We start from the raw sequence: 232,771 nt of genomic DNA, 5'->3' as shown, positions 1-232,771 counted from the left end.
ATTAATTCGCGATCTCTGCTGATTTTGTAGACAAACTATGAAAAGCGCATTGCTACAAGCTGCACTAAAATCAACCACGAGAGCGCGTTTAAATTAAATTAATAAGTTGATAAAAAAACAAAAAAAAATATGGAAACTTTAAATAACTTCATATTGTCCTTGAAGTTAAGTAGGTAACTGGCTATTATTTGAATAGTGAAAATAAAATAAATACCAAATAATAGCTATGTAACGATCTTATTTCTTTACCTATCTCATTGTGCATTTTCTATGCGGACTTATAACTGTAAACGGTATAGGATATTATACCGGACAATCCAAATATTTGTCTGAATAATGTTAAAATTCAAAATTTATTTAACCGGCAATACCTATCTAAAAGATATAAGTTGATACTTTATTTTAAGTTAACGTTTTCGGTAAAAGTTTAACATACCTACCTATCCATATAGTAGTCGTCTTTTTTTCTTGTTTGATCGACAGCAAAAAATATAAATAAATAAAATCATAAATACCTAACTACGAATAGGTAGGTACTTTAAATAATAGGTAAATTATATATAATAATATGATATTGTACTCTGAGTTAGGTACTAACCTTAAACTGCCTTTTTTAAAAATGGCGGCTACCGGCTTTTAAATCTCCTCATTACCGATAAGAGCAGTTAGCAATTCACAGACTTCTATATCCTAATCTGTGTACCGATCTAATATAATATTTATACCTGACATCTGTAGAGCGAAGGCACGCCTAATAGGGGGTTTGGTAAGTTCCCACACGAAACATATAGCAGGTAAGCGAGTACGTATGTAAGTTCCCACACGAAAAAAATACACTTGTACGTAAGTTCCCACACGAAAAAAGTTAAGTTATTAAGACTTGGGAATGACAACTTAAAATTTGTTTTGTTTTTGTATTGGATAAAAAAAATCCAATTCAATTTTTTTAGGTATAAAATAATAATAATAGGTAATAGAAAAAAATCAAATTTGATTTGGTTTATTGCGAAAGCTCAAACACTTCACATAGTCATAGTGTCATACTGTGTATAATTATTTTTAAGTTATAAAAGTTATATAAGTTATTATTGTCATTTCTAAGTCTGAGTAAAGTGGGGAGGAAGTTTGTGTTTGGCAAGGCTGAGCATTAACGAATTAAAAGTTAAAATTATTAGCAATTTATATAAACATTATTATGTGTCTGAAATTTTTATTTTGAAAATAAGAAAATTTTAACTTTAAATTAAGTTAAGTTACTTTTCTTTGCCAACCCTTGGTGTTTGGTATAATTTTTTTTCATGTATGAACTTACGTACAAGTGTATTTTTTTTCGTGTGGGAACTTACGCACGGATATCCAGGGGTAATTTTTACCTGCTATATCTCGTGTGGGATCTTACATTCACCCCCTAATAGATATCTATTAACCGTGGTGTGAAGGTACCTTTTAAGAGGCAATTTTCAGATAATATTTTATCACATAATGTTGTGCATGCAGCGATGGTATACTATCCACCACGCTAAGCTAGCTATATATCTTAGTCCGTACTATCCACCGTATACATAAAATAATAACAACTATCTATATGGTGATGAGATTTAATTCATTCCTATTCGTATTTAACAATGTCAGGAATAAAATAAAATTCAAGAATAATAATTGTATATTTCTTCTCATGACCATTCGAGATTTTCAGTGGCCGAAAATTAGTCACCTATTATTGACGAACATCGAAAGATTACTATTTTTTTTTGCTTTCAGTGATGGTTTTAAATGTATTACCTTACTTGCTGTTTTTTAATCGGTATTCATAATTTATAATGACAGTTACTTAGTTACTATTCGAAAATTCGAAATATATTTTTTGATGGAACATAAGTCAATGTAGGTAAATCTGTCTCCTTATAAAAATATAAATGCATTTACAAAAATATTCAATTACTATAACAAAAATAATATAAAAATATAAGTGGCCTTTTTAGAGTACGATATATATAATACAAATAATCGTATTACCTAATGAAGTAAACGCATATATATTGAATACCTTGATTGCCACTAGGTATAATTGGTTATAAACCGCAAGTGACTCCAACAAATTAACTTATATCTTACCAACTATACTTACAGTAGTAACTACTGCCGAGAGCTGAGTACTGATTTGAAGAAGACTTCTACCCATATTTTGAGAACACGACAATAATGAAGATAATTAACTGATACCTAACAATCATTATTAGACAGATTTAAGGTAATTAACAGTTTAATATCTAGCATAGGTAGTTCATTATTATTCCCCGAGTATGCAAAATAACTACGATAATTTTATTGACGGTGAATAAACGATACAAGACCGGGTGGCAGTATTGAGCTAAACATTTCCCACCCGTTCTTGGTTTTTTGAACGGAAAAAAAAAAGGTAGTTCATTATTAGTATATTTAAAGCATTCTATTTGTATATATGTATATATTACCGGGTAGGCTATTAAATATAACCTGGTAGTTGGTAGTTAAAAAGTATTAATTTTTTATTTAGTTAATCCGTGGTAACAGGCCATTGGGTATAGGGAAAAGTATTATTAAAAAGTTTAAAAAAACAAATTCAAATATCTATGTAGAAAATAAATTCATTATACCTACTATATTATCCAAAATTATTATCTTATTATTTATTTTAATATTATTATTATAAAATATAATATAATATACATTTTGATTTATATTTAAACATTAAACAATTAAATTAAATTAAATTATAATGATTAATCATTCAACAACTTCTATAAATCAATATCACATGAATCGACTTATTTCAACCAAAATAGTACTTATTTTACGATATTACTATAAAGTATTAGGTACCTCTGATACCTACATTGATTCTGATTGGTGATGGCATTTTTGAAAAAAAAATATCAAATAATTAAGTGTAAAATAATGCAATCAACATATTATTTCAATGCAGAAATTGATTATTTGGTTGTCAAATATATTTTTCAGACAATTTGATAGCTTTATATTATGTGTATTATAAAATATCCATAATTCCAGATAGATCAGTCAAACTTCACTTTCTTAGTATAGGGCGTGAAACTCTTTATTTGATGTGATATAATGCTGTCAAAATGTGTACCGAAATAATACATAATATTGCATAGGTGTAGGTACGTAATAAAATATAATAATGCCCTTGTAGTCTTATGTGTTGTGTCTTGCAAAAATGATTATCTTTAATGGTATATTTGTGGAATAAAATAACACATCAAAATAGCACACAACAATACAATTATTATATAGATAACAATAATAACCCATTCAACGTTTCAGGATCTAAACAAATATATACTCGCGCTGACAGTTTGTACATATTCTGATTTCTTCTGCCCGAGAGCTTATACTATAGCACCCAGTTATATATTGCGTATTACAATATTTAATGCTTTTACGTAATTCAGAAAACAAGCTTAAAGCTTTTTATCAGCCATTAGTGCTTATCTAATACATCTCACCAATGAACATGTATTGTGGGATTACAAAAATAAAGTGTAATTCAAACGGTAAACTTGTTCGGTTAGAGCTATGGTATACTAATGATATTTCACTTAACAACTTTAAAATGTTGTAAATACCGATAATGAATCGAGGAGTAGGCAGAATTATAATACACTTTTAATTGTCAAATTAAACTTTCCGACTGTAGTTTATTGTTTGTCACATTGTACGAATTCATCATATTATGAATATCGGACTATAAGATGGATTTAATTTATATTTTAGTAAAATTATTTATCAGTTATGGTAAGTTTTGAAGACTTGCCATGTATTTCGCCTGAACCCCTAATTGTTTTTCTACCATCAGTCCAATAATTTCAATCTAATCCGTTGTCCACTTTCCCGTTTCGGAAACTACACAATAATTGTTCAGCTATATGATCATTCCATTCTAGCATAGGTGACTCTGGTAGTTCACTGCTTAGCAACTCTTTGAAATACTCACGTCATTTGATATTTGATTACCTTTTTGCGTGGCTATACCGGCAACATTTTTTAATCGCTCTTGTCTCTAATGGCTTTCCAACTTGGATGAGATGTCTTATATTTTTTTTTATCTTTGTGAACAATTTAGTTAGTGTTACGTAGTAGATCGTCAATGAATGATTATATTTATTATTTTTTCGCTTTGTGTGATACTTTGCACTTCTTTCGTTCACGTTCGAAGTCCTATTTTGTAACTTGTATTAGTAATTTGAGATTATCTTAATCGTGCCACATTTCATTGGAGAACTGCGTTTTTATACACACAGTGTTAATGTACGATGCTGTCGTTTGATTTTTTTCTTCCTCAAGCCTGTTTTAAGCTTGTTTTAAAACATAGCATCAGTGATTATATTCCAAATAGGTACCTATTTCTAGGCGACTAGGCCTATTCGTATAGATTATAGTTCTTTTTTACTTCTTGAATGTATTTTTCCTGGCCTTCTTTGCTTTTGATATTTTATAGATTTTATTTTGTCCTTTATAATATATAAGTTTATTATTTTATTTTTTTTTATATTATTTTTACTATCTGTATAATACATTCTTTTTTAGTTCAAGCCTAATCCTGGATATGGCTAAGATTTACCAAATTTTAAATATGCAACAATAATTGGTGTTAATGTTAAAAACATGGTTTTTAGAATTGATAATGTACTCAAATAGATCACTAAAAAACTATTTACTTGGTTTTTTCAACACATAATTAAAAATAAAATGTATACTTAGTTTATTGTACTTTTAGTTTACACATTTCAACAAGCTATGTATAAATGTATAATTTAAAATGCTCATACCTGGCAACAAAAATTAAATATCTAGGTACTTATTAATTTTTTTTTTTTTTGCTGCATATTACACTTATTCTATACAATTCCAAATTAATTAAATTACAATTAATATAATTAAATATGTAAATATATAATAATAATTGAGATTTTATTCTGCATAATATGGATAAAATATTATTTTGTAATTGCATACTTCAACTTTTTTTAGTGCTTATTTGCTTGGATATATAACTTTTAACAATTATAAGATTGTGTAAATCTAGTCTTTAGTAGTTAATGAATGTGTTAAATTTAAATTAGAGATAAAAAATTTTAGTGAAAAATATTTTTTTAATTATTCATTGTTAAATACCTATTAATTTTATGTTTATATTAAAATGTTAGTAAGTATAAAATAGAAAAATATCAAATATCTATAAATAGATAGGTGAAGAAGAACCAAAATATGTTTGAAATAAATTTTCATTATTAGAATTGTTCATTAAAATAATTTTAAGTAGTAGAGAAATGTTTCAAGTTCTTAAAATTAATATTTTTTGAATTACGACAAAATAATTAAACTCGTTTGAGGAGAAATTGTTATTTTCCGTCTGCATTTCCAATTTTATCATGATTCAAACTTCAAACGCTCATAAAAAATTAATGTCTCTTTGCGTTAAACTTTGTTTTCTAATTCCAGTAAAAAAAACTTAGGAGGAATCGAATATTACATTTTCAAGCTTTGGGTATTAAAATTTAAAAAAAGAATACATTTTTAATCACAAAGTTTAAAATAATTAATATCTAACTAGAACCAACTTGTTATACCGGCTTTTTAGTTTTTACCTGTATATTTAATCATAAATATTTAATATTTGGGGTTGTATTTTTTAGTATTTTATATTCTTTAGTATACAAATTATTCCAATATAAATATATAATACTTACATAGTATACAAAAATAATTTGGTTATTTACCGAAGGATAAGACTTGTTAACTATTATGAATTATTAAAAATGTATAGCTTAGGTATAAAATTATTCCTATTGGTAGGTAGATAATAATATTATTTCAGTAGTTATTGTTTTCATCAAGAACTTAAATTTTACTATAAATCATACCCAATGATCTTAGTTAGTAGGTTTAAATGTTAATGAATCATTTAACACAATTCTAGTTTGCATATAATTTAAATATGATATTAACGGTAGGTAGTATCGAAAATGTCACTAATCAAAGGGATAACATGTTAAAGTTAAATTATTATTAGGTATTTATAAACTTTTTTCAATGTAGTTTGGTTTTCGGGTATAATTAAAAGTAAATTAATAAATTAGATATTGTAAAAAAGCGGAAACTAAAAGATTATTATCAGATTTCAGAATGTGATATGGTATGTTATATGGTTCACTATTGTAAAACATTTTAGTAACACCTGCGATACAAGTCTGACTAGTCTGAGCACGTCTATGGCATACAAACTGCATATTGTTGACCCAACTAATTACTTTTACACAATTGGTCTGTTTATTTTAAATTGCTGTTCTTTGTTAATTGAATATTGTATTACACTATTAACTTAAATTATCGTTCAAATGACAGCTTTTTATCAATACTAATGGCCATTAGACTAATTAATACTAAATAATAACTGATGTTTAAAATTCATTCTCGTTTATTAAAGGTAGGTACTCGTATATTATTATGATAGGTAGTTAATCATTTTTTCGTCTAATTCAGTACTTAAAAAATTGATTAAGTGTATTTATTATTGAATTCAATTTTTTTTAAATATGTGTATAAACATTTATAATATAATAATAATTATTATAATATAATATCAATATACAGTAGAAATCGGTTATAACGAGTTTCAAGGGCCAGATAGTTTTTCTCGTTATAACCGGTAGCTCGTTATATGCGGTTAGAACGAGCATTCGTTGTAACCGATTAATAACGGGAAATACAATACATACATTATTTATACATACATTAATTATTAATTATTATAATTGGAGATTTATTACTTTATTTATCTATAAATATTACTTAAACATAATTATAAAACACTTGAATTTAATTTCTTAAAATAATCTTTGATCGAACTTTGCTTCATGTATTTACTGTTGATCGATGTTTCTAATAAAAACAACGCTTTTCTTTCAGCATATGTACCTTCATATTTTGTGGGATAAAATCTTTCTAGTGTTAGACCTAAATAATAAATGTTACCTAAAGAATAGCCAAAAGTTTTTATCTTGTAGGTAACTGTTCATAATAACCGAAAGGTCTTTAGTCAAGTTCGTTTTATTTTACTCGTTATAGCCGAAAACTCGTAATAGCCATACTCGTTGTAGACGTATATTTTAACATACAATCATATGAGCTTGTGCCGGGACCTAACGTTTTGCTCGTTCTAAGCAGTACCTATCTCGTTCTAAGCGATGCTCGTTATAGTGATTTCTACTGTATATTAATTACATAATTGTATTGACGTATTATAATATGAGATAATGAAAAATTATAAATAGGGACCTAATATCTACATAACTATAATATGTGTATTATACTAACATCACATTCACATAATATTATACACTTATACTTAGTTTATCAGTGGTTTTAACCGATCATTCTCGGTGTGTTTCGCAGTCTATGGTCGTTGAATCTGTTCATTTTCTGAAAATAACTAAAAACTTAAAATATATATTCGTATATGTTTATAACATTGAACGAGTACCGCGAAGTGATTCCAATAAAACATTCAAAAATAATAAACAGATACGCAATTTCACAGTTGTTAATATACTTATATACCTACCTACTTGCTTAAATGCGTAATATTTACTCATTTATTAAAGCTTATCTGCAGTCAGCTAAAATTATTATGACAAAGACTAAATCTTGATAAATTGTAATATTATTACTTATTTTATACCCGTCGCAGCTAAACTAAATGTTTTAAGTCGATGAGATTTGCCGTGACGTGACAATTTTGTGAAAGATAAAATTTGTGTCGCTTTCAAAAAGATTGATAATCACTGTACTACATAACTTGATTATCATTATCTATTGAACGTTATGGACACTCTGGATACATTTGATTAAATATAGTTGAAAACACTTGAAAAATATTGCAAAAATGGTCGGTCTCAAAATAAATATAAAATGTTGAACCCTTTGTATTGTTCCTAAATTATGTAACAAATAGAGTACACATAGGAATTTATTCTTAAAAATATAAACATATATCAAATAGACATAATAAAATAAATATTAAAAATGGGCATTAGTATAGTCTTTGCAGGACATAGGTATACTGCATTGCTTAAACATTTATCCAAGAATTGAAAATTTATTTAAAAATATAATAGGTAGGTACGACCTTTTATATTCATAAGACATGCTTTTATAGTTTTCTCTAGATATTGTGTATTCTGTTTTACTACTATAGAATACAAGAACCTGTTTCCTCTATAAAATAAATAATGCATTATTTTTATAACAATACCTTCTCAAATTCATATGATAAACGGATATAACAATTTAAATGTGACATTTTTATAGTATATAATATTTATTTATTGGAAGACCTTTATAGTTTTTCCAAGAAGTATTAGTTAATAAAATTTAAATATCTTACAAAAACGTTAAAAAAAAAAGGAAGTGGGAAAGTATCTCTGCAGTTGTAAGGCGTAGATTTCGAGTATATAACTCATCATTAAATAGGCCATTACATATGGTGTAAAATTTGAATTCAATGATAAATAGCGGAAAATGATACTGAGCAATTATAAAGCTATTTTCTTTGTATATATGAATCTATAATTTATAATGCTGTGATTGGTATGTAGATATGAGTATTATTTTAGATTCTGAGCGGAGCGATGAATGTATTGATTTTACCATGATGTGTGTTTTTTTTTTGTGTCTGTCATCACGTTTTGGGCAGTAAAAGTGCTTCAATTTTTGACTTCAGTAACTCGTTAGATCAGAAAGTGAATCTAGTTGGTACTTTGAGGGGTCAAAGGTGAAAAATTCTTAATTATTTTCGAAATAATTGAGAAAAACAAACTAAAAATTAAGGGAAAACGGGAAATTTTACACACACTCAATTTTCGGAAAAATCGATTTTGGTTTTTGATGTAATTTTAAAACAAATGTCCACAGATACTTGAAATTTTGACTGAATGTTTATATAGGCATTTTATATATTTGATAAAATTTGCAAAATATTTAGATTTTTTTGAGCTGTTTACTGACATTTTAATTTTTCAACTTTTTTTTTTTTTTTTTATAAATATCGATAATAATTTATTTGTTCGGTAGAAAAACTTGAAAATTTAATACAAGGCTTCTAACACATAGTAACAATAGAGTTAAAAAATATTAAAACACGTAGGCACGATTTTTTTTTTATAAGCATTTAAAGTTCAAATTTTGACTAACTTTGTAAAAATTACGGCAATGTTCAAATTATCTTAGATAGAAATTCATAAAAGTTTTTCTTTTTAATTCTAAGATTTTCAAATTTAATACAAGGCTCCTAACATATTTTTACAATAGAAGTTGAAAAATAAAATAAATAGATAGTCACAATTTTTTTTATAAGCATTCAAAGTTTGAATTTTGACATCATATGTAAAAATCACGAAAATTCGCATATTATTTCAAACTAGAAATTCATAAAAAATGTTCTTTTTAAATCTAAGATTTGAAAAATTTTAATAATCTATAATATAATATCCTAGACAGATAAAAAGTCATCGCTCAGAATCGTTTTTCGTATACAATGATATAATATCATTGGATTCAAATTTAATTCCATCCATTACAGTAACCTACTTGTAACCTACTGTACAGCAGAGCGACATCCACGACTTACCCGCCTTTTTTTAAATAGTAATATCGTAGGTATTAGGATTGTATTATAATAACTATTATAATATTATTATTAGTTTTCTTTTTAATCAATATTCATATAAATGTCTTAATCTTTTTGTAACTAACTTTGGTGTCAGTGTTATTTTTTCGAGATCAATAAAAAAAAAATATATTTTTTTTTATTAACAACTATTACTATTAATAACTTATTATTCTACACCGACGTACCGTACTCCGGTGTGAATAGGTTCGTGGTATAAATATATTTTAAAATTAATTTAAATATTTTAGAAATTTCATTGTGTAAACTAAATAACAATATTCATTATACAAAATATAGTAAAAAGTTTCAAGTCTCTGAGAAATATGTTAGTGGAATTACAACAAAATAACTGAAAATATTATTAATTATCATTTAAATATCCAATTTCAGCAGTATTTTAACTTGAAATGGCTTTTCTTTTTTTCTTTTTTAATAAGCTTTTGTAATTTTAAGATTTTTAAGTTACTGAATAAAACCTTTAAGGAATATTGAATTGAATTTTCAAGTTTAAGGTGTAAAAAAAGCTGGACATTTTTGTGTTTTGACAATTTTTAATTGAAAAAAACTTATATAAAAAATAATAAAGCTTGACATTAGTTTAAATATCTTGAAAATGTAATTGTATATAGAAAATTATAATTTAAATATTAGTGAAATGTTATAATTAGTGTAATATATATATTTATAATATTATAAATCCCGAGCATAGCGATGAATGTATTATTATAGTTACAATTTAGAATAAGATAATAAAAATTGGTTGAGGAAAAATCGTCATTTTACATCTGAATATCTATTATATAATAATATTATGTCAAGAAACTTCAATCATACAAAACGGATTTTTTAAACTCTAAATATTTAAGTTTTAGGTATTATTATTATGTTATGAATTGCAAAAATGTAACTGCAAAAATTAACTTGAAACGTTCAAATGAAAAATAATTGTGGCAATATATTTTCGATATTTTTTAATTACTGTAAGTACAACTCATGAGAAATGTTGTATCAATTTTTCAATCTTTTCTACTCTCAAAAAAATATTTGTCATTCATATATCCAATTTTATTCTTTTCCTTTAATAGTACTAATTAGATTCGATTCGTTAACTTACACCGCTCTCAATGTTGAAGATTGGAGTATTCTGCTCTAAAAAGTGATGAAAGTTACATTAAAATAAAAGTGCATATAATTTTTAAACCAAAAACTTATAGATAAATTGTTTAAAATTTGACAAGTCGTTGGTTTAAATTTTGTGTGTATACAGTTAAATACACTATATATTATATATACGGTATACCTAATAATTATGAATAACATTTATATTAGTAATAATTAATTTTAACAGTTACTGTTATTATGATGATTATTATCAAATGTTAGATGTTGTTATAAAAGAAACAATTATAAGATTGATAGCAGAACGCTAACATTTATATGTTGTAGAATATAAATTATAATATAATAATACGAGTCGCAAAGGAAAAGCGTTTTATAAATTGATTAATCATTTTTAAATTAAAGATTTCATTACTATTTTATTTCTTTTCGAATGATCGAACTGTAGACATTTATTGTCGTAATTCAACCATCTAACTGTAATAAACATCAGATATTGGATGCTGAAACGACTTTGATTCACAAACCCTTAAAAAAAAACTAATTCAACAATTATTGTTTTCTAAGCTTTTTTTCCTCGTATAGTTTCTCATCAAAACGAATAAAGTTCATTTTATAGCTCATTATAGCAAACAATTGTATTGGTCCCAGCCACATATACATAGGGGGGGGGGTGTGACAGAGAAACCCTGGGAGGGGAGTAGGTTAAGCTGACAATAGTACGATTTACATGTATATAATTTAAAGAAAAAACAGCGAATTGTGGTGTCATGGACGTCGGTGACGCAGGACGAGGCATTGGCAGTAACGGATGGGTGAGAGGTAGAGAGAACATATCGCGCGCGGCCGTGTCAGCGGCGGCGGCGCGCATACATACACAAAAGGGGCGCCGGCGTCTGATATCGAACACAGGCTACGGCGGCGGCGGCGGTGGCGTCGGCGGCGGCTCCACTACGCTACACCATTATAATAGAGGGATGTCAACAAGTAGCTCGGCGATCCGCCCGAGACGTGCCGAACTTTACCGACCGGCCGCCGCCGCCGACTCCGCCTGCGGTATTGATTGTGGAACGGCGCCCGCAGAGCACCCGCACCGGCGTCCGCGGCGTTACGCACTGCACACAAGACGCACGCACACACGTATATACACATACGGACGAACACACACATTCGCACACACGGTCGCGCGCGCACGCAAACGCGAACGCGAACGCAAACGCGGCACACGCTTGCACCGCACGCCGACGTACTGTGCTGCACGCAGTAGACACACGGTTCGAACGCCGAACGCGGGCCCCCTCGGTATAATTTTTTTTTAACCAAACTACAACCTAACCACACACACTCACACACTCGCACACACATTTACACACGGCACACGAACACCGCACGACACGATGGCCGCGCCGCTCGTATGTACGCGATTTAGTGACAATTACGAACTTAAAGAGGAACTCGGAAAGTAAGTACCTATATATATATATATATATATGTGTGTGTGTGTGTGTACATACCTGTATATTATATTTATCGTGACGTCTCTTATGCAGTACTCACTTATACCGCCGAGCGATATAATATAATATTATAACGTAATTTGTATAATTATTATTTTTATTACATTAATTATTGTGGTCTGTTTCGATATATTATATACAGCAACGACAACGATCATAATATTATGTAGCATACTATATTAGTATTTAGCGTATACCATATAATAGGTAGGTAGTTAGTATAAGTGCTGTATTTCTGGGAAACGAATTTGTTTTCTTACCGGACGTAAATACCGTACAGGTACGTCTGTAGCTGTTTTTTCTACCGCGGTTGATTCAGCTGGGGGAACCCCGTGTGCGGGGTGCTCTCGCGGTTGCCCGTTTGCAATCGATTGTTCTTCGACATCCGCCGATCACGCGTTTGTTATATCATTATTATGATGCGATTACGTTATCGTATAATATTCGCTATTATAGTGTCCGCTATATTGTTATGTGTGTTCCGTCCCTCCGCAAAACAAAAGGAGTTCAAAACCACTCGACGACGACGAATTCCCAGTGGTGGTTGGTTTCCCGTCTTTGCGTCGGCAGGGACGTAATCCTCGTTTAGGGATTTCGCACATATTCAACGCAAATCGATAAAGCGTCGTCGTCGGTGGTAGCGGTGGCGGCGGAAGCGGCGGCGTCTAAGTCCGGCGAATGTTTCACCGCCGCGCATGTGTGTGTGAGTATGTTTATTATACACACACACGCGGGTATAATATGATATAATAACCTATATATATGTATGAACCTATAATAAGGTGAAAGTAAGAGTAATAACATACACTGTGCCCTAGGCTAAAACAAGTTTGCGCCGTGTGGCTGTGTGCTGTACAGGTATTAATATATATTATTTTACATAGGTACCTAATAAGTATATGTTCATTGGTAATTGGTATATTCATTGTGTACATACTATAATCGCGCGCTGTCATTGCCCCATACGCGTTTTACATGTTTTACGCGGCGACAAGGACTGTAGGGATTTGACTGACGAACCGCAGCAGTGCGACGTCTACAAAATTAGATCAGGTCATCGGGACCTCTTCCTCTCACCACCTCTCACCAACCCAACCACTACACGTACTCATGCGTGCACACACATAACATTACAATCACACATTCTCGTGTAGACCCTCCGTTCACCCATCACTTCCACCGGTGGCTCAGTAGCCGTATATAATATATACATACAGATTATTATATATATATACTATATATACCATACGTCATAGACGTTAAATTGTCGTAATGCACGTGCTCATAAATCACGTGCCATCGCTTTTTAGGACGGCGGCGCCGCGCCGAGATGTGTATTAAAATCATGTGTAGCTACCTAACTAAATAATAATACGGAAATAATATTATAGGTATAATATACGAAAACTGCATGCATAATACAACTATGAGTATTATACTCTGTATACAGATATGATATTATTATTGTCATAGTAAGTTCAGTCGATCGACGACTTTGATTTCGGTGCGTGCGCACCGGTTAACCGCTGACATACTTACCATTTGAATATAACACTATACTTCTATACTTTCTATATTATCTATACGATAAATCATTATTTATTATTTGTATTAATTATCGCGTTTGAGTAGATAATACGAATGTAAATTACGAAAAACTGTTCCTCAGCGAAAAATTTGTTAGAAATTCTATAGATAAAGTATTTTATTATCATTGGTTGTTTATAATTAATATCTGCAGATCTTATTGTAATATTGTTAATAGTTCCATCTTCCATGTAATAAAATGAATACAATAAATATATAAGTATACTTATATATATATCGACTGCATGAATAAAACGATAAAACTTTTGGAAAGGAAAACAAAATAATATGATAAACGTGATGGGGATGAGATGTAAAATAAAATATCATAATGACATAATATATGTAGATGTGGAGTACCAAAACGGGAGATGACGACTATCGGTAGTGAAAGAGTAAGGGTAGATGCCAATTCGTGTTGCTTGTCATTGTTGGACAACCGGGTGCTGGGTTTATAGAACTTCTCTCTCACTCTATCTCTCTCTCTATCTCACCAACCACCCTTTTTTCTCTGTCTCTTTATACATCTCTCTCGTACTCTCATCATCTCGGTTTCCTCCCCTACCACAATTATACGCGTCCCAACCAACACCACTTCGGACCCTTCTTGCGTCTTTATGCACACACTCCTATACATACCAACGGTAATATGACTGAATTTTAGCAAGCATGCGCCTTTTAATGGCACTCGTGACACTATTTCTCTCTGGAGTGGTGCTCTATACGAGTTCTTAACCTTCTCCTTTGCCTTCCGTCACGGTTATATTATTATTGTCTCAGGTGTGAATTTTCATTTTTTCTCTCTGCTGTGGTAGTTTATTCGTTTGCGGGCACTCCAACCCGCGGTACTGCAGCAGCAGCAGCAGCAGCCAGAGTGAATCGATACACGTCACGCGCGTGGTATAATGCGAATCCGATAAGCTGGTGGGTTTTTGTTCTCAGCATGAAACAGATGCGTGTTGGAAGCTTCGATATCACAAGTATACCCTCCTCCCTTTTCCATTTCAGCACACATCCCCGCCACTGTAAGCCATGCAGTTGCAGTGGTTTAAACCTGACCGCAATTTAAACTAAGTATAAAAACTATAAACAAACATAAATAAAATAATAATAGTAGTACTATGATTATCTTTCGATGTCGTTTCATAAAACTTATGAGAATCTCTGCCAGCGCACAGTACATGACAGATATGTCATCGTTAATGTTGATGTAATACGCACACATTTAGTGCAGTTTGTTAATTTTGTTACAACAGCAGTCGAGACAAACCTAATTCTAATTTCTTACAAACAATGTAGAACCCATTTTTTTTTTTTAACTAAAGAAAGAAACAGTCCGCGGCAGCTGTGACCATTGGACGCAATATTACATTTATATTATTATATAATATACATTAAATTAAAAGTTGACTAATCGTAAACAAACAAACAATCAAAAAAAAAAAAGAAAAGAAAAATAAAGTTGAGTATTTTGACTAAATTCGCTTGGCAATTCAATCTGGTTTGCTGGAGGAATGATATTATGTTGGGGACTGGCAGGTTTGATCCAAGGCTCTCAAATATATCTTCAGATTTTTGAGAACCCAAATTATAGTTGACTGAAAACGGATATGATAGAATAAAATAATTAGTTGTATACCATCAATTGTTCTTATTGTTTATTTTTTTTTTTTTTTTGTAACAGATTGAAAAAAAACACTTATGAACCAAAAAAAAGGATGTATTAAATATTATTACTTATACAAATTTTATATTTGTACTTCGATTTAATTTTTGTCAGACATAGGACGTTTGTATTTGTATATCGCTTTTTTGATTAAAAAAAATTAAAAACGGTTATATTAATAATAGGCAGATTCGTTAATTGGTCATTATTTTCATTCATTAAAATATTACAAAATAATTTATAGTATAATTTATTTTTATTTTACCTTAGTATTCTTCTTGAATCTGCTGTACTCGTATTCTTGTATCAGTGTATTGGATATCGATGCATTATTTAGTCATTTCGTCTTATTACCTGTTAATATGTTAAACCATATATTACACAAACAATCAACTACATTTTTTACCTGTGAAATGAATGATGCATAAACGAAATAAACTCCGCTATTTCATAATTCCTTCCCATTATAATTACCAGAATTTGGAAATTATAAATCTCTGTTATACGCTCTCAACACCTATCAGACGTCAAATCATCCTGGCTAGAAAAATCATTAGTGTATAATCTGTGTTGAGGGCTTGAGGCATGTATATAATATATTTTTAATTTTAATATTATAATATAAATTTGAATCAATACTGAAGACGTTATTTCGTACGGTGGGTTAGACAACTGTTGCAGTGTGATAGTAATACAGTAGATTCTTACCTAGAAGTGTTTACGTATAAGATTATTATAATATAAGTAAATAAATATGAGGCTTTTTCGTTATCTATGCTCATCGAGATACATAAAAAATACTTCGATTCCTAATATTTTCATATATCTCAGTGTCTATCAATGACGTACCCAGGAATTTTCATTGGGAGGGGAGGAAATGTTATAAGAAATAAATAATAAAACCATTTTAACTAATTGTGGTGGTAATACCAAAGACACAAAAAAGAGGCTTTATGGGTCAATTTAGAAATAACCCCTAAACTCCCCCCATGGGAACGTTACTGATGACTATATATGAATATAAATTACTAATATATTAAGAATAATTAATATACCTAATAATATTAATAATACCTATAAATAATATAATAGTCAGTTGTGCACTTGTATGACATACGCGTTTTGCGTTGAGTAAAATCAATTCGAATTGACTGTCGCTATGACGACAGTTTCATTGTACTCAACTCAGGTGTGCTCAACATTTCGGTTTGTGGTGCCCAGAGGTGGAGTGTGGTTAGGTTATAGTGTCACCGTAAACCAACATAAAACATTATACCCTCCCACCTGATACTCACCTAATTTGTACATACATATATAAAATTAACGGTCAATTGAGTAGAATGATGCCGTGACAGATGGATTTCACGACGCATCGTAACAAAATACAAAACACACCGCAGCACCACAAATTAATTTTTATTTAATTTGTGGCATCACAGTGATTATAGAATCATTCATTATTGAAATGTTTCGGAAGCTGGATATTTATACTATATAAGAACATGCACATAATATGCTTGCCTATATATTCTAATATTCTATACTTAAGCTGGCAACAGCCACTGTTCGAGATTCGGGTGAATTTTTAAAGTGTGGTCGGAAAAAGCAAAAAAAAAAAACAGTCTTCTAAAATATTCATCGGCCGTATGTTTGATTATTTATTATGTATGTTCAAGACTCCTTGAAAAAAAAATAAACGCATATAGTATTGATCAAATAATTAATATTGCTTTTGCAAAAACTAACCTCGATATTTATTATATTATTAGCACCGGAGAAACTATTTTTGAAAGCACTGACGATGGTAGTAAGTTATTAATTTATCATAACGTTACTTCGTTTTCAGCATTTTTAGATTCTAACCGGCGTGATGAATGTATTGATTTTACAATGATGTGTTCTTTTTTGCGAATATTGATGAAATATGACTAGGTAAACAATTTATATAAAAAATATTTTAATTTTAACTTCAACATTTTCTAAAAGGAGAAAGAACCTAATTGGTACTTTAAGAAGTTTTAAGTAGAAAATTCCCAGTACTTTTTAAAACCATAACATAAAAATTTAAAGAAAACTCGGAATTATTACACAAAATTAGTTTTTTATAAATTCAATTTTCTTATATTATATTGCACTTTATTCGAAAAGAAATTACCGTAAATAGGCAGGAACTTGAAACTATCATCAAAAGTTTAAATTAGCATTTGGTGTTAGTATTATTATTTATTATAATTTATATGGGTACACGCAATAGTATTTTCAAAAAAATTGTATTAGTTTTACCTATTAAATGCATATTTAAAGTTTTATTGTGCATATATGATTTTTATATAGCACATAAATTTGTTTTTTGTCGTTCACAGCCACATATCGATACAATTACGACCAGTCCAAAGATGTTAATATACTTAACATATTCAACGTATATATAATATATATTATATTAGTATAAATAAATTCGTTGGTTATTTAGAAGTTATATCGAGATCAAATATTTGACGGTCAGAGTTCGATTTCGGTCCGTGTAGCGCGTTTATGCGTTTAAAATTGTGTCTAGTGATTTTTGATATAATTTTAACTTGTCACTTTAAAACGCCTAAAGTAAAAACACCAATTATGAGTTATTTACAAAATTATATAAACGATCGTAAAGATATTTTTAAATCTGATGGTTCAATTTTGTATTGCAATAATTGTGAAATTCCAGTTAACGCGACAACAAAGTTTTTGGTAGATTAACATTTATCACGTAATAAACACAAAAGCAATTTAAAGCTCAAAGTATCAAATTTAAATTACATTCATTGCTCCGCTCAGAATCGAAAATACAAAACGAACCTATATTTCTAAGGCAAATGTAAACTCCCCTAAAAATGAAATAGTAAACTCCTCTAAAACGTTTTGCTACCGTATTACAATTTTTGTAAATCCCCGAAAAATAATTCTTCTATTGTGTTCCTAAATACATTTTACAAAAAAATCAGAACCACCTAGCGTAACTCGGAAGACACCATGTGTAGGTAGTGCTAGTTATCCTCCAAAAATATTTTGTTAACTGATAAATATTAACTTCTAATTTACCGATATTCTTAACTTAACTAAATTATTTTCATAAGCTGGCTCACCTCTGGTAATCAAAATAAGTGTAATACTGTAGCGAAATGGTTTTAAGGGGGTTTAAAAAATGTTAGAGTAGTTTACATGCGGCCACGTGACTATACAGTGTCTTCACGCGGAAACTATAGACAGGACAAGGCTCAATAACCACTGCTCATTGAGTCACGCCGCGCTGTCCGGTGAGTTGTGAAGACTAGTAAAATAACTTACATACTTACACACCCCTATACATATACATAGTACATACATACATTACTTACAAATTATATTTATGCATATAACATCACACGCATCAAACATTTTGCACAACCAATCTACATGACTACGTCATATCAATATATTGACACTTTGAAATGTAGTCCATAAGTATAAAATGTGTTTTGGGTGTTACTGGTTATTTTAAAGATAAATGTTTTTACCTTTTTAACAAAATTAACTTTAAATGCATTTTTAAGAAAAATTTTGACAACTTTAGTTTATTTTTTACGATTTGTAATGAACGGAAATTGTTGCGATTAACAAGAAACTTTTGACAAACTGCTGACAATACGAATAATAAATTATATGACACAAGTTATCGTCGATAACAATTTCATTAAAACTAGGTCTTTCCGCTCAAATTATCGCCGTTATAAACCTGTTATGTATTATCAATTTTATTACACTATACAAACGATACATACATAAAAATAACAAAAGAAAATAGTAAATAGCCTATCGAAGTATCATTTTTAAATTGTTTTCCTATGATTAAGCTATAATGATTTAAATGCATTTTTGAGTTTTTAAGTTTTAAAGTTATTTTTGCATTTTTAAGGGCATTAAAATTCTGGCCCTAGTTGTTAAATAATAATCCTAATATATCCTTTATAAATTAGTCAAGTCGTTATAATATAACGAAAACGAGGAGTATAAATAAAATAAAATATAAATAATTAATATGCTTGACTAATTTTCTAAAAGATGGATAATATAGGATATTACCCGTTATTGAAAATATTCGTTGCAGAAACTCAGTTGAAATATTAACATAACGTAATGGTGTTATTATATACACTGCTACTTTGAACATATCAGTTGGATCGATTCCAATGTGTATAAACTTACATTTCACGAAGTTGAACGTATAGTTGGTAGAATCGACGAGCTCTGAAGGTGGTGTTGGCGGGATATATTATGTAAAGGTTTTCTTGTATATAGCTGCATTATCCATGATTGAGCCAGTCATGTTTAGAAACACTTGTAAATTTAATTTTTGATTTTCATATAATATGATATGATCTAATGAATAAATAAACGTATTATCTAAAATCTAAATAATATTATGCTCTTGACTTATATATATTGAGCTATGTAAACATTGTACCTATAATTAATGTAACAATGTATTAATTAGGATGTAGCCCATTTTCACCGAAAAAAAAACATAACACCCTAGCCGTTGTATGCTCATTTGACATGCAACATAGCCACCACTAATCGTTTAAGAAAAAAATAGAAAAAAGTTAATCATTTCTGAAGTAATAAAATACTTATATTCTAATCTTTCTATACTTCATTAGTTACTAATTGTATTAATCCACAATAATAATTAATACAATCATCAGATAAATATAAATATAAAATCAAAATAAATATTACACATATCTATTCACATTATATTATTCACTATTGTTGTAATGTATAATGTACACTATGCTCACATATACGTACATTACAGTTTTTTGAACACTACGCTCACTTATATTACTTCCAAAAACTAAATTTCTACTCAAGTGATATTAAAAATAACGAATAACTAAATAAGATTTGTTTCACTTATATTATATATTATTAATTCTAATATCACAAAAATTAGGATGTATATATAGGTAATGTTATATGTAATATGTAAATATATAATTAACAATAAATATAAAATAAATCAAGACGATTTTGCAAATTATGATGTATGTATTATATTTATATGGCTATAATATGCCTATTGCCAATAGATTTATAAAGATAAATACATATTTATTTATAGGATCACTTAGGTCGTATGTTATACACACTCGGTAAAAAACACTTTATTATATCATTGTATACGAAAAACGATTCTGAGCGAAGACGGTTTATCTGTCTAGGAAATATTATAGATTATTAAAAATTTTCAAATCTTAGATTTAAAAAGAAATTTTTTTTATGAATTTCTAGTTTAAAATAATTTGCGAATTTTCGTGATTTTTACATATGTTGTCTGTCAAAATTCAAACTTTAAATGTTTATAAAAAAAAATCGTGACTATATATTTCTTTTATTTTTCAACTGCTGTTGTAAAAATATATTATGAGCTTTTATAAAACTTTTATGAATTTCTATCTAAGATAATATGAATATTGCCGTAATTTTTACGTATTTAGTAAAAATTTGAACTTTAAATGCTTATAAAAAAAAATCGTGCCTATGTATTTTTTAACTGCTATTGTTACAATGTGTTAGAAGCCTTTTATTAAATTTTCAAGCTTTTCTACCTATTAAATAAATTTTTATCGATATTTATAGAAAAAAAAACCAAAAAAGTTGGAAAATGTCAGTAAACAGCTCAAAACAAATTTAAATATTTTGAAAATTTAATCAAATATAGAAAATGCCTATATAAACATTCAGTCAAAATTTCAAGTATCTGTGGTCATATGTTTTAGAGTTACACCAAAATAAGGAAATCGCTAAAAGTGAAAATCCAATGGTGTAAAAATTTAAATTTAAATGCTCATAAAAATTTATTTTGAATTTCCGGTGGACTTTTTGTGATAAAGATTGAAAAACTTTTAAGGAGTCTTGTAATAAATTTTCAAATCTTAGATTTAAAAAGAAAAACTTTTATGAATTCTAGCTTAAAATAATTTGTGAATTTTTGTGATTTTTACTTATTTTGTCAAAATTCAAACTTTGAATGCTTATAAAAAAAATTGTGACTATGAATTTATTTTATTTTTCAACTTCTATTGTAACAATATGTTAAGAGCCTTGTATTAAATTTTCAAGCTTTTCTGTCCAACAAATGAATTTTTATCGATATTAATTTTAAAAAAAACTAATAATGATCGAAAATTTCAAATGCCTATGAATAGTTCAACTTAAGTCGAAAACTTTTGAAAATTGCATAGTGGATAGAATATACTTATATAAACATTCGGTGAAAATTTCATGGTCATTTGTTTTAAAGTTACATCAAAAACCAAAATCGATTTTGTCGAAAAATGAGTGTGCGTAAAATTTCCCGTTTTTCCCTTAATTTTTAGTTTGTTTTTCTCGATTATTTTGAAAAGTATTAAGAATTTTTCACCTTTGACCCCTCAAAGTACCAACTAGATTCACTTTCTGATCGAACGAGTTACTGAAGTCAAAAATCGAAGCACTTTTACTGCCCCAAAACGTGATGACAGACACAAAAAAAAAAAAAACACACATCATGGTAAAATCAATACATTCATCGCTCCGCTCAGAATCTAAAATTAAATTAATTATATAATATACATAAATATTACAATAACATGTAAACTTATACTTGTTTTTTTACTTATTCCGTAAGTAGGTGTGTACTTTTATCAATTTATGTTGTACTAGTAAAAGTTATGCAGATTTTTATTTTAAATAAACTTATTAATAAGTATCGATTTGTACAATAATATATGGTAAATATTACACTTCGAGAAAAATATGATTTAATATCTAATTTTTTTATCATCCTCATAATTACTCTTTACAAAAAAGAGTTGTATAAATTAATTAAAAATGTTAAATGGATCACTGTTGGTTACAGCATATTATGTATTATTCAGTGAAGGGACAGTGGCACAGTGCACAGCCTGTACATCGTTTCATTTGTCAATAAATTCGCAGACACACACGGGCGTGCAAACACTCACACACATTGACACATTCTCATTTGTTATATTGCGTACATATTCCTGCCACGTTTCAAGGACTATTGGTAGGTCTTCACCATAGGGAGAAGTAAAAAGAAATGAGATATGCAATTGATAATTAGGACAATTGTAAGGATTCGATGGAATAAAGGGTATAAACAATATACGTAACACTATATATAGGTATATAAGTAATGATACAAGGGGGCTCGTTGATTACACACTGTAGACATTATATTATAGCTTTAACACACACTCATACACACGACACACAGTGTGCAGCCAATAACAAACCAGTAAAGGTGTTTAATTGATTTCCTACTAAAGTTGTTATTATAATAACATCGTATCGTTAACGCCACCTGCTCATCATACCAGCCCTACCTATTCTATACGTAGGTTCCATCCAATTTAAAACTCGTCCCCGTCAAATTCAACCACCTTATGTTGACACTTAGACTTGGTACATTTTAAAAATGATAACGATAGCGTATTTTATACCCCTCCCCCACCCATAAACATAGCGCAGCGGATTTATTATCGTTTTGTGAGCAGATTCCATACTCTATTTCATCTCCGTTATCTCGTCAATTGTTTAAGCCCAACAATAATTTTAAATAAATAACAATTTCGACAAATTCAACCGACTTGCCGGGGTATTTCTTTATTCTTAAGGACTAGCAACGATATCTAATTTATCTATCGAGACGTCGAGCTAATAATTATGTATTTTCAAGTTTAACCAACTGATGGATATACCTATTGAAGTATGTAGGTTAGGGAATCACCCTGTATGCCTATAGCAATGTGATATAAATAATGATATATGAAAATAATATTATCATTGTATGACTATTATTTTACATATATTACGGTGATCATTGTATTACAACAACATTATGAAATAATATCACATTATTCAATTATGCGTGTCTATAATAATATATTATACATAAGTCACGTCACACGACGCGTATTTTTGCTGGCAACGCTCTTGTGTCTCCCCGATTCGATGAGCACGCATGAGTGAAGAGTGTTTTTTAGGCGCAGTGCTGTCGCGTGTGGGCTATATTATGTATAGGCACAATACTAAATGTAATGTTATGCACAGTATATTATAGGTACCATCAACGACTTACCTACATCAGCACAGAAACACAATATATGTATGTATGCGATGTGTATAATACTATATTATATTATTATAATATACGACGTGCCAGCTGGTTTCTTTTTCGCCGTTTGGCACCGTCTGCCGTCTCATCATCGGAAGAAGTCTCTAGCGTAGTTATATTTTTAAACGCCGTCCACCATAATATAATGTAGTACACTGCTATCATATTATTTATACGTAGCCCGTTAACACATTATTATAATAATAAGTTAATATCGGGTGGGTCAAAACGAATTTACCACATCAATGGTAAATGTGGGTCAGTGGCGGATTTAACAGTGTATATATTCGCTCATTGAACGCTATATATTTCCTGATAATTAGATGTCTAATTGCGATTATTGGATATTACCTATCTAGGTTTCTTAAATTATATTAATAAGCTACGGGTTTGAAATTAAAAAACTATATACACTTATGAACCAAGGCCTTTTTTTATAAGAGTTCACATACTAACATATATTTTAAATCTTAAATCCGTTACTGATACTGGTGTATAAAAATAACGATATCATATTCTAATATCATTTATTGACTTGGAAACTATTCGAGGCCAAGGAAATGTTAAGAATCCTAAGAATCCTAAGGATTGTTCTCTGTTATTGAAAGGTATAATAATGATGTATATAAGAATCATATATGTATATTATGTATATGATACTCTGATGGAAAAGAATGAGGTGGCAGAGGTAATATTAAGATCAAAATATATTATTTTTTGTATTTTATAATATTATAAATTTTAATATACGTTGTGAATAACCACAATAACGTTTGAATTACCTATGAAAATGTTAAATGTTGGAATTGAAAAGTTTAAGCTGTAATCTGTATCCATTGTGGACTTCAGCTGTTTGGTGGGATAAATAGAAAGAATAAAATATTATATTATGATTATTATTTTCCATCTGATCATACTCATTGAGATACTTTTTGACCTCGGTGATAAGAATAATAGGTAAATGACGTATGATAGATCAGGGATGGGCAACTCAAAGTAACTAGCGGGCCACTTTTAAGTATTTTAAAATCTAGCGGGCCGCAGTGCATAGAAGAAAGCAAAAAAAAAAAGGTCCTTCAAATTTACTAACATTTATTTTTTATCTTTATTTATTTATATTTACAATTATTATTTAATGTGATTCTTGAGGATAAGGTTTTATATGAAATAATTTGAAAATTTAGCGCGGGCCAGATAAAAAGGTACGTGGGCCGCATCCCTGATATAGATGAGAGATGACTAACTGCAGTTGTTGCCGAAAACACTCGCCCCGATCGCGGGACAATTTTAAGGAGTATTCTGAACTCTGGAGGTTTTCCGAAATTATTCTTATTTTAACCTCTAGAGCAGCGGTTCCCAAACTTTTTCCCATCGCGGCACATTATTATTAGTTATTATAAGTCACGGCACACTTTGGATAAATATTATCTATATACTTATCGAATAATACGTATAGATATTAAAAATATTAATATAAATATTAAAAATAAGAAACGTGAACGACTTTTATCAGATGAACAAGAAATGCGGGTGTGTTTATCGTCGATTTCACCTAGAATTGAACTATTATGCAAACAACATCAAGCACACGTTTCACACTAAAATTTACAATTATATCTTTTTTTTTGTAATTTTAAAGTTAATTTTTTATTAATTATTATTATTTGTATTATATATTTTAATATTTTGAAAAAAATCATTTTATGTCTTTTTATAAAAAAAAGTTCAAGTTGTCGTGGCACACGTTTCAAATTTCACGGCACACCCTTTGGGAAACACTGCTCTAGAGTGATAGATAGAGGTAAACTGGCTTTCATTTTAAAAATGTTGTCTAATATTATTATAGCTTATAAATATTTTAACAAATTTTAAGTTTGAGTGAACGTATTCAATTTTATCGTATTTTATTTATATACATACATACATACATACATACATACATACATACATACATACATACATAATAGATTTTAAGAAATGTCTTGGTGCTAATATTTATGATGCCACTACTTTGAACATCAGTGTACTACTCACACTTATTGATTGTAAATGAATCGTGCCCAGTTATTATCGAAATAGAAATAAAATTTATTTGCCCCTCCATTTTCATAATAATTTTTTTTAAATTAACTATATAATTTTGTTACTATTGTAATACATAAATATTATTATGATGTCGTTAATTCTATCCTTTTAAAGTTTAAACTGAGTTAGAAGTTTTGGCTGCAGATCGACCACGCACTTGGGTTATTCAATATATTTTATTGATATTACTATGGATGAGCTCGGGCTATGAAAAAGGTAAAAATAAAAAACGAAATGCATTTTGGACATCCTCCAATCATAAAATGATCACCCGAGTTTGGTGTATCAACTTTCGATGGCCAATTGTATTGGTTGACGATGATCCACGAAATTATACGATATTTAATTTACATGAACCACACATTTTCCACAATTCCAGATTGCATACTGAAATGACATTGAGTCTCCAAGATATATATTGTAAATCATTATATTATCTTGATGGTATTTTATAGGTATATTAATATATTCACGAGTGCGTGTGTGTGTCTTTCTACCAATCTCTTAGATTTATATGTTGACAAAGCAATCTACATTAATAATTCAATATCATTTTAAGAGGAACATTAAACTGTATACGTAATCTGTTGTCATACACTCAAAAATACAGTTACTAATCAGTAAATAAACTACACGGTACTTACATATACACATAATATAACTTAAAAATGTTGGTTCGTATAATATCTTACTTGAGCATGCTCATAAAATACATAATACCTTAATTTCTCAGTAGAATTATTCCTTTGTATTATATGAATACGATTTTATACTAGTATACGCATACCCGCTATGGGCTAAATAAGACCGAAGGAGTTCTTCTTTTCAAAATGTGTGAAAAAAAACATCCAAACCAGGCTTAAACTACACCGACCAAAGTCATCATTCTAGAATATTTCATTATTTTATTATACAATATATAGTATAATCTATTACACTATAACGACTATGATTCATAAGCAAATAATAATTATGTAAAATTTTCAAAACTAATATTTTAAAAACATAACCTATATTGACACAATTTTACTAATCAAATAAAGAAAAAAGAAAAAAATACCCGTCAGATAGGTTAGTTCTGCTGATCTATAGTTGTCTCGTGTATCTCATCATTGGGGTTTAGGTACTATAATAGATGTGTTGAATTCAATAATAAATCATTTCGTATAAGATGAAAAACAATTCTAGGTAACATTTCGGTAATCCAGCAGTTTACCAAACAAAATATGTTTTATTTTTTTCTCGATTATTATTTTAAAAATATTCTGTCCTCCCAAAGGTACCAAGTAGATCCAATTTGTTACCAGAAACCTCCTTTAAAATTGATGATAAAATAAGATCGTTTTTTCTAATAGAAAAGTGTTTTTAGACACACACAAAATGCATCATTGTAAAGTCGATACATTCTTTGCATTGCTCAGATTTTAAAATGGATTTAACGAGAAATAAAGTTTCAATTAAAAGCATTATTATTTTTACGACGTTTCCTCTGAAGATTGAAATGATGATAATTTACAAGTTTACAACTTATTCTCTCATGCGTTCTCACTTATGGTCATTTATTTAATAGCAAAAAAAATTAACTTAAACATAACATGCATTAGTAACATTTTGCTTACTTTATTATGGCTTGTTTCTTAAAAAAATAATTGTTCACTTGAAAAAACAAATAAAACAAAAAAGCGGGTAAGTCGTGTATGTCGCTCTGCTGTACAGTAGGTTACAAGTGGGTTACTGTAATGGATGGAATTAAATTTGAATCCAATGATATTATATCATTGTATACGAAAAACGATTCTGAGCGAAGACGGTTTATCTGTCTAGGATATATTATAGATTATTAAAAATTTTCAAATCTTAGTTTTAAAAAGAAAAATTTTTATGAATTTCTAGTTTGAAATAATTTGCGAATTTTCGTGATTTTTACGTATTTAGTCAAAATTTGAACTTTAAATGCTTATAAAAAAAAATTGTGAATATATATTTCTTTTATTTTTCAATTGCTATTGTAAAAATTTATAATGAGCCTTGTATTAAATTTTCAAATCTTAGATATAAAATGAAAATTTTTTATGAATTTCTAGCATAAAATAATTTACGAATTTTCGTGATTTTTACATAATATGTTGTAAAAATTCAAACTTTGAATGCTTATAAAAAAAATTGTGACTATGTATTTCTTTTATTTTTCAACTTCTATTGTAATAATATGTTAGGAGCCTTGTATTAAATTTTCAAATCTTAGAATTAAAAAGAAAAACTTTTATGAATTTCTATCTAAGATAATTTGAACATTGCCGTAATTTTTACGTATTTAGTCAAAATTTGAACTTTAAATGCTTACAAAAAAAAATTGTGCCTACGAATTTTTAATATTTTTTAACTTCTATTGTTACAATGTGTTAGAAGCCTTGTAATAAATTTTCAAGCTTTTCTACCGAACAAATAAATTTTTATCGATATTTATAGAAAAAAAAAAACTAATAAAGTTGAAAAATTAAAATGTCAGTAAACAGCTCAAAACAAATATAAATATTTTGAAAATTTTATCAAATATATAACACCCCTATATAAACATTCAGTCAAAATTTCAAGTATCTGTGGTAATTTGTTTTAGAGTTACACCAAAATAAGGAAATCGCTAAAAGTGAAAATCCAATGTTGTAAAAATTTAAATTTCAAATGCTCATAAAAATTTAATTTGAATTTCAGGTGGAATTTTTATTTGTGATAAAGATTGAAAAACTTGTAAGGAATTTGTATTAAATTTTTAAATCTTAGATTTAAAAAGAAAATTTTTTATGAATTTCTAGCTTAAAATAATTTGTGAATTTTCGTGATTTTTACGTATTTTGTCAAAATTCAAACTTTGAATGCTTATAAAAAAAAATTGTGACTATAAATTTCTTTTATTTTTCAACTGCTATTGTAACAATATGTTAAGAGCCTTGTATTAAATTTTCAAGCTTTTCTACCCAACAAATAAATTTTTATCGATATTAATTTAAAAAAAACTAATAATGATCGAAAATTTGAAATGCCTATGAATAGTTCAACTTAAGTCGAAATTTTTTGAAAATTGCATGGTGGATAGAATATACTTATATAAACATTAGGTGACAATTTCATGTATCTATGGTCATTTGTTTTAAAGTTACATCAAAAACCAAAATCGATTTTGTCGAAAAATGAGTGTGCGTAAAATTTCCCGTTTTTCCCTTAATTTTTAGTTTGTTTTTCTCAATTAGTTAGAAAAGTATTAAGAATTTTTCACCTTTGACCCCCCAAATTACCAACTAGATTCACTTTCTGATCGAACGAGGTACTGAAGTCAAAAATCGAAGTATTTTTACTGCCCCAAAACGTGATGACAGACACAAAAAAAAAAAAAAAAAAAACACACATCATGGTAAAATCAATACATTCATCGCTCCGCTCAGAATCTAAAATGGCAATATGTGAAACTGAATTAGGTATCTTGTTGTTTCCGCTATAAAAACTGAAGATTAACTATTAGGTATTATACGAATTTGTGTAACGCATATATATATGATTGTATATATTAAATAAGACTTTCAAAATTTTATATTAAAAACGGTGGTTATACATTAGATTATTGTGTAAACTCTGTCATTCAAATAACATAAAACTTGAAAGTTTTTATGCATATTGTATAGACATGGTATGAAAGTAATATTATTGTTTATGCTTCCTGTGACCTGTAAACGATTTTGGTAAAATATTTAATTTCAAAAAAGTTTAAGAACTTGATAAAAATAGGTCATGTTTTGATTTTTGTACCTAACTTTTTTGAATATTTATATAGCCATGTGTAAGTGATGTGTGGGTAATGTACTTACTACGCAATAATAATATTGTTCTATATAGTGTTGTATTGTTTTCTTGTTCAATTGTTCATATGATATAATTTAACTATATAGACATTAACTTCAAACATATGTTTTTTTTTAGAGGGGCATTTTCTGTGGTGAGAAAATGCATTCAAAAGCACACAGGATTGGAATTCGCCGCAAAAATTATAAACACGAAAAAATTATCAGCCCGAGGTAAATTTATTTTTTTATTTTTATCTTAAGAACCTAAAAATTTTAATTCGAGTAAATAAAATTGAAAAGATCAAATTTGGTTTAAACGATTTTAAAATAAGATCTGAGATTAATTTCTTATAAAGGTTTTATATCAAAAGGTCACGTAGTAGACATTATTTTTTATTATTTGTGCCATGCACAGTGAAACCCTAAAGCTTTTAGAGCAAGAGTCAAGAATCAAAACTATTAGTAGTGAAGAAGGAAGGGTTAAAAATACGAGTTGTAAGTCAAGAGATATTTTCTTGACCTTCTTTCACCAACCTATCAGGGATTTTAAATAAAAAAAAAAACAAAAATGAGTTACTTATTGGATGTATATTTTGGTAGTCGATAAAGCAATACAAATATAACCTTTTGGCTTCTACACTTGTAAACTTTGAAGGAAATCTACAAAGCTAATGCATTTTTTTTTATTTAATATATTTATAGATACTAAATAATTAAATAAAAATAAATTATTTTAATTCTAATACAGTACCTATAATGCAGAAATGCAAATATTGTAAACAAAATTAATAGATGCGAATCAAAAAGTAAACAATACTATCTAAAAGTTATAATATTAATGTTTATATAATATTATCTATTGTGGATATTACGATATCTAAATTGAACATTCTATTCACGTGTAATGTAACATACTGTAAAAAAATAATTTAAATTATTTTCACATCGAATTATTGTTACTATTCGTTTTATTTATTTTTGATTTATGACTCAGATCAATTTTACGTAACATTTTGAGATTGTATTTGTTACGTTTTCAAAATATACTTAATCATTATGATATAATAAACTGCTGCAGAGTGCAGTTAAAAATATTTTTGGGTGGTACGGTGTAATAGTATTTTCATCGTTCAAAAACTTCAATAACGTTCAAATACCATGGGAAATTGCATTATGTACAACACAAATGTGTTTCCTATTGATTTTTATTTTGTGCACGTTTAATATAAACATGTATCTCAAAAATACATACAAACCTCTTTTAAAAAATAATTATTAATTATTACTTATTATTCAATACTCATTTTATTAAAACATTAAACGGTTATACTACAGAGTTAAACATATTACGAATTTCACATTTTATAAACCTTCCATTAATTTAAGTGATACAATTTAAATTTTGTATCAAAAAACGTAATTAGTCTTATTTAATATGATGAAATATTCATTTTTCAAATACGTGACACGAAGAATTAAAAATAGTAATTATTTAATCATATGATTTGCACAATTTATTCAGTCGTTAATTTTTTTTTTTAGTTTTAATTAAAATGATCATTTTAAATTTAAAGTACCTATACCACTTTAATTTTGCATAAAAAATTGATTTTTTCTATAATTATGTTAATAATTAGTTCAAACTATTGATAATAAAATTACGACTACATTCGTATGATTATAGTTTGCAAAATATCTTTAGTAATTTAATTTTAGATAATATACTACCCGATTATTTAAAAATAGTAGTTTAATATAATTAGTATGTATAATATACGATATTGATACAACTAGAAACTTAGAATATTTCCTATTTAAATACGTAAATATCTCATAACTATAGTAACTACGGTTATCTATAGTCTTCTAGAATTTGCATTATTTTAGTTCTATAAATAGCAGGGTTAAAAAAATCCTATTTGAAATATTAAGAATCTAAATAAAACATTTCATTTTTTTTAATTAGCTTTTTGTAGTATAACAATTATAGCTTTACAATTATAAAAAAAAAACATTTTATTTTACATGCTTAATCTTTCTACACGTTGTAAGATTTTTGATTATTATAAAATTTATATTCATGCACTATTTAGTTTTTAGCACTTTTCATTAACTACTTTGCAAAATTTACTACGATTGCGTGCATACTCTACTTTATAACATCGTAAACAATTATAATAAAAACTTCTATAATTAAAAATAATATTGCCATTTCATATTACATTACGGTATACCGTGTAATAAAACGGCGACACAATAGCAGTATTTTACACGACCCAATGTCAATGTGTATGATATATACAAAATTTAATATCCAATTATTATTTGCACTATTTAGTTCTATACATTGGATTTATATTACATAATATATACCTGCAGCTATAAATAAACGTACCTTGACAGGCGTTAGACGCTAAAAAATACAGACAAATCGGTTTTAGAGTTCACATATTTTTTTACGAAATTTCGTACCAATTGCATGTAGTAAAGAATTATTAGACTACGTATACATTTCTTTTATCTATGAAAAAACCCCATTAAAGCGCATATAAAACTTGTAGCTATAATACGTACCATATTTCTACGTGGTAAATTCGTAGTGAATAAATAGATACATTTTTAGTTATACTATATTATAAAAATAGGGACTGACAATGCGGCATTGAACAACATTGAAATTTTATTTTACTAACAGTATTTTAATATACATTTTATTATAATAGGGATCCCCACTCACACCAAAATTATTCTAAATTAAATAATATATTTATTAAACTTTATTAAACTTTATCAAAATAAATGTATGAATACATAACATTATTTAAAATTATATGACATACAAAACGCATACTTTCGATAAATTACGATTCTCTTCATTTCTCTCTCTTGTTATATATATATATATTATTTATACACAATATACATTAAAACCTTTAAAAGTCGTAACCATTTTCCTCCAACAATAATATGAGATACCATTTTCCTCTCTCTAAAAAATAAAAAAGTCTTGATTTTATTCCTACACTTACCATTTTCTTCCAATGAGGAATTAAGAATTTAATAAATATATTTTTAAGTCATTTATTATACAACGAAAAATAAATAAATGAATAAAAAAAAACGTTTAGATTATTAAGAAATTTACTATTTTTTTTTTTGTGAAAATATATTTAATACAAATAAACTAAATAAGTATTTAAAATATAAGTTAAATAGTTTAACATTTGTCGGAAAATGATAACTTATCTTTATAGTGGAAGAAAATGGACTCCTCTAAATTAAACATAATATTTGCGTTATTTGTCTCACGATAAAACGTTTACTTATATTCAATTTTTGTTTTGTATACATTAACGTTATAACTTATTACCTTGTAAATTTAAACGTGATATGACAATTTTTACACTTATTTTTATACAAAGTTAAAAAAAAGTTAAAACATAAGTAAAATATTTATAGCTTATATGATCAATATGATATATTTTAAAATATATTTTTTATTTGTGATAAATGATTGTAATTAGGGTGTGCACTGTTTGTACTGTTTGTAGGCAGTTATTGAAATAAAATCAGTTGAACACACATGGTTACAATATTGTAGCGCATTTAATATGTTTTAAATGAATTTCGAAGAAATCAATTGGAAGCTTCTCAACTGCAGCATGTTTGTTTAATCAGTATTCCATATTGTTCTACTTGAAAATCATGTGATTTAATTTCTATATTACTATATTTACAGTTAACATAATATTATATTCTTTATGATGTATAGAACCTTTATAATATATACGTGTGAATTAATAAGCAATTTGTGTTGAATGCGCAGTTTTCCATAATTAAAATATGTGCGCCGGTTTGTTAATTAATAATCTCGAGCACTACGACAACGGACGGAACGGTGGTATAGCAATAAGGGAGGGTGCTCCGCAGTATTTGAATTCTCTTTTCCGTCACTCGTATTAATAACTCATAGCCAATCAGACTCCTCCCCATGCATGATAAAACCTTTATAGACACATGTGCGTTATTGTGTCACATTGTCGATAAACCTATAGGTACTACCCTTTCTTATAGGATGATTATTTTTGCAATTTATCGTGACCACGGATGGGAGTGAACGTTCAATGTAAAAGAGCGCATAAAGTGTTCGATTTCTTGTTTAGCAGTGTAATAATTAATCATAATAAAACTCAATTGCCAAAGACACAATGTAGATAAATATAATATAAATATGTATATGTATATAATTATTATCTACTGTCTGAGATCAGTATTATAATGTGTTATCAAACACTTTATTGTTCTATGTATACCCATATAGTATATTATATACTCTTGTTTTTACGTATATGTGAGAGTGATAAAACCCTTATCATAAAGTCAAACATTCTTTCAAAAAAAAAAAATCTTTAAATTATAAATAATATGTTAAAGTAGCTAGTACCAGTTAGTAGGCAATATATTTACCTATACAATGTATAGACGTATAAAATATAATATACTAGGTAACGAACTAAACACTTATAACTACTTAAAGAAATATGTTACAATAATCTTCTATTGTAATCGACAGTTTATCGACCCCAAATTTTGTTTGCTATGATATAGTAGTAAAAAACTTAGCAAAAAAACGGCCAATGGTTGGTGCGTCGTCGAAATGGCACATGGCCATGAGGATTGAGGACTAGATTGAAAAAGAAAAGTCAATGGATGCTGTAAGACATGTCTGTAGCACGCGAAGAGGCAGAACTTAACATCGCGGCGACTGGTATTGATTAAACTACGCGTGCTTTTATGGCTCGCTCTGCGACGACCGGCGACGGTGCGTCGCTTAAATTTACTTTTCGACGGCGATCGGGTCTGGCCACTGAAATCGGCGCGACACGAATCTGACCGCAAATCATAAATATATATCGATTTATATGATATATATTTTATATAAAGCGAAAGAGAAAGAGACAAATGTATATACAAAACGATTCTTATTTAACAGTAATTACTCGCCGTCATCTCGAAAAGCATTCATATTTTTTTAAATATTAATGAGTGCTCTTCGATGAAAAAAAATCATGCTATATACTGTATATATCGAGTGCCCGAGGGGACATAATATCATAGAGGGTTTTGTAGTCAACGATAAATACAAATGACCTCCTCGATCCGAGATACTACTCTTCGATTTGGACGACCGGACAACGTGTGTATTGTACACTGCTGATGTCACGTTTTGTCGGTGGTATACGTATGTGGTATGCCTAAAACAAAACACGTATTGTGTTTTATTCGCATTATAATACATCGTACTGCGCGTACGTGGGAGGGGGGGGGGTGAACGAAGTGGTCCAGTTATTTATATAGGGTAATGGACTATAATGGATCACTGCGGTGGAGTTCTCCTACAGCGTCAATCGGGGTAACGATCAGGACTTGCGCTCTGTATATGTGTGCAAAATATTAATCATAATGTATAAATCCGTCAGCATAAATACAACATACATTGCAGTGTTGTGCGATTTCGCACGATCGTTGAACGTGACATAACTAATCCCCACGTTCGCACGTGAGGTTTGATACGACCCCTCGCCCTAGTGAATGTATTTTATTTATGTAGGTATATATTATATTAATCATATTTTTTCTTTTTCAATGGTATGTATTATAACACAAGATTAAGTGGTCTTAATAAATGTCCAGTGAACGTATAAAACGGTTTTTGCTTTTTAATAACTAAATTCAAATGGTATCGACCCGTTTTCGCCCCACTATATAAATAATTAACTGATGAGACTGACGGGATTGGAGGTTTGGGCAGCTTTGGGCTTGCGCATTATTTTTACCCAGTATCAATAACTGACAACATGAAACTGTTTTATGAAAATAAGTATGAATACGATGATGTATTATTATATAGAGTTTAGATTTGATTTACATATATAAAAAATAAAACATTCGAACAAATCATCCATAATCGAATAGGTACCTACTCGCGTTGAACACCAGTTTTAGATAAGAAATTAATTCAAATTTGATTAATATATTTCATCAATTTTAAAGTTTCAAAAGAGATAACAAAGCTATATTTCTATAATTTCGAGTTTTTATTTTATTCGTGAGTTTAGACTAAAAATACTTTTTTCATGTATACAGTAAACATGGGTAGTTTAAAAACCGATTCAGAACCGCGAATTCCGATCTGTCAGAATATTTTTCATAGAAAATTTTATTACATCTGACAGAGGACGCCACACCCGAGATGTGTTGTTTCTGTCTTACAAGTACGTAACATGTCTAATTTTACGCTCAGTTGTTCCGATTTAGCTCCGTTAGTTTAAAATTTAGAGTGAATTGACTTCTTATAAAAATTAAAGATAACATTATTATCACGGAGGCTTTTCATTATATTTTAATTTAAAGCGAGTTATGAGTATTTTTAAAATCGTAAATTATTGTTTTTATATATTTTAAAATACTCATAAGTTACTAATGATTTGTTTCATCATGATAATATAATAAATAAAGTTGACAAACATAGGTATATCTTATATATGTTTTTACAAGATACTTTAAATCTTAATTTGTGAAAAAAGTAATAAAAAAAAGAATAGTAATATAAATTAATTGGGCCATGTAGCCATGTAGGTACCTATGTAAAATATGTGTTTTGTATTTGATACAATAAATATATTATCTGAATTTTTTTGGTGCATGGAGGTGTTCATTCCAACTTTGATGAGTGATTGTAGAGTATTAAAAATAATTATCATTAGCTTGTAATTAATGCTGCACCTTTATTATTGTAATCTGATAAAAAAAATCAATTTAACAAATGGTCATTATCACAGTTACATTACCTACGTATCTATTGGAATGTCAATTAAATAAAAAGCTTTTTAAATGGAAGACTTAAACTAAATCAAATACCCTAGAGGGAATGACTTAACTGAGTATTTAATTATCAACAATAAAGATCAAACGATTAAATTATATTAATATGCTATTGAAATGCTGACAATTAGCTGTCATTAAGTATATAAAAATTGATTAAAATAAAAAGCATTTTTATAATTATACTTAGAGAACAGATATAAAAATGTATCAGTATTCTTCGTGGGTGTAATATTAATAAAGCTATAGGTGCTATAGTCCTCACATAAGCTTTTGCAGTCTCCTCGCCATGTTTACTTTTATTTAAAACATTTTACCCAAAATTATAGTATTAAATGTTTTTATAGTTTTCCCTGAAATTCATCAAGGCTTAAAATATTAGTAGTATAATATTTATTTACAGTTAATAGTTATTGCACTTATATACCTATTTATTTTTATCATAAAAATGTTTATTTAGAGATATATTAGAGAATCGTTTTATATTTTACGTAGTATGAAATATTACATAAAAATAGGTTAAGAAGGAGTTAAGTATAAATTGTTTTTTCTTGAAAATGTTCTCTTTCCTTATAATTCAAGCTGAACACAAATTTTTGAAATACATTTTTCTAGTTCTATATAGCCTCCACAGATTATAATTATACTAATAACTACGCCTACGGTACTCATACAAAATACAAACACTTATGATGTTTTTGAATTTAACACATAATACATAATATAAATAAAATATGTATATCTTTAACAATCATTGTGCGGTATATTGACATTATACCATAGGCAGTAGCGTATCTAGAATTTTTTACGGAGGGGAGGGGGTCAGAAAAAATATAAAATATAAAATTAATTGTTTTGAATTTTGTGTGTTTTTATTATAATCAATAATCATACATTACAAATTGAAAACATTTTCGGAGGGGGTTACTACTCCCCTGGATATGCCACTGACCATAGGTGCAAATAGAGGTGGCTTTAGGGGCTAGGCCCCTCAAATATCTAACACTATTTGTGCCTATATATTATACATTTATCTATACTGTATGATATATGTTTATTGTTTATCGAATAACTATATTATTTTATTATTCGGAATGTTTCAGATTTTCAAAAATTAGAGAGGGAAGCAAGAATATGCAGGAAATTACAGCATCCAAATATAGGCGAGTTTTTTTTATGACGTAATAATATTTTTTTTACAAATCATTAAGTTAAATTATTAATATAACGAGTTGATATTTTAATTTCTATTATAGTGAGATTACACGACAGCATTCAAGAAGAACTATTTCACTACCTTGTGTTCGACCTGTAAGTAGATGATTTCATTGTACCTACCTATGTATTTTATAATTTTATTGCAGTGTTTATATACAAAAATTTTAGTTATAATACGTGAAGGTAGATCTACGGAATTTTTATTTTATTTTACAATATGAAAGAACTATGTACATATAACGCGAAACCTTGACTATATATAAATAGTAAGCCGTGGACTAGACCCAGAAATAGATTACGCTCGCAGACACGATACCAATATTGTTAGGATTGGCAAAGGCGAACATCAAACGTAAAAATAATTATTATCATACAATAATAATTTATATTATATTATGGTCACGCAATAATTGGGTGGCTAATAATTTGCATTACATGTAGCTATGAATTAAATATTGAGTTTCATTTAAATTTCGACCAAACGCTCAAGCATATTTTATATTCAGTATTTCCTCCGTCGTTATTTGTAATTAAATAATATTTCGTTAAATAATCTCAGAAGTGTTATTTTCAATTTCCTAAAAAGGATGCCAAAGTTTAATCAAGCAATTTTTTTTAATTATCAACTGGACCCTAATAGATCGATATTCAATACAGGCAAACTGTACATAATGTTTGTTATTTTAAGATGTTTTAATCAATCGTTTGGGTTTGCAATCACCTAATTTGCTTGAGATAACATACTGAGCTTATCAGTAAATGCTGCCCGTCTATATAGGATTTGCTATAATTTAACAAATTTATATAAAGGGCATAAACTTTACAGTCAGCACTTAAGAGGCTATAATTTAAAAAAAAATTTTACTTACCCACTATAATAATATCATTTTTATAATCAGAACGTTTATGCAATAGGGTTTTTTCATAAATATATAATGATAATAGAAATAAAAAATTGAGTTAAGAGAAACTATGTTGCAGACTTCACTGGTTTTCTATAAATGTCTATTAACTTAATAAGTATTTTAGGTAATGTAGTTTGAATAAATAAAAGTTGTGTCCTATTTAAGAATTTAATTTGTCTATTTGATATAATAAGTAATAACCTACTAATAAATATATGATTTAATTTACAATCAAAAATATTCGATATTTAAAACATTGATAACTTGATAAAAATATTCAGTTCTAGAATGGCAGATTAAAAATATTTTGTCTTTTAAAAGATCTAAAACAAAACCAACATAAGTAATGTACAAATGGAAATGTAAAAAATTTTATGATTCAAATATCATTTAAACATTAGAATTAAGAATAAGATGTGTCTTTAAAATAATGACCTTGTATAAGATTTATATCTATGTCAATAATTAATTTTTATCATGACACATAATTACCAGGAATAATTCCCAAGATTAGGTCAATATTGGTCGACTTTTTAACTTCATTGATTTTCCCTTATTTTTAAGGAAACTTATATAAAAAAAGATTACCTAAGTATTTAGGGTGTCGGTTGAATATACTTTTCAATTCAATAAAATAGGATCACTTTATTATTTTGGAAAATTCCTATTATAATTAAAATAATATCATAGTACTTACATATAGTGCTTTAGCAATATTATAAATAATAATAGGTAGGTACATTTAAAACAATAATGAACATGTGTGTGTGTGTGTGTGTGTGTGTGTGTGTGTGTGTGTGTGTGTGTGTGTGTGTGTGTGTGTGTGTGTGTGTGTGTGTGTGTGTGTGTGTGTGTGTGTGTGTGTGTGTGTGTGTGTGTGTGTGTGTGTGTGTGTGTGTGTGTGTGTGTGTGTGTGTGTGTGTGTGTGTGTGTGTGTGTGTGTGTGTGTGTGTGTGTGTGTGTGTGTGTGTGTGTGTGTGTGTGTGTGTGTGTGTGTGTGTGTGTGTGTGTGTGTGTGTGTGTGTGTGTGTGTGTGTGTGTGTGTGTGTGTGTGTGTGTGTGTGTGTGTGTGTGTGTGTGTGTGTGTGTGTGTGTGTGTGTGTGTGTGTGTTAATTTGATACATATATAGATATTAGAGAAACGTTAATCATATTACGTATTAATCAATAGTAGTACAATATTATAATAAAGTTTTTCTAAAATTTCAAAATAATTAAACACTAAATTAAAATTAAAATGTTGAAATTTTAGTGTTGTTATGGATGATAATTATAAAAATGGGTAATTTTAAACAATAAACTTCTGTAAGCATCATTAATAATATATTAATAATAAGGAATCGAAATAAACGAGGGTACTGTTCAAATAAGGGTGTGTCTCGCGTTTTCATCATCTTTTGAAAACAACCATTGTCTTTTTCTATTTACGATTTTTCAAAGTGATTACAAGAATAGTGACCACGTTTTAAATAAAAACGAAGGTTATTTTTTTAACGACTTTACTGCTCACAATCATTAGGACTAGGGAAATAAAGAAAATGCTACGAGTATTATAATAATCATCATTCCATCGTTTATTATATTATTATTCCTACTGAAATACTCATAAATAAAAATGAGTTCTTCTTTATTATTATTATTGAGTTTAATTGTCATAACGATCGTATTTCTTATAAAATTAAGCTAATATTTTATTATTTTATACAGTGTGACAGGTGGCGAGTTATTTGAAGACATCGTAGCAAGAGAGTTCTACAGTGAAGCTGACGCGTCGCATTGCATTCAGCAGATACTGGAAAGTGTAAACCACTGCCACACGAACGGAGTAGTACACAGGGATCTAAAAGTGAGACTCTTTTTCCTACTTCATTATTTTATAACTTCGTGTTCTCTACATTGTAAGTACATTGTTATATTCTCACCATGGTATAGCGTGGTGTATGGAAACGAAAGACCACACGGGAACAAGTTTTTCGTCTTGTTATATTGTAATATTTTACAGTAAATCAAAAACCACAAAAGAAAATTATGCGTTTGTTGGCGATTTGCAATCTCTTTATTTTTCAAAGTTTCTTTAAGTTAACGATAAACTTGACGCTCTTATTTTTTTTTCTGTGAGAAAAATCCCATGTGCATTAACTTGTCATCTGGACAATGATGTATAACCAAGGTTGAAACTTTCTAATAAACATACCACATTTTAAAATAGTCACTGGAAATATTGTTCTTTATACGTGCTTAAACATAAAGTTAAATTATATGAGCAAATTAAAAGAGTCTTAATTAGATTACAAAAAGACAAATTAAATAGATATGTCTATGTACAATGGTCATAATACGTGAGCCCGGTGAACGTGTAGGTATATAAAAATTGTCGTACAGTTTCAGTGATGTATGCATGTATGATGTTAATTTAAGGGAGATCCCGGATTATGCTAATGTAGTGTTCTATTAGGTACTCAATTACGGTATTTAAATTAACAAAAAAGGTGTGCAAAATGTTATCTAAAGGAATAAAGTACTAAAAGCAAATTATGGGTAATGTAAATATTTTTGTTTCAAGAGTGAAGTTCTAGAATGATGCCACGTTTTGTTGGCGTTGTGACCGAGTAAAGCTTTGCAACTCAGCCTTTGGCTATTCTCTGAAGATGGATGTGTGGTTGTTGGCTCATTTTGTTTATGGGACACTTCTGGACGACCTATTGATTGTTTGTAAAGACTAGAACTAGAAGGGCTCGATAAACTTTCATCCGAAATTGTTAAAGGTCAAATCCATAAAAGAAAATGGCTATAGAATAATAAAGTTTAGATATACAAGTTATATTTCTATACGGAGAAAAAAATTAACTATAGAGATCATTAACGTCATTTTTTACCCTCACGACTCGTCACGAGCTATGACCTTTTTTGCAGCGTTGCATTTTGCAATTTTTTCATTGTCCTGAGTATGTTTATCAAGTGACATACTCTCAATGATTGTCCTTAAAACATGTTTAAAAACAAAATTAAATTCAAAAACTAGAATATAACCAAACAAATCGATATTATTATATTCCTATAAATGTATGTTTTTTGTATTTATATATTATATTTATTACGTTTACGTATTATATATCTACCTAAAGTATTACCTTACTCGGAGTTTACTCATTTAACTAAACTAATTTGAATGAACTTAAATACTAAGTAATTATTTCAAAGTGAATTATTTGATTATGACTGTTTTATTTTTCATTTGAATGTACTGACTGGGACCAAATATATAAGCTGCATTACTAGAAAAATTATTATTCATTGTATATGCATATATATAAAAAAAAAATTATTAAGTAATTTATTTTATTTTATTGTTTATAAATTCTTTTCAAACTTCAATTTATAGTTTATTCTAAGCATCTTATCCATTTTTTCAAATTTTCAAATTACAATAAATGGAAGGAAGAAAATTAATAAACTCAAAACAATTAATAAAACGATCTATTGGCATTATGGGTAATTCATTATTAAAATTCAAAAACATCAATATTCAAATAAAAATGAAATATTTTAACAAGAAATTCTATTAATATAGTAACGGCGATTGTATGATGCATTTTATCATTATCTGTTTATACAAAATGTGGAAAGTATCCAAAATTCAAAACAAAAATTAAAATATATATATATAAATGTACTTGATAGTATTAGATAAAAATAAAAGTAATTTAAATTGATAAAATATATTATATTATTCAGTTAAAATAATATTCCTTGACTTCTTCAACTACAAGTTATTTTATTATATTAAAAAAAAATCATTTGGTACATTATAAAAGTTAATTTTACTGTTTTAATATTTATCATCGCCTAATCACCATCAGAATATTGTTCTGGTTATTTAAGAAACCACATCTAACAATCTCCATTAATTCAATCCTACATATTTTTTAGAAAATTTCTTCCATGTTATGATTAATTCTATATTTTTACATCTGTATCTTGGCATTCCATAAAAGTCTGTTCTACTCGAATGATTTAAAATTACTTTTTATACATCAGTCATCCCCGTTGACCCAACTGATTTTATTCTCTTATTCCTCAAATATGATTTTGTATTATATTTCCTGTCAATCAACCATAAGGCTATATTTTTTTCATTTCATTTATAAAATATATATTTTTCGAAGAAAATAACTGTGCAGATTTTAAATTATGTTATTTTATCATTGCAACATTAAACATATTACATATTTAAACCTATTATTTTTAATAACAAATATTACAGTAAATAATAAATATAATGGATTTTCTTAATACATTTAAACACGCACCTCTATTTTACAACACTAAGTGTTTAATAGCGTGTACAAGTACAACTTTCAATTGTATTCGTAAAGTATTCAAAACGAGTATTCAGCTTGATATTTTTATCATTTTACTGCATCGATCTTAATCAATATGTATATATACAAATACATAATATTGCTTAAATTCATAAAATAATTTTTATTGATATTTCCAATGATTTTATTTTTTATAGGTATCTAAAATCTATATTCTATAGATACCTTAATATAATATATTTTAAGGTATAAGATAAAATAAGGAGAAGTGGAAACTTAATGAAATATATGTTAGTATACAATGTATACCTACTATAAATTAAGAGTATAGGTAATGTACTTACATAGCACATAGAAACTAAGAATTTAAGTTTTGAAATTGCCGTAGATTTAGACTTATTTTACTATTATACATTTTTAATCCAAATTCCATTAAATGTGGTATAATAATACAATTTTTAGAATCTTAAAGAAGATTATCTGAAGTTATACACAGACTGAAATAGACTGAGGTATCTATTTATATCTATGATTATTTAGAAAGATCATATAAACACTATTTTTTTAATTACAACAAAATAACTATAATTCTTTTTATTTGCTTAAATATACGTGTTTGTAAGAATTTTAACTTTAAATGTCTTTAAAAAAATTGTGCTCATGTATTTTTGATATTTTATTATTTCTATAACTAATAATTATCATAAATCGTATTGTAAAGCTTTTACACAATAGCTAAAACATTGTATCAATATTTTTAAGAACTAATTAAGGAAATCTCAAATAGCTTTAAAATAGTTCTTAATATTTTTAACATTTTATTGTGTATGGAAAATAATAAATTAAGCGGAACGTTTCAAGTTTCTTTAGTTAATATTTTTTGATATACAACAAAAACCATTAGAGTAGAAATAATTATTTTATGTATCCAATTTCGTAATAATTGGAACTTCAAGCGCATAATATGATTTCTTGTATTCAATTTTCGTGGTTTTTAAAAGTCATATTAAAAGCTGTTATGACGATAAATAAAAAAAAAATACGAAAATTTCAAGTCTAAATAACAACAAAAAAACAGTCAAATTATTTTAAAACTATATTATATCATGTATTTGTAGTAAATTATAATACACATATTTTATAAAAATTGGTGATGCGTAATCATTCCTTTTTTACCAGAATTTATTTAATTTGGAAAAAAATTCATATATGTATAAAAATAAAATGTGATTATTATGTTAAGTGTCTTCAGTCATACTAAACATCAAATTCAAATGTTAAACCAATACATTAATCAGAATCTAAAAGTAACATTTAATAAGTAAACCAAACGTATTATGGCCATTTACATAACAACAACTTCCTTTTCGGTTAAGTTATAGCAATAAATAATAACATTTAAAATATACACCTAATAATGCTGTACGTACGGTGGTGGCACCTAAATTTTAACTTTTGTTTATTACACATTTTATCACTCACCCATCATTGGTGCTGGCACACCTCCTGAGCCCTGGTTGATAATAAACAAAAACCGCCAACATGTCGTTAAACACTATAAATATTTAACCTACATAAGATACCAGTATACCACAACAAGATAGATATGAATGTAATCGTATCCCCATTCCACTTTTTTGACAATAGTCGTTAATGCCACGAAAACTATATTTGTATATTTTCTAGCCGGAAAATTTATTATTGGCTAGTAAAGTCAAAGGCGCTGCGGTGAAGTTGGCCGATTTTGGATTGGCCATCGAGGTTCAGGGCGAACAACAAGCGTGGTTTGGCAAGTGGAATAATTTGCTGAATTTTTTTACAGCGTTTTATTGTTAGTATGTCGTTTTTAGGTTTTGCCGGAACTCCGGGCTACCTGTCACCAGAAGTACTGAAGAAAGAACCATATGGAAAACCTGTCGATATATGGGCTTGTGGTTAGTTAATGTGAATATATTTTAGTCGTATGAAAATATTTTTTTAAATTTTACGTTTTACTTAGGCGTGATACTTTATATATTGCTGGTTGGATACCCGCCGTTCTGGGATGAAGACCAGCATAGATTGTACGCTCAGATCAAAGCTGGCGCTTATGATGTAAGTACAATATTATTGTAACACCAGCAATAATTTGAAACATTTATTATCCAATACATTTTTTATTTGAATCGATCTAAATTGAACTAGGTATTTGACATATATTAATAAATAACAAAAATAATTTAGTATACCTACTTACGGCCTACCTATAACATACCGGGTGATTCATTTATCATTGAACACTCATTATTACAAAAATAACTAATTTTTTTTACATAGTTTCAAGTTGTTCAAAAACCAACGTTTTTATTAAAAAAATGTATTTTAAAATATTGTTTATCCTAATCATTTTTTAAGTTTTTTTACTTTTTTGAATGACAACATAGAGTTTTAATTTCATATTCCAAAGCAGAATATTTTTCTAAGTACTTTGATTCATAAAAATCGAATTTAGGGCGAGTAATAGTTTATGAGTTATAAGTATTTAAAGTTTAGTTTGGCAGAGTGAAGTGGTCGGGGTTACCCCGCATAATACTCCACTACTCCGCTTGTCTAAACTTTAAATACTTATAACTCATAAACTACTCGCCCTAAATTTGTTTTTTATGAATCAAAATACTTGAAAATTTATTCTTCTTTGGAATATGAAATTAAAACTCTATGTTGTCATTCAAAAAAGTAAAAAACTTAAAAAAATTATAAGGATAAAAAATATTTTAAAAAATATTTTTTTAATAAAACCGTTGGTTTTTGAACCACTTGAAACTATGTAAAATAATATTTTTGAAATAATGAGTGTTCAATGATGAAAGAATCATCCGGTATATTATATTATAGAAAAAAAAAATTAATGATAAATACCAAAAAAATTTGTTTATTCAAGATGAATAATTTTAATAGTGGTTCTATTTAACTGTCACTTTGCTTATAATTAATGCATTTAAATGAAACTCTTAAGTATCTAGTCGAAAATATAAAAGTTAATTAATCCGTGCATGGACAAAAAAGAATACCTTTAATCTATATTCTATATACATAACAATATAGCTTTCTGAGGTAATAAACTACATCGTAATTTGTAAATAATTGGTTTCTCAAAACCCCAGTGTTGAAAAAAAATATTAAACCATAATTTATCATTTTAATGAAAGGTTGATTAAAACTTGATTGTTTTACATTAATTTTTAGGTTCATAAAAATGTAATACAACATTATTTTTGTTAAGCATATGTCATGTATCTATATGGTTATTGGCTATACTTCATTATTTTGAAATTTTAAAAACATACAAATAAATATTGATCATTTGAAAATAATTACATAAGTTTTCTCATTTGAAAATGTAATTTGTTTTTGTATGATTTCTTAGTATCCGTCGCCTGAGTGGGATACAGTTACGCCAGACGCAAAAAATTTAATTAATCAAATGCTAACTGTAAACCCCGCTAAACGGGTCACAGCATCTGATGCACTCAAACACCCATGGATTTGCGTAAGTTTATTCACTTTTAAGGTTTTTATTTTCATGGATTTTTATAAATAAATGATCATGTACCCAAAGGAGGTAATCAAACCAAGAATAAACCTATTGAGGTACAGAAGGAAACCGAATCGTGAGTAATTTTATCCCATCCTGAAACCTCATTAATTTGGTTGACTATCGATTATTTTACATTTATATTTCCAATGGTGTAAAATATTTTTAAATAAACCTGTACTTACATATTTTTATGTTAACAAATATAGACCGAAATTTTAAGCGCTCTAAATTCCACATTTCCAAGTTGCGTTTGATACTTAGAAAAGAAAAAAAAATCTATATATATATTTTTAAACTAACGATTATGATTTAATATACGTACATGCACTATACTCGTATAACATGCATCTGAAACCATGTTTCCTTTGAGAAACCATAGTTATGAATTCAACTAAACTATGGTCATTTGCTTGTTTATTCATTTATCTAATATACCTGTTATTTCTAAACTTATTCGTGTTATTTTTATATGCCATATAAATAATCGTATCGAACTTCCAATAATCAACTTTTAAGAAAGGCACATTTTCTAATGGTACCACGCGGTCGTCGTTTATAATACTCGCATATTGCGTGGACAATAAATTTATTGAAAACACCCCACCGTTATCCTTGTGTCTCACGTGTACAATAAACTTATATTTATTCTTGTACAATATAAATACGTTTCATTTTTGATTTTTATGGACTTTTTGCATGCAAACGTAACATCTTGAGTATTCATAATGTAATTCTGATGGCCCGTTGTGTTTCAGTATCGTGAGAAAGTTGCTTCGGCTGTACACAGACAGGAAACGGTCGACTGCTTGAAGAAGTTCAACGCCAGACGAAAATTAAAAGTAAATTCAGTTTTTTTAAATTTTATCCCGTTCACGTTGAGTGAGAGTCCAATCAAACTATATTTTTACGTGTTTTCAGGGTGCAATTTTGACGACAATGTTGGCTACAAGGAACTTCTCCAGTAAGTATGATGTACACGGTAAGTGCCTCAGGAACCTCAGACCAATTACGTGTGAATGAATATAGGTGACGACGTGGTTTTTTTTGTAATTTTTAGAATTGTTTTTTAATTAGATACACTGAATATATATGTGTACATAAAAAGTTGGTTTGAAACACAATTTAGGTGTTTATACGAATGGGTACAGCACTGTATATAAGCTAATTTATTGGTTATAAACCTTATACCTTATACCCCTATACGAATGGCAGAGAAATGGAGTTTTTTTTTATAGGGTTTTGTTTGATGTTTATGCGAAAGTAGCCAAACAGGATTTTTACGGTTAACAATCCTATCTACCTATCTACCTATCTACACTATTTGTTTATTTATCTTTTCTATCCTACAGATTTAACAGGTTCGTATACCTATATAATGTCTTTACTATAATACTATCGGTACACGAATGCATCAATATGATAATTATATTATATTATTCATAATACTTTTATTTCATTCATTACCCCTAGTGTATATGCTATGTATTCATATAGGTAGTGCTACATTGAACATATTTTGTGGATATCATAAAAACAAACCATCATGTATTTGTTTGAATTTGTCTGAAACATTAAAGCTACACATTGTATCCCTTACCTTACATCCTATTGTAGCTGCATGACGTAGGTTTTATGATTAAGATTATGCATACAACACTCCTGATATAAAAATTATAATATTAAGTTCCATACTAATTCAACGCTAATGAGTAGGTACAAATTAAATATTTGAGTATCAATAAAATTAATGAAATATTTATATTAACATAATTTATAGTTCATATTATGATCATACCTTCCATAGATTTCATTATTATTTTTACTACCATCAAATAAGATATACATTACATTGATTTAATAGTTTTCATTGTGTCATCACTCATCAGACCTTAACGCAAGATCACTCAGTTTTTACTATTTCGCTACTTATAAATTCATACCTACTATTATGCTATTTTATACTATTAAAATTTTAACATATCAAAATGATTTTTATAAATTAAAATATCAGCTATTACTTGTATGTCTAATATGTATTATCTACATATTATAACATGCATATTTTATACTAATGCTGTTAAAAACCATGAGGGTTTTAAAATAAATTCAATATAGGTACTTACCTAATTGTATTATGTATACTTATTTTCACTAATTTGTAATTGATTTCCTATAATTGACATTTCTTTGAGTTATAAATTGTATATTACACAAGACCTAACCTATAAAACTATTGTATGTATATTGTATACTAGGTATATGCTTTTTAAAGTTTTCACACATTTTAATTTCATTATTATTATATTGACGAAAACTTATTCAAATATAATTATTGAGTACGAAGTGGGAGTGAAGCATTTACTAATTATATTATATACTTGTTCTAATAAAAAATGTTTGATGATTTTACACATAGCAAACCAAGAGGTTGAAAACTCAATCGGACCTTTTCAAATATAATAAATAATTTATAATATAACACGAGTATGGATAAGGTGTATTGTTATTTGGTTAGTACCTAATACTGATGTCTTTTATTATAGTATAAAGTATAAACAAACGTACTTTGTTATCTGCGCAAGATGTCCATACTTATTTAATTTGTTTAAAAAACAAAGAAAAAGTTTCTCATAATTAATTTCATCAAATAAATCTGTTTTAAATGTCTAATATTAGTTTGTATAATAATAATATACTGTACACGGTTTAATCTAGACCTAAAGTACTGTAATACTCACATGTGTGAGTTGTTTATGTTGGTAGGTTTACCCATAGTATTTTAGTGATATTCTATATGATACATAATATGCTTAATATATTATTGAAGATTTGAGCTCATACATTTTTTTATTGTACATATTTTGATTTCGTTATAAAATATCAATAATTGTTACTTAAACTACATATTTCTTATTGTACACAATTACTTATTGATAGAATTCTGTTTTATGTTACTACTTACAATAATTTTTTAGCACATTCAAATAAGACACCGATAAATTATATTAAATATAGAATATTTGTTTACTAGGTATTGTTAGTTTTTTTTGTAATTTGATAATACAATAATACGAGACATTAATGCAGTGCAAACGTATAACTCGCTATTTCTAATAGAACTTATTGCCTATATTTTCAAATAGAAACGATGTTTGTCATGCGATGGTTTCCTAACACAATTTTACAATATTTATGATAGTTTTATAAACTCATATCATAAACAATATATAGGCAACATTTCCAACACAGAAACACTTGCAAGTGACAAGTGAACAATAATAAGTATGGAAAAGCCAAAAGAAAAATAATACACCATATCATCCATTTCATCCATTTCAAACCGATTTGTTATTTTGATCGGTATTTTAAAATGTAAATAAAAATAAAAATTTTAATTAATTTTCAAACAACTAACAGTACCCAATTACAATCATTATATTAACGTAATATGATGTATGTTTTCTAAATCAATAGAAAATCGGTTTTTGGAACGGTTTTAGGAAGACGAGAGTGTAGGGAGGCACCATTATTTATTAGTTGCCCAACTATTAAAATATGATATGTGTATCTGATAAAATTGTTGATTTGATTATTTCAAGAACATTAAAACTAAAAGGCTGAGGTTCTATATGAGGCGCTTACTATTGATATCGATACAAATAATAAGCATACCTACAATGTTATTACCAACGATTTGATGAATATAAAAAAAATGAGCCTGTTTAGCATTAAATAATTGATGTTGAGCACATTTTTATGTTCATCAGACTGATCACAATACATGTAAATTATTTTTACCTTTCATCATTTGTTTTGTTTTTGTGATTTTATTTGTTTTCGTTCACTCTTCCCTGTACTCTTCGCGAATATTCTCTAAACGCACTACACTTCTATACCTTCTTCAAAATCTACCATAAAATTTTCCGGAACAGGAAGTGGTAAGACTGTTGTATCTATAACAAATATTTATATTTTAAATTTTTGTTCCAATTTACATTAACATTTTTGTGGACGTCATTTTTTTGGCATTAAAAGTCATTTTTTGGGCATTCGCTTTAATTTTATTTATTACTCTAGATAATCTATAGAGTTGTATATTTTTTTATATTTCTTTAATTTAATTCTAACACACTTTGCAGGGTTATTGTTGAAAATGGGAAACGGTTTTAGCTATTCCACTAACTATTTTTGTTACGCTTTTCCATAACGCATGTTTATACAATGATATAAAATATATGAAGCTTAATTTTTTATAAAAGCACGAACTGCGTTAATCTAATTTTAGTATTAGGGTGGTATATTAATATGGAATGTTTATTCGTGAATAAAATATGCATGTTTAATTATTGTTTTTATTGAATATTATTATTTTGTTGGAATATTAATACCTTTTATAATTTTGATTAGAATTATGATGATTATAACTTGACTATAGATAAAATTAATTAAATTTACTTAAGTATAAAACAATTCAAATTAATTACTTTAATACTCTTATTAGGTTTGATGGAACCAACTTTAGTAGTTAACATAATTTTACAAATAAATTATTATTTCTCAATTTATACAAAAATTGATTTTGTATGTTCCATTGTATAATTTGAATATTTTAAAATTAATAACTTAATATTCATTTATACTATTTATAGTAAATTATTAAACGAAATAATGTTTGCACTTCACGTTTATAATGATTTTAGAAAGTTTTGTAAGATTTATAATTATGTGCTCGTAAACAATTGTTTGCAATTTTGAATTTACTTATTTAAATGTTTATATTTCATTTTAATAATAATTTTTCTAACATCTATTAGAATAAATTGTGTTTTGAATATTTTGAATTCTTTAAATTGAATTAATTAGTGTACCTTTACTCTAAATATGGAGTTGAAAACCAGAATGATAAATATCAAATTAATTTAAACTATAGTATGATACGATAAAATATAACAAATAATATACAGGGCGATTCTCCGATCATGCTCATCCCTATTTTTCTCCAATAATATAGTGATTTAAAATCTTATTTTTAAAAGTTTTAACTAAAAGACCCTATTTTAAATTTCTTGAGATTATGGATCTCGTCACAGATGAAAGCATGGAAACTTTTAAATTAAAATTCCCCTTTTCCTGTAAATTATTTAATGGATAATTTTCTGAAAAGGTAAAGTAGTTTTAGAGTTATTTAACTATGTGTACCATAGTACTGAGTGTAATAATTCTATAGGAATGGGTTGTTAAGATATAGGGACTATGAATGCCATATTGATTTAAAATTTTTATAGTTAATATTTCACTCTCAAAATATATATTATATAAAGTAGTCCAAGTATAATAAAATATGCAACATATATATATTAAATCAAATTTTCAAAAAATGAGAATTTGAAATTCATTATTAAAGTAAAAGTGGGATGAATCTGTTTAGTGAATCACCCTGCTGTTTATCATAATAACATATTGTTACACTACTTAGATTATAAACGATTTATTTAAGTATAAAATCTATTATTTTAAATTGAATTCATAATTTTTACTCAGTAGTTAGCAGTTGCCAACCTATAGATAGCTACAGCAGCCGTAATAAATAATAAACTTTATTTTTAATTTTTAGAAATTAACGCAATATCAATAATTACCTACGTTTAATAAGCTATTTAATTTTTTAAATATAAATATAATATCAATAATTTATACCAATGTTTCGATTGAATATACATAGTGATTCAATTTAATTGCTTAATTTTAATTATCTAGTGCCATTCAGCTGACCGTTTTCATTTGATTATTTATTTTGAATATTATATTTAATATTAATATTTTTGGAATTCTTTTTAATCTTTAAGGTGATCTGAAAAATTTAACGATTACTTTTATATTTAAAAATATTTAAAAATATTGTCAATTTTTTCTTTTTTTTTTTTTTGATTATATATATAAAAAATAAAATAAAATACAAGATGGTTTTCAACTCGATATTGTACTATGATATAAATATATTATTATATAATATTGTTTTAGAGATTCGTTTTTATTCTGTTAGATGTTTTAATAACTATCTAATTGGTGTTTGAATTAATTTTTATAATTAAATAATATAATATATACCATGGTATTAATCATTTATATTGGTTGTCAGGTCGCAGTATTGTAACCAACAAAAAAGGAGATGGTTCTCAAGTGAAAGAATCAACTGAGAGCAATACAACATTGGAAGATGATGATGTTAGAGGTAAGTGAAAATAAATAAAATATAAACTATGATAAAATCGTTATGAGATTTTACACATTCTGGAGTTTTTAAATAACTCTACTTTTACCATAATATAGGTGTTATATTACCCACCTATTTTTTTTTTAATAATTCGTCTTTCAAAATTAAAATATTAAAATTTTAAATAATTTGCATGTGTTCACATTTAATGAACAAACATTTAATACTTACACATTTAATACTTATGGAAATCTAAATAAACCAATTTAAATGATTATACAATAATGTATACTTACATCGTAGTAAATAATAATTAATATTCTAACGTTCACTACTTAAACGGTATACCTAAAAATAGTATTTAATCGTTATTTTTTTTTCTTCTAAACTTTGCACCCCGACTTTTAAAAATATAACATATTATTGATATTTGTACAAAAAAATATGTTTGAATACCTATACAATACACATTTATAATAATATTATGTAAGTATGTATATATATATTATTATTATTCGTGCATAAAACATCTGAAAAAAAAAATATCTTCTTACGAACCTCAAACGTACTGATAAATGTGAATATCTATCTAATACTTTGTAATTAAAAAATATATAATTATCAGTCGAACTACAATAATATATAAATATACAATATATCCCTGTGAATAAACGCATATAATATATATATATATATATATATATATAATCATAAACTTGAGCTGCTTGCTTGTGTAAATAAGAGCAGTGTGACGCTTTCACTCTTAGGAACACCCGTTAAAATAATAGCAAAGACATCACGTGGACACACATATTATATTATTATTATTATTATTATTATTGTTATTATTATTATTATTATTATTATTATTATTATTATTATCGTTACACGACCACGAATAATATCAAACAGATTTTATAACAACGGACAGCCGTCGTTCAATATACTGATATCGGATATGACCATAATAATTTTATTTTTTAATACACACACCATAAATTTCATCAGATAAAATAATATACATATAATAATATAATATGACATTTAGATACCCTGTGTAGGCGGTTTTTCGTTGATTTTTATTTAATACATATATATTTGTTATTTTTTTTGTTATTCTCGTTTTGAGTATATTATGCATGCGTAGGGAATAGGTACTACCCCCGTGACGTGTTTGAAACCCCATTCTGTAAACACATTTCACTATCCTAACATATTATTTTAAAAAAAACACAAACAAACAAACGTACAAAAAATAACGAACAAAAAGATCGTATACGACCGTGTTACAAATTTGTCACGACTCCAATGTGAAAAGTGTGTTTTTCTCTTAGAGGACAAAAAAGGGACTGTGGACCGGAGCTCTACAGTAATTGCCAAAGATGCGGAAGGTAAATATCAACAATGATAAAACCAACCTTTATATAATATTTTATTCACAAAAACAATATGAACGCGGAAACGTGAAATTTTTGTTCTTATTTTTCGAGTTAAAGAATATAGTCGAGTTTTATTCGTGCTGAAAATAATATGATATACTACATATAGTATAGTGATCAGCTAGATATACTTATATTATGTACCGAAGTAATGTTATTTAATTCGGAGTTAACGTACTAACATATAGTTATAGTTTATATTTTCCGCTTTCACGTCGATTTATATGGATATATATGTATAGTGCATCACATAAGTCCCAAAACGCCTTTGGATCTCGCAACTAATCAACTTCTTTCAATACAGTTTCTTCGAGAGTAATTTTATCATATAGAAAATTCAAATTTAATGACAATTTTGTTTTTTTCTTGAAATAAACTTTTAGAAACTTAAAAACTAGCTATTTTATCAACTATTATAGTATTTTAAAATGTTAATAAAATGTATATATGTATATTTAATATTTATATTGAATGAAAGTTATTGAATACAGTTTGTTTAGATTTATTCGGAATTATCAAACTATAACTTTATTGCAAAAAAATAAATATTTCAAAATAACCTATTTTATTACAATTTAAAAAGTACAGTTTTTCAAAATTCAAATTAATTTTAAATTGTGATCAGATCTCTTTGCATTTTAATCAACTTTTGGTTTATATAAATGAGTTTTTGTATTTTACTAACCTGTAGGTAAGTTCAAGAAAACCAAAAACTTAACCATTTTTAACTTTATTCCTTTTTACTCAACTTCAATTATTTTTATTTTTTAAAAATTAAAAAAGTGGTTATTTTGTAAGTTTCAAAGTGTTGACTCTTAGAAATATGATTTTCTTTTAAAAAATTTAAAAAATTGTCATTGAATTGGATTTTTTCTATAAATCTTTCTTGAAAAAACTACATTAAAAAAAAATGATTTGCCTCGAATATTCTTTGGAGTTCAGGGAATTTTGGGATAAACTGTACATAATATAAATATATATATATGCCATTATATAATATATATTGTTTTATATAAATCTAGCTTTAATACAAACATAACATAATATGTATTATACTATTGTTTGCTAGTACTGTTATATATAATAAGATCATTAAATAATTGTTAAATGTTTATTTTATTGTGTATGCATTGTTTTATCGTTCATCAATATAATATGTATTTATAAAAAAAATTGATCTGTATACGTCTTGCTCATCATAACATTGTGAATTTACATGCTTATAATTTTTATCTTTAGTTTTATACTTCATAGTCGTGCGCAGGGGGGATGCTGGTTATGTCAAGAAATTTCCTGAATAGTTATCATAATCATAGTTTTTAGATTTCTAACTCATGATAATCTAGTTGAATTCAAAATTAACCATTTTCGTGATAATTTTCTATTTTATCACACATAATACTGGCATCTGTACTATTGCTTATTTTCATACTACTATATCAAAAATAAAAGAATTTCGATTAATATTAGGTTATTGTTTTTTGTCATTATTATTATATTATTAAACTAGGTACTTTGATCATATTTTTGTAGTTTTTATACTGTTATTTTATTGGAATGGAATCATAATACAGACTTTTTAAAATAAAATATCTAAAGCCTAAATATAAATGGATGCATGTTTAGTTTTTTTCGAATCCATATTCGCATTTGCGTTATGCTTCGAGTTTTGTTAATTATGAGTTTTCTGATAGTTATTTTTTGTATTTAGCTAGGTATATTTAAAAATACCAACTGCGAACCGCATTGAATCCGTCCAAAACATCGGCATACGCACTATAACGGGTTTGCCTTCCTTCGTAAAAAACTCGGTCCTTCTAAAATCCACTAATTTCAAATCTATTCAAAATTCTATTCGTTCCCAAACCAATTCAATGTTCTACAAAAACTCTTTCTCAAATCACGACCACATCCGACTTCTAGGCAAAACTCACACTCCTTCAACTACCAAACGCATACTCAAACCCTACCCACTCACCTGGGTAAATCAATAAAACTAACATAAACCTTCCAAATAAACTTCGACCCACTAGTAGAGGCATAAGCCTGGAATAGTTAACGGCATAGCCACCTCCCCCTCAAAGCAAAGTAAAATACCAGCTGCGAAAAAATTTGCGCACGCCTATGATATAGTTCATCGTCATACTCGTTTATTTAACATTTGCAATTAGGTTCATAAGAAAAAAAAAAGACCATCTAATCATGAGACAGAACTCAATATGTTTTTCATCTCTACTTTAGCTACAGATCGTTGACGGGAGTTATGTGGCGGTGAAGGTTCTCTGTAATGAGTTGGTAAAATTTTATCCTGACATCACTTGTTACATTCGTTCGAATCGGTTATTTTGTATAACATTTGCCTATCATTCCAATATCCCAATGTTGCAAGATGAAAACAATTGGTGAAAATCTGGAACACTTGGACGTTATGAATTTTTGGAACTTTCGATGGTTTTTGTTTTTCGCGACCACAGATATTTGAATCATATATGAGTTTATTAGGATTAAAATTAAAAAAGGGAAATTTATTAAATCTATACATTTTACCTTGTACATGCTGGGGCGTTCAATATTCCAGAACCATAAACCACTTCCACTACCGCGTTGAAGTCACGTTACTCCCGTCTAACCCACATATTATAATATTATACAGCGTGCAATTGTTTAGGGAACATCGCCACGCCGCCACCGTCACCGGCATTGTCTTCCTCTTCCATTGGTAGCGTGCTGGGCTGCTTCAAGAGTTCCTTGTCCACGTCTTTCGGATCCAAGACAAATAATAAACTGTCGATAGTCGTCACCGCCAACCCCCAAAATGTCTTGGCTCAAGGTTAGAAAAATTCTGATGTCTCGTTTAAATATATACACGCCTGGTTCTTTTCTGGTTTCTGGTTTCGTTTTTTAACACTACGCACTAACAAGTAACAAACCGTGTGCCGTTTACATGCGTTTAATATAATGTACAAATAGAACATAATTGTTACGCTATCTAACCTCGTTAATATTGTAATAATATTATGTCGGTGACGTTGACAGAATTTTTTTTTGGTGGGGTGAGGGAGGGGATCATTTACACAGAGTTGGTTTAAGTATTGGATCTCCCATAAGTTTGGCGTACCGAGTTTTATTTTAGGATTCGGTTCGTGTATGGCTACATCATTTTGTATTTACGGTACCTATAACATTCATAGACCATGGAAATATGTTTTTAATTTTCTTAAAATTTCTGAGGAGGGGAGGGGGCTCAGCCATCCTAGCATCTCCACATGGCTACACCACTACATTATGTAAAAATCATTGGCATGGCGGTTAGCTCGTCAAGGTCTGTTGTACATTTTCATGGATTAGCGGGTCCAGACGCCAGTCATATTTCGTATTATTAACGTTGATCAAATTGCATGATTTCATATATATTAGCACAACGCGTATGAGCTTAGAAACCATTTTCATTTCCATCAAAGGTCTTTTCGAATTATGTACTTACCAGGAAAATTAAGATCCTCCTTAGTAGCACCTCATAACATAGACGTCCAACCGGTTTTTGCCTAACTGCACTATAAAGACTTGAGGTTATAGGTTCTATACAGGGTGATTATTTTAAGTGGGTACACTAATTATCTCAAAAAGTATTTACTCTTTTCAAAATATTTTTTTACATGGTTTCAAGTTGTTAAAAAACCAACGTTTTTATTAAAAAATTATATTTTTAAATATTTTTTATCCTTATCATTTTTTTAAGTTTTTTACTTTTTTGAATGACAACATAGAGTTTTAATTTCATATTCCAAAGCAGAATATTTTTCTAAGTATTTTGATTCATAAAAATCGAATTTAGGACGAGAAGTTTATGAGTTATATGTATTTAAAGTATAGACAAGCGGAGTAGTGGACAAACACTTTGCGGGGTAACCCCGTACCACTCCACTCTGCCAATCTAAACTTTAAATACTTATAACTCAAAAACTACTAGCCCTAAATTCGATTTTTATGAATCAAAATACTTAGAAAAATATTCTGCTTTGGAATATGAAATTAAAACTCTATGTTGTCATTCAAAAAAGTAAAAAATGATAAGGATAAAAATTTTTAAAAATATAATTTTTTAATAAAAACGTTGGTTTTTAACAACTTGAAACCATGTAAAAAAATATTTTGAAAAGAGTAAATACTTTTTGAGATAATTAGTGTACCCACTTAAAATAATCCCCTTGTATCCCATGCACAGAATGTGTTGATGTTTTTATATTGGACTAAAATGTATGCTGAAAACTCTATAAAGGTATCTCTCTATTCTGTCTTTATAATCGTATTCTGAATATTCTTTTGTAGTGCTATAATACAATACAATAGGTATAGGTATATTTAGGAATTAGGTTCCATTGTACAATACCTGTTACAAAATGTACGTTGTAGGCAATTAAATATCTCCTATAATCTTCTGATATTTTAAATAATTGATGCCTCCTACTATCCAATAGTTAAGCACCACATCATCAAATTTGTTGATTTCATAATATTATTCTAAAATAATTATAGGACTGAATTAAATGTATAATTACTATTTCATCTATATCAGTTATTAATATCAAATATCGCACGTGATGTACATGAATTTGTGACTAGTCTATAAAATTCCCACAAAAATATACTAATCGTGTACTTACTTATAGGATTTTTGAACTTTGACCCGTACGTAAAGGTCGTCACTGCAGTCATTTTTATGTCGTTAGGATTGTTGTTGTTTTCTGTGCTTGGTTTATAATCTATGTAATATATCTATATGATGTATACCTATTGTAACTATATTTCTATATAGTTTTCTATGGTCATACTTAAAAAAAAAAAACTACATGCAGACGATAATATATTATGACGACAAACATAATGCATATTTACAAAGGTATAATAATATAATGGATATAGACAAGCGTGAACACAAACGACCCAATCAAATGGAATATCAGCGTGTATGTATAGTGGGCGGGGAGTAAAAGGGGTTGACATTTATTAGTTATTACTAATATACAGCAACTCTGCACATTGATAACACATGGACGTACACGAACGCGTTTCTCATCAAAAGTTTCGAAAATGGCATTTGTATGCATTAGTTTATAAATTATATCGAATAAGCATAATATATCATGTATAGGAGTGAAAGAGAGACGTGTTATTTTTTTTTATAAGTTGGACAGCAATAGTGACATTTTGGCGCGACGTGTAAAATAACGTAACTAAATACGTTTGCACAGTTGTTTTAATTTTAAACACACACACACGTCACACTCGCTATTTAGGTATAATATTATACTTAATATTTTGCAGTTACTTACGCACATGATGTACAAAATAAAATCTATTCCATGTAGCCAATCGTGTATATTATATTATCAAAATATATATTTTTAATCTCGTTCTTCTTTTTTCATTGCTCCGCTGTTTGTGGTGTGCGTTCCGCCGTGTCGTCATCGCATTATTATTATAATATAATATGTTTGGAATTGGCTAAACGCCTAAACGACTAAAAATCGATATATTATATTATTATTATATCATCAACGTCGTCGTCGTCGTATAAATGTTTTCCAAGACGTATATAGTTTTTCGCGAACAATCATAATATTATCATCGTGTAGGTCACTATACCGCCGCCGTTGGAGTAATGTGCTCTATTCCGTTCTCGCGTAAATCACTCGTAGTACACATCACGTCATATGATTTTCTACTTAAATTATACGCTCCGGTCACCGTCTTCTTGCTGCTGCTTCTGATGCGGTTATTCATACGTCGTTTGTGACCGCGTTCCCGGTGAGTTGCGTGCTTAAAATACACACGAAATATATTTGTATACCGCATAATATCACGATTTTAAATCATTTTATATGAGACTTTCGGCTAAATAAGTATTCTGTAGAAAGCCTCCAGTGTATATATCGTACAATAGAACAATAATAATATGTAACTCCTTCGTGTAGCAGCTTATATCGTAATGCCATAGTAATAGGTATTATATATACTGAAATAGTCGTGTCGCCGCGTCGCAGAGTCCCTCCCCCACTCCTCCTTCCACGTCCCATCCATCATCACCCATCACCATACCACCCCTCCCCATCATAGTATGGTGTTGTGCTTTTGCAGTAATTGTTCCGACGATCCCGCCGTAGAACGTCTGGTACCCGGTAACTCGATGGAATCGTACGTTTCGCAGGACGCTTGTAAGTATATAATATGATTATATGAAGAAAAAAACCATATGTACATTATATATATATAGGTAACCATGATGTAGAATCGAATAAAATATTTCCTACATAATTAGCGTATATTATATTTGCCTATATAATGCGCGAGATGATAAATATTGTTTTGCTACGCATTTTCTCTATCTATTTTCATAGTTTTTATACGGTTGTAAGTACCTAGGTTAAAGGCTCATAATATTATATAGGTATTTGCGCCTATCGATGAATCGTTGATACTCGTTATAACTTATGGGGATTATATGGACCTATGTCATTTCGTCCATGTTAATGTGATTTCTTGTTCTAATTATTATTGTCTTAACATTTTTAATTACCGAGTGCAATAATATGTTACTGGTGAGAGATTTTTTTCTTAACACTAACAAGTAACTATACCCTTTACCGTGCAATTAACTTTTTACTTTTGTTGCTTTATCTATAAAAAACGAACTTCAAGTGGTTATGAATGATATAGATATTTAAATTTAAAAGTAAAAAAAAAAAATTACTGAGAAAATGATTGCAAATGATGCCTATACGCATATGCATGCAATATAATTTTACCAGGCTATACCCTTTTCGTCCTAGTGCCATAAAACTATTTGAACGCAACAACCATTGACAAAATAATGTGTATATATACCATAATATAATATTGTGTCCTGTAAACAAATAGTTTTTATTGGTTATTTTTATACATTAGTACTTCATTGATTCATCATCATCGCCATTTGATTCGAAGTGGTAGTTAGGCAGATAGAATATATATTATTATAATTAGGGATGGGAATTTTGATGCCCTGAAAAAATAAGGACAATTCAAACTTTTCTCAACAGCTTAAAATTATGTACTAATAAAATGTACTAAAATACTAGTTACGACAAAAATATTAGGCGTACAAAAACATTTAAATTTAACATGCATTTCACAAAAAAAAAAAAAAAATATTTTATTTTTATTATTTTTATAATTGAGAGATAATTTTGGGAGATGTTTTTATATTTCTAAATTTCGTTGATTTGTCTTCAAAAAATTGTTAGATACCAAGTAAATTTAGATTATGCTGCTAATAATAATTATGTTTTTTTTTTAATTTTTGGTTTGTATCAATATCAATTATATCAGATAATTATATGAAATCTCAAATATTAATTAAATTAGATCAATATTTTAATGGTTGATAGTAGATAATACAATTTCGATAAAATCTCAAAATAAATTTTTTTTTAAATTTAATTTTACGTATTAAACGTCCTAAAAACCATAAAAAAAAATCCAAAAGAAATATGCAAAATCAACTTTGGTATCGTCATTCGACATTCATGAAATAGATTAGTATCGAAATAGCTCCGTTTCGTACATATCTCTATAGAAAAAATTGCAAAGTGCGTTTGCATTTCAGCTCTAATTATAATATTCAATTATCTTTTTCAGTACTTACATCAAACATGATGTAATACGTAATAATGTATCATCCTAATATTATACTATTCAACCCTTGCTGCAATAGGCAACTCGATAAAACAATGCATATACATGGACAATCGACCGAAATCTTCGATATAGAAATATAGACCGAATTATGATTAATGTATCTATTTATATGTCGTAACAATAATAATATTATACAAATTGTATATATATAAGTATATAATATATACGTATATATATATATATATATATATTTATATTATACGTATATATAGGATGAAACACGCATTGATATAACAATAATATTGTGCGTGTTTTCCTATTTTTTGTTTGTTTCTTTTGTTCTCTGTTTCTCATCTATATCGGTTTTCGTTTTTTGCATTTCTTTTTTCTTTTTATGTTTTATTTTCACATATTTTCGCTAAGACGTGAGGATTGTCTGTCCCAACAAGACATTCTCGCAGCACTCGACTAACTCTTGCGGTTCAGGTGAGTTCAAACAACTACAAATACAAATCTAGATAGTATTTTATATTCAATTTTCAATATCACATTTTCCCTCACAGTAATATTAAAATGTACATATTATTATATACTTATTATAAGTTTTGTTGAAAACCCGTTTTGATTATTAGATTACCTATATATTATATATATACCTGTATAGTGTATATATTATGATTATTTTACATACTTTTTTTATTATTTCACTCGTATTGCGTTTAAAGCTTTTGTATAATATACCTATAATCTATAAACATTAAAATGATATTAAATATAATTTGAAAAAATGTAAAAAAAAAAAATTAAAAAGAAATTAATACCACTGTCGGATTTGCCGAGAATGGCCGTTAACCTATACAATGTATGTTATACGTAATCATATAACAGCTTATAATCTCCAACGGTCTTATTTCAGCACGCAAACAAGAAATCGTTAAAATCACCGAACAACTTATTGAATCGATCAACAATGCTGATTTCGAGGGATATACGTACGTATAATATAACTATATAATAATATATACTTATATTAAAACAATAAATATTTCACGTTCTTTGTGCATCCGTAAATGTATGCAATCTTTTATGTATGATTGTTACTCTGTTCGTCAATTACCTCAACATGCAATTGTGAAACGTTTAGATTCTAAGCAAAATGAAAAATGTATTGGTTTTATAGTAATATTTTATTTTTTTTTTTGGAATTCCCAAAAATAGTCTTGTTTATTTGTTCTTTTATTGTTAATGGTAATTCTAAAAACTTCAAAATATTAATAATACTAAACTGAATCGTTATTTTCCATTAAAAATCGGGTCGTCAATTAATAAGATAAGACTTTCCGGGCATTGATATGAATATTAACACACTACATTCATAATAATAATAATAATAATTGACTAGAAATCTAAGAGTACCTACATTGAAGTAACAATTGAAATAAACGAATAATGAGTAAAACGGCCCAATTTATCATTGAAGATGACATATTATAGGCGAAATTGAAGTACTAATAATAGGTAATTGATATTTAGCATAATTTAAACAACAAAAAGACTAAACGCCAGAAGAAAATAACAATACTTAATATAAATATTAAGTTAAACTTTAGTTACTTATAGTTTATTTTATATGTACACTATACAGTGTGCATTATAACGTAAATGGCTATCAAAATTAATTTTGAAATAATATTACTGTAGTAGTAGTAAAATCCAATAAAAACGTGATAATATTATTGATATGTTTGTTTATATTTTATAGCAAAATTTGCGATCCACACATGACAGCATTTGAACCGGAAGCGCTCGGAAACCTATTGGAAGGCATGGAATTTCATAAATTTTACTTCGACCATGGTACAGTTGTTACTTTTTGTATTTAGTTTTGTATTGAAATTAACATTTTTTACAAGCTCACAGTTCACAAGGTTGTGTATAGAATCCGTTTTGACAGTTTTAGGTAAAAATCGAGGCATTAATACTACCGTGTTGAACCCTACTGTGCATTTACTTGGTGACGATGCAGCTTGCATTGCATACATTATACTCGTACAATACATCGACAAGTAAGTTATCTATTTAATATCCATAATTGACATACTTCTTAATTCCAACACTGTACATTTTTTAATGACCTTTTAAAGTAGATAAAATATAAGATTACAATATTATTTACGAGTTAATTTTCTTATACTGCGTGTTACAATAAAACGCAACCACTATTTCTATTTTAATAATATACATAGTGATTTTTAAGTATCATATCCCCCCTCGTTTTTCGTTTAATAGCACAAGTATTCGACCTTTGAGTTTTAGAATTTTTAAGTTAAACTAAAGATTATATTTTCAAATTACTGAAATCTTTTTGTACTACCTACTTAAGGAATGCTCTGTGGTGATACAAACTTCTATTTTTCAAATGAAAACCACCCCTCCGTCCATTTTTTTAATTCAAATTATTCAACGGTTATATAGTCGTGTTTTATGTAAAATAGACCTCATGTAAGTTTTTCAGTCGGCTTTTTTTTTAAGAAGAAAACATTTTCCTACTAAGGCTATTGTTATTGGTAATGTAAAAGCAATTTACAAATGTTTTTATGTTAGGAGAAAAAGTGAAAACTTTTTGCAGTTTTAAGAAAAACTCCATTGTTAAAGAGAGCTGGCAGGAAACAAAGGAAATAAGATTGACGATGCGTTTCGCAACATTTTACACCGTGTTTGTTTCTTTAGAGGGCAAGGAGATTTCATTTTTCTTGTTATCTTATGTAATAAATGTTATGGCATTCCCATTTTTAACAACATTAATATCAGGTATTTTAGTATTATTTATTAGGTAATCCTGAGGGCTTTAAACAAACTCCTTATATGATGTAATCTTCAAAAAAGATTATACTAATAGTAGTTTAACACAAATACACTACTACCCCGGTCCCTGAACCATTCATAGTGAACTCAATGTATTCGGAGTTTTGTTACACGGCGTAATGTATAGGCAATATAGGTACATGTATGTGTTTAAGAACGACATTGATCTGGTCTTGGCACTCTTATTCCCTAAACACGGTTACTACCTTGAGTGGCAGAAAAAATTAAGTTTTGGGATGGTTGAGTATAATACAATCGTGAAAAAAGTTTGCTTTAACTGTGAGATTTTTAAAATTGCCATTATTTAATAAATACTACAAAAAAATTGATGCGTGATAACACACAAAAAATTATTAATACATTTTACTTTTTTCTATAATACTGCATACATTTCTTAAAATATAAATTGTTTGTTCATTAATTCTTTGTTGCTAACCATTGAAAACAGTGGCAATGTGTGTGATGGAGGGGTGAAACAAACAAAAACTATCGTGTGGATGTCAAAATTCTGAATACGTCTCCGTATAAAACACACATATTACCATAGACGTAATGCGTAACTGTTTTCTCGTTGTTTACCATTATAGACAAGGAGTTCCTAGATCACACCAGTACGAAGAGACCAGAGTGTGGCACAGGCGTGACAATAAATGGCAAAACGTTCATTCACATCGGTCAGCATCGGTAGCATCCACCAGCAGCGCATTTTCACCGTCCGCCATCACTAAATAGCCGATTGCCAGCGATAATACGTCGACGGTCATACTGAACAAACGAAGAGGCCCACTATTATAATAACAATGTTTTTGTTCCTTTTTTTCTTTCTTTCTTTCTATCTTGTTTTTTTTTTTTCATTTTGACTGATTTTAAAGTTGATAATAACGTTATTATATTATATATATTATCTACAGTTATATATGTGCGTATATATATTATATATATATATATATATATATATATATATATATGTGTGTGTGTGTGTGTGTGTATATGTATAAATATTACAAAACACGAATAATACACTGCAGTATGGTTGAAATATATGTTAGTAAATAAGTGAGCAACAGAGCTATATTTAAAGACATAAAGGAAAATAGTTCGAAATTGATAGTAAAAAATATAATACAATATTTCAATGTAATAAAATTACTTGTGAAAAAAATACTAAATTAAAACGCACTTATAATTATTATGAAAACTCAAAAGATTTGCACATTATATGTAAAATGTCAAGATTCATGACAATTTTTTTCAGAATTTTCGGCTTGGGCATGCCACATTTTTAACTTATATCCATTTTTAGTAGTTATACCCATTTATAATATATATTATATATACAATAATAAATATTACTCGTAGTCAATTAAAAAATACCAATTATTTATTATATTTAATTGACTTTTTTCAATCATTCGTAAGAATAATGTTGTAATATTATCAAAACTTCGTACAAAACGTCAACCAACAATATTATTACGCCTCTCTTAGGCCTATGGAAATAATAAAATAAACATAACTCAGTAATTTATAATATCATTTCACAATATTAATTGTTTCTATGTATAGTGTATACATTTTTTTTTTTTTTTAATTTGAATATACTAATTGATATTTAAAAAGACTTGCGCATAATTTGGAAGTATTTAGTTTCAGAATACTTTTTTTTTTAATTCATAATCAACAAAAATATATAATATTACAGTTGTGTATATTATATATATGAATATATATATATATATATACGTTCCTAATAAAAGATTATAATTATTTTATTTAAATTATATTGTATAATTCGTATTATTCGTAAAATGTTTTTTTCGTATTAAATTTTCATACACAAAATATAATATTCAAACTACAACACATATCTATCGTATTATCAAATTCATTGTTTGAATACAACCAATCGGTTTATCTATAATATATAGAATCTGCTTATACATGTTTTTTCTTTATACTCGTTTATATATATTCAAAATAAAATCGCGATAATATCATGTTATTTTTTTCAATATGATATAAAATGCTTTTCATTGTTAAATTTAAAAAAAAATCAATTTAGAAAAAAAAAATTTAATACCTACTTATTATTCGTACAATATTTTATAGGTGTGTACCCTATGTAAATTAAATTGTAAAATAATTTATTTAATTTTTAATTTTTAAGTATCTTATATTATATATTGTTCTTTCACCTCACACTTGTATAATACTTAACCTATATAATTATTAAATTATTATTATTATTATTATTCTAGTCAAACGAAATTTTGTTTTATTTTTATCATTAGGGGTTTATATATGTATATTATATATATATATATAATATATAAATTAAATAAATTGAGTTCAAACGATAATTGTTCTCGTTTTTGAACAGCGACCCTGATCGGTCAGTTGTATAACAAAAAAAAAAATAATAATAATGGCATACGTATATACACTAATATACATAATGAGTATGCATTTGACAAAAAGTTAATAATTTTTCAATTTAAATAAATCATTTCTTGGTATTTTAATAGCATTTTTGAATAAAATAAATTACAAGTCTACATAATATGATATTATTTTATAATATATTATTATAAAAAGACTGGTGCTTATTGTGTTTACTACTATATAATATTAAATATTATACAATGCTTTTTTTTTTATAATACAATTTTCCTAGTAAAATACTATCAATTTTTTAGCAGGTAAATTATATTATATATTCGACAAAATATATTTACAAAAATGTTTATAACGTTTTTTAAAACACAACGATCACGTTCGCCGTTTATTACTTGTATCATTATTATTAAACATTTATTATATTAATTTTAGCTCTGAAATTTTGTTATTATTATTGATTTTGAATTTTTATTGTAATTGTCATTATAATTATAATTATTATTATTATTATTATTATTATTATAGCATAATAAAATAAATTATTTCATCAATAAATATTGATATAAATGTACAAATGTACAAGACTACAGCGTTGTACGTTTGTATACCTGCAGTATAAAAAATATGTTAAATGAAATAGGAAATGATCGTCTTAACATAAACCTATACTAATAATGTGTACTTTGTCTAGTTTGAATTCAACATTTTTTGTATTCGTTTTTAGCACAATTCGATTACACCGAAGTTGTTGATAGTTCGGTTGTAATTCCAACAGACGACAGCATATTATAGTGTTTATAATGTTTCTAAAAAAAAAACATTCGATTTTCGCACTGATACTCTAATAATTATATAGCCTTATAAATTAACTATTTTATTTATTGTTTTCCTAATTGTCCTTAGGAAACATAAAATAGTAGCTCTATGACAATACGAATCCAATAAATGAATAGATGGAGCAATTCGCATAGGTAAGTATCAGGCTCGATATATTTGTAACAACTCGCCGTGTGGGAACGATTATACTTTTAAAAACAATAATCAATGCTTTTATCAATTTATAGTATTTACAGTGACGACGTGACAATAAGGTCCTGTGAGTGGCTGTTTGGGATGGATGAGTTAGTGGTTGGTGATCGGTAGGTGCCGAACGAGAAGCATTTTGTACGACAATTTTTGGGGGGTGAGTGATTCCTGAAATTTGTTAGTGTCTCATGAATGAGAAATGTTCACGCCGCCACTACAGTTATCAACCACTTAAGAAAATTAGTATAAAACTTAAATAATTAATTGTACATAACATATTATATTAAAATATGCTTAAACGCGCTGTCGATCAAACAACCAACCGTTGACAGTACATTTTGTACACAGCAAAATGAAAACTTGCCGAGACGTGTAACCAGCTGTATTATGTAAAAGCGCACTTTGATATTTCGTCTATACGGTTGTTGACTGATGTGAAATGACAATACCAACCGACTTCCGGTCTAATAGACCACTGTAATAGATATCGGTGTTCCTATACAGACGCGTTTGTCTTTTATTATTGTGACGCAAATACCCATCATTTCGCTTTTAGAATAATACTTTAATATTTTAAAACTAATAAAAACGATTTTTTTATTTTCAAAATCGTAAAACTAACGACAGCAAATATTTGGTAGTTTTTTTCAAAGTAATTGTTTTGGCTTTTTCAGATCATATTTTATGGATGATTTCGTTTTTAAATCACGAATATGATCAGAGGTCCATTGAGTGTTTACTATTCAATGCAAATTCATAAAAACGTATGTAAGAAAAAAGCGGAATAACGTTCTGCAACGTCATTAGGAGTCTAGAGAGTCACTGTAATTAATGTGTTAAATTTGAATTCAATGATATAAATTCATTTTATATGAAAAACGATTCTGAGCAAAGACGGTATGTCAGCCTATAAATTATAAGCTATAATAATAGTTGATGACATGATTTCGATTATTATAATTCATCATACTATAATACATTAGTATACTACAGTAGGTTATAATCGTTTTGCTGAAAAATTTGCATTTGAAAATGTCATTGTGTGTTTAAAATAGATTAAGTTTCTCTAAAAGTTTTAAGTAAGTAGGTACCCACGAATAACAATTGTTCTTTTTTTTTTGTTCCTACAACACTACCTACGGGGCAACCGATTGGCACCGCCTCAAATTGAGTAATAATTTAACGTCATACTTTTAGGCTTAGACAATTATTATTTCGAAAACACTAACATTTTTGAAAATATTTCTTTTACATTATATTAGTTGTTATACATATGAAACGACATTTTTACTATTTTATTTTGTCTTCATTTTCATTTTTTATGTTTTTTACTTTTTTGAATTACAACATATATTTTGAATTCCATATTCCAGAGGAGAATATTATTCGGAGTATTTAAAGATATAAATCAAATTTTGGAAATGTTTATTAGTTATGTAAAAGCTTATAGTTTTAGATGAGGGTATACTCATCCATAATTGTATTTATAATAAAAATTGTAAATATTTCTTAAAAAAAAAGAAAAGAAATTACGAGTGGAGTATAGTATGTGAATATAGATAATAATTTAAACTTAAAATACTTGAATTATTAGTTTAAAATTCGATTTTTACGATTTTTAATACTACAAAAAACATTGAGATTTGGAATAGGGAATTAAAATATAATATGTTGTTATTCAAAAATCAAAAATGTCAAACAAAAAAATATTCTCAAAAACGCTGATAGTTATTAGATAGTGAATGTCTTACATTAAACAGATATCTAGTATAACACTGTTTTGTTCATGACATGCATAATACAAATATATCACACCTAATTGAGTACTGTATAGTACAGAATATTAGTAGAGTTGTAAGTTTGTAACGCTATCCTTAATTTGTCTATCATTCACATTCGCTTTCCGTATAGATTGCAAAAACCTCTATTTGCTTAGTTTACCAGGATAGATGCCATGAGTTCTGAGCTAGGGGCAACCTAACTCCATTCTCGTTAAAAATGAATATCAGCAGTGACATCTTTTGTAAATCGTGAAGATAGGCTACACCCATCAGTCAAACATCCATAAGCCTGCAGTGTATTCAAGCCACATCCCTGCACAAAATTCAAGACGTCAAGGTCCTTTTTAAATTGAAAACCATTCAACTGCATTTAATTATTAATACTAATTAGTATACCTTAAATTTTCAAAAAAGTTTCAGTGTATATCTATTGCTTAGTTGACACAGCATTGGTAAAAACTACTTATTGATGGCTCATAGAATTAAACACATACATAAATCATTTTACCATTGTGCACAATTTATTGTAATTTTTAATACATATTTTATTGGTTAGTTCCTATACTATACTATTCTTTATTGAACATTTAAATGTAACTAACAGCAGCAGTTTTTCCAAATATTAAGAGGACACTATCAATGCATTTGTTGTATCCGTTTTATACACTTACAAGGTACAACATAGACAATTTTTAACTTATTTTAATAGTCCTGTTTGTTTTGATCTTAGATTAAATTGACTTATAATGAAACTTTCAAGTAAGAACATTAGCTGTGCTTAGATGTTGGCTTTTATTTGATATTTTCATTTTCAAGCGAGATAATATGAGCATTTTTAATTTGTGCTGTTTTACATACCTGTATCTTGCTTGAAAATTTGCTGACACTTAAGCACAGATATTGTTCTTATCTGAAAGTTTGATAATAGATCAATTCACTCTAGTATCAAAACTAATACTAGACTATTGAACAAAAAACTTGTTATAACTGACATTGGTAAAATGGGAACGAGGAATGCCCGAACGCATGGACAGCATCTTATTAAGAGATTCAATGACTCATAACAAATAAGGTTTACATAAAATATGCATTATCAATCACTTAAGAAAATTAGTTACAGCCTGATTTATTATATAATTTTCATTTGAAATACTGAAAATGTATTTCATACATTTCAATACATCAACTATATACATTATTTGTATACCTAGAACTCAACACAACAAATGTAGATATTAGAAAAATGTAAAAATAACTATTAAACAAATCATTTATATATATATATATATATATATTTTTTATTTTTTCTAAAGTTTAAGAATTTCGAACACACAAAGAAATTTGATTTTATTGTGTAGTAAAACTAAATTAATTTAAATGTTTTTAGATTAATAAAGGAATGTACAAATTCCTTTTATTTATTTCATTAAAATAATTCCGGATACACTACTAATAACGATTTTGATACAGATAAAAACCTAAGGGATTGTTGATTATAGTGGGAAACAATATAAAAAAATTAATATACAGTCAATTTGTAAATTCATTACAAAAGAAAAGATTAATACCGTTTTTTGTATGGAAAATTCCTTTTACCACCTCGAGAATTCTTCTGTTTTCCAACATCGCCATTAGTACGTTTCTTAATAGCTGTTAATACAGTTTTGTCAATTGTACCAAAACGAAGCTCACGTGCTTTAAGTTTGTCTTCTTTTTCGCTCTATTTAAAAAAGGAGTAATAATTAATTATAATAATAATATAAAAATTGTACATAACAATAAAATAAGTCAATATGGTTTATTACAAATTTCTTATATAAAAAGGAAACTAGTTTAATAATAACACATTAAGTCAAATAGACTTATAACTATTGTAACTCAAATTTAATTGATTGATAGAATTATGCTAAACACACAATATTTTAAACTTTATATAAAACCTAAAATTGTTTTTTCAAACTAAAAATATTTATATATCATGCTCAGTTTAAATGAACAGAAGATGAAAAATAACAATATACTCACATCATGCAAAGTCTTGGAAACAGTTTCACCAAATCTCTCAGCTCTCATTTTTAATTTGTCATTATCAGCATTGGCTACTGGTTTCTAATTTAAAAAGGTAATTATTAATTAAGCTCAACTATTATGTAGCAATAATTTTCATGAATTTAGGGCATTCATTCAATTAAGAACAGAAAGCACCGCCCTATATTTTCTTTTGTGTATACTAATGCAATAGATCTTTGGTAAATTAATTATGTTTTTTTGGTTAATTAAGGACATCTGAGTATTGATATTAATAGAATCAAAAATATGTAAGGGGATAGATCATAGAGAGTTAAAAGCAAAATCAGTAACACACATTAAATCTTATGATCATCCATTTTCTATTCCAAATAAGTTCAGAAAAACTACAGCTTCAAAACAGTAAGACCGTTGTGATTTTTTATAAACATTTCAAGTTAAAATTTTCACAAATAAAGCCAAGATCACAAAACTACGAATTATTTTATAATAATATAGAACAAATAAATCTAAAAAATAAATTAATAATTTTTTAGATTCTGAATGGAGCGATGAATGTATTGATTTTACTATGTGTTTTTTTTTTTTTTTTTTGTCATCACGTTTTGGAGCAGTAAAAATGCTTCGATTTTTGACTTCAGTACCTCGTTCGATCAGAAAGTGAATCTAGTTGGTAATTTGGGGGGGGGGTCAAAAGTAAAAAATTCTTAATACTTTTCTAAATAATTGAGAAAAACAAACTAAAAATTAAGGGAAAAACGGGAAATTTTACGCACACTCATTTTTCGACAAAATCGATTTTAGTTTTTGATGTAACTTTAAAACGAATGCCCATAGAGATATGAAATTTTCACCGAATGTTTATATAAGTATATTCTATCCACCGTGCAATTTTCAAAAAATTTCGACTTAAGTTGAACTATTCATAGGCATTTGAAGTTTTCGATCATTATTTGTTTTTTTTAAATTAATATCGATAAAAATGTATGTGTTTGGCAGAAAAGCTTGAAAATTTAATACAAGGCTCTTAACTTATTGTTACAATAGCAGTTGAAAAATAAAATAAAATCATAGTCACAATTTTTTTTTATAAGCATTCAAAATTTCAATTATGACAAAATACGAAAAAAATCACAAAAATTCACAAATTACTTTAAGCTAGAAATTATAAAAAATTTTCTTTTTAAATCTAAGATTTCATAATTTAATACAAGATTCCTTACAAGTTTTTCAAACTTTATCACAAATAAAAATTCCACTGGAAATTCAAATTAAATTTTTATGAGCATTTGAAATTTAAATTTTTACAACATTGGATTTTCACTTTTAGCGATTTTCTTATTTTGGTGTAACTCTAAAACAAATGACCGCAGATACTTGAAATTTTCACTGAATGTTTATATAGGCATTTTCTATATTTGATAAAATTTTCAAAATATTTAGATTTGTTTTGAGCTGTTTACTGACATTTTAATTTTTCAACTTTTTTAGTTTTTTTTTCTATAAATATCGATAAAAATTTATTTGTTCGGTAGAAAAGCTTGAAAATTTAATACAAGGCTTCCAACACATAGTAACAATAGCAGTTAAAAAATATTAAAAATACATAGGCACGATTTTTTGTTATAAGCATTTAAAGTTCAAATTTTGACTTAATACATAAAAATTACGGCAATTTTCAAATTATCTTAGATCGAAATTCATAAAAGTTTTTCTTTTTAATTCTAAGATTTGAAAATTTAATACAAAGCTCCTTACATATTTTTACAAGTGCAGTTGAAAAATAAAAGAAATATATAGTCACAATTTTTTTTTATAAGCATTCAAAGTTTGAATTTTGACAACATATTATGTAAAAATCACGAAAATTCGTAAATGATTTTATGCTAGAAATTCATAAAAAATTTTCCTTTTATATCTAAGATTTGAAAATTTAATACAAGGCTCATAATACATTTTTACAATAGCGATTGAAAAATAAAAGGAATACATAGTCACAATTTTTATTTATAAGCATTCAAAGTTTTAGTTTTGACAACATATTATGTAAAATTCACAAATTATTTTAAGCTATAGAAATTCATAAAAAATTTTCTTTTTAAATCTAAGATTTGAAAATTTAATACAAGATTCCTTACAAGTTTGTCAATCTTTATCACAAATAAAAAGTCCACCGGAAATTCAAATTAAATTTTTATGAGCATTTGAAATTTAAATTTTTAGAACATTGGATTTTCACTGGATTTTACATTTAGTGATTTTCTTATTTTGGTGTAACTCTAAAAGTCTAAAACTAATGACCGCAGATACTTTAAATTTTTACTGAATGTTTATATAGGCATTTTCTATATTTGATAAAATTTTCAAAATATTTAAATTTGTTTTTAGCTGTTTACCGACTGTTTAATTTTTCAACTTTTTTAGTTTTTTTTTCTATAAATATCGATAAAAATGTATGTGTTCGATAGAAAAGCTTGAAAATTTAATGCAAGGCTTCTAACACATTGTTACAATAGCAGTTAAAAAATATTAAAAATACATAGGCACGATTTTTTGTTATAAGCATTTAAAGTTCAAATTTTGATTAAATACGTAAAAATTACGATATTGTTCAAATTATCTTAGATAGAAATTCATAAAAGTTTTTCTGTTTAATTCAAAAGGCTCCTAACATATTTTTACAATATCAGTTGAAAAATAAAATAAATTCATAGTCACAATTTTGTTTTACGAGCATTCAAAGTTTGAATTTTGACAACATACGTAAAAATCATGAAAATTCGTAAATTATTTTATGCTAGAAATTCATAAAAAATTTTCCTTTTATATCTAAGATTTGAAAGTTTTTAATAATTTATAATATATCCTAGACAGATAAACCGTTTTCGCGCAGAATCGTTTTTCGTATACAATATAATATCATTGGATTCAAATTTAATTTCATCCATTACAGTAACCCACTTGTAACCTACTGTACACTAGAGCGACATCCACGACTTACCCACCTTTTTTTTTTTTTTTAATTTGGACAAAATTAGATAAAATGAAGAAAAACAATTTAAGTTATTATGTACAAAATTATATTTTTTAAATATTAGAATTGGCTTTATACGCTATTACCCATTTATATCACAAACCTTTTGACCATTATTCAGTAAGTCTACTGTATTGACTTAAAAGTTAATAATAATAAAATGTATAAATATAAGTACTGTTATAATAATTAAATATTAATAATATAAAAAATGCAATGTTTTCAGACAAAATTATTACAGTATTACTAATAGTGAAATAAATAACTATGATAACAATATAATTATATAATAAAATATAGGCTAATCGAAATTACAAAAATGTTGATGACAGTCCATCTCAATTCAGAATTATTTTTTGTATACAATGAATTATCATAGAATTCAAATTTAACATGTCATACATTCATGACAATCAATTACCTACTTAATAAATGAACCACACAAACCTAAAATACAGCAAAGCAATCCTGAGTAAGCTCTGTAAGTTACCTATATTTAATTAACACATACATGAAGGAAAATCTTTTACACATTACAGTTTGAAAATATATTCAATTTTTATTTTTTTTATTATTTTTATTTGAGCTTAATAAATGTAGACGTATTAATTATATTTTACATACTTGATCAGTTACAGCACCAAATTTAATTAGTCGGGCCAATTTTTTGTCCTCCGACACTTCGCCTCCAAATTTCTTTGCTCTCATTTGTATTCTCTAAAAAAAACATTTAAATACTAAAATTAATTAATTAAAAATAAAATCATTTCAATATTTACCTCAATTTGACTCATAGTTTCAACTTCATCTAATTTGATGATACGGTCCTTACCATCTGATTCTTCAATGTTTTCACTTTTTTTCTCTTCGTCTTGTGATTTGATACCATCCCCATTCAATACAGTTACAGAAGTACGCTTTAATGTCACCTTTTTAGGTTGTGTTACCTAAACATGATATAAATCAAAAGTCGATCAATTTTTATTATTTTGAAATGTTACATTTTTATTCCATTGTAAGTGATGTCTATTCTTTATTAGTACTTCTGGTCGCGTAGTAAATTTTTTTTAATAATATTAATATGTTATAAGTTATGAGCATTTATTTACAGTAGAATGGTAACTATCCAGACGATAAAAAAAGATCACTTAATAACTCGTGATCGTAGACATAAGCGTGCGCACGGGGTAGTCAGGGTAGGCACTTGACTACTCTGCGAACAACTGAACAACTAGCCTCCCCCACCCTAATATGTTTGACCATTTCAAAATGTGCGTAAACGAACGTAAAACTAAGAATATTGGAAAAATATATGGTCTTTAGTAACTGCCATGATAAAATTAGTTATATTATGTTAATTTAGAATTGTGATTTTAATCTCAAAAAGTTTTTCATTGAGACATTAACCATGAAAAAACAAAAAACCATATCTGATTCAAAAATTATACGCCAAGTACAAGTAAGTTATTTTTTAAGTAATTTTTACTTATCAACTAATTTAGGAATATTACATTATATTATTACTTATATAATAATTTTTCACTATGATAAATGCAGTTAAATAAAGTTACCTATCAAAATTTTTTTGTTCATGTTAAATGCCATGTATCATGTATGACTACCCTGCCAGTAATGTCTGTGCACGCTTATGATCGTAGATTATAAATCTATTTTTATAGTATGACGTTTGTCTGATTTATATAATATATAACATTTATTGCATACAATTATTATTAATACTGATTATCATTTATCACTGCAGTGTCAGTAATTTGGTATGTACAAATGTATGATCAATCCTTCAGAAATATATACATAAAAACTACCCTCAACATAAATTAGTCTACATAATTGGCGTTCTACTGTATTTTAATATCTTATTTTTACTATATACTTAAACAATAAAATATATAAAAATCAACAATAAACACAGTTTAAGTTATATCCTTTATGTACAATTTTAGTTAATATACTATAATATTTAAGCTAATAACACAAAATGTATACCTTTGTAAGTAGGAAAAGTAACCTAACCCAACATATGTGGGTAAACCATCCTATTAAAATAATATATACCGATAATCAAAATAATATCAAGGGGAGAAAATATTAACCCTTAAAAAATAAAGTACTAGATATTATTAAAATTAAAAATGCAGTCATGTCCTTTAGGATTTTTAATCTTAATCATAATAAATAAAATACCTGTGTAACCTCTTTTTCTTCATGAATATTGCCATTTTCCACATTATTTTCTTCTTTCTCTGCAATGTCACCTAGAACTTTTGATTCATCAATATCGGAGTAACCCAAATCATCCTTAAACAAAAGATAAACTATAATGAGTAAACATGTTTGACAATGATATTAACAATAGTTACTTCTAAGGCGTCGTCTTCATCAAGAATGTCGTGCTCATCCAGCACAGTGTCCTCGATATCTAAAACTGAATTTTCGTTGGTTTTCTAAACCTGCTATCTTGTATAAATTTTTATGCCAAACAAACCTGAAGATTCTGAATGATTAATCATGCGATCGATGAGTTCTTGTTTGTTTCCAACTGTACTCAAACCTCTTGCTTTCAATTCTTTCTTCAAATCATTGACCTATGAAAACAATATTCAATGAATTTACTATTTAGTATAATGATTTATTATACATTTATACAATTCTTAATTGTTTGTACAGAATTAAGATTGGAAACTAATTATTAAATTAGTCAAAAACCTTCAAAATGAAAATGTGACTACATATTTTTTTTTATATATTTATTAAAATTTATACAATTAGGATAAAATATTTTTACAATTAGTTCAATGAGAGATTCATAAGAGGACTTGATTGAAGATAATCAATATTGATATTCAATAATAGTACTTGGTAATATACGTATATAAAATAGATTAGTCGACTAGTAAGTCAAGTCACCAGCTGCGCTTGGCTACATATTTCAGCATTGAAAATATTTATATTTCAGTGTAGGTATAGTATTATATTAAGTAGTTTAAACAGTGAAATCTGAATAAAATGGAAGGAATGAATTTATTTTGGAAAGATAAATCAAGTTGTAATATCAAGTAAATTATATTAAATAGGTATTATTAATACACTGTAACAATGATTAAAAATTATTTTTTTTGTTCTACCTACTGACAGTAAATGGATGAACACCTATCTATGTATAATAAATTTTCTCTAGATCACAATTCCTAAATAAGGAGTAATGAATAACGGAATTATACAATTTTACAACAAATAAAACATTAGAATCATTATTTCAAACAACCATAACCGAACAATACAGATGAAAAAAATACAAAACAATTTAACATTGTTGTTCAAAATTCGCGTCACTGATAGAATAATAATTATACTTAACAATCGTGTCAATCATTGGCAACTGGAAACACGTTTCCTACCACCACGGTCGTACTTACCTTCATTTTGCCGAGTTCTTCGAGCCTGTTGACGTTATTCGCATCCGACATTACTAATAAAAAAAAATCTACGGCAGCACTATTAAATCAAAAATTGAAAACTAACGGTAAGAAAATGGAAATTTTGACCGTTTATGATATTTTATACTTCACGTCTATACACCCAGCCGCCGGTGTTTAATACGAAATTCGAGAAAACCGGACAAAACGTTCGAAATACTTCCCGGAGTACTAACGATGGGAAATCTTATATAATATTATAATATCAATAATAATAAATAATTAACTAATAAAGTAATAACTTGAAAATGTATAATAAATGGATAACGTATTAAGTAGTATTGTACCAATTACTACAATGTCCGCGGCTCGCGCGTCGGCCGTAGGTTGTTTATACTTTTTCTCTCTTTTTTCGTTTCGATACCTTATCATTTTGTGTTCATAGTACTCGACAGAGTGACCAACATTGATCATAAGTGATAAATTGATTTTGATGATTTTATCTTGTTATCAAAATCTTCCCGATCTGCAGATTATTTATGGCAGAAACTGTTCTCATCCCCACTTATTGGCCATTACTAGTCTACCAGCATCCAGATAAAGAATAAACTATCTATTCTGTTATCTATTCTATTTGGTCATTGGGTGTTAGTATTTCTAATTTCTATCATCTGTTTTAAAAAATAAAATTCAATATATTATATTTATTGAAATTCAGGAATTTAATACTGATACACATATTAGTTAATGTCGTTATGTCATTTACCTATTATGCCATTATGGTTTTGTTTGAAATTTCAGATAATTATTAAAATTAATAATTGAACATATTGCTAGACTTATATATAGATTGAGTATTTTGAAAATTATTAATATTAATGGCTGGCTTAGAATCGTTTAATATGGACTTCCATAGACACCGACCCTCAAGGAGTATATCAGAACACCCATCGCAGCTACAACAAAATGTTCAGGACACCGAAATCATCAGACGACAACACCGTGAAACACTCATGAAAATGTCTAAAAACAAAGGTTATTTAAAATTGATCTCATAATATATTATACTAAAGCCTGTTTTTACAATGTCTGATTAAGTGTCTGTTAATTTTAACTAGACATTATAAAAACCGGCATAAGTAATCAAATGTAATTTATAAGTACCTACATGGATACATTAATTCATGAATTAATTTTTGGTTTTTATTTAGATATCCTAGTCAATGATACTGTGAACAAATGTCTAAAACCAACATGTCTTATATTGCAGCATGTTGTGAGCTATCCGTTTATTGTGTTACGTAGACAATGTCAAGTATGCTCATTTTGTTTTGATTATAATTATAATTTTAAAATATTATTCTCCACGATTTTATAGTGAGTGATTTTATTCTAAAATTACGAATAATGATTTTGAGTTAGTGCGTTTTGGCTAAGTTGCCATTGGGCCAAAGAGAGATGTATTTTTAATAATTGGTTGTGTGATTATTGCAGATACAATGTGAATTCAGAATTATATAAAATATTTTTAGGTTAAAATACCTTTTTTATACATTTTAAATTCCTACCTATGATTTTAATGGATTTTTTAATCTGGCTTTTTACCTTAATAAACTTTTAAACTTAAAATTGTACATCTTTTGGAAGGTACTTAAATTGTATTTATTGACTGAATGCCATACACAAGATTTTAGTATAACCAGTGGCGTATTTTGGGGGGGGGGGGTGTCCACGGTGTCTGGACACCCCCCAAACCAAAAAAATAAAATTAATCTTTAATTTTGATAAATTTTAAAGGGAATTTTACAAACAAAAATATGTGGTTCGTTTTGAACTATTTTAATATTATATAAAGTCCTAAACTAATTAGGAAAGAAAATAAATTTAGTTTTAAATAATGTACCTATTATCCTATTATATTTTTAATTATTTATAAAACTGTTATTCTTATAGCACCACTGGTATGGAATGTAACAAACAAAATATATAGTAATAATTATTAAATTATTGTGACCGATGATGATAACTATATAGGTACTAATGTTTAAATAATATTATGTTATTATTATCCTATTACAGTATACATGCAATTGATATTTTTATCTTGCGGCTCCGTGCCTTCATATGTCTGTGTTATTTATTATAGAAGAGATTAAATGGTTTGGCTATGTTATCGATTCACAGAAATGAACAAATTACTACTGATGATGTTTTGAAGGAATTGAGCTTAAAAAAAAGGCGTCTTGAATTTATTATTTAAATTACTTTGTATAATAATTTTAAGTGTATTTATTATTTTCTATTTTCTATTTTAAAAATTATTATTATTTGCTTTTATATTTATTTTTAAATTTTAAAACTATGTTTACAGTAGGTATTTTATACATGTATGATTTAAATTACATAAAAATTACTACTTTTAATTAAATAAATAAAAAATGTTTCATTACAATATTTGATGAGTATATTATGAACTTGGTGGTAGTAAATGTAAAACAGAGAAATATTGCAACCAATTAACAAATAAGTAGGTATATACCGATATTATCTGGACACCCCCCCCCCCCCCAAAAAAAAAAAAAAACATACAAAATACGCCACTGAGTATAACAATAGACTATTAAAACAACACAAAAATATTTTAAATAATCTCAAATGCCTAAATATTCTTGCATATACTATTAAACCCATTATATAATATTCTAGTCTAATTTCATATTAGTGATATTATTATGTTTTGAATATTTGTACTTTAAGTACCTGTGTATGTTTAATAATGAATAGTTAATCATGAAACTTTTAATTGTTTCAGTTACATTATGCATCAACTCGTTATCATATTGTGCCATTTACATTAATTCCAGTAACATATAGACTTGTCAAAAGTCAAGGAATTGGTGTTTTGTGGAAAGGTTTTGGAACAGTTTTACTAATCAAAGGAATAACAATTGCAATTGAAGCATTATTGTCAGAACTCTTTAATTTACCAAAGTAAATTATTTTATTATTGATATTTATTAATTTGTGGTCTTTAATATTTATGTTTGATTATACAAAATTTTCAGAGATACTGATTCTATAAATAATTCAAAAAATTTTGGAAAACATATTATATTAAAATGGTAAGTAAGACTTTATAGTTAATTTATTCCAAAAAATCAGATTCTTCTACAAATTGATAGTTATATTTTTCCTTAAGCTATTAAAATATTTATAAACTACAGGTTCGTAATTTTTGAGATACAGAAATAATTTTTTTTGATAAAAACTATTTTCTATTTAATTGAATATTACAATTTTAAATAGACATTAAGTTAGATGAATGTTATTTGCTCTTTACCACATAGTAAGGCATGGATGTTTATAAAACTGTTTTTTTTTTTTATTGATTCAATTAATTTTAACATAGATAACAATTTGTTTTATCTTCTAAATCAATTTATATGCTTATTTCACATTCTAAACGAAGTGAGATATGTATTGATTTTACAATGATGCATGTTTTGTTCTTTTTGTGTGTCTGTTGTCACATTTTAAAGTGAAAAAAAGAATTCCAGTAATTTTCAAAAGCGAATAACAATAACTCAAAAACGAAGTATTGTAAATACTTTCACCAAATGTCTATATTAGTGTTATCTAATTACAATTACATTTTCAAAATATTTTGACTTTTTTTAAGCTATTTATAGACAGTTGAAATTTTTGATTTTTTTAAGTTTTAGATTCTGAACGAAGTGATGAATGTATTGATTTTACAATTATGTGTTTTTTTTTTTTTGTGTGTGTGTACAGCATAACTAGTCAAAATAATGCTTCGATTTCAAACTTTGGGGGTGGTTTCCGATGTAAAATTGAAGATCCTTGGTGCATTATAGAGGTCAAAAGTAAACATTTTCCAACAGTTTTCAAAAAAATCGAGAAAAACAAAAAAAAATGACAGAAAAACGGGAATTTTTACGCTTTTTCGACCAAATCAATATTTTTATATGGTTGTTATTCAAAAACTAATCACTGTTACTGTTAAACAATTACTTAAAATTTTCACCAAATGTTAATTTTAGTGAAAAAATATACAGTTTAATTTTCAAACATTTTCGACTTTTTTTGAGTTATTTATAGACCACTGAAATTTTTGAGCTGTTTCAAGCTGTTCAAGTATTTACAAGAAAGGGGTCCGCGGACCAATTTAAGTTATAGCTAGGGGTCCGTGGCTTCACACTAATTGGGAACCGCTGTCCTAGACTGACAAATCATCTCCGTTCAAATTGTTTTTCGTATACAATGATACCTGTCATTACATTACATTTTAACACATTCATTATAGTGACCTACTCTCCACCTCTACTGTACAGGATCAACACACTTGTTTACTTTTTTAATTTTGTTGTTATTAAATATCAATATATTAACAATTCATTTGAGCAGCTTTAAAATGAATTGTATTTTGTTTAATTGTAAAATAAAAAATTTAATTATTTTAGGTATAGCTATTAGCTAATCAATAAACATAATTTACTTATTTTTAGTGTATGAATATTCTAATTCATTTTAGGTACATAAACATCCAAGCACTAATAATTACTAATGTTAAAAATTTAATAAATTATGAAATATGTTTTTACAGTGCAAGTTTGAGTATTATCACCCCATTTTATTCAGCATGTCTAATGGAAACTGTCCAAAGTACTATTGCTAGTGATAAAACTGCATTATATGATGTCTTTAAAGAAGGTTTCATCAGACTTCTTCAATGGAATTGTCCACAAAAAGGTTTGTTAAATAAATAATTCCTTTAACTTTAAATACCAGTATCATGTCGATATCTTTTACCAAATTTTAACAATTTTATAACATACCTAATGAAGAAGAATATTAAATAACTGTTGTTTAATAAGGTTATTAACATACAGCATTAATATATATTTAAATATTTTGTTATGAATTTTTCACCTTTATAAAATAACCGATTTATAGAAGTACTAAATGAGAAGTTTAGACTTTTTTTGTTACCTGAAAAAGCTTTTAAAACTGATACATATTTTCCCTAAATTAGACTCTAATATTACAATTTCTGATTGATTTAAATCTATTGTTGATTATTAATCAAGTTAATTACAATTGTTGAAATGAACCATTTATATATATTTTTTAAATCTCTTCTATCTATTCTCAAAAGTCAACTCTAGATATAATATGTCTTTAAAATCTTAGTTAAATAATTCAATATCACTGAGGTAATTTACTATTTATTATATTATAATATATTTATAATTTTTTTTTTTGAGTTATTCTGCCGATATGACCATCCTGTCTTACAACCAGTTCTCCATCGACTACAGTCATCTATTCATCGCCAAATCCTTCTAATTTACTTACTTTTCTCATCTCAATTTTGGTCTTCCCGAGGAGCTTTTTTCTTACCAGATTCTGTTTCAGCACCATTTTTGGTAGAGAGTTATACAGGGTGGGGCGTGGTTACTTCCTTATCTGAAACTCTCGCAACTGAGCGGCTATTAATAGTATAGCGTTGGTTTATGGCTTGTTCGAAAGCGCGTTATCTAAGGTTTTTGTTATGACTAGTTCAGCTCACACGGCAAGAAAGTCAATGGATATCTTTCGTGAAAACTTCCCTGAACGGCTCATCTCTCTTAGAGGTGATCTTCAGTGGCCAGCACGATCTGCAGATTTAGCCCCATGTGATTTTTTCCTGTGATGCTACCTAAAATCGTTGGTGTACACGTATCGTCCAAAGACCCTTGGTCATCTCAAAAACAATATTCGTGCTGCTATTGCCGACATAAGCACAGATATGCTGGAAAAAGTGGACAACAATTTTAAATTCCGACTATCTCAGTGCATTGACGAGAAGTGAGAACGGTGGCCACCTTCGAGATGTCGTTTTTAAAATATAAAATAAAACATTAAATGTACCCATATACACAGAACAAATAATTAAATCAATATTGCCTATACTTTTGTGTTATGATTTTTTAAAATAAGAAAGTGCCCCACCCTGAAGCTCGGTTTTGCACATCCTCCCCAAAACAGCCTTCTTTTCTTGATTGTCTCTACTATGTTATTTTCATTAAACATTTCTTGTAGCTCTCTATTTTTTCCTTCTTTCTTCTTTATAATTTAAATTAAGATAATGTATAAATATATTTATTGATTTTTAACTGTTTATTGGTAAATTATAATTAGAACAGTAATTTATTATTTTTTTGTATTTATTTAGGTCGAATGTTACCAGTTTGGATTATAGTTGTACCTACAGTTACTTATGGAGTTTTAAAATACTTGACTAATATATTAGTTAGTAAGAGTGTTAAAAAAGTATTAATCATGTATGAGCTACAAATCTGCAAGACTGAAGTTATCTCAGAAGATTCTGAATCTCCGTCTTCTATTCATGGACGACTGGAAGCAGTTTCTGATTTAACAGCTTCTGCATTCAGTGATGCTGTTCTCTTTCCTTTGGAGTTAGTTATGCACCGTCTTTATTTGCAAGGCACAAGAACTATTATTGATAATTTAGATACTGGAACTTCTGTAATGCCAATTTTAACTGGTTATGAAGGACCGTTAGACTGTTTTGCAACAACTGTTTCACAAGAAGGGCGTTTAGGTTTATTTAAGGGATTTGGAGCTTTGTTACTTCAAACATCATTAATAGTAATTTTGTATAAAGTAGTGAAAATAAGTCTTGTAAAAGTGGTTGATGCTTATGCTACTACTTCATCTAACCAATCATCACAGGCTGTAATTAATAAGCCAAATAATTCAATTAATACATTAGAGCAGTCCAACATACCAGATTTCAAACCTTTAATGCGATCAACCTCATTTATGATGTAAATTTTGTTTTTAATTATTTTTAATTTATATCTTACTTTATTAAATTTGTTACACTCACATTGAAACACTGATTTTAGTCATATAACTTTAAAAAAAACATGTGTCCTATTGTCCTATATAATTGTAATAAATTATAACATTCAAATATGTAAGCACAATTTGATTTCAAACTTCTACCTGCGCTGACAAATATCGCTCTTTACTTTCCGGTATCAACAGTGACCTTTTCCTAGCTTATATATATGATCTAACTCACGACAATGTTGACTTCTTCAGGAGGCTGCAATAACTTAGGTACCTCTAGATCGTAAATCCACCAGCTTCAAGGTACCTACAACGAGAAGACAACCTATTATTGATGAATGTTCTACATATCCCAAGGATGAATAAGGATATTAAGAAAACTAAGAATAATTTAAATCCAATTTTTTGTAATCTGAAGTCGATCATCTACAATCTGCCGCAATCAAATATATCTAACATTAGTCACGATAGAAATTACAACTCAACTGAGTTTAATTTCGACACAAGCATTAGTCCAATTGTCACTACTCACGGATGATATTTCAGACACAGAATAGATTAAATTAAATTAAATTTATTCTGTGGTTCAGATATGGTCATCCAATTATTGATGGTTGATGCTAACTGCTAACCTACTCCCATTCTCGGATTCATATCCGTGCCCACGATACATTATAATTGACGCTATCGACTAACAATTGCATCACATGAAGATAGGCAAATTTATACATTGAAATTAACGTCAATTATTATGTCTCTTAGAAATCTAGACCTAGAGTTTAGGCCACTACATCTATTCCTTCAACACAAGTTTTTTGACTACCTATATCAGTCAATGTTGGAATTGGACTTTCACGGTCTAGATTCAAACTATTATCACGTTGAATCCTTCGTCGCATTATTTCGCGTCAAGTTAATGATAACTTGTGATCCTTCATTCTAGTTGAACTCAAATTCTCATCACCTTATCTACCTGGTTTTATGTATTTAAATTTACAAAGTACATATCATAATTTCCCCCTGTAATATCACTATTTCCAGTGGCGGCTCGAAGGGAGTATATTATTTGAATCACGTGATTCACAAAAATATTAATGGGTGGTTGGGTGGGTAGGTCTTATAGTTGGAAAAGGTAGATTGGACCATTTTTGCAGGTTGGTATTTAAATATTAAATTATAAATAATAAATATAATTTGTGTACTCAGCAGATAATGTACAATAATAAGTAATAACTAATAACTATATTTTAGGGTGGGTGGTGTAAAAATATTAAACGTGATTCGAGGGAAAAAAAGTTCAAGCCGCCACTGACTAGTTCAATGCTCCAACTTTCTAAGGTTAGGTGGTCACACGGGAAGATTCTGCCGTAGCGCCCGTAGCAAACCTCGTTGTTCTTGTTCACATCCCTCTGAAATCAATCACATCTTCTATCGTTCCCCACCAATTCGACCTGTTTCTATTGCTAGGACAGTCACATTTTATCAAATAGAAACGGCCCAGGCCCCAGAGTGGATTAAACTGAAAAAAATTAAGAAGATTAAAAGCACAAACTAAGAAACTATAAACTACCTAACTAGGTACTTCTTTCTTTACAATGCACGAGTTTTAGTCAACATTTTTTTTTTTTTTTGAAAAATGGTTTTACGTACAATTCCCAGTTTTCCCTTAATTTTTGTTTGTTTTTTTCTGGCGCTTTGAAAAGTAATAGGAATTTTCAATTTTGACCTCCCCTCAAGGTACCAAATATATTCTCTTTACTACAACAAAAGATGCTAGGTAGAACATTTTAGCATTTTTACTGCCCCAAAAAGTGATGACTGAATAAGTTGAGTCTAAATCACGAAAATTTGCTAATAATAATTTTGAGTAAGAAAATAGAAATCGATAAAAATGTTATTTTTATACATCGAATTTTAGAAAAACTATTCCCTAGATTCATTATACGATTATCTGCCTTAAGAGGACGCTACTAACATTATTTGTTGTCTCCGTCTTACAAGTGCGTAACTATGGCAAATTTACGGTTATAGAAGATAACGTTTAATTCTGTTTGGTTAATAATTAGAAAAGTTGACCTATTATTATTTATTAACTTGATGGTAATAACTTTATCTGTATTTGTATATAATTTTTTTCAATAATTTAGTTTTTAGGTGAGTTATGATCATCTACACTTTTTTATATACCTACGCATAACTTGCTATAAAATTGAACTATCGTAAAAAAATCACATACAAACACAGATAATGTTCTTAACATCAATTTTCATAATAGATCGATTTACTCTAATTTTTAAACTAACGGAGCTGTACTACGTGATCTGCTAAGCATACATTTGCTATGTTATGTACTTGTAAGACGTAGATAACAAATGGTAGTGTGGCGTCCTCATCTTAAATAAAAAAATTTACCTACTGGAAAATCAATGAGCATTTGAAGTTTAAATTTTAACGACATTTGATATCCACAGACTCACAGTATTCACTGATTCACTCGTAGATAAACAATTTATTTATTTTTCTGTACCTATAGTTGCATAGGTGCAATTTTGGGGGGGGGGGATTAGCCCCTCTAGTGTTATTTAAGCCCCCCTACGTTTTTAAATATATTCATTGTTAAATCCACCTATTAAAAAAATTGTCAATATTTAAACTTAAAATGCCTATAAAAAAAATGTTGCATATGCATTTTCAATATTTTTCATCTGGTATAGTAACAATATACCAGGACCTTCGGATTCAATTTTCACGGTTTTTTATCCAACAAACAAAATTGTATTGACAATTAAAGAAAAAAAAAACTAAAAATGTCTGTAAATAGCTCAAAACGTGTCAAAATATTTTCAAAATTGTATGGTGTATAGAAAATGAGAATATAAACATTCAATTAAATGTTCATTTTTGAATTACAACAAAATAAGAAAATCGCTTCATGAGAAATCCAGTGAATAACCAATGTTGTAAAAATATGAACTTCAAACGCTTATAAAAATTTAATTTGACTTGGTATTAGATATTTTTTTTTTTTATGATAGAGGTCTTTTGAGAAATCTTAAGTTACATTTTCAAATCTTAGTTTTAAAAAGAAAATTTTTTATGAATTTTTAACTAAAAATAATTTGCATATTTTCGTGTTTTTTTACGTATTTTGTCAATATTCGAACTTTAAATGCTTAAGTATATAAAAAAATTGTGATTACGGATATATTTTTCAAATATCATTGTAACAATATATTAAGGAGCCTTGTATAATTTTTAAAGCTTTTTTACCCAACAAATAAAATGTTATAGACATCTATAGGAAAAAAAAACTAAAAAAATAGGAAACTTTTAATATGGGTTTTTTAATGCTTCTGTAATATATATAGAAAATGACATTTCTGGTAGTCTTATAATGAAGATATATTAAATAAATTTGCTATTTCAAATCACCGTTTGCAATTATAATTACAAATAAATAATTAATTAGCATTTGTATATTATTGTATTTAATTTAAAAAGTGTTTTGTTTTTACTGTTGAGTACCAAACTAATTTTTGTGTAATATATTATTGCCGTAAAAATTATAAAAATTAGTGAGGGGTGCGGGGGCGAAGTCCCTGTGGGTCTGTTTTGATTTTATAAATTTAGCCCCTCCAAATAATTTGTCCAAATTGCGCCTATGCCTAGTTGACTAGTTCAAATTCGAAAACGATGAAACCGGTAAGCTATTATAGCTAATAAATTATTTTAATAATTTACTAATAATTATTAATAAGCCATTAATATTAATGATTGGTCGTAATATTAATATTGATAATATATCATTTAGGTATCAACATTCAACGTTTCCTTCGTTACACAGCAGCTGATAAGAGTCCGTATTTTACTGTGTATGGCGTACTTTGTGATAATTTTAATTTATATAGGTAGGTACTTTATCGATATAATATTGTAGTGCATTCAGTATTCACTATTCAGCATTACCGTGACAACTAGTAAATGTTCAAAATCTAATTTTCTCTTTTTGGTGAATACCTTTATTATATAATAAGAAAACATTTCTTTGTTCCAAATCAAGTTTAAAACGATGGTTGAAGCTAATGAAGGGGTAAAAGTCATTTATTATATAATTATTAACAAATTTTCAAAATGTAATTTATGATAAATTTATATAAACACATTGCACGTATTTACCAATCATAAGGCAACAAAATGTATTTTAATAAAATTTAATGAAAATTATTGATTTTAATTTATTATAGTCATACCTAGTAAGAAAAATGTTTTGTTTAACTAGTAGGTTTTATATTCAAAGTGCTACCTGCAATAGTTATCAAATTTAGTATATTATTCATAAATATTTTTATTTTAGACCCTTTTTGTGGTGGATGAAGTAAGCGATATTATTAAGGATTCAATCGAACATTCAATCGGCAGTCAATTGTACCAACAAAATATGGTAAACAAATGGACAGATTCTGTAGTTGAAAATTGTCTAACAAGACTTTGTAAATTGGCCAAACCTTTTAAATATATAGGTAAAGAAGAAATTTTATAGATTTTTTTGTTTTAAATTATTTAATTCACAGCCTGCTATAGGTATTTTGTCACATGGTACGATATTAAAATATGTCCATATCTCTGGTAAAAGTATAGCTGGCGTTGGGTTGATTTATAACTATTGTAATACAACTTTTAAATTTAATCATACTTGTTTTTTTTTTTTTGGCAGTGACGTGTGCCATCATGCAAAAAAATGGTGCTGGTTTTCATGCAGCAAGTTCGTGTTATTGGGATAACTTGACAGATGGTAGTTGTACCGTTAGATGGGAAAACAAAACTATGTATGTCATTGTATCAGTTTTTGGCCTAGCCATATGAATAATCAAATTAAACTTTTGTACAAAAATACTTACATGCTTACACTATTGAATAAATAATTATATGTTTTGATTTTTAATACAACAGGTATGAAACAATAAAAATATTTTCATACTTTTAGTTTTGTCATATCATAATCAGTAAAATTATAATTGATTTTTTACAATACATCTTAATTAGAATATTAATATAGATTTTATTTATGTGATAAAAGTATGTATTGGTCGATAAAACATTAATAACCTGAAACTAGTTAAATAACTAAGTATCAATAAAAATTGTTATTTTTAATTATAGCTATTGAATAATAAATTTTGTATTTTAATTTTGATATTTATTTTATGTAAAGGTATAAGGATCAATCGTGTACAATGATCATTATTTATTATTAGCTGTATTTTAACAAAAAGTATAAATGTAAAATGTATTATACTATTGTTGTTCTGATAAACTGATTGTGTTTTATTTTAATAAAATCATATTTAAATAACAAATAAATCTTTTTAATTTACTTATATGCAAAGTTGTATCTGTGTATCAACTTTTTCAAACCCAAAAATATGTATATTTAACCGTAAATTTTATTAGTTTACAATTCACATTTATTTGTAGTTATCTTAAATGTGTAATACTTATTATTTGTGAAGTTACTTTTAAAACCATCTCATCTAATTTTAACTATTTGAAAAATATACATTGAAATTATAATCGGTAAAAGATATCCAGTGTTATATAATTTATTTTTATCATGTTATTTATTACTTTTTCAAATTATTTAATTTGAATTTATTAACTATAATTATTACTATAGTTAATTAACTTATTTAGGCCAATACTATGAGGCATTTAATAAGTTGATAAAATTATATTTATATTTTTGTTTATAAAATTTGTTTTTGTATCAGTAAAATTAAATAGCATTCTTAAAAAATAAAAATGATAAATAACTTTATAAGATATAACATTATTTTTATTATACACAAACACTATAAAATATACATTTAAATCAATATCAATAACATATTTATAAATCAAATCAATTGAATATTATTATTGCTTTTGTTGTCTATCTTCATCTTTAATTAAACCTGGAACTCTGTACAAAAAGTCACCATTATCATCATAAAAACAATCGTTAACTCTATACGTGTATCCTTTTTTCCAAACTTTTTTCGGTATTCGAATAGCAAGTGGATAATCAATTATTGTATCAATAAATGCAGAAACTTCTTGACGTGAAACTACGCTTGTATTCTCTTGTAAACTGGCTTCTACTTTTTCTACATCGACACTTTTATTATTTGTTGGCAATGTTTTTGGTGTGGTATACAATGAAGATTCGTTTTGGGAACTACTTTGGAATTCTTCTAATGTGTAATGCCTCTTACTGGTTTTAGTTGTTGTGTCGTTTTCATAAATCATCTCAATATTTGGTTTATCTTTAGTTTCAATTTGAATAGGTTCATCAATTGGATTGGTGATTTCACCAAGGTAACTAGTTATTATTTGTCCAAATTCCTGAGGTTTTAAGTAATCTGCAGCTAGTTTAGGGATATGAGCTTCAGCTTCTGCAAAATAAATTTATTCAAAATTATCAAAATATAGCATAATTTAATTTTCTAAATTAAATAAAAATATTCATTTATTTTCTAGGCGAAAAAATGTATGATATTTTAATTTAATTAAAACATATAAAAGCTATAACTAGCATTTTTTGTATTTAAGTTCTTTAGACCAAATATTTTACTAAGGTAACATATTTGATGGAAGTATATATAATTTTAAAAACCAACATCAAAGTAAAATATCTAAATCATTCCATATGAAATTGCCATATACCAAGTCATTAAGTTGAACATAATAAGATATTTGAATGTCTACAGTATCATTAATACTTTTCTTAAATTTATTTCCATTGAATAACATTTATTGTGTCATATGTTATTATTAAACTATAGTATTGCTTGTACGATTTAAAATAATACTTCCATAGTTCTATTGGGTATCATAGCACATATTAGTCTACTACGCTTTCATATCATGTAATAGATAATTAGAGCTATGATCTATTAAGAATTGAAATAAATATACAATAAACCTAACCCACTTCATTAGTATATAAGTTAATTTAGTTTATAATTATTATTTAAAACTGTATCTAATAATTTGTCGTATTGAGAATATTGTTATATTATCATGTTATATGTACACTTTTTACTTGGGCGCAAGCCCGTTTATATTTAAAATAAAATTAAAAATAAAAATAAAATAATTATTTTTAGACTATTTAATGGTTTTATACATCTTGAAATTCTGAATAACAAAATTCGGTACTGGTCTATTATCACCCCGCCATGGGAATGAAAAATTTTATGGCCCCGCCAATTACGAATGCGACGATTACAAACCATATCAAACATATTATTTCATTTATACCATCATGATACAGTAATTATTGTAATTTTTATTTTATTTTATCTATATATTATTAAATTGTATTACATTTTAGATTCATTTTATATACTTATACATATTTTTTTAATGATATAATTTTGGAAATAATTAATGAATTAACAAATTAAATCAATGATTTTTTTTTGAAATAAACGATGTTTTCTGATATTTCTATATACTATATAATATATATATATATATATATTTAAATTTCTATATATATTTTAAATAGTGTGGCCGTGTAATCGCGTTTGTAAGTAAAATTACCTAAACTAATAAAATAAAGCGATAATTGTCGTAATATTTAAAACGTATATAGAAATTTAAATATATATATAGTATATAGAAATATCAGAAAAAATTGTTTATTTCAAAAAAATCATTGATTTAATTCGTTAATTCATTAATTATTTCCAAAATTATATCATTAAAAAAAATATGTATAAGTATATAAAATGAATCTAAAATGTAATACAATTTAAAAATGTATAGATAAAATAAAATAAAAATTACAATAATTACTGTATCATGAATCATGATACATGATGGTATAAATGAAATAATATGTTTGATATGGTTCGTAATCACCGCGTTCGTAATTGGCGGGGCGATAAAATTTTTCATTCCCATGGCGGGGTGATAACAGACCAGTACCCAAAATTCTTATAAAATCAATAATCCATTGTTTCAGTGTAACACTATTAATATAGAACATTAATTATAAATCATTCTAAATAGAATTTATTAGATTTTAAAGTAAAACATATAGTAAGACTTAAGGTTTAGTAGCATCTTTGATAACATCTTGATATAAGTAAATAAAAAAAATAGTGAAATTAATTAAACCTACTGGTAATTGGTACTTGATTACTTACGCTTTAGAGTAATTAATGTAGGTCGTCTTTCAGAAAATTTTTTTAAATGATCTTTTAATTCATCTGATAAAATATCTTTAAATAGTCCATTACGAAAACTTTCCCAATTTTTTTGCACTAATTTATCATGCCTTAGTATTTTTTGACCCTCATCTGATATCCATTTAGATTTCAATATTTTCTATAAATTAAAATACAGCTTGTATAATCATAAATAAAAATATGCTAAAAAAATTGTTTTAATTGCTTACAACAATAACTTCTGGTGATGCAGGAAAGCATGTTGATAATGTTTGAGGGGTCCATTCCTTAGGTGATTTTTCATGTAAACTTTTTATTTGTTCTTTTTCAAAGTATGTCAAAAAATTAGGCTGTACTATATTACTTTTGAAATACTTTCGTTTAATGTTCTGAAATGATTTTAATTGTTTTTGTTTTTTGATCTCACTAAAAAGCAAAAAAACTAATTACAAAAAGTATATTTTTCTATAAAAACTGCATAAATTCAATTATACCTTTAAAACAATATCCTTAATACTTTATTTACATAATTGTAATTAATACATAACAGCAATTAATAAACTGAATTAAGTAACTTATTCATCAATAAGTTTGAAGTTAAAATATATGATTAATTTTTATAAATAACACAGAATTAATTTTACAAATAATTATACCCTTAAAAAACTTAAAAATGTAGTTTGATGACTAGTTAATTATTCAGTAGCAAGTTTTTTGTTTCATTTAATGTTAGAGGAAAATAAATTTGAAAAATAGTTCAACAAAAGCATGTATTGAACCTAAATCAAACAGTACAAAAATTAGCAAACTAAATATAATTTACTTCATGTGCTGATCATAAAACAGATGAGAATTGAGCATATCATTTTCACCATCTTCAAGATCATCAAATGTTACGTCAGACACATCTGGAGATTCTCCATCTAGGACCATGGCTAACATACGATTGCCTCCAGGGTTGCCTTTGACATTGTCGTTCTTGAAAGATCTGTCAGGTTTTGACTTCACATTTCTGTACGTTCTGAACACCAATGACGGCTGGATAGCGGTTTTAAAAAACAGTATTTTCCTAAAAAACATAATGATCTTGGGATTCTTGTCGTTAATTGCGAAGCTGTACCGTCGATGATGAAAAAACAACCTAAACTCGCACAAACATTTGAGGATCAAAATAAGACGTGCTGAAAGAACGTAATTACTATTCGATGAATTATTCAATATTCAACAGGTATTGGGCTTAAATCACAGAAGTCTCGAGTCTTAGAACTGAGTCATGTGAATAAAGGAGTATTAATAAGTGTGAAATAATCAAATAACTAATTGAGGATTAATGATTTTTGTCTTTACTTCTTTAGCCTGTTCCATCTTCCATATTCAAACTTGTCTATGTGCCATGTGCGGGACAAGCGAAATCGCAATGCGATAATAATAATGATAATGGTTATCATTATCATAACAATGTGTTATTAATTTATTATTACATCACAGAATAGATCTATTCTGTAATTACATAGAGCTTAATACTTAGATCATATATGATCTGGGATTCTGGGATACTACTAGTTCTCCCGGAGTGTGAGGTTAGGTTAGGCTTAATATAAGGTCTTTGTATTATTATTATTGTCATTTGTCAGTTTGTCACGTAATTTAACCATAATTATTAATTATAGTAGTTTAAAGATATTTTACAGATAAGTACATCAATAGTTCTTATTAATTACACTAGTTATAATAACTAGTTGTTTTGTTATAATTACAAATAACTTTTGGTGGAGACTTCAAACTTTTAATTCTATTATTTTAGATACAGAATTACATTTGCCAAACATTGAGATTAATTTTAAGCAAAAAAGTTTAAAGTTATTAATAATATGATAAATTCAATGTTTTATTATAGACTAGTTGCCAGTGGCATATCCAGGGTAAAATTGTTAAATAATAAACAAAAATTGTTAAACACTATACATATGTTTTCATTCCCCCTTCCCCCCAATGTTAGGTTAGCTAATCCCCCACCCCCGAAAAAAATCTGGATATCCCCATAGACCTTATAGTATAAGGTCTATGGATATCCCACTGTTAACTGCTATGCCAATGCTATATTGATATAGGTACTACTTTATAAATATATACCTACATAATTTATAGTATTACAATAATTAAAATAGGTTTTTAACTACTGTAAATCATACACCAAATAGGTACACCATTTTGTACAACAAATCTATAAGACTCACCAGGGCTTTGAATTTTAATATGTGTACAGTCAATCGCCCCAATAACCAACGAAATTTGGCTATACCATCAAATTGTTTATGCATCTCTTTTATTTCGTCATTTGTTTCTGGCATTTTAATTATTTGAGGATGAAGTTTTGCCAAGGCTACACTTACATCATGTAGGTACTATAACACATGCAGCAGATTTACTTTCACCCATAAGTCATAACATCTCCAGCACTAATTAAAAAATATCCTGTAGCATAAAATCTCAGGGCTAATAATAGTTTTTGTGTAGGTGTTATGGCATGATAGGTAGGTACATAAAAAAAGTCACCGATTATTTTATTTGGATTAAAATTTTGAATAATGTAAATACTACCTACTAGGTACCTATCTGTATTTGATGATATTGTAGGGCCAATCATATTTAATATCATATACTTGAAATTCAACGTCATCATCATAAAAAAGTATTTCGCATTTTCGAAATGCATAGTTAGTAAGTAAGTATATTAGTAAGTATCTGAATTCAAATTATTGAAGAAAAATAGATGTGAAATGTATTAAAATGTACTCGCTAAAATTATTATCACAATAAAATAACCAATGATAATTATTAAATTAACTAACAGTTAAAAAGTTAACCAGAAGAAATAATAGTATATTGGTCAGGTTAGTTTAACTATTGGTTAAACCTGATTGTTAGCTTAACTGGAGTTCCAAAAACAGTTTAACTGGGACAAAGTATTAACCGGCAATTAAATTCTACTAACTGCCAGTTAAAGTCAATTGAAAAACCGGGCCTATGAGTGGCTATGACTATAAAGCGAGGATAATTAAAAGTTGATTCGTTGGGGAAAAAAGTCCTGAATAAAATAACTCAAGGAAAAAAAGTTCAAGGCGTGACAAATCCGGTATATTTAATGTACAACAATATAATGTATTAAATAATATAAAAATATGCAATAATTATAATGTTAATGATATTAAAAATAATGTTACTAACATTATAACTTATCAGTTTAATTAATTATTATTTATTATATGTATAAAAAATTTATTTATTAGTATAGTAATAAATATTAATTAAACAGTGCATTATTATTAATTGCGAGATCTCATTATTGGATAATAATTAATTTTTTTTAATATTTAAGGCACATTGAAGCTTGGCTTATATGGTTATAAGTTATATAATATGCAATATTGACATTTTTGACGTTTCCAACAAAAATGTAAAATATTCGCGATTCCTGTCTTCACCAATCTCCATCATAATTCACAATATAATAATTTTATATTTAAAAATATGGTATATTCAATACCTGAATATTTCTACTTAATGTTGTTCTGCGGACTGCGGACTGCGGACTGCGGACTGCGGAGTGTCGACAGTCACCTACTGAAACGTCTGAAACCGAAGACTTCACCCCAGGTTTTAGTCTTTTAAATTAGATATTTACAATCTAAAAACCTTGGACTTCAACGAGCGTTCAACACGAGTCGCGAAAAAACGATTCGATGGTCACACTGTCGCTTTTCCCGCTCTTTCTTAGAGTTTTACAAATGATATTGTTGTGTAAATATTTTATAATCGTTATTTGTTATCACGGAGAACGTGAACCGCTTATTCTTGTACTTCTTGTACAGTCTACAGTCAATACCACGGTTCACGATTAAGGGTGGTCAATATTCAATAGTAATGTAAATTTTGTATAGTCGTATTTGTTTTATTATTTTATTGTTGTTCTTATACTGAGTTATACCATTTATTTAATTTTATATTTACGATGTTTTTCACTAGCCCACCGCTACTCTACCTTTTGATTTTATGAAAACGATCTGTAATCACGGCTTTCTTCTTGTAGGTATAAACTTGTATAAAAAAAATCATCACCTGTAAATCGCCATACACCTAGCAAAAAATGGAACCTTTAATGCCATCTGAAGTCGCTCGTTTAGTGTACGGTGAGTATTAGATTTTTATATCTCTAGTATTTCTATATAGGTTTTTATTAAATGCATATGACCATCAATATTGATGGATTTGCAAACTGTTAGTTGTATAATATGTTCATGTAACAATATACAAAAAACTACTGTTTTGAATCTGTCATAAATTAAACTCTGTGCATCCAAATATCTAGTTGAATATTTTAAGCTAATCACTAAATCTTCTAGTCATATTGGGCTGTGTTTAAAATTTTAATTACTTTATATTTTTTAAGTAATGTGTATATGTACCTAACAACTTTATAAATCTTGATGCTAGTGTGTGTAGGTCTAAAGATTTTTATATTAATGAATCATTTATCAATTCAGGTTATCTTAAGAAAGAAAAAAACGAAGAAGCTGCAGAATGCTTTTTAAAAACATCACCTCATTTGACTGAATGTTTTCAGATGTTTAAAGCTAATAGAAACTTTAATATTAAAGTGAATGGGTTTAATTTACATGACATATTCGATAATTTTGGAACCATGTGTACCATGAGTAAGTCATACAAATTATTTGTATTTCATCATTTAAAGATGTATAATTTATATAAATTATAAATTCAAAAAATATCTTGAATATTCTTAATGTATTGATTTTAGTTGCAGAGCGAATACCTGAAACATGTGAATCTAAAACATTACTTGAGAAACTACAGTATTTGTTAGATACAAACCATGCATCAATGAAAGAAGATCCATTTGTTGAGAAAAAACTAAATATGGTTGATAAATGTGTTGGTAATACAGTTATTACTAAAGATCAGAGTACACATACAACAATAAAAATAGAAGCAAATAAAAGTTTATCGGAAGAAGCATTAGAAATCTCATCGTTCACTGAGATAATTTCTAATAATGTTTCTAAAACAAAAGAAACTGACATATTTTGTGATGAAACCACAATTATTGACGAAAAAAATACCGTTTCTTCGCCCTGTTTATCTTCAATGACACAACAATTAGAAAATAATATAGGTACAATGACATTTTCCAAATTTGAAGAAAAAGAATCAAACATATTTCAAATAAACAATCAAATTTCTAGTACTCCAGCAAAGAAAAATGAATTAACTAAAATAAATATTGATTCAATACCAAAATTTAGCCCAAAAAATATTCACAATCTAAATTCTGGGTATGTATCAATATTATAAATAACTACGGCCCAGATTTATATCCTCTAAAAACCTCATAAATATACCCAATAAATTAAAAATATGCAAAAACAAATTGATCAAAAATGTCTTTTATTTTCATTATTTTTTATATGTTTAGTGTTTATATAAAATTATATAATATTTATTTGATTGAGGGGGGGGGGGGATATGGTAGATAGATCCCCCCCAAGGCTCTTTATTTTCTTACATATTAGTGATATATATTTTGTCTATTTTTGGTAACCCTTACGGCTTATCATGTAACAATTTCTTTCATCCCCCTCCATTGAAAAATCCTGAGAACACCTCTGTCTCAGATAATATTTGAAAACGACTATGTCAGATTACATGGACTATAAATATAACTATAATTACGTTATTTTATTTAATAAAAGCAAAATATTACATATTATACATTTAAAAACCGTATATATACAATAAAAAATTGTAAAATACAGAAGCATGCAGTACAGGTTAAAAAATAGCAAAATGGCAAAATATGAAAAATAAAATGTTGTGTTTTGGATCTATTGATCTATAGCCTACCTAGCTATTTTCTAGACTACATATTTAGAAAAAACATGCAAATGCATATAAATCCAGGTCCTGTAAATAACTTATTCTAGTTCATCGTATTAATTAATTTTTGCTTTATATTTTATATCAATCAATTTCGAACAAATAGTTTGCTACAGCGATACATTAGTCTTGTGTTTAACAAATTAATAAAATTAAAGATATATAGAATAATTGAACATATCCTAACATAATTTTTCTAAATTTAAATAGTTTTAACTTATAAACTAGTTATTGTATTCATAATATAAACGTCTTAAACTATATTTTTATAGTGATCAGGCTGACTACCAACATATACCAGAAGCAACATCACTCGACTCTATGCCAGGGTTTTCTAAAGAAGATAGGATAAAGGATGGTTCGGTTGTTGTTGATACTGGTGAATTAGTTGATACATTTTTGAATGACCAAAGTTTATTGGAAAAAATTGCTGATACCATAAATAAATCTTTTGAAGCTCAAAAAGAAACTGACAATATTCTAGAGAGTAAAGTCTTAGATCCTCCTACTCTTGAAAAAGCATTAGACTCTACTCAGTCTGATCCACAAATTAAAAACATACTAGATGAGTTTTTAGGTAAGTTTTCCTAATTGAATTTGTAAATAATAATGATTAATGTATTCTTTAAATTATATGAAAATTATAATTTTATTGAATATTTTTTTTTCTTACTATTCAATATTTAAAAATTAACAGAAGCACCTAAGAGCTATTTAAAAAAACCTATTGTATTAATTATGTGGTTCAGGTTTGCAAAATATTTGTTGGAGTTTGAGTGAAGTTAGAAAACTTTTTGGTGATGTTATGAATAATAAATAATGGAACAGTAATAAAAGTTTAAGTTAATTTAACCCAGATTATTTATGTTATATAATTTTGTACCAAGTTATAACACTATTGTAATATTAATATGTTTTTATATAACTACTTCTACTTAGAATATATCATTAATACTTAATAAGAACAAATATATTTTTGTAAATCTTTCAGTTTTTAATGTTGACAATGCTGATATTGGTAAAAAACCGAGTATTAATGATCAGCAAGACTCAATCAAATCTCGTTTACGTAGTGCCAAGAAAAAAGGTATAATAATTGGTCCTCAATGATTATATAAAGTAACTAACTTCTGTAGTTTTATGTGTTTATATAGATGATGTGCCAAGCAAATTAAAAAAGAATAATCTTAATATCACAAAACAAATGGTTTATGGTAATGAAGAGTGTTTAAAAGTTGACAATAATATTGTTTTGATACATGAAGGTAATATTAGAACAACAGCTTTTGAAAATTATGATTTGTTATCAAATCAATTAGTTATACAATCAAGTGATCCGTATAACTTTGACTCAACTAAAACAGAATCAGGTGTGCTGTATAAAATGGAATTTAAATGATTAATTTTTAAATTATAATTTAAAAATATATTTATTTTCCAATTTTGTTTTATATTTTATTTTTTTGGTTTACATCACCTTTTTGAGCTAAAAATTGCTTTAATTTTCAAGTTTGTTAGTAGTTTCTGGTAGCATTTTGAAACTAGTTGGTATTTTGGGTTGAAAGTAGAAAATTTCTAATCTTTATCAAAATTATAAAAAACAGGATTATTTATGTAATATAATATAATATATAATTTATAAGTTTAATATTATATAAGATAAGTTCAGGACAAATTTCACCAAAATGCCATCTTTATGTTATGTTAAATTTATATATATTTTTGTTAATGCAATGTTTATTTTTTTTGTTTAGGAGAAGATTATTTTGCCAAATCTGACTATGTGAAAATAGCTCCAAAAATAACACCTATGTTAATGAATCATCAAGGTATGAACAGTTTGTTAATTGTTAATTAACTTATTTCTAAATATTTAATAAACCATTTGATATGTCTAAATGTTAATATTTTATTATTCAAATTATATTTATTTTTAATTATATATACTGGATGAATTTTTTAAGCATGCTTCCCCTATTTGTATGCTTAAATTATACATATTATATTCAAATTCAAATTCAAGTTTTTAAATACACGACCATATTTTCATTTCTTTGCACCACTTAATAATGATTTTATGTCAATACAAACATCTGCTTTTCAAATAAGAACCTCCCTTTTTCACTTTAATAAAATTGAGCAGATATTTTTTAAGAATTTTGAAGTATCAAAATTAAAATTTAAACTAGTAGTTTTAATGTTGTTTAACTGTGTACTAAGGATAATACAGTAAAGTGGTGATATGATAACTTGAAAACTTTTTAATCCCAAATAATTCTTACTTGATACTCTGGTATTCTTGTCCTATGCGGTCTACCGCACACTTGTCATCTACCGCACATGTTCCTATAATGTCATATGTGGTCTACCACACGTCTACACACTTTTTATCTACTAATGATCATTTTCAACGATTCGACGGCAAAGACAATTAAGTTTTATCTTAACGATGTGATTTCTATATCAATAATAATAAAAATAATTTATTAATTAAAAATTAAATATAATATAATAAAATTCTACCATAATTTAATTAGATACGTATAAAAAGTATGTTATAGACCGCATATGACGCAGTGGCGTAACTAAGAGTTTGCAGACCTTGCGCTGCAGGGGAGAACATAGTAATTTGGGGCCTTTGGTTATAGGGTTATATTTGGTATAACAATATTTTTGGGGTCCATTTTTTATTTTTGCGGAGGAGCCCAAATTTTTTTGCTACGCCACTGATATGACGTATAAAAACATGTGTGGTAGATGGCAAGTGTGCGGTAGACCGCATATGACATGTAGAAACATGAGGTAGACTGTATACGACAAGAATACCGATACCCTCATGAGTTGTCTCTTTTTGGGATTCATACAAACTTCACTAATATGTATTATATAACAATAATATATTGTATATTATTAATTATACCTTTAAGTTATTAATATTCTTTGTTTTCAGCTCCTGAAAAACATATATTTCCAAAACGAAGAAGACAGTTGTTAGAAGCTCCTGGTATAAGGAGTAAATTTAGGAGAACAAATATAACTAGACAACTACCTGTTCAAACTCCTAAATCAATTATAATTGAAGTTCCTAATCAAAATTCATTTGAAATTCAAGAAAAAAATCATATCGAGATTAATGATAATATAAGATTACCTGAAGTTCCATCTAAAGTTAATGATGTGATTCATGATACACCTGACGATAGACTAAAACCTCCAAAAAATAAAAGTATGAGTACACCTCGTCGAAGAAGCACTCATATAAGATGTTTAGATTTTAGCACTCCTCAACCTAAAAATATTACTCGAAATCAAACTCGTTCAAAACTTTTCTGTGATACCCCAAAAAAACTTGAACAATGTTTGGAAGAACCTTCATCTAGTCCTTTACCTAAACTTCAAGCTGATTGGGGTTCAGTTAATGGATTTGAGTCAATGATAAAAAAAGAGATTATTAAACACTGGGATACAGATATTAGAGAAATGGTAGGGGCTGGAATTCTAACATCAGATGCTGATGGTAGAAAAACAAAAAAAAAGAAAACGCCAAGAAAAAAAATCAAACCAGTCAATGTTCAAAATGAATCTGTTACACATGAAGAACAAAAGAAATCTAGTAATATTTCAATCACTACAAATGAATTACATAATAATCAACCTAATCTAGTAGAAATCCCATATAAATGTGATGATGCTGCTGTTGATGTACCTGAAACTCCTATTTCAAAAATAAAACATGAATATAATCCTAGTAAAGTGGTCAAGCCTTTGTCATGTATACCAGAACATGATGATTCATTGACAGAAACACCTTTGGCAAAAGTTCCTAATGAAACTATTTTACCTAAAGAACAAAAGAATTCAAGTAATATTTCAATCACTACAAATGAATTACATAATAATCAACCTAATCTAGTAGAAATCCCATATAAATGTGATGATGCTGCTGTTGATGTACCTGAAACTCCTATATCAAATATAATATGTCAACATGATTCAAGTAAGATGGTCACCCCTTTGCCATGTACACCAGAACATGATGATTTATTTGTAAAAACACCTTTGACCAAAGTTTCAAATGAATCTATTTTGCTTAAAGAACAAAAGAAATCAAGTAATATTCCAATCACACCTCATGAATTACATAATAAACAACCTAATCTAGTTGAAACTCCATACAAGTGTGATGATGCTGCTGTTGATGTACCTGAAACTCCTATATCAAAATTAATACGTGAATATGATCCAAGTAAGATGGTCACACCGTTGCCATGTACACCAGAACATAGTAATTCATTGACACAAACATCTTTGACCGAAGTTAAAAATGAATTTGTTTTGCTTAAAGAACAAAAAAAATCAAGTAATATTTCAATCACACCTCATGAATTACAAAATAAACAACCCAATCTAGTTGAAACTCCATACAAGTGTGATGATGCTGCTGTTGATGTACCTGAAACTCCTATATCAAAATTAATACGTGAATATGATCCAAGTAAGATGGTCACACCATTGCCTTGTTCACCAGAACATAGTAATTCATTGACACAAACATCTTTGACCAAAGTTAAAAATGAATTTGTTTTGCTTAAAGAACAAAAAAAATCAAGTAATAATTCAATCACGCCTAATGAATTACATAATAAACAACCCAATCTAGTTGAAACTCCATATAAGTATGATGATGCTGCTGTTGATGTACCTGAAACTCCTATATCAAAATTAATACGTGAATATGATCCAAGTAAGATGATCACACCATTGCCATGTACACCAGAACATGATGATTCATTGACAGAAACACCTTTGACTAAAGTATTCAGAGAAACATCATATTTAAATAGACCCCAAATTTCACCATTTCCTCCTACACCAGGAAATTCAATGTCCGTTGATACTTTGATTGTACCACCAGAACAGGATTATAACAAAACCTCAAACAATACAAATTGTAATATGAACAGTTTGAAAGAATTCTTAAAACAACCTATTCAGTCTGCTACTACTAATAATGATTTATCAACTGAGACAAAGAATAAAAAAGTTAAATGTACACCCTTAAGATCTAAATTAAAACTTTCTTCTAAATCTAAAGTAAAAAATGAATCAAAATTTAAAAAAATCGAAGCAAAAAAAAAACAAGTATATGAGTCTGTTAAAGTTGAACTATTTGGAAGTGACATTTCAATGAGTCCATATAAAGATGAATTATTAAAAACTAATGAACAACATAAAACAATAGTTATTAGTAAAAAACCACAAGAAGAGGAAAAAACATCTGGTTTTAAACCCATACCAAAAAGAAAATCAATTGAATCTATGTCTATTGTAAATGATAATGGTGTTGAAAATCGTTTATCAGATGAGTGTAATGTGCATCCAAACAATACTTCATTTATTAAACCAATAATAGTGCAATGTGAGAACAAATCTTCAGAAAACGTAAATCAAGCAATCTCAAAAAAAAATAAAAAGTCCATGGTACATTTTGATGACCCAATTGAAAAATCATTTAAATTGTCTAAAAGTCCAACATTAAATAAATCCAACAATAAAAAAAATAGTAAAATACAAAACAAAAACACTGTAAATAATAACCCTGAACAATTGATAGGGCTTAGTAGATATTCGAATGATGCTTCAACCACAGTTTATAAATTCAAAAAAGAAAAAGAAATCAAAACTTTAGAACCAGCGATTAAGATTTCTAAACTTAATAAAAGTGATTCTGATATTATTTATCCAGAAATGTATAATCTAGACAAATCTAGAAAGAATATATCAACAAGTAATTTTTGTAATGGAAAAAAATCTATTGAAATGAACAATGAAAAAATTAAATTATCTGAGAATTGTACAACAGACTTAAATAAAGTGTCCAACAAAAAGGAAAATAATACAGTTCATGATAAATCTATTCTACCATTGGAGTCTTCACAAACTATGTCTATGGATAGTAATATTTATAATTCAAATTGTATTTCTGAAAATAAAATTAACACCAGTCTTGATAGATCTGAATCGCCTAATATCAATAGCATTATTAATAATACTTCCTGTGTTACTGTTATACATGATGGTAAATTAGATGTTCGGTTAAACGAAGATTGTAATTCACTTAATAATATGGAATATTTAAAAAAGGAAAAAGTATATGAAGTCATTAATGAAGATGGTGGACATCAACCCAACAAGGTTTATATATAATTTTATTTTCCTTCAATTTATCTTGATTTCTTCTAGCTATAAGTTACTATAGATGTAAGAACACCATTTAACAATTCTATTATTAACACATTGACCGCCACCCGCTGGAAGTCATTTCAAGTTTTTAAATTTTATACTTTTGCGGCCACTGTCAGTCACAGTTGTTCATTACATCCACACCACATGAGTACTGGTAGCCATAAATGAATATGGTATTTATTAATAACTTTTCTATTTTTTTTTTTACGTAATAAATACATAAATATATTTTTAAACTTTTTTCAAATACATAGAATAATGTACAAATTTGCAATGACTAAAAAATATACTTGGTGTACAATGATAGCTTATCATGTGACGGCATGGTGGTCGTTGTGTTTACATGTATTTCTTTTGCCGTAATGAAAACAGGGCAAACTTATGGCTTATTGGTGACTTAATTTTCTCAGCCCTTAAAAATATTTTTATTCAATTGTTTAATCTTCCATAATTCAATTTAATGAAAAAAAGAATTGTGAAAAAATTCTTTGTATATTCAATTTCTTATGTTTTAATTATTTATTGGATTATGCTAAATAATTGTCGTAACTTTTATTTTATATTTTCAGATGGTGTATTTAAATGTATCAGAATCATTCACTTTTCTTGATATACCCTCAGAATTAAAAAATATACAGACATCCAATGCGATTGTATCACCATCAAAAACAACAAACAAAATGTTAGACGTTACTCCCAAAATAGAAAGCAGTGAACTAGAGAATGCCGAAATACTTATACCAGTGACTAGCACTCCTAAAGACCATGTTGAATTGAAAAATGTAAAAGATGATAGATCCAGAAGAAGCCCCTCTTTTTGGGATGACTCTGTTCAGAATTATCCAATAAAACATAGAGAAGACAGACATTGGGAAACAAATCGTCGGCAAAATAAAATCCATCATAAATATGACCAAAAATACTGGTAAATATTAAAGACTCAATACAATTTACATATATTATACATATAGAACCACTAAATAAATAACCCCTCATGAACCCTGATGCTCTCTGTTTGATAATCACTAATTTATACCATTTGCTTTAAAACATGTATATAATTTAATATAAGTTTTTTTAATAGGCCAAGTAAATTTAGATGCCATGATGAACGAACACAATTTGATAGTCGGTACTATTCTCAAAGAAGTCATCATCATAATGTAAAAAGAGAGTTTAGGGATGATTCAATAAAAGATAAATATAGATCTAAGTACAAAGAAGAAAAAAGATGGTCCTATCATGATCATAGTAAAGGAAGAAATTGGCTAGAAGAAAATGAACGATTTTCAATTTCACAAAGAACGTAATAAATCATATTTTATAATCTAAATTATTATTTATTTTTGATTTTACAAAATATTTCATTATTCAAATATTTCCATTTAAAATACTTATAATGTTTTTTTTCCAATACATCACAATGTAATTTTAAATTTGATATCTGTAAACCATTTACCAACCTACATACTATTTTCTATTACTAAAGAGCTTTTGGGTAATTAATTGAAACTAAAACTTAGTATTATTTATTTTGTTACTTATAATGTTTCAGGTCACAAAATGAATTCCAAAAGTTAAATAGATCAGAAGATATTGTTAAGAAAGCTACTAAAAGGCCTGCAGATCGAACATCATATAATAAGGTAATATTATGTATTAGTTTCTAACGACTTTCTTTCCTCAAATTATTGTATTGACAGAAATATTTTGCAAAGATTGAAAAGGCGGGAAAGTGCATGTCTCTCTGCTGTACAGCAGGTTACATGTGGGTTACTGTATTGGATGGTATTAAATTTGAATTCAATGATATAATATCATTGTATTCAAAAAATGATTCTGAGTGGAGACGGTTTGTCAGTCTAGGATATTTTATACTTTATGAATTATTTTGTTATTATATTTAAAAAAAATTTAATGTACCTACAAAATAAATTCCAAACAAATCAAATCTAATTCATTATGTACCCAACTCACTCAGTCATTCATTAATTCGTATTTTAATGTATATAAATTATACTATAATGTATTAGTATTAACGACATTAACTATTACAATATTACTAATTAAAATATAAAGTATACTCTAGAAATTTCAAGTACCCACAAATAATACTTTTAAATTACAACAAAATAACTAAAATTGTTGTTCTTGGTCATTTAATATGCAATTTCGTCCAATTTGAACTTAAAATAACCTTTTTTTTTATTTTTTCGTGGTAACGAAGTCCAGAGCGGGCGGGAACTGCTTCGCATTACTTCCACTCCGGAATTAAAACTTAAAATAACCTGCGTTTGTATAATGTAAAGATTTTTTTTTATTGCAGAATTATCTACTTATGTGAAAATCTTGTTTTCATTATCAATCCTTAACTATAAAAGTTGAATGTTTTATACATTTTTAACTACTAAATAATTTGTTAATTTTTAATTAATATATTTTGTAAAAATTTGAATTTTAAACGGTAAAAAAAACATGCCTATATATTTTTAATATCTTCCAACTGCTATTATATTAACTTATATAGAACCTTGTACTAAATTTTCAAGCTTTTTTGCTCATCAAATAAAATTTTATTGACATTTATAGAATAAAAATCCAAAAAAATTTCAAATTTCAAATGTCTATGAATAACTTAAATAACGTTGAAGCATTTAAAAAAAATTATCAAGTATAGAAATTTATAAAATAAATCTGTGTTTTAGATTTCAATTTATTCATTTTTGAATAACATCTAAATAAGAATATCGGTACAAGATAAATCGATTGAATATCCAATGTTGTAAAAATTTGAAATTCAAACACTCATAAAAATTTAATTTGACTTTCCGGTAGACATTTTTTATAGCTAGATAACAACTTAATAGCTCGTTTTATTCATTAAACAATTATAAATTTAAATAGATGTTTTAAAATGTATATTGTTATATTAAATGTATATATTAATTTTTTTAGACTCCAGCTAAGGTCTCCAAAGTTGAACATCAACGATTGTTGAAGAATGTAGACGTTGATGATTTTTTGTCTGTTGTACACGGTCAAAAATAAAAATTTATAAATTTATAATTTAATTATTGTATACTTATTAGATGAATGTTATATTTTTATATCTATCCTGTATAACAAAAAATGCTGTTAACATATTATTTTTTTTAATAAGTTTTATATGTATATGATTCTTCATAAGTTATTTTATTTAGTAAACAGTAGTAACTTTGTATATATTGGTTATTCTTATTTATTTAAATACAGAGATGACCAGGATTTTAAACCTTATCCTTATTTGTCATCATGAAATCATATTATTATATATTTAAGTCTTTTTCTTCAAAGAAAAATTGGGAACTACCTATTTCAATTATGATTATTGATTTGCACAGTGAAATCGTTCACCTGCTGTACGAGCTGCGGGCGGTGGGTCACATGTTTGATTACACTATGGTGTTGAATAGTTTATAATTTTTTCCTCGAAACTAAAAACAAGGAAATTGATGAAAATAAAATGTTGAAATGTCAATATTTTCGGAAAAATAAACTATAAAATGGGCAATTTTTATTTTTAATGGAAATGATTAAATAAAATAATATATCTTTTAACTTTTTTACTAATACATTTAAAAGAAATAATGATAGTTCTTATCTTATTTTATTACAAAACCAAAATTTTTGTATCTTCAATATTTTAGGAGATATTGCAATTGGTAAATCTTCGCGGGACACCCTATATATTTCATAGTACTTTTTTTGTTAAAGGCAATTAGTCATACACTAACCTATACCTTGTTATTGGTCAGTGACCATGTCTTACTCACATTTATAAATACTTGTCCCTGATAATTAGAGTATAAATGTGTCCTAAAATTGCGTAACAGTAATTTTAATCTAGAAGTTTTATAAATGCTGTAGTAACATCAGTAACTACATACTATTCTTTCTTCAATCTTCTTACTCAGTTATTGTATATATCGTCTAAATAATGCAAACACTTTTCTAAATCTATGATCTTTAAACGGTCTATCTTTGCCTTTAAGGGTTGGTTCTCATTGTCATAATTTTATATTATAACAGTATGTTACTGAATTTTTAAAATGTGACTGTACTTAATGTTTAATTATTTGAATTACAAATTGATATTGTTGGGGTGGTCAATCATTATTATCATAATAGCCTGAAATCTTTCATTTGTTTTAATATATTATAATCCAGTTAAGGATTAAGGGTAGGTTACATAACTTGCCAGTTGTTATAAATTATTTGAATTCGGTTCTGGATGGTATAGTGTTTATTGTTGAATGTTGATTCTAAGTAATGACTGACAAAAAAAGTAACATTCACTGCATCAAATTAAAAGTAATGCAACATCAAAAAATAATAATTCGAATAATGTGATACCAACTTTAATAACTAATTTCAAATATAAATATATTATAAGGCAATTATTTAGGCTTTAGGCCACTGACCACTGACCCCTAATAAAAAGCTGATGTTGACAAAACTATAAAATAATGCTTTACATTGTAAAGTTTACAAGGTCAAACAAATTTTAGATTATAAAAGAAAACAATCTTTTACTTCCAAGACAAGACCCATAACATTAAAAATTTAAGATTTTATTTTAATTAATGAAAATGCCAAAATTAGGTTATATATACCAGTGAACATTTATTCTTTAACAATTATTTATATTAAACTTATTAAAATGTATAAAGCTCATTATTACAGAAATAAGAAAATATTAGATTACAATAACATATATTTAACTAAATGTAATTAAATGTTAAGCAAATGAAACATCTTAATAATATAATTAAAGTTGTTCATTATGAGAAGATAATTTATAATATATTATAATGTACACTGAGTTAAAAAAAAAAAAACAACCATTTAGCTATTAAAGTAAGGAAAAAACAAATAAGAGTGTAGTTTGATACCTAATTCGAACATGTATGTAAATATAACACCTATTTTGTAATTATATTTAACAATTAAAAAAAAATTAATTTAAGAAGAATGTTACAAATTTCATCATTTCATAAGATCAACAGTAGAAAAAAACAATAAACTTAATTTAAACATAATACAAAGAATATCACTATTTCAATATTTTTTACTTGTGTTTTATAAAAACAAGCCCGACTTAAGGAGTAGGCGACATAGGCCACGGGTGAATTAAAAAATATTTGATGTAGTATTTACAAGTAAAGGGCAGTAAAACTTAAGTTTGCTTAGGTGTATTTAACTGTTAGAGCCGGGCCTGTAAAAAAAATTGAAACATACAAGGTACAATACAAAAATGTGCATAACCCAGCAATGTATAAGGATTATTCAATGAGTGCTGATTGAATACAATAAGAAAGATAAAAATGTTTGTTTCAATAAAAAAAATAATATATTAACACAGTCCCAACAGGAATTAATCAATATGCTATCCAACCCTAATTACGTTGCTGGTATAATTAATTAACATATTGTTCTATTAAAATACAAACAATTAAAATATGTATTTATAAGAATATTTAGGGTGTTGTTCAATAGGCACATATATCTAATGTATAAGAAATTATTTTTACAGTGAAAAATACTATTTTAATTGCAACAGAAAACAATATTACAAAAAAAATTGTTTATAATATTATCAAAAATGATACGTATGACAGTTGAGTTATAAGTCGGCTGGTGAAGCAATCAGGGGGTCCTTTAGTCTATTATAATTGTATTTGTCTAAAATGTAAAAATTTAGTGTTCTTGGGAAAACAATGTTGCATCAAGCGATTTCATAAAACAATTTATATGTTAAATTAACATATTAGTAGATAATAATTATTTTAAACAAAAAAAACATATGAACATTTTTATATTTTTAAAATAAACCAATGTCTAATAATTATATATGAAAAGAAAGTATACCACATCACGAATATGTATTATTTTATCAAATTAGAACTATATTATATGGATGTCACACTAGGTAGTAAAAGTGCTAAATTTCCTTTAAAAAAACTTAGAAATAAAAGGTACATGATAATTATTTAAGTTAATGTATTTTAAAATTAGATTTAATATAATAACTTAGTGCGTCAATTAAACTGAGTAGATAATTATTTATTTATTAAGCTTCATTAATGGGATATTTTATGATAATATAACTAAAAAAATTATATTTTATTCCCCCCTCCCCCCAAAAAAAAATTGAGTATCCTTACAAAAAACAAACTTATAGATAAGTGCATGTAAAAAATGTTTATTTTTAAACTAGGTACTATACTCTATTCGGAATAAGAATTCCCACTTTTGCGCACGCAAATAAGCCGCTGACAGCCATCAGAACCCCCCTGGTAAGTATCGGTTGCACTGTGATTGGTCGCCAGTTGTCGACAGTTTCCATCACCCATTGCTATCGATAGCCGCCAATGTGCATACAAATGATCATAATAATGATTATTAATATTGTAATAATTATTACCTATTATGTTATAACATACTTTTGGAACGCCAACTGGTGGCAACAGACATGCGCGAACAAGACGAGTGGGAATTCTTATTCTGAATAGAATATATAACAGCGTATACAATTTTTAAATGCTTAATTAGTTGTTATGAAAAAGCATTGTCAGAAATGAGATACGTAGAAAATTCGTAAAAAATATTCTAAAAATACCATTTGAAAGATTCATGTATAATACGGTATATATACTAAGGCACTGAAAAAGTTTTCTAAGTATTGAGGTATAAAAGTGACTATTTTTTTTTTAATTTACAAAGTTTTACAATTATAAATAAAATGTAAGACAACTAGGTTCCATACAGAATAAATAATGGTTTATGTTATATCCAAAAATCTATCTTCCAATTATAGGACCCACACATATAATAAATTGAATAACATTTATAAAAATTTAAAAATAAAAGTTTTAAGTAACAATAGGTTAGTTAATAGAAGTTAGAAAATAACATTAGCTGCATTGTGCAAAATAAAATAAATATATATTTATGATTCATACATCATCAAGCTTTTACTAAAACCTTAGTTATTTTCAAAAATCACAGTTACAGATGTTTTTTTTTTTGTTATCAATTTAATATTCTATAATTCTAATTTCAACCAGCAAACTCTCAACACTGTAAATGCAAAAAAAATATGGTTATATATATCATAAATTATATTATTTTTAAATCTACCTTTCTGTCGTCAATTTTTGGTTGATCTCGTACTTATTTCACTTTACATATGAATAGTAGCAGCTGTATAACGAGCTTCTCCTTTTCTCCAACCCCACTGATTTGGTCGATACTAAGTAAAAAACAATATTTAAATATCATATAAACAATGAATAAAGTCCCCAATTACATTTAAAAAGTTTTAAAATTAAAAAAAATATATAGTATATATTCATTTCTAAATTTAAATCAAATTTCAAATTAAGTGAAAATGTAGTACATATTCAATAATTTGTTTTTAATAATGTGTTGAAATTTGTATAATAATACTTAAAACACTTTAACTATTTTATTTATATTGTTCAGTTATAACTAGTATTTTTAAGTTTTTCTACTAATACCAAACTGCTGAAAATAATTGTCATAGGATGTGATAAGTACAAATTTTAAATTTTAAACTACTACTTCCAACTACTACTTTATCAAACAAAGTACTCATCAACATTATCCTATAGGTTAACCTAATCCTATCATTTAAATTAAAAAAAAATATCAGAATCAATGACCTATCTTAACCTAATGAAAATCATTAATAAATACTACCACTAAGAAGTAAATAACAAAAATATATTAAATTCTTAAACAAATTAAGTAATATAGAATTTAAAATGATATACTTACTCTTATTAGCATTTGTCCAGATCGTGTATGAGGATTTAAATAAGCATAGAACACCCAGACTAATGACATTAAAGTTAATGAAACACACAATGCAATGAAGAATAAACTTGTACTAGAAGATGAAGAATTTGTATCTAAAGATTAAACGATAATGTTAAAGTAAATGCTAAATAAAACAGTTTGTTTATAATGGCGTATTTAAGAGAAGACACTGATAGAGGTCTCCAACAAGATATACTTGAAAAACATATTTAATGTTTATTGAACTGAGCGCTTTTAAGTTTAATTAATAAATAAAGAACTTTTTTAAAAATTAATACATAATATAACAAATATACACATAAATTTAATGTGTTTGCATTGTTGCCTAAGGCTATAGTAGATTTAAACTATTAAAATAAATATAGATCTTGTTTTGCAAATAAAAATATACTGAGATCTATAAAAAATCTACATTTTTTTTTAAGGAGGAGTTGCTTCTTTTAGGTAAAATCTTAAATATGCCACTGTTTCCTCAAATAGAATGTAAATAATAATATAGTCAATTACGAGATTCAGTTTTAACAGATGTTTCAACACTAGAATTGTCAACAATAGGAGTAACAGTTGTTGCTCCAGATGTGCACATATCTTCATTAACAAGCTTCAATTTCTCACAATCTTTCTGATGCCAGTCTTGACGGTTGCGATCAACTCCGGATGAACATCGGTTGTCGCACCAAAAACACTAGTATAAAACAAATATTTTAATTATTTTATGCAATTATTAAATATAATTAATTATAATATTATACTTGAAAGTTTGTGTCTTTTTTAATACAACTAGAACAATTTTTCTTTTCGAGACATGTTGGCAATGCAGTTAAAATTATAACAGTTCCATTTGTTACTTCATCCTCGTGGAATGTTACTCTATGATACTCATAAATAGTTTTTCTTCTCACAACTATATGCACAACATAAAAACATTAATGTTAAAAAAATTGGTGCCATACTTTAAAATAAATGTGATTTGAGAAATTTTATTTTTGATTGTCAAAAATGCCAATAAGGCTGCAGAGTTAAAAATGATTTAAAATTATACTAACAAAATATTGTTTTATCTAATACATATGCATCAGATAATCCAATTTTTACTGGGTGATTAGTTGAATCAATTTCTTTTATTTTAGATGGTACATCCTTGTATGCAAATACAATATTTCCATTTGAATGTAAAGTTGTTTGAAAAGTGAATCCTCCAACATCAGGTTTATCTTGTAAAGTAACATTATGCCAAGTAACTGTTAATGCAGTACCATTTTCCATGTAATAAATGTTTGAATAGTTTGATGAACTTAAATCAAAATTGGCCATTAGAGGTGCAATGTATTGAGTGGCTGCTAACCATGAATGAATGTATTCTCCTAAATATAAAAAACCTCCAGTTGCAATTGTAGTTGAGTTTAATAAATGTCCATAAAAAGGAAATTGAAACTTCAAGTTGATGGTCTAAAAACATAAGTTTCATTTTTAAAAAAATATGGCATATTTATTTAGAATTGTATTTAAATTATATTTAAATATTGTTAACTTACTGCAGCTCTGCGATGAGAATCTGATAACATATCATGTATATTTGCATTAGGATGGTTCTCCAAATCAACCCAATAATCATTAAATACCTTGACATTGTTAATTGTTGTACTATTGTAGTATATATGAGAATCCTAAAAACCATATAATAAATTTTGTTTGCGAGTTAATAGAGTGTAAACTAAATAAATTGAGCATTTCTCCACCACCCTCTCCCCTTATATTGGAATTTCATAACAAAATCACTCAATTCGTTTATGTTTTTAATTTTGTTGTTTGAGTCTAACACTTTCCAGAGATATACAGTGTTGAAAGTTGAGGCAAAATTATTCTCCCAACTACTCCTTCTTGTAAAAACATTACTTTGTATTGCAAATCTGATGTAACTGTGAACTGTCCACATAATAATTTTTACTTTGACGGTGTATAGTCGAAAACCCGTATAAATTGAATCTGTCTAATATACGTGAATAGTGGCGTCAATTGAATTATTTTTTTTAATATGAGTTTTTTATACAAGCTACTAACTTTGTCTAGAGATTATTCACTTATGAAATGGATCAAATGTTGGTGGGGGGGGGGGGGTGGTCTTGGTTGAGCATGTGCTGACCGAAATGTTTATTTTTAATGTTCAATAAATGAATAAAGTAATAAAGTACCTAATCAATGACATTTTATAAATGATAATCATGGCTGAAACTGTTGAAAGCGTAAAGTTAAGAATATAAGGGCCTTATAAACTATTAACTTATAAAAAAATATTTATTTGTAATTTCTATGATGAAGGGGGGGGGGGTGTATATGTACTGTCTTGCACCACTAAGTATAATACATTCAAACCGCCTCTGTTTAAAGCTGCACTCAGACCTATATGAAGGTATACCAAACGTGATCTAGTTGACGTCCCTAAGTTATATAACCTAGCATATCTATGTATCGGATTCTTATTCATATTGATATCAATAATAGTATATAATAATAAAAAAAATGTATTAATTAAACAATTAGTTGAAGAGAGTATATACTTTGATTGAGTGAGAGTAGTTTTTATATTTTCATTTTAAAATTAGCTATAAATACTTTGATCATTAATTTTTTCAAATTCTCATCTTGTTTAAAAACTAAAATATGGTCAAAAAACTGTTCTCTTAAACACAGTTCATGTTCTCTATAAATTTTAAACTAAAAAATGTTGTTCTAATATCAGCAATAATTCAAATGTAGTAAGACTCCGAAACATAGATTGGCTATGTAATGGCTGGTATGTAAGACAGAAACTTCATATGAGAATATTTGATTATCTTAAATAGTAATTTTTACTCAAGTTTCTGGTTTTAGTGCTAAAAGTTAATTAAATAATAACAAAATAACATATAAAAATAATATGTTTTTAAGTAATAAAATAATGATATTGTTGAATATTGAAAATTGAGGTTAATAAGCTCATTGACATAATTTAAAAATCGACAATTATATTAACATTAAACATCATTTGTGCAGATGTGGTCAAAGTGCATGTTCTTTAGATAAAATAATATACATTTTATTTTAAATGAATTTAATTAAATAAACAATATTGGTTATTACGCCACAATTCCTACAAGTGAGTACTTTTCCTTATCTTCCCTCAGAACAGGGGTAATATCATAAATAAATTTAAATCAATGAAAAATTATCAAGTAAAAAAAAAATATTCAAGCTTAATTTGCTGTATTATTTATAATATTCAAACTTGTAAGAAAGAAAGTTTTATGAAAATGAAAAAGTAAAATAATAAATGATTTAGATATTTAATGGAACTTTTGAAACACTTTTATTTTGTACACTAGTATTTTTCTTATATAAATACATAGATACCATTGCAAAACTAATAAACAATATACACTATATACATAAATCAGAATGGGCGCTTGTAAATTGCGCCCTCATTAAGTGGGTAGTAAAAATACTATAGTAAATTGCGCACGGGATTTTTTTGGTTCTAAAACGGGTTAGTAAATTACGTCCATAGTATCTACTATCTTGAATTCTAATTACCTATTATGTGTATTTAAAAAATACTGTTGTTCATTTATTGGTGGATAAGCCAACGTTTATCTCTATAATGGAAGGACAGTGATAGTCGCCTCCTCGTGGTGTCCTCTGGGTAATGCACTAATGCTAAATGACTATCATAAAAATAATACTTCTATTGGGCACAATTTACTATACAGAAATTTGTACCTGAAAAATACCGGGCGCAATTTACTACACAAAAATGTATACCTGAAAAATACCGGGCGCAATTTACAACCATTTCCTTTTGTTGGGTGCAATTTACGTTTGCCCATCAGAATATTACCTTAAAGTACTTATTCTTTGATGTTTTGTCAATTAAAAAAATGAATAATCTGTGTTATTGTTATTTATTAATAATATAAGTTGTCTTAAGAGGACGTGATACCCGCATGTGTTGTCTCTGTCTTACAAGTGCATTATATACTAAATTTTACGTTCAGCAGAACACGTGTAGCTCCGTTTGCTTAAAAATTAGAGTGAATTGACCTCTTATAAATTTTAAAGGTATGATTGTTATCTAGTCAACCTCATATGCTTTTTAATATATTTAAATTTTAAAGGAAGTTATGAGTATTTTAAGATGCACAAAAAATTCACAATTTTAAAATACTCATAACTCGCTTTAAATTTGATATAAAATAAAAAGCATATGAGGTTGTCCAGATAATAATCTTACCTTTAAATTTTATAAGAGATCAGTTCACTCTAATTTTTAAGTTAACGGAGCTACACGTGTTCTGCTGAGCGAAAAATGTACCATGTTAAGCATTTGTAAGACGGAGACAACACATGCGGTATCACGTCCTCTTAATATTCTATGACTAGTAAAATATTATTTTAATAATTTAACACTCATTATAATTTTAATAAATAATTAAAAAAATATTTTTTGATTTGATACAATAATTATGATCATTTACAATATTTATTCATACATTTAATTTACAGAAAGTATCTACTTCTCAAACAATGTAGAAGTTACCAATAGACTTAAATATCAGCAACTAATTGTATTTAATATTTCTAAAACTAATAATTTTTACATACATAATGATTGATAAATGGTTCTAAAAATTGAACATTCAATAAATATTGAATGGATGGCTTTTTTAATAATTTCATATCTTTAATACAAAAGCGAGTATACTTTGAATATTTTATTATTTTTTCTAAGCACAAATATTAAAATTAAAAAAAATTATCAATATTATAAAAACTGAAACTATGTATTTTTAAATAAATGTACTAATAAATTTGATTTAAAATATGCATATTCTTTAAAAAATATTCAAGTTATCAAACATAATTATGATTAAAAAAAAATAACAATTATTCATTTATCTTCAGATAAGCATATTATCATTATATCATAATTAATGAACCTATGCAAAATTAAATAACTTAAGAACTGTTATATATTAATAGATTTAGAAATGACCTCATAATGAATATTTAAGATTATGTTTAGAAAAGTTAAGTATCAATCTGTGTTATAGAATGTTTTTTTTTTTGTGAGAAGGAGATTGTGTGGAGGAAATAATTTATTTACTGGATATCTTCTTAAGAAATTTAACATAATATACTAAAATTTAATAAGATACTAAATTAAAATTACTAGTTAAAATTTAATTCCTATAATTTTGGAGAAAATTCCAAAAATGTATCGAATGAAAAGCAACCACTAATAAGGTGAATTTATATTAAAACATATAGCTTTTAAATTGGTAAACTGAGCTCTGTTTAAGATAATTATTCGAATGGAATAGTTTATCATTGTATTAATTTAATGACATTCTTCACATTCTAATTGTATATTTAATACCAAAATTAACTACTGAAAATACAACTTACATTTTTTGATTTGGTTATATTATGATTTTTAAGTGTTTCATTGGTAATTGCAGACGGAAATTCTAAATCAACTGGCAGAGCTATAGGCGTGGATGTTCCTAAAAAAAAAGGAAATATATTAATTTTATCAAGTAAAATTAATTTTTAAATTAAACACAATTTTACCTATATAACTTATATTTCCAGAACTCGCCTGAACTGGAGGTTCATGAGTCACTGTAGTCAAATTTTTTCCAAGAACCTTATCAGTGTCTTTCATAATAGGTGAAGTGTTTGGTGTATTTGTTTCTACATAAATTAAGACCTTAAATTAGTAGATAATTAAAGATAAACAAAAAGACTAAAGGGGGTATAGTGGTCGGGCGGATTAAGCGTTGGTTGCAATACTCCTGGTCATGGGCGGCATCGCTTTCCAAGCAGTTCACACTGTCTGGAAAGAGAGCCCCCCCCCTCCTTTCCGGGAGCATGACAGAAACCTATGGGTGCCCATTCGATATTCTGCCAAACATCCACGACTCGACAAGTTCCAAACCAACAGTTCTCACCCCCACAGTTCCACAGGCTAAATGGCCCTTGTTGTCGAAGCCTCAACCCCAAATAAAGAAAAAAAAATTTAAAAATTAGTTTATCTTTAAAAACAAATATTTATCAGTTTATATATTAACAGTAAAACTTTAATATTTAAAAAAAATATTCAAATTCAAAACGTGTTGATTAAACAATACACAAAGACATAATATTAATACACATCATTAAAATAATGATTGAATTTATTTAATAATACACCAAAAAATTAAAAGAAACAAATTCTTTAGTTACATTTAATGGGAACGGAAAATTTAAATTTAATAAAATTAAAATATTTTTATTCCAATTTAAAATAGTGAAGTAATATCAGTGTCATGGACAGAAATTTAATACGAGTTGGTATATAATAAAAATTATATGTAATAATATAATAAATACATTTATATACTTTCCAAGTGCTAAATGGGAAGATTTTGAACTTGCTAAGCCCCTTCTGTGACTACTGCCCTGAGTAATATACACAATATTGTGACTATATCAATATGTACATTATATAACCCCAAGAATGGGATACTTTATGTTGGACTTCTCTAGATCAATAGAAACTGTCATTCCCCTTAATAACTAACTTGATTTCTATACAAGGTGTCAATTAAAGTGAACTCTCAAAAATATGACAAAAATAGATAGCCAATATGTGATGAAAAACAATATTTGATTTGATTTGATTATAATTGATGAATACTTGCTTGATCCTATGAATTTGGATTTGTAGGTACTTACCTTGTTTTGTTTGTTTTGTTCCATTGTTTTTGTCTATGACTGCTTGAATAGAAATATGTTTTTGTTGAGAAGTAGTACTAGTATTAGTTACAAGAGATTCAGCAAATCTTTTTAGTCGTACATTTGGAAGTGTAATTACATCAGTATTTAGAAAAGTCTTATCTTGTATGGAGATTTTATAAAAATTTTCTGCAAAAAAATAACAATAGTAAAATTAAAAATTATGTTATATATTTAAAATACATTTGAAAGCATTAAAATATTAAAAGCAAATATTGACTTCAATATTTAAATGAAAAGCACTACTTAACTTCATAAAAGTAACTATATATATATAATATTTGATGTAAATATCACATTTACTAGTCAGTTTTTTTTCACAAATTGTATACATTAATTATTTACTGGTATAATTAAAAATCAGAAAATTGTGTGTTCAAAATAGCGGGTAGGGGATCACCATTATAGATATATTTGTAGGAAGTATTATATATACTGATATATTTAAAAAAAAAAACAATATTTGTTAAGACAAGTGACTTTCTCTGTAAATATTATTGATATTATGATCAAATAATAGAGAAATTTAAATAAAAATCAGCATTATTACTAGGATACAGGGTGATTTTTTTATCATGAACCACTCATTATTTCAAAAAGTATCAATGTTTTTGAAATTATGTTTTTACAAAGTTTCATGTTGTTAAAAAAACAATGTTATTATTAAAAAATTATGTTTTTAAATATTTTTTATCCTTATAATTTTTTAAGTTTTTTACTTTTTTGAATGACAACCAAGAGTTTTAATTTCATATTCGAAAGCAGAATATTTTTCTAAGTATTTTGATACATAAAAATCAAATTTTGGACGAGTAGTTTATGAGTTATAAGTATTTTAAGTTTAGACAAGCGGAGTAGAGGACAAACATTTTGCGGGGTAACCCCGTACCACTCCACTCCGCCAATCTAAACTTTAAATACTTATAACTCATAAACTACTCGTCCAAAATTCGATTTTTACCAATCAAAATACTTAGAAAAATATTCTGCTTTGGAATATGAAATTAAAACTCTAGGTTGTCATTCAAAAAAGTATAAAACTTAAAACATTATAAGGATAAAAAATATTTAAAAACATAATTTTTTAATAAAAACATTGTTGTTTTAACAACATGAAACTTTGTAAGAAAATATTTTCAAAAACATTGATACTTTTTGAAATAATGAGTGGTCCATGATAAAAAATTCACCGTGTATAGTAACTTAACAATAAAATCTAATTTAACACACTAATATAATATATTCCTATACAAATTGTTTGCATACATGTCAAATGCTATCTATACTCAATTACAATACACACTTTGTGTCTTTTAAAACTTTCGCAACCTTTTGTAATTTTTACTATTAATTTATAATGTTACTTTAATTACCATCGGAAAAAGTAAAAGAAATTGCTCTGTGTTATTTATTTATATTATTACATTTCAAGACTATTATCCTTTAAAATTCAATAATTTATGGTGTTAAGAATAATAAATAATTATTACATATTATTTATGATAAATATTTGATAATTAATTATTTGTGGAATTGACATTTTTTTTCATCAATTTTAAGTTTATAATAGTTTTTGGTTCTTTGTATCTACAGCTTATTTCCAATTCTTTCCAATTGTGCTGTGGATGATAGTTGATTTAAAAGTTAGTCTGCCTATTTTTACCCAGAAAACAAAATCATTTAAGAGTTAACTGATGTTTCTCCAAAAAAATTTCAAAAAGCCTTTTCATAAACACCATGAATAGTTTTTCAATTCATGAAGACAATAGAAATTTTTTCACAATATCAATATGAGCTTTACTATTGTTGTCATTAATAATTTTAATCTTTGATTAGTAGAATGCAAAATATTGGATTACAATGAGTATTGAGATAATTCAGAATATTTGATAAAATATTGTTTTTGTGTTTTATCTCAAAATATTACTATATACATAATAAGTAATAATAATAAGTATAATATGAATAAAATTTAAAATTCCAAAAGTATAACACATCAATTTTATATTTGATTATAATACGTCTTAACTTGGTGAAAAATATACTTTCACATAATTAATAGATTCTTATTTTTTGTTTGAATTAAAACATATTCATTAATCAAGCATAGTATATGAACTAGTGTTGAGCATTATTTTGACCAATCTGGATTATAGCTTACAATTATTTAATCCAACTTCATTGTTTTTGAAAGATAATCAGCTATTTTTTCATTATTATCAACCTAAATAATACGAACATACAATCTAAAATCTATTGACAATCGACTCAATGTTATGAGACCTCTAATAGCAAATATACCAGGGTTAATATTATTAATAATTATTTTCAAAATGCTTTATAATTCGGATTAATATCATAACCTGAATTTGAATCATAATCTGGTTTTGATATTTTAATCCGGATTAAATGGATTGTAAATTTTGTGTTAATTCGTATCAAACCAGATCGGCAATCCAGATATGGATTGATACGGATTTAGTGTTCAGCACTAATATGAAAAATAATTTACCTATACACCATAATTTTTATTTCTGTAAAAAAAATGTACTTATAGGAAAGTTATTAATAATAATTAAAACATAATTATGATATCTTATTCATTATATAAATTAAACTAATTGCCTAAATAATTTTTGAGTATAAGCAACTATAGGCTTGCCATTCGTGCCGGTTTGACCGAGACAGTCCTAGTTTTAACAACTCGTCCCAGTGTCCTGTCAAATTAATTAAAACCAAGAAATAATAATAATAATATTGAGCTGATATAGCTGATTACTTAAAATCGGACTTAAAATCAAGTCAACATAAAAATAGTTTGTTGGTATCTGATTGTTCTTCAAAATTAACTAAATATTTCAAAAGTTCTGAACCACATATAAAATAATTGGATTCGGTGTCCCAAGAGGCAACTTTTGGTTTAACTCAGGTGCCGGCAATCCGCGGCCCTCAAAACTTTTTGCTGTGGCCCTCCAAATATATTTCATGGTGTTTAAATTGTATAGCTTAAATTGTTATAAATAATATTTAATCATGACTATTATAATATAATAAATAATAAATAGTTATATTATAACAATGCGAGAACAAAGCTATGAGCGAAATTATAATCTAATTGTATATAATGTATATATCGTCGATTACGACAAATACGTAACTGGTTATGGCCTTAGTGCAGTTTTTTTCGAAACATTCTAACATGAAGCTTAAATTTCAACTGATTTATAATAAACTATCAATTCAATGTCAAAAAAACGTAAAATTAGAGATGAAAATCATACATTCAACGAATCGTGGACGGATTTGTATTTTTTTTATCAAAAATAAAGATAAACTTTTATGTTTAATTTGCCAAAAAAACCATTTTATCTGTAAAAGAGTATAATATTAAACATCACTATGAAACAGAGCATAAATTAAAATTTGACAATCTTACTGGTGATCTTAGACAGATTACAATAAATAATTTTAAAAGTTCACAATAGTAACTTAATATTTATATATTAAAATGCATTCAAGAATTAATTGATAATTATTTTTTAAATTTTAAATTTCCTTTACTAATGTTTTTAATTAAAAATTAGTTAATAAGGACAACCGTAATGTTAAACACATAATATGATTGTTGCTATCTGTAAATATATTAGTATTATATGTTACACTTACAATTATATTTTTTAATATTTTAATTTTGTAGTAGCCCCTATAAAAATCTGAAAAAAACTTATGGCCCGTGTAGGCGAAAAATTGCCAACCCCTGGTTTAACTTGTAATGAATATTATGAAAAACTTAAGAATAATACCTGTATAGAAAAAAATTCATTCAACCAAAAAGTATAAAGGTTAATATATATTATTATTTTTCTCCCCTGTCGGCTAGCTACTCCTTTTACAACCCTGTGTTCCACATTTCTTTCTCTAATAACCTCCCACATACGGCTTCTTTATTCACTGCAGAATGTTTTGCTATAATTGAAGCACTCAATATAATCTCAATCTTACCAACGAATAAATTTCTCATCACCACTGACTCACTTTCTTGTCTTCAAGCTCTCTCTTCTACTGCTTTCAATTTCCAAATGTATCCCCTCTTAATCACTATCAGATACATTCTATATTGTTTAACTGAATCTGGCACGGTTTTTCAGTTCCTATGGATATCAGGCCACACTGGTAACGCCGATAACGAATTTGCCGACAAATTAGCCAAGTTCTCGGCATCTTTCAAATGTTCCCCAAGCGCTCAAATTCCATGGTCAGATTTTACCCCCATACTTAGATCTTGTACATCCAACCTAGGGCTTAAACACTGGGGATCACTCCCATCCCACTTTGCCACATGGTATAGAAATATATCCCCAGGTTTCACAACTTTAATATCTCCAGGAAAAGTATATCTTCATTCTCCCGTCTTTGTTTTGGCCACAAACTACTCCCTTTTCATTCTTTTAAACTATGTTTGAATGATTCTCCTCTCTGCACATTCCACAATAACCCTACGCTTTGTGATATTAGCCACCTAATCTACTCATGCCCCAGCCTATCAACCCAACAGGATCATCTTTTTTCCCAAGGTTTTTCCCTTTTAAAATTTGCCAACATTCCTATTGATACTAAAATATCTTTTCAAGCCAACAAAAAATAAATATCATTTTGTACGTTCTAACCCTTTTTCAACCATATAGGCTTTTTAATCTAATCAGACATCTTTTTTTTCTTATTTGTAAATAGTTTATCTATGTCTTGTATTCAATGTCACTTAGGGCCATTCTTACAATGCTCGGTTAGTGCCTGATAACACTAACCGGAAGAATTTATCATGAGTTAACCGATAGAATTCTACCGGTTAGTCTTAACCGACACTTAACCGGACATTGTAAGAACGGCCCTTAATTGTTGAAACTAATTGTGATACAAAGTTTAAATAAAAAATAAATATATATTTTTAAATAAAATAACAGATATTATTATTTTCATATAAAATATTTTAAAAAAAGATTAATCAATGTGATGTCTCGGTGTGGCGATTTTAAAATCTAGTAACCCTAGGCAAATGCAACTTTTAACTTATATTAAATATTTATAAATATAAGATTATATAGTAATTTCTATAATTGTTTTTAATAATCTCATAATTTATGTAAACAATACTTTTTTTTTGTCATTAGATATTAATTTTTATTCAATACATCCATAATTTAGATACAGGTATATATTATAGATATACATTAGATACAGTGTTTGGAAAGAATGTCGTTAATGAACACATGTTCACGTTCATAGTTAGTTAACGATAAGCAAACGTCACTCGTTTTTTTAATTAGAAATTGAACATGAACGATTTTTAAGATGCTCGATTTATTTACTATTTAATAAATATATGTATATAACTTAGATACTTTAAGAAATGTATATGCTCTAAAGTCTAAATTGTTTTTATTTTTGGGTTGAGTCCTATGTTGGTGGGTTTTTATAAAAACTGTTGGTATAGCATTTATAAACAAAAAATTAGATGAACGACTTTATGAACGCATTAATTTTTTCAAAGAATGTGAACGAGTTCCTTTTTTAAGGACTGAACATGAATATGAACGAATCCATTTTTTTTAGTTAATGTTCCGAACACTGATTAAATATATGAGTACCAACAAAATACAATATATCACTTAAAATGTCTATGATTTAATAATTTTAACACAAGGAAAATGTATTTCATTCATTTGACTAGTTTACGTATGTTAAAATAAAATAATATCAAGAAATAAGATGTTTAAGAATATCATATTAATGGGTAATATGAAAGCAGGTACCTAATAATTACCATGACCTCTAAATAAAATAGTGTCTAATAAGTAGTAGCCTAGTAGGTATACATATAAATATTGTTTTATCATAAAGTACCAATAAGGCAATAAAATAAAGAATTCAAACAGCAGTAGCATAACATAGATACGCCAAAATTGTAAATGTAGCATGTAGGTGTGTATACTGAATAGATCATTAATTAAATTTAAGTCAAGTACGACATTGATAATAGGTATTTATATAAATGTAAATTACCTTCGTGAGGAGACACTGTGGAGATTGTAAGAAAAACAAAAGATAAAGCACAGTAAAAAATTTTAGTCGTCATAATTATTGTTGTAGTTATTTGACACTTCTGAGAATGCGAAATGGAAAATACAATACAAATATTTAATAACGCATAATTAATAACTATCACTAAGCAAAATCAAACGTGGGGAATACAATTAAGACTTCAAACGACTAACGAGATAATTAATAGCGAACAACGACGACCGACGACTAGTCGAGGTAACTGTAACAACTGCTGGAAACAAATAATAATTATTACAAGTAATAATAAAGGTACCATGTAGCCGATAGACCTAAATAATACGTCAATTTATACGTCAATGATGATAGTAGATAAGAAATAATCACTATCGCTATTCATTGCTAGAGAGCGTTAAAGTCTACAATATAAATTGTGATTTGTGGCCTTGTAGTTGTAGGGTCGGAGTCTGATGTCTGAAGCTGAACTCTGAAGGTACTCTGATGAACGAAACTACGGAAGCCTTTGTTGGTTTGTTGCGTGAACGCCGTGAACCTGTTGCATACATTCACTTTTTAAATTAATTACAAATCTTATATATATATATATATATATATATATAAATAACTGTAACCATGTCTCCCACTAAAATTTAAAATAATAGAAATAAAATATAAAAAGTTTAAATCACTGAATTAAATTGTTTTTAGTTAGTGGTTTAAATTGGTTTAGTAAAATTTTGAAGTACCTGATGGACAATGACTATTGGCTAATTGTTTGTTTAGGTGTTTAATGTTTATTTAATGGCGTCACCGTCACGTGAAATATCTATCTTATGAGTTATGAGTTATGAGTGTAGATAACTGGAGTCCAAGGAGTTCAAGAAGATTCTACACCTGCATCCGCATCTGTCTTACACACATATAAACATGGCAACCTGATTCTAACTAAAGTTTATTTATAGTTAATAAATAATATTAGTGCAAATTTAGATTTTTTTTTATAAAGACAATTTACAATATGTATAAAATTATTACAATAAATAAATTTGATATTTACAATTAAGATTCAAATAACATGAGTAACGTATATAGAGTAAAAAAGCCATTGGTAATTGTAAAATTATTTTAATTCACAATAAATCAGATGAGATGCTTTTAAAAGTAAGACCACAAATATTATAAATTACAAATTTAATTTATAGCTACAAGTAAATGTAAATTGTAAACAAAAATCAATGTATTGCTGAATCTGTATATTTTTTGGATTTGAAATTATTGATATGATATGATAGAACTTTGTATATAAGTAAATTTAAAAAAAAATATATTAATTAGATACAATTTTTTTAAATAAATCGCAATTAGTTTATTGGAACAACAATATTATAATACAGTAATTTACATTTATACTTTTTGTTAAAATACAGCTAATAATGAACAATGATTCTTATACCTTTACATAAAATAAATATCAAAATTAAAATACAAATCAATAGCTATAATAATAAAAAACATTTATTGACACATAGTTATTCCTTTAATTAGTTATTGTTTTATCAACCAATATCTTTATTTATATCACATCAATTATATCTAAATAATTATTCTAATTAAGGAATATTTTAAAAAATCAATTATAATTTGACTGACTTGAAGAAACTATATAAATGTAAATATTTTCTTGTTTCATACATATTTACTATATTGTGTAAAATATTGAAATGTTAAATTTTTTATTTAATGGTGCAAGCATATAGTATATTTGTACAAAAATGTTATATGATTATTCATATAGCTAGTCCAAAAACAGTAACAATAACATATATAGATTTGTTTTCCCATTTAACAGTACAACTACCATCTGTTAAGTTGTCCCAAAAACATGAACTAGCGGAATGAATACCAGCACCTACTTTTTGCATGATAGCACACGTAACTGCCAAGAAAAAAAAAATTTATTATTATTTAATAGTTTTCGAATATATTACGGCAAACAAAAATAAAACATCTTTAACATAAATAATAATAGTATTTCTACTTTACCTATATATTTAAAAGGTTTGCCCAATTTAGAAAGTTTTGTTAGACAGTTTTCTATTACAGAATCTTTCCATTTATTTACCATATTTTGTTGGTATGATTGACTGCCAATTGAATGTTCAATTGAGTACTTAATAATGTCGTTCACTTCGTCCACCACAAAAAGTGTCTAAGACAAATAATATTTATAAATAAAAAATAAAATAACTAGATCAACAGATTAATTTTTGGGGCTAAAACGTAATTCACATTATTTTTACCAATATATTGTACTACAATTTATCATATTTATTTTTTTTAGTATTAATTACATTTCAAAAATTAACTAAAAGATAAAACAATTAAAATAATATAAGATTTTTACCCCTTCATTAACATCAGTCATTGCTTTTGAGTTTTTTGATTATTCAATAGTCAACTGTTTTTTTTTAAATGTTTACTTTATAATACAAATAGATTATGTTGTATACAATTATTTTATAAGTATCTTTATTATATGTTGACAATCATGATATTAAATCTCTGTTAGATTCACGAACCACGACATGTACTATAATAATAAATGGCTAATACTTTAGATGAAAAAGAGAGAAATCAAAATATGCTTTAACGGGAAAGGTATTTTCGCTACTCAATTTTGATGTTTGATATTTTGATACAAGAAGTCAAGAACAAAATATTAAATAGGTACAGCTGAACACTAAATTAAATATAATATAATATTTGAAATTATCACAGTATAACTGGTATAGTGGTATATCCGGACACTGTCAGAAAAATTACTTCATTCTTATCACAATCTATTGAATAAAGTTGCAGGCTTACAGCTTGCAGAATTAAAAATTATAATGTAAAAATACACACTGAGGGCTGCACTATGTTATCTCAAGAAAATTAAATGAAATTTAGTCATATCACAGATTATATAATCTGTATAATCTGTGATCATATCATGATGGCAGATGGAATGATTATTAAGAACCTAAGAGGACATATCGTAACTAAATTTTAAAATCGTATACACAAAAAATAACAAGATTTATATCATGAAAATGAGATAGAAAAATTTTGAAACCTAATCTAATTTGCTTGTTGTTATTGTCAATAATACTATATGCGATATGTCAGATCTTGAAATGTATTTATATATTTCGGATATCAATCATTTAATTAAATTAATTTTTGAGCATATACAATTTTAATCTTATTTTTTTCACAGATTTGGACACTGAAAATTGAGACGTCGAATGAATTGTTAAATTAATTATTACTCATTAATAAGTTATGTTAAACTATTTTACTTACTCATCAACAATTTGCTGTATATTGTGGATTTTAAATTATTTGTATATTACAGCAACTTAGTTACCAAAAACCTGTGTTACCCTTTATTTTAGTTTTAAGTCTACACACCACACATACGTACACACCTACACACACCACCACACACTAGCACTCTTTAGTTTTGATCGGCGATCCCGTCCACTTCTATTGAGTCGCTATACAGACATATACACACATACACAGGTCGGTCGGTGTGTGAGAGTAGCACGCGAAGTATTTGGTGACCGGGCGTCACGGCCTATTATTGTGTCGTTCCCGGCCCGTACAGTTATTATAAAACATTGTGTATTTGTGTTGGATATTAGAATGTCAATGCATTGTATGTTACAGGTGAATTCAAGTTTTTTGTTGATGTTGAAATCAGAAGGGGTCGGTACCTTTTGTATGTTACTGTTGAAAAATTGTTTAGGTATTGTATTTGAAAAATTTGGTTGTAGCTGCAGATTATGAATATGTAGTTTTGATTGAAATTGAATTAAAAAAATGTAGTATTGTTTGAGTGATTGACTGATATACTATATAGTATATCTATTGTTGTTTTTTCATATGAAGATAATTTTTTTTCCTATTTTTTACTAAATTTATCGGAAATGTAATTTGTAGCAATTTTATTGATTACAGCTAAATTCCCCTCTAAAATGACATCCTCAAGCTGTTTAAGTTGTATATATTCAAAAAATGTTTGGACATTGTTATTTTGTGATTAGTGTTGATTGTGTAATTGTAAATATTTTATAATGTAAAAATTGTTACTTACATTAGTTTCATTATTTATCATAAACTGTATAACGTTACATTTTTCAATTATGATATCGTTAAAAACTTGTAAGTTTTGGGTGCGTGCTCCATAGTTCCGAATGAAATTCAATAAACATGAACTACTAATTGAATACGTTTCGTTTAATGTCAATAATGCCAAAGCAATCATCGTTACCAAATCCTTTAAAAGTCAAAGTGATTTTATATAAATAAATAGATAAATAATATTTAAAATAACCATAAATTAATGTTATCGTTATTCCTACTTAGACAGTATTTTGTAATGATAATATTATAATACAAGGCCCGGATTAAAATGTACTTAAAACCATAAAAATATGCTCTAAAAATAAGACGGAAATGTCCTTTTAAAAAAAAAAAGGCGGGTAAGTCGTGTATGTCGCTCTGCTGTACAGATGGTTACAAGGGGTTACTGTAATGGATGGAATTAAATTTGAATCCAATGATATTATATCATTGTATACAAAAAACGATTCTGAGCGAAGACGGTTTATCTGTCTAGGATATATTATAGATTATTAAAAATTTTCAAATCTTAGATTTAAAAAGAAAAATTTTTATGAATTTCTAGTTTGAAATAATTTGCGAATTTTCGTGATTTTTACATATGTTGTCAAAATTCAAACTTTGAATGCTTGTAAAAAAAAATTGTGACTACGCATTTCTTTTATTTTTCAATTTTTATTGTAAAAATATATTATGAGCCTTGTATTAAATTTTCAAATCTTAGATATAAAAAGAAAATTTTTTATGAATTTTTAGCTTAAAATAATTTCTGTATTTTCGTGATTTTTTACGTAATATGTTGTCAAAACTCAAACTTTGAATGCTTAAAAAAAAAATTGTGACTATGTATTCCTTTTATTTTGCAACTGCTATTGTAAAAATATGTTAGGAGCCTTGTATTAAATTTTCAAATCTTAGAATTAAAAAGGAAAACTTTTATGAATTTCTATTTAAGATAATTTGAATATTGCCGTAATTTTTACGTATTTAGTCAAAATTTGAACTTTAAATGCTTATAAAAAAAAATTGTGACTATATATTTCTTTTATTTTTCAATCGCTATTGTAAAAATTTATAATGAGCCTTGTATTAAATTTTCAAATCTTAGATATAAAAGGAAAATTTTTTATGAATTTCTAGCATAAAATAATTTACGAATTTTCGTGATTTTTACATAATATGTTGTAAAAATTCAAACTTTGAATGCTTATAAAAAAAAATTGTGACTATGTATTTCCTTTATTTTTCAACTTCTATTGTAAAAATATGTTAGGAGCCTTGTATTAAATTTTCAAATCTTAGAATTAAAAAGGAAAACTTTTATGAATTTCTATCTAAGATAATTTGAACATTGCCGTAATTTTTACGTATTTAGTCAAAATTTGAACTTTAAATGCTTATAAAAAAAAATTGTGACTATATATTTCTTTTATTTTTCAATCGCTATTGTAAAAATTTATAATGAGCCTTGTATTAAATTTTCAAATCTTAGATATAAAAGAAAATTTTTTATGAATTTCTAGCATAAAATAATTTACGAATTTTCGTGATTTTTACATAATATGTTGTAAAAATTCAAACTTTGAATGCTTATAAAAAAAAATTGTGACTATGTATTTCCTTTATTTTTCAACTTCAATTGTAAAAATATGTTAGGAGCCTTGTATTAAATTTTCAAATCTTAGAATTAAAAAGGAAAACTTTTATGAATTTCTATCTAAGATAATTTGAACATTGCCGTAATTTTTACGTATTTAGTCAAAATTTGAACTTTAAATGCTTATAAAAAAAAATTGTGACTATATATTTCTTTTATTTTTCAATCGCTATTGTAAAAATGTATAATGAGCCTTGTATTAAATTTTCAAATCTTAGATATAAAAGGAAAATTTTTTATGAATTTCTAGCATAAAATAATTTACGAATTTTCGTGATTTTTACATAATATGTTGTAAAAATTCAAACTTTGAATGCTTATAAAAAAAAATTGTGACTATGTATTTCCTTTATTTTTCAACTTCTATTGTAAAAATATGTTAGGAGCCTTGTATTAAATTTTCAAATCTTAGAATTAAAAAGGAAAACTTTTATGAATTTCTATCTAAGATAATTTGAACATTGCCGTAATTTTTACGTATTTAGTCAAAATTTGAACTTTAAATGCTTACAAAAAAAAATTGTGCCTACAAATTTTTAATATTTTTTAACTTCTATTGTTACAATGTGTTAGAAGCCTTGTATTAAATTTTCAAGCTTTTCTACCGAACAAATAACTTTTATCGATATTTATAGAAAAAAAAACTAAAAAAGTTGAAAAATTAAAATGTCAGTAAACAGCTCAAAACAAATCTAAATATTTTGAAAATTTTATCAAATATATAACACGCCTATATAAACATTCAGTTAAAATTTCAAGTATCTGTGGTAATTTGTTTTAGAGTTACACTAAAATAAGGAAATCGCTAAAAGTGAAAATCCAATGTTGTAAAAATTTAAATTTCAAATGCTCATAAAAATTTAATTTGAATTTCAGGTGGAATTTTTATTTGCGATAAAGATTGAAAAACTTGTAAGGAATCTTGTATTAAATTTTTAAATCTTAGATTTAAAAATAAAATCTTTTATGAATTTCTAGCTTAAAATAATTTGTGAATTTTCGTGATTTTTACGTATTTTGTCAAAATTCAAACTTTGAATGCTTATAAAAAAAAATTGTGACTATGAATTTATTTTATTTTTCAACTGCTATTGTAACAATATGTTAAGAGCCTTGTATTAAATTTTCAAGCTTTTCTGCCTAACAAATAAATTTTTATCGATATTAATTTAAAAAAAACTAATAATGATCGAAAATTTGAAATGCCTATGAATAGTTCAACTTAAGTCGAAATTTTTTGAAAATTGCATGGTGGATAGAATATACTTATATAAACATTAGGTGAAAATTCCATGTATCTATGGTCATTTGTTTTAAAGTTACATCAAAAACCAAAATCGATTTTGTCGAAAAATGAGTGTGCGTAAAATTTCCCGTTTTTACCTTAATTTTTAGTTTGTTTTTCTCAATTATTTAGAAAAGTATTAAGAATTTTTACTTTTGACCCCCCAAAGTACCAACTAGATTCACTTTCTGATCGAACGAGGTACTGAAGTTAAAAATCGAAGCATTTTTACTGCCCCAAAACGTGATGACAGACACAAAAAAAAAAAAAAAAAAAAACACACATCATGGTACTCGTAAAATCAATACATTCATCGCTCCGCTCAGAATCTAAAATAGGTCATAAATGTCTTAACAAATAAAAAAATTCATTCAAAATGTAAATTCCGCTAAAAATGCAAAAATAAAGGAAAAACGTCCCAAAGTTTGTTTGTAGTTAGAACAGGGAGTACTTGAAACACATTTGTAGATTGTTAAGCATCGCATACGACATCCCCCAAAAAAGATGCACTTTTCATTGAAATCCAGGACTTAATCATAATATTTGTAAATAAAAATGGTATAATATATGGATATTGGATGTGTTATGTGTTTAAACTATAAAGTTGATTCATATATGCATTTAACATTTTTTTTTTTTTTTGGTACATTTGGGCCGGTATTTTCCAAATTAAAAGTTGGCAACCCTAGCGGCTAGCAGTATCCCATAGATTTATTCTTAAAGATAAATTTGCGCTGAAAACGATGGTGAAATTCTAATTAAAATACCATTTTAGATTCTGAGCGGAGCGATGAATGTATTAATTTTACCATGATGTGTGTTTTTTTTTTTTTTTTTTTTTTGTGTCTGTCATCACGTTTTGGGGCAGTAAAAATGCTTCGATTTTTGACTTCAGTACCTCGTTCCATCAGAAAGTGAATCTAGTTGGTACTTTGGGGGGTCAAAAGTAAAAAATTCTTAATACTTTTTTAAATAATTGAGAAAAACAAACTAAAAATTAAGGGAAAACGGGAAATTTTATGCACACTCATTTTTCGACAAAATCGATTTTGGTTTTTGATGTAACTTTAAAACAAATGACCATAGATACATGAAATTTTCACCTAATGTTTATATAAGTATATTCTATCCACCATGCAATTTTCAAAAAATTTCGACTTAAGTTGAACTATTCATAGGCATTTCAAATTTTCGATCATTATTAGTTTTTTTTAAATTAATATCGATAAAAATTTATTTGTTGGGCAGAAAAGTTTGAAAATTTAATACAAGGCTCTTAACATATTTTTACAATAGCAGTTGAAAAATAAAATAAATTCATAGTCACAATTTTTTTTTATAAGCATTCAAAGTTTGAATTTTGACAAAATACGTAAAAATCACGAAAATTCACAAATTATTTTAAGCTAGAAATTCATAAAAAATGTTCTTTTTAAATCTAAGATTTAAAAATTTAATACAAGATTCCTTACAAGTTTTTCAATCTTTATCACAAATAAAAAGTCCACCGGAAATTCAAATTAAATTTTTATGAGCATTTGAAATTTAAAGTTTTACAACATTGGATTTTCACTTTTAGCGATTTCCTTATTTTGGTGTAACTCTAAAACAAATTACCGCAGATACTTGAAATTTTGACTGAATGTTTATATAGGCGTTTTATATATTTGATAAAATTTTCAAAATATTTAGATTTGTTTTGAGCTGTTTACTGACATTTTAATTTTTCAACTTTAGTTTTTTTTTCTATAAATATCGATAAAAGTTATTTGTTCGGTAGAAAAGCTTGAAAATTTAATACAAGGCTTCTAACACATTGTAACAATAGAGGTTAAAAAATATTAAAAATTCGTAGGCACGATTTTTTTTTATAAGCATTTAAAGTTCAAATTTTGACTAAATACGTAAAAATTACGGCAATGTTCAAATTATCTTAGATAGAAATTCATAAAAGTTTTCCTTTTTAATTCTAAGATTTGGAAATTTAATACAAGGCTCCTAACATATTTTTACAATAGCAGTTGCAAAATAAAAGGAATACATAGTCACAATTTTTTTTTTAAGCATTCAAAGTTTGAGTTTTGACAACATATTACGTAAAAAATCACGAAAATACAGAAATTATTTTAAGCTAGAAATTCATAAAAAAATTTCTTTTTATATCTAAGATTTGAAAATTTAATACAAGGCTCATAATATATTTTTACAATAAAAATTGAAAAATAAAAGAAATGCGTAGTCACAACTTTTTTTTTACAAGCATTCAAAGTTTGAATTTTGACAACATATGTAAAAATCACGAAAATTCGAAAATTATTTCAAACTAGAAATTCATAAAAGTTTTCCTTTTTAAATCTAAGATTTGAAAATGTTTAATAATCTATAATATATCCTAGACAGATAAACCGTCTTCGCTCAGAATCGTTTTTTGTATACAATGATATAATATCATTGGATTCAAAGTTAATTCCATCCATTACAGTAACCCACTTGTAACCTACTGTACAGCAGAGCGACATACACGACTTACCCGCTTTTTTAGTTTTTAGTATTTAAATTGTAATTTTTTAAAGGTAATAAAGTCAAGTATATCCCTATCTAATACAGGTTAATTATACTCCAAGCCAGCCTCGGATTCGACCGCCACGCAGACTGGTGGAGAAATTAGTCTGCGATGTTTTATAGAACCAATTTTTGTGCAGACAGCCAGCAGAGTTTGCCCTCCTTATCTCTAGTCTTCATGCCACAGATATATATATATACCTTGCATGTTTATATATCTGTGTTCTGTGATAATAACTAATAACTAATAAGCATTATATTATACATAAACATAATATCTGTGCTTGCTCCACAGTAGGCTGCAGCTTGCACAGTGTCTATTATCACAAACTAAGGCTTAAATAACTGATAAAGGGCATAAATAATTATTTTATATTTATTATTATATTTTGCAATTTACAGCATGTCTAACAAGAATTAAGAATTCGTATTTCGTGAATTAATTTCATAAATACTATAATAAGATCATAACTTACTTTAGATTTGCAGTATTTTATAACATTGTTGTACAGTAGTTATAATTTATATTACCATGGCTTTTCGAATTCTATCAAAATGTCGTATATTCCAATATATTAAAAACACCACATTACATACAAACTTAAGGTACATCAATTATCATGAAATATGTATTTAAGTAATCTATTAACTTGTAATTCATTATACCTAATATTATGAACACGTATAGTTAATTTAATATACCTGTCTATGATATAAATTATAACTGCGTTATCTTTAATTTTAATAATGTAATGGGCATATTAGATCAAATGGTATTCATACTTCAACTGTACATCGAGATTTAATGGAATTTTTCGACGATAAAAAAAATTGGGCTGTTGAACAAATAAAAGTTGGGAGATCATGGAAAAAGGATGAATTGCGCATTAAGAGCAATCAAGATTTACATAAACTTTGGTAATAAAACAATTTTTTTTTTAAATAAATATACCTATAATTTTTATATGATATAATAAATACTTATGCGGTACTAGATTGCCTAAATATTTAATTCTTTTAATGGTTCTATATAATTTGATTTACTAATTATGAGCCATTCATTTAATCATGTTTAAGGGACCATTAGATCACTAATTGCAAGATAATTGATTATTATTATGTTTGACTATGAAGTATAATAATATCTTTTAATTGATTAACTTTATACTAAACCATACATTTCCAACCATTTCAGATTGTAATGATTGTATTAATTTTCATATAATAACTAGGCACTCAAAATTTATAAAAATGTAATTTTAATTTTTAATGGAAGTGAGGAATGTATTGATGAATGTGCTAATTATTCTTTTTCCATATGCTAATGAAAACACTTTAGATAGTTTCAACTTTCAAATAATCCTAATCCTATAATCAATAAAATTTAAACTTGACTTTAGTTCTGTAGGAAGAAAGATAATTTTAGATGTTATCTAAAAAAAAAAACTATTTTAAACTATTATACATATTGAAAAGCTCTCAGCTCTTTTCGTTGAAATGATTTTTAAAATTTTAAATAAATGGAAATACTATATGTTATTAATTTTTTACCTTTATCTAGTCTTATTATTTTCTTTATATATTGTGTAGGTATGTATTACTTAAAGAACGCAATATGTTATTAACCATGGAACACGAATGCAAAGCTCAATTTGAATTATTCCCAAATCCAGAACGTATTGACAAGGTTTTTTTTAAATAATTATATAATATTAATAAAGTTTTTTATTTGTTATCTTTAATATAATTAATATTTATTTATATTATTAAAAGGTTGAAGAAAGTATGAATAATTTAGAAACTGTTGTGCGTGAACGTAATGAAGCTTATTACAAATTAGAAGTTGGAGAATCTGCAGAAAGGCCTGGACAACTAGTTACTAATTTATTGGGTAAATATAATAATAAATTATTTTTAGAAATAACTCAACAATGATTTAATAATAATTCTTAAGAAGTTATAAATCATATAAAAATATTTCTAAGTTAATTAATTTGCTATAACTATAATTTAGTCTATATTTGTCAATGTCCGTATTATATAATACAATTTTTGTGGGTATATTATGTTTGTAAAATTGATCTTGTATTTTATTTTAATTTCAGGCTTGAATTTTTTTTATCGTAAATTTGAACATTTAATACCAAAATTTTTGAATAGACAGTGGAGAATTAAACATACATTTAATGTTGTTAATGGAAACATTGAGAAATTTCAAAGGTTGTATAGAGAAAAATTACATAATGCTAATAGAAAAAGGAGAAAGTAAGTACTTAATCTGGATATTAAATAATTATAATAAATATTTACTTAATCCATAATATCATTATAAAAGTGAATAGAGTATAGTAAAAAAAAGCACATAATAGCACTAAAGATTTACTAAAAAGATTAGAAGCACTAAGTTTCTTTAATCAATTTTATTTCTAGTTATTCATACTTTGTATTTAATTTTTAAAAAAAGTGTAATAATATTTACTGATCACATTATCCTTAGAAATTTTCAATTATAAATAAATTGTAATGTACATAATATTTATATTTATCTCACTATATTTGGTATCACTATACTTGTTAGAATCATGAATCTGAATACAGACTAAAGTGTAGTATTCTACGTAACGTTTATAATAACATCAATTTTTCTAAGAAAATTGATGTTATTATAAATCAAAAAGTATTTTTTCCCCATCAATTTTTAATCATTGTTTAATTTTCTGCACAATTTGATGATCTGTATGTACCTCTCTGTCACTATAAGTGAAAATAATCTAAGCTTTTCTGTAATTTCATTTATTTTGAATAATGAATATGATATGTGATTACTGATTATATAATAATTCTAAATTATTAGCAAACTTAATTGTATGTATTAATATGTATGTATGTACTTTTTTTAGTCGGGATCGTAATCATGTGATGCATCTGATGAAGCGTTATCCAAATATGGATATGGATGCTGTCAAACAACAATATCCTACAGTAGACATTGAAAAAATAAAAAACTATCATAAAGTCCGAGGACATTATGTACCTTAAAATGTATAACAAATAATGTACTATACATTTTAATATGTTGTATAAGTAATAAAGTAATCCAATTTTGTCTGTTCATTTAAAACATAATGTTTATTATTATTTATTATTAATGTCTATATTCAAAGAATAAAAATAGATGGATAAAGAAATGTGTTTAGTGAATTACCGTTACTTTCTGGTATACTTCTTATTTGTCTAATGTAGACAATTTTGAAAAAAAAAGTTTTTGCTTCAGCTAGCCTTAATTGACAGTGGCAGTATAGTGGCATAGTGCACTGATTAATGCCTGTGTTGTTCTGTGTTAACACCACTTCTAGCAGTAGTATATACAATGAGTGGAGAGTGGACTAACAGGCTGAACCATCCCTCCTATTGCTTTTATTATCATCACTTTATTAAAAATATTTATCAAATTTTGATTGTTACCAACTTGTAATCGAGGATGTAAATTCATACATCTTACGGTAAGACTAAAACAGATGGTAAATTAAACAAACTCCCTGAATTCCAATAGTAATTTCGGAAAATTGTTGAATTATTAAGTTTCTAGATCATGCTCTTTAGGAGTCACTTTTTTGATTTAAAATCAGATGTGCAGTTTAAAATAAATACAAATGTAAATATGTAATACTATTTTTATATGAAATTCTTGACAAAAATATCTTAATTTTTAGGTCCTTTAAAATGTTAAATAAACTTTTTAAAAAGTCTAAATTTTTTTTTTTTTTTAATTTATACTTTTCTCTGGACATGTACTCTTTTTAAGTTTAAATAAAAATGTCCGGGGGGGGGGGGGGTTTCAATATTGGAAAATGTCAGGGTTTTTCATGAAATGTGCATTTTTTTAATAATAACCTCGATATCAGTCTTGACGATTGCGATCAACTCCTGAAGAACATCGATGACTGTTAATCAGAAACACTAGTATAAAACAAATTATTTAATTATTTTATAATGTAATTATTAAATATAATTAATCATAATATAATACTTGAAAGTTTGTGTCTTTTTTAATACAACTAGTACAATTTTTCTTTTCGAAACATGTTGCCATGTTGGCAATGCAGTTAAGATTACAACAGTTCCATTTGTTATTTCATCCTTGTGGAATGTTATATTATGAAAATAATAAATAGTTTTTCTTCTGATATCTCATATATATATATATATAGGCACAAAATAAATTATAAATATTAAAAATCTATATTTTCAACTTTTGAATTTCGTAACAAAATCACTCAATTCGTTTATGTTTTTAATTTCATCATTGTCATTTGTGCCCAAACCTTTCCAGAGACGGTAATCGGAAAGAAAATCCCCCGACGAACGACCCCGGAAAAAAAATCCCCTATTTTTACTTCTATGGTCTATAGTCAAAAACCCGTAGGTATAAATTGAATCTGTCTAACATACATATAATAGTGGTGTCATTTAAATTATTATTTGTAATATATGCATTTTTTATACAAGGTACAAACTTTGTCTAGAGATTATTCACTTATGAAATGGATCAAACCACAATAATACCATATTTAAAGTTGCGCTCAGACCTACATGAAAGTATACCAAACGTGATCTAGTTGACGACGTTGACGTCCCATGAGTTATGTAACTTAGCATGTCAATGTATCGGATTCTTCTTCATATTGATATCAATAATAAAAAAGTGGGTATCGCTCTGCTGTACATTAGGGGTGTGGGGTGGACCTCTGACTAGGGTAGGTTAAATTTGAATGCAATGATAGGTATCATTCTGAACGGAGACGGTTTATCTGTCTAGGATATATTATAGATTATTCAAAATTTTCAGATTAAAATAACCCTAACCTAACCTTAGATTTAAAAAGAAAATATTTTATGAATTTCTAGCTTAAAATAATTTGCGAATTTTCGTGATTTTTACGTATGTTGTCAAAATTTAAATTTAAATGCTTGTAAAAAAAAAAATGTGACAATATATTTCTTTTATTTTTCACCTGCTATTGTAAAAATATGTTAGGAGCCTTATATAACATTTTAAATTCTTAGATATAACAGGAAAATTTTTTATGAATTTCTAGCTTAAAATAATTTACGAATTTTCATGATTTTTACGTATGTTGTCAAAATTCAAAATTTGAATCCTACTAAATAAAAATTGTGACTATGAATTTATTTTATTTTTCAACTGCTATTGTTAAAATTTGTTAGAAGCCTTGCATTAAATTTTCAAGCTTTTCTACCCAAACAATTTTTATCGATATTTATAGAAAAAAAAACCAAAAAAGTTGAAAAATTAAAATGTCAGTAAACTGCTTCAAACAAATTTAAATATTTTGAAAATTTTATAATATAGAAAATGCCTATATAAACATTCAGTCAAAATTTCAAGTATCTGCGGTAATTTGTTTTAGAGTTAAACCAAAATAAGGAAATCGCTAAAAGTGAAAGTCCAATGTTGTAAAAATTTAAATTTCAAATGCTCATAAAAATTTAATTTGAATTTCCGGTGGACTTTTTATTTGTGATAAAGATTGAAAAACTTGTAAGGAATCTTGTATTAAATTTTTAAATCTTAGATTTAAAAAGAAAATTTTTTATGAATTTCTAGCTTAAAATAATTTTTGAATTTTCGTGATTTTTACGTATTTTGTCAAAATTCAAACTTTGAATGTTTATAAAAAAAAATTGTGTCTATGAATTTATTTTATTTTTCAACTGCTATTGTAACAATATGTTAAGAGCCTTGTATTAAATTTTCAAATCTTAGAATTAAAAAGGAAAACTTTTATGAATTTCTATCTAAGATAATTTGAACATTGCCGTAATTTTTACGTATTTAGTCAAAATTTGAACTTTAAATGCTTATAAAAAAAAATTGTGACTATATATTTCTTTTATTTTTCAATCGCTATTGTAAAAATTTATAATGAGCCTTGTATTAAATTTTCAAGCTTTTCTGCCTAACAAATACATTTTTATCGATATTAATTTAAAAAAAACTAATAATGATCGAAAATTTCAAATGCCTATGAATAGTTCAACTTAAGTCGAAATTTTTTGAAAATTGCATGGTGGATAGAATATACTTATATAAATATTCGGTGAAAATTTCATGTATCTATGGTCATTCGTTTTAAAGTTACATCAAAAACCAAAATCGATTTTGTCGAAAAATGAGTGTGCGTAAAATCTCCCGTTTTTCCCTTAATTTTTAGTTTGTTTTTCTCGATTATTTAGAAAAGTATTAAGAATTTCTTACTTAAAGTACCAACTAGATTCACTTACTGATCGAACGAGGTACTGAAGTCAAAAATCGAAGCACTTTTACTCCCCCAAAACGTGATGACAGACACAAAAAAAAAACACATCATGGTAAAATCAATGCATCGCTCCGCTCAGAATCTAAAATAATCGAAACGTAAGTGTTTTTTTTTCTGAACAGGAGGCCTACCAACTATCTCAAGATGTTCAATTCTAAGAATAACGGTACCTACAGGTTTTGCGTTTCTACTTACATTATTCAATAAGTTAAGAGTTATCGAAAAAAGACGTGTGAAGTAGTCATTGGATTGCCTATCTTATTATATAGGTGCGTGCAGTGACGCCCAGATAGACGTGCTCTAGAGAGGAGTGGCGTCATAATATAAGGAAGTTTATACAACAATAGTATAAACTTTAGTCAATAATAATTTATTTCCTTGTAATACAGTGGTTAATAAATTAGATAATTAAATAAATTGAGTATCTAAGACCTAAGTGCGCTGTGCGCAATTGAGTAGAGAGTGCGACAAAAACATATTTTTAAATAAAAAAATTGGGTGGGTGGGTGGTTAAATTTTTTCAAAAATCTCTGTTTGCTACTGGGTACTCCTCGCTTCACGCAATGGTTTTCCAACTTGAACATTTTATTTTTGAAATTTAATTTACGTATAAATGTATTGTTATATGTGTTTAAGACGATACAATATAGGTAATAGTATCAAGATGTCATTATAAAGTTTAGTTTTTTTAACATTAAAAGTCTTAAATGAGATATGATTCTGCTATTTTTATCGTCGTTTTTAAATGGTATATGAACTTAGAAACCTTGTATTAAACTTTCAACCTTTTTTTGGTCGAGTACAAAACGTTGAAATACGTAATTTCCTATCAATAAGGCTTAGATTCCAAGATAAGAGGGACAGTCAAGAGATATAAAACAGGAGGAAATCGTAAGTTCCTACACGAGAGTAATAGATATAATATTACATATGTGATATGTTAGTTTCTAAACGAAAAACAAGATATACGTGTGCAGTTAGTTCCTATACACGGTGGAAGACAAATACATATATATTTTAAAAATATACTATATTTTACATAGTATTATAAGTTTTATCTTCATACATTTTAATAGTAAGAAAAAAAACCACATTTTTATAATATTATAACTATAATAAGTTATCAAATTAATGATATTAAAATTATGTTTAGAAAAATATACTAGTGTGGGGTAAGTGATGAAATGATAGGTATAATTCACTTGTTTCAATCGCTATACATGGTAAAACTATAAAACTATAGAATTTATGAATATACATATATTATAATGATAGCTTATCGATAAAGCTGAAAAGATAATTTATCCATTGAAAACTTATAATTATAAATTATATTATTTTTTAGAATGCAGTACCTACATATATATTTTTTACAATTACCTATGAATTATTTGTATTATATTATATATTATATTAAATATGCCAATATCATATGATATAACTGATATTAAATTGATAACTTATAAATTATATAATAATATACGCAGTGTGTAGTTTCTATACATACGTACCTTTTTTTTGTCGTGTAGGAACTTACATATGTACCTATTTTTTACTGTGTAAGTGTGTAGGAACTAATAACATATGTATTTTTTTTTACCTGCTAGGTCTCGTGTAGGAACTTACATTCGCTCAAAGCAGGTATCTATTGCACGTGAGGTTAGGTATATTAGTACGGGAGACTATTATAATATTTGATAGATGAAAGATGATCTAAATTCTTTATACTATTATTTATTATGCTTATTACACCAGTTTGTAGTTTGTATTGGTGACTTGGTGTTGTGAACAAAATTAAAATGTCAAGGGATCTATTATTGTGTGTGAAAGCCAATCATTTTGTGTTGGCCTATGTCTTATCACAAAATATAACAAAAACATATATCCAGGGCTGGTTCTAGCTTTTTCACCACCCAGTGTAAGTATTATTTCAGCACCCTTCGCCCTATTTTTAAACATATAAACAGGCAACCACCCTCCCCCCTCCGATTTTTGCACTCCTGTGCCATTGCACACGTCGATTGCTCGATTGTATCTAAAATGTTTACGATAAGACGATTTTAACAAAATGAAAATATCCCACTTTCATTTAACTTGATTACTGATAAAATATAAATACAAACGGTATAATACCGAAACATTAAAGTTTTAAATTTATGTGTGTGTAAATTAATCAAATCTAAGTCAATTACACTGACATAAAAGAATAAAAGTATGTACCTAATTTGTTATTAGTAATAGGTATTTATATAAATATAAATTACCTTGGCGAGGAGGCGAAATGGAAATCATAAGAAAGACCAAAGATAAACTCCCGTAAAAACTTTTAGTCGTCATAATAATTATTGTTATACCAGTAAATACTTCTGAGAATCTGATTCAATGCACACAATTAATAGTTATCAGTTATCACTAAACATAATCAACCATGTGGCTCAAAATTAAGATTTAATACGTGTTAATTAATAATACGAATAAAACGACACACTGCTAGATGATGAACTGTAACAATCGTTTGAAACAGTGGAAACAAATAAATATAGCCAATGAACCTTATATTATATACCGATTAAGATGGCAGATATGAAAAATAATCACTGTTACTGTTAAAGTTCATTGCAGTCAACAAAAATTGTAAGCCGAGAGTCCATAGGGCATGGACGCACTATACCTATAGCTGTGCAGTACCTATAGGTGTAAGCTGCTAAAAAAAAAAAAAATGGTTAAAGGGTGAACAAGTGGTTCATTTTCCTCCAAAAATTAGTGACTATTTTCTACTGTTTTTAAAACGACTACAATTATATAATTATATATATTTCCTTCCAAATATTAAAATATTTTAGTGATATTTTAGCCTGCACCTGTGTTGTGTTGTGGACTACCGCGCGTATTTGAAATTTATAAAACAAGAGTACCTCACAGTCGATAACATCTAAACATCGTAACATCCTAATATTATAAGTTTGATTAAGCCTAATACATACGTTTATTGTGTATCAATAAAGTTATTATCAATCGCCAAATTTTCATAATTTAATACTAATGTTCATATGCAGGGCTAGGATTTGTATGCAATAAAAAATTGTAAAAAATGCATTTTATTTACCAAAATATGCAAAAATATGCATTTTAATTTCTATCTTAGATTTTATATTGACCGACATACTTTTATTAAATGTGTTTATCTTTCTCCGTCAAACTATTCAATCTTTAATAGCATACCTATTGGCTATTGTACCATAGGATTGTATTTATAAAAATAAAATTTGTGTTTGACAAAAAAACAAAGTTTTATACTTTAATCAGTAGAGCTAGAATTAAATATGAAATATTAATAAATATATATATATTTTTTTTAATTTGCATTTTATTAAAAAATAATTATTGCAAAGCGATTACAAAAAATATTAATATTAAATTATAAATATTAATTACGAAATATACTATAAAACATGCATTTTTCGCATTCTTATAGTCGAAATATGCAACAATATTAATTTTATTCAATATATGCATTAATATGCATTTTATCCAAAATATGCCAAAACATGCAAAATAAAAACACCACCATTTATCTCATCATGTGGTGATTCGTGGACTTTACTGACAAAATCAATAATCAGAAGTCGCAAAAAAAACATGCTGTTGCATACAAATCCTAGCCTTGTTCATATGCATGGTGAAAACGTATATTAAGTTTAAAATGTCAATTTAAGTATTTTATTTTTTACAATTTTTTTTTTTATCTATTTATTGTTGAGTAAATTTATTTTAAATGTAATAACTTTTTTCAAAATATTTTTTTTTGGAAATTTTTTAACATATTAAGTTAATCTTAAATTATTTATTTTCATATTTTTTAGATTCTGAGCGGAGCAAGGAATGTATTGATTTTACCATGATGTGTGTGTGTTTTTTTTTGTGTCTGTCATTACGATTTGGGGCAGTAGAAGTGTTTCAATTTTCGGCTTCAGTACCTCGTTCGATCAGAAAGTAAATCTAGTTATTAGTACTTTGGGGGATCAAAAGTAAAAAATTCTTCTGAATAATTGAAATAAATAAACTTTTAAGTGACAAAAGTTAAGTGAAAAACGGGAATTTTCACGCGCAATCAATTTTCGACAAAATCAATTTTGGTTTTTTGATGTAACTTTAAAACAAATGACCATCGACACTTGAAATTTTCACCGAATATTTATATAAGTATACTCTATTCACCATGCAATTTAAAATTTTTTTAACTTAAGTTGAACTATTTTTTGGTATACCTATGCAATTTTCGATCATTATTATTGGTTTTTTTTAAATTAATATCGATAAAAATGTATTTGTTAGGTAGAAAAGCTTGAAAATTTAATATAAAGCTCCCAACATATAAACCAGTTGAAAAATAAAATAAATAGTCACAATTTTTTTACAAGCGTTCAAAGTAAGAATTTTGACAACATATACGTAAAAATCACAAATATTCGTAGATTATTATAAGCTAGAAATTCATAAACATTTTTCTTTTGAAATCTAAGATTTGAAAATTGAATACAAGGCTCCTAAAATATTTTTACAATAGCAGTTTAAAAATAAAAGAAATTCATAGTCACAATTTTTTTTACTAGCATTCAAATTTTAATTTTGACAACATACGTAAAAATCACGAAAATTCACATATTATTTTAAGCTAGAAAATGTATAAAAAATTTTTTTTTTAAATCTAAGATTTGAAAATATTTAATAATCTATAGTATATCCTAGACAGATAAACCGTTTCCGCCCGCAGAATCGTTTTTCGTATACAATGATATAATATCATTGAATTCAAATTTAATTCCATCCATTATACAGTATAACCCACTTGTAACCACCTGCTCAGCAGAGCGACATCTACGACTTACCCGCTTTTCTTATCTTTAATAGGCGTTATTCATTTTATTTTATTATATTGTGTTCACCAATTTAGGGAACACTTAATTTCTTGGCCGGATTATGTTGGAATAAATCGAATTTTTTTCACAAGCTAGTAGTATATAAATACACATTTTCAGATAAATTTCAAATTTTTAACCCTCGGTACGCGCATGCGCAATGCAACTTTTTTTTTAATAACAACCGGTATTTTTGATACCAAATTCGGATAGACTGATTTTTTTAAAGTCATTTTGACCAGTTAACCATGGTTCTAAACCAAAATTGACTGAATGAGAGCCATTAAAATTTTAATAAATAATACATTTTTACAATAGTCATTATAAAATGATAAAACCATTTATAATTATTTATTATTGGTTACTTTTTGAATATTTTTACTTATTTTTTTAGACGTGTTATAAATAAGATTAACATAATAACATATTATATTATTATTATAACATAATATACAATTATTTAGTTAAAATGTATCACAACTACTGTTGAACTGTATACGATATTACGATTCAACTTCAAAGTACCTTCTCTCAGTATCAATAGTTTAGTTGCATACGTCGCCGCCATTCTTGAAAACAGTGTTGCTAATCGCTTTCAGTCAGCCCTATTAGAAGTTCTACCGTTTTCACTTTTACATTATCAACTGTTTGAAAATGGGTTCATTTTAATAAACTTTTAATTTTTGTTTTGGGAATAAAAAGAAGTCACAAGAAGCAAGGTCTGGCTAATACGGCCGGGGATGTTGAAAGTATTGAAATATTTTTTTCAGTAAAAAAAAAACTTTGAATTTAAAATGTACTTTGAGCTGGAGCATTGTCTTGGCGAAAAACCCAGCCATTCTTCCACAGATCTGGTTGCTTCTTTCTAACACATTTTCTTAATATTTAATTAATACCTAGCTCCTTATAATAAAATTGGTTTACTGTTTGCCCACTAGGAACCCATTTAACAAAAATTATTCCCTTAATGTCAAAGAAAACATGAACATTGCCTTGCATTTTGACATGCTCATTCGTGCTTCCATCATTCTTGAGGAACTTGGTGTCTTCCAATGCATGGATTGCCTTTTAGTTTCAGGATCATATTATGTAAAAATCCATGTTTCATCATATCATGAAATAATATTGTTTATAAAAGATGGATCGTATTTGATGATTTTTAAGGAGTCTGAACAAATTTTTTTACGATTGCAATTTTGATCAACCGTCAAATTTTTAGGGACGATTTTAGCACACACTTTTTTCATATTTAAATTTTCAACTAAAATTTTACAAACACTTTCTCTATCAATATTTACCATCTCTGCTATAGCTCTAACACTTAATCGACGATCTTGCCGAATGATTTTGTCGATTTTGTCAACGTTTTTGTTTGTTGAAGACTTGGTAGGACGTCCAGAACGATTATCGTCTTCAACGTCCTCTCTTCCGCCACAAAACCGTTTGTGCCATTCGAAAATGTGAGTTCTTGATAAACATTCTTCACCGTAAGCTTCGCATAACATACGAAACGATTCTGTGGCAGTTTTTTTTTTAATTTAACAAGAAATTTAATGTTAACTCGTTGTTCGATTTTTATATCTAACATTTTTCGGCAATATGGTCGAAGTCACTCTAATAAGAAGGCTACTAACGTATAAGAAAATGAACCGATTGCATCAGGGTTTAAAGTAATTTTTGATAAGTATTTTCTAATCATATTTCAATAAACCTTTTATAGACAAAGTTAATAGCTTAGGTTACATTTAAAAAGTTTCGTTATTTTATTGTCACACCTAGCTCGTACCTAGGTTAGTGATATGATTGTTTTCACACGACAAACGAAAACTAATTTTTCAAAAATTAATAATGCATAAAAATTTCTGATTTCCATAATTTTTCGCGTTTTCTTAGACGCTCTTTAAAACTACTTAATATCAAATAAATTCACTTTATCTTCAGAAGAGGTACTAAAATCTACGGCTATTTATTATGTGTCTGTATACAGATGTTTATATTTATATTTATACAGACACGTACAAAAAAATCACACATTTATCATTCCGCTCGGAATCTAAAATGATATATAGATAATAATATAATATAGTTATTTAATTAAATAGTAAATTCTAAGACATTCGTGTATAAATTCTTGAAATAAAAATTAACACATCATTATGATAGGTTTAGGTAGATAGTTATTACTAGGTATACATTTATATATAAGCCACTGTATAAAATAATCACCTTCAATAATTATCTTCTAAATTTCTTATTACTTAATCATTTTTCAATGAAATTAAATTTAATAACAGTATATTATATTATAGGTGTATAATTTTTTTGGCCATGACAGAAGTTTAATAAATGTACCTACATATATTATGAATCAATCGACTACCCACTACCCAATCAAAAGTCCATTGCATCATTGTATAGTCCTTAAAAGTCCATAATGTAGGTAACGTATTTATTTTTTAAACTAATATGATACCTACCTATAGTTAAACAATTTTATAAATGGAATGCAAAGCGAAGCTCAGTAAATTATTGAAGGGCCTTTTGTTTAGAGACTCTTGAATTCATTTCCCGTTAACATAAACTATTATCCCTATCCACCAATAAATAATATCAAAATTAGCAACTAAATATTTTACATGATTTTTTATTCAAATATTTTACCAATTTACCATACACATTATATTACTTTATTATGAATTATAATTTGATTACATGTAATTATTTATAATTATTATATATTCATTAACAGCAATCGTGAATAATAGCACCTATAATAATTAATTAACTGTAATACACTGCTACGCTGTCGTATAAAATCATGCCATTGTTTAAACACATTTAAAAGTTAGAAATGTGTACGTTTTACAATATTATATATATATATATGACTAGTAACATTAATATTAGTTGCAGACACACACTCTGTATTGTTATGTTGGTTAAGAGTCTTGCCAATATTGTTTTACAGCTATTCGAAATTTTCTTAAAACTAAACAGAGACTGATCTGTGATCATAGAAAGCTGTATAGTTGGTAGGTGTAGTAGGTAGGTTATAGTGTTATAGGTACTGAATAATCTAGAGGTAGGCAGCATGCTGCAGGTTGGCATTGCATATGGTCAGTATACGTCGTCAACATTTTCAGTGCAGTTGTGTAAATTCTTCTAACAACTTTTTAGTATTATTTTTTATATTAAAAATAAATATTTATCATATTAATGTGATCACCTTGAAAAACATGAACCAGGATATAAATAGGTATACATATATAATTTTATATTTACAATTTTTTTTTTTTTAATTTGCTTTTTAAATATTTACAAATTAAAAGTAAGAATTTATACTATACAGTTTATAATTTTTTAATCGTACATATTTGTTCCATGTGTATATTTAATGTAGGATTATATCACTAAATAATAAATTTACATATAATAATTTACATTTTCTCTTTATAGTGTCAACATATATCTCTATGCGATCAACAAAAATTATGAATATACGTATATCTCAACTTTACGTGTAACTTAATCTAAATTATATGATCTATCTACCAACGTATTATTACATCAAAACGTATTTTTTATTAAATTTTATATATAATGGGATTAATATATTTTAAAAGCAATAACATTCATTAAAAGTAAATCAAACTCACTTTTACTATTATTAATATGAAATATGTTTTTATTATACATTGAAACACAATGTTTTTTTTTTTTTTTGAGAGAGAGTATACATCTATTATAAAAATTAACTTCAAATATTTGTAGTTAATTAATGGTTATAAGGTACTAAGGTAGGTATATCTAATGAGTATATTTTAAAGTTTTGATCAACAAAGTGAGTCAGTCAACGTGGGTCTATTACTTCATGGATCTAAAACATAAAAACCTTAATACTTAAATTTTGAATAAATAGTAGCTTAAAAGTAATAATATAATAAAATATAATTTTAAAATTGTTAATTAATTAATATTAAGTGATAGGTATATAGTATAAATTATAATAAATATGCAACATAAAAATATAAACAGTAATTTTATATGTACCCATCGGGTCAGACATGTATTAAGATTACTCATGACCTATTATATGTAGGTATCTACGTTATGTTATTAAATTTAATATTTTAACAGTAAAGATTAATTGTAACATTTTCGTCAAAAAAAAAAAAAAAAATAGATCTAAAAATATAGCATAATGGTAATTTAATTATTCAATGAATACGTTTCGGCATTTATTAGGTAGGTACCATAATAGCTAGATAGTATTTTATTAGTGATTTTAGTACATTTGATATACACTATACATGAAACATGATGCACTTTTTGTAACAATATGTATTATACATAATTATTCATTTATTTAACTTGAAATAAACTTTCTTATAATTTTATTGTAAGAAAAATATACAAAATCATGGATCTGCAAATTTAAAATCAACATCGAATATTAATTGCATGATATTATAAAAGAAAGAATATTATATTATTATGTTCAACCATAACGTTGTTCTGCTCAAAACTCTTTATTTTTGAATTTTTTATTAATTTTAAATTGCTATCGTGAACTTTTCAAATAAATATCCATGAAAATCAATGAAATCTAATTTAAATTATTTTTTTATAGTATCCAAAATTTAATTATCTCTAGCTCATTAAATTTCATTTGAAGTATTTGGGCGTTTAATTATACTTTTTAATTCTGATACGTGATAGATCATCATTGATCATTTCCAGTCAGTTATTCGGATAGGTATCTTTAAATTTATAAACAATAATAATAACGATCGCACAAATAACTTATATTTAGTAATCACAATAGTCATATCCGATATTTATTTTTCTATTAACACAATCATTACTATCTATATTTTAATATTTTATTGTAAATATGTTTTTGTTATTTAGTATATATCTCGCGATGACATACCTAAACCTATCCTACAACAGCAGATTTAGACATTTGGTGTCTATAAATGTAGGTTAATAAATGTATTTCATTGTTATTGACGATTTGTTCTTGAATACGAAATTTTATTTACATTAATTGATTATTACTCCCTAATTGTCCTAATTAGGCAATAATCACAATCAAATTGTTGGTCTTTACTCTTTGAGGACCATGATTCTTCGCACAAAATAGATGATATAACTATAATATAAACACGGACTTCGGCACCATACGCTGTATCGATCATAAAATTATTCTGAATATTAAAATAAATAACAACTCATAAAAATGTTGTTTGTATAATATGTAATTTTTAATAATGCGTGGATAAAATAGGGATTGTGAGCTTGGAAACTAAGGTGCTAATAGGTCCTCAAAATTTTAACAATCTTCCATTTTTAATAATACTCGTATATATAATAGATAAATTGTACCCAAATGTATACATAATTAATACTCTAATAGTCAAAATTATCCTATGCAGGGTTGCATTATGCTTTTAAATCTTTAAAAATTTCAGTGATTGAATCGGCTGTAACACGATTGTGTCCGTCTTACCTTTTTACATGCAAAAAACGTAACACGATTGCGCCCAGCAAATTAGCACGACTATGCTCGTTTTACCTGCAAAAAACGCAACATGATTGCGCTCCGTGCAATATATGTCTTGCCCTTATAAATATAGGTCTTTGCACAAATACACTTTTTAAAAATTCAGCCGAAGTAGTAAACTCAAAGTTGAAGTTAAAAGTTGAAGTTATCTAAGTTCTACAAGTACCAATAACAATTTTTCTTCCAAATTTTATAGGCTTAGGACTGCCAACAAAATTAAATTTTTTTTATAGGTTATAATATTATATGATATTATATGTCCACATTAGTATACACTAATAATATATATATTTTTTTAATTATAATATGTCCAAATATGTATAAAAAAAACCCAATCGAATTACAAATTACAATGTTATGGCACAAAATTGTGGTCAAATTGCTTTCAAATATTGCATGTAACAAAATTTTCCTGTGTATTAATTTTATACTCGCATAGACATTGAGAAAATACGTTTATGAAAAATAAGAATGTCATAACAATGTTTATAATGTTATGTATTAATACAGTCGAACTTTTAACTTCAACTTTGATTTTACTACTTCTACTGTATTTTTAAAAATTGTATTGAGCAGAGACCAATATTTATAAGGGCGAGACATATATTTCATGAAGCGCAAAGGTAAAACGGGTGCAATCGTGCTAATATGCTGGGCACAATCGTGTTACGTTTTTTGCATGTAAAAAGGTTAGACGGGCGCAATAGTGTTTCATCGGATAAATCCCTTATCCAGCAACGTTTGTATCCGTATATTTAAGCAACTGTCACCACCTGTGATTTCATTATTATATCAACAACAATCGTTACATAATTCTCGCTAATGCTTTAATAGCCTCACATTGCCATTCGAGTAATGATATGATATATTAACATAAAACCAAAATTGAAAAAATGTTAGTATTCCCTAAAATAAATTCCAAAACAAGTTTTCATCAAATGAAGCTCTAAGTAAAGCATCCGCCGCCCATTTCTTGATAAAGCCAACTAATGACTCCTGATATCAACTTTTTTTTAAATCTTGGTTTTATATAAATAACACAAGGGTAGTGCTACCACTGGGTGACTTCTCTCATCAAATTAATAATGTAAAATAATATAATTTACAACACATATTCTTACTGTACATAAAGGAACAGATTGTATATTATAATATCGTATAAAAAAATCTTGGTTTTAGTATTATACGACGTGATTTAAAAGTAACTTATAGTCATGTAATAAAATATTTTATAGATATATTTAATAAACAATTTATAAATATTAAGATGTAAACATGCAATTATAAGATACGATATAACATAATTTCTATTGTCAAACGACAAACGTTAGTTTTCGGTAAAAAAAATTTATAAGTATTCATGAATTATTGCTGGCGATTCAATGATTTATTTTTTTGGAATTTTTTGTATGATTTTACTATTGTAAAGTAAAATTTGAATTTTACAATAATATAATTAAATGTCAACACTAAAACATTAACATAATTTATACATAACCTTACTATTACCGTTTGTAACTTTCATTTTCTTTATTTCCATAAAGTCAATATGACTATTATGACTATAATAATATAATGCCTATTATATTCTACATAATTAAATAGAAAATAGTTGTTTTCATGTCAACTTTAACTGTGTTGACTAAACAGTTTCTCTGACAGTCGTAATATAATAAATAATAATATAAATGGTTACCTACCTATTATGTACATTTCGATTGTTTGAGATTCGTTCCAAGTTTACATTCTAAGCATAAAATTATGAAACAAGGCTTTAAAGAGTTTAGGTATTATACTGTATTAATATACCTGCTACCTACAACATATTCGGTAGATATTATTACTATGGTTGTAAACATATTTGTGTTTCTATATTTTTAAAGTTCTTATTGGTACAAAATGAACACCAAATGGCTAAAACTTATGATCAACCTAACGAGTTTGTAAGTTTGTAACGGCATATTGCAGTATAATAATTATACCTATATCGGCTATATCACTACTTCATACTCAAAATTACGGGTTGTTATAGGTGAATTTCTAACACAACCGGTTTGTCTAAGCTTTCTAATAGAATAATGTTTAATATACGAACCCGCCGAAGTACAACACACGACAGGTGATGCTAACGTATTGCCAATGACGTGCTAAATTTAAGACCGCCCTACATTGACCTTAACACCTCTCATACAAGAACATAATCTGCATGATAATCATTTTTTCTACGAACAAAATTAAATTTCTAAAATATTATAAGAGTATACCTATACCATTACAATCTTTGTATCTAATTGTTTAGGATTTAAAAATTATAATTTATCATAGTATGAATTATGAATACTATCGTGAAACAGCTAAATATTTTGGGATAACTTACGAAAAGTAAGAAGTATACCTATAGGTATAATAATTAGGCAGGTAGTATTAAGAATAATGAATACTAATCGCAATTAAAGTTTTTTATTCATTTTTAGTTTTATACCTAATATCCCAAATGAACAATGTTTTTCTCATAAGCTATTTAATTAATAATTTATCATAAATATAAAATAATTGATGACTTTTGATTACTGCGTACACCAATAGGTTTGCGAGTTAAATCTTATAGTGGTGATTTATGTGACACTCTATATGGTTATATTACTTAGATGTTACGTATAAATGTATAATATATATCAAATGTATAAAAATTAAAATTGAATAATAAGAATATAAATGAATAGGTAATACTTGGGCACCTTGCTAGTATTTACTACCTATTTTAATACTTCAGAGTGATAGTTTTTAAAATTATTTTATGTAATAGTGTACAGTATACCTACATTTAAACAGTTGTTCAAATACCAGTATACCTACTATAGTGCAAATTGTACGCGGGATCGGAATAGTGCAGTTAATTCCATCTCCATAATTTCTTAGTATTTGTGTATGGATGGATTTAAAGATAAGATGAGGGTTCGAAGTCTTACGGTCCAACTTCTTAAAGATGTGGTGTGAAAAATATTGATTATTGAGTGAACATTAATCAAATCGAATATCTATCATTTTCGATACTACTCACGATTGGAAATAATGTATAGGTATATCGTACACATAATAGGTAATTAAACTTTATATCGATTATTCAAGAGAAAGTAGAAAACTCTTAACTTATATTTCTAAATCTATAACAGTTATAAAATACCTATATAAAAGTGGTGTCTATATAAATATGAAGATAAAGTTACGTGATTTAATAAAATAAATTATTTTGTTATTATATTATTTTTTATTAGGTATAGCTGGTATGCTATTTGTAGTATTAAAAATTATATCATAATATTACATTCATATATATATATATATATTATATTTTATTATTAAATATAGGTATAATGAAACATGAGTTACATTGTTAAATTTTTTTTAGAGAGAGAAGCGAGCCAGTATTAACAAGTGGTTTACCAAACGATCATTCTACTCCATCTGTTAACTGCCGAATTGCTCCAATTAATGAACCTACTAATCAAAATAACAACAATAATAACGACATTAACGAATTCAGAACTAAATCGAAGAAAACTTTCAAAAATGCTTTACCGCAGGTAGATGAGTTACTGGTTTTATGAGTTTATTATACCAAAGCATATATTATTATAATATTATGATTGTAATACGAAAAAATATTTATTTTTCGTAGAAACTAATTATAGTAATAATAACAAGAACAATAATACAAAATATGGGAACTGGATAAATAAACGATTATACTCGTACTATTTGGATTATTTTTTTTACATATTATAATTTATAAATGTTGATAAAAAGCTTGACAGTTTAATAAAAGGTTCCTCACAAGATATTCTTACTGGAGTTAAAAAATAAAATTTTGCATATTCATGTAATAGTATTTTAAATTAACATTATTACGAAACTAGTTAATTAAAAACAATGAAAATAATTTTTGTATTTTAAAAAGTCGAACGTTTATAAACTTAAAATATTCCACTATTAAAAGGTATAGGTATATAAGTTATTTTTTATACACAGTTCAATTTTCAAAATATTAAGACCAATTTAAGCTATTTATATAGATATTTGAATTTTGTATTAATTTATTAAATTAATGATCAACAAATAAAATTACATAATTTTTTTTGAACATTATCAAATCTTGAAAAATTTGTCAAAAATCAAAATCATAGAATAGGCAAATTATTTTGTTTGTTAATATTTATAGAATGTTTAATTTTATTACTTAAATCTTGAAAACCAATATTATTCAATTCAAATTAATAATATTATATTATAGAGTTGAGAGTCCTACATAATGGTTAAAGGCGATTAACGTTGTACATTTGCGTCTACAGTATACAGCAAAGCGAGTTTCCCATTTTTTTTTTTCAATATCCATTTTAAATAATTTTAAACTGTATGTATAAAGGTTATAAAATAAACTTGATTCAAACTATTATGAAAAACTATTATTAGATTTATGGAAGTTGAAGGCCATATAGGACTCATCCTGCATTAAATAATACAATAGAACCACGATACTGAAGATACATTTTCCGGAGTTTTTACCTTGCGAGACCTTGGAAATTATAATTAATGTTAAATCTAAAAATTAATTTGTAGGTACCTCTATAATAAAACTATGAGTAGGTAGTTATTATAGTCAAATTGATTATAATAAAAGTGTCAAAAGTGATGATGAATACAAAATATAAAAACAAATGTAATATGATAATCGTTAGTTTAAATTCGTGTTGGTAAAAACTATTGATTTTTGTGTAGCTAATAACTATAAATATATTATATTTATAATAAATTACTTATTATAGTTATTTACTTTTAACAATAAAATAGTAGGTATGGGAGATTTATAATATTTATAATATTGGAGGATAACTAAGGTTGAACGATTAGTATTTTCGTTTTACAAGATGTTTATGTACTATTATGATTATTGACTTATTAACGTTAATTAAAAGAGATTGGAAGCATCAAAATAATTAGGTATTTGAGTTCAAAAATTAAATTTCTTTTATATGATCCGCGTGTCAAGATGTCGACTATCAAATTCCGATTTATATTGTAATTACGTGGGCAACGGAAGTATAGGTATTGTTAAAGCTATATAAAACATATTATAATATCGACAATACAATATCATAATATTATATTATAATTAAATAACTGTATTAATTGTCATTACATTGAAGTATAATACCTCAATACTAATTATAATCTATGGAGTTTACAAACAAAGAAAAATTAAAAAGTATAATAATTATCTATTTTTTATGTACAAATAATTTGAGTAATTCGAACGACCGCGACATTATACGATTTATTCGAACCTAGTATGTGACTTATCATAATGAAACCCGTATGATAATACAATTTTTAAATTTTTAACTAAAAATAATAACATGTGGAATTGTAGATGTATTATAAGCAGATAAGTAGAATAATTAACCTATATAGTATATATTATAAATAAATTGTACAAATTAAATAAATAATAGTAAGTATATAGGTATTTGCTATATTTTCAGTTAGTGATGAGCAAAACTATAAAACTTTAGGACGTTGGTTATTAGGCAGGTACCAAGCATTATATTATTTATATTAAGAATATTTTCACACTTAAATGAAAATCAACAACCAATGAAAAATGATTAATTGTGTTTTGTCAATAGTTAATGACATGGCCATATACCCATATTAATATTTAATTCAGAATAATTCAGATGTATTTTTAAAATCAACATATATATACATATATATAATATATATATATATATATGTATATTATATTAGGAGTGTTACAGACTACAGTCGTGGAGGTATTTAGGAATTCAACTATGGAGGGAGGAGTGACATTTTTTTCGTGTACACGAATTCACACAAAAAATAAATGCTCATTATTTTTAGACGATTACATTCATCGTTCTACCCAGCATTAAAAAAAAAATAATTAATGGTCATTGGTCAAATATGCATATGTAATATCTACTATAATTTTTAAATATAAACTATATGTTTTTAAATAGGTATTTAAAAAAATCCTATTTTTTTTTATCGGCTATTAAATTTGTAATTTAAGTAGATATTATATAAACATTGGCTCAAAAATAAAAATGTTTCACATTCTAAGCATATTCTTACAATTCAAATCTTATAAAACAAGAATGTTTGAATACCTTATAAATAAGATTTTTTTTGTTTTAGATATTAGCTGTATCAGCTAAGAACTGCTTGCTCTTGACATATGGAATGACATTAGGACTACCAACAATAGCTATTCCAGCATTATATTCTAATTCAGCATCAAATATCACTAGTGCAAGACATGACGATTTGCTACAATTGAACAAAGAACAAATATCGTGGTTCAGTTAGTATAGAGCCTGTTATTATTCTTAGCTATATATATTAGTACGTTTAAGATCTTGAAAAATATGATGCGTCTTAATAAATTTTTTCTTTTAATGTTTCTAGGTAGCATAAATTTAATATGTGTCCCACTTGGATGTATGATATCCGGAACTATCACTCAACCTTTTGGACGAAAACCCAGCATGATTGCGCTTACATTGCCATTCATTCTAGCTTGGTTGTTATTTCATTATGCATCAACAGTAACTCAGCTCTACTTAGCTTTAGCTTTGTGTGGGCTTTGTGGTGGTTTGCTGGAGGCTCCAGTCAGTACAAAATTATTCAGGATAATATAAATTCTCTATTCTATTATATCTAATTAATTTCCAGGTGTTGACGTACGTTGCTGAAATTACTGAACCTCATATCCGAGGCGTGCTTTCTGCTCTATCATCGACTACAGTCATACTTGGATCTATATCTCAATTTATTCTAGGAAACTTTTTTCACTGGAGAAAAATTGTACTCTTCAATACTATTGTACCCATAGTGGCATTTATTTCTTTATTATTTATTCCAGAAAGTCCACATTGGCTTATAAGTAAGATACAATGAATTACTTTTTTCATACATAATATAAAAAAAATCAAATTTTAAAAATGTACCGTCTATATTATTTTCGATTTAATTTAATTTAAATTTTTATCTTATATAGGACACATTATGAGAAATGTTTATTCTATTAATTACATATATTGTATTTATTCTATTTAGCTAAAGGTCGTATCGCCGAAGCCGAAAAGTCTCTCTGTTGGCTTCGTGGTTGGGTTCAACCAGATGCAGTACAATATGAACTATCGATGATAAGTAAATCAATAGCATTGAATGAAGAGAAAGTAAGAATGAAAAAAAACAAAAAATTTTATTCGTTTTACAAGAGAAGAACATTTTTACTACCTTACTTCATCATAACAGCTAGTTTCTTTTTTGGAAGCTTTGGTGGAACGAGCACGTTGCAAGTCTATGCAGTAAGTTTAAATAATGCGCATAATAAATAAATTGTATATTATTCATTGAAATATTGGATTAAAATTTACCAATATCTAATTTATATTATATATATTCTAATCAATGAACTATGTACAAAACAGGTTCAAATTTTTGAAGCGTTGGGGTCTCCAATCAATGGCTATACATCTACATTAGTTCTTGGAATTTTACAATTGATGGGAGGCATTCTAGGTCTATTATTAATTCACTGGACTGGAAAACGTCCTTTAGCAATTGTTTCTACACTAGGATCATCTTTGTGTTTTTTCGTCGTGTCAGCATACGTATTTATAAAACAATACAACGAGGAAATAATTCTCAACGTTACTTGGATACCGTTAGTGTTTTTGAACACAGCTGCTTTTATGACACATATTTCTATTAGACTACTACCATGGATGCTAATCGGAGAGGTAATTAAACTTAATTATTAATACAAATATTAAAGACTTAAAAATGATAAAATATAGTGATATGCCTTAATTGCCTGAATTAATAAATGTTTAGGTATATCCACCGAATATTCGTGGGCAAGCCAGTGGTGCCAGCGGTTCTAGTTCCTACATATTTTCTTTTATTGCAAATAAGTCATATTTCATGGTACTTGACTGTATTAATTTATCCGGAACATTTCTTTTGTACGCCATAGTAAGTCTAATTGGATGTCTCACGTTGTACATCTTGATGCCGGAAACAGAAGGTGTGCCTTTAGAAGATATTCAAAATCATTTTGCGGATAAGACTAAAACATTTGTAATGAAAATTGAAAGAAGTGATAAAATCAAACAGAAAAAAATTTGGTCAGCAACAAATCCCGCTTTAGAACTTGATCATACAGAAACCCATATATAATTGTCATGATATTATTATCATACCTATGTTATTATTATTTTTTTTTACTTTATTGTTTTTAACTATTACAATAATAGTTCATTATATTTATACATACATTATGGTATACGATTAATATATTATTTATTTTATTTTTTATGAATTTTTTGATTTTCGTTAGTGCTGCTTGGCTAACAATTTATAACTTATTATTAGGGAATAGATTTTAATTTAATATAAAATCAAAAATATTTAAATATATATATTTATTTATAAATGTATAATATTTAAATTGAAAATAAGATAAAATTATTTAAAAAATTAAAGAAATTTAAAAAATTTACAATTTATTCTGAATCATCATGTGGGAAACAAATAGAAATGACATATAACTACACAATAAAGGATACAATACGAAAATAACGTGATCGAAAAGTGAACGCATATACTCGTATACTGAAATATTACTACCTAACTAGGTACTACCTAGATAAGATATCGAATCGTTGTCGTTTGACGTCAAAGGCGTATAGTACAGATACCTAATCGTATCGCATATCGTATCGTAAGATACTAAAATAAAAACGGAAATTCTTCAATAATACATTTAAATACAGAATTCGTATATTTATTTGTAAAATAATTAAAATATACATGAAAATTCTACAATATTACATAATTTATGTATTTATTTATAAAAAAATTTAATTATTCTAAAATATTTAAAAATATTTAAAATAAAATTAGCATCAGATTACTTGAAATTAAATGAAACGTATACATATATCGAAAACTTTCCAATGCTATTATACTACATAAAAATATTTATTTAAATTAAAATCCGTTCCCTACTTATTACATATAAGATTGGTCAAGCGACAAGCATAAATATCTGCTATAAATACCTACTAATCTTTCAATACTAGATTATTTAATATCAATACATCAAAACACAATATTATGTACAGTCAAAAATTAACGCCTAACGCCCGTAATGAGCTAGTTATAGGTATAACGGAATGTTAAAGAAGTGAAGTAATATTTTTACTGTATATATTTTGAGCTCGAGTATTAAGTTTATAGGTTTATATAGTTTAAAATTTTTTTTTTTGTCAAATAATCTATATACATATATATTACAATCTATAAACATGATAATACAATAAGTTGAATAAGTATAAATGTGATGGAATTAGTACTAGACATGCCAAGTGTGCGGGAAGGGAGCGTCCTGTGACACTACTTCCAATTTATGAACTTGGAGGGGAGGTAAATTGTTATAAATATATTAAGTAGGAACTGAGTATTATTTAATAAATCATTCGGCCATTTGCGTTGTAGACGACGGAGGGGGTTGTCACTTTATCAGGTTTTGTGCAAGAAGAAAGTTTAGATATGAGCGGATTTGAGTGGTTAAAGATATTTTTATGGAATTTGTTAAAATGATGAGAGGCAAGTAAGTATGGTATTGATAGTAGGTTGAAGTCTTGATGTGGTGAAAAGTAGTGATGGGAATTATTTGAATACATTACATTACTAGTGAAAAGAAATGGGAAATTATTGATTGGAATGCTTGAAATTTGATTAGGTTTGAGTTTTTCGACGTACTCCATAGTTGAATTCCATATGTAATTGCGGAACGTAAAATTTGTTTGTAAATTAGTGTTTATTACCTATAAACAGAAGTTTTGAATTGGAGAAGTGGTCCACTTAGTTTGTGAACCAAGTTACGGTGACGACTTTATTACGAGTACATCTCGCCATAGAGGCAATCACTGTAATAGATTTGTTAAATTTTAAGCTTTTTCAATTTAATTCTTAATACATTTTATTTTTTTTTACAATGTTTCATTCAAAAATAACATTTAATAAAATTATAAATTATAAATATCCCAAGTTAGTGTGCGAAATACAAAAACTAAATCCATACAAATTTCACAAGAGGGGCAATTTCCCACCCTGCCCTCCCCCCCAAATGTCCTGCACTCGGCGCATATTAACCTTGTCGATGGAACATAAAAATATGTACTCGTGCAGTCAGTGCAGTGTAGTGGAAAACGCTATTTGTGAGCGACATCATAAGTCACTGGTTTCTTAAGAGGACGTTACACCCACATGTGTTGTCTCCGTCTTACAAGTGTGTAACATTGCAAAAATTGTTTCACGCGGGAAAGAACAGAGAAAGCTAGAGTTATAACTAAGAAACGAAATTTTCACCACATAAAAAGGAGAATTTTTTCTGTGCAATATCGTTTTTATTTTTTCGATATCACTTAGATATACAAAAAAAATTCTTATTGTTTCATAATACATTAATTTTGTATTTTTTAAGCATAAATAACTTTTTTTGTAGTTCTGATATCGAAAAAATAATAACGATATTGCACAGACAAAATTCTCCATTTTATGTGGTGAAAATTTCGTTTATTAGTTATAACTTATAACTGTAGCTTTCTTAGTTCTTTCCCGTGCGAAGCAGTTTTTGCAATGTTACGCACTTGCAAGACAGAGTAGACGGACAAACTCGAGTTGGGTCCCAGATTTCGAAAACAGCACGAGTTGGGTCCCGGTATAGGTACTTTATGTAGTACGCACATTAGTTGGGTCCCGGTATAATTTATGCAAAGGTGGGCAAGTTAATGAAAATAATTGATTAAAATTAATTAAAATTAAAGTTAAGAAGTAACTTTACTCGGTAAAAAATTGTATTAATTTTTTTTCCAAGTCATAATATTCATAAGTCATAAATTGCATAAGTATTTTGGTTTGTATAAACATTTACCAAGTTAAACTTTACTGTTGTAAACATAAAACTTAAAATTATTATTATAGTACATACTATAGTATACTACATTATTACTATTTACTAGAAAGTTATAGGCCACATATTTACATATAAAAATATCTATACAATAATGAATAATGATAGTTAATTATAAAAAGCTTCAGTTAAAACAATTAACTGAATCAGTTTAGCCAGTGGAAGGCGTGTGCGACCGGCACTGACAATATTACCGCGGACCCAATTCGAGTATTATCAAATATTATCGCGGACCCAATTCGAGTATTATCAAATATTATCGGGGACCCAATTCGAGTATTATCAAATAATACCGCGGACCCAACTCGTGTTTTTTTTAAGGGATCAAATATCTTGGGACCCAACTCGCGTTTTCCCGAGTAGACGGATGAGACAACACATGCGGGTGATGTAACGTCCTCTTAAGGACTAGCTTTTATAGATAATAGGATGAGAAAGACCCGAAGATTGCGCCATCCCACCAATGTGTGAGATATATTTTTATTATATAATATAATATTATGTATACATAATACATATTGTATAGTGTTATATTTGGTATTACAATAATTGGAGTATTGAATATTCGACAATTTGTATTAATACAGCTGATGATTATAAACTATTAAAATTATTTTTTTAACTACATGTAGGTAAAGGTAAACTAATAAATAATGATACAGGTAATGTGTATATAATCACCCTTAGAATGCATCGTGTCAGGTAATCCAAATATAATATGTAAATGCTGCAGCTCTTTCCGATATTTCAGGAAAATTTAATAATATTTTCATATTTCTGTGAACCATTTCTGTGTCCATTTTTTTCCAAAAATAAATTACCGTCTATTTCGCTGTTAATTTTCCTCCAAACTGTTTTTAAAAGCACTAAACTTATGTTTATTTTCCTACAAATATTGAAATATGTAGCTGGTATTTTAGCCGGCACCGGAGTTGTGTATTGTATATAAGTATACAACCATACTATAATTTATGAAATGAGATCGAGTTACAGTCAATAACATCAGTACATCATAAATTTAATTAAGGCTAATGCCTACCTATAATATCTATTAATAACTTTAAAATATTTTTAGAATTTTATCAAGTATAGACAAGGCCGTAACTGTATGAACGACCCCTGCTCCCATTCACATTTTACTGCTGTTCGTGCTCACGTAAACTGTAAAAAATGAGTAACAGAAACCAAATTCAAAATTATTTTACAAAGAGAAAAAAGGTATGTTAAATATTTACTATTTTATTTGATTATTATATATAAAATGGTTATAATACAAATTTATTATATGTATAAATAATTATTAACACGTTCAATGCCGAGGTCGACACGTAGATTGACTTTAATGCAATAATGCCTCATTATTTTTGCTGGTGTTGTTTGGTTGTATTTTTTTTTTTTTTTTTTAAATAATTGAACGTGATAATTACTATACTATAGAGTATAGAGTATAGACCAATTAAAAAGTATTTACTACTTATTATTTATTTTAGAAGACTGATGATGTCCCCACTGTCGAAACACAAGTAGATATTAACTTATCATCTGATCAGGAAAGTTCTAGTATTGTGCAAACTAAAAATTTAGAATCAGAAACAAACAAAATGATACGAAATGGAAAGACGGGAAGCGGGCATCTCAAACATCCTGTCAGAAGCCCTCCACCTAGACAATATAAGACATTAAGACAAATAATAACCTTTATTACTAAGTCTAACCTTATTAATAGAATTTAATAAGTAACTTATTGTAAATAATTTAGAGTTAAACCCATTGTTGCCAATGGCCATAGTTGCCGAGGCTTAATTTAAATTTAAATTTAAAAAAAAAAAAAAATAATGGGTTAAATTCAAACTATAACGAAACAATTGAGATTGAAAACAACGATATTAGTTACTGTTTGAATAAAAATGTGTGTGATGAACTAAAATTAAAATTTTTAACTTCTCCTTGGATGCCAGATAAAAATCATGTATTTCCGACATCCACAACATCAAAAAAAAAAAAAACTAAAATGTCAATTTAACTGTTTTGAACGTTTTCCATGGTTTGTTTACTCTACAATTGATAATGGTGGTGCCCTATTTAAATCCTGTGTAATATTTGGTCAAGAATTTGGAGGCAAAGGCAATAATAAGAAACTTTCCTCTTTAATATACAAAATTTTTAATAATTGGAAATATGCGATTGAAGTATTTATTGGACATTCTAAAAAAGATTTTCATAAAGCCAACGTTTTATATACGAGGTGATAATTTTATAGCTTCCTATTCAAAAAATCAGAAAAATATTGCACAAAAATTAGATTCAGCGCGTGCTGCACAAATAAGTTTAAATCGCAAAAGATTAAAATCGATAATTGAAACTTGAAACTATAATTTTATGTGGTCGGCAAGAAATAGATTTTCGTGGTACTATTGATTCCGGATCACTTTCATCAAAAGATGTCGAATCCGAACAAAATGATGGATATTTTCGTGCTTTATTGCGAATGCGTGTTTTATGTGGCGATAAAAACTTAATTGACCATTTGGAAAATAATAAATTAAATGCTTTTTATTTTAGTCCTCTAATCCAAAATAATTTTATTGAAATTTGTGGAAAAATTATACAGGAACAAATAGTAGAAAAAATAAACAAATCAAAGTGTTTTTCCCATTGAACTATATATATTATATATAATAACTGGAACGCTCGCCGCCCATATGACTAGTGTAAATAAAACCGAGCGAGTGAGTTAGAAAGAGATTGCGAATACTTTGGGTATTTCTATCTCTGTCTTTATTGATAATACGTCGTACCGTATTCATTTTAAATGTTTACTGACATAAATATTTTGAATATTGTGATTGATGTTCGTCAATTTCAGCTTTTTGTTCTTTCTGCTTGAACTGACGTGTTTGTTAACACAATAAAAATATAACAGACAACAGTATAATATTAAAACATTAAAACAATATTCTTTTGGTATAATATATTACCATCAAAATGATAAAAGAAAAATAAATTGTAAATTAAAAAAAAAAAAATTTTCTGGCAACCGTAATATTAAAATTAAAAATAAATACAAATTATTTCTCATAATTTACGAAATATTCCAAAATATGCTAAATGTCCTGAGTTAAATATTCTCTAACCGATGAAATATTCTGAAATATGCAAAAAAAAACTTTTCTACGCATTCATAATTTAATGAATCGAACACATTTTTTACCCTCATCATAATACTGCATACACCCAGTAACGGTATCCAAAAACATATAAATCCGGTCTTTAATTATAACTTATAAACTACCTATACAATTTAGGTACATTAAGCAATTAACAATAACATTAAAAAATAATATTATACACGTAAATCAAATAGTCATCAGAGAATAGAGATTATTGATTTTAATTTTGTTATTATAATTTTTTTTTTTTTGTAAATTATAAAATCAATGGCTATATTAAGTTAATTTTCATAGTAGAATAGGTATAGCAATGGTATTATAATTCTTGTTAATAATTAAATCACGAAATCATAATAACATAAATTGTTGTCGACATTTTTTTTACATTTTATATAATATTATTAATTATTACATTTAAAATTTTTTTATAAAAACTAATAAATATTGAATGGATAAGCAAATAATATATAGTTAGGTATTTCATATTTTAGACAATTGTATTTCATTCTGTTTCTGTAGGTATACTACATTGTTTAAATAAATAAATAAGCATGATAAAATAATTGTATCATGTAAATAAGTAAATAATTTAAATATATCAACAGAGAAAAAATATATCATAGAGTTTTATTGCTAAAAAAAATATAAATTGCTCGTCAATTTATCAAGCGGACAATTTAATTTCTGAATGCTAATTTAATGCTAATTAAATAAAATATGCATCGTATAATACGTATAAAACGTATATATACATATATTTATATTATAAATAAATATCTCGTAGTTCAATAATTATGATTCAAGCCGCATAAATAGCGATATAAAATAAAATTGTGCTTTGGCAATAGGCGCCGTATGTTAAACAAGAATAGATACTCCTAATATATACGCTATCTCTTTTTAACATCCTCGCTCAGGCCACACTGCGTGGTGAACGTTCCAGTTATTATATAGTTCAATGGTTTTTCCGTATTGGTTGATGAGAAAACTAGTCGATAAATCTTGTTTTGAAAAGTTATCATTATGTGTGCGATATTTGGAGCAAAGTATAGATGCTAAAAATGATATTAAATATGTACTAAAAGAAGATTTTTTACAATTTATACCGGTATATTCTACAACAGGACAAAATTTGGCAACAGTAATTTTAGAAAATTTAAAAAGGCTTGGTGTTAATGGTCGGTACATATGTTAGGACAAGGAATGATGGCGTAGCATCCATGAGTGGAAATTTCAAAGGCGTACAATCTGTGACACGTGAAAAACACCCTGCCGCCCTTTACGTTCATATATAGTAGCGCACATTCTTTAAATTTAGCACTAGCACATTCTTTGAATATTAATTACATTCGTAATTGAATCGGAACAATTAAATCAGTAGGTAATTTCATTAAGGTTTCTGCTAGATTAACTGAGTTGTTAAAAAATAAAATTAAAGAATTTATTCCCGAAACAAAATTGACTAAATTAACATCTATGTGTGAAACTCGGTGGCTCGAAAACCACGATGGAATGATTCGATTTTTAGATATATTATATAAACCCGTTGTTGACACTTTAGATGAACTCCAATTATTTCATGATATTGAAACATCATCAAAAGCACTAAATCTATATCGTATCATATCAACTAGTGAATTTATTATTATATAGTTTATAGTGACAGCTAACACACTATTTTAATTATTAGTCTATATATATATAAATAATCAACTATTATGTTTATATAAATTGAATATTATAATAATGATGACTTATGTTTCTAATAATGATAATAATAAAATTTTATATTTTTAACGTAAAAATGAAAAGTGCTTAGTATCTATATTTAAAAAAATGTTAGACCCCCCCCCCACACCAAGCTTGGTCACAAGCGATTCCGTTATAGAGAAGTTTTACTGTACAAGTGTACAACTGAATCTACCACAGCACTCGCGTTAAATCCTACTAATAATTCAACTATGGTAGCATTTTGATACTAAAGTCGCTCAAGTCAAAAGTACAACAAGTCCAAATATAACTTCACTTTGATAATACGTCAGTATTTTGATATGGCATTTTTTGACTGTGAAAAAAATGTATTCTGAATTTTGGAAACAGTATTAACACATTTCCAGATTTGTATCAAATGCAGCTGAAATCTTTATGTATTCCAGCAACATCTGTTCCGTCTGAACGTGTGTTCTCAAAAACAGGACTGATCAGTGATCATTAATGAGTTAAATGAATAATGATCGCAGACTGAAATCGACTATCCCCGAACCCGATTTAAAAAAACAAAAAAAAGTAGGTTGTTATAACTGTTATAAGCTTCGACCATGATATAAGCTTAATATAAGGTCGAAGGTTATAAGATTGGGTTTTTATTTTTTACCTTTATAAGTTGGCAGCAATGAATTTGAAATTAATTCTACCTTATCACTTTGATTTTATATCTTTAAAATATGCCAGTTGGCTTCACTGTATTATGGCATAACCTCACTTATCAATATTATCCGTCGACGGTCGACCGACTCTCAAAACTTTTTGCTTACCTTTTTACTTTCAGTGTTAATTGTGAAGATGTTTATTGGTATTTAATTTTTGGATTGTTTTCTTCCATTAATTAGGATTCAACATGAAGGTAATGTAAACTCTTTATTATCTTATTTATCGATTATGCGAGCTTTGATTTTAACAAAATTGATATTTTTTGAGATGCAATTGGATAAAGTTTGAAAAATTGTTTAACAACATGTCACAGAGTACCGAAAAATCTTTCATCACCGAAAAGTTATTGATCAGTCGTTATTTTTATTTCGTATTTTCTTTATATATTTATTCATTATTATATTGAGCTTCTCTTGAGTTTCATTACATAGTAATGTATTTTAATTATAAACTACACATTTGTTTCATAATTATTTTCATTAAATATTTCTATTAATATTAAGTTTCTTAAACATGTTGTTCTTTATTTCTTTCTTAGACGCAATGTCGTTAAGTGACTGAATTAATCGATTAAGATTTCAGAATCAGAATCAGTTTACACTGTTTTAACATTGTTCTTTGTGAAGTTCTGGTGTTGTAGTAAATGTCTAGTAATGTCTATAATTGGTTATATATTTAAAATTAATTATACCTGCATAAATGTTTAATTTTAATAAATTAGTAAATTAATGTTTAAACATATAAATCAATTTTGGTAGGTTAGGTATTGGTGTACTTATTATTGTTACTAATACTACTGATTATCTGTTTGTTTATTAATTAAATTATTTTATTTTATTTAATAGTTAAACGTATCATATCCAGCCACAGGCAGTCAAAAACTGTTTGAAATCGTAGATGAGCACAAGCTACGTGTATTCTATGAAAAACGTATCGGCACAGAAGTTGAAGTTGATATACTTGGCGATGAATGGAAAGGTTATGTGCTTAAAATATCTGGAGGCAATGACAAGCAAGGTTTTCCCATGAAACAAGGGGTTCTCTCTAATGTTCGAGTGCGATTATTATTATCTAAAGGACATTCGTGTTACCGTCCTAGAAGGGATGGTGAACGTAAGAGGAAATCAGTTCGTGGCTGTATTGTTGATTCCAATCTTAGTGTTTTGTCATTAGTTGTTGTCAAAAAAGGAGAAAAGGTATTTATCATTAATATTAGGTGCTAACAAACTAATTAATTTTCCAATATTTATTCACATTCATTTGTATTTTATGAATTTTGTTGATGATTATTACTAACAAGTTAAGATATACTTAAGCTAATGTACATTAGGATTTGTTGAAAAAAGTTGTGTTATTTTGTCCCAATATCCTGATAAAATATTGGGTAGTAACCCATTATTTACATTCAGTAAAATATTTTTACAACATATTAAATAATAACTTTAAATTCAAAAATAAAGACTTAACTGTGTATAGATAACTTTGTATGGGAATGTGCAGAAGATTGATTTTGGTGTTGGACCTTGTCATGTTTTATCTATAGGCTTAGGTAATCTGGTCTCATCATATTCCACTGTAATAATTATCTTTTTCTATTGATATTGGCATACAGCATCATATTATAGTGTAGGGTATAATGAAAGTGCAGTATATAAAATAAGAAATTATCTAAATTAATTTTAAGTAGCATTTGTATAGACTTAAGTGATCAAGAATACAAAATTCGAATTATAATATTGTTATTATGGTTTATGTAATAAACATATGATGGAAATTTTAGAGTTTACTTGAATTTGCCTAGGTTAGGTTTAGTACAGAAAAACATTTTGGTTAGATTTGGTTTCATTAAAATATTCAAAAGTCAGGGCTTCATTCATCATTATTTATTTTTGTGATAATTGATGTATTATAACAATCAATATTTGGAGTTTAATGTATTTATATTTAAGGCCCAAAATATATTATTTCATACATTTTCTTAAAGACCCGACATTTTCCTGTTGATTTATTTTAAATAATATTTTGACATCGGAATGACGGGAAATTAAATTTCGTTTAATGTTTTAAGAATGATTACTTTATTAATCATTGTTAGTGTATAAACGTTACATTTTAAGTAAAATTGTTGCTTATTTATTTATGTGGAGTTTTCTATGTTGATCTTTCTCGTGTTAAAATCTTCTATTCTAATTAACAAAAATTTATATATTTCTAAAAATTAAAAAACCTTAATTTACCATTGATTGGTAAATAATTTACATGACCCCTTTTATAATTCCTTTGAACCCGACATTTTCCTGTTGATTTATTTTAAATAATATTTCGACATCGGAATGACGGGAAATTAATTTCCGTTTAATGTTTTAACAATGATTACTCCATTAATCTTTGTTAGTGTATAAGCGTAACATTTTAGGTTAAATTTCTTATTGTATTTTATTATTTATATCGGATGTTCTATGTTGATATTTATTGTATTTAAGAATATATTGTAAGTAATGTAAGATAGATATATTTCTAAAAATTAAACCTTATTGTAAGTTCGAAATTTTCACTACACACATGTCAAATTAGGTTACCTTCTGATATACCAGAAAATAAAAGTATAACATTTAAGAAATGTGATCTAGTGGAGCAATTGAAAGATGTAGGATACTACCTTAATTGGTATTTATATAATAAGATATCAATATAATTATATTTCATATTATTAAAAAAAAAAATGTATAAAACAAGGATTATGAAACCCAATTGTTATATAGACTGCATTTGTCTTGTGTAGGCTTGCCATTTGTTCTGGTTTATGGAAGACGAGAGAAAATTACTTAAATATTTAATTGTAAAACATAGAATAATATTAAACATATTATTTGTTTTTTACTTGTAATGGATTTTATTTAAATATTAAAAGTATTATAGCTGTATTGTGAAAACAATTCATTCAACCGAAAAGTATAAACATTAGCTTATTACTAATAATTAATAAATGTAAATACAGTTTATGTTGTTTATGTAAAAATTTTATTGGTTAAAACTTGAAACATTTTTCAATAAAAATAATGGATATTATAAATTTCCATTTAATTATACAAAAAAAGGTTTTTTTTTTATTAGCTTCTAGTATTAAACTATTAGAATTCAACAATTACAATTGAACACGACACTAAGTAAATGGCAACCTTAGGTCCTATACAATTGACTTATTTTATGATCTTTAATGTGTTAATTATTAGCTAAATTGTATCATTTTTACATTTTCTTAATTCATTTGGACCCGACATTTTCCTGTTGATATATTTTAAATAATATTTTGACATCGGAATGACGGAAAATTACTAATCGTTGAATGTGTTAAAAATGATTATTGTTGTTTATTTTTAGTGTTCAAGCGATACATTATAATTATATTTGAATCTAAACAAATTAACTGAATGAGATATTCTTATATATTAATTTTCATTTTTTAGGATATCGCTGGATTAACAGACACAAATGTTCCGAGGCGACTTGGACCTAAGCGTGCAAACAAGATCCGTAAGTTGTTCAACTTGCAAAAAGAAGATGATGTACGTAAGTACGTCATTAAAAGACCTTTGCCACTGAAGGAAGGAAAAACCAAACAGCATTTCAAGGCCCCTAAAATCCAACGTCTCATTACTCCTGTCCGTCTTCAGGTACTAAAACTAAAATAAAATGTTGTTGTTTACAAGTTTAAAATGATTTACTAATTACTTTTTACATTTTGACTTCTAGCGTAAACGTCATAATTTGGCATTAAAGAAGAAACGTTGCTTGAAACGCAAAGAACAAGCTACTGAATATGCCAAGCTTCTTGCACACAGACAAAAGGAAAAGTTCGCAAAGAAACGTGCTGAACAGAGCCGTAAACGTACCATGTCTCAATCATCTGTTTCTAGTTCTGGCACAAAGAGCAGTAAAAAATAGAAATGGTTAAATAAAACAATTTTTTTTAAATCATAGCTTTGTTGTTTTTTATTATATTAGTTATAGAAGTCCTGAGCCAATATTATCTATTAAGGTTGAGATGGCCGCGGTTTCTTTTATTCCAGTTCAGTATTTCAGTATGAAAATTAAAACTAGAATCTTATATCTATAACAAAAAAAGCTCCATTTAGAAATATCATATTACATAAATACAATATTTTAGTAATAACATTCATTTTACAAAATACTACTGAACACCGTTATATTATAACAAATGTTGATAATTTTGCTTATTATTCTGTTAATTATATCAGCTTAGACTGTACTAATAACTAACAATGGTTAACAAGAATTAAAATAGCCTCGAATTGTCTCAGGAAAACGTTTGAAAATCAAAGTTAATAAGGAAAATTATACTTCATAAAAAAACTATTTTCTTTTGAAGTCTTTTACAATAAATTAGGCACGAATTTCATCATAATAATTTACAAAATACCTAACATTTCCAAAATTAAACTCTCATCTCCATTTTCATGGCAATCGGCACTTTTAAAGAATTGAATACAAGTCTCATAAGAAAAATACGCCTGAATTACAAATTAATCTTCACACCAGTATGTAGGGAAAAACAGTGAAAATCCGTTTAGTGGAAGTTTTTCAGTCAATCACCTCATGAGGTCAATGTGGTAAAAATGAAGAAATGTATACAGCGCTCGAAGACGTGCGTCGTCTATGTGACTAAGTCCATGAGAAGTTATCGGACAATAGGCACAGCATTGATTAAACTGATTTAGCTCGTTCAGATTCCTGAGGAATTATTCCCCGGATGGTTGTCGAAGAGTTTCGCGTCAATGAAATAGACCGTCGAGGTGTCATATATTTGTTTTGTATTACCCGCGACGCACTCGCTCCTAGCTCACAAGTCATAATCTATTAATTAATCGTTGACCGTATGAATAAAATCTGCAGTTTGAAAATACATTTCAAAAATGAGTTTTCAAAATTCTCGAGTTTTATTTTTTATTTGCCATCAAAACGTTTCTACGACCATCGAGACCTCGAGTAGGTATTAGTGGAAACATGAAAACATGTTTTTCTAATAGCCTCATTCATTTGATGAAAATTCCTATCGTGATGGCTTCTTAAGGGAATTGGTGGAGGACAGTTTTTAAGGAGTTCATATTGCTTCTTAATATGCAATTTTCAATTAGCACGCATCCGCGGGCCTCTTGAAATGTGTGCGTATAAAGACGTCATCACTAAGTAGTAAAATGAATATTTTATAATGTCTGTAACTGCGTGTAGGAAGAGACCACCTGGTGCAGCTCGTGTGCCCAACTGTCTAAGTCACAGACTCTGGCACTTGGCGTCGTGACTTCCGGTGATCGGTTAACAATTTATGTTTATTTGCATATTGTACTATCTGCAATCCATCCTACAGATTGACATAGTAATGCGTTAATATTACAGAAAACTGATCCGAGTTCGTCATAATATTTTAAGTTCATGCGCGTCATACACTCATACCACAGAATATAACGATGATAATTAATAATTTAATAATAATTATGATATGACGATGGAAACGCGTGTTATTCTAATATTTCTGATTTAAATCCCATTGGCGGATATCCGGGGGGGGGCTTCGCCCCCTTGATAGCCACAAAGCCCCCTCTAAAATGTTTGCCATATTATAAAAATATTGTACAGTTCAGTAAAAAATATTAAGAAACATTTTTTTAAATATATATTGTACATTTCAGTTAAAAATGTTGAGGCAATTTTCATTATATTATATACCTATACAAGGTGACACCCGTTAGATCACTCTGTATATAAATAATTTAGAACACATACATAGCACCATTGATTATACATATTATAATCAATGATAGCACTGTTGAATGATGACATGATTTCCGTTAAATTGTTATTAACTATTTGCAACATTTTATTGAGGTACCGTGGTCCGTGACACCGTGTTCTTATCTTTCGTGTAAAAATAAATATTAGGGAAATCCAAAACTGTCGTCTTTTGTGTCAATTATGTTGGCGAGTGGCCCGTTTCCGTAGCTGCCTGTAACTGTGTGAGAGGTAGCAATGTTTTGTTTGTCAATTGTAAATAGTACGTCGTGTTGAATAACGTAACTTGTCGGTTGTCATTTCAAACAACTGTTTGCAGTGTACGCCGTACGGCATATTAGTATTTAGTTTGTTAATTTGTTAATTGTTATTATTAGGCTATTGCCTTTTTTAGTTTTTACTTTAAACTAAAAAATATGTTTAGTATTTTTAACATAAGAAAAAAGTGCTGCCCGTCGAGGCAGAAACGTCTAGCTCTGCGTCTTGCTCCACTGATGTGGTCAGTACTATAAATACCAGACAGACTATCGATGATTTAGGACACCTTAATTCAGGTCCTATTCAGCCAAAAGGGGGTGTGGGGGCGTAGTCTCCACCCCCGCGGCTTTGGTTCATAAAAAAAAATTGTAGCCCCCCCACATTTTTCGATGGATATCCGCCAATGTTAAATCCATAATAATCAACGTTTGAATATTTCGGTGTCGTGGAAGCGGCAGTGGAGGAGGGTGATATTGAAAAGTGTGGGCTGACCGATACCAAATACGTAGATGATTAGTGATTACCTATTCAAATCGGTCATAAAAAGTATTATCGTATTACTATAACGTCGATGTCGATTAGAAATTAGAATGACACACAATACACAAAACGAAAAGATTGGTATGCTTTGGCTTGAATAAATTGTCGGCCACCGATTCCATCGATTTTATATTCTGAACGGAATGATGAATATGTGTATTTTACAATTACAATGATGTTATTTCGTGTCCGTTTCATCACTTTTTGAGACAGCAGAAATGCTTCGGTTTCCTTCAAGGCTTCAACATCATCTTTTCTGGTAGGCAAGTGAATTGTCTAGGTGGTTTGGGAGTTCAATAGTGAAAAGTTCCCAATAGTTTTCAACAGCGTCAGGCAAAACATTACAGAACAATTTAGATTTTTACGCATAACTGGTTTTTGGACAAATTGATTTTGCTTTTTTTAGTGTAACACTATCAAAACTCCCATAAATTCATGGAATTTTCACTGAATGTACTAATATTTGCTATTTTTATGAACTTATAGATTTTCAAAATATTGCTATTCTTTATTAGTTATTTATAAGCAACGAAAATTTCCAGTTTTATTATCTTTTTTACTGTCGATTAACAAAATTGTTTGCTCAATTAAAAAACTCGAAAATTTAATAAAACGTTTCTCATAAGTTGTTTTTAGTGGAATCTTGAAAGTTGACCGTAAATCCACAATCATTTTTTTATGAGCAACTTAAGTTAAAATTCACAAACATTGAAAAAATTGTCTAATTATTTTGGGTTATAAATTTAAAAAAAAATTTTATAGATGTCTGATTTGAAATTTTATACGATATTTCCTTTAGATTTTCATACATTTATAAAACAATAACAGTTTACTGGAAAGACAATTTTATTTTTACGAGCATTTAAAATTAAACATCGGATATTCAGAAGGATTTCACCCTTAAATTAACAATTTTCAAATATTTTGACTCATTCTGAGTTATTTATAGACATTATCATTTGTGTTAGTATTTTCCTCTAATAATGCCAATAAAATTTTATTCATTGGTTTTAAAAGGTTGATTATGTAATAAAAGGTTACTTATAAATATTTTAAGCTCAAATTTTTCAAATTCTAGAACGTTTTAAAATTAGTTCGTTGTTAAAAAATTAAAAAATGTTTAATTTAGGATTTAAATTTGAAACAAGGATTATCATTAATAGTTTAAATTACAATTAATGATATCTTGAATCATGGTTGAAACTGTGATCAAAAACTCTAGAAATATTTAAACACAATTATTTTTTACTGACAGTTTTAGTTCATATTTGGATAAAATAATAATTTTAGTAGTACTGTTAATTGAAAAATATTATTCGTACATATTTGAGACTTAATGTTTATTATTACATTGTATAGGCTAATAGGTACTAGACGTAGTAAAATAAATTACTTTAATCACAAAAAAAATCATAAAATTAGTAATATTATAGGCTGTCAGACCGTCTTCACTCTGAATCGGTTTTCATACATAAAGATTATTGAATTAAAATTTAACATATCCATTATGGGGACACTTTAAATATCTAATGTACAGCAGAATGTTACCCATTTACTTGAATTTTATTTAAACTCAAATTTAATCATAATTTGCATAGAATATCTGGAATGTGAATAAAACACTTGAAACAATTGGTCCAATTGCCTCTTAAATTGGGAAGTAGTTGAAATATTCAAACTTTTTCGGCAAAAGGTCTGGGTAGAGAACTCTTATATTAAGTGACCAGCACCACAATTGCTATTTATGTTATCGTCCACATCTCTGTGGATATACTTTAAATTCTGTTAGAGAAGATAGTGCGTCCTATTGTAAGTTTTGGGAGGTATGCATAGAAGTTTAATATATTTTGTAAATGTTGATTAAAAAAAGGTCATGAATAACTTAATCACTATTGAACTAATAAAAACAAATTATTGATAGAGTTATTTTATTGTTACACAAAAATCGTAACATTTAACATACAATAATTATATACATCTTGTAAAAAAAATGATACCATGTCTAAGTAATAAAAAAAAAACATGATACAATTATTAACAAATAATTCAAAAACTAACAGTTATTAAAAGTCAATAAATATCTGACTATTCTTAATAGAGTTGTAGATATGTCTACATCCATCATTATAACTTCAATAATTTTATATGAGCAGATAACATTTATACACAAAATACATTTAGGTATAATTGTTTTAAATAAAGTAGTTGAATTATCACTTGTAATTTGAAAGCTCAAGTTCCTTGAACAAATGACGACAATACTGACTTCCAATTGATAATGGGTTATCACATTTTAACAATAATTTAGAATCGCTCTCTGATACAGTTTCAAAAGCTATTAAATACTCTTGATCAAAAGCACCTGAAATAATATATTTTGACTAATTAAATAATATTTATATTAATAGGGTAATTCAAAGCACATTTAGTCAAAATAGTGATAATTGACAGTATGTGATACAATTTCAAAAAAAAAAAAAATCCAAAATCTAAATTAATGTGTTTTGAACACACATAAGTTAAAAAACCAGAACTTAGAACTAAGATTAGAAAAGGGAATTCTAGAAAGCTATATCTAGATATCACTTGTACAAATTCACTCATAAAATATATTATTTTAAAAATCTGTACTTTGGTCTAATAATCACAAGCATTTTTTCTTTAAGATAATTTAAAAAAAGTTTTTAATTATTCATTTTATACTAACTAATGTCAATGTTTTCACGACCAATTGCTGTAATCGTTAAAAACAGGATGTCTCTGTACAGAGAATGACTATGCGTTAAATCGTTTCCTCGTAATTTATTCCTCTCGAGAGCTAATTTTTTGAGTGGATCTATTAGATTGTTACGACGAATGTTTGATATAATTTTTGACATAACACTGAAACAAAATTGAAAATTAATATATATATATATATATATTAATATAATTGTTAGGGTTTAATTAATATTTTCTTGACACTGAATTTGAAATGAAAAAAAAAAAAAAAAAAAACTAATGAAAAAAAAAACACTGAACAAAATCATAATCATTCCTTATGTAAATTAACATTATTTCAAATTAATCAAAGCCTCTTGGTTTATTCATACAAAAAAAAAAAAAATAGAGTAAGTAGGTACTTAAGTTATGAATACAATGTAATTAAAAAAAGATTTTTTAACTGTTTTTCAACATTGAATTCAAATAAAAAGGTTTGAAATAGTTAAATAATATCTTCTATTCAAATATTATCTAATATTAGAACATACCATATTTCAAGTCACACCCCTAATAATTTTCCATCAATTTTGAAGTACATAATATTTATTATGAAATTTTTATACATAAATATTACTCACTTTTTAGGTACTGTATTGCGATCAGTGACCAAAGCACTAATCAAACAACTCTCTTTAGACTCTTCATCAGACCAAAATACATACATTGGAGAACCTAGATCATCATACAGTTTAGGATTGTCCCACAGAGTTGTTATTAATACATTCGATGAATCACAAGCTGACCAAATATCATGAAAATCATTGACATCTCGATCGCCTAGTATGCAATTTGCATTTAGACATAAACCAGAAATATGTGATGGTACTGCTATTCTTTCAAATACCCAGACCTTTGAAATAAAATGTAATAAAATGAAGATTATATTAAAACTGAATAACTACTAAGTTAATTAAAATTGTTTACTAGATTCCAATATATTATAGGATGTTCATCAGCAAACTTGGAGTGTATTAATGAAACGTCACCTTCAGCCACAAGAATAGACTCTAGTTCTTTGCGCAAGACAAGTGGATTTAAATAAGGAACTGTTATTGTGTCAGCTTTATACCCATCACTTATTGTTTCTGTAAATAAATAATTTCCAAATAAAAAATATTAAATTGAGAAAATAATTAATTACTTTGTTAGTTATGAAATAAACTAATTCAAATTACAAAATCATTTATCACTATCACAATTATTCAAATAAACAAATACAAAAATACCTCTTGCATTGTTTTCTGTTAGTAAATCTACATTTTCTCGATTATGCATAATATTTTCGTCTGTTAAATTGCTATTTTTTGATCGATAGTCAATGACATCAATAGTTAAAAACGGTACTACTTCCTTATGACATAGCCTGCATCTGTTGTAAAATGTATAAATAAAAATCTTAAGCATTTTTAATACAACTAAGAGTTGGTTAGATTATTACTTTGTATTCAAATTAGAATCATCTGGAACCCAACCAGACATTATTTCTTCATCAAACATTAAACATCCACAGTTGTGACATTTTGAACATGTGGTCATAACAATTTCTAAGGCAACCAATTCAGGCGTATGACTAGAGCGCTTATAAAGTTTTTCTTGGAATAAACTTAATTGTGATGAATCTATTGTTGCACAACCTAATTCAATATAAATCATGTATGCATATAATAATATTATACATTATACAGTGAGTAATTTAGGTAATTATTATGTTTTTGAAATGAAATATGTTTATACCAGAATTCATATTTGTAGAACTACTTTTCCTGTTGCCATCAGTAAAAAGATCAATTAAATTAGAACTCCAAGAATCTAAGTGTTGAGCAACAGCAAGGGAGGATATCTCACTAGATATTTTACGTCTAACACTTGGCTCATTTGATTGTTGATCATTGTCATCTCCATTCCAATTGTCTTCTTCCCTTTGACATCTAAATATTTAAAAGAAAATAAATGGAATTAGAACAGTCTAATTAAATAATCAAGAGTATTGATAGAAAGTTACACCCGTATGTACTACCTTCATCTAACAAATATTCAAAATAGAAAGAATCAAAGAACTGTTTTGCGTAGGACAAATATACTCGGTCTGTATTTATTTTAGTATTAACAAAATTCTACAATGCATATGGAAGAACTTTAACTGCGTTGAAGCATTTTTATATTTTTTTTAACACTAACCAATACATTTTAATAATTATTTGAAAAAAACCTAATGATCTCAAACTGGAACTTTAAATGTATTTATATTGTTAAAACCATTAAAAACGCCATGACACAGATACAATTCTGCCTATATATTGTCGAATTTTGGTAATTTTACAGTAAATACAGAGGGAGTATAGTTGTTCTGTGTAAAACAGCTTGCATTACTATTAATATTGTTATAAAAAGTCTGTTTGAATATAGATACATTGTTAGTATTATATTAAGGTTAATTCATTAATTTTTTTTAAAAAAGTTATACTAAACTGAACATAGTCTTTTATGGGGGTATTATTTGTAGATATTGCTTCTTTGATTTCATCAAATTTTTTCACCATTGTATTAGCTGCACTTTTTAAACTAGTCAATCCGCCCATTAAAAGCTCATTTGATTTTTTTCCAGAAAAACTTGATGAACTGTAAACATAACAAGTCATTTCAAATTGTTTGCATACTTGGTTAAGTAAAGTAATTTCCAAGTGTAATAAAATAAGTATAAGATAATTCAAAAAATATTAATATTACATAGCCACTTGTTCTGATAAAACAATTCTACCATTATAAAAATATGAATGATATACTGTAAATTTTAAAAGATATATTATATAATGCGTATTTTGGGTTTGTGTAAATTATCTACAAAATATGAGTCATAATTCATAACCAATCTATAGTTAAATATTGATGTCAAATGATACTTTACCTGAGATTAGTGAATGCATTTTCAATAATGTTGGTACCCATACGGAAGTCGGACTTACGCGGTAACGAAAATTTAGTTGGAGTATACTGACTGTAAATGTAAACAACAACTAATACTACTTCACAAAAAAAAATCTACAAACTATGAATAAAAATAAAATAATATAGAATATTTGTCTATCTACTAATTTCTAATTAATAAATAAAATTCTATGTTAATAAAAACAAAAAATAAATTAAAGGAAAATGTATACATGCTTAACATTAATATATTAGCTTCAACTTCTGAATTGTTGTATTGTTTTGTGTCTGAAGAGATTTTCAAATTAAAATGTTTTCGATCAACATTGTCTTAATATGATGATTTAGTTAATTCACTTAGTTGTACAATAGTACAATTTTAAATATTTAATTTAAAAAAATCAAATAAGAATAAATATATTACACAAACATTATATAATATGTACATTATACATACATAATATATGTATTATGTATAAATTATTATTTTATAATTAGTTTATTAATATATATGTATATTATATTTATCTTGCAAATTAAGTAATTCAGTATTTTTTTACTTACGAAAACGGTATTTTAAATGCAGATCCTAAAGCAGACTTGATTGGACTTTGTTGGTAATCTTGCTCGTTAGCACTATGAGCTGGCATAGTAGAAGATCTTTGTATATGTTTTTCGACCTTACCTACATCTTCACTGTATGTAGCACTACGATGCATATTACTCCACTCACGAAATAATACAGGCGAGCCACTACGGTCTAGCTCAATACCAGACCTTACTCTTGGAACTGTAACTGATATATTGGGAACAGGTTCTGATTGTTCTTGAAATGCCCCCAAAGGATCATTTTCAAATACTGGTGTTCGCTGTGCTGGTTCAGCAAAACGATTAGGAGTACTTTCTTCATTTAGATTTTCTAATGAAGACTCAAAAGATTTCAAACCATCAAACACAAGCTTTTTAGATATGCCATTTGACTTTTTAAAATCTGTTTGGTATTTTAGATCATTAAGATTTTTCAGAATCTGAGCATCATTACCAAAACTTTTTGAACTAAAAAAAAATATAAACAATATATATTAATAAAAACAAGATTTATTCACCAACTATATCTACTGACTAAATTTAGATGTGAACAAACAGTGTTGAATTATTAATTACCGTTTTAATAATTTCAGTAATTCAGAAGATTTGTCATTGGATGAATTGTGAAGTGTATGATGATAATGATGATGTCTTCTTGGTGAAATTTGAAGACGTATTTCATCTGTTAGAGACCCACTACGGCCTCTGAAAAAAAATATCAAACTATTTTGCTTCTCTAATTAAGCAACTGACAGTGGAGTTTTAAATATATACACACATAAATTGTTGTTTTATATAATATTTGTTAAATCGTAAATATTTTAAATTCTGAATTATTAAGAAATAGATTAAGCATGAATACAAAAAATAAAAATAAAATAAATATATTCTATGAATTAAAAAAAAAAAATTAATAAAATCAAGTCTTAACTTTTTAATATGTACAAAAAACCCTACAATTTACTTAAAACCAGACTACCAATGTTTATAAATAATAACCAACTCTCAAAAATCTACTGTAAAATACTAATATAAATATATACACATATAAATAAAAGATTACCTGATTATTCGCTCTTTAATATAATCAAAAATACTGCTGATAATGAATAAAAAAATATTAAAAAATAATATGTAAATACCTTTTTAAATCAGATTCACTTTCGATAGATATTGAATCACTATTTTGTTTCGAACAAGCTGAACTTGGTCTTGAACAAGTAGTAGTCATCAAGAGGCCAGCACTACTTTCAACTAAAAAATACATTTATTTAAAAATAGTTATGTTTTTAAATATACATTAAATTTTATGTTTTAATCATGTTAATTAGTTAATTTAAGGGATGGGTTCTTGAATTTTCAAACTCTAATACACTTTTAACTTTAAGAACTTTAAACTTGAACAGTAGAAAATAATCAAGTTTTATACCAATACTAAAATAGTATCATTGTATTATTATTAAATTGTGAACCAAGAATGTTAATAATTACTACTAAAACTTTTTAAGAGTTTATACTGGATATATTTTTGTTTAACAATAAAATTCAAATTCAAAGTTCAAAAGTTTGAGTAAATATGGATTCCAGTTTGAGTTTAAGCTTGTGAAAATTCAAGTTTTTCTCTTGCCTAATTAATACTTACATTGTTGTGAACTCCATGATTGTTCATCTTCTGTAGATAAGGATATCTGTTTGACAATATTTGTAGGACGACTTCTTAATCCGAAATTGGATTCAACATTTATGGATAATTTTCTAGGTGCTGAAAAAAATTAATTAAAGTTTAACTTTAAATCAAAGTAATAATTCATGCATTACAACATTTTTCATAATGCATTAAAATGTTTGTTTTTTTTTGTATATTTAAATAATATTTAATACATAATAAAGGTGATCATTCGGTGGCGTAACTATTGGGGGGTGATGTATATGATATTCAAAACTAACTCCTGAAGAATCTGATGCATTAAATAAGCTAATGGAATTTAATTCACCAGAAATTGACAAGAAAGTGGCAATAACAGAGTTAAAAATGTCATTAAATAGTTTTAAATTTAAGGAATCTATGGATGCGATTTTAGTCTGCAAATGGAATTATATCCAAATATTGATTTTTTTTTTTAAATATTGCGTACACTTCCTTTATTGACAGCTACTCAGGAACGTTTATGTTCTAGTCTAAAACATATGAAAACTTACTTACATAATAGGATGTCAGAAGTATGTACTCTCTAATTTTTAACTCAATTTTAATTGTCTACCAATTTACCAGAAAGTAAAGATTTTTTTCTGGCAAGACTTAATGGGTTAGTTGCTATATCCATAAACAGGCAAATTAATTTACAAGTTGATTTAATAATTGACTAGCTAGCAAAAATAAACCATAAAATTAGATGTTTTATTATAATCATTCAATTTGTTTTTCAAATGTTATAAAACTTATTTTTTAATTTTTTTAATTTTACAATTTGAAATACACAATCTGTACAACATAGCACAATAAGTATATACAGGGTTGGGCAAGATACTCAAAAAGGAGTACTGAGATACTAGATACAAGATCCTTTGCTTTGGAGTATCGCGAAACAAGATACTCGATACTTGGCTTTAGAATATTGTGATACTAGATACTCGATACATTTTAATAAAATTAGTCAATGGATTTTTATAAATTATAGGGATGGGCACTTCATTAAGTAATTAGAATGACAAATAAAAATAATAATAATAAAATAATAAAAACTGACACTTATTAGTAATAACACAAAATAAAACAAATCAACCGTGTTCATTACCTACTTTATCATGAAAGGTACCTACACTATAACGTAGTAAACTATTAGGTACACCATTATACAAAATTATGGATACCTAATAAGGTACAGATGTAAAATCCAATTCAATGTGCATGTGTTACAGTGTATATATATAAATATATAAAGTAGTAGTAGTAGTAGTAGTTACCTGTATATTAATATTGAACATTTTGTTATGTATAACTTTTTTCATTAATTATTGGAAATAATATAGAGAGGTCTGGTGGCTTATTGATGATTATACTGATTAGTTAAAACCTATTTTTGTTGTTAAAAGTAATTAATACATATGAAATAAATACTTATCAACTGTTACGAAAAAAAATCAATCTCATGATAGAAGTGATTCAACAAAACACTCAAAATATTCAATTTCAAATATTCTAAATAGCTTTAAACACTTAGGTACCTAACTTCATATTCAATATAAATACAATGCATATTATGTAATTATATTCTTTTTCAAAATAATAAAACCATTAGCAATGGAAATTTTAAAAACTCAATACCATTTTTATCAATATAAAAATACTAACAAGATATAAATAGGTATGTTACTGTGAATGACCGCAGTTGGTGAATGCTGACAGTTACCGGTTAATGTCGTCGTACACCAAAGTCATTGGTGAATGTTGACTTATTGATTAAATTTGTGGTCTTAGTAAACATTCAATAGTGAATGTCGACATTTATACAACAATATTGGTGAATGTTGGTAATGCAGTTATTATTTAATCTAATTTGGCTAGAGTTGGAGAAACTGTCCGTATTCGAGTTCCAGATGTTGATCGTAGTAAAATGGATCCCCAAAATATTTTAGCTGTAGTATTAGATATAATAGATAATGATTATTATAAATTAGCAACTAAAAACGGTGTTATAAATCGATTATATACCAGAAACCAGTTTTCAGTCTGTAAAGAAAATTTAATATCAATCACTGATGCAAAAAGAGATCAAAACATTTCTTTAAGGGAAGTTTCTACATCAAATTCATTGATTGGTGGACAAGGCTATATAAGATGTAACTGCAAAACAAAGTGTACTACAAAAAAGTGTAAAAAATGTAAAAATGTTGGCATTTTATGTAGTACACAATGTCATGACAGTTTGTCATGCTGTAATAAATAATTTTTATTTATTTATATTTATTTTTTTGATTTAATTAATATAATATATGTCAACATTAACCAAAATCTTGTTGTCTATGTCAACATTGACCAAAATCCTAACGTAAATGTCTGTATTATTTTAATTTTTCAACATCCACCAATTCATTAGGTGTATGTTGACATTCACCAGGTGACTGTCAGCATTCACCAATTGCGGACATTCACAGTAACAGGTATATAAAATTAACTATTTCTATGTTTATTTAACAAAAATGTCATAAGTAATAACTCACTATTTGATATTGAAGGTTGTTTTTCTGTTGTAGACAAGCTTTCTAAAGAGGTATGGGAATTTTTATCCTCTTCTAAATTTCTTCGTTTTTTATTCTGGGCCCCAGCTTTCTTAAACAATGCTGCACTTAATACTACATTTCTATAATAAAATATAAATGGTATAATTGCATTATAAAGATGAGTTAATATTGAAAAAAATGTTGCAAATTGATTTTTGATGTTAATATTTTAACATAATTTTATAATACTTCCGTTTAAATTAAAATGTAAATTTTAAAATAAAAATAGCGGTAACTGTATGTCGCTCTGCTGTACAGTAGGTTACAAATGGATTACTGAAATGGATGGTATTAAATTTGAATTCAGTGGTATAATATCATTGTATTCAAAAAACGGTTCTGAGTGGCAAACGGTTTATCAGTCTAGGATAGGTTATGCTATATAAATTTATTATATTCTTATTATTTAAAAAAAAAAAAAGAATGTAGACACCCACAAAATAAATTCCATTTTAATCAAATCATAATAAATATGTACCCAACAACCCAACTCGCTCAGTCATTCAAAGTAGATATATACAATTGATTATAAAGTAATTAGTAATTAATATAAGTCACTAACAACATTAACTATTAATATTAGAATATAAAGTATACTTTAGAAATTGAAGTACCCACAAATAATGTTTTTAAATTACAACTATAACTAAAGTTGTTATTTTTGATTATTTAATATGTAATTTTATCCAAATTTGAACTTAAAATAACTATAAAAAACCTGTGTTTGAATTGTTTTTAGATTTTTTTTTGCAGCAGCAGAATTAACTACTTACTTGGAACCTTGTTTTAAATTTTCAATCTTTAGCTATAAAATTTAAACATTTTATACATTTTTAATAACTGAAGAATTTTTTAATTTTAAATTAAATTAATTTTGTCAACATTTGAACTTTAAATGGTTATAAAAAAATCGTGCATATTATGTATTTTTAAACTATCATTTTGAAAATATATTAGTATCATTGTATTAAATTTTGAGACTTTTTTACCCAACGAGTAAGATTTTATTGTTATTTATTTAAAAATAAAACTAAGAAGATTGAAAATTTCAAATGTCTATAAATAACTTAGAAATATTTGAAAATTTTATCATGTAAAGAAAATGTCAATATAAATATTCAGTGGAAATTTCATGTATGGTAATTTGTTTTAGAGTAACCCTAATATCTAAAATAGATTTTCTCAAAAAATGATTTAGCATAAATATTCCCGTTTTCCTTAATATTTTTTTTGGTTTTCCAGGTGCTTTTGAAAACTATTGGGAATTTCAAAATTTTACTTCCCCAGTAGTCAGAGCACCAACTGATTCACTTTCCAACCGGAGAAGCTACAGAAGTTGAAAATCGAAGCATTATTTCCACAACTTATCGTGTACGTGACACACACAAAAAACACACAACATTGTAAAATCAATACATTTATCGCTCCGTTCAGAATCTAAAATACAATTTTTAACATTAGTAAAAACAGGTACTTGCCTAAGTTTTTTCCATAGCAGTTGACTAGGTGTTCTTAAATCAGACGGCCAAGTAGATTCTAACAAAGCTCTGTTATAAAAGCCATATGTTATTGCATTGGGATGAAGTCCACAACGTTTCATTACAAGTAATAGTTTTACAGCCAGCATTGGTTGATTATAAATACCGCATAACTGCATCATAACCCTGTAGCAAACCTAAACACAAAAAATACATTTTTTTAGTTTGATACATTGTTCAATTCTAAGAAAAATAATAAAGGTTTAATATTTTTTATCACATTATTCAATGGCTTATGAGGAATTAAATATTTCTAGCTTATATATGTAAAAGTGGCTTGTTTCACGCAATAATTTACAAAACTTTAAAGTAAATTTTTTAATGTATGTTGTATGTCTATGATGTGATGTATTGAAGAAGTTAGTAATACAAAAATTTGTCTAGTATTTAGTTTTTTTGAAATATGTAAAATATCGTAAAATAGTAATTTTTGTTGCATACACCTCTATAACCACAAGTCACTTATCAGAATAAGACATAGATAAGTCACTATCTCTTATAGTATTTTTAAGAGGACACTACATAGCCATTTGTTGTTTCCGTTTCATAAGTACTATCATTGCTAGTTTAAAAATTAGAGTGAATTGACCAATAATGAAATTTGATGGTAACAAAATTATCTGTGTTTATAAATGAAATGTTTACAATATTTCAATTTTTAGTGAGTTAATTTTAAATCTAATATAGTGTAAATTAAAAATACTACTCGTCCTAAATTCAATTTTTATGAATCAAAATTTTTAGAAAAATATTCTGCTTTGGAATATGAAATTAAAAAACTATGTTGCCATTCAAAAAAGTAAAAAACTTATAAAAAATTATAAGGATAAAAAATATTTAAAAATATAATTTTTTAATAAAAGCGTTGGTTTTTTAACAACTTGAAACTATGTAAACAATATTTTGAAAAACGTCAATACTTTTATGAATAATGAGTGTTGTTTGATAAACGAATCACCCTGTATATATAAATATATTTATTTTTTTTAGTTTATTAAGGTTTCAACAACTCTTATATTAATAAATAGATAAAAATATTATATAAATTTTTAGTTTTTCTGCAGAAACGAATTATCAAAAGTACATTTTTACATTCCTACCTCTGTTCAATATCTAAACTTTATCAATTATTGCTTAGTAGATATTTACAAATCAAAAATAATAGTTATCTTTTATAACAACAATTAATATGAATAACACAAAGAAATACAAACAGAATATGCTGCACTTATTTTACTATTAATTTTATTAATTTTAGTTTGAATATTATGACTGTTAATCACATTTGAAAAAATTTGTAATCAAAAACTCAATAATAGATTTTTATTTCATTATAAATTAATCAATATCATATATTATTAATTTTGTTATTTTAAATTAATTCATTCATTTTCTGCCATAAATATCAATAAATATTTTGTTGCTATAGAAAATACTTTAAAGACAAACCTCATCAGTCAATAAATGTACACCAGTTTTTTGAAATTTATTTAATAACTCATATGCTGAACGCAGAGTAGATGCGGCACGTTCTTCTGATTGAAGAATATGACTTGGTAAATGAATAAACCATAAACTAGAAAAAAAAAAAAAAAGATTTATTGAAAAACAATTTAACTAATTTATGATTTACTTTAAATAATTATTTATAAAAAATTCCAAAAATTAAGTGTTGTGAAAGATAAGCATAGAAAAATAAAATAAAAAACAATAATTATTTTTTAATAAATATCGGCACTTATTATATTACATATTGCAGTAAATCAAAGAGTAATTATACAATTATGGTGCAATAATATTTTAAGATCATTATATTACCTATAACATGTTCCCAGTAAAAATTTAGCCCAAAGACTAGGAGATGTAGAATATTTACGAGCCAGTTTTTGAGCTGATTTTACTTCATGTTTGGTACGTCTAGCCATTGGACTACCTGGAATCGGTAGATGCTCATCATTTTTTACTTTCAAATAATTTTTCGACTCTTTACACTTTAATAAATCAGAATTTAAGATAAACCCATTCTAGAAAAAAAACACGCAAGTAAGTTAACAACTGATTTTAACAAAGCATAGATTATCGTATTTTACTTCATAAGTATACTGAGTATCAAATGGTAAATCGTTCATTTCTGGAGGCATAATGAACACAGTCCTTTCACTTTCGCCACATGTGTCAAGTTCTATCAGTCTTGTATCATAGTTTTCAAAATCAATCTGAAAAACAATTTTGAGTACCTTGGTTATTAAGAAAAATTAATTATGAAGTTTAATAATACCTTTTCTGAACACTCATCAAAAAATTCTAAAGCAGCATCCATGTTGGAAACAAATGATCGTTCTTCAATAAACCTTATAAACATTTGAGTTTTTGTTAAAAGGGAATAAAATTTCACATTTGTCTTTTCTCTGGATTTTAAAAAACCTAAACATTCAACAGTACAAGTTTTAGTAAATAATAAAGTAATTTACCTCTATATGTATATAGTGCATTGTATTTTTTTTAAATATTGTTTAATAATAACTAAGATTATGAGTTTACATTTTTTCATTGATTGAATACTGAATACTAAATATTATATTAATACAATTACCTTGCAAATCAAACAATGAACTTGTATCTGTTGCCCCTACTGTAGGTGCTTTAGTAATAGGCCTTAGATACCATCGATATCCTTTTAGTACAGACCCCATAAAACGAAGAAAAGCTTCCTGAATCTCTAATTCTAATTCATGCTAAAAATAAATGATGAATAGTAAATAGTTATTATATTCAATAAAAACTGATATTTACAAAATATAAATCATAATTTAGTAAAACAAAGTTATAAGGCAATACTACTATTCTCAAATAAGTTGTTTATTTTGAACATATTATTATCCAAATATAACTAAATATACTGTAATAACTAATTAATTATATATATATATATAAATAAAACATTATGAATAAGGTAATAGCCACATAGGCGTGTCCACGGGTCATGCCTGTCATGCACAGGCATGACCTTCAAATTTGATCAAATTTGCATAGTACATTTTGATGCATAATATGAACCTTTTTTTCTCAATTTCTATTTTCATATTAAATTTTTTATTTTTCATCATGTGTATAATACAAATCCCCAAACCCTAACAAATTTTTATTTTTTTTTTGAGGGAGGGGGAGGATTGGCAGTTTCCCCATCCCCTAGATATGCCACTGTTGTGCATGACCTGCGAATGAGGTCTGGACACACCTATGAATAGTCATATTACATAATATTATATATTAACTACATTACATGACATAATATGAATAAATATGTATTTCTGTTAAGACATAACTTTATCTCCAATGAAAATATCATTATTTCACTTGTAATTTGATATGAATTTTATCCAACAACAATATTTTACATTCAAACATATTTTATCATAGGGTTTTCAGTATTACAAATTGCATTATTATATAAAGTGAATAGGTTGATTCTTTTAATGGATCATCCATTATCATGAAAAGTATTTATTTATTTTTTATTTTTTTTACCTACATAATTTGAAATTATTACAAAGCTGTTCAATATTTTTATAATGACAGCATTAATAATCATATATCAAAATGCATTTATTTATTTTTTTAGTATAGCATAGAAGATAATTTCCAAGTTAAAATTTAGATTTAAAATCATACAAATTATTAAAAATAAATGTTATAAGAAAATATGTTTAGAAGAAGTATTATTTTAGTTATTGTGATACTTTTAGCTTTCCATTTTTATTTTTTTTTGAAGAACAACAAAAACATTTAGAAACATATTTACATTTGTTTAGATCATAAACTTACAAATCACTGTTACAACTTATCAACAACTCTTTAAAAATGTTGAATTGTTATATCAGTATAAATATTGTAATATATTTGGATATATCCATTTATATATTCCGTTTAGGAGTATGAAATTAAAAATGTAATTTTACAAATTATGAAGATAAAATTAGTAAGATAACATATTATCAAAAGTATCAATAATTTTTGAATTATCGAATAAATTTTGACAATAATTGTCATAATGTATACATAATTATATAATAATCATAAATTTTAGCTCCGAGTCTTATTTTCTAAATAAAATATTCTTAAACACTTAATAGATTAACCTATATATGTATAGCAAATATAAAGAAATATTTTTAGTAGAAAGGAGGAGTTGGGGCATTATCAAAGAATAGATCAGTGCAGTTGCATATCTAAAAAAGAATGTTTTAAAAAAATATCTAAGGTTATTTAATAAAAATTACGCATATAATGAAATGCAACTAAATGAAACTCCATATTTCAGTTTTAAATATTTTTAACATAACTTGATAGAATTGCAAAATAACATTTAAAAAAAATTATACTTTTCACAATTATCATATTTTTAAGATTCTTGTTATCTTTTAGGTTAAAAACATAGCAATTTAAAATGATTTTATACATTTTAGAACTTCTATTTTGCTGAGAAATAATTTTTATATATTAAGATCAAGAAGTTAACTAATTATAATTATTTAAAGTTAAGATAAACAAAGAGGTACATCAATATTTTATGAAATACCTACTCTTATCATAAAACTTAAAATACTTGTAATTACGTTTTAAGACACTAAAATAGATCACATTGAACACAATATATAGTCCAATGTTAAGAGGACGTCTAACCCGCATGTGTTGTCTCCATCTTACACACGTACGACCTAGCAAATTATCGTTTGCTAGTTTCAATAGGGTATTGTCAGTTTTAATATTAAAGTGAATCCACCTATTATCAAACTTTTAGGTAGCAACATTATCTGTGTTTTCTCGTTGATTTTTTACAATATTTTAATTTTTAAGTAAGTTATGAACATTTTAAAATATTCATAATTTACATACCCATAACTCATTTAAAAATTAAAATATTGTAAAAAACCAACAAGAGAACACAGATAATGTTGCTACCTAAAAGTTTGATAATAGGTGGATTCACTCTAATATCAAAACTGACAATACCCTATTGTAACTAGAGAACGAACATTTCCTATGTCGTACGTGTGTAAAACGGAAACAACACATGCGGGTGCAACGTAAGTTTTTGACAAACTTATATCTACAATAATAAAGCTATTCGGTAGTTATTTTTAAGTACAGAAAATTTCATATTCAAATAAACTGTAGAAAATAATAATAATAATAATAAATAATATATATCATACTATTACCTCTTTCCTTTTTTTTAAAAAATCTCTATCAATATTAGTTTCTTCAATACTTTTATTGGAAGTAGCTTTATAAGTTCTTTGGAGATCATCAAGTTTTTCATTGAGTTTTTCTAAAGTATTCTTTAATGTTCTTGTTGGTTTTTTAGGAAGTAGTTTTGCTGTTAAATGTTTTTTATCTTCACAACTGTATACACAAAATAATAAGTTCAAAAATGTATATTATAAATAATTAAACAAATAAAAAAATGATTTTTACAGTGTTATAGTGTTAGTATCCAGATCCACACAAGTTACATCTGTGGGTGGCTCATATAAATCAAAAAATCTTGAATCAACTCCAATCAGAAATGGTAATGGAGCATGTAAGACTTCAGCTAAACCAAGAGGACATAATGGAATATATGGACATTGCCATTTAAATGGAAATATCAGCTGAAAATGTTTTATAAAAATAACTATTTATGTAATGTACTAATAACAAAATCATTGTAATAACTAATCTTATATAATTGTTAATTGTCAAACGTCAGCCAGTGGCCTACACTGCCGAGGCTTATTCTAATAATAATAAAAAAAAAAAATAATGACTATTTGTTACATTTTTTTTTTCATTTTTTAAAAATCCATTATTAATTATTATAATAATTTAAATTTTATAATAAAATTTATTTACCGTGGAAACCGCTTCTGCTACTGCCGTAAGTACATTAGGTCTTAAAGAATGTATGAGCAGTTTCTGTTCCGTTAAAGCACACAAAAGTAATAGAAGGCAATTATCAGGGTGTAAATTCATAATCATTTGATGAAAACCAGCACCACTAGAAGTGTATCATTAAATTATTTTATTGCATATTAAATTATTAGAAAATTTTTTTTAAAACTCTGATACTAAAATTAGTATATAGGTCTAATATAAGAATTCTTTTACATAAATGATACATGACAACATATCCTTGATGTAATTTTACTTGGTGATGCATGTATACATATATACATATGTAATACAAACATAATTAAGAGATTTCTTTTATCAGGAACTAAATACAACTTTATTATAATACATAAAATAACCCTAATAAAAAAAGTAAAATTAAATGTTAAGCCTGCATGAAATAAATCAAAAAATTACCTCCTAGGAATGGGTAAATCTTCTGGTTGAGTTAATATAAGCTGGGTGTCTGTTGATAATTGTACAAGTATCTGCGGTCGTTCTGGAGAAGGAAATGGTACTTCATCCACCAAATGTGTTATATATCTTTCAATAGGTATAGGTATTTGTTTATCAAGATAAGTCTTTAATAAGAACATTAAGAATTTTTGAAAAGTATCAAAAAAAGGCCAGTGTGACAAAACACACACACTCTTATTAGCATGCAAACTTATTCCTTTTTTTAATTCATAGGAATCTTTTAAACCTAATAATTTTTGTTGTTCATTAGAAAGTATTCCATTAAACTTTTCATAAAAAGTAATTGCAGCACCATAGACCTAATTAAAATCATTGATTAAATATTAAAAATTGTATTTAAGGTTTTTGTTCTTAAAAACACTATTGTATAATCTTTAAATGCATACTTTTTCTGAGGCATCGCTAACAGTTAAAACAAATGTTGAAAATATTGGGTCTGGTTGAGATGCTTCATCTGGCCATGCTTCAAGTGTGGCTCCCATGGGTAAACAAAATAAAGCTACTGAAGGCAGAAGATGGAAGTAATTTCTATCTGTCTTAGGATACCGATCAGTAATAACTAAAAAATTATTGTTAACTCCATATAATAAAATTAAGATTAAGTGATATGAATAAAAGAAATAGTTTTACCTGGTTGATAGGTAATAGACTTGGGTTTCATAACAGACTTTTTATAGCATAGGTAAACATCAGATCCAACCATACCTTTATTGAGATTTTTATGTATTAGACAAAATGCATGAGGTGGTGTTTCACCTCGGCTGGTTATAACTATGCATACATGTGATACAGCTAAAATATTACATGGTGCAGTTGGTGATGCTCTTCGATAAGTTATAAAAGTACGAGATGATGTAGAGTTATTGATATTTGCTATTTGACCACTAACACTTGTTTTTAAAACTTTAGCATCATGCAACACCCTTTCTTTGCCATCATACATAATACTGAAAAAAAATCTCAAATATTTACTCAAAATAAAAATGTAAGACCTGAAAATATTAAAACTTTTATACTGTAAATTATATTTTGAGTAGCCAGATTGTTAATATATTAGATTATGTTCACATCTAAAATGATATCATGCATTGCATTTTTAGTAAATAATCATGAGTTTTTAAGTGAGAAATATTATTTATTTATATGTTTATAATAGAAATAAAATATTCAAACATTATCCTATATTTTAGGTGTATCAGTTGACATTTATATTCAAATACTTGGTTGGAAGTGATATTAATTTGATTGGTGTAATTAAATAACTACCTGAATTTTAGAAATACTTATTGTTTAATTAGGATAGTTTGAGGAGTAGAATATATCAATAAAGATAATAAAAAGTTTATAATGATTCATGATATTAATTTCAATAAATATATTTATATTTTTAATTACCCAATATCGACAATAGGAGGTTTATTACGTCCACGCCGGTAACATAAAAAAACTTCTGGACTCCTTAAACTTCCATGATTTAAATCTGCTACTAGACCTAAAATTGGAATAATATTAAGTAGATTCGAACAATTATAGATTTAATCATAGACTTACCAGTAGGAGTTGTCTCTATAAGTGTATAACCAGGGGGTACCTTTTCACCCAGTGAAGGAAACACTACAGCTAAATCAATAATTGGTGGTAAATCAGAACATAAACTTTGCTTTAGATGGGTAGAGTTAGTATCATCTTGAGATTGTTCACCAGATGCTCCAACTACTACAAAATAATCAACTACTCTTCGTTCTTCCATAATTATTGAAATCTAAATAACAAAAAAGTGATTATTTATTTTCAGCAATGTAATAAAACATAATACATAAATCATGAAAAACAAAACTCAATACAGCCTTGGATAATCCAAGGTGATTTTGCAATACAAAATATTTAGTTACCTACTGTTTTTATGATAGAAGTAAAAAAATAATATTTATGTAGAATATTATATGTCAATATTAATTATTTAATGGTTCGAATCGTAATATAGAACACAGTCCATGAGCAACTGCAGCCATCGCAGTGCAATTGATATTAATTTAAAAACATTAACACATTGTTATAACTTTCCTTGCAAGAGTAAACAGATCCCAGACAATCCGGACGGTGGAAAAAAACAATCTATGATATAATATTTTATTATATATATATATGTGACTGCAATAGACCTAATGAAAATAATAATATTATATCGTAGATAAAGATAAGTGTACGAACCTATTGTTCATTAACAATTCAATTGATAAATTGGTTTTAACTTCAGTAGCAAGGTGTTTTTGATAACAAAAATGATAAAGACACGGAATGTTTAAATTGTTGTTCACTAAGATATACAGGACTGGAAACGGGATGGCTGGAGGGTGGGGGTGGAGAATCTTCCTTAATGCATACAATGAGCGGGGTAGGGAGGCTTCGAGTTTTTGTTAACACTGGCGCTATCTAGGTATCTAAAAGAAGAAATAATAAATTGCTATGCTAATTAAGGAGCTTATAATTTCCTGCTTATTTTATGCCTCATAAAATATTATATAAACATTTATTATATATTATTTGTATTATACGTCATTATGTATACATTTATACCCAACATCAACCCGTCAATCAATCTAATAAACAACTCTCGAGGTGTATTTCTTGGAAAAACATGCATCTGGAAAATGTCAACAACCATATTAATATTATGATCAAAGTTTAAAATAATTTATAATTCAACGTTATTTTGGTCGTTGATGAAAAAATATTGATAAAATTATAAATTACTTGAAATATGCATCTAAAAGTATAAAAGGGAAGAAATATGTCCTAAAAAAAAAACTCAAAATATGCATTTATATGCAAAATAAAATTTCAAAACTAGCTTTTTGAAAGCATGATAATATGTATTTGTTTTGTACTCTGCTATTTTTGCAATATTTTCTTGCAGTGATCATAAAACTAAAATAATGACAAATATTTTACAATTCTACTTCACTATGAGAATGAAACATTTTACTTTATCTCAAAACAAAAATTATGACTCTGTATTTCTTTTATTTTACAACTGCTATTGTAAAAATATGTTAGTAGCCTTGTACTAAATTTTCAAATCTTAGAATTAAAAAGAAAATTTTTTATGAATTTCTAGCATAAAATAATTTATGAATTTTCGTGATTTTTAAGTATGTTGTCAAAATTCAAACTTTGAATCCTTGTAAAAAAAAAATTGTGACTGAATTTATTTTATTTTTCAACTGATATTGTTAAAATGTGTTAATAGAAGCCTTGTACTAAATTTTAAAGTTTTTCTACCGAACACATTTTTATCGATATTTATAGAAAAAAAAACTAAAAAAGTTGAAAAATTAAAATGTCAGTAAACAGCTCAAAACAAATCTAAATATTTTGAAAATTTTATCAAATATAGAAAATGCCTATCTAAACATTCAGTGAAAATTTCAAGTATCTGCAGTCATTTGTTTTAGAGTTACACCAAAATAAGGAAATCGCTAAAAGTGAAAATCCAATGTAAAAATTTAAATTTCAAATGCTCATAAATATTTAATTTTAATATCCGGTGGACTTTTTATTTGTGATAAAGATTGAAAAACTTGTAAGGAATCTTGTAAAAGGAAAATTTTTTATGAATTTCTAGAATAAAATAATTTACGAATTTTCGAGATTTTTACGTATGTTGTCAAAATTAAAAATCGAATGCATGTAAAAAAAAAATTATGACTATGAATTTATTTTATTTTTCAACTGCTATTGTAAAAATAGTTTAGAGCCTTGTATTAAATATTCAAGCTTTTTTGCCCAACAAATAAATTTTTATTTTTATCGATATTAATTTAAAAAAACTAATAATGATCGAAAATTTCAAATGCCTATGAATAGTTCAACTTAAGTCGAACATTTTTGAAAATTGCATGGTGGATAGAATATACTTATTAAAACATTCGGTGAAAATTTCATGTAACTATGGTCATTTTTTTTAGAGTTACATCAAAACCAAAATTGATTTTGTCGTAAATTTTTACTTTTGACCCCCCCCCCCCCCAAGCACCAATTAGATTCACTTTCTGATCCAACGAGGTACTGAAGTAAAAAATTGAAGCACTTTTACTGCCCCAAAACGTGATGATAGACACAAAAAAAAAACACATCATGGTAAAATTAATACATTCATCGCTCCGCTCAGAATCTAAAATACCTATATATTAATACAAACACGAATTATCATTTTAGAAATGGAGCACCACTAGGACGAGCATATTTTAGAGATATTTTATACGTTTATCTTTATTGTTTAAGTGAAATCAAAAATGACAAAAATGAAACACAAAATATGTATTCACTAACTAAAATATTGTCATTTATCAGTTATTAGTCATCACTCATCACACACTGAACTAGTCTAAAAATACCACTAATCCAATTATTTTCCCCAATTGTTTATCAGAATATCAGATAACATCATTGATAATAGCATGGAGTCGAAAACTATTATTTAACACAATATTGAAACTAACGATACAAAAATAAAATATTAAATATTAATATTAAAATATTAAGTACAAGTCACAGATAGTTAAAAATTCATAGTATAAAATATTATCTTCATAAGTATAATCAATACTATAAAAACATAATATTAGATGCTGGACGTAAGTACACAATGATATCGAAAAATGTCAATTTTCATTATGTGTTATAAATTGGAATAAAAATTAATATGAGTTTAAAATCTAAAATCTTTTATGTCTGAAAAGGGCCCCCTATATATTGCCATGCACCCCCAGCACCCCCGCTAATTGCAGCACTAGATGCCGGATGGGATTAAATTTGAAAGCAATGATAGGTATCATTGTATACGAAAAACGATTCTGAACGGAGATGATTTGTCAGTCTAGGATATATTATACTTAAATATTGTCATAAATTCTATTTTGAAACGAATATTTTATTTTTCAATTAGGACGCATTTTACAAAAGGCATGGTTGATCAATTTTTCCAAAAACATTGCATGTAGTTTTCATAATTCATAATACCTTATATTATCATAGATATTCATATACCTGATTTCATAAAAATTTAAAACTCAAACACTCAAAATATTATTCCTATAATGACGCTTCGAGTTTTCTCTATAGCCACTTGAAGGAAAACTTAGTGTTGTATTTTTAATTCTTAGTTATAAACACAAAAATTTTTATGATTTTTCAACTTCAAAATTACTTGCAAATTTTCGCGTTTTCGAAAGATTTCGTAAAAATTTGAAATATAAACGCTTATAAAAAAAAAATTGTGACTTACGATTTTTATTTTTTTTTAGCTACAATTAGAACAACTCATAAGGAACCTTGTATTAAATTTTTAAGTTTTTTTGGTCGTCCAACCTTTCTTTACCGGCACTTCAAAAAAAAATTTGAACTACAATAAAATAATTTGCAAATATTCATGGTTTTGACAAATTTTTGCCAATATTTGAACTTCAAATGCTAATAAAAAAAAATTGTGCATATTTATTCTTATAATTTTTTAATCACTATAAGAATAACTTATGAGAAACTTTGTATTAAATTTTCAAGTATTTTGATAGGGCCAAAAATATTTTATCGACACTTCAAAAAATATTTTTTAGAAAAATTTAAAATTTCAGTCGTCTATAAATATCTCAAAAAAAGTAAAAATATTTTGAAAATTAAATTATGTAAAGAAAATGCCAATCTAAATAACTTGTGAAATTTTCAAGTATCTACGAAAAATAACTAATATTTAAAATCGTTTGAGGATAAATCGTTATCGTTACGCTATTTCGTAAAAATTTAAAATTCAATGCTGTACACAGACACAAAAACAAAAAAAAAACACATATCATTGTAAATGTAAAATCAATACATTCATCACTTCGTTCAGAATCTATAACAGAATTTTTTTCTCTAGACTTTTTTCTCGGGGCTATTTTCGCCGAGGCTGTTTTCCTACCATTGTAAAGAAGACTATCTGATAAATTACAAGAGATACTGTATCTACGATATTCGGTTTTTAGCGGGCAACTTGTATAGCTGCTGCCAGCTTTAAAGATACAATTCCACAAGTTTCACTAATAAATAGTATTTGGTGTAATACAGATGAAGAACAAGTAGACATGCATTTTGTTCACACTGCATGAAAGCCTTTCATCCTCAAAATGACATTAGTAATAAACTAATAATATTCTTGACAAAAATATTGTTTCCATTTTTAAGGACAGTAATTATTATTCAGTTATCCATAGGTAACTGATAATAACTGCAAAACCACTCGTTAGAATTTCAAATTTAATATTTCAAAATTTATAGAAAATTTGCAGTAACAAAAGGGGTTCTCTTTGGAAAAATAGAAATTTTGATCATCATAGTTAAAGGATGGAAAATGTTTACTTTTGACCTCTATAATGCACCAAGGATATTCACTTTTACATCGGAAACCACCCCCAAAGTTTGAAATTGAAGCATTATTTTGACTAGTTATGCTGTACACAGACACAAAAACAAACATAAAAAAAAAAAAAATAACACATATCATTATAAAATCAATACATTCATCACTTCGTTCAGAATCTAAAAATAGTATATGATTTAAGGTGGTAAACACTACCACAGAATAAATTATTATGTGACACTGTCTTTTATTTATTTTATTTTATTTAATTACGTTGCGATACTACTGATACCTGTAAAGAGTAAAGTATCAATACTTTTCTTTCGATAAAAGTACTTTTTGTATCGATACCATGGTTTCGATACTTTACTCATATCGATAAAAAAGTACTGATATCGAATCATTTATTTACCGCCAAATCATCTTCGAATAAAATAGTATTAAATAATACTATTGTAAAAATGTATTTTATGAATACTCACAAAATAGTTAAATACAAATGCAAGTGTTTTTTTTTTTAATTTTTATACTTTATAATTATAAATCCAATCTCATTTAATACCTTTAAAATGTTTTTTTTATATAATTATATAGCCTTGACAATAATGCTCTTCATAACTACTTTTAGTTAAATGTTAGAAAAATGTCATATTCTAAAATAAACCAAGATTTTGAATTCTTTTTAAATTGAAAAAAAGAATGCAATTTAAGCCCCATTTACACGGTGACAGTACTGCCGCGCCGTGACAGTTCTTTAACATTGACTGTCACCGTCACCGTGTAAATGGGGCTTTAGTGTAAAAAAAAGGTTTTATTCTCATAAAGTCATATCGGTCCTCATAGGCGCCCGCAGAAATTTTTCTAGGGGGGGGGGTAAATGTTAGGATTTGAGGATAAATATTATAATTTTAGTAATTTTACTAGGTGTTTTAAAACAATAACCTTTTTTATTATACTTCAATACTTGTATACAATTTATTATATTTTATTATGTTACAACTTGTTTTATACTTTAAACATTCAATTTAAAAAAATATTTTGAAAAATCCAGTGGGCAAATGCCCCAGCTTGCCCCCCTCTGCGAGCGCCTAAGTCGGTCATTTTATTTCGATATTAAAACTCATAATATGAGTATTTTCATTCGATTCGATGCCAAGTAAAAGTATCGATACTTTTCTTTCGATATCACGTCCCTAATAATAATTGTCCGTCTACTACATATAAAATATTTTATATCTGTGACTACAACTTACTCACTTATCTTTTATTTACAACAGTATAGTATCACAGATTATATGATAATTTCATATATTTTATGCACGGACTAAGATATATTATGAATTATGACCAATGAGTAATTAATTAATTAATGACCATTATTGAATATTGACTCACGTAGTGTGGTAGTCACGTTTCCCGGAGCACAGATACGTCAGATACATCTTCAGGTTACTACTCAGTACTCTCTAGTACTGAATATCTTGATCTGAATATACATTCACCATTTTCTTAATATTATGTTCATTTTCATTCCATCATGGTTTATTAAACTTGAGTTATTTACTGGATTTGATAAATAAAAATATTAATGTGATGTAACAATAAAAATTTGTATTATAGTATTTCAATTATAATTTTACTTTATGACTGATGTTATGCTGTGTTATTATTTTATTAATTAAAATTAAGAATGTCAAATCTGTGTAGAGACGATTTTGATTCGGGTCCTAAACATGTATTTTCTATTGAAGAAGGGCTATGGCTAGGTAATAACAAAATTAAATCACATTGTAATGCACATTTTTATGAAAATAATATTAAAAATAATGCTACTATGTGTTTATTATAATGTATTTGTTCGAAGAAACACCTAACTTGTGAAGTTATTGCCTAATTATATTTTAAATATGTCTGTCTTTATATATATTTAAAATAAACTGATAAACATATTGTTTTAATTCAGGAAACCTAACAGCTGCAATAGATTTATCATTTTTAAGAAGCAATGGAATAAACTATATAATAACGGTGGATTCTTGTCCATTGCCGGAAATTATATTAGATCTGAGAGACATAAATGTTAAATATATACAAGGTAAATACATTTTTCTAATAAATCTTAATTTGAATTGTTTTAACTCTAACCTAATCCATCTATGTATATTTTATATTCAATGAGTTATTAAATCGCATCCCCATTAAGTAGATCAAATAATTTAGATTATGCGGTATTCTTATTATTTAGTTGACCATTATAAGGTTTTAAATTTAATCATTTAAATTACACGTGCTTACAGTTACTGATATGGAAGGAGAAGATCTTTTAAGCCATTTTGATAGCGCATATGAGTTCATAAAAAAAGGTCAAGAAACAAGTTCTGTTCTTGTGCATTGGTGAGTACAATTATTTATTTAAGTATTAATGTTATAATCTATTCAAATTTTACTAAACCATGTAAAAAAAAAAAACGTATTGTTGTACTGCTTTCAGCTATTATGGAATATCCAGGAGTGCATCAATTATTACAGCTTATATTATGAAGAAGTATAAAATTAGTTTTGATGATGCTTTCCAAAGGTATGTAGAAATATATTTATTAGGTAATGATAAATAAATACATTATGACTGTCCAACTTTTTTTGACCCTTCTTAGGAGAAATATTATGGACTAAGCATATTTGAAAAATGGTCTTCATGTGTATTTAAAAATTTCAAAAATCTGTATTTTAATAAATGCATAATTTAACCATAAAAATAGGATGAACATACTTAGAAAATCAGCCTGTATATAGATAGTCATTGTTATTTATTATGAATAAGATTTCAGTTCATAGCTTGTGTAGCTTTCTGTTGTAAATATTATATTATATACCTATAGCTGTTCATTGATTATAAATAGTTGTAATTTATAATCAATAATACGTTTAATTACCTATTCTATTGACTGTCAATAGTTATGGATAGAAGGATGAATGTAAACATATTTTATTACAAAATGTTCATAACTTTATCTCCACCGTTGTGTTAGGGCATTGAACTTGACTGTGAGCATATAATTTATTCTAACATTTCTGAAATTGATTTCAATAGTTATAATAAGTGATTTCAGTTTATTTTATTTCAGTAAATTAATACGGTATATTTTTAGAAGTAACTATTGATTTGTTTTAGAGTTAAAGTTAAAAATGCAGCTGCATTACCAAATATTGGATTTCAAGCACAACTTAGTTTGTATGAAACTCTTGGATGGAAAATCGACAAAAACAATATGCAATTTAAACTTTTCAGACTAAAAATAGCTGCTAGAAAAGTAAAAAAAGGTTTGTAATTTAATTGAATAGTAAAATAAAATTAGTTATTATATAGGTAACTGATGTTATAAGCATTTTATAGAATAAAATATACCCATAGGTATGTTAACAATAGAAGGTTAATCTAAAATATAAATTGTTTACAAATATCATCAGAAGTGTCATTTATTTCAGAATTTCGCATTATTCGAATTTTTCGAAATTCCAAAAGAATTAACAATCATAAACTAAGTCTTCTTAAAAAAGAGATTTAAAATTTATTATCAATTGTAGATTCACACTTTTTTCGTGTCATTGAGTGGCCCCTAAGTTCCTATTTTAATACAATTATTAAGGTTATTCTTATTTAAACAATTCTGATCAGTAATAAGCATTTAAAAATTTTACACAAAATATTACACAGGACTTAATAATATAGTATCTTATTATAGAAGTATAGTGGTCGCAAAAATTTATTAATACTTGCTTCAAAACTAACATATCAAAACGAGTTCATGTAAAGCTCTTAATAATAATTAATAGGTCAATTCATCCTAATATTAAAAATAAAAGTTTAAAATGAATTATTCTGAAACATAAAATTTGATATTATGCTAGTATTAGTTAGATAAATACAATGTTTTCTTTGAGGTTTTTATATTATTATTTATTATACATTGATTATATTTCCAAGTCCCAAATACCATACTTATTATTAATTATAATAATACTATAATATATTGCTTATAATTAATAATCCATTCAAGCAATTATTGTCCCATTTATAAAATTTGGTTAACAACTATTTATGTCAGTGTAACTAACAATTAATCTGGGTAACTATCTTTAATGTTTACGTTAGTACCCAACCTAGTGACCTTACTTTAGTAAATTTGTATGATAAATTAGTATTTTGTAGTTAAGCATTTTTCTTTTACACCCGTAATAAGTTGATTTTACATATCTAAATGAGTAGCTTCTTGTGAGTTAAGCTAATATAATAATGTATCCCATAGGCGTGTCCACGGGGTGTGCAGGGTATGCACCTGTACCCTCTGCAATTTCAAGTGGCACCATGAATTATTAAGAAAAATTATTCAAAAAAGGGGGCTAGGGACTATTAGCCCCTTGTGTAAGCACCAGGTTGTACCCTCTGCGTCAAAGGTCTAGACACGCCTATGATGTATCCATTCGGTTTAAGTTCATAGGGATAATTACAAAAATTATTATTCTACATTTGAACATCTAATGTCTTCAACATTTTATCATTAATTCTTATAAAAACATTTTTTTTTTAATTTCCAGTAAAAAAAAACTAGTGAGAAATCTTATATTAAATCTAATATTTGAATCACACGTTTTTTTATTTGAAGAATTTATTTACAATTTGCGTTTGATATGAGGAAGGAGGCCAACCAGTTCTGGAATCCAATGTGAAATTATTTTAGGTTAGCAAATCTCTGTAATATTGTCTCTTGAGCCTATGTATGGAATTTATGGATTGAGATATGGGACACTAATGCGTTAGAATGGGGAGATAGTTTTTAGAAAGATCTGTAGTGTTAGGTTAGGGTAGGTGGCTAATTGGTTGACTGACTCAATTTTTAGGTCAGAGTGTAATACATTTTTAAAACTTAGGAAATTAAATAAAAAAAATAATAATAATAATTTTAAAATTGAAGTGATTTTGATGAATATTGTAAAAATGTGTATTTAAATATATTTTATTTGCTAATAGAACAATTTATGAAGTATCTAACGTCATATTATGTGGGTTGTTCCTCACAAACATAATTTTTATATTAGTGAAATCAAGAAAAAAGTTATACTACAATTGCCTATAAATAATACATAAAGAGCTAAAATGTTATTTGCCATGTCTAAAATATGTCGATTTAAATATTTGGAGAACAAACTCAAGTCCATTGTTACTGATTTTTTATGGTGTGGTGTGTTAATATGCCTGTTCTTCATTAATTTTAATTTTTGTTTTTCCCAATTATTGATTATAGTTGTAAGTTTAGGGATTTTTTCTTAGAACTACATAAGTACTAACTAAACCCAAATGGTTGCCAAAATCTTTCCTAAAAGTTTAAGGTCAAAAATTTGTTAACTAAAAGCAAGTGAACAAAAGAGAAACACACATCTTTGTATAATGAGAAATTAAAAAATTGTATGTTGGTAATTTTATATTTTCGTTCTAGTTAAAATTTTGCCACAAGACTGTATTGACGTAATTAAAGCAGACCCATCTCTAATATGTGCTAGACCAGATCCAAAAGTTTATAGATGCCGTAAATGCCGGTAATATTTTAATTCTAACTAATAATTGTGTATAATAAATTAATATTCATAGCCTGTTTAATATTATTATTATTTTAGAAGAATTTTAGCTTTACAATCAAATTTATTACCCCATTATATCAATGAAAAATTGTCGTGGAAAGATTCAAAACTGTCTTCAGATTATGCAGGCTCTCAACAATGTTCAGACACAATCTTTATTGAACCGATGACTTGGATGTCAGTGAGCCAATCTGAAAGTGGAAAGATCAACTGTCCAAAATGTCAATCTAAACTTGGTTCTTATAGTTGGACAATGGGATGTCAATGTCAATGTGGTGCCAAAGTATCTCCAGCATTTTATTTTGTGCCATCTAAAATAGATTACAGTGGATTTTTACAAAATGTTCAGGTTACTGTTTGAAAACTTATTATCTCATCATTGATCATCTTGTTAATAGATATTAAATATTATTAAATTGTTGATATTTAAGACAATAACCCAATATACACTTAACCAAAGACTTTTATTCATAAAAGTAAAAATTAGGTCATTAGCATAAACTTAATCTAAATACACTTAAAATATTAGTATATATTTTAATAATATTATACCAATTAATTATTATTACTTTATTATGAAAAAATTTTAATAAAATAATCAATAAAAATATAATTTAAATCTAATTACATTTATTTTTATCTCAGAATCTGTATGAAACACTACCCACAAATTCAACCAATTATTTTATTAAAATCGTAGTTATCTAAATGACAAACTAATATTTTGTGATGAATGTTAACAGGCATCCATTAAAGTGTTAATAGAAAAATTATATATATATATATAATGTAGATTAAGTACCTACGTGGAAACATTTTTTTTTTTTTATTATGACCGAGAATATATTACTATCACTCCGATGGCAATATTTAATATAATTATTTAATACCAAATTTTGGTGCCATTACCATAATTTATAACAGATATATTTTATTAATTATGTTGATAATTAGCTAATTCAAACTATTCAAAATTTTAAGTTTTATCTTTGATCATTTTATACATACATTATTTAGTATTTAAATATATTGCAGCATTATAATGAATAATGTTAAAGATTTCAATAACAGTATTGATATTTTAGTCACTGTATAATTCCTTTTTTACGGTATTTTATTTATATTATATACAAATCACTGGCACAATTATCAGGGCATGAGTTTTATACCCATTGTGTTACCTTTTATTTATTTTATAATGCTATTAATGGGCAATATACTGAATGATTTTTCAACATGTCACTTAAATTTTTTTATCTTCACTTTTAGATTGTTAATACTCATATTTTTAATTTTATAATCTAGAGCAAAATAATTTTGGAGTTTTTCGATGTAGAAATATCAAGTTTTTAACAATTAGTTATTTAGATGTAGAGCACATATTTTTATGCATTTAAGCCGCCGTCACACAATGAAACGCGATAGTTATTATCGTGAGATCATTTATCAGCAGAGTGTCATAATGTGAACAGGTTAATAGTCACTATCACACAATTATGTATAAATGGTAGTTATTTCACGACATCAATTATCGCATTTCTATCATCATGTGACCATGTCTAAAACAATATCATAGTATGTAATAAAAATCAAGAAATAAGCAAAAAAATATTGAAAATAAGGTAAATGTAAAAAAACATTGTTTAAAATTATTAAGTCATGAAAAGCAGAATAATTGACTAACTTTTTTAAATGTATTTTAATCATGCTCACCAAAACTAAAACCTTAAGGCTCAGACTTATAATTTAAAACTAATTATTTAAATTTTGATATGAAGTATTCCAAAAATATTTTGTTTTGATATATAAAATTAAATGTTATACTTGTTATCATTCAAAGGTTTAAAAAAATATCATGTTATGTTTGAAAAAAATAAATCACTTTATAATTTGAGACATATTATTGGATTAATATATTCTTATTATTTATTTGATAAATAAGAATGTCAAATAAAAAATTAATATAATTATTATCATAGGTGCAAAATGATTTGATTTGGTGGTTGGAGCCGGAAGGGACTTAAGCCCTGATTTTTTATACATTAACTTTTTAATAGTTTGTGGGACACTTAATAAATAATTGATAATAAATCATAAATTATAACTTGGAGGGGGAGGGCTGAACCTCCTGTAATTTGTGCCTATGATTATTATACTATTTTGGTTAAAAAAATTATTCCAAACTTTTTACAACTTATCATTAAATTAAATAAATTTACAAATTATATATAAATTTATATTTTAACTTACATGTTATTAATCTATAAGACTTATTAGGTAACTAATTAAAACATAATTTTAAAGATCATTTACATTTATTTATTTTTTTAACATTCAAATATCATTCATAATTATAAAAATATGTGTGTATACAATTTAATATTGATAATCAATGTATATTTTTTTCTATTATAAAAAAATATTTTTAGTATTTATTTAAATACATCATTTCTTATAATTTGTTATGTATAAATGTTTGTACACATTTTTTATTAAAATTATTAATCAAGTTACTCATTTTTAAAAGGTTAAACAATATAACTTAGTTAATTGTGACAGATCATAATAAATCACATTTACTGGCATTTAACATTATTTTTCTTTATACTTTGATAAAATTGTAAGCAATTTAAATGGATAATTTTTATAAAATATTAACAATTTCTCTAGTTGAATATTATTGTAATTAATTGATTTTTGATCTCCCAAAAAAACAAATGTTTAATAATCCAAAAATAACATAGTTTGTTTTGAAAAATATATAAAAAAAAAAAAACAATGCAGTAATGTAACATTACATTTAAATAGATGCTATGTTTATTTTTTACCATTTATAATTATGTAAATAATGATATATAATTAAAAAAAAAACATCATCATTTGAATTTTAGTTCTTATATTATTGATGATCTTTAGCAATCAAAAATGTATATTGAGCAAGGTTTTTTTAACTCCATCTGTACTTGTCCAAAAAATATCTGACTTCATTTTAGAAGATTTTAAGCAATTTAAAAATTCACTAATAGAACCACCAACACCAAAATAATAATTTTTAGCAATTAATAAAATACTTCCAGATGGTTTTAATTTTTTTTCAAATAATTTGATAAGCTTCGTATAGTTGTTCACATTGTAGATAGTTTCTGATGTCAAAATTAGATCGTAAGTATCTTCATTAAATGTAGTAAATGATTTCCAATCACCTGAATAGTACTTGCAATCTTCTAACCTTTCTTTACAATTAACTAATACATTACTCATAGTTGTATTGGTTAATACTTCTTTATTAAAATCTTGAAAGTCTACATTTCGAGCTCCAGAAATTAATGTAAAAATGCCTAAAAGCCCAGCACCACAGCCTAAATCCAAGACTGATTTGTCTTTGTAGTACATGTCATTATTACTTAGATATTCTAAGAGATCAAGAGTACATTCCCAAAGTTTAAATCCTCCTTCATAAGTGCCAGGAATGAGATCCGAATTGTATGTATTGGGAAATTCATGAATTAATTTTAAACACTTATTTCCAATGATCAATTCTGAGAATGGCAAGGTGGTCAATGAATAAGAACTAGTTAATTCTTCTGTTTTGACCACCTCGTCATAATTTTCAGAGCATTCAGACGCATCCAACTCATCCGCATTAAAATTGAACTTGAACATTTTTAAACATCAATTTCATCTGAAAAAATGAATACACTTTTGAGTAATTTCTTACAATATTATGATTTCAATTTTTATAATGAATATTTTAACTTATAATATGAAAAATAAAATACATTTTTATTTATTTATATCTTTTTACTATGAGGTACCATTACTATGCGGTAAGAACCTAATAATTAATAATATAATAAACCGATATACCAATCATACACATTTCTACATATATCATTTCATATGTTGTCTTTAAAATGAATTTTAAGGATTTGTTAACTCAAGTACCAGATATAAATGCCAGAATTCTAGTATGCTAAATTCTATTAGATTATTAGATTAAATAATTAGCTGAATGGTTCAAAATTACCAATGAATAGTATTGTATATTTCATACACTCTTGGGCTCATGAACTTACAATATGTATATTTATTAATTATAATTTTTTTTTTTTAAATATTATATCAATATATCTACTCACACGATAATTTGAAATTAAAGGGATTGAGTTTCAAATTTGATTTATAGAGGTTTTCTATTCACCAATTGTTCAAATAATAGAGGAAAAAAATTAATTCAAATTAAAAAGAGGTGAAAAATGTTATGTATGTACATAATACATATGTACATTTATTTACTATAAAAACATATCATATTTTACTACTTACTTTTTATTAATTGACATTTATTTATTATATTATTACATTTTACAAATTAAAGAAATCTGTTAATTTTTTTTTTTTTTTTGATAAATTGCTGGCCACAATCTGGTCCAGAGCATTGTTTAACTTATTAATAGCAAGATTTTGATTAGAATTATTGAGGTTTGTGGAGTAAAAATTTTAATAATAGAGTGTGTTTTTTTGAAAGACATTTTGAATTATCATGGGGACCAGAATACATGTATTTTTTTCTAATTATAGAGGTTTTTCAGGGAACTTGCGTTTAGTTCGATTTATGGAGTTTTTCGAATTGTCGAGTGACTACTGTATCATAAAATTATTATCATTATTGAACAAATAAATAAATAAATACATTAGTTTAAATTTATGGCATATATAGGAATTTGGTCGGGAAGGGGTGTTATATGTTTTTAGCAAAATCTGTAAGCCTAATACAATAACCTACTCCACCAAATATAAAATATTAACAGTAAAATAAAAGTTTTGGGGGGGATCTATCCCCCTTATCCCCCCTTAGTTACACTTCTTATATGGATGGCAGGGCCATGACAAACAAGTACCTGTAAAATAAATCTGAAATTAAAAAAATGTTGTATTCACATATTCTAATTTAGATATTTAATATGCATTCAAAATAAAACAATACCATGAATCTTTAGCATAAAAATGTTAATATGGCTTTAATTTAATGTGTAACCTACCTTACAAGCAGAGATATAAATATGAGAACTCTAATTATCTAAATTGAATGGAGAATGTTGAGAACAGCACATTTTTTAAATATTGTAATTGGGACTTATAATCAAACATTTTAAAGATTTTGATGGATATTAGAATTCAAAATCTTAAAATCTCATGAAAATGTGAGATATTATTGAGATTTAACACTAATGAAAACTACCATGAACTTATCTGAATGTTGGTAATATTCTAAAAAACAAAATAACAAATCCCAAAAATTTGTGAGTAAAATTTCGGGAAAACATGAACTAAGTTCATATTTATAATTCAAAAATAATATTGATGTATTTTTAATTATTTCAACATTTATAAATTATTTTATGTTTATTTTTAGGTAGATCACACACTTAAAAAAATGAAATGATGAATCATAGTTTCACTTATATTTATGTTATAATAATTAAAATATATATAATATTATTTATTAATATTATATATAATATTAAAATAACCTAACACACAATTTTCATTAAAATACATAAATACCAATAGAAAAAAAAACATTAATGTCCACACATAAGCAACTACAGATTCTAACAATATTAGTTTTATATTCATTGTGCACTACATAATAACTAGGTAGTAAAACATTAAACTACATTTAATAGTTAAAACAAAACATATATTGTAATAATGTTCTTTTGATTTAAAAATCATTCCAATTAAACTTACATCTCAATAAGCTACACAAGAACTAAAATAAAAATAAAAATTGATTTTTAAAAATGAATGATTAACAATATTTATTTTACTAACCTCCTCACTATTGAAGTTGTTTTGTACATCGTACAAAAAATTAATTATTCAGTAAAAAAAAATGTAATATTATTATAATATTCTTGATACAATATTTACACAGACCAATAAGTTTCTACTATTAAGTATATATAATAGAGCCAGCCTTTTTTAATTAAATTTTAAATTTCAATAAACGTACTTGCTTAAATTCAAAATTGAATTTAAATTTAAAAGATAAAATAATAATTTCCTACAGTAACTAATATACATTTTTCAATTTCATATTTTAATAGCCAATAACAATTTTAAAGATAACACTATTATTTACTTTACCGTATCAAACATCAGTCTTTACCATTAAGTCTGTAACTATACAGTGGTGCCATTTCAAAACATTTTTTTTTAACACTACTTTAAAAAAAAAAGGAATTTAGTTAAAACTTACTTAATAAATCATCCCTCCGTCCTCTTTAATCCTTACAAGTATAAACTATTGAAATGATAATAGCCTTAACTTTTAGCGATCTTCAAAAATTAATCAACATTTTTTTTTGAAAAATTTTCTGGTAAAAATAAAATATTAATGTTACACAGTGGTTATTATTAAAAAAAAACTAAAATTTAATTGATTGAAGCACATAATTAAAGATGGAAATCACGATTATAATTAATTATAATCATGGTGGATATCTTATAATCTGTTTTATTTTAGGGTAATTTTATAATCAATATTATGTACCTATATTTATATCACGGACTAAGATATCTTAATAAACAATTATACTTGTCCGTGTGACACAGTGGAAGTGTGGTCTGGTCTATGATTATATATTATTAATTCTTAGTCTATTTTATTAATTTAATTTGTGAGTGGTGTCAGGCACGGATCCAGAATAGATTTACGGGAGGGGGAAGCATCTAGGATAGTCGACCCTTACCCTCTCCCACTTGAAAGGCCTGAGAGGTTAGGTTTAATACAATTAATATAAATTATATAAAATAACTTAAAAATGAATTAAATTAGTAATAAAATAGGTACATAAGTAGATTATGTAAAGGTGCACTAATTAACATAAATTTGTTGGTCTTCAGATCAACTTTACTTGAATTCAATAAAGACTATGTAACAAGGAAAACTAGTACCTGCATTTCTCTTGTAAGATATTAAATTTTTACATACAAAATAAATAATATATTAATGTAAATGATGAAATTTTCTATTGTCTGAATCATTCATTGTAAATAGTTAAAAATTTGAGTAAATATCTCAAAAAAATTACATCCTTTTCTATATTAAAATTTATATTTCTGCAAAAATTAAATCAATTTATAGTTCAAGTATATTTGCCAAAATGATTATTATTTTTATTTATTTACTATGTTTAAATACTTTCTCTTTAATAAAATATTAATTTAATATTCTGTAACTTAACAAATATAAAAATTTTATAAAAGTAAATCTACAATTGCCGTTTTACTTCATTTTAGTTACTTACAAATTATATTTACAGCATCTTAAATATCTGGAAAATGTAATAATATTAAATTGAATTTTAAACGTTAGAATAAATTTTGATTCGTAACACAGAATTATTTATAAACAGATTTTGTTAATATTAAAAGAATATTATTTGCAACCTATGCTACAATGCATAAGCAAATTCGAGAATAAAAAATAAAAATAAATACACAGCCATGACATACACCAGAGATGCTATTTTTTTGTTATTTAAATTAACTAAAAGATAAATAGGTATACTAACAATATAACGCAAAATATAAATATATTTTTTACAAAAATATAAATAACTTAGACCATGTGAAGTTTAAAACAGTGGTAAGGTATTTAAGAAAAATTGGTTGACTTTATTTGACACTATGGTTAATATGCACTGGATTTTTAAGCAAAAAATACAGTGAAATTCAAATGTATATATGTACCTATCAGCAACTTGTAAAAAAATGCTAGGAAATATCATAAATACAAAATATTTTAAATGAATTTTTATTGAATTACTGAAATGGCATTAAAATAAAGTTATATCTATGTTGTATAAAATATTCAATACTGAAAATGTTATGCCTATTGTTCAATTAAGATGCTCTAATTAGTCTGTGATAATCAAATATAAGTGGCCCAAATACTGTTATTAAAATAGTGTTTTATACTGTTTAATTGATAGTCTATATTACTGTAAGCTATAAATCATTTGTACTTTTTTGAATATAATTGCTTATTACCAAATTATTTCAATTACTTGTAATAAACATAAACAATTTCATTATTATTTAATAAATAAAAAATAAGATATGAGCAAAATATAAATTATATAGTTAGTTAGTTTAGTTGAATTTTCTTTAATTAAAAAAATTATAATTTATAATGAATTATATACTTGAAGTGACAAACGAATAGAAAGAAACACAATCAAAATAATACTAATATATAACATAAATACTTGTAATTCAGGGAAAATGATTAGAAATCAATACCATTTAAATAAAATCCTAACATTATAAGTTAATCGCCAATCAACATCATGCTAAGAAAAAAAACCGAATATCCATACAAAAAAACAACAACAAAATTATGATATAAATTAAAAGAATTAATAAATATAAAATTTTTAATATAAATTAACTCATTAACATAAATATACTAGCTATACAAGATCCCCCCAATTTCTTACTATATTTTTTTATATATTCTACTGAACTATTTTTGATTCACTTCTTAATCATCTAAATCACCATTTTTATTTTTTCCAAGATATATGAGGTCTTGAACTTATTGAACTCTCAAACACCCTTAACTAGGATCAATTTAAAGTAAATTTAAAATTACAACTTAAAATTAGTTACTTTGAACCTGAGTAATTTGTTGATATTGTACTATTATAAATATAATATTTTAGTATAGAACACTAATAATTAATATAATAACTTTTTATCATCCACAACAAGTTTATTTGTGTTTAAAATAAAAATGGAGAAATAAATACAATTTAAAGTTAAATTTAAATTTATCAAGTTTTAGTAAAAAATGGATACAAGATCAAGAATAATCAGTTTGTATTCAAATTATTGATAATAGTAGATTGACCACCCATCCTTGTTAATTATAATATAAAATTATTACTTTCAGTTCATGTTATAATAGTTGATTTTATGGTTGATAATTCTATATAGTTTATTACTAACCATATGAACTTGAATATTAGATTCTACTATGAATGTCATATCCCTTTAATTTACATTTTTGATGGTGTTTTTAATTTGATACATTAATGGGATCGTTAAATCAAAATTATTTTTAAACATATTGTTATTTAACATTAATAAATAACTGTATCAATAAACCTTTTACTGCACATTGATAAATAAACATTGTTACTAGAAGACAGCAAAAACAAATGTTGTGTTTCATAAAAATATGATTTATTATAATCTTTGAAGTATATACAACTAATATTTTTTATAGAAATTAAAAGAAAATTCTAAAAATTAATAGTTGTTTTTTTTTTAAACTTATTTGGCTTTTGAATGCGATGATTATATACTTACTACTCTCTTTTAAAAATAATGATACAATAATCTAATGTAAGCTCCTTATTACATTAAATCAGCATATTTTGTATACTGTAAGTAATAACTCATTTCCTAAAATTGCAAAATATGATATAAGTTTGAGATTTTTAATACAATAATTATTAGTAGATATTTTGATTTGATACAAATTTGGAAGTCAGGTTAAAAAAAATGATAAATATTGTACAGTTTTTCAATTTTTACAGTATTTTTATTATTATTATTTTTTGTAACGAAAGACACGGATCAACTTAAGAGTTTGCATAATGAAAAACTTATTTGATAAGTGTAGTAATGTGTATACACAACACACAAAAATAGACTAAAATATTATGCATAATTATGTTTAAATAATTAATACTGTTATTATAAGTTGAAAAAAATGTTCATTACAAGTCACTATACTCAATAAATTATTACACACTATATTTCCTAAATTAGTTGACATATGCTGAACCATCAAACATGAACACAAATAATTAAGAGGGAAGTAGAACTACAATATGAAATTTGTCATTAAAACTCATCTAGCTAAATAATGATCCATAACTCCTAATACTAAATAAGTTATAAAACAGTATCATTAAATCTCATATCAAAAAAAAAAAAAAAAAAAAAAAAAATTAAAATAAAATAATAAATATATGTTAAAACTATCTATAATCTAATGTAATTTGTGGATGTCATCTAAACCTATCTCTTTATTATTTAAACCTAACTTACTAAATACTTTTTAATTTGGAAAATTTGCTTACAGTAAATAATACTGACTTTTTATCTTCACTACTTTTTAAGAATAAATATCACTCACACTAAAATGTTGTAATCAAGAAACATATGAAATAGAAAAAAAATTACACAAAAATCTTTAAGCCTAAAATTTCTTTCATTTTTCTCAATATAAACTGAGGAATAAAGTTTTTAAAAGATTCCTGATGACCTGTACAAGTTTAAATTTCTGCGGGTTGGAATTCTCCTGACCCAAACCCCTTACGTAACATTTTGGGTCAGCTCATACTTTTTTTAACCTGTGCACAAATAAAACAAATATTCTACTTTAAACCTGTTTAATAAATATTTATAGATCTAGTCACGACTTAGAGCCAATCGTACAACATTTCAATAGTTTAATTTAAGTGACAATTTTTAGATTGTACATAATATAAATTTCAATATAACTTATATATTAATCCAGTAATACATGATTACAAACATAAATTGGCTGAACTGACAATTTAAGCCAATAATAAAAATTGGTAATAAATAACAAATAAGTAGTCTGAATAGTTGTTAATAAAAATTGTAAATTTCTTTTTAAGTAGTATTAAATAAATAATTGAATTCTTTTGTACATATTTCTAAACATACAAGATTTATGAGTTAACACATTTTATTTTTGCTACAGATATATTTGTAATATTTATGTTCAACTTGAATAAATGTCAACAAATCTACTTAGGATGTGTCTTTTGGAAATAACATTTTAGTTCATAAATAACATGTTTTAAAAATAGAATATAGGTAGATAGCTTATATATTTATTGTAAATAGTCTTTTAATAAATTCTATGTAATAATGGCTCTAAGCGTAAAATCAAAATGAGTTTATTTAAGTTTTAATAATACAATTTTTTATGTTAATAACTGATGAAGGTTTTAAAAATAATTTTATTTACCAAATGTAGTTAATATCTTCCTCTTCCACCTCGTCCAAAAGTACCTCTACCACCACGACTTGGGTTTCCAGGACCTCTTCCAGATATTCCTCTTACAGGGCCACTTCCTCTTCCACGAACACCTCCTCTTCCTCTTCCACCAAAACTACTTCCTTCACCACTGGCAAAACTTCTGCCACTAAATCCAGTACTAAAGTCGTTGTAGCCACTGTCAAAACCACCTAGATAATAATATAAAATAAAATGAGTATAATAGTATTGTCAAACAGAATATAAAATATAGTATTACTATTGTAAGGTCCAGGTCTTGCAGCTCCGCTTCCTCGTAATGGACCATTACTTCCTCTTATAGGACCAACGCCAAAACTTTGTTGATAGCCATCACTGAAACTATTATCCCAAGCACTAGTTGATGGACCTCCCCAATTACTTCCTCGAGAACTAGGACCTGACTCCCATGGGTCAGGGTCATTACCACCTAAAACGTTATACAATTTACATGAAATAAATATGTATGTATTAATGACAAAAAATATATTTTTAAGTAAATTTAACAAGTTTTACTTCTCCATCCTCCACCTCTTCCAAAATTTCTCATTGTTGGTTCCCAGGCACTTCGATTATCACTACCCCAATTATCCGCAGAATGACTGTTATTTCTAGCATTTACTCTAGCCATTTCTTCTTTACTCAAAGCTTTTTTTACATCAATTTTTTTCCCTTTTATAATATGCGATCCTTTTACTGTTAAACAAAATAAAATGGGAAAATTAAAAATAAAAATAAAAATCGTAGTAAAAACATATATATAATGAAACTTACAACATATTTTATCAACTGGATCATAATCATCAAATTCAACAAAACCAAATCCTCTTTTTTTGCCAGTTTCTTTATGAACAACTAGGGCAGCAGAAGTAACATTACCGTATGGAGAAAAATATTCTTTTAAGTCTTCTTCAGTTATGCTGTCATTTAACAGACCTACAAACAACTTTTTAACAGTAGCCCCGGCTTCAGGTTTTCCAATATCCTATTAAAATATATATTTATGTTAAACAATAATTACAATAATAATCTTAATTAAATAATATTGCATTACAGTTTTTGGTACAGCTCTCTTAGGTTCTACTGTCCGACCATCTATCTTGTGGGGACGTGCACCTTGTGCATCATCAACCATATGGGCTGCAGCATAAGTAATAAAGCCAAATCCTCTTGATCGTTTAGTCTGTGGATCTTTCATAACAACAACATCCATAATTTCACCCCATTGTTCAAAATATTTTTTGAGATTTTCATCTGTAGTTTTATAGTCTAATCCACCGACAAATAATTTACGTAAATGTTCAGGCTCCCTCTAAAATAAAAAGTAAATAACTTATATTAAATTAAATACCATTAGATTTGTATTTTAAAACGTATTGTAATTGTTGAGCTAGATTTAAAATAAAAAGCTAATAAAAAAAAAGACAAGATTTATATATTTGAAGAAAGTAGTTATTTTTAAACTTTGATAAAGGGATTAATTATTGTTGGTGAACAGTTATACATAAATAAATAACAGTATTTAATACTTTAAACGGTGTACAATAAATTAAAAAATTTCTTGCATATTCATTGTTGTATATAAAATTAGGTATAGGACCCGGTATAGGATGATTTTATATTTCCTAAAATTTATATGCTTACACAGTTTAGTATTGTTTTTTTAACAATAATTTCTGCTAATTTTAGAATCAGAAATTAAGAATACTTGAAATAATAATATTAGTAATACTATACATAAAACTATCATAATAAAACCCAATGTTCAAAAATAACAGTGTATTGCTATTGTGTAAATAACAGGTTCACAGGTAACAGGAGTTATTACATCAGTAATAATTGTTGGGAAGCTAATTTGAAAAAATATGTTTATTACAATAGAACGAAAAGTAGAGGATGTGTTGTTTTATAACATAACATAATCATAGCTGGAATATTAGTAGTTATTTTACTGTAGATTATTTCGGTAAAGAATTCGGGTCAGAGAAATATAATTATTAGGTCTCAACTCATTTGTTTAAAGAATCATATTAGTATTATAACAGATAGGCAATTGGTTATTCTCAATTATTACAAATCAGTCGTAATCCTTTTTAAGCGTTTAAAAAAATTAGAGAATTAGAGAACAAAATAAAACAAAAATTGTGTTTATAGTGTTCTCTTAACAATATTAAACAAAATTGTCTGGCATTAAGAAATTAAGTATTAAGCGATTCATTTATTTAAATGTGTATATTATTACCATGTTCACGAGTAGTAAGAATTATCTTAAGTAGATGCGAACAGATATCGTTTAGTTTAATATTATGGTAGTAAACGTCTAATAAAATTAGATATGATTAGTGTGAAAAAATAAATAAAAACAACAACGATAAAATAAAAAAAAATAAAACAGATATGTTTAAAGTTATAAAAAAGTTCAAGATGAAAAGAATTATACTTAAACAATCCACGGGATTGATTAATGTTTATAAGAAATCACAAAAGCGTCAGGCGAGAACCATGAAACTTCAAAACGTAAACACTAACTCGAAAATTCTGTGAAAAATAAACACAGGCACACAGTAATCCATTTCCTAACGCCTTATGCACCTTTTAGTTTCAGTGGCTGCACTGAATGGTGGCAGTGGCGGTAACAATCATTCAGCCTAGTCACTTTCTAGTCTACCCAGGGTAAACTTCAGGATAGTGACACACTGACACATTGTGATTGTACAAATAATAATTTGAAAAAAGCGCGCTTATTTCGATAAAGCAGAGTAAAAAATAAAAATTGAATCATTCAAAAAAATGTATTTATTGTATTATAGCCAAATTGACTATTTGTTTTGTAATAGACCATAAAATAAAATAGATGTATTGATTAATCAAAAACTGGAGAGATTTATTCGAAAACAACGAAAGTTGGCCAAAAAATGGAAATTCAATCAAACATTTTCTGTCAAAATATCCACTGTAACAGTTTATGTCAGAAAAGCAATCGAAAACATTGGCGAATTTGGTTAGAATTTTTTAAAAAAATTTTCCAATTCAATTTTGAATTTGGCAAGTTTTTAAAGAACTACGAAAAAAAACTAAGTAAAAACTTCCAATGTTCTTTATTATTGACATGTGGCGAATTGATATTAATAAGGATATTTTTTGCGTAACCTATTACACCACAAAAAAAAATAAAATTGATAAATTACTCAAGTTCAGGGACGTCATCTAGTATCTAAAGAGGACGCTACACCCGCGTGTGTTGTCTCCGTCTTACAAGTACGTAACATTGCAAAAACTGTTTCGCGCGGGAAAGAACCGAGAAGGCTACAGTCATAACTAAGAAACGAAATTCTCACCACAGATAAAAGGGAATTTCGACTGTGCAACGTTGTTTTTATTTTTTTGATATTATAGAACTGAAAAAAAAGTTATTCGACTTTGAAAAACGCAAAAATAATGAATTTTATATTAGGTGGTGAAAATGTCGTTTCTTAGTTATAACTGTAACCTTCTCGGTTCTTTCCCGCGCGAAACAGTTTTTGCAATGTTACGCACTTGTAAGACGGAGACAACACATGCAGGTATGTAGCATCCTCTTAACTGTCAAGAATAATGCCACTTCAGGAAAAAGAGCTCATATACATCCGACTTCGTGATACGTCCGATGAGGAGGTAAACATTCTTCGTCAAAAAAACAAGACTGTAACAGAATGCACTGTCTGTAAAGAAGGAGGAAACGGAAAAAAAGTCTCGGGAGAAAAAAGTATATAAAACTTTGAAAATTTTTAAAATTTTAAAATTTAAAAACTATTAAGTTGCAGGGATGATAATTTAGTGTTTTTTTTATAGATATATATTATTTTCCATTTTGTAAAAATATTCAAGACAAGGCATTAAAGCTAGTGATAATAAACTGATATCATATAATATGTGTAATTATATAATGACATAATGTATATTATTTTTAATTATATTATTGACTACAGATTCAATGGACAATGATATTTATTTTAATTCATAGTTATTTTATTATTATTATTATTTTAAATATATCTTTTGTATTTAAAAAAAGCGGGTAAGTGGATGTCGCCTGCTGTACATTAGGTGGTGGGGTGGATCTCTGACTAGAGTCTAGAATAGGTTAGATTTGAATGTAATGATAGGTATCATTGTATACGAAAAACGATTCTGAACGGAGATGATTTTTTTATCAGTCTAGGATATATTATATTTAAATATTGTCATATATTCTATTTTGAAACAAATATATTATATTTTTCAATTCGGAAGCATTTTGAATAAGGCATGGTTAATCATAGACGCAAATAGACAAATTATTTTGGGGGACTAAAGCCCCTCCTATATAATATTTTCTAAAAATTATATATTCTCAGTACTAATTAATGACTTTTGAACTGGGGGGACTTGGCATAAAAAATTACTAATTAACTAAAATTAACTAAAATTATAATTATATTATTAATATATTAAATACAAAAATTCTCAAGAATTTGAAAAAATGGTCTTTAGAAGCACATTCAAAAATTCCAAAATCAAATTTTTAACAATTGCATTATTGAAGAAAAAAGTGGTTGAGTGCATGATTGGAGAAGTTTGATTTAGGTATTAGGTTTAAAAAAGTATAGGTATTTACTATTTTATGATATTTTGTTCATGTTATTGTGTGATCTAATTTCATAAATATCAACAGAGGTGGCGCTACAAAGGAAAATAACCCCCCCCCCCCCAAAAAAAAAAAAAAAAAAAAAAAAACCATCAATTTTGATACTTCAATTATTTACTGCCAAAGTGCCAAACCTTAATCACAGATTATATAATCTGAATCAAGGTTTATAGGTTGTCTCCATAGATCTAAGCCTCATACCATAGAACAGGTACCGCGAAAAAATAACCACGGAAAAAATAACCCCGGAAATTTAGACCCCGAAAAAAAAACCCCCGAAAAAATATCCACGCGAAAAAATAACCACGGAAAAAATAACCCCATAATATAAGTTAATATAAGTTTTCAAATTAATCTCAAATCTAAATGTATAACATACCTATTACCTACGTACAATTGTTATGTTCCCACAAATAATATTAATTTTGGATTTAATGATAAATTATTGTATACCTACGATAAAAACGATTAAAAGCACGGTCTGTCTGTCATATCGATCAGATATACCTACAATAGCTAGGTACAGTGACATATTATAACGGATAAGGAAGGTACTACTAACAGTACTAACTTTATCTTAAATTTAATGTAATGTGATAATTCGGTAATTTAAAACCAAATTATTATATTATATAAATTGACAAATTGTATTGTATTCCACGTTTATAATGAGAATTTTTTATTTATATATTATTGACATTATTTTACAAATTTATACTTTATAACCAAATTATTATATTATATAAATTGACAAATTGACAAATTGTATTGTATTCCACGTTTATAATGAGAATTTTTTATTTATATATTATTGACATTGTTTTACAAATTTATACTTTATTACTTACAAATCATTTTTATTATAGGTTTATTTTTTCCGTGGTTATTTTTTCGCGTGGTTATTTTTTCGCGTGGTTATTTTTTCGGGGGTTTTTTTTTCGGGGTTATTTTTTCCGGGGATATTTTTTCCGGGGTTATTTATTAGGCAAATCCATAGAACAGTACCGGAATACCGCTCATACCGGAATTCTATTAAAAATGGAAGTGGGGGAAATGCATTATGACGTCAGCCGTCGTACAAAATTGTTTGTTTATCATAATACATTCATAACATTCATAACACGATATAGTCAGGATACGTTGATGGTTGACTTACCGATTCACACTGAATTTATTAGTTTATTACTTAACTATCAGCTATACTAAAGCTATACTTAACTATCAATAATTTATCTCGGATGGAAATTGCAAAAAAATATAATCCTGTTGTGCAGACTTATATTACACAAAGAGTACTCATCCAGATGAAATATTTGAATGAGCATTCCAGCAAATTATTAAAAAAAAAAAGCAAAATCTCAACTTTACAAGCTCCAAAAACTAAAAAGACTGATGACTTAATTGTGACAATATTATTATGTATTTTCTATTTGTGTTTAATAGTTTTAATTAATTAACCATAAAATATCCTATTTATATAATTACATTTATTTCAGTTTCTACAATCTACAGAAAAAATAAACATATGATTTTAAACTATATTTTAGTAGTATAATATTTTGATACTATATTCATAATGAACAAAAATCATTCATAAGAATGGTATTAGGTGTAATCTTAACAATTTTAGGTAACCATAAGTCCATAAAATGTTATAAAAAATTATATTTTTTAATTCATTTAGGAACTACAACAATAAACTACAACTTTTGGTTATAATGGTTTATCCACCTCACAGAAAATATAAATGATAATATCTTTTATTCATAATAAATAAGGAATTTTACAATCAGTTTTGTAAAAATAATGTGAAAGTTGACGAACTCTAATAATAATTGTAAAACTTATATTCATTCAAATTAGTGTTTAAACTATACTATAAATAGTATAAAAATACTTGTATATATTATAATTTATAACATATTCGTCATTTATAGTCAGTGGCGCAATTAAGGTGGTTTGGGGGGGGGGGGGGGGTAGTAATAGTGCCCGGCGGCAGTTTCGTTTATATTTATTAAACATTAATAATAAAAATGAATAATATCTATACACAATACACATAGTATATTTTGTAGTTTCAAATTTATAATTTTAGGTAGGTACCTACCAAACACTGAATGGTCTTTTTCAGCTTTAAAAGTAGTAAAATCATATTTACATTCAATATAAAAGAGGAAAGACTAAATGTATTGAAAATGACATAAAAAAATGAAATTAAAAAAAATATTTTGAATGATTTCTGATTAATTTGTATACCCATAATATTATTATTATTTTTTTTTTTAAGAGAGTAGGGGGGCAAAAATATGTTGCCCCGTGGCAAAAATTTTCCAAATGCACCCCTGTTTATAGTAATAAAAATAAATAGAGTACAAAATACAAAAACTCATCCTAATCAATGCCCCGTCTCAAAATGTGTACGTCTCGATCCAGAGGTTAAAGTGGGAAAAAATTCCAGAGGGGACTAATGTTTCCAAAAAGTTTTAAGCGTTCCATATATAGTTTTATGTATAATGTCTAATGTATAAAATCCTAATTTGTTAAAGGGGACGCTTTTTAACCGCCGTCAGAGGTAAGGGGACTGAGTCCTCCTGCGTCCCCCCCACTTTAACCCCTGTCTTGATCACGATAGGCGTGGGGAATCTAAAATGTTTACATGACTATGAGCACGACTGACTGTAATGTTCTATGCTTATAAAACAACCATAGATAATATATACATTATCTATGGAGACAACCTCTATTATCTATAAACCTTGAATATGAGTAATCTTTTATCTATGTGTATTTGTGATTATAAAGTGATAATCACGGTCTAAGAGTTTGAGTGATTTGTTATTGTGTTACAAAATTATTAATTAATGTTGAATTAAATTCCAATTCTACAATGGATCTTTTAAAAGCTGAAATAGAAAAGAAGAGAAAACAATTAGAAAATGCTAATTTACTTGTAAGTAATACTACTTACCTCTTGTACTTATTTACATAGATTTTGAACAAACATTTTGCAATTCATTGATATTTATAATTATATTTTATAGAATCCGAATAGAAAATTCTTTAAAAGATCTGATTTATTAAACAAAGAACGAGAAGAATACCTGAAAAAAAGTACTATAAAAATTGAAGGTCTTGAAAATCCAGTCGAAAAACAATCGTCAGGTTAGTATTAAATTTTTTATTTACGTAAATGTGAATAATGTAGCTGTAGACCTACAGTCTGAAAATTTTACATTGCCTATTTGACAACAGTGGCAAGAAAATGATTATTAAGATAAGGTAGACAATTTAATATGTCTAGTTAAATATGCTCACTTGTCACCCACTATTTAAACAATAAAATTAAAATTAATATTTTAGATTCTGAACGAAGTGAGGAATGCATTGATTTTACAATGATGTATGTTTTTATTTTTTGCTTAAATGTGTGTTTGGAGTAGAAAAAATACTTAGGCTTTTGTCTTCAGCCCCTCGTTGAAAAAAAAATTTATCTGGTTGGTACTTTGGGGGATCAAAAGTAAACAATTTTCAGTAGTTTTCAAAAGCGTCTAGAAAACCCAAACTATTTATTGAAACTTGAATTTTTGATTTTTCTGACGCTTATAAAAAAAATTTGGCTAACCAAAAAATCTTTAAAATTTAATACAAGTTTTATTATAAGTTGTACTTATCGTAGTAAAAGAAAATCATAAATCGTTGGTTACAATTTTTGTTTATAAGCATTTAAAGTTCAAATGTTTACAAAATATGTAAAAATTGCAAAAATTTGAATGGAACTATTAATTTTAAAATTTATAAAATTGTTGTGATTTATACCTTAGGTTGAAAAGCCAAATACACAATTCTCCATAACTTTTTCTTCAAATAACTGTAAAAAAAAACTCCAGAGTCAATATAGAAATCATTTTGTGAATGTATATTTAATAATATTTAATATTGTGCTGGTATAAAATATATTATAATTTAAATATAGTTAATATAATATATCCTAGACCAATGGTTCCCAATCTTTTTGAGACTTACCCATAAGTCAGGTTAGATATTAACAAATAACTCTCCCTCCCTATATTATATTATTACAATTACATTTACAGTTATAGTACTCATGACTAAATAGATAAAAATTATTTAAAATTAAAATAAAAAAACCGTGATTTTACGCCTTGGGGGTAATTATCCCCAGGTTTGCAACTGCTGTCCTAGACTGACAATTAATTTCTGTTCAGAATTGTTTTTCACATACAATACCTGTCATTGCATTTATATTCAACACATCCACTAAGATGACCTACTCTTCATTTCTATACAGCAGAGTGATACTTGCCCACTTTTTTAGTTTGAAATCTAATACTTGAGAACATAGTACTCAATATATATATACATTTTTTTTTCTGTGGTTGGATCCTCAATCACAGGCGCAGACAGTCACGGTGTTTAGAGAAGAGAAGCTATCATCCCATACCCAGGCATGGTAGAAACTTACAAACGCCCACTAGAATTTCTGACAAATAGGTGTCCCAACTAGGCCTTCGTGCCTACTCGCAGACATAGCACCATATGAAAAAAAAAACCCAATATATTATGTTTTATAAATTTTTTTAGCTTTTAGTAATACTGTAACAGCTCATCAATTATGTATACTACAATACTACATTACTACATACATTTATGATATATTATTATTATTAGCTTTTGAGTAATTACCAATTTATCATAAAATGTCATGAATTGTGAATAGGTTTGTGATATAAATAGACAATAACTTAATTTTTTTTTAATTAATCTAAATGTTTAGAAACTGTAGGTAAATACATAATAAATTAATGATATACCAATATCACTACAAATCTCCACAAATAACTTAAATTGTTATTTTTCATTACTTTTATCAAAATAGCTATACAAAAAAATGTAAAAGATTTTTTGATTTCAGCATTCTGTATGTCGGTATGAACTATGAGGAACTTAGAATTAAGTTTTTAAGATTTAACTATAAAAATTGAACATTTGATATACTTTTAACTACATAATAATGTGCACATTTTGTCACATTTGAACTTTAAATACTTATAAAAAATCTTAATAATTGTTTAACATTGAATTTAGGTAGTGGTGATGAAAGTAATAGTTCTACATCTGAGAAACATACCTTGTCAAGAAAAGAAGTAATTCGTAGGTTGAGAGATCGTGGTGAACCTATTACAATGTTTGGTGAATCAGAACTTGATTCTTTTAAAAGACTGCGTAGAAGTGAACTTGCTGAACCAGAGTCAAATAAGGTATATCTTCAATTTATGATTAATTAATTATTTTTGCATTATTACATAGAATTTTTTTGTGCTTAGGGTTTCAGAAATGATTTTCAAGAAGCATTAGAAAAAGTCGATCAAGACTATTTAGATAAGCTGATGACAAATAAGGCACCTGAAAAAACTTACACAGAGTTGGAAAGCATGGAAGAAGCAATGGCAACTTATGAAACCATTCAATCTAAAGCTGGTATTTTAGGAAGAAGGCGTGATCGATCTCAAGATATGGAAATTATTCTACAGCTTTTACAATTGTTATTGAAAATGTGGGAGGTTCAACTTAACGCTAGATCTGTTAAGGAAAAAGCTAGTACAAAAGGAAAGTTAGCGTTAGCTACTTACAATCAAACACAAATTTACTTGAAACCGTTATTAAGAAAACTAAAAAACAGTAGTTTACCTGATGATATTTTGGATAGTCTTACACTTATCACAAAACATATGTTAGAGAAAGATTATTTAAGAGCCAGTGATGCATACTTGGAAATGGCTATTGGTAATGCTCCGTGGCCTATTGGAGTAACTATGGTCGGTATTCATGCTCGTACAGGACGAGAAAAGATTTTCTCCAAAAATGTTGCACATGTACTAAATGATGAAACACAAAGAAAATACATTCAGGCCTTGAAACGTTTAATGACTAAATGTCAACAATTTTTCCCAACTGATCCATCTAGATGTGTTGAATATGCTCCAGATACATAATGTATTATTATATCAATACATAAAAATATTATTCACATTGTATTATAATATTATTAAGACTTAAGATGATGTATCATATCTAAAGTAAAACTAATGCTTTATTTAACTAATATAATTACATAATTTATTGTAAAAAGTTATAAAATGCAACATTAACTATTATTTTTTTTCTCCCATTTCCTTTGATCTATTGGTAGCTGCTTCAACTGCATCCATCATGGCACATCTATATGAAGTATTAAAAATAATAATTGTATAATGTAAATAATCGGCTGGGTTACAAAATAATATAATATTTACCTAACTCCTCCTTTTTCTAAAGCATGTAAAGCTGCAATTGTTGTTCCTCCTGCTGATGTCACCATATCCTTTAGTTGGCCTGTATGTTTTCCTGTTTCTAAAACCATACGACTTCCTCCTGCCATAGCACTAGCTGCTAAACGTACAGCTAAGTCACGTGGAATGCCTTGTTTTACACCACCATCTGCCAATGCTTCAATTATAAGAAATGCCTAAATGATTAAATTTAATCTGCATGATTTATGATAAACAATAATTCAATTATATATAATAGAAACATATTTTTAAGTCTGCAATGCTTACATAAGCAGGACCAGAACCAGAAATAGCTCCAGCTGCATTCATTAATGATTCTGGTATAACTTCTACACCACCTACTGCACTCATCAACAATTTAACTTTTGGCAAAGTTACAGCAATTTCTTCCGAACTAGCATCACTTAGATAAGAAATTGCTAGAAAAATGTATTAACATCAGACTTTTTAAATGTTATTATCAATCGTAATTTAATATATTAATAATTGATTATTTACAAACTCAATGATATAGTAAATTAGATGTATAATTTGCCATTCAAATACAATCAATTTAGTATTCTAGAATTTTAAATTGTATTAATTTATGTTTCAAACCTAGTTTAATTATATTGTGATATTGATACATAAATTCATTTTCAAATTGCAGTAGTGTTTTAGTGTTGTATGTAATTTAAAATGACAGTTCAAATAACTTTAATGACCCTCCTATCCCTAAAATACATTCATATTGTATTTTACTATTATATAAACATAGATATAGCTATCAAATTGGAATGATAAATGTCAGATTCAGTTATAAATATATCGTTGATTTAAATGTGAAAAAAAAATGAGAAAAACGGCTTATAAAATTTGGTTTAATGATAGTGCATATTATAAAGCTTAATGAAATTCACAGATAAATTAAAAGCTTATTTAAATGCATACAAAATAAGATTTAAATAGATAGGTATATTTGTTGTAATTCGTGTTTCATCATAGCACTGAATAATTATGCTATTTAATATTTTCAGATAAGAAGCTTTTACAGTTATTGGCAAGTGTTATTTTATATAGTGGAAGTCATAGATCATAAGAGTGACATAATACAAAATAAAAATATTGGTTTAACATATAAAACTAATTATTATAATATAAATTATAAATTATAAACATACAATATTTAATTTATTTTTTTGAAAAAAAAATGTGAGCCAAATTTATATAAAATTTGCAAAAAATGCTCTCAATCCACCAAACTACCCTAAAAACAATAAAGTTTTAAAAAATGGTTTGTAAAAATATCAGTTTTTAATTTATTGATGTATGAAACAAATTTTATGCCCCAGTACATAAGTAGTAGTTTTTTTTTACTACTGACTTAAAAGTACATATTATTCTAAGGAGATGTTTCAAAACAATATATTCACATTAGCTAGTACAAACAGTAACAGAATAAAAAAAAATTGGGCTGGCTTAAATATGTTGCAAACCTCTTATTTTATAAAATATTGATTTAAATTTTAAACAAACCTGAAAATCCTTCTCCGATTATACTAGGAGTATTTGGCATAACTTTAAATAAAATACTAGGTTGTACATTGAATGCCTAAAAAATATATAAAATGATTAGGTACAATTTTTAAGCACATAAAACAAGTCAGATATATAATATTTAAGGTGCTATTGCCGTATATTTTAGTACCTTAATGGTTGAAAAAATTAATATAAGTTAAGTAAATATTTATTTTAGCAGATTACAGTTCATCAATTAAATGTTAAATCAATCAAACGAACAGCTTTTTTCTGATAATATGTTTTTAGTAGAAACATAATAATCGATAAAATGTTTTTAAAAAAAAATATTGTATTTTTAAGTTTTTAAAATATACATAACACTCGTTAAAATATCTCAGACTGAAGTACTAGTTTTATTAATTCAAATTCAAATTTCATTTTCTTACTTCTTGTAATTTATTAAGTGGTATTCCAGCCATAATTGATATTAAAATTTGTAAGGAACCAAGAGTTGTAGTAAATAATTCTGATACCACCTTAGGGAAATATTGGGGTTTTGTTGCCAAAAATACTATTTTAGTATTACAAAACACAGCATCTGAAAAATAGATGGACAAAGAACAAAATTCCAATGAATATCATCTAAACATCATAAAAGTAGTATTTAATGCTGTTGCTATATACCTACTATTATCAGTTGTTACAGCTGCACCAATATCTCTCCATACTTTTTTGTTATTTTCTGAAGGCGATGATACAATTAAGTTTTCCGCTTTACATAAACCTTTTAAAAAATTAATTTAAAAGTTATTATATATTTTCATTGTTAAACACAGTAGGTTAATGTATATACCTATTTCTCAATAAGTAGATAGAATACATCATACAAATAAAAATAATAAAAAGGAATGTAAAAAAAAAATTGAATAAGTATTTAAAGTTCATAAAAAATTGATTGGCGATGTATTCTTGAATCATTTATTTGTACCTAATTATTAATTTTAATTCCAAAATATATTATTCTAACTGTTAACTAAGAATATTTTAAAAATTTACCTTTTTTGATAAAAGCAAGTCCAATGGCTTGAGCCATATTTCCAGACCCTATGAAACCGATTTCATAAATTTTATGAGGATCATAATTGGAATTTGACATTTTTTTGAGAAGAAATATTTAAAGGTTTTTAAAATAAAAATTTTACTGCCAGTACATCCAAGTCTATAATTGAAAATAAAAAATGAATAATGGTAATGTATGTAGATGTTCTATTGAGTACTGACTAGTGACAAGTGTGGAACGTGAACTGAATAAGAAGTTTTAAAAATCAGTTTCCAATAATTAATGATTCAAGTTTATCAGTATAAATAATTAGTAAATACTAAATAATTTCAAATTTCAAGCATTAATTTATAATCATTGGATAGATAAACATAACAATAATCAGAGGTCATGAAGATCAAAGGATGAAAAAAAAAGATGAATCATAGTATCATACACTGATAACGCGTTTGATTCTATAGTAAAATATGTTTGATTCTATAGTAAAATATGATACCCTAAAATAAATGTCATGTACGCAGTTACTGTACTGTCTGTACTGCGTAGCGTACTGTACGCATAGCTGACACGTCCGGAGAGTATAGGTATAGAGGGCGCAACACCCAGTGGCGGCGTGAATTATTTTATTTCATGAGGCAAAAGTACCTAATAAATCCATATCTCGATAATGTAACGAAGATTACCTAATATTTACCCTAGTATGTTTGTGGTATGTAATTATGTGACTATGTGAGTGTAAATTATAAACTAGCCCTAATAGGGCTGCCCTATAGGTCCTGGAGTCATTGGGATACCCACCCTCACTTTTGTATGAGGCGGCCGTATTTGTTGTCTCAGTCTTACAAACGCGTAACATGGCAAATTTACGCTCAGCATTTCATGTTTTACTTCGTTAGTTTGAAAATTATAATGAAAAGACCTATTATAAAACTTGATGGTAAGAACATTATCTGTGTTGTGGGGAGTATTTTTACCATAATTCAGTTTTTAAGTGAATTATGAGTATTTTTTTCTTACAACTTATTATACGCGCATAACTCACCAACTCACAACCGTGGCTTATTTTTCACATGGCTTTTTTTTCCGGTAGCTTTTTTTCTGACTACCCTTTCTAACAAGTACAAGTGACAATGGTGGTTGTTGGCACTTGGAACAACA

General features: G+C 26.8%; 18 protein-coding genes, 1 long non-coding RNA gene and 1 pseudogene across 47 annotated transcripts; 11 read left to right on the top strand and 9 right to left on the bottom strand.

Annotated features, from left to right (window-relative positions):
- Positions 1 to 11,931: 11,931 nt before the first annotated feature.
- On the top strand, positions 11,932 to 67,291 carry CaMKII (Calcium/calmodulin-dependent protein kinase II). Of its 16 annotated transcripts, none has more exons than XM_089224716.1 (18): positions 11,932 to 12,314; positions 29,883 to 29,977; positions 37,735 to 37,794; positions 37,888 to 37,942; positions 40,462 to 40,600; positions 44,763 to 44,865; positions 44,927 to 45,010; positions 45,076 to 45,170; positions 46,483 to 46,605; positions 47,409 to 47,492; positions 47,572 to 47,614; positions 52,793 to 52,885; positions 54,202 to 54,258; positions 56,975 to 57,136; positions 62,900 to 62,975; positions 63,746 to 63,840; positions 63,923 to 64,049; positions 65,436 to 67,291. In XM_089224716.1, exons 1-18 carry the CDS (start codon positions 12,250 to 12,252, stop codon positions 65,578 to 65,580), a joined length of 1,701 nt encoding a protein of 566 aa, XP_089080842.1. In that variant the 5' UTR covers positions 11,932 to 12,249; the 3' UTR covers positions 65,581 to 67,291. The 16 variants fall into 16 exon arrangements, with proteins under 16 accessions (XP_089080842.1, XP_089080841.1, XP_089080840.1 ...); XM_089224715.1 differs by having other exon boundaries at positions 47,572 to 47,632; positions 63,938 to 64,049; XM_089224714.1 differs by having other exon boundaries at positions 47,572 to 47,632.
- Positions 67,292 to 70,551: 3,260 nt separating this feature from the next.
- On the bottom strand, positions 70,552 to 78,931 carry LOC107162377 (uncharacterized). Of its 2 annotated transcripts, none has more exons than XM_089222693.1 (8): positions 78,552 to 78,931; positions 77,621 to 77,720; positions 77,496 to 77,560; positions 77,329 to 77,433; positions 75,894 to 76,061; positions 75,739 to 75,831; positions 72,078 to 72,161; positions 70,552 to 71,772 (listed from the first exon to the last, which is right to left on the bottom strand). In XM_089222693.1, exons 1-8 carry the CDS (start codon positions 78,600 to 78,602, stop codon positions 71,614 to 71,616), a joined length of 825 nt encoding a protein of 274 aa, XP_089078819.1. In that variant the 5' UTR covers positions 78,603 to 78,931; the 3' UTR covers positions 70,552 to 71,613. The 2 variants fall into 2 exon arrangements, with proteins under 2 accessions (XP_089078819.1, XP_015364736.1); XM_015509250.2 differs by having other exon boundaries at positions 77,320 to 77,433; positions 78,552 to 78,928.
- Positions 78,932 to 79,186: 255 nt separating this feature from the next.
- LOC107162376 (mitochondrial outer membrane protein SLC25A46-like) lies at positions 79,187 to 85,553 on the top strand. The gene is made up of 6 exons (XM_015509249.2): positions 79,187 to 79,586; positions 79,763 to 79,866; positions 81,364 to 81,542; positions 81,617 to 81,673; positions 83,176 to 83,321; positions 84,787 to 85,553. Exons 1-6 carry the CDS (start codon positions 79,430 to 79,432, stop codon positions 85,404 to 85,406), a joined length of 1,263 nt encoding a protein of 420 aa, XP_015364735.2. The 5' UTR covers positions 79,187 to 79,429; the 3' UTR covers positions 85,407 to 85,553.
- A 3,775-nt stretch (positions 85,554 to 89,328) lies between these two features.
- Positions 89,329 to 90,744, top strand: Dlc90F (dynein light chain 90F). The gene is made up of 3 exons (XM_089223903.1): positions 89,329 to 89,520; positions 89,785 to 89,950; positions 90,145 to 90,744. Exons 1-3 carry the CDS (start codon positions 89,500 to 89,502, stop codon positions 90,291 to 90,293), a joined length of 336 nt encoding a protein of 111 aa, XP_089080029.1. The 5' UTR covers positions 89,329 to 89,499; the 3' UTR covers positions 90,294 to 90,744.
- Positions 90,745 to 91,241: 497 nt separating this feature from the next.
- LOC107172642 (uncharacterized) lies at positions 91,242 to 95,185 on the bottom strand. The gene is made up of 5 exons (XM_089223902.1): positions 94,991 to 95,185; positions 94,467 to 94,784; positions 93,874 to 94,069; positions 93,623 to 93,803; positions 91,242 to 91,861 (listed from the first exon to the last, which is right to left on the bottom strand). Exons 1-5 carry the CDS (start codon positions 95,095 to 95,097, stop codon positions 91,344 to 91,346), a joined length of 1,320 nt encoding a protein of 439 aa, XP_089080028.1. The 5' UTR covers positions 95,098 to 95,185; the 3' UTR covers positions 91,242 to 91,343.
- A 2,256-nt stretch (positions 95,186 to 97,441) lies between these two features.
- LOC107162353 (uncharacterized) lies at positions 97,442 to 109,064 on the top strand. Of its 4 annotated transcripts, none has more exons than XM_089222889.1 (13): positions 97,442 to 97,569; positions 97,734 to 97,833; positions 98,188 to 98,358; positions 98,463 to 98,997; positions 99,871 to 100,175; positions 100,590 to 100,685; positions 100,753 to 100,863; positions 101,353 to 101,427; positions 102,549 to 105,793; positions 106,414 to 106,769; positions 106,929 to 107,150; positions 107,400 to 107,490; positions 108,800 to 109,064. In XM_089222889.1, the coding sequence occupies exons 2-13, from the start codon at positions 97,791 to 97,793 to the stop codon at positions 108,890 to 108,892; spliced, it is 5,343 nt and encodes a 1,780-aa protein (XP_089079015.1). In that variant the 5' UTR covers positions 97,442 to 97,569; positions 97,734 to 97,790; the 3' UTR covers positions 108,893 to 109,064. The 4 variants fall into 4 exon arrangements, with proteins under 4 accessions (XP_089079015.1, XP_089079012.1, XP_089079014.1 ...); XM_089222886.1 differs by having other exon boundaries at positions 100,753 to 100,968; XM_089222888.1 differs by having other exon boundaries at positions 97,484 to 97,564; positions 100,753 to 100,968.
- Positions 109,065 to 110,595: 1,531 nt separating this feature from the next.
- Positions 110,596 to 126,861, bottom strand: l(1)G0289 (plexin domain containing lethal (1) G0289). 3 transcript variants are annotated; one of them, XM_015509239.2, is made up of 11 exons: positions 126,599 to 126,859; positions 120,479 to 120,667; positions 119,333 to 119,455; positions 119,168 to 119,265; positions 115,261 to 115,392; positions 114,772 to 115,174; positions 114,478 to 114,629; positions 114,233 to 114,410; positions 113,684 to 113,817; positions 113,024 to 113,135; positions 110,596 to 111,098 (listed from the first exon to the last, which is right to left on the bottom strand). In XM_015509239.2, exons 1-10 carry the CDS (start codon positions 126,669 to 126,671, stop codon positions 113,067 to 113,069), a joined length of 1,551 nt encoding a protein of 516 aa, XP_015364725.2. In that variant the 5' UTR covers positions 126,672 to 126,859; the 3' UTR covers positions 110,596 to 111,098; positions 113,024 to 113,066. The 3 variants fall into 3 exon arrangements, with proteins under 3 accessions (XP_015364725.2, XP_015364724.2, XP_089078329.1); XM_015509238.2 differs by lacking the exon at positions 110,596 to 111,098 and adding an exon at positions 112,901 to 112,963 and having other exon boundaries at positions 126,599 to 126,858; XM_089222203.1 differs by lacking the exons at positions 110,596 to 111,098; positions 119,333 to 119,455 and adding an exon at positions 112,901 to 112,963 and having other exon boundaries at positions 126,599 to 126,861.
- Positions 126,862 to 128,019: 1,158 nt separating this feature from the next.
- Positions 128,020 to 129,394, bottom strand: LOC149057739 (dynein light chain Tctex-type 1-like). Its single transcript, XM_089222204.1, has 3 exons — positions 129,000 to 129,394; positions 128,639 to 128,804; positions 128,020 to 128,531 (listed from the first exon to the last, which is right to left on the bottom strand). The coding sequence occupies exons 1-3, from the start codon at positions 129,018 to 129,020 to the stop codon at positions 128,383 to 128,385; spliced, it is 336 nt and encodes a 111-aa protein (XP_089078330.1). The 5' UTR covers positions 129,021 to 129,394; the 3' UTR covers positions 128,020 to 128,382.
- A 7,221-nt stretch (positions 129,395 to 136,615) lies between these two features.
- Positions 136,616 to 139,457, top strand: mRpL47 (mitochondrial ribosomal protein L47). Its single transcript, XM_015509219.2, has 6 exons — positions 136,616 to 136,875; positions 137,035 to 137,187; positions 137,860 to 137,956; positions 138,043 to 138,160; positions 138,375 to 138,534; positions 139,170 to 139,457. The coding sequence occupies exons 1-6, from the start codon at positions 136,802 to 136,804 to the stop codon at positions 139,306 to 139,308; spliced, it is 741 nt and encodes a 246-aa protein (XP_015364705.1). The 5' UTR covers positions 136,616 to 136,801; the 3' UTR covers positions 139,309 to 139,457.
- Positions 139,458 to 148,641: 9,184 nt separating this feature from the next.
- LOC149057738 (protein GVQW3 pseudogene) lies at positions 148,642 to 149,117 on the bottom strand (annotated as a pseudogene).
- A 1,508-nt stretch (positions 149,118 to 150,625) lies between these two features.
- On the top strand, positions 150,626 to 161,502 carry LOC107162358 (facilitated trehalose transporter Tret1). 2 transcript variants are annotated; one of them, XM_015509216.2, is made up of 8 exons: positions 150,626 to 150,785; positions 156,505 to 156,679; positions 159,312 to 159,477; positions 159,582 to 159,784; positions 159,849 to 160,059; positions 160,233 to 160,486; positions 160,610 to 160,921; positions 161,016 to 161,502. In XM_015509216.2, exons 1-8 carry the CDS (start codon positions 150,643 to 150,645, stop codon positions 161,358 to 161,360), a joined length of 1,809 nt encoding a protein of 602 aa, XP_015364702.2. In that variant the 5' UTR covers positions 150,626 to 150,642; the 3' UTR covers positions 161,361 to 161,502. The 2 variants fall into 2 exon arrangements, with proteins under 2 accessions (XP_015364702.2, XP_089080417.1); XM_089224291.1 differs by lacking the exon at positions 156,505 to 156,679 and having other exon boundaries at positions 150,644 to 150,785.
- Positions 161,503 to 164,916: 3,414 nt separating this feature from the next.
- Positions 164,917 to 194,072, top strand: LOC149057736 (uncharacterized). Of its 2 annotated transcripts, XR_016190816.1 has the most exons (3): positions 164,917 to 165,378; positions 188,166 to 188,294; positions 193,942 to 194,072. It is a non-coding gene; the product is annotated as an uncharacterized LOC149057736 (long non-coding RNA). The 2 variants fall into 2 exon arrangements; XR_016190815.1 differs by lacking the exons at positions 188,166 to 188,294; positions 193,942 to 194,072 and adding an exon at positions 165,651 to 167,082.
- RpS6 (ribosomal protein S6) lies at positions 169,793 to 173,740 on the top strand. Its single transcript, XM_015509251.2, has 4 exons — positions 169,793 to 169,953; positions 170,606 to 170,956; positions 173,228 to 173,434; positions 173,514 to 173,740. Exons 1-4 carry the CDS (start codon positions 169,948 to 169,950, stop codon positions 173,703 to 173,705), a joined length of 756 nt encoding a protein of 251 aa, XP_015364737.1. The 5' UTR covers positions 169,793 to 169,947; the 3' UTR covers positions 173,706 to 173,740.
- On the bottom strand, positions 178,278 to 197,044 carry Crag (DENN domain-containing protein Crag). 4 transcript variants are annotated; one of them, XM_089222625.1, is made up of 29 exons: positions 196,765 to 197,044; positions 196,424 to 196,634; positions 196,268 to 196,364; positions 195,503 to 195,819; positions 195,259 to 195,431; positions 194,813 to 195,171; positions 194,357 to 194,501; positions 193,940 to 194,115; positions 193,684 to 193,867; positions 191,055 to 191,196; positions 190,740 to 190,885; positions 190,552 to 190,677; positions 190,280 to 190,485; positions 189,911 to 190,037; positions 188,402 to 188,598; positions 186,864 to 187,003; positions 184,285 to 184,404; positions 183,785 to 183,896; positions 183,219 to 183,347; positions 182,619 to 183,110; positions 182,035 to 182,124; positions 181,599 to 181,748; positions 180,864 to 181,057; positions 180,568 to 180,763; positions 180,356 to 180,498; positions 180,054 to 180,214; positions 179,708 to 179,979; positions 179,074 to 179,249; positions 178,278 to 178,728 (listed from the first exon to the last, which is right to left on the bottom strand). In XM_089222625.1, exons 2-29 carry the CDS (start codon positions 196,620 to 196,622, stop codon positions 178,580 to 178,582), a joined length of 5,118 nt encoding a protein of 1,705 aa, XP_089078751.1. In that variant the 5' UTR covers positions 196,623 to 196,634; positions 196,765 to 197,044; the 3' UTR covers positions 178,278 to 178,579. The 4 variants fall into 4 exon arrangements, with proteins under 4 accessions (XP_089078751.1, XP_015364723.2, XP_089078752.1 ...); XM_015509237.2 differs by having other exon boundaries at positions 196,769 to 197,044; XM_089222626.1 differs by lacking the exon at positions 182,035 to 182,124 and having other exon boundaries at positions 196,769 to 197,044.
- Positions 184,621 to 186,692, top strand: LOC149057737 (uncharacterized). Its single transcript, XM_089222058.1, has 5 exons — positions 184,621 to 184,726; positions 184,795 to 184,862; positions 184,915 to 184,948; positions 185,321 to 185,338; positions 186,192 to 186,692. Exons 1-5 carry the CDS (start codon positions 184,621 to 184,623, stop codon positions 186,587 to 186,589), a joined length of 624 nt encoding a protein of 207 aa, XP_089078184.1. The 3' UTR covers positions 186,590 to 186,692.
- A 5,483-nt stretch (positions 197,045 to 202,527) lies between the features above and the next one.
- On the top strand, positions 202,528 to 208,143 carry LOC107162351 (dual specificity protein phosphatase MPK-4-like). Of its 2 annotated transcripts, none has more exons than XM_089221990.1 (7): positions 202,528 to 203,035; positions 203,233 to 203,364; positions 203,567 to 203,663; positions 203,761 to 203,847; positions 204,442 to 204,590; positions 206,765 to 206,864; positions 206,946 to 208,143. In XM_089221990.1, the coding sequence occupies exons 1-7, from the start codon at positions 202,960 to 202,962 to the stop codon at positions 207,265 to 207,267; spliced, it is 963 nt and encodes a 320-aa protein (XP_089078116.1). In that variant the 5' UTR covers positions 202,528 to 202,959; the 3' UTR covers positions 207,268 to 208,143. The 2 variants fall into 2 exon arrangements, with proteins under 2 accessions (XP_089078116.1, XP_089078115.1); XM_089221989.1 differs by having other exon boundaries at positions 202,532 to 203,035; positions 206,943 to 208,143.
- Positions 208,144 to 209,202: 1,059 nt separating this feature from the next.
- Positions 209,203 to 210,569, bottom strand: LOC107162375 (histidine protein methyltransferase 1 homolog). Its single transcript, XM_015509247.2, has one exon. It carries the CDS (start codon positions 210,567 to 210,569, stop codon positions 209,826 to 209,828), a length of 744 nt encoding a protein of 247 aa, XP_015364733.2. The 3' UTR covers positions 209,203 to 209,825.
- A 5,934-nt stretch (positions 210,570 to 216,503) lies between these two features.
- On the bottom strand, positions 216,504 to 220,559 carry LOC107162374 (heterogeneous nuclear ribonucleoprotein A1, A2/B1 homolog). Its single transcript, XM_089221988.1, has 7 exons — positions 220,280 to 220,559; positions 219,092 to 219,349; positions 218,812 to 219,022; positions 218,554 to 218,733; positions 218,279 to 218,467; positions 217,990 to 218,210; positions 216,504 to 217,342 (listed from the first exon to the last, which is right to left on the bottom strand). The coding sequence occupies exons 1-6, from the start codon at positions 220,280 to 220,282 to the stop codon at positions 217,999 to 218,001; spliced, it is 1,053 nt and encodes a 350-aa protein (XP_089078114.1). The 5' UTR covers positions 220,283 to 220,559; the 3' UTR covers positions 216,504 to 217,342; positions 217,990 to 217,998.
- A 4,837-nt stretch (positions 220,560 to 225,396) lies between these two features.
- Positions 225,397 to 228,869, top strand: Prp18 (pre-mRNA processing factor 18). The gene is made up of 4 exons (XM_015509254.2): positions 225,397 to 225,653; positions 225,745 to 225,865; positions 227,810 to 227,982; positions 228,049 to 228,869. Exons 1-4 carry the CDS (start codon positions 225,591 to 225,593, stop codon positions 228,715 to 228,717), a joined length of 1,026 nt encoding a protein of 341 aa, XP_015364740.1. The 5' UTR covers positions 225,397 to 225,590; the 3' UTR covers positions 228,718 to 228,869.
- On the bottom strand, positions 228,798 to 232,119 carry P5cr (Pyrroline 5-carboyxlate reductase). Of its 2 annotated transcripts, XM_089223651.1 has the most exons (8): positions 231,835 to 232,119; positions 231,610 to 231,772; positions 231,242 to 231,337; positions 231,000 to 231,151; positions 230,569 to 230,644; positions 229,321 to 229,472; positions 229,018 to 229,229; positions 228,798 to 228,943 (listed from the first exon to the last, which is right to left on the bottom strand). In XM_089223651.1, exons 2-8 carry the CDS (start codon positions 231,707 to 231,709, stop codon positions 228,877 to 228,879), a joined length of 855 nt encoding a protein of 284 aa, XP_089079777.1. In that variant the 5' UTR covers positions 231,710 to 231,772; positions 231,835 to 232,119; the 3' UTR covers positions 228,798 to 228,876. The 2 variants fall into 2 exon arrangements, with proteins under 2 accessions (XP_089079777.1, XP_015364742.1); XM_015509256.2 differs by having other exon boundaries at positions 231,610 to 232,119.
- Positions 232,120 to 232,771: the final 652 nt, after the last annotated feature.

The sequence above is a fragment of the Diuraphis noxia genome, unplaced genomic scaffold (assembly GCF_037042655.1).
Source record: "Diuraphis noxia isolate RWA-SAM2 unplaced genomic scaffold, SU_Dnox_SAM2 contig0003, whole genome shotgun sequence".
NCBI lineage: Eukaryota > Metazoa > Arthropoda > Insecta > Hemiptera > Aphididae > Diuraphis > Diuraphis noxia.
The sequence above is the reverse complement of the archived record's forward strand: the minus strand, read 5'-3'. Positions and strand labels throughout refer to the sequence as shown.

What these genes read in the sequence shown, in the direction of transcription:
- CaMKII (XM_089224714.1), top strand. Translation starts at nt 12,250, where the DNA reads ATGGCCGCGCCGCTCGTATGTACGCGATTTAGTGACAATTACGAACTT. An exon ending in CTTAAAGAGGAACTCGGAAA is followed by an intron (nt 12,315 to 29,882) that starts GTAAGTACCTAT and finishes GTTTTTTTTTAG; the next exon opens with AGGGGCATTTTCTGTGGTGA. An exon ending in TCAAACACCCATGGATTTGC is followed by an intron (nt 46,606 to 47,408) that starts GTAAGTTTATTC and finishes GTTGTGTTTCAG; the next exon opens with TATCGTGAGAAAGTTGCTTC.
- LOC107162377 (XM_015509250.2), bottom strand. Translation starts at nt 78,602, where the DNA reads ATGTCGGATGCGAATAACGTCAACAGGCTCGAAGAACTCGGCAAAATG. An exon ending in AAGAACTCGGCAAAATGAAG is followed by an intron (nt 77,721 to 78,551) that starts GTAAGTACGACC and finishes TTGTTTTCATAG; the next exon opens with GTCAATGATTTGAAGAAAGA. An exon ending in TTTCCAAGACTTTGCATGAT is followed by an intron (nt 71,773 to 72,077) that starts GTGAGTATATTG and finishes TTTTTTAAATAG; the next exon opens with AGCGAAAAAGAAGACAAACT.
- LOC107162376 (XM_015509249.2), top strand. Translation starts at nt 79,430, where the DNA reads ATGGCTGGCTTAGAATCGTTTAATATGGACTTCCATAGACACCGACCC. An exon ending in GAACTCTTTAATTTACCAAA is followed by an intron (nt 81,543 to 81,616) that starts GTAAATTATTTT and finishes CAAAATTTTCAG; the next exon opens with AGATACTGATTCTATAAATA. An exon ending in AAACATATTATATTAAAATG is followed by an intron (nt 81,674 to 83,175) that starts GTAAGTAAGACT and finishes ATGTTTTTACAG; the next exon opens with TGCAAGTTTGAGTATTATCA.
- Dlc90F (XM_089223903.1), top strand. Translation starts at nt 89,500, where the DNA reads ATGGTTGAAGCTAATGAAGGG. An exon ending in TGGTTGAAGCTAATGAAGGG is followed by an intron (nt 89,521 to 89,784) that starts GTAAAAGTCATT and finishes TTTTTATTTTAG; the next exon opens with ACCCTTTTTGTGGTGGATGA. An exon ending in CAAACCTTTTAAATATATAG is followed by an intron (nt 89,951 to 90,144) that starts GTAAAGAAGAAA and finishes TTTTTTTGGCAG; the next exon opens with TGACGTGTGCCATCATGCAA.
- LOC107172642 (XM_089223902.1), bottom strand. Translation starts at nt 95,097, where the DNA reads ATGATAATGATAACCATTATCATTATTATTATCGCATTGCGATTTCGC. An exon ending in AGATGGAACAGGCTAAAGAA is followed by an intron (nt 94,785 to 94,990) that starts GTAAAGACAAAA and finishes GTGCGAGTTTAG; the next exon opens with GTTGTTTTTTCATCATCGAC. An exon ending in TTTTATGATCAGCACATGAA is followed by an intron (nt 94,070 to 94,466) that starts GTAAATTATATT and finishes TTTGCTTTTTAG; the next exon opens with TGAGATCAAAAAACAAAAAC.
- LOC107162353 (XM_089222886.1), top strand. Translation starts at nt 97,791, where the DNA reads ATGGAACCTTTAATGCCATCTGAAGTCGCTCGTTTAGTGTACG. An exon ending in AGTCGCTCGTTTAGTGTACG is followed by an intron (nt 97,834 to 98,187) that starts GTGAGTATTAGA and finishes TTATCAATTCAG; the next exon opens with GTTATCTTAAGAAAGAAAAA. An exon ending in AAATATGACCAAAAATACTG is followed by an intron (nt 106,770 to 106,928) that starts GTAAATATTAAA and finishes TTTTTTTAATAG; the next exon opens with GCCAAGTAAATTTAGATGCC.
- LOC149057739 (XM_089222204.1), bottom strand. Translation starts at nt 129,020, where the DNA reads ATGACTGATGTTAATGAAGGG. An exon ending in TGACTGATGTTAATGAAGGG is followed by an intron (nt 128,805 to 128,999) that starts GTAAAAATCTTA and finishes TATTTGTCTTAG; the next exon opens with ACACTTTTTGTGGTGGACGA. An exon ending in CAAACCTTTTAAATATATAG is followed by an intron (nt 128,532 to 128,638) that starts GTAAAGTAGAAA and finishes TTTTCTTGGCAG; the next exon opens with TTACGTGTGCTATCATGCAA.
- mRpL47 (XM_015509219.2), top strand. Translation starts at nt 136,802, where the DNA reads ATGGCTTTTCGAATTCTATCAAAATGTCGTATATTCCAATATATTAAA. An exon ending in CAAGATTTACATAAACTTTG is followed by an intron (nt 137,188 to 137,859) that starts GTAATAAAACAA and finishes TATATTGTGTAG; the next exon opens with GTATGTATTACTTAAAGAAC. An exon ending in ACTAGTTACTAATTTATTGG is followed by an intron (nt 138,161 to 138,374) that starts GTAAATATAATA and finishes TTTTAATTTCAG; the next exon opens with GCTTGAATTTTTTTTATCGT.
- LOC107162358 (XM_015509216.2), top strand. Translation starts at nt 150,643, where the DNA reads ATGGTCAGTATACGTCGTCAACATTTTCAGTGCAGTTGTGTAAATTCT. An exon ending in TCAAAAATGCTTTACCGCAG is followed by an intron (nt 156,680 to 159,311) that starts GTAGATGAGTTA and finishes TTTTTGTTTTAG; the next exon opens with ATATTAGCTGTATCAGCTAA. An exon ending in AAGTCCACATTGGCTTATAA is followed by an intron (nt 160,060 to 160,232) that starts GTAAGATACAAT and finishes TATTCTATTTAG; the next exon opens with CTAAAGGTCGTATCGCCGAA.
- RpS6 (XM_015509251.2), top strand. An exon ending in TTGTCAAAAAAGGAGAAAAG is followed by an intron (nt 170,957 to 173,227) that starts GTATTTATCATT and finishes TTCATTTTTTAG; the next exon opens with GATATCGCTGGATTAACAGA. An exon ending in TTACTCCTGTCCGTCTTCAG is followed by an intron (nt 173,435 to 173,513) that starts GTACTAAAACTA and finishes TTTGACTTCTAG; the next exon opens with CGTAAACGTCATAATTTGGC.
- LOC149057737 (XM_089222058.1), top strand. Translation starts at nt 184,621, where the DNA reads ATGGAATTTAATTCACCAGAAATTGACAAGAAAGTGGCAATAACAGAG. An exon ending in TATGGATGCGATTTTAGTCT is followed by an intron (nt 184,727 to 184,794) that starts GCAAATGGAATT and finishes CTTTATTGACAG; the next exon opens with CTACTCAGGAACGTTTATGT. An exon ending in TACATAATAGGATGTCAGAA is followed by an intron (nt 184,863 to 184,914) that starts GTATGTACTCTC and finishes CCAATTTACCAG; the next exon opens with AAAGTAAAGATTTTTTTCTG.
- Crag (XM_089222625.1), bottom strand. Translation starts at nt 196,622, where the DNA reads ATGGAAGAACGAAGAGTAGTTGATTATTTTGTAGTAGTTGGAGCATCT. An exon ending in TATAGAGACAACTCCTACTG is followed by an intron (nt 196,365 to 196,423) that starts GTAAGTCTATGA and finishes TTCCAATTTTAG; the next exon opens with GTCTAGTAGCAGATTTAAAT. An exon ending in TTGATGAGTGTTCAGAAAAG is followed by an intron (nt 190,678 to 190,739) that starts GTATTATTAAAC and finishes ATTGTTTTTCAG; the next exon opens with ATTGATTTTGAAAACTATGA.
- LOC107162351 (XM_089221989.1), top strand. Translation starts at nt 202,960, where the DNA reads ATGTCAAATCTGTGTAGAGACGATTTTGATTCGGGTCCTAAACATGTA. An exon ending in AAATGTTAAATATATACAAG is followed by an intron (nt 203,365 to 203,566) that starts GTAAATACATTT and finishes ACGTGCTTACAG; the next exon opens with TTACTGATATGGAAGGAGAA. An exon ending in TGCTAGAAAAGTAAAAAAAG is followed by an intron (nt 204,591 to 206,764) that starts GTTTGTAATTTA and finishes TTTTCGTTCTAG; the next exon opens with TTAAAATTTTGCCACAAGAC.
- LOC107162375 (XM_015509247.2), bottom strand. Translation starts at nt 210,569, where the DNA reads ATGTTCAAGTTCAATTTTAATGCGGATGAGTTGGATGCGTCTGAATGC.
- LOC107162374 (XM_089221988.1), bottom strand. An exon ending in TCCAGTTGATAAAATATGTT is followed by an intron (nt 218,734 to 218,811) that starts GTAAGTTTCATT and finishes TTTGTTTAACAG; the next exon opens with TAAAAGGATCGCATATTATA. An exon ending in AAGAGGTGGAGGATGGAGAA is followed by an intron (nt 218,468 to 218,553) that starts GTAAAACTTGTT and finishes ATAACGTTTTAG; the next exon opens with GTGGTAATGACCCTGACCCA.
- Prp18 (XM_015509254.2), top strand. Translation starts at nt 225,591, where the DNA reads ATGGATCTTTTAAAAGCTGAAATAGAAAAGAAGAGAAAACAATTAGAA. An exon ending in TAGAAAATGCTAATTTACTT is followed by an intron (nt 225,654 to 225,744) that starts GTAAGTAATACT and finishes TATATTTTATAG; the next exon opens with AATCCGAATAGAAAATTCTT. An exon ending in CTGAACCAGAGTCAAATAAG is followed by an intron (nt 227,983 to 228,048) that starts GTATATCTTCAA and finishes TTTTGTGCTTAG; the next exon opens with GGTTTCAGAAATGATTTTCA.
- P5cr (XM_015509256.2), bottom strand. Translation starts at nt 231,709, where the DNA reads ATGTCAAATTCCAATTATGATCCTCATAAAATTTATGAAATCGGTTTC. An exon ending in ACTTGCTTTTATCAAAAAAG is followed by an intron (nt 231,338 to 231,609) that starts GTAAATTTTTAA and finishes ATTTTTTAAAAG; the next exon opens with GTTTATGTAAAGCGGAAAAC. An exon ending in AATCGGAGAAGGATTTTCAG is followed by an intron (nt 229,473 to 230,568) that starts GTTTGTTTAAAA and finishes ACATTTTTCTAG; the next exon opens with CAATTTCTTATCTAAGTGAT.